At 41.4% G+C, this 264004-nt stretch overlaps 2 protein-coding genes and 1 long non-coding RNA gene across 18 annotated transcripts; 2 read left to right on the top strand and 1 right to left on the bottom strand.

The window, feature by feature from the left end:
• The first annotated feature begins 47513 nt into the window (after positions 1-47513).
• Positions 47514-162146, top strand: WNK2 (WNK lysine deficient protein kinase 2). Of its 12 annotated transcripts, XM_074879832.1 has the most exons (30): positions 47514-47773; positions 48144-48920; positions 86836-87008; positions 87984-88204; positions 91895-92052; positions 101469-101557; positions 102434-102653; positions 105381-105669; positions 108795-108991; positions 111660-111812; positions 115618-115809; positions 116851-117390; positions 119917-120225; positions 123034-123083; positions 125572-125737; positions 125818-125934; positions 126098-126265; positions 126496-126541; positions 127706-127822; positions 128298-129370; positions 130776-130848; positions 132098-132153; positions 132231-132916; positions 134097-134311; positions 136305-136520; positions 137480-137578; positions 142776-142820; positions 144358-144611; positions 154210-154242; positions 160949-162146. In XM_074879832.1, exons 2-30 carry the CDS (start codon positions 48171-48173, stop codon positions 161054-161056), a joined length of 6813 nt encoding a protein of 2270 aa, XP_074735933.1. In that variant the 5' UTR covers positions 47514-47773; positions 48144-48170; the 3' UTR covers positions 161057-162146. The 12 variants fall into 12 exon arrangements, with proteins under 12 accessions (XP_074735933.1, XP_074735937.1, XP_074735934.1 ...); XM_074879836.1 differs by lacking the exon at positions 154210-154242 and having other exon boundaries at positions 144358-144556; XM_074879833.1 differs by lacking the exon at positions 154210-154242.
• Positions 162147-191993: 29847 nt separating this feature from the next.
• On the bottom strand, positions 191994-203775 carry LOC141947988 (uncharacterized). The gene is made up of 4 exons (XR_012630330.1): positions 203688-203775; positions 200302-200477; positions 200002-200087; positions 191994-195650 (listed from the first exon to the last, which is right to left on the bottom strand). It is a non-coding gene; the product is annotated as an uncharacterized LOC141947988 (long non-coding RNA).
• Positions 203263-259592, top strand: FAM120A (family with sequence similarity 120 member A). 5 transcript variants are annotated; one of them, XM_074879821.1, is made up of 18 exons: positions 203263-204162; positions 209853-210099; positions 215006-215088; positions 223858-223986; positions 224469-224565; positions 225650-225747; positions 226038-226321; positions 227725-227812; positions 231129-231353; positions 234693-234867; positions 240427-240676; positions 241976-242090; positions 245931-246140; positions 248370-248553; positions 249494-249631; positions 251108-251249; positions 254864-254960; positions 257695-259592. In XM_074879821.1, exons 1-18 carry the CDS (start codon positions 203689-203691, stop codon positions 258004-258006), a joined length of 3348 nt encoding a protein of 1115 aa, XP_074735922.1. In that variant the 5' UTR covers positions 203263-203688; the 3' UTR covers positions 258007-259592. The 5 variants fall into 5 exon arrangements, with proteins under 5 accessions (XP_074735922.1, XP_074735924.1, XP_074735923.1 ...); XM_074879819.1 differs by having other exon boundaries at positions 203264-204162; positions 225647-225747; XM_074879824.1 differs by lacking the exon at positions 203263-204162 and adding an exon at positions 204752-204891 and having other exon boundaries at positions 225647-225747.
• The last annotated feature ends 4412 nt before the right edge of the window (positions 259593-264004 follow it).

Genomic DNA, 264004 nt, shown 5'->3' with positions numbered 1-264004 from the left:
CCACTTTAAAATTTTATGAGTCTCTGTGACTGTTTAGTCCTTTGGAGTTTCTCCATTGGGGTTTGAAGGAAGTTCATATTCACCTTGGCGTTACACTGCGCTGACTTCTTCTGTCTTTTGGTTTTGAATTCACAGTGATTTTTTGCTAAAGCAGACTTAATTGGTGACTGAATCCATTTTTAGAGTCCATGCAAAAGCGTATGGACAACCAGATGTGGTAAGCATAAATTAAGCACATGTTAGGCTTCCATTTTTAATGCTAAACGTCACTGAAGATTACATTTCACTGTACTCAGGAGTGAGTTGAATTGATCGTTAGCTTTTGCCTCATAAAACCCCCTTGACACAGTTATAAAGTTATAACACTTGCAAGTTATTGTCTCCAGAAACTGCACAGGAAACATTTATTTAATTAGACTTTATAGGAAATTCTCATCTATCTTGATTCCTAGTGGCCTTCTCTGCCTCTCTTTAGTACAGTGGGCTAGAAAACACTTATTTAGAGAGAGAAATAAAGTTTTATTATTGCAGTCCGTAGAAAATGGAAGAAATGGTGTATTAAGGGAGCAAAGCTATATCTGTATCTTTTGTTCTTATGCTGAGGAGAGTATACAGTAACAGGACATAAACTGAAAAAACTGCTGCACTATTTTGAGGCAGTGTGATGCTGAACCTGCGATGTTTCCAGTGGATGGGAATATCATACTAATTGCTCGGATGGTGTTATGTCTTGCCAGGGTGGGCACAATTATTTTGTCAAAGAGCAAGCACAGTAAGGTGACACAGGGGCACTCTGAAGCAAAGCTGCAAACCGCATGGCGTTGTCAGTTCTTAACAAGTCCAAGGCTTGAAAAAGCACAATGCTTTCCTTAGTTTTGGGGTTTGTAGTAGCTGAACTTCAGTAATGCACTCAACTAGGGTCGCCTTTATCAGACACATTACCAGTTAATTCAGTAGTCATTAAGTATGCTTTGGCCGTAAATGCCACAGTGTTGGACCCCAAGAAAAGCTGGTCAGAATCCACTCTGGCTGCAAGTGTCCAGTGGCACTTTCAGAGATACTGCTATTTTTATAATTGCCCCTTCTTCATCTTCTGTAGCTCTTTGCAAATGCATCTTGATAAACTTGTTTGGCAGTTGTAAATGTTTGATTCACTCTAGTGAAAATATTCTGCCCTTAATCCTAAAAATTAGAGAAGGTCTGCTCTCTGTAGGTGACACTTAGGAGTGAGTTATTCCTTCTCTGTGCTAACTCACATTTGTACTGCACAGTCACATGCCAAAGAGATCTGTGAGAATAGGACCTGTCGTTAATCTTACGGGAAATGAGTGTAATTTCAGTGGAACTGAGGAGCAGCTTAGTCTGAGCTTGTGAAATGGCCTGTATTCACGTATGGTCCGAAACAGTCAATTCTCTGGTGCATCTTTATATTGTTGCCTCTGTCAGTCCAGTATCAAGATTTTAGCAATAAATTTTCCTGTTATCCAGCCTTTGAGTTACTTCTGCTGGGTGAATCTAAAAAAAAAATAATATTTTGCTGCTTATGAAAAGGATCCTGCTCTCCCTGTAGAGGAATAGTTGCAGGCTCAACTAGTGGTAAGAGAGGTAATAGACTGGTGATGTGAGCAGTCTGCAGCCGTGTAATGAAGCAACAAGACAATACTGTGTGGTTGGTCATTCTTGTTTGTGTGTGAATTTGAGCACAGTCATTATAAAATGAGAACTCTACAAGTGTTATCACATGAGTCTGAGTCAGGATTTTTGGGGAGTGTCATGCAGAGCAGATACTGGAGGGTGCAGAGAGGGTCCTTGGGGCCACCGTCAGAACAGCCATTGGAACCTGGGTGGAAATACTCAAGACAAAAAAGACCCATTGCACTGCATCTTTGCATCTGAGCCATAAAATGAATTTGCAGTCTGTATTACAGTCTGAAGCCATTAATCATTATTAACTGTTTTGTGGGGGTTTTTTTCCTCAAAATCGCTGTGATGACTATGTGACAGGCACAGAATGACCCTAGAACAGTAATGAAACCTAACTAGAGAGGACAATGTTTTGCATTTTTACTAAAATTTCAATAGTTTTTTGGTTTGATTTGATTTTGGGGAGGGATTTTTGTTGGTTTGGTTTTGTTTTCTTGCTTGTTGTTGTATTTTAGTTTTGTTTTGGTTTTGTTTTTTTTTTTTTAATCTAGGGATTCATTTTCTCTGAGTCAATACTATTTATGTGGCCAAAGAGACAATCTGAAGAAGCCCAAAATAAAAAGTACATGGTGCTACCTGGCATTTGTGGTCTCTATAAAAACAAGTCATTACGCAGAGTGGTACTTCTTAACTAGAGCACAAGTTTAAGTAAACAAAATGGCATTTGGTGTAATCTCTCTGGGAAAAACAGATCAGTCATTCAAAAACGTAGAACAAGGGAAGGATCTAAGGAGGAGGCGACTGGTGATGAAGAAACAAGACTGCTTGAGCTATTTAACATGGATATAGAGGTCGCAGTTACAACTGCATCACCTTTTATAATCTCTTCCCACCCCCCTCGGCACATCCTACTTTTTTTCTTTCTGGCGTCTAGATTTGCATACATGAAATTTTCGTTCCTTGCCCTGGCCGTTATTCTCAACAACAACAACAATAAAACACAAAATGAAAAAACAAATCCTTTCTATTTACTGTAAGGTATGTGTACTTTGATTATGTGTTTTGGGAAGAGGTAAATCATTGTCAAATCATGTCGTATCATTGAAACTATTTGGAGTGAAAGCACATTATTTTGTGCTGTTTCTTCCTCTTTTGGTTTCCTGTTATTCCTTCAAGCCTTGCATTATGCCCTGCAGAAAATCGTGGTGTTTTAGAAATAATTTTAAAGGTAAATACTTAATTTAGGCAGTTCTTACTCCAAATGCCTGACTGAATCTAATGAAAATAACATTTAAAAAAATAGCTAACTGTTAATATCTGATATCTTTTTAGTTCATGTCTTCTGATAGGTGTGGACTCTAGGAAAGAAACTGACTTTTTTCTTTATATTTTCACCTGAATTATGCATTTGGTTGTTTTCTTGTGGTGTCCTGTCATAATTTCCTGCCTGATGCTCTTTGTGTTTATATAAACTACTTGGGAGTTGGGAGAAGACAGACAAAAAGGAGTTTCTGTGATGCTCTCTGTGAATGACAGGGTGAGATGCAGTAGGGAGGTATTCTCCACCTAAGGGCGAGAGACCTGTCCCACTCTCCCTTTTCAAAGAAATATTCAGTGGATAAAAAAATCAAAGCATTAATTTGGAGAAAAAGTAAAGGAGATTGGAAGGGCCCAACAAACATCTAGCCTAGCAGCAGAACTGCAAAATTCCCTGCATCTTCCATTCATCTCTCTAAAATCAGTCTTTGCTTCATGTGCTTCTGTCTGCTAGTTCCCAGCAAGGCAACCTGTTTAAAATAACTTCATCCTGTGTATGAAAATGGTGCTGTTTTCTGCTGTGAATGGTGCCTGTATGGAATTACTGCTCTGCATCTGGACATACCCAGTGATGTAACTGACACCGCAAGCTAATCTCTTGTAGTTCTTTTTGTGTCCAGGGATCATGATACATAATTTAGATCTGACCTGTTGCATACCCTGGCTCTTTAGTAGATCTGTATTTAAATTACACTATTAATTCCATAGAGCCATGAGGTATTTTGCAATACTTACGTTACAAAATCACTGACTTCCCACAAACAGCAACTTGGTCTGGAGCAATATAGGGCAGGTGAGGCTGGAAGATCTGGTGTGATCATAGCTATCAAGCACATACACACTGCAAAAAAAGTTTGAATTGACTATGTGGACAAGGTTATGCAGTGGAGAGAAAGAGGAAGATACAGAACTGGTTTGGGTTATGGCTACAGCTGTCTGGTTGTGGATGGAGGAGTTGGTTGGGCACGCTCACTGAAAGATATTTAGATAAGCTGAAACTTGTCAAAGTAAAGTTTTGATTTGAGAACTAGAAGCAGTACATCTACTACACAGTCAGAGAATCAGGCCATGAAGGGCACTTTAAGGGCTGTAACAGTGTCTGGGGAAGAGGGGCTTACATTTGTGGGTGTATAATATTGGTATGACAGAGCAGTGTCGTAGGCAGATAACATTCTCTGCTACTTCAGAAACCGTTTCATGAATGATTACCATTGCATAAGGGGTATGGAGGTTTATTGAATCCACTATATAATAGCCTACTTGCATTGCAAGTGGCTGGAATTGCTCCAGGATAACTTAAACTGTGGGTCTGCCTGGCAGCCTGCAGGAATCAAGATACATGGATGGTCAGTATGAAAGTTCTGAAAGGGACCTGAATGTTTTGGTTTACTCTGAGCTTTCATGAAAATGCATGTGATGGTGCCCTTCACTTCTAGCCAGTAAGTTCTGGAAAAACATTTGGCCTATTCACATAGAACTGGTTGTGGGCTTAGTGCATGAAGCCCGTAGGGAAAGCTCTGGCCTCTCTTACTCAGAAGATCAGATTCAGCGATCACAATTGTGCGATCACCTTGGATTTAAAATCTGTGAAACTAGTTATTAAAAATATTCTTTTGCTTAAGATGTGCTGGCTTGCTTGGCACACGCATACTTGAAAGATACTTTTTGATTTCAAACAGCACTGGATTCATGCCAGAAGGAAATGAGTAAGCTCCTACCTAGAAATATGCAGAAACATCTACGCAAATGATTTAGCATTAAAATAGGGATGTTTGGAGTTTGCGAAGATGATCTGACCCAGGATATACAATTTAACAGCACTCTTTTGGATTCATTTTTGATGCATTTAGAAGTGTAGGGCAGTTAATTTTCTCAGTAAAGAGCAAGCACTACCTGTTACATAAATGACTCTTCCACGCTGTAGCACTTACTTCCCTTGGGCTTGCTGCCCTTCACGCACTGACACATTGTACATTGTATTCGCAGTACACATCAAATTAGCTGTACACTCAAATAAACCTCTTAACTGCTCTATTCTGCATTGTGCAAACAGATGTTCACATAGTATAACGTGCTTTGTATTGTTTAGTTAAGCAGCTGGCGTGACTAGTACAGACGTTAGTTAGGCTGTGCCTGGCAGGGTTGGCTTCAGGGAGGAGAGGGCGGTGTTGGCCTTGGCCCCCCAGGAAAGGGAGGTGCCTGGGGTGCTGCGCTGCATCCAGAAGTGGCTGTGTCTCATCTGAATGTGGAGTTCAAAACAGTGGCATGGCCACACGTCATCTGGAAGCCAGAGAAATCGGCATAGGGTTGGCATTGCATGTCAGCACGCTGTCTAATTACAAACCGTGTGTACGCAGATAACTGTGTGGTCCCCTAGCCTGGCCCATCGAACAAAAAACTGTGCGTTATAGCTTTATAAAAATCATTGGCATTCCTCCCTGCAGAGTCTGTTGATCCTTTTATTTTTTTTTTAAGATGATGACAGCCAGCCAGGTTGTCAGGTGGTTCTGCTGTTCTCTAATTCCGCAGCACACTTCCTGAGGAGATCTGGCACCGTTAGCTTAAGCTCTCTGTTAACTCCATCCTGGAAAGATTGCTTCAGCATGTGTTGACATTGCTGCATCTGCCTTTCCTGCAAGGGGACTGTATTCACTCTTCCAGAAGGGTTACCATACACTGCTATCTGAGAAGCAACTTTCAGCCTTTTACTTAAAACAGGAAATAAATGTCAAGAGTGTGGATAGAAGAGACTCAATAGGAGGAAATAAAGCTCCTATTTTTATCTTCAGTCTTCAGAACTTCATAACTTTTACACTTTCAGGCTGAGATAGCTTAGCTTAGTCTATTTCTATATATTAATTTCTCCTTTTTAAAGTCCCAGTAAAATCAGTGCAGCTTTTTTTAACCACAGCATATATGTGTGTGTGTATTTACACACTTCTACAACTAGAGAAGACATGATTTTTATGCAAAAGTTGCTGTGAAAAATTGTATCGCTGAAATGAGGTGGGAAATAAAGTTATGAGTTTGGCATTGTGAGGCTAGTGTAAAAGTTCTGGTGAGTTTGAACACTTTCTTTATTAAAATTGTTTGTGAAACATACTGTGACGTGCGTTAATGGTTTATCTTAGCTGGTAAAGCACCTAGCTAAGAAAAGCATGTTTGCATGTGTCTGAAGCTGCATAATTTAGCTGCGTGCTGCGAAGTATGCAAATAGTGTCGAGATTTAAGAGGTGGTGGTGTGTTTTTAGAGGGTATACTGGTAATGGACCTGAGAGGTGCTGAATCCACATCTAGGTGATGAATGTGAGAGCAGGAATCAGTTGCATCTAAATTTCCCAACTGTATTGTCATTGTTTTATTCTAGCCAACAGAATCTTCTTATTAACATTATTTTTATAGATTTTATTACATAAAATAGGTGGAGAATGATTTAAAAATCGATATGTGCAAACTCTGGGAAATAATGTTTATTTTTGAAAGGTTAGTTTTTACTTTTTTCATCAAATGTATACTCGGTGATAGGTCAGAGACGCATTACCAGTAATACATTCCAGAACAAGGAATTTAAAGAAAAAGCAAGCCTAATGTATTTTCCAGATGCTGTCAGCAGAGATGGTGCAGTGCTCTAGAAGAGAGAGTGGCAGGAGGTTATCTGTAAACATGAGTAAAGAATAGATCTGTTTAAAATACCACGTCTTTGTACAGCTGTAAATCTAAATTGTATGTCCTTACATAGCTCATCAGCAACAAGATAAATAAGAGAAGAATCAGGCCCTAGAGCTACGATTGGCAAAGTGTGATTCAGTGAAAGGAGTAATCCAGTAAAATGAAAAGGCCTCTGTATATGGAACTACTCCAAAAGGTAATTCATAGAACAATATGTGCTATTGAAATGGAGGGGTTTTTTAAAAAAAAAAAAAGAAAAAAGGAAAAAAAGAGCTGTTCAAAAGGTTCTTTTGTTTCACGGACTCATGCTTTTCGGAGTAGTTCCCAGCTCACAAGAGGTACGGGGAGAGGAGGGAGGGAGGAAGGAAGAAGAAAAGAAAATCTTCCCACAAGGTAGAGCACCAGCTCCACAGGTGCTATAGCAGTGGTGAGGTTCCTGAAGTCCTGAAGCACCCACCCTGAAACGGGCCACAGGAAAGAAATGAAGAGCAGAAAAGCGGACTCCATTGCCAAGGTCCAGCCCATCCCCATTCATTATTTATTTTATTAATTTTACTGGTTTGTTTTTTTTTTTAAAAAGTGATCCTTGCTAAATACGTCTTGCACAGTCAGTCAAAGTTTTTAGAGCTCCTGTGTTGTATTGGGACTGTGACTGTGTGCATGGCTGCACAGGCCGTAGGCCTGCACTTGTTTGGTTTTGTCTGGACTCTCCAAAGACTGAGTTCAAGTTCCCCTGCGTGCAATGGGATTAAGTTTATATGCATTACATGTGTACTTAAATATTGCAAAAGAAGGCTATTAGTGTGACTAATGTATGCAACAAGAGAGACCATGTATCTTGAGTGTGCAAGTAGTGAGGCTGTTTTCATTTCTAGTAAGAGTGCCTACTTAAGGATGTTTTTTCCAGAATTTCTGGAAATTATATGTTCCTAGATTCTTAGGATAATTCAGGTGGAAAGACACATTAGGAGGTCAGCTGGTCTAACCTTTTGCTCAAAGTAGGATCAACTGTGAGGTCAGACCAGGTGACTGAAGTCTTTACCCCAGCCTGGTTTTGAAAACCTCCAAAGTTGGAGACTCTCTGGGTGACCTGTCCCGTTGCTTGTCCTCATGGTGCAAAAATTATTTCTACTGTCTAGTCTGAGTCTTTCTTGTTTCAGCTAATGTCTGTTACCCCTCATCCTTCCACGAGGCACCACTGTGAAGACCCTGGCTCTGCCTCCTTGGTAGGCTCTTTGTAGGCTGCTATAAGGTCCTCTCAAATCTTCATGTTGAACAAGCCCAGTTCCCTTGGCTTCTCCCTCACAGGGCAAGTGCTCCAGTCCCTTGATCATCCTGGTGGCACTGTGCTGAACTCACTCCAGGTTACTGATGTCTGGTTTGTACTGGGAGCCCAAAATTGGGTGCAGTTTTGTACAGGTGGTCTCCTGAGTGCTGAGCAGTACAGGGGGATAATCACTTCCCACGAGCTACTGGCTGTGCTGCTGTTAACACACCCAGGATGTTGTTGGCCACCTTTTGCTGACAGAGAGCACTGCTGGTTCATGCTTACCAGCCTTTAAGTGGTTCTTTGGCTGTTTCTTTGTCACGGTTACGTTCCAGTACAATTTTCAAATATCAATTTACATCCCTTTCACATTGCCTTTTTGCCAGGTTCATAGGCAAAAGTTTTTTGGAAAGACAGGAATTTGACAGTATAATCTTTTGTTTGTTTGTTTGTTTAAGCCACATGAAATCTTTACTTTACTTTTATTTTACTTTACTTTTGTTTAAGTCCCTGGCATTGCTTTTAAAACTGGCATTGAAGGTACTCAATGGCTTTGGGATGTGGTAAACGATTAGCCTACAGACTAGACTGGACTGAAACCATTAAATATGATACATAAGGAATTTTTTTAATCAACTGAGACCTGAAAGTGCTGAGTGCCTTCAGCAGAACTTGTAGACACTTTCATTCCACCTGTGATCTTCATTCCCCCCTGCAGTTATGCTGAGCATTATTGTCTGTCTGTAGAACCACGGATTTATGTTGGTGTTTTACTGGCAAACTATCAGAAATACATTGCAAATGTTTTTTTCTTTTGGTTCCTATCTTCAAGAATACATACATATGCAAGCGATTTGTTCTTTAGAGACCTGTTGCCTAAAGAAAGCAGCGCCATCTGGCTTTTTGTTTCCTCTATCAAAGGAATATTTGATGCAGTATATCAAAAAAATTTCCAATAGTTTACTAGTACTGTGTTGCCATATTTTCACTTAATTAAGTGCTTATGCTTGTAATTATTTCCCATTGTTGGCTTTTCTTCTTTTCTTTGTTGAGTGTCTTTTATATTCTTATTAAATCTTGATGGTTGCACTAGTTGTGAGTAATCTTCCCTGACTTAGAATATAATAATCAGAGAATTAAACTGTAAGTCATTAATAGGTCATAAAATAAATAAAAGAGCTATCAAGAATATTATAATGGCAGTTACATAGCCCACAGATATAAAAACATCTCTGTGTTTACAGGGTATTTGTTGCAATTCACTGGTACCTGGTTTTGTTGTAGGCTTTGTGAGGAGCTTACATGGAATCTGAATTTAGGGTAACTGCCACATTAAGATGCATATTTTACTTTTTAAACTTTGTCGGCTGTGTCAGTTCCTGCCATCTGCTGAACTGTGCTGCAAACATCTCTGTTTAATGCCTGCATTGCTCATATGAAGCAGTTAAGCAGTCCAGTGTTACAAACTGAAATACTGAGATATGTAGGAAATGAACCAGAACTGATAAATAATGTTTTAAATGAGGCATAGATGGATGGGGTTTAGATCCAAAAATGTGATTTGTAAAACCCCCGTCTAGTTGGAGATTAAAATAAATAGTTGTGCTTCTACGTGAAGTCCAGAACTGCTCACATTGATCATCCTAGTGCTGAAGCCAGAGTGAAGTCTAAAGGCTGGTTAATTCATCTTCCTGAGGGCTCTGGGATGGAGCTCTGCTCCCCGTCTACGCCAAAGCATATGCAGTTTGTATTGACAAGACTGGGATCCCTCTAAAGTGTGGGGGTAAGTTGCTACTTTACTTCAAAACATGGTCCCTAGAGGAGGCAACCTGGTTGTTCTAGGTAAAAATTTGGAGTTATGCCCAGAAGTGGAAGGTCCAAAATCTCAGCCCAGCATGGAGCTGCTTTGGGGAGCACAGGGATAGCCAATCTGAAAACACATTTTCCCTGATCCAGCAAATCTTTCCAGGAGTGGTGGCATGACTTCAGCGTGAGAGGTGCTGAGCACCCTAACTAACACAGTGTGAAGGACGTTGATACAGCCTTTGGGGCACACGTTTGAACCTCTCGTACTGGGAAAGAAATTGAACATAGCTAAGTACTCTAACAACTTCAGTGCTACAGTTTAGAAGGGAAGCACTGCTGTTTCTTTATTTTAGAATAAAGAATTTCACCCATCTCTGGGGGTGGGGGGTGGGGGAAGTCATTCTGATGTCTAGGCTATGGATCTTAAATTAAATTGAGTGACTTCTTACACTGTCTGAGGATAGAAGGAGGAAAAACTGCTAGTTCAAAACATTTGCAAGCCAGGCATACTCATGAGAGTGGGCTTCAAAAGGAAATCTAGCACGCTGGCTACTTTGAATCCCACTTTGATAGACCAGTTAGGTACCAAACACAGAACCCCCAGATTTACTTTGGGATCTGATGCTTCAGGATGAAGTATTGCTGAATGCAGTTTCTGTACTGGATCTGGTTCCTAAAGGGACCTTCTAGTGACTAAACACAGGCTACATCTGTGCTTGCAGCAGGATCCAGGTGTCCCCATCTGCAGGCCCGTGCTCTTATTCATGGTGAGCCTCTACAGTTGCAGGGAAGGCTGTTTTTAAGGCATGGATGCAGTCTTTTGGGCTAGAACTGTCTCTGTTGTAGGACTATAAGTGAAGCACTTCTGTAACGCAGCTGGTTGCCAGGAGGTCTAACTGTGAAGCCCTAAATCTACCAGTCAGTGTGATGAATTGTAAAAGGGTTACAATAAAAGGGGAAGTCATTAGTCCCTTCTGAGGATTTCCTTCTTGAGCACCACCAAATCATTTTTCTGACTTCCTAAGTATGCAGAAGGAGCAAGATATGAATTTATCTTTCTCTCTGGCATTGCTTTTCTGCAGGATTGATATACAAACAAGAGGTAATCAATGACTGAGAGACAGGAAATGTTCTGATGCTGGGGCCAGGGCAACTGTGGTTTGGATATTGCTGCGTGCTGCGTTTCTAGGCACTTGGATTTCATTTCAGAAGAGGAACTCTAATGGTAGCGTGTAAGAATAATGGATGCTTATACCAACACACTGGGCAATCTCAGAACTTTTGTAAAGACATTGCTGCTAGAGACTCAAACGACAGAAGAGGAATTTTGAAATGGTTAAAAAGGAAAAGTTTGACCAAGTCGGGGTTTCTGGACGAAGACAGAAGTAACCACCTTCACATTTTTAGGAAAATAAAACAGAGTCTCAGTCTAGCTTAGCAACGCTGCATTTTTTCCTTATCTGTGGCCTATAAAGATGAATCAGGACAATGAGAAGGAAATCTGTATCTGGATTCCTTAGTCTGGCTGCACCATGCACTAGTCACCATGTTCTAAAGCCCTAGTTTATAGTATGGTGTAAATATTTATATTATTGTCAGCAATTTTGACTAATCACTTTCTTGGTAAGTAACATTGCAAACTTGCTCGGCAAATGCTTTTACAATGGTGCTGGCTGTATGGGAAGCGGAACATGATTACTCTGAACATATATCTTCTTTAAGAACTGTTGTTAGGATAAATACAAAATGTGAGAAATAAAACTGCACTGATGTACTTAATTGCTACTGGTCTGTCACCCACATAAAAATACATTACTCTAAAACCTAGCAAACCTTGCATGAGGATGAAGAGCAAGTGCTTAAAACTGGTGCTGTTCTCCAAACCAATTGACTGGAAATATTGTAGGAAAACTAAGGATTCAAATTTATCCTCATTTGAGAGATGGCAGCTTCTGATTATATGTATGTTCCAAATAATTCTTGCCTTATAATGCATTAAAAAAAGACCAGAATTCAAACTCCAGAAAGCCTCAGGTTTGAGACCTTTATGTCAGATCCATTTGCAGTATCAAATCACATGATTCAGACACCAAGATGCTTCAAAAAAGCACGAAATTTTTAAGTGTTCTTAACTGTTTTTTCAGACTAGACATAATCATGTAGATTCTTTTACTTTGGTGGAGGCTTAGAAGCGGCTGTATAACAGGGCAAAATATAAGAGGTATGCGTATGAGCTAGCATGTGAAAAGGTCCATCTTGTTCTGCTCCTCCAGAACAACAAGGTCATTACGAAACTAAATGAGATATTTATGTCCATTTTCACTGAGAGGGGTGGGAGCAATGTGCTCTCAAAGTGGCTTTCCAGGAATTGAACATTCTTTGGTAACCTTAGGGCAAAGTCTGAAGATGAGTTCACAGTTTTAATCCTTCCAACACTCGCAACACCCTGCTGTCAGACGGTATTTATCCAAGTCATAAAGAAAACAATGCAAAATAGAGATTGCCATTATTATATGTGATGAATTATTGGAAATCAGCTTCTAGGATTTTATTACTCTTATTGTAACAGCTCCATTTTATTAAAGGAAATTTAATCCAGTAAGTATATACAAAGCTTGTCTGTCAGTTTATCTGACTATCTATCCCGCAATATATTTTCTCCTTTTTTTCCTTTTTTTTTTTAAGATATCTGTCATAAGCAGAAAGGAAAGGACACCTTTGGTCAGTGGGCTGAGTAAGTTTGTCCTGATGCTGTTCAGGATACAAAATACATGCTTATGTTACCACATTGTAGTAATGATCCCAATAAATTATTTGCTTTGCTGTTAAGTGCTGTACTTCACTGTAGACTTAGTGTCCATACAGAAAATTAATTGAAAGTATAATTAAGGACAGTTACACAAGGCTTGAAAATAATACAGCCCCATAGAGCCAAAGGAGCACAACTTAACCAAGAGCATGTTGCAGTTCCTCTACCTGTTTTGATTCTTTGAAAGGATTTGAAAATGGCTGGTGTGTTTAACTTACATTTTTCACACAGCTTTTAACAGAGATATCTCTTAAAGCTCTTAATTGAAGGACGTAGCCAAACTGCATCGCAAGTTAAAGCTTTGTTGAGCATCTGGAACAAAGAAAGTCATAAGATAATTTCTGTAAGTAGTACTGCGTTGGTGCTGAGGTCCAGGCTATTTGCAGTTTTGTGAAGGATGTGGGGGAAGCTGCTGCCTCTGCCAGGAGAACGTTTTCCTCATTCCTCAGCCTGGGAGCAGGTGCTGGCACTGGGCAGAGCTGGTGGCCGCAGCCCACTGGCTGTGAGACAAGGGGCGAGCGATGCCGCAGTGTACGAGGCTCTCCCTCCCGCAGGACCTGTTACGCTCCCGCTGCAGACAGGCTCTGGATAACAAGTACAATAAGCTGCTTGTATGCACAGGCCACCGGATACCTTGATATTCCTGCCCCTGCTGAAGGGCCTGGATCTGCACTGAAACAAGAAAGCTACTCTCAGTGTTTCCAGTCTTAGTTAAAAGCCAGAAATCAAGAGTGTGGTGAAACCTGCCTTCAGAAATTACTCAAAGGATACAAAAGGCTTCTTAGTAAAGGTAAACCAGGCCTGTAGACAGTACATTTGAGGATACTTTGGGTTAGCCTCTCAAAGTATGATTCTAGCATACAGTCGCAGCTTTTGGACAGGTTTTCCTGTTATGTAACTGTAGAGCCAGCAGTTGAATTCAAAAAAGGAGAGTAAGATTTAAGAAGTATTCTGCCTCTCCATGTGTCTGTTCGGGTTTAGAGATAAGGCTTTCTTTGCTTTAGAAGCTTAAGGGTATCTACAGCCGTTCTCTTCAAACACAATTCAGTATAAATTTGCTGTGAAAACCAGTTACACGTTACTGGGAAGACCAACAGCCAGGCTAAGGAAAGGTTTCTGAGCAAGTGCAGATGTATTTAACTTCGATAACACTGTTTCTCACTTTGCTATTTTTTCATGGTGCCAGTGACTTGAGAAGCAACCAGGCACACAACCATGTATTATCCCTCTAATACATACGCTGAGACATACCAAGGAGAGAGACATAAACTGTCTCCCCCACCCAATATTTATATCCTAGCTAGATAATACTGTAGTACAGAAAATAGCTGTGTATTCTGGCTGCTGGACAATATTCCTGGATCTGCTAATGCAATCCCACTGAAGCGAAGCAATCATTCTGATGCATCTTTAAAGAGACTTTTGATTTTTAAAGTGAAATAACTCATGGGGAGGGAGCTGCTACCAATGTGATTTCCAAGTAGTAGGTGTATGGGTGAGCATCTTGTTTATGTTGCCTGTGTACTGTGCATCCTTTATGATAACGGGAAGAGAACCTGTGTTTTCATCAGCTGATCCAAATCTTGCTGAAGTTGAAGGAAATTGTGCAGTAAGCCTTTGCTGAGTGCATTGAACATGAACCAAGACTGCAGTAAAAGATATAAAATGAAAATGTTTCTTTCAAATAAATAGGAAAAGATATTTGGTACCTGCTGTGTAGTTTGCATGTTTTATCTCCTTTGCCTTATTCTTTCATTGCCTCTAGCTTTTCTAGGTCCCACTATTTTAGTTTATATAGAGTCCGTAGCTGTGAGTAGCTGGTAGCCTTTTGTAGGAGGAAAATACACTAGCAGGAGGAAGAACCAGGCTGCTTCCAGAATAAAAATATACAGCCCGTATTAAATGTCCCATCTACCTTCACATCCTGATTGGGAAGAAGCATATTTAAAGTCTGTACTGTTTTGGGTTTTTTTTTAAGGTGATGGTACTTCAGTAGAGTATCCATCTTGTTTTCTTCATCTTCCTCCTTGCCACTCACTGTTTTGCCTGCTTTGTCTTCCTGTGATGTCTTCTCTGTCCCCAGTGTTTTAACTGCTCTTTAATGCTTTGGAGCACATTCAACTCCGTGTGTGCAGAGTGAACAAGTCCTTTTTGTAGGTTCTGTGCAAATGTTTCTGTTATGGCTCTTTGAGAACATGCACTATCTCACCACGGAGGCCAGAATTCTTTATTTGTTACAAAGTACTTGCTGTTTTAAGACCAGGGAGCTGTAGGTTTAAATGGAAGTTACCATATCTACACTTGCACGGTATATGGTGACTGGGCTGCAGCCCCGTATGAAGGCTTGGTTAGGTTTGGCCCATCTGCCTTGCACAGGGATGATTTTATAACTCTGTGTCAAGCAGCATAACGTTTTTCATAGCACCTTTAGTGGTGACTTTTATTGTATCAACTCCTGTGGAAAAATATTGATTGCATTGAAATAGGGCATAAAGATGCTTGCTGCGGGAGGAGCTCAAATGCTGCAGCCAGCATGTGCATCATACTCTCTCTGTGGTTTGTAATATACACTAATTTTAATATTCAAATGAAAAGTGGAAGTGCATAAGCACAACCTGAAGCAATATTATAGGTCTTTGCAATCTTCCCTATTTATTTATGTAGAGCCTGAAATGGGAATGCACAATGGAAGGCACAGATACTGTGGGTGGCAAGTGACAAAGTAATGCTCCCATCTTCGATTCTGAAACAATGATTGTAGTCTATGGCTGGAGCTGAGGTGGCTATATCCCCCCACTTGGATAGTCACCAGAGTGCATTATAAGATGATAATGGCCAATTCTGTTAACTCTGCTTTTTGTTTAACAGAATGTGGTTAGGATGGTTCATGGAGATGGTGCTTCGATATACAAATAGGCAGCCCTAAGTGTCCTCCTAAAGGCAACATGGGCAATTCAGGAAGAGCTGGTATCCGCAGAATGTAAATGCAGTTCAGTGAACACCTACAGGGCCAAATGCCTTCGTGTGTGCTCTCCTCTGCCACTTCTTTCCATTCCCCTTTGACAGGGGAAGCTCCACAGGTACCAAGCCCAGCTGCAAAGGTGACAGTTGGTTCCAGCACTGGGTCTTTTTCTGCTGAGACGTAAGCAGGAAGAGTAAGGATCTCCTCATGCAGAGCTTTTCAAAACCTCACCACTGAAGTACAATGTCATTGGCAACTAGTCAAGGGTTTTCTCTGTTCAGACTGGAGCTGTAGGAGGTGTTAGTGCAGGTGCGCAGTGGGTTGCTGGGAGCCCTATCTATGGGGAATGGCCACCATCCTCCTGAGGAATTCTAATCCATCATATACAAATGAGAGGCCATCGATTCAGGTAAAGGTTAGGTGTGCTACTCATCATTCTAGAACTGGGGTTTGAATTAAGCTTGGCAAAAAGCCTAATGCTCATGTGAGCACTTTTCAGCTCTGGGTGCGTGCAAGCTAGGCCTAGGGAACAACACCCTGCAAGTCCTTGGAAAAGATGAGGAAATATCTCTTGGGGCAGATTCAGGTTGTCAATTAAAATTTAATGATAGCCTTTGGCAATATGAGAGCAAAGGTTGGGTCTAAAGCCTTTGTTCGGTCCTATAAATAAATTAAAGCCATTAGGTGCATTGGTCATCGTTTCAAAGACAGGTTTTGCCAGTAAACACAATCACTTCATGTATTAGATTGTGGAATCATGAGTACAACTGTACAATGGCAGAAAATTAAAAATTGGCTTCTACTGCAAGTTTAATATGGTAAATATGGATAGCAACTGAACAAACACAAGTGAGATGGTCAAGCATAATTGGAAGTAGCTGATTACTTACCTGTACTTGTTACTGTTCTGCTCAGGGGTTGGTGATGGTGGCAAGCTGAGAGAGCCAGCACAGGGCTCTTCTGGCATCTCAGTAAGAAAGGCCTGACAACAAATGGCTTAGTAAGATAACTGCTTTAATAAGACAGAATAATAAGAGGAGCATAGATAGCAAGTAAATCTTATGCCCCTTCAGATGCTGGGTACCCCGTGCTCTTGCAGCATTGGACAGAGCCCGGATTGATTTTCCCCTGGTGCACTGCACCGGGCAGAGCGGATGCTGCCTGTGGAAAGAAGCCCTCTGTTTTGGTCATTCAAGCTAAGGTAGAATCCCCCTACAAGAAAAAAATAATCTGCTCCTAAAGGGTGATCCATGAGAACCTCTTGCTGGACTTTCAGATAAAGGCAGGGCCAGGCAGGTGGCATCATCGTGGTGCCAAGTGGGAGGTGCCCGCTGCCCTCTGTTACACCCAGCTGCTGAGGTCACCCCGCAGCCCCAGGATTTGTGTGGCACGGCCCAGGGCTGGGGGCCACGCCGGGTGTGCAGCGCTGCAGGGCCTGTGCCTGCTCACCTTAAACTCTCCAGCTGGATCTCCAGCTCCTAAACGTGCAACTGTCTTGGTCAGGATGAACGTGCCACCCCTTGGACCACGTACAGCGTTCCTTTCCCAGGTGTCATGAGTTACAGAGGACGTTAATAACATATGGGCTTCCCAAGCCTGAAGTAAGAGGTCCAGCAGAGCAGACGTGACCTGCTACGGCCGTGGACTCCCTGAACCCTGCGTCCTCTGCAAGGCTCCCAGTACACTCCCAGTATTACACCCCAAGCAGAGAACATGCCTCACCACCTTTTGTTTAACATCAGCTGCACAGAGCCCCATAGCCTACCCACCTTACCCATCGTTTCAGACAGAGCAAGTGTGGAGAAAACCTGAAATTGGACTGCTTTCCCCCCTCAAAAAAACCCAGCAGAAGATGTAAAGAGATGGTGTGTCTTGGTAAGAGTGTCGCTCCTGAGAGCATCCAGCACAGAAGGCTTGTTGCTAGGCAAAAGCACAAAGGAGTGTGCAATAATGTTCCAAAGAGGAGTCTGTAGATTTGATTTTAAGAAAGCAGCTGAATTTCAGTAGAGACATTTACATATTTAGTTTGTAGAGCTGGTGTTTAATATTGATTTTAAAAGAAGTCTATAATTTGCCTTACTGACTATTGTGTTTAAACTGTGGCACCATTCTAATGCCTCCCATTAAATTTTTTCCTCACTGCAATTAACTTATGTAAAATCAGGTTTCCAGGATTTTTTTCAAATTTTATGAAGAAAATTGCCTTGAATACACTTACCGTGCCATGGCTTTTCACAGTGTGTTTGTTCGTTGTCTCACACAGTTAAACATGTGTTATTAAAATGCAATAACAGTAACATCATAGAGTTGCAATTACATTATGAAAACATTATCTTCATGGAATAATGGTACTTGAGGGACACGGTAAAGTACAGGTTTTCACAAAGCATCTTGAGGTTATTTTACCAGCATGATGATGTCTTTCTAGGCATGTCATGAGACTTCTGCAATGCTTTTAAAGTGAATGCATAATAATAAAAAATCCTGAAAAGTAGATCTTGCTTAAACTTTAGTGACTTAATTTAAGCAATTTGACTACATTTTCTGGAGTTGTTGTTAAGAGCTGGAAGATTTTAACTGTTGAGAGAGTTTATCAGTACACATATCTATGTATGTACCCTGTATTTACATGCATATACAGACAATATCTATGTGCATATGGGTGTCCATGTAAATCCAACTGGAATACAGACCTGTTAAGTGATTGAATAGCAACAGATTTTTGTCTTTCATTTTTTTCAACAAAGGAGAGACACGGTAAAATCTTAAAGCTGGCTTTACCTCTTGGCCTTACTGGAGATAGAATTTTACACCAGAGTTTTTAAACCTCAGGTCAAGGGGAATCTAAAAAAAATCCAAACATTGGAAGTTTAAACAGCAGAACATTTTTTAAGACTTTGAGGGTATTGTGTGTGTGTGAGTACATGTGTGTGGCTGTGTTCCAAGTCTGTCCTAGTATGACAGGGCAGTAAGAAGAGGGTAAAACTTTTGTACCCTTTGTGGCAAATTTTCCTCCTCTTTATAGGAGAACTGAAAGGTAGATGATGTGTCAGCACATGCTGAATGTTCTAGAGACACCAAGCAGTGTTGAATTTTCTTGATAACGGCTGGTTCATTACTTGATGTAGTACACTTTGATATCCCATGTAAATGGACAGAAAGAAAGACATTTCATCTAGGTAGAAAATTAACAGCAATAATTATGACATCAATGTACCAACTTCTTTACATTAAAAAAAAAATGAAGTAATTGAAGACAAAATTAACTGCACATAATAGCATGAGTCATATTAATTCAGATATCTCTAGGCAATTCTGTAAAGATGGCTTCAGCATTTATATTACTTATGATGTCTCAGCCAGTTCTGGCATGCAGCTAAGGAGGGAATAGATTATTGTGCAACAAAATGAAGTTATGTGGAGTAATGTTAATATCATTGCTTATTTATAAAGAAGTAGTCACCTGTCTTTGTGTAGAACTAGCTCAAAACTGATCTCAGCTGCTAGGCAAAACAGGGCTACAGGGAAGCTTATGACAAAAGGTCTTATTCCATCTGTGGATCAGCTACATTAGGGTTGCTGTTTCTTTTTCCTTCTTTACAAGCCTTCCTTGAGGGCGATTAAAGACTTGATTAGTGTCTCAGGCTGTGGTAGTGGGGAGGCTCTTTCCACAATTCTGCCTCTGCCACTGACTCCCCTCCACATCCATTTCCTTCAGTCACCAGGTTATCCTTACAGAATCACAGAATCATGTAGGTTGGAAAGGACCTTGAAGATCATCTAGTCCAACCTTTAAGCTAGCATTGGCAGTTTCCAACTACACCAGATCCCTCAGCGCTATGTCGACCCTACTCTTAAACACCTCCAGGGATGGGGACTCCACCACCTCCCTGGGCAGCCCATTCCGACGCCCAACAACCCCTTCTGTAAAGAAATACTTCCTAATATCTAGTCTGAACCTTCTTTGGTGCAACTTGAGGCCATTCCCTCTTGTCTTATCACTCATTACTTGGTTAAAGAGACTCATCTACCCCCTCTGCACCCTCCTTTCAGGCAGTTGTAGAGGGCCATGAGGTCTCCCCTCAGCCTCCTCTTCTCCAGACTAAACCCCCCCAGTTCCCTCAGCCGCTCCCCATCACACCTGTGCTCCAGACCCTGCACCAGCTCTGTTGCCCTTCTCTGGACACGCTCGAGTCATTCAATGGCCTTTTTGGAGTGAGGGGCCCAAAACTGAACCCACTCATCGAGGTGCGGCCTCCCCAGTGCCGAGCCCAGGGGTAAGATCCCTTCCCTGTCCCTGCTGGCCACGCTAGTGCTGATACAAGCCAGGATGCCACTGGCCTTCTTGGCCACCTGGGCACACTGCTGGCTCCTGTTCAGCCGGCTGTCAATCAACACCCCCAGGTCCCTCTCTGACTGGCAGCTCTCCAGCCACTCCTCCCCAAGCCTGTAGCGCTGCTGGGGGTTGTTGTGGCCCAAGTGCAGCACCCGGCATTTGGCCTTAGTGATGCTCCTCCAGTTGGCCTCAGCCCCTCGCTCCAGCCTGTCCAGGTCTCTCTGCAGAGCCTCCCTACCCTCGAGCAGATCAACACTCCCACCCAACTTGGTGTCATCTGCAAACTTAGGTCCAGGCAAAGCAGCCAGGCTGCCCTTAAAGGGAATGGTGTGCCTCTTCACAGTAAGCTGCCTTCAGGAACTGCCTCCCTTTACAACTAAGGCTGCTCCAGTGTGTGTGTATTTATATGCAAGTACATATACATGCTCTCTTATCTTTCACATATTTATGCAAGTGTTTTCCGCAGCTGTTTAACTTGAATTAAGGGGTTTTGTGTCTCCTTACTCTTTTGTATGTTACATAAGTTTTGAAGTACTGAACAGCTGAAGGAAACAGTTGTTATTTGATGGAGTTATATTTACACGATGTGTTTGCTTGGCATCTTCATATTTTTTCTGATAAATGAGCTTGTCGGTATATAAGCAGCAATCTGCTGCATTAAGCAGCTCTAATTCATGAAAGATGACGCTAAGAAAGTGTAGTTGTTTTCTATTGCTATGTGATTAGCTTCTAAGGTGGAGTTTCAAACAATTATTCTATTCAAATAGACAAAGGCAGGATGGAAAACGTTCTTTTGATGTAGTCTCGGACTCTTAAAGGTATGATAAAAAATATCAGCATTAACAAAAGAAGGTCTTTATGGGTGGAAAGGCAGGAAACAATTTACTGTCTCCTAATGAAATAACTGTTCTAAAAGTGAAACATTTATTTATTCTACAGATCTTTCAGAAAAACCATTTTTCTACAGCTTTTCAGAAAAAACAGCAAGGACACAGCTTAGCATTTGTGAAAGGTTGTGGAGATTGGGTGGGGGGATCCCTGACTGCTGGAGAAATGCAGATGTCATACACATCCTCAAAAAGGGCAAGAAGGACAATACAGGGAACTACAGGCTAGTCAGCCTCACTTATGACTAGAAAAATCAGGGAGCAAGTCTTCTTGGAAGATCTTTCTGGGCATGTGAAGGGGAAGGAGATGATTTGGAATAACCTGTTTACTAAGGGTAACCCATGCTTGACCAACTTGATTGTCTTCTGTGATGAAATGACTAGATCTGTGAATGACAGCAGAGCAATAGGTGGCATCTATCATGACTTTAGCAAGGCTTTTCACACAGTCTCTCACAGCATCCTTATATACAAGTTGAGACTTCAAGAATTATGGTCTGTATTTGTGTTACTCTAGCTCTTATCTAGTATCAGCCTAGACTAATAGGTAAGTGAAACACTGGCTAGATCACTGGCCTCAAAGAACCGTTCACGCTCAACCTGGAGACAGGTTACAAGTAGAGTTCCTTAGAGTTCCTTGTGCTGGGACCTGTCCAGTTTAGTACATCTATCCATGACCTGGAGGAGGAGGTGGTATGCACCCTCATCTAGTTTGCAGATGACACCAAAACGGGCAGTGCAGTTGATGTGCTTAAGGGCAGGGTCACCTTCAGAGGGACCTAGGCAGGCCAGAAGAAAGGGCCAGCAGGAACTTCATGAATCCCGCAAGGTCAGATAAAAAGTACTTGCCTCTGGGATGGACTAACCCTCTGTAACTGCAGGCTGAGGACTGATTGGCTGAATAACAGCCTGCTGAAAAAGAATTGTGTGTTCTGACAAATAGTATGTTAAAAGTGAGTCAGCATTACAGCCTGGTACTGATGAAGACAAGCAATGTGCTGGCCTCTATCAACAGGACCATAAGCAGTACATCAAGGACAGTGATTTTTTTTCTTTACTTTGCACTCATTAGACCACATATGGAATTTTGCATCCAGTTTTGGGCCCCTCTGATGTTGATAAACTTGAATGAGTTTAGTGGAGGATCCCTAAGATGGTCAAGGAGCTGTATCACATGAACTGTGAAAGGAGACTGAGGGAACTGGGCTTGTTCAGCCTGGAGGAGAGAAGGGAACATAAATAGAAGACTTTCCTATGATGTGGTTACCAGGAACAACTTCCTTTAGGGGCATGATGGGAAAACAAGAGGACGTGGTCATAAATGGAAGATTCCAATTACATGTAAGGAAACTATTTTTCGTTGTGAGGATAATTAACACTGGAATAAGGACTCAGCGGGGTTGTATAATCTCTGTCCTTAGAAATGTCTGGGTAATGCCCAGAACAACCTCATCTGAACTCAATGTTGACCTTGCTTTCATTAGAAGGTTGGCCTAGAGACGTCCTGATGTGCATTTCAGTCCATTGGAGTCTCTGGTTCTACAGATGCTGGAGAAGACTCTTGGAGTTCTACTACAGCCCATACAGCACATTATATGACTTCCCCTTCTGCTCCTGCAATATGGAAAGAGAGAATTGTCCTAATGTGGTATTACAGTATTACAGCATCTTATTTCTGAGCAGGTATGTGATAGCCACGAAGGAGTAAATTTGCAGTATCGCTGAAAGGAAAAAGACAAAATCCCAAGAAACTTCTCTGGTATGATGGAGTCCCACTGCACGGCTTGTAGGATAAATTTCAGGCCATGATGTAAGTTTACAGCAGATTGCATCAGACAGCATTACATACTAAAATAACCCCCTTCAGAAACCATCAGCAGAGATGCAAGCAATCTGGCAGCAACTGAGTTGACGCAAAGTGAATGTGTGGTGTAGGCCAACCTTGAGGCCTGGAATACTAGAACACAGAATATAATACGTGTTCATCTCTTCTGCAATTTGTAAGGAAAAGGAGAGAAGAAATTGTGACCAACGTTTGCAGAGAAGCAAGAGCAAATGAGGAAAGATCAGTTTCTGCCTTCCAATGCAATGTTCATGACACTGACTTCTAGGGAACTGACTCTGCGTAAGACTTTAATGCACTGGGTGCGTGTAAACACCCTGAAGCTTAATAATGCATGAAGCTTTGCAACATGCAGTATCCAAAGTCACTGCTGCGCCAGGTAGATGTAAGGCAGACTGACTGAATTTTTGTTATGAGCAGCGTCTTTCACAAGAACAACTTCTTGCTACTTGTCACGTGAAGTGTTTTTAGGCTTGTAGTGCCTTCGTTTGTCTGTGGCTTTCTGAGCTGTGATGCTACACAAGCATGAGTGCAGCGTCAGGGTTTCACTTGATAGCTGAGAGGGTGTAAATTAGTTGTGCAGAAGGTTGGTACAGGCAGAGTTTTCAGACATCTGTTTATTTCAGCTACAAGGCTTGTGACCTTAACTTTCATCTTCCCAATACATAATGTCATACTTTGCTCTTCTTTGACATTGTTAGGAGCTGGGAAAAAAAAAATCTAAACCGTGCTGCTGTTGTATACTCGTACTGTAGGTTGCATGTCTGAAATAACACTAGTCCTTGTAATCTTTGCAATACATAGCTGATATCTCGGGCTTCTACAGTTGAACATACGACGTGCTATGACATACTGAGTTTACAATGATCTTGTATAGGTGCAGACAAGTGTATTGTGGTTAAAAATGGCCTTTTCAAATCTGTTTTTATTGAAAGTACCTCCACTGACTGCTATCTAAGATTAACAACACACTCAACGTTGCTGGGATACGAGGCTGTTCACAGGCGACCCAGCTTGATAGATTTCATGCACCGCTTCCATACAAGCCATATGTCCAATATATTAATCTTTCTCACCAGCCCTTGGGTTCACGGGTATGTTTTGCCCAAGGTCTGTATACTCTGCAGCTGTAGCAGCAGGTTCGCAGCTGAGGTAGATCAGCACACTCCACTGCACTACCTGAGGACGTGGTCTTTTATTTGTATTTCTGGATTTAGGAATCAGAGGTATTCAAGGAGAGGAACCCCAAAGTGTTTGGGGTTCTTTTTTAAAAATTATTGTTATTATCAGCTGAACAGCTGAATGTATATATTTAAAGCATTTTTTTAGTCTTCTCTAGTGACTCACACTTTCAGTGAAACATGGCCTGTAATTATGTTCTCCCTTGGTTTTTACAGTGTCTAAGAATTCCTATTACATTTGTCTAATGCTTGTACTATTTCTTCCGCCTCTTTTTAATTTTTATTTTAAGCCTATGACTAAGGGAAACAATTTAAAAACCCATTACAGCGTTGTCCTTGATGATGTGTTCATCAGAGAAGAGCTCATAATACTCTCCTAGGACTGAAATTATTTGGTATCTTCAAAGCTCAGCTGACAGAAACTAACCAAGCAAGAGAATTAGCCTGACCTATGAGACAGAAGAAATTCCTTTCTGTGTTTGCCAAAACGTGATAGAAAGGACCATTGTTGGTGTGAGTGAAGCATCCTTCACTAGGGCCCTGGCTATTGGCCTGCATTGTGAAATGTGGATTATCCACCACTGGAGGTCTTTTAAGAACAGGCTGGAACAACATGTAACTTGGCAGGAGTATTGTATGCTTTGACAAGCCTGCCTCAGAGCATCAGCTTGGACTCGATGACCTCTCTTAAAGTGCTTTTTTATCCCTGCTACTCCAATATAGTCGTCTTTTTTCCTTGCTTGGCAGGCAATACAAATGTAAATGCCCATGTGTAGCTAAGCAACGTCTCCAGCTAGATCTAAAGTTTTGCCCCCAAAAGTCACATTTTCCATTTTTGTCTTTGAGAAAATACAGAACCGGAGGCTGGCTCAGACCCCAGGGGAAAGCTGCAGAACTGACGAGGAGCGCGCATCTCCTATTGGAGTACGGAGGGGAAAAGAGCATGTGCTGTTCTCATGAAACCGTGCTCTTAAGGGCCCCAAACCTCCGTTTCAAAGCTTAGGCTTGAGACTAGTTGAGCAGGTCAGCCAAGAGGCCTCAGCATGCAGAATACACAAAGAGAAGACAGGTATCTAGCCAGGTTCCAGGTGGATGATCCAAAATCTATTTAAATTTCTTTTGAATCTGTCATCTAAAACTTTGATACAGTTGATCCAGATCTGGAAAGTTAATCTGAATTCAGACTTCTAGGGAAACCTGGTGCAATTCTTCAGATTTGTCACATGCCTTTTGAGGCACAAATCTTTTGAGTTTGCACTAGAGATGGAATGTATTTAGTTTTTAAAAAATTGAGGAGAAACATGAATTAAAATTTGCTCTAATTCAATTTAAAGCCTTTTGGATTCTTAAAATGACATATCCAGCTAAAGTTGGATGGGGCCTTATTTTCATTGGGAAATGCAACCTCTGAAGTTGTTGATGTTGTGCTGTTACCACAGCGGCTTGTTTAGATACGTACTGACTGACTTGAATGAACCCTACTACGTTATAATGCACCAGGATTTATGATGCAAAAGCTTTTTCTTTTTCTTTTCCTTTTTTTTTCCCTGTAATTACAGTCCAAACAAGCATTAGCTATCATCTAGAGCAAAATCAGGCATTGCCAGGTTCATGGTGCAATAACTTAGAGATAGTTGTTTATCTGCTGTTTATCTGTTTCTTACTGTGTTGTAGTGCAAATCCTCGCCCTGTAACACACCTGAGGAGGACAACCAGAACGGAGGGTCCCCTGCTGCTCTGCCCAGCTGAGCGAGGTCTCTCCAAACAGACTGATTCCATCCGGTCCTTGGCTGGTCAGGATGGGAATGTAGCAAAATCACTGCTCTCTTCTTCCCTTCTGAGACAATTTAACCCCCGAAAGGCTTTTCTCATAAGCAATTACCAGTTAGTAACTATACAATAGTAGTTTTATGTAGAAGTGATTACATTCTTTGATTGTTCAAATCATTTGGAGTACTCTGGAAACGTCACAGCATTCAGTGAAAACTGCTGACAGGTCTTCATATCCTTCATGAGGTATCCCATTGTTGTTAAAAATGTATTCTGTGTAAAATAATGTTATGAAAAGAGGCAGAAATTCTACATCTAGTCTAAATGTAACAAAAAAACCCCTTGCTTAGTTTTTAATCAAGACAGCTTTGCTCTACTATCTGGTACATACTAATACAGTCTTCTTTTAATAAAGAACAGAATATTTTTTAAATTAACTTTATCAGCAGCTAACTGGTTAGTGCCATAATACTTGTCTTGATATTATTCCTTATGACTGTGACAAAAAATTTCCAGTTTTCAGCCCAAGAACAACAGAACTGGGCAGTCACTGCCATTAATCTTTAATTTTTTACATGTTTGTACGTAGATATTCTTTTTCAATCATGTTTTTTAATAAGGTTTTTCAGGTCTGTCTCAGATTCTGTATAAGTTGTGCACCTCCCAGAAAAGGCAACGGACCTGGTTAACCTCTGATGCCATTTCACACATACAGCAGCAGCATCTAACTTGCACATATGTTACCCAGTTATTTTATAACTTGCATTCAGAAAATGTTGAAGGGAGTATGCAGATATAGGAGGAACAACTAAAGGAAATTTCCTCAAACAAGACTTGCCTTGCATCTTAGCTGTGATATATGAGAGGGATTGTTCTCTGATAATCTGGTCCGTTAACTCTTGCCATTGGGTTGTCATGTGCAAGGAAGGAAGAATCTCCTTTTTACTGCAGAAAGAAGGTATGAAGAAAGTTAATATGAGTTATGAGTAGAGCTGCACACCAATATAAGCCACAATGAAAATATACAATAAACTGGAGAACTGCTGAAAGCAGAAGGGTGTTGACAGTGGTGCACTATGTACTTTATTTATGTTATTGGCATCATAAAGTGGTTTTGGATGTTGTGACTCCTTACCCAGCTCTAAAAGAGAACAACAGCTCTCTGCAGTTGCACTCAAACTGTCTCTCTTTGGTAAGGTATGTCCTTTCTGACAGCAGAAATAATGCCCCAGTAAAAAACTTGGCCAAAGGTTTTATTCTTCTGCATGAGTGTTTCCCTGCTGGTTTTCCTTATTTTTCTGTATCTGAAGCTGTTCTTTCCTGCTGTGATGTTCATTAACTTCACCCCCAGAACAAACAGCTGGAATCAGCCCACATTTCCCTATAAAATGACAATACTTGGCAGCAGGGTTGTGAGACCCTGCTGCATCTTCCTATAGCTGCTGGTTCATGGTAATTTTTCATGATAGTGAGGAACAGGTGACCAGCTAGTGCTCTAGGGTCAGTGCATGCTTTAAACAGGCCAATTCCTGTGCACCAGCGTAGTAAGTCTAGATCAGTGAAGAATATACCCATTGCATGAGTGACAGAAATCGGTATAACATTTCCTTTCTGTAGCTTCATGGTAAGAAACTTTGCAAATTATTTCACAAGTGAACAGATATGACAGTGTTTGTTCTCATGCTCATTTTTTATTATAGCTGTTAAGGTGTCGCGAAATATTATGTGCTTTAGCAAGGAAAATGTCTCTGCTCGTCTGCTGAAAGCTTGCTCTGTGCAATATGTTTCCACTTGAGAAGATGCTTGAACCGCACAAGTGGAAAATGTAAAGAAAAAGCCTCTAAGAAAATGAGAAGGCAGCTTTGCAGAGTTTCAGCTGGTAGCCTGGATGGTAGGACCTCTGCAGAAGGGAATCCTGTGTCCAGCAGGGAGGGTCTGTCGCAGGGCAAGGGTAAGGTGATGTCTACTGGAGAGAGCAGTTCACGCTGCTGTCCTGGGGAGCAGCTCAGTCTGTGCAGTACATGGAGGGATGATGTCTCTTGCACCAGATTTACTCACAAGGGTCATTCATGTTGGGGAATTCTTTATAAACCTTCTGCAACCAGAAGCCTGATTCTATACATTGCCAGACAGCTGCATTATGCAGGAATCGGTCAATCCCTGCATCTAAAACTGACTATGTATTTTAAAGTCACAATAATTCACTAAGTTAGAGGAGAAGATCTGCTAAACCTTTCTTATAGCTAACATCTGAAATGTGTGTAATAAGACTTCCAGAGTCTAGTGTGTTACTAAAGATGTATCTACTTCCAATTACTTATTCCAGTAAGTTCACACCTTTTAGATTTCATCACAGCACTCCATTGGCTTTTGGGGGTTATCTTACATCTACCGTAGATTAATTTTAGGCTGCTCTATTTGTTTTAACCAATTTTTGTTATGAAACTGCAACCTCATTTATTTTTATTTACATTGTGATTAATGACAGCTACATGTTAGATACTTGGAAAAACTGATCAAATGCCTAGGGTGATAAGTTGGGCAGAAATCTCCCCAAAACAAACTGCCTGCACAAGGTGGAGCATGTCCTTGACTTTTCAGTGGTTTAAGGAGGGTGACCTGTGTGATTATGGTTAAGTATTACTGCTTCCATTGGAGGGGGTCAAAACCAGTCAGAACAAGGAACTTCCAGAAAAAATAGGAAGGAATTAATTAAATTATTGAACTTCAGAGTATATCTTTGGGTTTTCTGTAAGAAAGTTTAGTTGTTGATTTCTTCAGATTAATTCACTTACCTCCAGCTGTCTTAAAATGCCTTCAGAAGAATGGGGATATCAATTCTAGCAACAATAGTACACTCCAAAACTATAAAATCTTTTACAACTGGTTACTAATTATCCTCACCTCTGGAACAGAGAAATTATAGAAGCCATTAAAACAAAGAGGACAAGGAAATAAATGTAAATGTCTCATATCTTACAGTTTTAAAGAAGAAATTTATTTTAAAAGCTAAAACCTAAAGATTTTGAATAAACCTAACCAACCTAACCACAATGTAGACATAATTCAGGGTTGATAAAACCAACCCACAATGGAAAGGAAACTTGAAGCACCTATAAACCTTGCCAGAATGAAATTAAAAGAAGCTAATCAGAATGTGGCAGTGGCCATCTCATAAAATGTGAGAAGATGGATAATGATCTAGATAAATACTACTGAAAATGTAATCATGTGATGTTTGAAATCCACATCACAGCCTCACCTGCAGCACAACATTCGATTCTGTTTGCAAAAGGATTTTCGAAATAAAAGCTACTGAAAGGTAAGAGGTAAGAGATAAGCCAGACAAATGGTAGGCAGGGAGAACATAGATGTGCTTAGAGAACTAAAGAGAAATTTTGCACTTCCATGTACTTTTATTGCAGGAGCAAGCATTTTAAATCAAAAGACATAAAATCTGATGTATGAAAAAGGCAATACAGTTTCACCAAGGAACCACTTGTCTTGAGACACTGCCTATTTTCTAGACAAATGTATTGAGCACTAGAAAAGAGGTAAAAAAACCACACCTCTAAAAATTGTTTGAGCTGGCGTAAATGATTGTCATCCTCAGAAATCTGTTTCTTAAATCTAGAGCAGGCCCTGGGGAACTGCAAATATATGAAAGGTTTTCTAGGCACCATATGGTGGTTATGAAAGAATCTAACACAGGTCTATTTTTGAGTCAGAAGAATGGAAAAGAGGAGGGCTAAATCTTGGAAAGCGGTATGTTCATGATTATGAAACTGAATGTGGTAGACAGGCTCAAGCCCTCTACACTTCAGCAACACTTGTCCTATATCTATTTATGTCATTTTGCTAGAGGGGCATTAATCAAGTGAGAAAATACTCTTCTGCTCCAACTTGGGAGTGAAGAAATTGTTGTGACAAAAGAAAAGCAAATAGAGCTATTTTAAGCTGTTGCAAGAGGCATTGAATACAGCCATATACTTGCAAAAGATTGTTGTCTTTGCTGTTGTCTCATGTCCTGTGCTGTGAGAGCAGCATCTGTAGCCGAGCCTCTCCCCGAGCAGGTAGCTTTGCAAAGCTTGTGTCGTATTGTTCTTTGATAAAACAAAGGCTGATATTGCACAACTACCTACAAAAATGTTGGCAAAGCACTTCAGAGGATGTTGATAAAAGCAGAGTGAGTGCCTTTAGGACATCTGTGTTGCGCTAGAGAATTACTGTCTCTGTGATCTTCCCCTATCCCCTGTTAGAGAGTCACTCTATTACTGTTCTGCAGGTACTGGCACTGTCCTTCTCCATGACATTCCCAGCACCTCAGTTCCCTTTATTTCTCTTCCAGCTCTGGGAGTCCCCAGAGTTGAATGCTAGTGTTTGCGAAGGATGTGTTTTATGTGCTTTAACTGTCCATATCCCTCTTAGCAGGACAGAACCTGCTGGGGTTTTTGTTTTACAGTAACAACAGAAGTGCTGCAAAGCATCAGTTGTTTGCTCGTGGCATTCCTCCCATAGGCTCATACCTGCTCTCCAGTTTGGCAAAACTCAGCTCCTCTGGGTGTTCCTCGTAGGAAAGAAAACTTTCAGAGAGTTGGCTTTGCCTCCTTTTTACCAGTAGCAGGTTTCAAAGAGGACGCTGGGAAGAGGGGTCTTTCTGTAGGTGATGTACAGCAGCGTACCTCCTCAGGCTGAGCAGAATAACTCAGCAAGCTCAGCCCAGCTAAGCTCAGCTCGGCCCATTTGTTTCAGGCTACTGATACCCATGGGAGAGAGCTGAGCGGAGGAAGGAAGCCTACTCAGTCATTTTCACCATCTTGTAGCAAAAAAAGTATATTGGGCACATTAGGAAAATGCATTTCCAAGCAGTGGTGATTTCCTTACTGTGATACAGTCCTTGATGTCTACTTCATTAATTCCTTTATGTCTTTGGTATAAACAACCTTAAGGACAACCAGATATATTTAAATAGGTCACACTGGAAACTGATCTTTTATTTTTTTAATGTTTCTAATATTTAGTAATTAAACCAAATGGATCCATACCCAGTAGCAGAATTTGGCACTGAATAGCTAATCCTGCTGTAAAAACTGCAAAATCAGCAGGAAGAGCTGACTTCAACCGTCAGGGTTTCAGTGTAGAGGATAAAGGTATATTTTTGTTCCCCTGTGGTTCAGATCAGGGATGTCCAATCTACTAAACACGGACTCAGTTTCAATTACTTATTGAAGTTGGACTCTATTGGTAAAACTAGAACAACATTTGAGAAAATAAAAATGCTTAAAAGAAAGAGCTTGAAGAATTCCCTGTTGAGGTATTATTTTACTGCCTGATATAGAGCAATTCTGCCTCACAAAATGAGATAGCAAAAGGTCCAACTGTAACTGGATATTACACAAAAGGGAGGAATGAAGATTTTGCTTTAAAATTTTTTTTAAAAAATTTATAACTGGTTTTCATTTAATTTTTTAGCAAATTTTCTGCAAACCTCTGAAAAAACTTTGTAAATCCACCTATACAACAGCAAATTTGTGCAAAATATTTTATTCTTCAAGTTTGTTCAAACTTGTAATGAAATGCAGTAAAGAATGCTCTGTGCCTTGTTGTCAAAATCTGCCAAAAATTAATTATAGTGCCTCTCTTATGCATGACCTGAAAGCCTCATGTTTTAAATACTTTTCCAGCTTATAAGATCTTTGGGGATTTTGCACTACACCCTTGTTTACAGCAGTATTTAAAAAATAATGACAATGTTACATAACACCTTGAAAATTAAGGCAAACATTTATAAAGTGCAAATAAGTTATTGAAAAACCATTCACAAATAGGAATAGCAGAAGCATTACTCCGCTTACTATAAATGTCAAGCCACAAAGCCTCCTAAAGCACCTGCTAAAGAAAGAATGGAAGGCCAGATGAAAACTAGGCATCCTCATTCAAACCCACAATTGTTTCCCACCGTATATTCCACCATTTGGCAAGATGATGGGCTTTAACTTATATTTCCTTTAGAAATTAGTGGTTTTGCCAGTTTAGGTTGCATATTCTAAATTGCACTAAATGTTGTGAACTGGTTTAATTGGTTGGCCAAGAAGTGACTTCCCCGGTAGGAAGGAGTAGGATCAGCTTGGTGGCAGCCAGCCTGTGCGCGGCTGGAGTGCTGAGCTCCTGGTCTGTCACAGGACGGCACACTCACCCTCTGGAAATGATCACCCCGTTTACAGTTTATTATATATCATCGTAATGAAAATTGTACATTAACCTTTTCAGTATGCACCGAAATACACCAGCCTCTCATTAATTTCCAGTGATGTGCTCACAATTTCCTGAACCTTGAAAACCTGCTGCTCGGGCATTTAATTGTGAGAACTACACACTACTTCTTTTCCCTGTCCAATTCAAATTTCCCTGCCTAATACAAATATGCTTTGCCCAGTTAAAAAGGTGATTTTCAGGTGATGTTCATTGTTATAGCTGAGGACTGTGTTTATGGTGTGTTGTCAGCTTGTACTGTCAGAAAACATTATCCCTTCCTCACTTTGGTCTCCAGTAGCAACACAGATTTCTCCCTATCTATGGTGTTCTGTCAGAAGCCCTGAAAGGTTATCTATAGATTTTAGATGAAAATCCTAGAAGTAAAACAATTCTTATAGTTATGGAAATAGTACAGATTGTGAAGCCTTTGAAGACCTGGCATCCTGTTTAGGAGGGTATTGGAAGAAATCATTGAGTTTGTCTTAAACACCTAAAGCCAATCTGGCGTTCAGGGACAGAAAATACTATGCGTATCATTTGAAATAATCAGTGACTCAGCATCTTACTTTGCCTCTCCCAGGGTGATGGGCTCACAACCCATTGATCTACCATGCAATATGCAATTATACATCTCCCTCTTCCACTCTTTCCCTAGCGTTACACCCATGATTAATACGCACTGAGTCTATACCAATGTGGAGATGTGTGTATTTTCATACTTGAGGGGGATGCACATGATTTACTGAGTTTCACAGAGCTTGGAAGTTAGCTTTAAAAAAAAATATGTTTCATGGGAAATGGATGTGGAGGGTCAAAGTGAACAACTGAGGCTTTCCTTAATTCTATTTCATTCTTGTATAATGGAACATTATGAACACCTCCAGTGAAAGGATGATAATGCTCACAGAATTTAGCTGGCATCTGGAAAAGAAATTAGGGTGTTAGAAAAAAATGGTTTTTAAACTGTTCTGATTTCCAAATTCACTGTTACTTGAATTAAATGTTCTGTGATAGTTTTTCATGTTGATACTATCTTGGAGTTGGGAGGCTATTACTGGAATTCCCCTCTCTAATACAGCCATGCAATTATTCCAGTGTTGTGTACTACTTATGACCTTTTTAATATTCTGTCATTTGACTGACTGCCTCTTCTTATTCTTTTTGCTATTTACAGTGTTACAGCCCCATGGGGAAGGAATAACTGCACTGACTGTTAATGAAAATGCAGACTGCTGCAATGAGCAAAATGGCTTCTCAAACCACTCCAGCACAGTGCATTCATGGAGCTGAGAATAACAGCAGCCTTGTCGCAACGGTAGTCCTCAGCTCTGTTCCCACTGAAGTTTCCAAGTGTTTTGCCATTGTCTCGTTAATCTGTGCAGAGCAGAAACAGCGCTAAAGAGCTGCTCCAACAAAATGTATAACAACGTCATGCAAAATGGAAAAGAAAATTAGAAATCATGAATACAGATGTTACTGGGTTTTTCCTCCTCGAGTTCATCACAGGTTATTTTAGAGCAACACAGGGTACAAGTAATAAGAAATGAAGTCTTAAGATGTGAACTTAAGAAAGAACAAGAATCTCTGCAAAAAAAAAAAAAAAAAAGGATCAGGAAATTAAGTTTATGTGTCTGGTCAGAGAAATTGAGATTAGAAAGATACACTTGGACCGTCAGCGCAATTTTTTTATTATGTGAGAGCAGTATCAAATAGGAAGGAAAACTGGCAGAGACCTTTTGGCCTCTCTTGCCCTCAGTGCCTGGCCCGTGATACATGAAGATGACCACAAGCTGTCTAGCGCTGAAGAAGCGGGGGGGCTGCCAAGGCTGGTTCCTGCCTGTGGGAAGAAATGTCTGCTCTGAACAGCTACAAGGACTCCGGGCTACTGAAAGGCTGCAAAGTGGCAGCAGACACCTTGCTCCACTCCTGGGGGCTGGCTTGGGGAGCTAGAAGTTCTGTCCTGTTTTGAGCAGTTTATTTTAGAAGAAGCAAATGTTAGCAGAATTTTGAAGATACGTTATTGGTAGTGTTGTGTACACAGCTGAAAACCAGGTGATGGATTTGAAGCACAGAATTAATAGTATGTAGGATAACAAATTTATGAGTTAAGGTTTCTGAAGGAATTCTTTTACACCTGTCTGAATGAAATAGTGCAGATACTTGTACACTTAAAGAAGCAGAAACAGAATATGAGCTTAGAGTATAATAGGTTCCATTTTTTTCTAGCTGGTGTGTTGCAATGGCTTTCGTACGATGCGCAGGGCAGCACTGCTGGGCTGGGGGTATTTTTCATTTGCTTGCTTTACCTGTGGCACAGAATAGAACCTGTAACACCCATAGTTAATTTTTGAGGAACATGTGCAAAGTAACCAAAGAGTGGAGAAAATGGGTTCTTCAACAGAAGGGAGAAAATGACCACGAGCTATCTGCACCATATTTAGCCTTTAATTTTCCCATACGTGTTCTTGCAGACTGTGCCTTGTTAGGTATATGTTTGGCTAGAAGGTCAGTTTGGCTCAACTGCAGGCTTTGTATCCTGGTAAAGATAGTGTGGTAGCCCACAGAAGTAGCCATGTAAAATCACAGGCTGGGATTAAAAGTGTGGTCTCCCAATGCTTAATTATTTTGATGTGTTGTCTGTCATGAAGCAAATTACCCAAATTACAAACTGGGTGTGACACAGCATGAAGGTGAAAGAGGAGAGGCACATGCTTTTGATTGACTTTGTAATATCACACATAAAGAATATGGGAAGTAACGCCGAAAGAGGGCCTCTAAGCTTGTACTGGGAAATCTGTAATCAGAAATGGCATGGTTTATATCCTTCTGTATTCCTAATCGTATTGTTGTCTGATCTAATCTAAAGCCTGAAGGCTTCTTGCTGGGTGAAAATTGCATGTGGAAATAGAATCGAGATAAGATGCCTGTCATCTTAATATCAAAGCACTTGAGTCCAGGATGAAAATGGCAGGCTTTTATTTAAAAAAAGAAGGACTTTTCCTTCTGTGGGATCCTGTGAACAACATGATTCAAAATGTCCCAAACCGCCGGACTGCAGAAAGTCAGACAGAATCAATTAGGTTTCAAAAACATGGCCATGGTGAGGTGTAACTAAACCAGCAGTGACAAATTCGGTATCTCACCAATATATGTTTGGTAGCCATTTCTTACTATCTTTATCTCATAAATGAAAAGCATAAAATACCTGCAAACACTGTTCTCCAACAATGTTTTTGTATATGTCTGGAGTTTTTGGAGACAATTGGCAATAACTGGTTCCAGGCATTTCAGCCACAACTCTTGTCTTTCTGGAAAAGCTGCTTAAAAATCAGCACCAAACTGAAAGTGCCTTGTTGCAGAGATTTTTGATTTAGAAATAATGGCTTTTAGATTTGCTTTACCCAAATTATTTAACACCACATCTCAGAGCATTCCAAACAACAGCGAGAGAAGTCATTGAGACCCCTTAATTGCACAGCCGAAGTGGAACCCTAGCGTAGCGCATTGCCCCAGGCACAATGTTTAGACTACATACCTCTCTGGTTAGTCTTTAGTTTCAAGACAGTAGCAGTCATTTTGGGGTTGTCTTTGAGGACTGCTGGAAAGAGAAGAGTGATGACAGGTGGGTGAAACATTGACCGGTAAGTGAAAGATAGCAGTGCAGAAGCCTGGTTAGGGCCAAAGCTACTGTCTGAGGAAAGGCAGGTATCTCTAAATAAAGTACATAAGATGTAAAAGCTAGTAAGGAGAGAGGATAATGTGAAAAGTGTGCTCTGTAAGCCAAACGAGAACATATGGCTTAAGCTCTGGTTGTGTGTACTGCAATTATCACTGTAAAAGTTATCTGAGTATTTTCCTCCCATAGCAAGAACTAAAAATACCCCTTTTATCACAGAATTAACAGAATCAAGAAAAATACAGAATCTCCAGGAGTCCTTTTGCAGGCCAGTCCCCTGAGAAAGGGAGAGGGTGAGACACCGCTGACATTCAGAAGAGGAATCCTAGTTATGCCTGCTCTTTGCCAAGTCCAGATCTGTCTCTTGTGAGCATGCTGCTGGATTGGTAACATTCAGCATCAGGGAATTTGTGTTCAGAAAGCCACTGGCTCCCAAATGGTGGTGGCTGATTTCAGGGGACAACCAGAAATGAACAGCCTCTCTCTCCTCCACTAGCACCCAATGCACCAGGAGGATCCGTCCTGTACAGTTGTTTGTGCTTCACATTTGTCCTAAACAAAGAAAAAGGACTTGTATCTTTATTAGCCAATGGAATAAATCCCCTTTCTGATGTAGGTGCTTGAATTCTCAAAACAGTTGGAGTGGGTTCATCTATCTTCTCATTGTTTGTGTGCTGGAATTTTTCTGGGCAATTTTGCCCCCTCCTCAGTGAGATACCATAATGCACAAATGAGGATGATTGCAATGGTTGCTAACGAAAGAGGGTTAATGTACAGAGTATATTCCATCTGTTTTATAGCTCCTATAACATCGGGACCTCTTGGTTAGTAGACAAACCCAAAGGTTTCCTACCTGTCCTAAGGCAACTCCAAAGCCTGTTCAGTCTCCTGCAGGGGGGTCTGTGTGCCGAGTGATTCACTTCCAGCTCCGCATTCTCTGCAGCACCTAGCAGGCTCCAGAGCAAACACAGCTGGCACAGTTAACACTGGGCACCTTCATTTGGGATGGGCTGCTGCAGTTCTGTTGAAAGGAAGAAATTGAGAGGTATGCTGTGACATTTCTCAACACAGGAATTAACTGAGTAAATTGAGAATAATGTGCTTTAAAGCATCCCTAACTCAGCCTTGGGGCCTTCTGATGAGGGATACATTAAAGCAAATACTGTATTACAGAAACACTGACAGGTTACCGTGTCAGCTGCTTTTGCATAACTTTGTGTTTTCACTTCACTAATGTGTTTTTACAGTGAGTAAGTAAGGGATCCTAAAAGAGCTCAGACATTACTCCTGTACGCTGCTCTGTAGAGTGTTTGCTAGCAGTCTGCTCCTGGTTTAGCCTTGTAGTTAGAGGTTTCTCACAGCTATTAAATGGGATTAAACGCAAGCAAAAAAGCAAATTGCACAATTTTCTGGTATTTTTTCCCATATAAGCAACTGCTGGAAAAGACTGGTTTGGCAAGGTACTGCCCCAAATCCCACTGCCCTTCTATTCCTCTGAGCCCACACAAGTGCTTAGAGTGCTTAGAGCAAGCTACCTTCCCCTTGGGATCTGGATTGTTTGGCCTTTGCACATTGTACAGTTCTTAGTGCTCTATGTCCTCAAGTGTTTCTGGGAGCCGTGGAAGCCAGTGAAGACTGGACTTCCATTTTAAGTTCCAGATGTCCGCCCTCCAGTTGCTGAGGGCCATTGCATCAAGATGAAGGTGAGGCACAGTCCCTTCTTGCTCAGGCTGTGTAATTTCTTCATTCAATCGCTAAACTTCTTCTGTTGGCATCCCCTGGTCACAACAGAGGATCAGTACATGCTACTTTTATTTCTAGTGTTTTTTCAGGTTGCCAGGGAGACAGTCGTCTGTCTGCACTTTACAATCCAGGCGTTTGGGCCTGATTCCTCCAAGAAATAGTCAGGGGTGGGATTTATTTTCTCTCAACCTTAACCAATTCCCCAGAATCACATCTCCCTACCTGTGCATTCCTGTCATTTCTTTCAGCATTTAGAAAGCCCCACTCGTGACCGGGGAATGGCCTGGGATGGAGATGGCCCAGGCAGGGGCTGCTCCTGGGAAGGAGAAGAACCATTTGTCATGAACCTGGGTCTCTGCACCCACACATAAAAGATTTTCCTCAAGACTCAGTGACCCAGCACCACCCCTTCAATCATGACTGCCTTTCAAAGGAGTTACAGGATGTGTGAAGACACAGTGTCACACAACACAAGACAGTGTTACATACTCTTGCTCTGTCGTAGGGTGGATAAAGAGTGAAAAACAGATGTGTAGACAGTATCTTTTTTGGTTTTTGGCTCATCCTTGGGCATGACCTAATTCCTCTGTCGTTTCATGGTCACGAGGAAATTGTGTCCTAGGAAATTCTGTTGGTCCCGTCTTCCTTTCCTTTCCTGCTTCCCCAAGCATATTAAAAGCCTTGTTTGATAAGACTTTTTCTGTGTTTATTTCTCTCTGTGCAGGATGTAGCTCCTGTTTTGAAAGTTGCTCTTTCTGGCCGTGAACAGCGCTGGAAAAGGTGGTGCTGCAAGCGGATGAGTGACAGCGCTGGTCCAGGAGCATCCTTAAGGAGTCTGCAGCTTTACAAACACAGATAAAATACCTCCCTAGTTTGGACAGTGTACAGTCTAAGTAACATGAGATCCAGAAATATTCAGGAGACTGATATTCAGTGAGAAAAAAGGAGATGCTTCCACAGAACGATGGAGAAAGGCAGAAAATGCACATTACTAGACAAGGGTGGGTAGATATTTTCATGTGTAAGATCAAAGTGGGAGACGGTGAGAAGCTGAACCTAGGAAAAGAAGACTACTGTTCTGTGATACTATGGGTTGTGAAGGCAAGGATGACAACCGAGCATAGAGACTAGTTCAGAGGGATAGATACAATGCTGAAAGCATCACTGGTTTGGAATACATTCTAGGCTAAGAACACATGTTGCTAGGAAACTTTTATATTAAAAAGCATTCATCTTTAAACCTTGGGAACATAGTAATAGCTTTTCCTCTGTGCTAGGGAAGTTCTTTTAATGTCCATCCTGACGTTAGACAAGTAATATGAGAGAGGGAGAAAAATATCTTGACTTGTCTTGCGCAAAGATTAAAATCTAACATTATTCTTAGATAGCTTTCCAGGATTTAACTGAGCTTTAGTCATTCTGGTCTGACTAATAAGAAACTGATAAACAAAGATGACCATGTTTTGTTTGATAAGATGTAATATGGAATAAGAATTGAAATATGTCTGGAAAAGGGTTTAGTTAGCCAAACCCAGAGGATAAATTTGGCTTATGGCAAGATTCAACAGGCTGTCATCCAGAGAGGAGGACAGTTAATCAGATTCCTTCAGGTTATTGCATTGTCATCCACAGGCTTTCTGGCTTTCAGTTTTCTCATTTTATACAACTTCTGTACACAAGTCTTGACAGCTCATATAAACTCCTTTAAAAATCCCCAAGCACCAAATGTCTTGAGGCTGGTCTTGAACAGGTTTCTAATATTTTTGCTGATGTTAAAGACCTGTTTCCTGAGCAGAGAAATCTTTATGTGGAGCTGTTTATGGGATGCTCAAATGAGAGATCCAAATCTGGTTCTAGTATAATACTTTAAGATGGTGTTACCTAATTTCCTCATGTGCTTTACTCTGCATTTTGTCCACCCTTTTTTCCCCCCCCCCCCCTCATTTTTATCTTCCTCCCCTTCCTGGCTTGAGGCTAGCTGCCATCCTAACAGTCCATGGCTGATGTGATTATAAGCCAGCATCCTGAGATGCCTGATAGTTGCAGTGGCAGCTTCAGCACCTCCCTCTTACTGCTACCACACTCACCATGGTGCCAGTGCAGTCACCCGGGGAACTGCACGGTAAACCAAAGTTGCTGCTTTTATTCTCCCAGGGTGCTCTCTCTGTGCCCTGGGCACACTGAAGGTCTGTCTGATTTATTTGCCGTGTTAAATTCAGAATTTAAAACATGTTATATAACATGTAATTGTCCCCTTAAAAAAAAAAAAAAAGGCACAACCCCCCCCCCCAAAAGCACTACCGATAAGAGTATTATAAGTAGTTTTAAAGGACTTTTATTATTAATGTCACTGTGTGACATGTCCCAGGGTATTGGGGCTTTCCCATACCATGTTCAGCCTCAATCTCTTCACGTCTGGCAATGAGAACAGAGAGATCTGCCTTTCTGTCTGGCCCCTCCAGAACACAGGAAATTTTGCTCGGGGGGAGGACTGCAATTCTGAGAGAAGAAAACACCGTGCTAAATGAACCTAGAAGTAACATCCTTGGAGTTCTGTGCAATGAAGGCTTTCTTCCTGGGGGAAGATGATAGAAGATGATAGGCTTTGTCACATCAGCTGATACAGCCAGAAAAAGCAGACAAGTTTTTGGACTCAATCATAACTTAAGTCCTGTCTAGTAAAAACAGAGTGGAAAAGGCACTCTGGACCTGTGGGACGGAGTAGGGCTTCTGAAGGTGTTCCTCCTTTGAGGATCAAGGCTGTCCATGCTTGCAGTATGCTGTTGTCTTTGTTAGCTTCTCTAGCATGCTATCTACTTTTTCTGGTGTTTTCATCAAGGGATATGGGTTAATTTAATGGCTGGAAACCTCTCAGGGCAGGAACTATATTTCTGTGCTGACAACGCCGTGCATGTCCTGCCTGATACACTGCTGGAATAGAAATGAGTAACACCAGATGTTTGTGTCCCAGCTGTGTACGTTCACAGAGGCACTGATTCTGCAAATAGTTACACAGGAGTGTCACCCTTGCACAATGAACCTCACGGCCAGTGGGATGGATGAGTAAACCTGTACTGCTGGATCATGAGCTGAATATTATATGAATAATAATTACATTGCAGAGCATCTTTCTGCCAATGCCCTACTCATATTCCGTGTATGAGTTAGAGAACAAAAGTAGCTGCATACTTAATTATGGCAGGGTAAAGGGAGATGGCAATCGCCTTTGAAACCATTCCAACACACAGACGTTAATGGTAACACCTTCCCTCTTATGCCACTTGGTGGAGCTTAGTGATTTTGGCTATCACATACATCGTTTTGAAAACTTACTGTTTGATTACACAATAACTTGTCAGTGTGTCTTGAAAATGGACCAGATCCCTACTGAGGAAGCAAACCCAAAAGTGTACCCTAAGTTCTAACAAACAAGATGCTGATTCTTAGCTGCTAATGAATTTGATAATCATCCCTTCTCCTCTTGAAAGCAATAAAATATATGTTGTTTTAATTTTTTAAAGAACAAGTTAAAACACGGGCTTAGGGTCTTGGTATTTATGATATACAGGATGAGAGATGGGTGGAATTATGTCATGTTTGGTTTATTTTTCAGATGTAAAATAATGTTTTAAATTTTAAATATTATTTTCCCTTGCAGAATTTTGGGAATGTGTAGATGTATCTGGGTGAAAGAGTTCATATTTTTGGGAATGTATGCTTTCCCTCAACAAGCATGCAAACAGTGACCTGATCAACAGTTAAATAGGGAAATGATTATATCACACACTGGTCCTGCCTTCATTTAAATCAATAGCTAGTCAGGTCAATAAAACCAGAATTGGGACCTCAGCTAATTATATGCTCTGTGAAAACACTTGTGCTCAGAGCCTATCCGGAAATTCAGGATATTACACCAATTTGACTCTGTTATCATCTGAACTATCTGTTGTTAAATCAAATTAGTTGCTCTACAAATCTTACTGAGTCCTAACTTTGAATGTCCACCTAATACTTCCTTTATTCTAAATTATTGAAGAAATAATATTGTCAGAGGAATGCTATCTGGTGTTTTGAGGGTACTGAATATTGACTTCTGAATCTGAACTTCAGGCCTTGGAATTTGGTACCCAAAGCAAGATCTGTGGATTTTATTTTTGTAGGTATGTTGTAACTAACAGGTCTCGACGATTCTTCCTAAATCCTTTCTAATGTGGGATTTAGCATTCTGTCTAAGCAGAGTCGTGAGAAATAAAGGTTTCATACGCAGTCTCTTTGCTGTTGTCAGGGAAGAGGGGAAAAAAGAACAGAGGATTCAGTCCTGAAATCTGTTGTCTGCAGTCTTAGGTGTCTTCCTGTGTAGGCGGCTTAGGAGCGTCAATGGCTTTTCTGGCTTCCTCTGAGGAACTGCAGCTTCTTTTCACGGTGGTATTGCCCAAATTCTTTTTCATTGTGTTCGACTGACAGATGAGAAGGAAATTTTTGACATAACAATGTACCATACATATTTATCAAATACTGAAAACTGGTAGTATATCAATGTTCTTCTGGTGTGGCGTTTTACAAGGGATGAGAGTAAGAGAAAATTCTGTTAAGAGCTCTAAAAGCAATCCAGAGCTCACTGTAACTCTCTGTAACACACGTGCAGCAGTGGCTAGTGTTCAGTGCCTGTCCAGTAGTACTTACTACAAGATAAAAGCAGTGCAAGTAATTTTGCCCAGAAGGATGGTGCAGCTTAAATGGACTTTTTCAGATGTTTACAGGGGAGGTAGCAGAGGGGAGAGCAAGGTTATGCTAAGCCACTACATATGACTGTATGTGATGACACTCATTGTACGCATGGCCACCTCTCTTGTGTAGTCAACGCTCATTGTTCATGCATTGTTTCCATTGATGGACCTCTCCTATCCAGATCATATTGCCTATTTTCTAATGATCCCATAGCACTCCAGCAGACCAGACTGAAAGGCCGGATGTCATGTACCTCAGTCACCTTGGGAATGTGGAAAGCTCCTTGTCCTTCTTGTGACTCCTTAAACAGGCTTGGAGCTCTGTGTGTCTGTGTGGTGACACCTCTCGGGAAGTCAACGGTGTATACTACTTACTTAAAAGTATTTAAAAGTGAAGTGTCAGCATGCTAAATAGGAGACTTCTCCTGCAGATGGTGGAAGATGAAGGCTGTTTGGAGCATAGGCGTTGATCCTTCAGGTGTTTTGTTTTCATTTGTGTGTGACATAGTCTCTATATTACTTACTTATGTGGTTTGCTTTTGCAAATATTGGTTTTAGTTCAAGTTAATGATGTAGTAGATGTACATCTGACTTTTGACCGTTGATCATAGCGGTGTGTTCAGAGTCGCTGGAACCAGTCAGACGAATGGATGCAATCCTCAAACCACAGTGCTGGTTCTTACTCTTTACTTTGTAAAATGAACCTAGTTACTTGAAAGAAGGGAGGTTTTTGTGCTAAGGTTATATGCTCTCATCACTTCTGTAATTGCTAAGAAAAAACAGGATCAAAGAGCTAAGTTCAACAAACAGCATTGCATAGAGTCAAGATCAGCAGACGTTCTTATTAAACTTAGAAGAACTTATGTCCTGTCTTTCATGTTAGGAGGAATAATGGCATTGTCCTTATGTCTTGAATCTGCCTATTTTGCAATACGATATGTTAGATGGGCTCTTTGATAAAATAAAGCTTCATGCTTAAAAAAAAAAGGAAAGGCTATTGACTTGCTCAACATAAACATGAACATTTTGGAAAGTCCTAACTGTGCCACATTTTACTCATTGATGCTGTTCCTTATTTTGCTCTAATCCTTACTTTGCTCTATCCATCTATTTTATTTCCATTAGAAAGGTACTGCAGGGATCATAGCAGAAAATGGCACAAGGAGAGAGGTTTTAAAAATACCCATGTGCTGTCTGAACTCTTGCAATCCTCATGGCCACACAGAAGCATTGGGAAATTAATTGGGTAGTTCATTTGAGTTTATTGCAGGCTCAAAGCCATCATTTCCTGGCAAATAAAAGCAGATAAATAATTAAATACAAACTTTTGAATTACGCAGTAATTCTAAAACAATTATTAATCATCAGTCAGATTTGGGGTGGGAAAGGTGATAGCCTGCCTGTCTAAAAAATAAACCTCACCTTCACGAATTGGCATGGAGAGATGATAAAGAAATGCAAAATAACTGTGTGCACTCACTTTGCTGACTCAGCTGCCCTTCAGGGAGGCCTGAACACAGCTCCCTGGGGCATAGCTCTTTCTTGGGCAGGGGAGCAGGGAATACACCTCAATAAATCCATAAAGCAATGAAGAGACTGTCCATTAACTTCTTTGCAGCACCATTAAGTTTGTTTATTTTAAGGAACCTGAGAGGTAATGTTATGGCATATTGTTATGGGCTGTATAAGCTCCTATTAAAATCGTAGGAACACAGAATATTTTCTGAGTTTAAGGTTGTCACGAGTGTTAAAACAATATATTGTACCAGTGTCATACCTGAGGGCAGACAAAGATATCTGGAGTTTATCCCCTCCTGAGGTGGGTGATGCACATCTTCCCCACCACTTGCTGCCTGGCTCGCTGTACCTGCTAGGTGAGCTTGCCAGCAGCATTTGTCATTTCGTCATACAGAGATGCTTTTTTACACATTTTCTGTAAGTTCATATTAACCTGATGACTTGAACTATTTTATCTATAAACAAATACTTAGAACATAATACAGATGACCTAACTGAGAATATATTGTGAAACTGGGTTTTAAAATGATTATTATTATTATTATTGTTCTTTTAAATAAAACACGATTATTATATAACACTACATTAGGGCCAGTAGCACATCTGCAGTGATAAGAGAACACCCTCAGTGCAACTGGAAGTAGCTCTTAATAGGTATTTGACATGTTTTTAATCAAGTTATAAATTACATAAAAACCAAGCTAATAGAAAACTGGAGACCAACATAAATGCTTCCACAGTCCCCTGCAAACATTTCTTTTAAACAAATAAAAAATTTCTCAGTATCTGAGAACCTGAAAGTCAAGCTGTTAGCATGGAGAACTGGACTTAACTTCCTCACTCAAAACTAACAAATACAGAAAGAAAATAATGACTGTTATTAGGAGAAAATGGTTATTTTTCTCCCTTTTAAAAATAACACTAGCTATTAAGTCGGACAAGCTGTCCTGCTCTGTGTTGCTTAGTGTCTGACTGTTCCTGACATCAGTCAGCGGAGCGGTGAGAGGAGTCACAGACAGAACGGTGTTAATCTGCTTGTCAAGTGGAAATACCCATCTGTGCTCCGGGGGCGATGTGTGGCTCATTCAGCTTCTTGCATGGAGAGAGAATTTCATCCATGGAGATGAACAGTTTGGTGTTCATACGTACAAAGAACAGTTCTCCAAGTCAAAGGCTTGATTAAGGTTGCCCTGCCTGAGGTACTACCTTTTTGTTGAAGCGTGTTATAATTTACAATCCCACCTGCATACCAGCATGCTCTCGGGGGTGAACCTACTTCCAGCTTGCTCTGGTGATGCTCTAACAATCAGGAAAACTGTAACCACTTATCTTTTTCTATGCCCCTTGGTAACAAAGCATACTAATCAGTATGCTGTATTCCGTAATACAGCATACTATCTGTCTGCTGCCTCGCACAGAGCTGAAATCAAGACAGCAGAAGAATCAATAACATGTTTCTGCTCTGGGTAAATTGAGGCGGGTAGAGGAAACCCAATAAAATAGCTTGTGGGGCTCTGTTCACATTGGCTGAGGGGTCTGTGGCTAGATGAAGAAGTGAAGAGCGTGTGTCTTTACCTTTGGGTTTCCTTAAAGTCCACTATGTGTGGCTCTCCTTGCTGAGCAGGGGTGCACACGGGAATGGCAAGTTGTCTGGGGGACTGCTCAGTCAGAGACCACTAGAGAACTGAGAACTGCTGAACATCTCTCCAGCTGCCGTGTCCATTGTGGTCACTGACACGTGGGCAGCTCCTGAAGGCCAGCGAAGGTTTCTCGGCCTGCTAGGGAGCATCATTCTGCTGGGAAAGGCCATTGTCAGCTGCCACAGAGCACTGGGTCAGACTACGCACCAGTTCAGAGCTGCTTACACTCAAAGACGTTGCTCTGTACAGTAACATGGCTAGTGTGCTGTCCTGGTCCCTGGCCCTCTTGGTGCTGCACATTGCCACATGCTGCCAGGCTGCTGCCCAAGGTTGAGGATGTTGAATGAATGTATGGCAGCATGGAAAATGTCAAACAGCAGGAGTGTGACAAAGCTTTCTCTTTCCGTTGAAGCACTATTAAAAATCATCCATGTAAACAGATTCAGAGCACTTGATAGTGGATCACAATTAAGTTTGTGACATGCAAATTATGCTTTCAGTAGCCAAAAGGACACGGGAAGAGCACTAGGCACCACGTCAGCATCGGACAGCACACCAGAGGAAACTCAGCCGTGAGAAAGCTGGTGTGAGGATGCTCTTGCTTCGCCTGCTCAGTGCTGAGGACTGGTCAGGAGTCGCCAGTGCAGCTCAGCAGTGCCTGTGTGGCCTCATGAGGCTGCTTTGATGCTGTCCTCACCTGGGAAGGTGTACATGCTTGCCTTCCTCCAAGCCTTCCCTCCTGGCAAATGGGGGAATCAAGGCTCTTTTTTTCCCCCCTATTTTTCTCGATTGAGGGTTTCGGGTTTTGGTATTTGGTTGGCTGTAGAACATTCCCCATTTTCTTCTGTCCACTTGCTGAGTAAAATGTTGCCTGCCACTTCTAGTCATCTCATTAGCCTGAATCTTGTCTTTTTTTATACATGGTGGTGGGAATTTCTCTAGCTGGGAAGAGAGTTCTAGGTCAAGTTTATGTAATAACTAGGAGAAGGTGCCAGAGCTCTTAACCTTCCCTGCGTTTCTCTTGGTAACTTCATTTTATTCATTTTAACTTCTTTATTCATTTTAACTTCTGCTTATTAAACCTCTGTCTGTGGTGTAAGAGGAGCCCAGCATACAAAGCCAATGGTAGGTAATTCTGTATTTCTATACATCCTGCAAACTTGTGTTTTATGCCACAATTGCAAGTCCTAGAAATATCATATATATTTGAACACTTCGAAAAACAAACCACTGAAAGATCTAATGTATCCATAATGCTGAATTATTAGTCCTCAACCATGTTTTCTAAAATTGAAACATCAGAGATTCTATTTAAAATCACCACCTGTTTTCTTATTTTTAAAGGGGTTTTTTTTAATCGTCCTTAACGAAAAATGAATTAATTAAAAGCAAAAGTAATTATGGTTGCCTGGCAGTCAACTTCCTTTCCTTCAGAAATCTTGGGGAATAATTACTTGGTAAACCTTCTCTCTTTTTTTTTTTTTTTTTTTAATTTAGTTAAATTTTAATTACCAAAACATATGGTATGTTTGTATGAACCTAATACTTAAGAAAACGAGCTTGACAATAGTGGAGACCAGAGTCCTTTCATGAATTTACAGAGCAGAAATGTCACAGCTGTTGATGGGCGCAGCCTTTAGCAAAGCCAGTGCCCCGTGTCTCCAGCCGAACCCGCGGAGAGGCACAGCTTGGTCCTCAGGTCCCAGTTCCCCCCAGTCTGCCCTAACGGCCAGGGTCAGTCCTACCGAGCCACGAGGTCAGGATTCACAGAGGCACTCATGAACTGCTAGGGATGGCGAAAAGAGACCCAAACAAAGGAAGACCCAGATCCGTGTGGCAGACTGTGTTCAGACGCAGGGTGCTGTATTGTGTCACCCAGTGTCGCGCGTGAGCCGTTCCGTGTCCGCGTTTCACGTTTGAAGGATTCTGAAAAACGGCGAGTAGGGAGAAGATCTGGTTTCTTCTAAGTGACCTTCCTTTTAATTAGACCCGAGAACAACCGGCTGCCTGGCGCAGGCACCTCCTCGCCGTGCGCGCACGGGGCGAGCAGATGGAGCCGCGGGCTGTGGCCGGGCCCCGCTCCGCACCGCACCGCACCGCACCGCGCCGCGCCGCGCCCGCAGCAAGGTGCCCCCGGGAGGGGCGGTGCGGGGGCACCTGCCCGCGGGAGGCGGACGCGCCCCCCGGGGCCCCTCCCGCCGCTCCCGGCCCCCGCCCGCGCCGCGGGGCGAGGCGGTGGCGGGGCCCAGGGACCCTCCCATTGTCTCCGGCGGCGGCGGCGGCGGGAGGGGGGGGCGGGCCGGGGGGGGGCCGCCCTCCGCAGCCTCATTGGCGGCCGCCGAGCGCCGGTGCCTTAAATGGGGCGCTCGCCGGGGAGCGCTTCCCATTGACAAAAGCGCCGCGGCGGCGGCGGGGCGGGGGCGGGGGAGCGGGGCCGGGGCGGGGGGCGGCGGCTGCCGCAGGGCTCGCCGCGGGCAGGGGCGCACCCTGAGCCGCCGGAGCGGAGCGGCTCGCCGCGGGGAGGCCGGCACTGCGGGCAGGGGCGTGCTGCAGCGCGCAGGGGCGGGCCGCGGAGCCCCGCTGCCGGCAGCCGGCTCTCCGGGCTCCCTCTCCGCGGCGCGCACACCCGGGCGGGCGCACGCACGGCTGTACCCGCCCCTTCTCCCCGCCGCCCTTCTCATCCCCGTCCATGGCGCTGAGGACAGCAGCCCCCTGCTCCGCACGTAAGTCGAGCGGCTCGGCCGCGCCTTTGTGCGCGGCCCCGCGGCAGGTGAGGCGGCCCCGCCGCACACCTGAGCCCGGGGCTGCCCGGCGCTCCCGGCCCCCGCCGCCGCTGGCCCCGCGGGGCTGCCCGGGCGGGGAGGGAGGGAGAGAGGGAGGGAGCCGGGGGGGGGCGGGCGACGGGCAGGGCGGCTGCGGCTCGGCTCGGCCCGGCTCGGCTCGCCGCAGCCCTCCCGTCTCGAAGCCCCGGTTGCGGCTCTGCCCACGGTAGCGCCGCGCCGGCGCTCGCCCCGGGTCGGAGGTGGCCGCGGCTCGGCGGGGAGCGGTGTGCGGGTGCGTCAGGGCGCTGCGCTCTGCCTTTGCCCCTCGCAGGTGGCGGCGCGGCGGCTCGGCGCGGGCATGGACCACGGTGACTTCCCCAGCCCGGGGGCGGCGGCAGGCGCTGAAACCTCAGACCTCATGGAAACTGGGGGCGATGCCAGATCGGCACCTCGGCGGGGAGGCAGAGGAGGAGGCGGCCGTGGCGGGTTTCCAGCGACTGCCGAGCCCGGCGCTCCCCCGGCTGCGGAGCCGAGCATGAATATGGATGGACCCGCCGGCGGCAGGAGGAGCGGGGCCGCAGTGCCGGGAGCCCCGGCCCCGCCGCTCCGCGCCCCCTGCTCCAGGGACCCCAAACTGGTCCATCAGCGGTTCCTGCGGAGGAGCGTGGTGGACTCGGACCAGGAGGAACCTGCTTTCGACCTTCCCGAGTCAGAGCATCAGAGGAAAATTATTCTGCTCCCTAAAACCAGGAGGATAATTGCGGAGAGGGCGAAGGCAGGGCACGGGGCCGGGGAGAAGGTGTGCCTGGGGGCTGAGCCTGCGGGCGAGCTGAAGGCAGCGCCAGCCCCCGGCAGCGTTGGGGGGGCTGAAGAGCAGAAGGAAGCTGGCAAAGATGCGGAGAGGAAAGAGCCGTCGGATGTTTCCAAAGATCAGAGCAAGGCTAAGAAAGAGGAGCCTGAGGAGGAGGCTGATATGAAAGCGGTTGCCACCTCGCTGGATGGCAGGTTCCTAAAGTTTGATATTGAACTCGGGAGGGGATCCTTCAAAACGGTCTATAAGGGTCTGGACACGGAGACGTGGGTGGAAGTGGCGTGGTGTGAACTTCAGGTAAGCCGAGCTGATCCTCTTGGGTTTTTTCTGCTTTGTAAGCCTAGGAGCCAAGGGCAACATGCTGGTGTCATCCACAGAAGCTCAGCTTTGAGCAGCCTTTATAGTCACCATTGCTTAGTATCCAGTGTCTAACTATAGCGCAATATTCTCATTGGCTCCTAATCTACCACCTTATGTATACTCCTCCCAGGCTTAACCCTTTCGGCCCTGGGATCTGACTGCCGACACTAACAGTGTTAACATAGGACCTGTCGTGTTGCATGAAAAGGTCCCACCTTGCTCTCTCCGAAGGCACAAAGCGTGCCACAAAGAACTAAATGGAGCTCCTCTCTTCCCCCCCTACCCCCTGCCGCTTCAGGCTGTGCTTCAGAAAGCAGCAGCTTGATTTAGCAGGAGTGGAGCAGCAGGTCTATATTAAAAAGACACTTGGAGTGTGTTTGCAGGAGTGAACCTTCCTTTTTCTACGAATATAAATGCATTATGCTTTATGCTTTTATAAAGATTGAAGATCTGCTGCCCCCTGACTTGCCCTTTCCCCTGCTCTGAAATTGTGACTGTCACCAACTTCTTGTGAATCAAACCTCTGAAAGCACTGGAGTGCTTGCCTTTTTTTTAGGCATCATGAACTAGTGCTTCAGCTGAGTCAAAGACCTGTCTATCTAAATACCTTCCGAAAGGGAGATTTTAAATAAAAGATCTGAGTTCAGGATCTTTAGAGTGAAGTCATACAGTAATATCTAAAGAGTGAAGGTTTGGACACTGTTGTTGGTTTGGGACATAGCTGTTACCCTTTTAGTCATATTTATGTTCTTCTGTAAAAATGACACTAGTATATGCTTAATTTTTTTCTCTGCGAACCTTTTAGCTTCTGTTACTTACCTCATTTCTGTTAGCATCCATTTGAATGAGACCTATCTATGAAAAACCAAAGACAGGTTTTTATTTTCTCTTGAGCTACTACTTAGTCTGAGTTAGTCTGTAATTTTGCTGGGAATTAGAAGATTTAACTCATAATTAAAATTTGGGGTTCTTAAACTCCCACTGGCTGACTGATCTTTATGGCCTATGAGAATATTTGAGAATAGCATGTAAATAATGTGATATAGTAAGCCTGAGCTCCTGATGTTTGTTTATTTTTTTAGTGTTGGCCCAATCTGTAAATCATTCCTGGCTTCCTGGGATAGGTGGGGTTGGACATACAGCCACATCTTTATTCCCTAATGATTTCATTGCACAATATAATCATAATTCACTGCAGCACTACTGCCTTAAGAAGTATAGGGAGCACTTTTCAATGTTAATTGTGCATTCCCCTGTCTTTTATTAGACAGGGATGCAGAAAATAGAGCCACAGCAGCTGGGCAAGGTACAGCCACAGAGCGGAGGACATGATGGGCTGGTGGTGAGGGGTTTAACCCCTCTCCTGCCACACCCCGCAGCCTGGAGGGGGCCTGGAGGGCTCCAGGAAAAGGGGAGAGCTGTGGGATTGCCAGGGGAATTTAAAGGGGAGTTGAGTGAGGCAGGAGCTGCTGTGAGGAGAGCCTTGCAAGCAGGCCTGGTCTTTGTCTGGCTTTTGCTTGAAACGGAATTGAGTGCATAAGGCTTTTGCTTCGGCAGCCTGAAATTCCTTCAGGATAAGGGAGATGCTGTCGGAGGGAGCGTTTGTCCGTAGGAAGAGGCCGAGGTTCAGCTGTCGGTCCGAGCAGCGCAGGCCAGCTCTGCCACTGCAAAGCGATTGCACAGCTCGGGAATTCATCTTGCCAGATTTTTCTCGGTATGCTCCAGTAGGGGAATTGAAATAGATGTATTTCCAACATATTTTCTGTACCAGAATAGCTTTAACTACAGAAGACTGCCAAATGTATTGGAGAACACGGTGTATTAAAATTCCAGTGTTTGGGTCATTTACACATAAGAGATTGGGAAGGGAAAATTGCAGTATGAGGCTTACCTGGTGATTGGTTTTCTTATTCCCAGTTACACTTGTTTAGGAATTCTTGAACTGACTGCATGTAAAGAAAGCATCTGTAATTCCCGAATTCCCCCTAAATTTCCATTCTGTGTGCTTCAGCTTAAATCAGATCTTACTACTACAGAATTTTTTAGGCCTCTAATTGTAGAAAGAAATCTCTGTATTGTTTGACTGTTTTAGAGAAATCGGTGTGAATCCATAGAAATAGGTGAGGGCTGCTGATTCTGCTGTCTGTTTGCTGTGCAGGTTTGGAGGTGATGGCAGAGGCCAGGTAACGCGAGATGGTATGTGACTTTTGAAAGACAGTACTTTGGTCTGGATTGAGAAAGTCTAACTGAATGACAAAAGTCTTTAATCACCAAGGGATTAAAGCCTGTGCTTCTAGGCTGAGTTTGCCTAAAGGAAACTATCCGAAGGTGTGAATAGCTGTGTGTTGTCTTGGGCTTTATGACTTGTGGAGTACTCTCAATTCAGCTAGGGAGTTTTACTGGAAAAGATTCAGAGGCTGCTGTCAAGTAATCACTTTATTCATGGCATTTTGAAAATTTTTATGTAAGCTGTGCCAGTTAGCTATGCCCCCATTTGTCTCTTTCTCTGTAGAAATTCTATATTCAGATATACATAGCAGAAGACAGTGGAAGCCATCATCACCATGCTATTGAAGACAAAATGACTTCCTCTGCAGTCTCACACCATCAAAATCAATCTTAGAGCCTTTTTTGGGGGGAAAAATTGCAATAAATTGTACTTTCTCTTTCTTCTGGAGATGCACTTGTGCTTGTTACTTTTAGAGCTGGAGAGTTAAAAACTAACAGTATTGAGGTTCCACGCAGGCATTAATCCTCTGTCCTTGCTCAGCATTTTTTTCAGTCCAGTTGTACTGTTGTCTGTGTGTCTTTTTTTTTGTCCGTCTGTACAAAGACCTTGTGAGCCCTTCTTGTTCAGTGGTTTTATTTCACTGAAAAGATGGCTTTAGGGTTCAGAACCGAAATCATGACTTGGATTAGGGTAGGATCCAAATGCTAACCAAACTAGATCTGGGGTTTAGACCTGCCTGAAGATGTGAAGGCTGTGGTCAATTTCTAGCTAGAAAATAAGTTTATTGTTCTTTCCTGAAACTGAAGTATTGGAGCAGGATTAGCATGCCCTTGCAGTTTGGAAAGGTTTGTATTCTAAGGTTTTCAACAGCTATAATTAATTTTAATTGGTGACGTACAATTGCTGTGTGGTGAGGCTTCAGCATAAGAGTATTTCAGTGTTGCATTCCTAAGTAAAATGTTAGTCATGAATAAGGAATATAGGCTTTTGCCAATATACTGCTGGCAACCCACATAATCTTTTTAGTTAGATGAATGGTTTCAAAATCCCCAGACTATTTCCCTTTGGGAATATGTAGGGAAACTGCAGAAGAGTCAAGCTTGGTACTATCTCAAGTACAACAACCTCACTGGACTTTATGGTTCTCACATGGACTGTGAATACCGATCTTCTGTTTGATTGTATATAATTTTAGTTTTTTGTTGAAAATGTGGAAGGGATGGACTGTTTAATCCTGCTGTTGCTGTACCTGTGGTGGGAAGATGAGAAATGCCTGTTGGTGAACACTGCAGGGAAGCCAGGCTTTTTCCACTGGTTGCGAAAGACTTGTTCTTCACTGGGGAGCTATGTAGGAGTGAAGGATGGGCAGAGGTCAATTCTCTTTCCCTACCCATATAGCTGAAATTAGAAATCAAGGGTATTAGAATAGCTCTGACAGCATTTTCCAAATGGCCAAAGGATCTGTAGTAGTAAAACAACCACAAATGGAGATAGTGCTCTAAGGTGGAAATTTCTTGTCCCCTGTACCTGCAGCTTTTCTGCCAAACTTCTGGTAGTATAGTTCTGTAGGGGAAAAACGTAATAATCTTCAAGTGTTTTACTTCATAGTTCTATAGCACTTTTTCCTTTTTATGTCATTGCCAGACTTTTCAAACTGCCTGAACCAAAGGGAAAATTTAAAGTACATCTTACGTCTTAAGTTGCTCAGATATTCAGGAGTTTGAGATTTTTGGAGGACACAGATCTTAACTGAAAATTAAGTTCTAAATGTGATACATTTCTGAACACTTGTTTCATTTGATTCATATGTAATATTAATATGGGAACAGATAATGTATTTTCCTGATCTCAGTTTTTATTCCTTAAATGAGAAGCTCATCCAGATTGGCTGATAGCTGACTGATTTTAATATGGCGTGAGTATTCTAGAAGTACAAGATAAGATTAGACTTTGTTTTAATGCAAGGTGAATAAAAAGGGCACTATAAAATCATTAATGCTAGACCTATGTGAACTTGCCAATTTTTGTTTCTAATGCTGATTATCTTTCCTTGAAACAAAGTTTCTAGTTTGAGTGGAGGAAGGGAGTGTGAGATGTTTGAGAGAAGGCTATGATGCCTACAACTATTTTCTTAACTCTTAAGCTGTGTTTTCAATCATGTCCACTTAGAAGATCTGTGATAGTTGTTTAAAGTGATACCAAAGGTCCACGGCTCAGATGTTTTTGTGTAAGCAGACACGTTTGCATGGTTAAGAGTGGGAGTCTGTAAAATGGACAATGTTAAAGCAAGTTCATTTTGCTGTAGATGGTAAGTTACTTCTGGCAAAATTATGTGGAGGGAGGAGGATGTCCTATGCCTCTGAATCCAGGGGATTTGTTTCTGAGAAAGGTAACATCTTCAGGATTTTCACTGATGTGGTAGCTTGGCTTTTCTTAGCATCCTTGTTGTCTGGCAGTATTCATCAGATGTCGAAATAGTCGCTGGTTACTATCAACACTGTTAATTTATTGGCCGGGTAAACTTTGTAGTGTAAATGAACAGAATAATTTACAAAATCTGTTTGGGAGAAGAGAGGATGGAGACTGTATCTGAAAGCTTGAATCTGATATTGCTCTGTGCTCATATTAAATTAACTGAGATTAATTTTGTCTGTTTTGAGTTAATTCGTGAGATAGTGACTTCTGTTTAAATTTAAAAAATTGGTTTAGCTCTGCTTTACAGTGTCAATATGAAAGCATGTGCCTGTATCACTGGTGTTTGTTAGTATAGCTGTTGCCCTGGCATGGAGAAGCAGGATAGGGATATGGTGGTCAACTATTAATAGACTGCTTCTCAAATTCAGTAAATGAAATAGAGCTGGGTCAGACTTCAGATTCTGCTTTTGAATCGAAAAAGACTTCTTTCTTTTGCTTTTGAGTACATTTTGCCTAAAGGTTGGGTGTATGCTCTTTTAATCCTGGTTAAGCTCTTGATGCTAAATGTGTGGGATCGAGTTGTTGTGAGAGGAAATGATTTAAAATAAAATCAGGACTTGGTGTAAAGGATATTTCTGGTCCCATTGGTCATCTCTTGTCCACAGCTGACAGGGGAAAAAGGTTGATGTTGCAAGCTGTGGTCTTAGTAATGTTTGTACTTGATATGCAGTCTGACTTGTGTGTATAATGTGCTTACATTTATGGTCTGCTGCCTTGTTTTGTGGTTAGGGTGTAACAGGTCTGAAGAAAGTTCAGTGGCACTGGTAATGGTGTGCTAAAAGGGTGACAATAACAGTTGGGCTGTTGGTTACTGGAGTTTTTGCATGCTCTGGGAGATTAGAGGTGCTGCAGAAGTTGGAAAGAGTGATTCTTTGGTGGGTAGATGGAGGGTAGAGGCCCTACTGTAAGGATCAGGTGTGAAGGGATTGTCAAGGAGGGAGGTAGTGATGAATCTCCTGTGCCTCAGGAGCCCCACTGGAGTAGTAGGCTTGGGTTTGAGTGCTGAGAAGAGCTTGCTTACAACTATCTGGTCAGGGGAAGTTTGGTTTTTAGACTTGCCATGACATAGCTGTTGATTACTCACTTGCATGTTCAGTAGGCTCGGTGGTAGGTCTGACTGGCCAGAAAACATAAATATATGGTAAGTGTGGATGCATTATACCCAGACAGCCTGTGGGCATAAGCAAAGGGCAGCCAAAGGCATGTCACGTGAGATGTGTGACACTTGGCACTCCTGTTGGAAGAGACAGCTTCGTTCCTCTGAAGTAGGAGGGGGTCATGCAAATAGTGTTTGGAGACTATCTGAAATGGTCATGCAGAAGCAGAACTGGTTTTCATCTTGTTTAAGTTTGTACATGTGAAATTGAGGTTACATCTGGAAATGCATTGTTTCCCTGAAGTGTTACTGACCTACTGGAGAACGTGGGTGCTGTCCCAGGGATTTCAGTCTGCTGGAAACCTGGCTGGGCAAGGAAGGGGAAGTTGGGCTTTTTCCATGGCGTTGAGAAGTCAGCTAGAAACAACCTTCATCCAGCTTCTTGCTATTCCTATGTAGCTCTGAAACAGAGGAACCAACTCACCTACTGCCTGCTCTGCAGTGAGAAGCCTACCTTTCTGCCAGGAGTGAGTGTTACAGTTCTATTCTCTGCAACAATTAACGGCTGCAGCCTCCTCTATGTGAGTCTGGACCTGCCGCTAAAACTGCAAGATGATAGATACTTTCAAATCTCTGCTGGATCTGGTGTGATGATTTTTCTTTATATTTAGAGAGAGAAGAGTCTTGGCTCTTCTTTGCCTCCATTTCACTTCTGTGGAGCAAGTAAGAAAAAGGCTTTGGTCAGTTGAAGAGCATGAGCTGTTTGGTATGTAAAAAGGAAGGCATGCACCCTCATTCTCCATACCTCTCTTTTCTTCCTTAAGAGTATTTGTAGATCTTTCTAAGTCCAGTTTCCACACAAACCACAAAATAGAGCCTGTTTCATGTGTTAGATTGATCCCTGGCTCTGGAATGGGCTAATCTTCAAACCATAAGCAGCTTCCCATATCCCTGAATAAAATCTCATTGTCCTCCAAAGAAATCGAGTCATAGCTCCTTTTGGCCTGATGTTTATCCAAAACAGCTTGCTTGTTGGGACTTCTGCCCCTTCTGAATTAGCTTGACTGCTGTATAGCTCCTGAGCTGCTGCTCTGACTTATCTCCTTGCAGATCGTGCCCATGTGAAAAAACAATGAGAATTTGGCAGAAGGAGGGGATCACAAGTCCTGCCTGTTCTCCTGTGTCTCCTGTGATCACCTCTGTTGTGGACGCAGGATGTCACATGTCACTGAACACCTCTAAGCCTTAGGAAGCATCTTAGTTGCCAGCCAGTTGTCCATACGGATTGGTGATCTTAAGACTGAGTTCCAAATTAGCTGGCAATAAATGTGTACCAAAAACTTTCTAGAGTGACTCATGTTTGTTAACAGTGACTTGGCTTACTCCAAATATGTACAGTTAGTGGTGTGTGGTGATAGCCCTTCTGTTCAATCTAAAAAAGAAAAAATAAGTAAAGTCATAGTTGTACTCATCTTGAATTTTATTTTTGGAAGATGCTCCATCTCATGCTTGAATGGTCTTACATGCCTGGGTTTTCAGTTCAGTCATCCCAACAATGCTTTTTAAAAAAAACTATTACCTGCACTAAACACACCATAGCCCGTCTAATGCCACTTGTGGCTGCAGTGTTATTCCAAATAAATTAATTTCTGGAGCTGATGGGATTTCTTCCCTCTTTCTGAAGAATCTTCCATATAAGTGCACATGCGTTTTAATTCATACTGGGTGTCACAGTGTACACAGTCAGATTTTCATAAGTGATGTACTAGAAAATAATTTTGCTATAATGTGTTAATACAGTATAACGGCTGTATGATATGCTGGTGAAGTATGCAGTGGGAGTAATGGGTAAAATGAAATGCTGTATTATGGGAATATACATCTTGTTTAAACTATCAGGGAAGCAGTAACTTAAGACCTAATACCATCTGTTCTTCAGTTGTTTGCTACAGAGGGATACAAAACACTTATTCATGAACTCTGAGGAAAAATAGATTGGAGAATGCAGGCTCAAATAACATTTGTGGGGTTTTTCTTATTTGGCTATTTTTGTGAATTCAATCTGATCTTCATTCCTGACTTCTTAAAGGAAAATGAAACATGCTTTAAGTAGTATTGGATCCTATTATGAGTCTCAGCAGCACCTTATCAAAGTTAATTTACATTTTAATGTAATTTTTGGTAGGTAAGTAAACTTAAAATGGCTTTCATTTCTAGCTTTTTCTAAGCAAATTAAAACCCAAAAGGAAATGGGCATGTTTCTGTTACACACTAGTCCATCTTTTGCAATGCTTTTCTGGGGAAAGCTGTCCTGTAGTTGGTTACTAAAGCTACCAATTCCTCTTTCTCAAATTCTGAAAGTCCTGCTGTAGTCCAGCTCTCCTGAAAATGACTTAAAAGGCTTTTTGTTTCATCTTAACTCAGAATTTGAATGTAAATCTGTATGGATGATGGCTGACTTTTTTTTTTTCCTAGCTATATTTATGCTCTGGGGAACTACTTTACCTTTTCCGTTAACTTTTTAGCAAAGTATGAGCCTTAATAAACTGGTTCTGTACCGAGCACAGTAATGTTGTGTTTTGCCTGTTCCTGTATTAACAGGGCTTGTCCAAATGCCATTGTCAGTGTATTTCAAGTGCTTCAAACTGCCTAAAACCCAGTAAGACTGAACAGATGAAGGAGGGTTTTTTCTTTAGCTAAATAATCAAACATTGCTTATATCCTATAAAATAAGGTTTTTATTAAAAAGAACAAATGACAGTTGGTCACTTGATACATTGAGAAATGAGTATTTATTTTACAAAAGCGGTATAAGACAGGAATTGCCTGTCTGCTTCTGAAATGGATGTTCCTTTTTCACTGGCGTGTGCCTGAGGAATTAAAATTATGGTGTTTATTCCAGATTTTTCTACAATAAGCAGCTTTTTAACATTGCTTTTCCTGATGCTGTCTGGATTTTTTTCAGTTAGAGCAACATTTCGAGTGACCCATTGTACTCGCTGGAGCTAATACAGCTGTGGTGGTTGACTGAGCAGAATCAATTCTGTCTGTTAAAATAGAACAGTGTAGAAGAGTGGGGGGAAATCGCAAAATTTCCAGTGACTGTCTTATTGCTGCAGGCCCACGCAGCGCTCTGCTGAAACATTTGGTAATACCTACATCTATTAAAATAGATTCCGAATAGGTTTGTTTTGTTCTAGGCTTTACTGATTAATTAAGGAAAATTGCCATGGTTATGTGCATTTGAACTTGTTTTGTTTCTTTCATATAAGTGTTTGTGTTGAGAATTGTTGTAGATAATAAAGCAAGTGTTGCACTAATAAAATGGACTTGCTTTTTTCTCAATTATAGTAAGGCTTATATTGCCTTCAATTACTAATGGAGGATGAGAATATCTTGTCTTTTGGCAAACAGCGTGATCATGACTAACATGGGTGGTTTTGCGTGTCCTTGATGTTTATGCATAATAAAATAATAGAAGTAGAGAAAATACACAACCATTTGTATTAAGCCATAGGGTAAAATGAGTTGGTAAGAATGATCTAGAATGGTTGCTTATAGCCCATCTGTGATCCTGTCTCTTCAGGTTATGTTCGTTGTATGGTTTGCACATGCTTCTGGGGATGTAGCATCAGTCCTTGCTGCCTTCCAGGCTTCTAATTTTTTTCTTGCACAAGTTGTAGTAACTTGTGTAACATCTTTCACTGACCTTAATGAATTTAAAAAGTCACTGTGGCAGCTCAGCTTAAGCAAAGCCTGTGATCTCCAGGAACTTCCGACAGACAGATGGGAGTGAGGTGGGGAGTACCTCATGTGATATTTGGGTGGTTTTTGTATTGTAAGGGCCTTGTTAATTTGAAGCTCTTGTAGCACTGTTCCAGGAAACAAACAGGGATTTTTCTGTAATTTCCCTCAGAGTGAGAAGAGAGCTTCTGCTGATAGTCTGCTGGTCCTTGGATGTGTGGCAGCCTCTTGAACTGGACTGAAGTTTGAGCTATAAATTCTTCTAGACTGCCAAGAGCTGCTGAGCCCCATCAGTGTCAAGTAGCAGTGATCACTTGGTTTTAAATAGAAAACTCACTTTGGAGTCTCCATTTCAGACCATAAGGGCTGTCTGCTTAGGCTGGCTTCAGACCCACATCAGGCAATGGGTAGTGAACTCAGGCAGCTAGGGCCAGTTCTTGTAAAGACAGACAGTGCAACCCTTAACCTGTTGGGCCTGCTGCCAGCAGTGTGCGTGGTGAGCTGTGGCAGCTCAGAGCAAGGGCCTAGAAGAGGGATGCTGATGGGGAAGGATCCATCTAGCAGCTGGTCACTCCATCTACAGACATGTGAACTGCCGGGGAGGGAGGTGAGACCTGTGACAAACCCCTCTGCTGTCCTGGCCAGTGAGCTCCAGTGTTTCCTCTTGGGATTCCCAATAGAGGAATCTCCTGTCTTGGAGGTGTGAAGTCACAAGAGGTGTGCTCCTCACCTTTCCCTTAGCTGTGAGTGTAGTAGTCATTGAAGCCTTTACCAAAGCCTCCGAGCTTCTGCAGGAGGGGATGGGAATTTGGAAGGAATTTCCCCTGTTCATTCGGTCTAAGTATTTCCATCATGGGAAGGGAGATGGGCAATACCTCTTCTAGGTGTCACATAACAGGAAGGTAGGTGCCATCACCCAGCTCTTTCACAGTGTGGTAGGTGTGCTCCACAAATGTTTCTTGGCTTCAACGATTTGAGGAATGAATGAATGAATTGCTGGGTCCCAGTGGTGTTTACATACAAGGGGGACACTGAACTGAGTTAAGACTGAGGCTGTTTGGGGTGTATGCAAGAGACCTTAGCTTTTTCAGGCACCTCATCTTAAGAAAAGGCATGGTGCCTTCAGTACACTGTCAGCTGGAGGACTGGGTGTCAGGGCTGCAAGTGCTTTCAGAAGGGTGTGTTTGGACCCAGGTCAATTTTATGCCTTATTTTTATAGTCTCATGTTAAATTAAGCCAACTGGATAGATTCCCACGTGATACAAGATATTCCTATAAAAGCACACTGTGGTTTCCTGTAGGGTATAGACAACTCTCTGAATCCTTGTATGTGGAAGAGGATTAAGCCTTCTTTTCAAAGTATAGAAGAAAGAAACTTGTAGCAGATATATATGGTTGGGAGAGGGAAATTAAGTGAAATCTCTTTTTAAGTCTCTGGAATAAATGATAGGTATTTTGTGAGATTTTTTTTTTGTGGCTTGACTAGTTGAATTCCTGTTCCCTTTCCACCCCCTACTCTTGAGCACTCTGCTGAAGCCCTTACCCCTACCATGAACCCCTTACCTCTAGGACAAGAGGTAATGGCCTCAAATTGCGCCAGGGAAGGTTTAGACTGGATATTAGGAAGCATTTCTCTCTACAGAACGGGTAGTCAGGCATTGGAATGGGCTGCCCAGGGAGGTGGTGGAGTCCCCATCCCTGGGGGTGTTTAAGAGTAAAGTTGACTTAGCACTTAGGGATCTGGTGTAGTTGGGAACTGTCAGTGTTGGGTCAATGGTTGGACTGGATGATCTTCAAGGTCTTTTCCAACTGAGATGATTCTGTGATTCTGTGACACCTGGGCTGCTAATATGAAAGGCTTGTTGTAGGAAAGGAGAAAATCAGCTGTGCTCACTGCTTTTGGGGATAATTCTGACACCCCATACCATGAGAAACAGTTAATGCTTAAAACATGTGTGATCTGAGATGTGTATCTGTTAACTTAGGTGAAGTAAATTACAAGTTTTTAACCACTGAAGCTACAAATCTACTAGAAACAGCAATTCTTCCTCTAACATCGAAGTATTAAATACAAAGCTTCGTTTATTAAAGTACATGTATACTTTTTTAGAATTACCTCAGGTGGTTTGAGGCAGGAGGGGAACAGGCTGGTGCTCACTCACATGTGGGATTCAAAGAGAACTTTTCCTATAAATAGCTTTGGTTTTGAGCTCTTGTGTGTGAAATGAGACTTCAGATGATGGAGTCTGTATTCAAAAGCAACTGTTGCAAATAAATGGAACTCTGGGTGTTTATTGGCTTTTGCTACACTAATAACTATCCATATTTTTCTTCCTCTTTTTGTGATGTTGCTAAACAACAACTTGGTTTGATTAAGTGTGGCTGGGGAGTGCGGTACATGTTGGGAGGGAATATCTCAGCATGAAGATGGTGATGGAGGATGACTGAAACTGGGGGGTCTGCAATTAGGGGAGTTAGCTTACTAACCTAGGACCTAAAAATGATATTGGTGTCATGGCTGAACCCCAAATTCTCAGTGTGAGGGATGTGACTGATGCTGATTTGGTTTGGGTCATCAGCCCGTTCCTGCATTCTTTTCTGTATTTTTAAGGAAGCTTTATGAAATATGGATGCTAATTCATAAAAACTTTCCAGTAGACTTTAAAAAAATGGTTTAATGTCTTTTTTCCTTTTCATTTCTCCTCTTCCCAGCCCACCACCCCAAAAGTTACAAGGGCAGAGTCCTTCCACTCTTTAAGACCTTCTGCACTGTCACAGGGTGTATACAAATACACTTGTTCTTTTTTCATGTCTTTCTTCTTTAGAGGGTCATCTTCACAATCACATGAGATTATCTTCTTTAGTTAATATCATAAGATACTATTTCACCTAACAGTCTTCCAGTTGTGCAAGGTGTTTCCTTGGGTGGCTGCTTTGTGCAGCAGTGAGACTGTCAGTGACAGCTGTGGTAGCTTCTGATCTTTTTGAAAATCCTGATGAACCTGAGATGGAAATCAGAATTTGCAGAGAAATAAAGGAAAATGAGGCAGCATCTAGTGAGGTGAGAGGAAAGGGCATTTTATAACCTCTTGTGCAATAATTGTTAGTTTCTGATTCTTAGCAATGACTGATACTTGTAGTCTCTTGGATTGCCTTGTTAATGCTTACCCACCCTAATTCTGATGTTGCAATTAATGATTTAACAGTACACATGCTGTAAATGCTCTTTAAAAGAAGCTCTGATATAATTTATATATTGTGTATTTTATGCATGCTTTATCTGGGGTCCTAGCTGCATTACCTCTGATTTAGAGCTGAAATTGTAATTTATTAATTCTGTTAGAGAAGGGAAAAAAGTCATTGAAACACTTCTGCGAAGTTAATTTTTGTGTGCAGAGAGAGATAACTCTGTAATTCCTTATGAACTGTGGCCTTTGTACCTTAAAAGATATATAGTGTATATTTCAAAATGGATTTCTGTCAGCAGGGTAACTAATGAAATCATCTTATAGCTGGCGTCCTCAGTACCTAGTAAGATGTGAACTCCCTGGGAAGCTGCTTCTCAGCTTGGTTATTTCTGAATGTGCTTTTCTATGGATTTTACAGCTACTAGGGTCATGCTTTTTCTGCTGTTTTTCCTTCAGTGGTGGCAACTAGGGCACTTCTCCTTCCCTTATATATCAGTTTTCCTAAAAATTGAAAGTTGCTTTGCTTCCCTGAGTTGCTACCCTGATTTACTTGCTAAATATACTGTGGATAACAGGGGATGTGTACACACACACAGCATCAGTGCAGTCATTCCTGAAGAAACAAAGGCTGAAAAACAGCCTTTGAATTTTTTTGCACAGCCGCTAGAAATAACTACAGGGGATAAGTTTTCTTCGTTGTCTTGCTCTTCATAAGTTTAAGTCTGTGAAAGATGCTGAACTGCCAGTATCTGGGGACGAGGGCTGTACTGGGAGCTGTGGGTGCTGCCAGGGTGCTGCTCTGCTCCTCTGGGGGGGCTGCTGGGGATGGAGGGGGCTGGACCAGGGGGTCAGCGGGGCCCTGGCAGTGCGGAGGGCACGCTGGGTTACCCCAGTGCTACCGAGAGCAGACCTGGGTCATAATGGAGGGGTGACTGTGCAACCTATGGGGAGGACGCAGGGGAGTGCTTCAAGGCTGGTTTAAAGTAATTTCCCAGCCTGGATGAATTAAGTAAAAACCACTCCTTGTTTATTGTCACTGCATCAATTCTGAACCATGTGCATTCAGTTTTTCCATCAACTTAGTATAGTTTTGCATGTATTTTTCTCAGGATACCTATTTAAGGGTCAGAATGAACTATCATCTGTGACAAAGCAGAGTCTTTAATTGTGTGAATGGAAAAACGGAAGGACTGGTTTAACTAGAAGATCTTAAACATTCTGAAATGTTAATTACTCTTAGAAGTCTAAGACAGATGAATAATTGGTCATAAAAGCCTGTTCACCTGTTTTAATGAGCTCAGTTTAAACCAAAACAAAACCAAAAAAAGCTGCATACTATTTCTGGGTTGCTCATGTACCAAAGTTTTAAAAATCCCTGAGCCGGGGTTTATGCATTTGTTTCAATAAACATTATATTCAGTCTGTTTTAAGCATATATTTTGAAATGTAATAACATTCCCAGAGCAGCAGCTTTTATTCTTGGGTCTACCCAGAATTACCATGCAAATTTACCTGGTTTTAAAATAATTCCTTGCACTGGTAGTGGTGTGATGATGGCAGGTCTCGAGCGTGTTATTTCTCTTTCAAGATTAAAGTGAACAAACAATATTGGTTTAATTGAAGAGTAATAACAAAAGCAACTGTAACTGTATACAGTATACAGCAATGGCAGTATGTAAGCCTGTAGCAGAGTTGTGATCTCCACAAAGGAAAACACAATGCAAAATCATCATATTTGTAAACATATATATTTTTACAACATAGCCAGAGAGTCAGTGATTCATTTGACTTCTCCTTAACCCTAGATGTGGAGGTGAAAATATATGCTCAAATGCTTCCCTTGCTTTTCAGAAAAATCCAGTAATTCTACCTTTCCTTAAGAAACCATTTTAAGGAACATTATACCTTCTCTCTGGGTTCATTTTGTAGTGTTAAGCCTTGTTAAATAGCTGATGCGGTATATCTGGTAACAATACTGCAAGTGGAGTGGGGAATTCATTAAGTAATGGCTATGCTGTGATTTGATTTAGAATATTTTGGTCTCACCTGCTGAGTTGCTGTTTACTTTCACATTCATGGCAAGGGTTTACTGTTTGTTTGCTTGGTCTTTGCTTATTGCATATCCATGAGATGGGTGTGAGAATTACTTTAAAAAACCCACACAAATGTGCAATAGTAATTGTAATAAGGATAAAATGTTTGTACAGTGAGATAAATACGAGAATCTAGAACTGACAATGTCCTCCTAAATTTAGCAACTATTAAATAAGATCATCACAATGTGTATTACTCTTTGTTAAAAGACCCTTTAAAGTATGTGGGTTTTAAAAAATAATTGCAGTATGTGGGACTCTTAATTGTAGTGGTGCAGAATGTATAATGTACTCCTGTTAGGCAAAGCATTCTGAATGATCTAAAAAACCATAAAAATCTTTAGTTTGTGAATTCTCAAGTGCTTTTTTTAAAAAGTACCTGGGTTGGTTTAGGTGGATTGTGAACTTAAGTAGAGTTCTCCCTAAGCCTTGCTTTTACAAATATTTTAACTGTTTCTTTACACTGCAAGTGATATATCAACTTTCTACTGAACACTGTGTATAAGATGATGCTGATCATGTGCTATCATATGTGCTATCACATGTGCTAGAAAGATGAGACTTGAATGAAACTGCAGCTCCAAGGAAGGCTGTGCTAAAACTTGCATTTCATTGCAGTCAATAAATTGTTCTTAAAATTTCTAATTTTGAAAACTTATGAAAACGATGCTTTAGAATATTTTAAATAAATCACTTTGACTCATAAGAAGTTTTTTTCAGTCTTAAAAATGCTCTTGTGTTTGTATGGGATGATAATCCATATCTAGATTTTGATGTTGTTACTTTTATTTATGATAGTCAAACCACTGAGTTCTTTGGAAGTCGGCCAAATCTGCTAGCAAGACTAATCCAGCCTCCTTCTGCAAGAAGTCCTTTGCTGAATACTCTTGAGCACCCTTTTCTGAGATACCTAGAATTTAACTACACCAGCTTGGAACCTCTTGGAGCTCCAACTTGTACATTTTTAGTCTTGTAGACTGAAAGTTCATCTTTTAGAAAAAGAATTATATCTGTAGTAAATAAAATTATTTGTTTCAAGAGTACTGATATAAAATTAGTGGTCTTTGAAAACTTTCTTGTCTAGAGCTTGATGTATACCAAGCTTTTGTGAATATTTATATTTGACATATTTATATCAGCATAGTGGGCTGATAATTAATTCCCAGGGAGGCTGCCCACCACTCTATTTCTTTGCACTGCAGTAAAGAAATGTCACTGATTATTTCCATGATCAGGTTAATTAAAAGAGCAGAAAGGAGTAAGGAGAAATTTTCTGGATTTTGTCATAGTTGGGGGAAAGAGCAGGATCTGGCACGTGCTATGATGTGCTGCCTTCCCGAGTAGAAAATGCTGTTGTGTCTCGATAGCTGGCAGACTGTAATAGCATGCTGGGAGCTAGTGCCTAAAATTCTCTTTTAATAACAAATGGTTTTTTGCATGTATATTATTAGAGTGAGAATGAATGGGTTTTTCCCATGGAAGTGTCTTGGGAGAAAGGGGTGTGATGAAGAAGATTTCTTTAGTGAGCCTTGTCTTGGTTTTCAGGGAGAAAACTACCAGACTCTTTCACTTCAATTCCTCCAGCTCTAGAAAAGGCTATGTGAATTTAAACATGATTAAGACTAGGGTTGGGTTTTTTCCTTTTAAAGTTCAATAGGTAAGGGTGTTTTATTTCCTACACCTGTATTTCCTGGTTCCTTTCAGAAGCTGCAGGTTAGGGCTAGTCTTTTCCCATGGCAGCTTCCTTAGTTGACAATCGGAAATACCAAATCCTATTAAAGGCTGAGCCTGTGAGGTTTTAAGAAAAGTTTGATTGTGTGTTTAATGTGCAAAATCTTATCTCCATGTGAAATGTCGTAATATTATGGTGTGTGGACTTAGTGTTTGTTTCTTTTTGCCTACTTACTGTCTTGCTGGCTGGTGCTGAAAGCTGATGCCCGTGCTGGAGTGTGCCTGCACGGCCGGGAGCTGGACCAGAGCAGGGCTATCGCAGCAGGGCCAAGGGTTCCCCTTGGTCATCTGTAGGGTGGAAATCTGGGAGGTTTGAGTTGAATTTGTAGGCCAAACCTCTGCTGACGTATTTATTTCCTATCCTATTTTTGTCTCTTGCATTTGAAACTGTTTTTATTCAGGGTAATGCTTTGGAGAACCTAATGTAGTTAATAGACTCTAGAGGAAAAAAAAAACACAAACCAAACCAAACACCACCAAAACATCCTATTGGGAATGAAAGGTCATCACAGAGCTTTTAATTTGAACCAGACGTGGTATTTAATCCATCTTTCCTTGGAACAGCAGCCAACATATAAAAACTGTAATAAGAAAATTATTAGTTACAACCTCTTCTCAATCCAACTGAACATTCTCTCAACTAATACATATGGGCCTGTGGTGGCTTCCTTTAAATGTGGCTTTTTTTTTCTTTAAGTTTCTGATAAATAATGAGAGGCTATCCTGGCTTACCTAGGATAACTAGCTGTGCTTCATCAGTTTATTTCCAGTTACTCTTTCAGATGGGTATCCCTGTTGTAAAGGGATCCTAATTTACTAATGTCACAGAAAATATTTACAGGATATTACCTACATTCTGAAAAGACCTATTCCTATAATTTTTTCCAAGTCCTATTTCAAGCTGGTTAAGCTCTGCTGAGTTACTTGAATTAAGAGATGTTTTTTGTTCTGGATTTAAGGAATTAACCTATTTTTTTGAGATCACATGTATTCTCTGCATCTGTTTTTCACATCTTTAGGTTGAAACATTCCTGAATTTCTTTCTCAAAAGCCTGCAAATTTAATTGGGTGAAGAAATCTTTTCTTCACTTTACATAATAATTTAAAGATACTATTATGTCTCAAATCAAACTTTTATTATAAAGAAAGCAAGGCACATTGTAATACTTGACTGTGCTGTATAATACTCTACAGTTAACAAAAAATCTTCTGTACAAAGTTAAAAATATGAAAAAATATCAAGGAGGTTCTATGATAAAAGAACAGCAATATTTCTCAGCTGTTGCAGAGGAAGAGAGATTGGCTTCAGAGGAATTTATTCAGATATGGTTTTTTATCATCAGAAATGGAGCTTTGGCAGCAGTGGCTGAGAACTTGTCCCCCCGAATGGCCTCTGTACCTGCTCCCTTCCTGCCCTGTGTGCAGGACAGGGTGCTCAGGGAGCACTGTGCCATCTCCCAAGGAGCAACCTCTGCCCACAGGGCAGCAGCCCGGGGAGAGGGAGGCTGGTGGGGCAGGAAAGCAGGAGTTAGTGGGTTACCTGCTATGAAATCCTTTGTTTTATCAATGCCTGTGTAGGTACATCAGGGATGGGAAGCAGGTGTGACAGGATCAGTGTCAAAAGAATTTGAGCTGTTTTGGAAACAGGGGAATCTAACAGAGCCTCTGTGAAAATACAGCTTCAGGTTAAACTGCCCTTAGGCTTTTTCTTCCCCCTGCATGGGTGGTTTCTGCAGAGGCTGTTCCTCTTGGTGGTCAGACGTCGAAAGCGTGGTCCCATGTGGTATTAAGGCAAGACTGATTCACAAGAGTGAGTTCCTAGTATTCCTTCCTCTCAGAATTACTGTGAACATACATGGGAAAATGTGGTAAAAGCTGATGTTGGAGAGCTTTGTCTACATGCAGAGGCACAGTTATATAATGTGGATATAAAGGCCAAGTACTGTTGTCTGCTAGCAAATTGTAGGACAACTAAAATGTGACCATTTAGGAAAGGCAGGCTCGACATTTAACATCAACACATGAAGCAAGGGGAATGTGATTATTCCAGACTTTGATCCCCAGATGTTTGCATAATATTCACCCCTCTTTAAACACAGCAGAGGGGAAATGCAATTCAGGAAAGAGTTAATTAAGGTCTTTAGATGAATGAGCCATTTGAGTGGCACTGCCTCTGTGTGTCAGGTACACCGGGGGCTCTCTGCCCTGCTGGTTCCCCTATGGGCAGGTTGTCCTTATGGGCTATACAGTAGCCTTGAACCTGATACACACCCAGCTGGTGTCAGGTTGAATTTGGTCACTCTTGGAAAGCATGTTGTACTGATCTGATTTTTTGTTTTTTTCTGGGAGGTAAGGAAGGAATAATGTAATGTCAGTGCAGCAGAAAATTGAGAAGGCACTCCGAGTATTTTCCAAGGGGAGATAAACTGTATGACTGGATGCTTGCAAGAGGGGTGACTTGAGGACTCAGCAGGGCATGGAGGGAGGAGAGGAATGAGGGGTTAGGATAAATGGATGGTTGTAGAGAAACCCATGAGCTGGGAGCTGTGGGCAGCGTGCAGTCAGAGCAGAGGATGCCTTCCTACACCATCTATCGTGGGATTGTCTGAATACTGTCCTTGCTCCTTAACCTGAGCTGAAGCTGGCTTGATTCTTTAATGTGAGATGGGGCTTGGAAGATTTCTTCCCTCGGGGTAATGTTTTGCCTGGATTACTCTTTCTTCTTGTCTGTGCTACATTTGTAGTGAATCAGGGAAGAACTCTGAGCCCTCTCTGCCTTTCTGGTGTGACACAGGATTTGTGCTGCTCTTCAGTTGTTTTTCTGAGCAGCACCTCTTCTCACTCATCACCTGCCTTGCCGTGGTGGGAAATGAAAGCAGGCATCTCATGCACAAAGCAGTGGTGCTGGGGGGCAATGCTAACGAGTGAGCTTGCCCAGGTGGCATGGTTGTGAACACAGTCACTGGGAAAGGAGGATGCCCTGATGAGAATGAGCAGCACAATCCCCTCTGAGGTGTCAGTTTAGGAGGGCATCTAATAGGGATATATGAGCCTCTTCAAACCTTTCTGAGTAACTCTTTCTGTTTAAAGATTAATAACCCAAGTACTCCAGTGTCTATAGGCTTTTCTGGATTTTTCCTCTAATTGGGATGTCTTGTCCTGTGATTCTAAGGCAGAGCACCAAGATGCCCAGAAGGTTTTCCAGAAAATGGATTAGAGCAGTTATTGTGTTCTAGATTCCACAAACTAAATCACTAGCTCAAAGTTTGAATAGTCTTATTAACCTCAACTGACTGACCATTGAAATGCTGTCAATTTTTCAGATTTAAGATTAATTAAAAATCTGTGAAACACCTACTGAGTCTCTGCTCTTCCCAAAAGCAGGGATATGTATCAGCAGAGGGGCTGTAAACCGTGAACTCTGCTTTCAGTTGTGTTCCCCAATCTCCCAGTCTTAATCTACAAAATGTTGGACAATTCCCTTGGATAGCTAATAGCATGCTATCTGGTGCAAACCACTTCATCCATCTTGCTTCAAAGATGTGCACAGGTCAGTCAGAATCCAGCATGTAGTTACAACAACAAGCAGAGAGTACATGACTGGTAGTGAGAAATGGTTTGTCCAGTTTGGGGAGGAGGTGACTGAGATAAAGATATTGAATATAAAGGTATTTGAAGAATAGTATCTGAAAAAACCCCAAAAGCCTACTTAAAGGAGGAGTTGAATAAATGATTCTTCATGCCCACTATAAATGAAACTAGGGAGTTGTAGGTTGGACAAAAGGGAGAACTTTCCAACTAAGACCAGTTAAGCATTGACAGATATAGCCCTAGGGAGTGTCACTGGAGCTGGTGTACGGGTCTGTCAGGAATAATTCAGAAATCATTGCGCCTGTCTTGGAGCAAGGGAGTAGACTGGTGATATTTCCTGGTGACTTCCAGACCCACTTGCTGCACAATTCTCTTATCCTATGCTGTGGCGTTGGTCACATTCAGGGTTACAAGGTTTGTGTTTATATTGATATGGTGAGTCCTGTGAGCAGTGTTATTTCAATCAACACATAGTTTATGTAAGTTTGGTTTAGTTTGGTAAGGAGCCAACCTAAACTGAACAGTCATATGTCATCTTTAAATTGAGCTGTTGGCAAATTATATTTGCACTTATTTAATTAAGAGGGCCTTGAACTGGTTTCAGATAGCATAAGGGCTATGGTGCAACTTCAAATTTATAAACTGTTTTTAAGCAAAATGTCATTCTGTGCAAGTAAATGTCCAACTTTCTCAGCATGCAGAGATGATCACAGTGCTTCAGCAGCTGAGATGCTGAAGCCTCAGAGCAGAGGAGCCAGCAAGGGGAGCGGACAGCATCATTGCATGGCCCTGGCTCTTCGTGTTTCACCGTTCCTCTGGTGCTTACCTTCCAGCCCAAAGCGATGGGGTCATACATGAACTAATTTTGTCATCCTTACTTTGCTGAGCTTCATTTTATGGCTGTAGAAGTGGTAGTAGAGTGTTCTCTGTAGATGTTGACATTTCCTGCTGTCTTTCTGATTTTAAGTAGCCTATGTATGTTGATTCTTTTTCCTTTTTTTTTTTTAAATGACAGGGCTGGAAAATTTTTCAGTTGGTGCTTCTACAACTTCATTTGAAAGGGTAACTGCACACAGTATGGCAAGCCTGCAGAATGAAGGAGCCTTTTCTTGATAGTTTCTAGAAATGCCGTGTCTGAGCATTTGCCAAGGTTGCTGTTTGTGAGCACACAATCTTCCTGAGGATGGTGTATCAAGTGGCTTGTGAGATTCTGCTTGGTGTGATCTGAGAACTTAGAACTGGTGCCTATACCATTAAAACATACATGGTCGGTTTTGGTCGTAGTAGAACTAAAACGCAATGTCTAAATCTCAACGAAGCATTAATGTGTAATTTTTGGTTGAGGCTAAAACACTGAGGTTAATGCTTGGTTTTCCACGATGCCTCATCTCTTGAGAGTAGGTTTCCTGTTACTGGCTGGATGCACATTTAGTGAAGCAACCAAGTAAACAGACTAGAAGAAATCATTGGTTATTAACTTAAGGTGGGTTAAGAGAGACAATAGTAATAACAAAAGAGAAACTAATCTAATTTGTTATAGTGGTAATCAGCTCTAAATTGGTTCCTGTAGTATCTTTGTGTTGAAGAGGTTTTTTGTGAAATAATAAAACTTTATTGGAAAGATTATTGCTGTTTTTACTAGGCATTATTTTAACACACAGTATTGTTTCTGTAAGGACACAAAATGTGTGTGTTTGTCCTTCTCCCTTCCTGTCTTTGTGTTGAAATTATATGCTTTTTCTTTCTTCTAAAGCTTTGATATAGTGCAAGAATTAAATGGTGTTCCTGTTGTGGCAAAGGTTTATGTTTGTGAGCCATCTCATCAATCACACCTGCTTTCCTTCTAAATGTTTCCTATAGTGAGAACATCTGTTTAGGAGAATACCACCAATCCCTGTGGGATGACTTTCCATATGCTCCTGTTTCAGGATAAAATTAAACCAATGGACCTTGACAGTGTTTTCTTAACCAAAAATGGGTCTTTGTGCTTCTGTTAACAGAACATGAACAGTATTATTTAATAATGGCATGAATCACTTCTACTAGTGCTATTCTGGAGAGCAATGCAGTGTCTATGTGACTTGAACCGTTCCTTTGCACATGAAGGCAGATGGTGTTAAACAAGTCAGATAAGTGTCATATGTCCAATCTGGTGCTGCCTGGCATACTAACAGGGTAATGATTTATAGGATTGAGAGCTTGGAGGTATGGTTACCACCAGAAGGAAGAAAATAACCCAGTACACATTCCTGCAAGACAAGCAGAGCTGTCAAGTGCCCAAGCTTCCTTTGGTATCTCCCCTTCCTGAGCCTGTAAATTTTTGTCTGGAAAATGGAGGGCTCGACTGCGCAATGTCAAGGGATCTGAGCAAGCGGCCAGTTAGTTCAGACTAATTCTCAAGTGGTTCAGCGTTAGGCTGTACGTGCACCATAAATCCAACATCTTCTGGGTAATTAGGCTTTCAGGGTGGGCTCTGGCCAGCTGCGCTGCATGTATGTGGATAGTCCTGTATGGAAATCTTGCCGAAAAGGATGGCCCAAATGAGTTCAGACTGCCTGTGACTTCTCCCTGCAGCTGTCTCATCCTGCAAAATTGTGACATGGCAAAACTAGCATCTGTAAAACACTTTGTGGTCCTGGCATGGCTGAGAAATGAAGACTAATGTATTGCATGGTGTTTATAATAAAGGTTTCATTTGGAAACTAGTACGAAGGCTCAGAAACCCCTCACAGCTTTCATGAGTGAAGCCCATAGTGTGCACACACTAGGATAAACAGCTGCCAGGTTGCAATTTTTAAATTTTTTTTAATGTGTCTTCTGAACTTTTTTGTACACCAGCATGAGCTGAAAATAAAAGCGCAAACTGCTGTTTCTGATTTCAGTTGTGTGGACTGAAACTGTGGCATGTGCTTTGAATTTGTGTACAGTCAACTGCGAATGAGTGTGTGGCCTTGGGTTTTAATGTGCTGATGAGTTTTAGACAGCCCTGCCCTCTTATGTAAGCTTTTAAGGTATTTGCATGCCTTATTTGTGCTATTTATCACGGTATCTTACCTGAATTTACTATGCAATTATACAAAAAGGGTATGTTGGTAGGGTTTGGGAGGAACTGGGCAAGTGATTGGGCAAGAACTGATGACAAGACACTTCAGATCACTCTACTGATGAGTTGAGTTGGACTCAGACTGAATTCATTCATCCTCTGTCTGCTGTACCTTGCATTAATCCAGGTTTTACTGAAATATCTAGAAAATCTGTAGAGGAATAAACTATAAGAATTAATTCAAACATAAAGTGGGATTTTTAATACTTAAAGGGCTGAAAATATTAAAATTGAGACCCATTAATGCACATGCAGAGACTGAAATATCTTCTTAGTGCTATTTCATGGAGGACAGACGGTATTCCTTCAGAAATTCTGAGCAAAAGCATCTTATGCAAAACACTGTTCATGACCTGCTCTTCCACATGAGCATGGTATCTCCATGGTCTGAGATGATGAGGTGTGATGCTGCGTCAGGGGAGGGCAAGGCTGCCTGGTGCCAGCCAGACTAAGGCTGCACAGTGGGGAAAGGCAAAGCTGAGGGAGTGTTGTAGAAATTATGTTATATAGAAACAATTATTGAGAAAGAGGTAAATAAATCATCTGAGTATCTGTTTTGCTTTTAATTTTAGTAACGGTCTTGAAGATTTTCCTGCAATGATAAATCCTACAACATTTCTTTGTCCCAGGGTAGGGCATTTGCTAGTAATGTCCTGTGATACGTGGTTAAATCCTGCATTCTTTTTTTTTTCAGTCTACTCTGCAGACATCTGTGCTTTCATTTTTCTGTATGAGTACCATTTTCCCCACGACTGAACAATAACTTGTCAACCGATGAAGCCCTTCTGTGTACTCACCTGTCACTTATCCTGGGGACTGTGGGAAACACAGTTCCAGGATTTACAGTCTTTACTGTGAGCGTCCATTACTGCTGACGATTCAAAAAGTGTCTTACTCAAATTGCTGGTTCTCCTTCACTAGTAATTAAGCTGCTGTTTCATACTAGGAGAAAGCTTTCATGCTATGCAAGCCACAGGGACTTCAGAGAGACCAGCATTTGCAGTCTTAAAAGGGCATATTGATTGGTCTTTATTAATAGGAAAATCTCCAAGGAGAGATGAAATACGTGAATTTTGGAGAGTTTAAAGCATTTTAAAATCATATGAAAACTAGGCAGAGATCCCAGGTCACTTTTCATAACTTCTAGTCAAGTTTTTCACTACGCTGTATTTTGTGTTTTGTAGGCACTTAACTTTTTACTGAGCAAAGAGATCCATCTTTAGAAAAGAAATAATTTATTCTTTAACTCCTTAATGTAAGTGTTTAGCAGTAATATTATTCATCTATTGAGTACAGAAGCATTTTGTTAATGTGTATTGAACCAAATGGATCTTTCCTAAGTTTTGCAGGCAGTGTAACTTGTCTTTAAGAAAAACAACCCCAAGCAATCAAACGAGGTGATGTCACTCAAATTGATACTTGTATGCACCGTTGTTTTTTTCTTTAGTTGTTTCATTTGAAGTGATTTTAGCCTTTTTATTTACTGAAATTAGAGGAGGGCAAACACTTCTATCGTGTTGTTTCTCCGTGGGTATGTATAACACCTTCAGTTCTGTAGTGCCTTGTTAGTGTGCTTGAAGTCAAACACTAGCCCAACTGAAAAGAGCTTTTATTTGCTTTGTGTGGGTACACATCATCACAGAGTGTGCAAGATAGCCAAGAATAGCGTCATCCTTATATAGCCCCTTCTCAGGGGAGTTTGTAGAATAAAGCCGGCTTTTGCAGATTTTTCCTGTTTTCAGGAATGTCTGTCGGCAGTATCTTCTCCTTGCACTACTCAATGAAATCTAAGTGTGAAGCTCAAACTACCAGGCCATTCTTTTCCATAACCTAATTTACCCATTTTGAAAGTCTTTTAAGTATTCTTAAGCCAACTGTATCCCAGGCTGCACCAGTGTGACCAGCAGGTCGAGGAAGGGGATTCTGTCCCCCTGCTGGTCTCTGGTGACCCCACCTGGAGTCCTGAGTCCAGCTCTGGGGTCCTCAGCACAGGACAGACATGGACCTGGCTGGAGCGGGTCCAGAGGAGGCCACAAAAACGATCAGAGGATGGAACACCTCTCCCGTGGAGAAAGGCTGAGAGATGCACTTGTGCAGCCTGGAGAAGAGAAGGCTCCGGGGAGACCTGACTGCGGCCTTTCAATATGGAAAGGGGGCTTATAGAAAGATGGGGACAGAGTTTTTAGTAGGGCCTGTTGTGGTAGGAGAAGGCATAATGGGTTTAAACTAAAAGAGGGCAGATTCAGACTACGTATAAGGAAGACATTTTCTTTATGATGAGGGTGGTGAAACACTGGCACAGGTTGCCCAGAGAGGTGGTGGATGCCCCATCCTGGGGAACATCCAAGGTCAGGCTGGACGGGGCTCTGAGCAACCTGATCTAGATGAAGATGACCCTGCTCATTGCAGGGAGGGCTGGACTGGACGGGCTTTGAAGGTCCCTTCCAACCCAAACCATTTTATGGGTCTGTTCCTGAAGTCTTTCATAAAAATATATATAGTGTTTTGTACTCATAGTTTTCTGATCAATATTGCTTTCTGTAGAGTCTCTGAATTTCTGGTACTGTTTGTTAAATACACTATATGGAACACTCCTTGCATCATGTTATAAAATCCATACTTCTGTAGGCTAGAGATTTTAGCTTATTAAACAGCTGTGATCAAGGACTCTGAACACACTAACTTGTAAGATGTATCTATGCTCACCAGGTGTGAATGGGCCAGTGCAAGATAGGGTTTTTGTTTTCATTAGGATTTTTTTTTTGCTTTTCCATTTTTCAAACTCTTGTCACGATGGGCAGGAACTCCTGTCACTAAGCATCACTCGCACTTGTTTAGATTTGGTGCTGCTGACTTCATGTTTTCATAGGTCCCGTCTAGCCAAAATTTGAACTATCTTGTTTGCATTCGTTAACTAGCTTTCAAAATGGTATTCTGGGACCTTAGCCAAGGGCATGTGTCTTGTAACATAACTGTGTCACAGACTTCAAGTCAGGAAGTACCACTGTGATCATCTCATTGAACCTACGTACCTTGGTTCAGAAGAGTTTCTTGGGTGAATCTCTGATAATCCCTTACCCTCTCGTAGATAAATTGTGCAGACTGAATTCCTTAGTCACGGCCCAACTCTTCTGTGATTCTCCCAGCCCATCCTTATAACTGGGTCCGTGCTAAGGGACATGTTGAAAAGCGTGCTCTGCACCGGGAGATGCTTTATGCAGCAGGATAATGCAGCAGATTCTCCTTGCTCCACAATCCTGCTCCAGACTGTGCTTGGCTGTGCTGGCCTCCCTAGGTCTCGTTTAGGGTCACTGCTTAGCAAGGCTGGATTTCCAGCCCCTGCACTGGCTGACCGGTCTCTGGTCCAGGTTGCACAGGCTCCTCTCAGCCAAGCATTGTCAGACTGCTTGCATCCAGCTTACACGAGTGTCTTGGTCTCTGTTTGTGGCCTGTTGTCTTTATGCTTCAACACTCCCTTAATTCTTTTCAAAGTGTAAAATGGGCTTTTTTTCACAGCTCTTTATAAAAAATACAGATCACTTAATTAGAATAAAATCTAAGCCCTGCAGAACCTCTTGAAAATCTTCAAGGACATGTATTTTTTTTATGTGTAACTTATGTTTTGTGACTGATTGCTTACCCAATTTTTAATCAATTTACGTAAATGGATATTTCCTGTTTCATTCTTAGTCTTTCTTAATGTGAAGCAAATGCATTGCAGAAATCTGAGTTTACTATGTCAATGTTATTATCTTTATCAACCCAAACATATAATCTCATTGAAAAGTGGCCAAGATCTGTTTCTCATAAACCCATGTTGATGTTGCCCTTTCATGCTTTGCTGTTCAAGGGATGGGAAGTTAAATTTTCAGCTGTTAGTATGTTTTAGCTGACAAGCTAGTGTTATTCTTTTGGGCAGGGCTATAGAATATCAAGCTTTGCAGGAGGGTAAAGAAAAAGGAAATATTTTGTTACAGATGTGATGCTTCCAGCTTAATTCTTAACCATTATGGGTTAATGTCCTTTGATTCCTGTATCCTGGCCAGGAGTGCAGCATTTGCCCTTGAGTGTTTTCTAACAGGTTGTCAAGTGGTGTTAGGAATGCACAAAAAGTGACAGCTCTTCTCAGCATTTTAAAAGGTTCCCAAGTAAGACATTTCCAAACTCCATTACTGTATAAGTGTTCAGGAGCTGGGATACCCTAATCTCCGAAGTGTCTTTGTGGCAGTGAAAGGTCCCTGTCCCTATTTTCCAGGAGTGTTGCAAGGACATACAGGGAATGTTTGTTTTCAGTCTGAGTTGATACAGCAGAAAAGATTGCCTGTTGGCTTTTTCCTTCATCTTTGCCCTATATCCTTTCCACATACATCTTTCTTCTGTGGAGCAGGGCTGGAACAAGAGCAAAGTGTTCCTGGGGCAGCTCCGGGGCCTCTGAGACTCTTGAATTTTCTGGCAGGAGTTTAAGTTGGGTATTTGCTATAATATAGCCCTCTGCAAGGATTTTTTTTTTTTTTTTTTTCAAAACAGAAGGAGCAAGTCATGTTAGAGGACTATTTACCTGTATTCTCTTCTGATGAACTCCCCCAAAAGGTCCCTAGCAGAAAACAGAAGCCAACTGGGAGGAGGAAGATTCGTTCATGATACTGCTGGTTACTGTATCGCTTATCCATAGATCTCCAGGGTGCACCATGGAACTCCTTAACACTTTTTTTTGTCCTAGAGATATAAAACACGGGCACAGAAGAATTAAGTGACTAGGTGTAGGTGGCTCAGCAGGCCACAATGTGAGAGAAGGACTGGAAAAGTTTCTCTCCAGGATCCATTAAGCCACTATTAAAGAAAGGTCTGTGCAAAGACCCATCACTTTTCTGTTGCCTAGCTATTTTATATTCCTTTCCCTCAGTATAATTAAATTCAGCGTGTACGTACATAGACACACATGCACTTGTTCAGTCTTACTTGTTTCGTGGAAAAGAGAGACGTGGAAAATTATGAGATGCTGAATTATATTGAAGGCTGCGTGGGCAAGTTTTCCTTGTTCACCTGGCTTATGCACCAAGGCAGCTCTTCTGCAGGAAGAAAATATGTCCAGCTAAATAAAGGCTGCAGTCATTGGGGTGGTAAAGGAGACAGAAGGTACAAGTTGTTCTCCTGCACAGAGAGCTCGAGGCGATTGTTGCAGCCCCAGCCAGCAAGACTGAGGGGACCTCCTGATGTTCTCAGCACTCTCCTGGGCTCAGCTCCACTTTGCTGATGTGTTTTAAGGTCTTCAAGTATTGTGCTGCCTTGGATGGACAGGAACAAGGAAGAAATAGCTTTTAACTCTTCTTTTATGTGACACGAAGTGGTTTTTGTGAGAAGAATGATCAAATTAAATGTGTATTCATCTCTGTGTAAGAACCATGATTTGAAGAACTCTGAAAATATCTCTTTCTACAGTCTGCTACAGGCAGGGCTGTTAAATAGTTCTTAGTCTAGCTGTCTGGTTTGGTGGGGAGCCTTGGGGTGTTTTGGGGTTTTGTTTTGGTTTTTTTATGAATTTGGAAATATTTGAGGTAGTTTCCTAAAATAAATGTACTTAGTCTGTAATTAGAGACCAAGTGTGAAGGCCTGTTCAGTGGGTATCTTCCAGAATTGGTGAGACTGCCTAACTTGTGGTTGACTAGCGAGTCCAACACAGGTCAAGGGCTTAATTTTGGAGGCAGAAAACATGTTCTGACTCGAATGGTCTCCATTACAAATGTGATAATATAGTTCCTGCTACTGCATTTCTGCTTAAATAAAACCATTCCAAAGGGAATGGTTTGTTTTAAGTGACTCTTCTAAATTAGCGTATTTCACAAATGATAAAAACTGATATGAAGTGAAAACATTTAAAAGTCATTATATAAATGTCACATTTATGTTCTTCCATTCATAAAGTGTCAGCAGACAGAAGCTAATCTGATTTAGCTAGTGCTCAGCTTTGCTACTGGTGCAAAGAAAACTTGAATCATTTACAAAGTATTTTCCTGAAAGTGTAAAGTCATGCAAACGTTTCTTTGGGTCTTAGAAGATTTACCATTTTGACAGATATTTTTGCCATTCAGAATACCTACAGTGCTGGTAGGTACATGTTATGTGGCTGCACTCAGGTTACAGTGAAATGGTTTTATGATTTCTGAATGTTTGTGACTGTAACTGAGCATCCTATTCTGCACTTAGGGTTACTGGTGGATTATAGTTAATTTGCTGGTAAGAATATTTCACTCTGTTCACAAACTGAAGTATGGAATTGCTAGGTTATAGCAGGGTAGGAAATGGTAGCAATAATGGCATTAAAATTATATTTGCCTGTTAGAAAGGCAGGATTGAATGCTACACAAGACACACTCGGATTAAATTTGCCAGGGAAGAGCTGAATAAAACATGCCTCGTTCTGCTAATTCTTTATGCTAGGTGAATTTTGGCTGGCAAAGCTTATTGGCCAAAGGAGCATTAACATTTGCATGCTGAAAGGTAATGTGGGGTAAATAGCGATGTTTTCAGTTCATGTCAGAAGGCTGAGAAAGGTGGTAGTGCTTCTTTCTCCAGCTGGGTCTCCCTGGTGGGCGAGGAACGGCACCCTCTCTTTTTTAGGAAAGACAGCACTTATACTTAGCAAGCACATAGCAAAGAGAAACTGAAGGGGATTTCATACCCATAAAATAAGTTAATTTGAAAATTGCTTTGGAGTAAGGAGAGAAGCTGAAAGAAGAAAAAAATTGGATGGCTTCTCTCTGCGTGCAAGCGCTGTGCTGCTGTACTGGTCTGGAGACAGATTTTATCTGTCATGTTATACCCATGTTATACTGGGGAACGCCAGCCCTCTGAGGGCAGCGGCATCTCCTCTCTTCCCTCTACACATTTTCAGCTCTCCAAAGATGATTTTTAGGCAGCAGCACTGAAATGTCTCTTTCCACTCTTGCTGTGGTCAAGGCCAGAAGGCCTGAGCCTCCAAGGGACGGCTGGAGACACCTCCTTTGTCTAGCTGTGTGGTGTAGAAAAGTCCAGCACCAAAACAAGGATAACTCATAACCACAGTGATTAAAATTGCAAAGGCATCAGCCATTGTACTTGGAGGTATTTGCATCTTTCTGAGTCTTCCAGCCTGCAACTTGTGCTCTTCCAAACCCCTTAGAAATGAAGACAGAAGTAGGAGCCCGCTGCGGGTGGTACACGGGACCAGGATCATGTGCACATGGGCATTTGCTTTATCTGATTGAGGTGTTATGTCTTGTGGTGTTAGACATTTTACATGCCCAAATACTGTGTTTATGGATGACATGAAGTAGGTGAAGGAACACGCTTTTTAAAAATAGCACAAACTGTTGCATAAACTTTAATGAATGCTAGGTTCAGAAGTAAATTCCAGAAAATATCAAATTCTCATGACATCTAAAATGTTTTTTGGTGGTTTGGTGTTTTCCTTCTGTGTGACCGGAGTGATCCGGTGTCACAGGGTTTGTCCAGCTTTTTTCACACATTGATTTCATGGCTTCCTTTGAAAAAGTCATTTTGTGAGGCAAGCCTGAACTGTTTTTGGTATTTCATCTAAAATTACAAGCTTATGTGGAACCTGTGAAGCACTGGTAATTAAGAGAGTTAATGGGGTGCTACCTGCAATTAAGTCAATTGCTTGTGACAAGAACTTTTTTGTTTAACCATAGGTTATCATAGTGCAGTTGTGTTGGGAGGTTTTCATCCGTAAAACATGGTCTCTGCCCATGGTGTTGGGTTTCTTAGATGTTCTCATGGCTCTTAAGTTGAGATTTGTTATTTGAGATGTTGATTCCCTTCCTCATGCACCTTGCAGGACAAGTTTTCTAGGTTCTGATGTTCAGTAGAAGGTGTGAATCTCCTCGTTTCTCTGCCACAAGACTTTGATATGTCCCATAAGCAATTTAAAAAGTAGCAAGCTGTGCTTGCATCCAGCAAAAAAGCAAGCTCAGCCTTTTCTACAGTGCCAGATTTAGCCATCAAGATCTGAATTCAGCTCCTGATTTTCTCTAGATGTGTAGCAACAACTCAGACAAATAAGTAAATCTCAGCCTGTTCGTAGCTCCTGCTCATTGAATTGTGAGCATCCTTGGGGCAAGGGCTGCTTTTTATGCATTTGTAAAATGAGTTACCACTGGGAAACTTCACTGTGCTTCACTAATACAGCTAACAAATAGCAGGCTGTAACTTCAGCAAGGGTGACTTAGTGAAGAAGAATGTTGGCTGAATGCTGATACATAATGAAGCTGTAAATTTTTTTCCTGATTTGCAAGTTGTCTAATGGCATCTGCTGTTTGTTCACAGAAAGCAGATTTTCTCCTTTAAGATCACTTTAAATGATATGTGCTCATAATTGAATGTACAGGGTGTGGGAATAAAAGGTCCTAAATGCTATTAAAAATCTATAGCATAGGCATAATAATAATAAAGGCATAGAGCTGATACATGAGAGCAGCTATGTCGGTAATATCTCAAGCTCTTCACACCCAACTGTTGTGTGTCTGAGCCTGCATTTGCTCTGTTATGTCTTTGGGAGAAATCCTGGATTCCTCTGATAGTGGATTGGACAAGTCTTAATGTGAAATGCAAAAGGTGATTGCACTAGAAGTTTTCATTTTAAATACAAAGATTGGTTTTATTTTTTTCTTCCAAAATGTGTTATTGTTCATCTTTATTTCTAAAAGCCTTTGAATTTTTAAAATTTGAAAACTTTTGCAAAATCATGACACTTCCCTGAAGAGGAAGTACTGACAAAACAGAATTTAACAAATCAATAGTCATGTGCAGGTACCAGCTAACACCACCTAAGCTCACTGTCAGAGCAAAGCAAGTTCTTGGCTTACACTGCAGGGTGTCAGGGCTGTCTGCTGTCTGTTCCCACCAAGCTGGGTATCTCACTATCAAACTCGTGACTGGAGGGCAGACTAGAACTGCACTTCTGTTCGTAAATCCACCATAAACCAGCAGACAGCTACATAGGAGAAAGCTGTCAATGGATCCCACTGCTGATGTCATATCTCAAGGCAATCTCTGATTAGAAGAGTAGTTGCAGTACATGAGCAAATGTACAGATTTGGCACTTAAATGTGAAAAAGTAATGATATGAACAGATGTTCATTCTGCTGATTGTAGATATTTGATTTCTGTTCAAGTGTCAGAAGTGTCTTCAGTTTCCTTTCCATCACTAATGTGGGTAAGAGATGTTACAGCTTCTGCATGACAGAGGTGAACCCTTCCCTCATTTGCTGACCTACTGCTCCTACTTGCTTCACCAAACACACCTTAATCTGTTCCAAAATGAGGACTTTGTCTAGTTAGGCAAAATTAAATAACCATTGCTAAATACAGCTATGTGAGTTTAAGCATTTAAAAAACCCCCACCAAATACTTATAGGCTAGCTGGACACAGAAGTACAAGTCCCTAAGCCAAGAAGTCTAGCTAATATATCCAAGTTGTGTGCTAGGGAGGAAGACATGCTCGTACAAGCGTGTGGGCAGGAGAGGGAGAGGGCTTTCAGATGTCCTTTGCTGTAACATGCTAAACAGACGGTGTGAACTTGTGAGGAGGGATCTCTCAAAATAGTAAAGGGCCTTTTCAGAGTGAGGCAGGAGAACTTCAGTTGGCTGTCTGAAACCAGCAGTACAGAGGCCCAGGCTCACTCACTACCGAGCATGAGTTTATTCTTAAGTCTGCCACTTATGTTTAAAGCAGTTTAATTTTTTTTTTTGTTACTGAAAATTCAGGACTTTAAAAGGAGGAACTTAAACACAGTGAAACTGCACAGCAGCATAGCTTTCTAGTTTGGTAACAGCTGTGCTTCAAACCCTGCTCTTACATGGTTATAGGCATTACTGTGTAAAAAATATCTTTTTGTGTGGTCTTATATTTCTTTCTTTCATCTGATCCCCTCTCCTCAGGGGACAAGGATGTAGTTTATTTCCAAATAAATCTGTTAGTCCCTCAAAAGTAAGTAGGCAAGAAACTTGACCTCAGTTTTTAATCTGTTAGAAATCTTCTAAAGACTCAGGCGAAAGCCAGTCTCTTGCTTGTATAACTTTCAAAGTCTTAGTCAGGCCCCATATGTTACAACCTGGAGGAAATGATGCTTGGGGATGACTAACAGAACATGTTCCTGCTGTTAATTTGGGTGTCATTCCAGAAATTTAATTTGTAAGCTTTCTCTTTCATTTTGTTAACACATTTACTTACTAATTCCCATCTTTGCTGTTCCCCACTAAGGAACTTAATGAAGGGATAAATTTTATATTAACAAAGAGAAGAATTTGCTTGCCCTGTCTGCAATGAGTAGGGAGAAGCAGAGAGCATATGTGTGTTAGATTAGCAGAAATATGATTTACAGGTAGGAAATTCACTTTAATGTAGCTTCCTGCTGCAAACATTATCTACTCCAGTCTCTCTGAATGGGTGTGTAATTTACCAAGAGCGAGGCTGTAAAGTACTAATTGGGAATTATTTCTTCCTTCCAGAAAGAAGAGAATAGATTTCAGTGGTTTGATGCTTAAAACTGACCATGCAGTTATCTGATTTGCAACAGCAAAGCTAGGAAAATTAATGAAGAAAAGGTAGTTTACAATTTATAACCTCTTCTTACCACTTGTTTCATATGTTTGCTAGATTGCCCTTCATAGTGAAGGATACATTGTATAACCCCAACCCAATTAATGCTTATTTATCTATAGGAAAGGTGAAATCATGGAGCCGTAAGCCAGACAGGCTGTATATGTGAACGGACGGTGTTTGTGAGGGGTGATGCTGTGCCCGAGGGACACCGTGAATGCTCGCTGTTGGGGTTTATTCCCGCAGAAGCGCTCCGTAAGCACTCAACCACAGGAGCCCAGAGTAGCTGTAACGACAAAATGTCAAATTCTCAGCACAGGGTTAAGGCAGCTGACCGTGGATCAGTGCGGCTGCACTGGCGAATGCCTTTTTAAACCAGCCTGTTTGTAGGCTGCATGGCAGTGGATGCTACCTCCTGTCTGCTTTTGTGTTTTGTGTGACTTCGTGCTTTCATTGCTGCTGGGCATGGGTCTAGCTATGGCATTGCAGTAAAATAACAGGCAATCAGTGAGATTGCATTGTGCGTGTACTTGCAGGGCTGATACGTATGTAGCTCTGAGGGTGAGAAAGCTCGTTGTTACTCTGTCCACTCCCTCTGGTGCTCTGATTCAAGCTGTGCCACCAACGAGGTCTGTACTAAAGCTTTTTTTCACAGTTTAAGATGGAGAAACAGGTTAAATGTACAGATTCTTTCTTGGCAGTAACACAAACCCAGCAGCTGTCTTGCTTCTTGCTTGGTTCTGTTTAACTTCAGTTTGCCTAGGAAAGTTGAACCAGCTCAGTGCGATTGCTGTGGACTTCTGAAGATTGAAGTTTGTTTTAGAAACCTTTGAGCTAAGTAGTAGGCCTGAGAAGCTTTCAATTATTTGAAATGGAATTACAGTATTGCCTCCTGAGCTAAGACTTTGTGTCCCAGCAAGGAGGGAAAGAGCCATGAAGTGTGAATGCCTTAAAACAAAGTGTGTAGATATCTGCAAACTAATAGTGATATCTCCCAGATCATATTGAGAAGAAGGTTTTCCAAGATTCAGGTCCCATGTCTTGAGGAAGCTCAGAATAGCGGTAATGCCATAAATGCAGTGGAGCAGACTGACAGACAAGCTCGTTGCTCAACTTGGCGTGATGCTGCTGTTGCACTTGTGAAACTATGGAGGAGCAGTAACTCAGCATCCCTGAACCTCCTTGTTCAGCTGTGCAGTGTTGTAAACATCTGCTGCGGCAGATAGAGTGATGGTTGATGACTCCTTGGATGAACCTGGAAACTTGCTTTGTTCCCCTAGATTTTGATAAATCTGGGTTATGCAAAGTGATGCCTTAAATCCAGTTAAATGGATTAGCTTTCTTTGGCATGACCTCTTCAAAGAATCCTATTCCCCATCTTAAAATTTGATGTTCTAAGGTTATTTCAGGTTTACACCCTTACATTCAGCATAAAGATATTTCACCTTGTATGGATTATATGATGGGGAATAAGTGCCTGTGATCCCAGTGAAGATTTTTTTGGGGGTTTGGATTAAACCCCAGTTGAGTCATGCAGTTAAATGGGTGTTTTTGCTGCTTCAGAGTAGAAAACAGTTCAACTGTTAAGCCCTTTCAGAAACAGCTGATGCTTTGGCCAACGACTCACGTGTCAGGTTCAGCGTGGAGGAATTTAGGGAAGGTTGTCTGAACCTTTGCAGTGCTGGCGACTCCTCCTGTGGCAGGGAACACAGCAGGCAAGGGTGGCTGCTCTGCCCCAGGCCCTGCCTGCACGTCTTCCCTGCCTTTGCCTCCCCATCAAGTGCTAGTACTGGACCCAGGCTTTCTTCTGACAAAGGTGCTCAGCTATTATTCTGATGGGGAAAAAAAAAAAAATCAGGTTCTTTATACTGTAGTTATAGATAAAACACATATTTATCTTCCAGAATCACTTTGTTGCAATTGCCCAGCTTGCCATCTTAATACTTTGAATTCGGACAACAGCCCAAATGATCTGGCACTGATAATATGTAGAATATACAGAATATGATTGTCTGCTATGTCTGAAGGATACTTTTTAAAGTTAGCCTTAAAGTAGCAGTGGAAAACTTCTCACAGTGCTCAGAAATCTGGAAATGAGAGTCAAGGGGTATGGTATTACTTTTTTTTAATTAGAAGGTTTTTAAAAAACTGCTGGATCTGTGTCACCGCCTTTTCCTTTCTCTGCTAGCCCACACTCTGCTCTTCCTGTCTCACACAAGGGCTTGCTCCTTTTCCTCCTTAATAGTAGTGTGTCTGATTTATTCTACAGGGCTTAAATTAAGAGGAAACTCAGCAGTAGGGGCAGAAGTGATGGATTTGAAAGCACTTCTCAGGCTCTTCATTCCAGGCTCATTGAACAGCATGCACTTTTTTCTCTTTTTTTAAACACAGAAAAACTGCAGTTGCTACAGCGCAGCAGAAATACTGCCGTGCTCTCGGCTGCTGGCGTTCCGGGCATGGGGTGCTCCCTGGGGATCTGGCGCTGGTCCCCCTGGGGCACCCTGCCATGCCAGCCCAGGTGGCTGCTGTTGCTCAGGGCAATGTTAGCTCTGATGCTGCTCCATAAGCTGTAAAGAAAACTGAGAACCTCCTCAGCAGCCATGGTGTAAAAGGGAAATGTTCCCCCCACACGCGCACACCACTGGAGAAGCAGGTTTTCTGTCTTCCAAGAAGAGCCAAACCATCGTTTCAACCTTGGTTTTCCTCTCATGAAGTCTCTGTGTAAAGCTGACTTGTTTGTAGCTGCAGAAATTCTCATTCCCATATCAAGTTGCTATTGCAGGTGAGGGCAGGCTATCAAAATGGCAGTGGCCTGATGCCTGTGCATCTTGGTTACAAACCAGCTGGGTGCCAATTTAATTCAATAGGTAGATGCTCTTATAAACGTGCTTAAGTGAACTGAGAAAAGGAATATGTCTGAGGTTAAAGTATGAACTAATTAATCTTAGTGGTTTGTGAGCCTTTGTTTCTGTAAGAAAGAACAGCTACACAGTTGTGCCTTTTAAAGAATGAAAACCTTTGTCTCTAGGGCAGTGGAGGGAAGTGCTCCCAGCCTAACCAGCTGTCCAGGGGAGACAAACCAGGTGACATGGTGTGGTCTTCAGTAAAACTCCCATTTTGCTCTTTCACATCATCTAAAGAGGCTGGAGCATGCATCTGGGCTGCTTGGTGTAGGGGTCTCCATGTTGCTCATGACGTCCAGGCAGCCCTGAAGGCCTCTGCTGACCCTGTGGTGAGGAGGAGAGGGGTTCTGTGTGCTCCTTGCAGGGTCACTTCACATCCTAGAGTTTGTGGTAAATGCTTCTAAATTTCTATAGGAATACCGAGTAGTAGAACATGACATGCCTCACATTTCTAATCTAAACAAATAAGTATTTCCATGCCTCTAAGAAGAGGCTGAAGAACAGCTTTAAATCCTTCCTTTGTTAACTTTAAAGAAAAGCCTGTAAAATTAGGCAGAACAGCAAGCAAATAAAAAAATGTGTTTGGTTTTTTGGAGGGTGGTACTGTTTTTAATTTGTCCCTACAGAAATAGGCTACACAGCCCAGTGCTGTTGCCGGGGAACCTCACAGGGTGGTCAGTGCCATCACTGCCCAGGAGCAGTCATGGCAGTCAGACAGCAGCAGCTTAGTGGTAGAAACACTCTTACCTGGAAATGAAATCCTGTGTGTGTTAACCTCTCAGGTAACGAGCCTCACAAAACCAAAACAAGCAGTATAGAGATGTATGTTGATCCATCAAGCCACGGATGTGTTTGTTGCCTGAAATATTAATGCGTTGAATAGCACAGACATCTTTGTTCGGAGACAAGTCTTTGTCTTCTTGATACTGGATTCAAGGCGAGTGCCCTAGTTCGTACACACTGCTCATCTCTAGCATAAAAGATTTTATAATTGCTCTTGATACAAACATAAAACAAGTCTAAAATTCTGAATACCCTAGCAGTGCAGTGCCTTTATTTTTGTTTATTCACTACTAATAATGTCTTATTTTGGATTGTAGGACAGAAAACTCACAAAAGTAGAGAGGCAGAGATTTAAAGAGGAAGCAGAAATGTTGAAAGGTCTACAGCATCCAAACATTGTGAGATTTTATGACTTCTGGGAATCCTGTGTAAAAGGCAAAAGATGCATCGTGCTGGTTACTGAATTGATGACCTCTGGAACACTAAAGACGTAAGTACTGCGCTCCTGGTGAGGAGGCTAAGAATAGCGATGGAAATTTTTAGAAAAATCCTACTTTCATATTCTGAAAAAAGGCATCTCCAGATAAAAAAAAATATAGAGCTGTTCTCTGGTGCCTGTCATTTGTCCCTGCATTTGAACTGCATTGATCTGACAGGAAGAATTTTGGCCTCCATCTCCCTTTCCCTGCTCTCCTGTTTCAGTTACGCAACCAGAAGCTGTTCTCTGGTGTGTTTTATCTTATGCCTGTGACGTTTTAATTTGCCAGGGTGTGTTTTTGTGATTGCTTTTGTGCTTGTATTTGCATGTTTTGTTAGAAAATTCAGATAGAATAGCACTTGAATGGTAGAATCTCTTTTTGAAGCAGAAGGTGCTCTAGGTTATCTACTAAATAATATTAATAGCTTTTGGTACTGACAATCTTGTTAAGGTTGATACAAAGCATTTGGCATAAATTCTGGAACAGATTTTCAGCCCCAATGGGAGCAGTGCTCATCATTGCATATATCCATTGTGCTACTCTGCCAGTGCTTTAGCAGGCTTTACATTTTTTCCAAAATGTACCTTCCCAGTCAGTGTTTTAGGTAAATGGAAAAAATGCAGGTGCATGGTACAGAGGTCAACGCCTTGTGGTTAAAATTAAACTTCCGTGTTCTTCTGATTTGAATATATGAAACATATTCTAAAGCTGCTTTCTGCATAATGAATTGCTGTACTATTAGTCTTGCAAATATTTGGTTGTATTTGCACCAGAAATGCTTATTATTTTTCTCGCTAAAAATGAATGCTCTAATTCCCCCTTTGAAAAGATCTATTCCTTTCAATTTTGTGATATTTCTGAGCCGCTATTATGACATCTAATAAGGGGCTTTTATCCAGAATGGAGTTTCAGCTGCTAAAGCCCCTAGAATCTCTAATAACTCTTCATTTTCTTTGTACCCACTTCTGTGTATGTTTGTGCTCTAGGTATCTGAAGAGATTTAAAGTGATGAAACCAAAAGTCCTGCGTAGTTGGTGCCGGCAAATCCTGAAAGGTCTTCTTTTCTTGCACACAAGAACTCCACCAATAATTCACAGAGACTTAAAATGTGACAACATTTTTATTACTGGACCAACTGGATCTGTGAAAATAGGAGACTTGGGTCTGGCAACCCTCAAGAGAGCTTCGTTTGCCAAAAGTGTGATAGGTAATCCTCCTGTTCTCCTTGGCTTCCTTCTGTTGGTATGGTGGTTGTCTTTTTAATATCTTTCTTTCACATTTTGTATTGGTGGTTTTTTGACTTGTAGGTTGGTAGCAGAGATTAAAGTGGTTTTGTGACTGTTCCCTTTATACCACTATAAAAATCAGTAGGGAATGGTATCATGACTTCCTTTTCTCCTTCCTTCTGTATCGCAATGGTAAACCACTTTTTTGGTTTGTTTCGTAATTGAAATATTACTTGGTATCCACAAATCCTTGTCCTCTCTCCTTCTAAAGGAGCAGCAAGGGTCCTCAGCAGCTTGTGTGCATCATCCTCCTGAGAACAGGCTCAGTGCCTGCTGGGGGAGCGGGCAGGAGAAAGAGGAGAGGGAAGAGAAAGAATGCCCTGCTCTCCCGAACAAGGGAGTGCTGCAACAGCCTGGGGAAGCCCCTGGGAAGGCTTCTGCTTCTAGTGATTCTGGGATAGGGACAGATACTTCTGCTGAAGGGAGAGGCAGTAGTGCCCTGTGGAGCTGGGCTTCTCTCCTTTGCAGAGAGGTCACAGGGGAGCTGGTCTGGCTGCAACACCTTATCCCCATTTACTGGGGCATCAGCAAAACAGGCTGCTTCTGCAGGCAACTGCAGAGCTCATCCCTGCCTTGACACCGTCCTGGCAGAGTTCTGCTGAAACAACATCTGCAATTAATTTAAAATCAGTAGGTATGAAATTTCTACTAGCTTATGCAATAGCTGGTGCACTTAGGTGGTGCCTGTGTGAGGAGTGTTAGAACTTGGGTTTGCTTGAACTGGGAGGACGTTTTCTGAATGACTGTTGGAGGATGTTTTTTCCTTGCAAAAGTTACATTTTATGTTTTCTGTATAAATGTAAAGTCTTCCTGAATTCTCAAACATTTCATGGTGTGTGGTTTTTTTTTTTTACTCAAGCTTCCATAGCAAATCTCCCTTGTTCAGATCTATAGGCGATGGTTTTAGGAAGCTGCAAATTCCTGAGAAATTATGCTGAAAGTGGGGGCCATTATCATGCATGTGGTCATATTTCAGCTTACAATATCAATGAAACTTAGATTCTAGGCAATTAGTTAGCAAACTGATAGTGACAATCATTGTTCCCTTACTATATGTGAAAATAGTATCCTATCTTTCAAGCAGTGGTTGCTTAAATCATTATTTTAGCATCACAGATTTTCAGATATAGTAATTCTTTACAATTACTCCTTTAAGAGTATTGACCTTAATGCTTAGGGGACCCCAGTATCATTGAAGTCAAAATGATAGAAATTTTGGATATGTTGGCTAGGCTACTTGTGAGTCTGCTTAACCTTCTTGATTTTCATGCAATCATGTTGGTTTATATCTTTTAAGTTTCTCTTGGTTTTAACTTCTAATAATTGGTGGGGTTTTTCCTGTTGAGGATCAGTATTTCTTCACATTTTTTTTTTTTTTGCAGTATAACAATTGTCCATGGGACATAATGGAATAATATCAGTAATACTAATGCTGGGAATTAATATCAGTAATACCAGTACAAGTTTTTGTAAAATGAGTTGTTACACAACACCGTCAAAGCATGCTCCTGTCTAAAAGAAATCCAGTATGAAAAAGGGCTGCAGGCTGATGGCAGGGTGTCTGCATTCATTTTGGCAATGTAACCAAGCTTATCTTTTTTTGAGTAGTGCTGCTCCAAGGAAAGAATTAGGAGGGCTTGGAAACACTGGTGAGATGAGTAATTCTGCCCCCTCCGTAGATGTAGTAGCTTTAAAGGAATATTAGTAGCTGCAATTTTACATCGGCTCGAACTGAATGAAGTCAGCATGGCTGAGGTCCAGTTTTTCCCTTGCTGCGTTTGTGCCAGCACTGATGCTCGTCTGACCTTGCAGTGTATCTCTGCAGGGAGCCGAGCCAGGGCAAAGCTCCTTCTGCCAAGAGGAGTTGAATAGATGCTGAGTGGCTTTATGTTTTGGTGGTCTGTTTTGTGTAAGAATATTTGTATGTATTCCTTCCCACCCTCGAGGGATGGGGGGGGAAATGTAATTTTCATGCTATTTTGGAATGGTGTCAAGAATTTCATTTGCTTCTTAGACTATCACTTTTTCAGATTTGCTTTAAATGCTCCATAACTCATGAGATTCACTCCTGCCTCCGAGTTTTGTTCCTTCTAAAACAAGGTAGCAGCTGCAAAAAACATTCCCTATGGCGGTTGTTAACCATTTCAGAGCAGCAGCCACTGCCTGTGTGACAGCTGGGAGAAAAACCCGAGGAGCGGGCACTAAGTTGAGCTTTCATGATGTGGGTCTGGCTGATTTACAGAGGCTGAAGGCATGAGTGTCTTTCAGGTGGAAAGAACATAAAGGAGAGATCAATCCTGAATTCTGTGAAATTCACTTTGCAAAAATGCTTGTGCTAAGGCTTGTTTTGTGAGTTAGGCCAAGTCTACTTCAGAAAATATGCAAAAGCAGAGTTTTTACTGACAGACCCTAATTTTGAGAGACTTCCTTTATGTTGCCATTAAAAAAAGAAAAATCCCCAAACATACGAGAACTGGTTTTTCCCAGCATGTGTTCCTTTAATTGCAGTTGTGCTTTTGCTGCTGATAGAGATGCCATAACAAAAATCCAAGGGACAGCCAGGCTGCCTTGGGGACCTGGAGGGCAGTTTGGGTGTGGAGGTGGCTGCTGCTGGGCTGGATGGGCAGAGTTTGGCCTGGTCCTTCATGTGGTCTGAGACCTCTTGTGCTCCTTCTGGCATCCTGGTGTTCATGGCTTGCGGTTCCTCTCCTGTAACACATGATTGCATTGATCTCTCTTCCTTCATCTTTTCTAAATGTAAAAAGGAAATAAATTAGTCTTGACCCCTAAGCATAAATTACATTAAGAGATATGGTTCCTGGAATAAATTACCGACGTGTTAATTTTTTTCCCTTTGCTTTACAAGACCACACTTTTCAGAGTAGTTTGTGCAAATGCTGCAGGCATAAGTTGCTGCTTGCCATAAAGCTGCAAATTCCCATTATGAAGCAGTAAGTACAGTGCTTCACTTAAAATATTTATCCAGTTTCATCAGATTTCTGTCACCCTAATCCCTGTTGAGTAGGACCTTATTCTGTGAGTAGCCTCATTGATTTGTCCCACTAAACCAGTGACAGAATTAGGTTTAATGTTTTGTGCATGACTTTATAGGTGATTTGTAATACTACTTGCTTTCAAAGTGCTGTCTGTCGAGTGGTTCTTACATATCTCTAGAGGGAAAAAAATGCAAATTTGCATTGATAAAAACAAGGTGAAGGTTCTCGTTTCTTCTCTCCTTTTCACCTCCATAACTCTGTACACATTCCTCTCTCCACACAGAAAAAGCATTTCATGACTTCTAGTATGATCAGGCAGTATGCCATATCTCATTCTCGTTCATTTTTGAAATTTTGATGCTTTTTTCTCTTCTCCCTTGTATTATTACCAGGGAGCCATGGATATTTAAGTGTATGTGTTGATTTTGGGTTTCTTCCCTGGAGAATGCTTGAGCTTATTGTAGTTGCTTCCCTCTTTTGAAAAAGTCTTGCATGCACCCTTACACAGCTACAATAGGCAAAAAAGATTGTGGTTTTATAGGCAAAAAAGATTGTGGTTAAAGCCATTTGGACTTTTATCAAAAACTTACTTTCTTTTGGTGCATGTCTGTGTAGGTACACCAGAATTCATGGCCCCGGAAATGTATGAGGAACACTACGATGAATCTGTGGATGTCTATGCTTTTGGAATGTGCATGTTGGAAATGGCTACCTCAGAATACCCTTACTCAGAATGCCAGAATGCTGCTCAAATTTACCGGAAAGTAACCTGTGTGAGTAAGCCTCCTTAATTTGTATTGGCATTTTGTAATTTGAAGGTTTACAAAATGGATTTCAGCGAGGTGTCAGAACTGTGAAGTGTGTAGTGTGTTGTAGAATTTGAGGTGTCTGAGCTCTGGTTAATGCAAACTTGTTGCAAGTTTATTTGTAAGCTTGTAATTCCATGGCTGGATTGTGTTTGACTGTACTGCAGCTGCATAAAATATTTTCAGTAATCTTTGTGGCTGCTTTTGTTTCCATCAGCCAAAAATACATAAAACTTGAAGAATGAGCAGGGAAAAATCTTTGCTCTAGTCTTGCCTTCTAAATGGAGATTTTTCAGACTCAATCAAGTTTCCCACAAAGCTAAGAGGACTAACTTTTAGGTTACAGCCTAAATATTTATATGGTGAAGGATGTTTGATTCAGATTTCCAGCACAGATTCTCTCTGTATGTGTAAGAAATTATCTGAAGATATAAAAGGGAAAAGATAGCACTATTTTGGAGTCAGCCAGAGGAGCTTTATATCTGCACTTTAGAACTCTGCGAGGTCTGGTAATCCCCAGACAGGAACCATGGAAATGGGTTTTCTGCATTTTCAGGTGAGGTTAGGCTGGAAGAGAAGTCAATCTAAAATAATCTCTACACTGAATAAAATACTCTCTCCAACATTCTCCCCTCCAGATGATAAATGTATTTGTCTCCATGAGCTGTACTGCAAATGCCTGAAAAACTCCTGAGTCAATAAGATGCTATCAGATTGCAGATCACTGACTGCAGAGAAATGAGACTTGCTAAAGGCTTTGGCAGCTGTGGTTATATTCTGTTCTACCTGGTTAAGTGAAACCAAGAGTTACAGGAGTATTTTTTCAGGATGATTGTTAGACTGGTTTGTCAAAGATTTTCCCAGGAGCTTCCTTCCATCTGGTTGCTACAAAAGAAGATAGTGTGTTGTGTGGATTAGCACTCGTGTATCACTAGGAAGTGCAATCTGCACGCTTGGGATGTGAAGAGGCTAATCCTCAGAAGAAAGCTGCACTAAAATTTGCAAAGATTAACTACAGATAAGGTTGCTTTTATTTCTTTGATCTATAAGGTAGAAAGAGTAGTTAGGCTTACATAGTAGATTGAGCGGATCCATCTCTCAGTGTCCAAAAGTGTGGTCCCAAAATTAGTTTGTATTCCTCTTATCCAACTGCTTGTTATGAGCAAAAATCTTCCCAAGCAAAACTTAGTAATAAGTGGTTGATTTTGAAAGGTACTTAAGACCACTTGCCTTCTCAAAGAGTTTTAGTGAATCAGACTAGTACAAGTATGGTTCTGTGAAATCCTGCAGTCAGCAAACGCTGCTCGAGGTCAGAATTGCATTTTCTGATTTGCTGTATGCTAATCTGTCACACTGGGTATAGAGATGGTTTCATCAGATACCCAAGCACTCACATGTGCCAGGTGATGGGTTTATGTGCAATTTAACTTTTATAGGTATAGTTTATATTGTTCAATATATGTCTCTACCCACCACTGAGGACTGGGATGTTGGGAATGGTGCTCTTGTTGTAGACTGCTGTGCTAACCAGCTGTGATGATGCTAACCTGATAGGAGAGGGAGGATGCAAACAATTCAGGAGTCGGTGTTTAAAAGTTGAAGTCGGTATCACAGTAGGATGTTCCTGCTGGACACTGGAGAGATGCCATGACTTTTTGAAAGCAGGAGGACACATCTGAAGAGGGGAAGCAGCTTTGTCCCATTTCTGTATGAACTGTTGCAAACTGACATTTGTAGCTTGGTAAAGCTGAATCTTTCCCAATGGACTTCAACCCTGATTTCTGGTAGTTTAACTCTTCTTAGTGTTGCTTTCAACCCATAACTACTCAGAAATAAAAATTAAAAAAAAAAGGCATCAGAAGGTGCTCAGCAGTGTAGTTAGCTTCATTGCTACGGCTGGAGCAGCTCCCTAGGGTGCTGTAGGGAAGGGAGCACGTGCAGGGATGGGGCTGCTGATTTCCTGACCAGAGGCCATTGTGCTCTGCACCATGGGCTGGCTGGAAATTGCATGCTGCATCTTCTCAAAGTAGTGAAATGGGTTTGATGGCTCAGTGGAGTTGCTTGCCTGAATCCTTATGAGGATGGCCGCTCATCCCACATCATTCTACAAGGAAAAGTTTATTTCATTTGGCACAAAGGCTTGTTGGCTCCATTTAGGTACGTAGTCCTTTGGATGTGCTCTAAATGCCATCTTTGTAGGTACCGTAGGAGACATCTTGGGCTCTAAAGCTTCACATGGTGACAACATGAGTCTCTTCTAATTTTAGGCTCTGGGGCCTTGTCTCTGAATGTGATACTGGTCTTGTAACCCTAGATATTGAATGGCTTTGAGAAGTGTAAGATGTGTTACCTGCTGCCTTGGATGGGCGTTGTGTGAGCAGTGTGCCTCGTTTGTTTGTGGAGCTACCGTCGTGGTTAGCTGATGTGACCTGGGTATGTGTGTATGCCTTTAGAGTCACAAATAATATAGATGTCTTCCATTGCTCCACATACCCAGAGGAACACTGTGCCACTCTTAACCATCTGGAATATTGGTAATTAAGACTCCTAAGCCTCATTTATCAAAGCAATATCCAAGATAGCAAAGAATAATGATTATTCAGAAGATTCCTAATTAGATGTTATATTTCAATTTGCAGACTTAAGTAATCATTTTTTTAAACACTGATGAAAGCCTGAGCCAACTCATTTCTTGTGGCAATAACCTTTACATAGCTGAGGATTACATGGTAAATTATTATAACTTTGTAAAACTGGTCTTGTATTAGCAACTTTAGAGAGATTGAAAATAATGCTTACTGTGAAGAACAAGTAATGGTGGAGAAGCTGTTGAAAGGCCACTTTATCACTTGTAAGGGGTATTTTTGAAACAGCACTGTCTAGCAGGGAAAGCTAAAGCAGAAAGTGTCGGGTACAGGAACAACGGGTGTGTTTACTGTGTTTTTCAGCTGAACTCAGGGCAGGAGCAGTGGGAGCAGACACTGGGATTCCTTAGGTGGAAAGATGGGCATTACTGTCATTCCAAGGAAAGGGTTAACCAGCTCCGGGTGGAGGGGGAGCAAGCCCTGCATGCCATGAGCTGCACAGACTGTCAGACAGGGAGGAGGAGCAGGGGGTGGAACTCTTGGTGAGGGTGCAAGAAGCGCAGCAAGCCCTGGGGGAGATCCCTTGTCCCAGAAGGAACCTCTCTCGTGGGCTCGACAGCTTCTCTAGAGGAGCTGAATCCGCAGAAGAGCTGGCGGCAGCAAGGGACCCTGCTTCGACCCGTGTGAGTCGCCCAGCTGGCACCACTGGGCTGGCTGCTGCCACCGAGGTGCAGGAATTTCGGGTGTGGGGTCCTGAGCCATCACCAGACGGTGAGGCCTGCCCCATTAGCTGGGGCGGTGACAACTTACAGATGAAAAAACTTTAAAATCACTTTTTGTGAAGTGTTAGGGTCAGTCATGTGGCTGCTATTCTAGCGTTGGGTTTTACTAGACTGAAATATAGTATAGAATTGGAGCACAGACTAAAACCAAGAGGCTGAATTTAGACTGCTTTCTTGCCAGTGTTAGGTGAGGTTTGGGGTTCTCACTAGAGTGGAAGTTGGCCCTGACCTCCTCAGATGGAGGGATCAATGGTGCAGTGCTCCTGAAGGTTGTCACGTATTTCAGCTTGTCAGTGAGAAATTTACTTAACTTTTGATGAAACTGTTTTTCTGCACCAGAAATGTAAACACTATTTTTAGTGTTTTAAATTGAGGGTCAATGTAATATAAAAATGATTGCTGTGTCTAGTTTCCTGATGCTGTTACTTTAAAAATATAAAATGAAATGACTCAATTTCCCTGCCTTGGGCTCAGTTGTTGTGGTGGCAACCACTGGAGGTGCTAATAGCATCTAAAGGGGTCGAAATTGCTCTAGTGTTTCATCAAGCAAGAGGTTGCTGGCTAGTGAAGGTACAACAACCACCTTATTCTTCAGACTGCCTCTAACCGTACTTTGGATTACGCTGGGCTGCACATTCCCTCTGTTGCCCAGCACAGTCAGTGTATTCCTTTGGCTTTGCCATTGTAATGTTTTTCAATTGTTTCTACTCTGTATCCTAACACTCTATGAAACTTTTCCCTGCTAAGATACATCTGAAGTCACAGCTGTTCAAGTCGCATGCATTGGTAGTCTGTATTGGTATAGAAAATCGAAACATCACCTTTCTGAGACATTACAATTTTGTTTTAAGGTATTATGTATGTCTGTAGTGTAAGATTATACTAATTTATTACGACGACCTTTTATTCTGCCTGACCATGTTCTCATGGCTTAATTGCTGCTTTAGTTTTCCACTCTTGCTTTTACATATGTGTAACTGTGTGTATATAATAGTCCGGGATAAAGTGGCAGTCGTTTTCCAAATGTGCAGAGGGGCTTTTTTCTTTGCCAGATGAGACGTGTTATAACAACTTGTCACCTCTCTCTGTCCTTTCAGCCTGAATTGTGGAGTGTAAACATTAAAAAAGTAGATATGTAACTAACACAAAATACATATTTTTCAAGTAACAGGTCCAAGCCACATTTACTGCAGTTAACTTTGAAGTGATTTCCTGGTCAGCATATTTGCAGTGACCTTCATTCTGATGCCATAATCTCATTTTTCATGCATAACTTGATGGTTTTTCTTAGTCAGATTTTTTTGTATTTAATCATTCTGCCAAGTGATTTTGATGTAGACAATAGTGATGAAACATCGGAGTCTGTGACCTTCCCATGCAGCTCCAGTCCAATGTTTTTCTTACTGATGCACTGCAGAATGCACAGCAGACCAGCCGTATCTGCTGCGGGTTCATGGCAACCTCATTGGGTTTAGCAGCACAAACCTGCACTTTAAAACAACCTACATGTTTATAGCCTTCTGGTTTGCATTTTAAGTTTTCCTGTTGTTTCTTTTTTGTAAATGTAGTGACTGTTTTCTCAGCATTCGCGGGCTATATTCTATATTGCTCATACAGATAGAATAAATGCTATTGCTGTAGCACAGCAACAGACAAATAGTGTTATGAATGTCATTGCATCGAAGGATTGTGTGTTTTGGGTATCTTCTTAGATTAGCATTAGGATTGAGTACCATTTTGGAATGAAATAGAGATGAGTTTATAATTGCACACAGTGATCTTGCTGCCGAATGTCATAGAACAAAATCCTGACAAAATTGAGAACTTTACCTTCACTTTATTGACTTCAGAGAGTGTGTGGTAGGGTGGAATTTCAGTTGGAAATATGCTTTCAGCTTTTTGGGGATAACATTTTTTCCTTTTCTAGGAACTACATGAGTCTAGAGGCTACCCTCAGGTAGAAGGTGGAGTTTTAGTCCGAAATAGACTGTATCCAGACTAGGAGGGCACCTTCTAGGTGAAAGGAAAGCCTTTAGAAAAATTACTGACTGACGTGGGTCAAACTTAGCATTGACTTGCCTGGCATATGCTGCGCATCTTAAAAAGCATTATGTGTTACTCTTTCAGAAGTGTGTTCTGCTGGTGGAAAAATGACAAGCGGCTATTTTTAGACCTCTGAAAAACAAGCTTCATATTTTTGCCCCCAACATGGAGGTTAAAATTTTAATGTCCTATATGTGCCTGAGTGTAGATTCAACTATCCTGTACTGGAGTGCAATGTATTTCAAATCTAATCACTTCAGAAAGAAGGTGAGGACACTAAGTGCTGGTGAGGGATTCAAAGTAAGTCATCCTGTTTGAGACGGAGAAATTCTCAAAAGGGAGATTATTGATCTTCTCTCATTTTGCTCTTGGATTATATATATATTTTAGCATTTAAATATTTGTATAAAAATATCCCTGTGCACCTTATGTCAACCAGTTAGCCCTGCATTTCAGATGCAGTGGTGTTGAATTTACTTCTGTTTACAAGACAGCTGTACAGTTTTCAAACTGTCATGGATAATTCCTTAGCTAATATACTTTGAATTTTGGTGCCATGTTTCCTTGGGAATGCTCAGGAAAGACAGATGGCTTTTGTATAAATGAATGAGATGAGTCCTTTGATTGCAAATAGAAACCTATGTTTTGCATAAACCCCCTTCATTGTCAGGAGGCTTGTAAGCATCGGGGCATAGCGCTGTAGGGGAGGGTTTGCAGCATTGCAATGAGATGGCCTTGGAGATTTTAATGAAGAGTAAGGAGCAGAAGCATACTATAGCATATGGGCATTGAGAAAACACTTTGGCAAAGCATTTCTGTTCAGTACTTCACTGTGCATATTTTGTCCTTGTTTGGTTTAGTCATCTATTCATAGCTTAGCTGTTCAGTAGATTAATACAATAGATGTTTGGAGAGGAGTCAGTGTTCCTTTAAAAGATGTTGAAAGTAAAATGGTGTTTGGAGGAGTTCCTATTTTTTTTTTTTTGTGGAAACAATTTGTAAAGTCAAAAATCAGGGTCAGGGATCTGTCAAAAGGACCATTTCCAGGCAAACCTAATTTCTAGATGCCAACACGTCCTGCCCTGCTCCATCCCAGTCATGTCAGAGTTCCAGTTGAACCATGTGAATTGAGATTGTGAATTCTGGAAAAGAAAATTAAATTGAGAGATACTGTGATATACCTTGTGCTATTTGTGTGTCTCATGCTCTGCAATTATAAAAAGAAATTGGCAGGTTCCCTTGAGTGCATAGATACGTGAGCAATATATTCTCTAGGTAGTTGAAAGCTCTTCAAGTGGTATGGTGAAAGTTGCCTCTGCTGCTGCTTTGGAGGAGTTTTGGTGGTTTTGGGAGGGTTTGGGTTTTTTCCAGTTATATTGATACCGATGCACACTTGTGGGATATTTTTCAGTAAACATTAAACTATAGCATTTAATGGTCTTTATTACCCGTTCTTCCCGATAAGTGTCACTAAGATGGAAATAAATGGTTTCCTGTAGCAAAGTGGAGTGTTCAAAAATGTAGAGATTTGTCCTATTGCTTTCCATTGTGAATTACCAAAGACTTCTTCAAACTTCTCCTCATGTAAGAACACGATAGCTTTAGGGTGTATTAGGCTATAGAGAATTCATGCTAGAAATGTCTTTTGGTGGTACTTTGTTTTCTTTCATTTCTAATTCAGGTATTGGAGCTCCTTAAGAAACACTCTTGACAGCCTGTGGTGTCCTTTTGCTTGTTTGGAGCAAGCCTGGGCTTTAGTAGGCTAGGCACTCCCTATCACTTTGATACATTTTTCTAATATACAAAATTTGAACCCACATCTCACAAGTAAGATTTAGGTTTGCTTAAGCAAATAATTCTTTTTAGTGGGTCACAGCCAGCCAGACACGTGTATGGATTATTTTGTTTTGTTCCCACAAGAATGGGTTTTTTTGGATCTTGGCAGCTCTCTGCCTAGGCAAAACTGGGAAGCTGAGTCTTTGTATGACTGTTCTGTCATTTTTTATTTTTTCCCTCAGAATTTATGAATTACATATTTCACTCTCAAGTTCTGAGACTAAAAAAGGAGTGGTTCACCTGGAATAAATAAATAAATACAAGTTTAAAGTTGAATCTGAGGCTTGAATGGCAACAGAATGTTAATAAAAGGATAAAAGTATATATAATCTCATGCTGGAGCATTCAGAAATTCTCAGAGGTGCCAATCCTCATTGAAATTCACCCATAAAACTTATTGGAGACTAAATTCAGTGAAGTACTTGCAGACACTTTCTGAAATACATATGTTCTTTCTTTTAGTCCAAGGCACCATCAGGTGAGCTGAAAGTCCACGCTTCAGGACTTCAGGCCTCCTTATCTGCCACTGCATGATCTGTTATTTAATGTTCTTTCAGGGTGAAACTTTAAATGGATTTGAATGGATTTAAATGTCCAAATCCCATTCAGTTATGTGCTTAATCAGATTCTGGGTTTTTTAGGTAAAGGAAAACATGTTTTCCTTTTATTCTGCTTATTGGCTTAATTGGAAATACTTGGGTCCTTAAGTAATAGGGTCTAACTGCAGAATCTGTTCCCAAATTAATTTTGTCAAATTTTCGTCATATACGTCTTGTTTTAGTAGGTAGAGCTGTTACGTATTTTTAAATCGGAATCAATTTCTTTGTGACTTAAGCTGAACATCACAAATAAAAAGGATAACTTCTTGTGTTGCCACTCTTGTCATCTATAGCGGAATATACACATGAGAAGTATTCACAGGGAATCTTCTGTTGAACTGAATGGGATGAGTTGCCAGCATTACGGATGTTGGGTATCTGGTAGTTGCTCCGATGTCATTTGACGAGTAGAGCAGTAGAGTGGCCTCGCTGGGAATGATAGCTGTTCCTAAGGGAACATCCCTTCCTCCCTGTCTGCAACCTGGCATCAGAAGGAATTGTCAGCCTGGGCTTTGAAAATGCACAGCTGCATGTGTGTGTTAACTGTCCAGGTGTTCCTGGTAATTATTTTTTAGTATATTTTGATTATGTGTACAGAAAGATGACATAATATGTAAACTGTTATTTAGCCTGAGAACTTGCATACTGCTTATCCTACAGCCTCTTTATGTTATTGCTAACATACATGTTATTTTAATTAAAAAGCTGTATACCCTGAGCAGGATCATGCTGAGTTAAAATCTTGATCCTGAAATATTAGAAAGTAGGGAGATATGACCTATGACTGCCCTAGAAGTGTGTGTGTGTTACTTTTAAATCCTCTCCATCTTCTTAAAACAACCCCAACTATTACTGTTGTGCCTGTGTCAACCAGAGCTCCCTGCTCCACGTACAGCTGAGTTCATGTACAAGCTACTGTGCTTATTTTGAAGTGCAATGGTACTTAAAAATATGGTAGCCCTAAATCTTCAGTTCAACTTTGCATTAAGACTAGCAACTTTAAAGTATTAGTTACTCCAACGGTTGAATGGATGTTGTGGTTTGAACTCGGCCGGTAGCCAATCACCACGTGGCCAGTTGTTTACTCCCCGCCCCACCCCTGGTGAAATAGGGGACGGATTAAAAAAAAGAAATTTGTAGGTTGAATAAAAAAAAAAAATTAGTAATAGTAACAAGCAACAGTAATGACAGTAAGTCCAGATAGGTAATATACAGCAGTTGCTCACCGACCGGTGACTGGTAGGCAGCCCACCCCCAGCAGCGAAATCCCCCTGCGCTGACTGACCGGGAAACCGAAATGGAAACTGAGAGAGCACGTGTCCCCTTGTATGCTGAGCGTGATCTCACATGATATGGAACACTCCAGTGATCGATCCGGACCTGGCCCTCCAGCTGTGCTCCCTCTCAGCCCAAGGAAAGTTAACTCTAGCCTGGCCCAAACCAGGACAATGGACTGTAAAATGTAGGAGAAATGTCCTTAATTAAGAGATATAATGTAATTCTTTTTCAAACTAAATTGTTTTTCTCTATCCTTTTAGGGTATAAAGCCAGCAAGCTTTGAGAAAGTTACTGATCCTGAAATTAAGGAGATAATTGGGGAGTGCATTTGCAAAAATAAAGAAGAAAGGTTTGTTTCAAGTAATCAAGTTTTGTATTAAATAATGTGTATGCAGGGATTTCAAAGCTGTCAAGATTTTTGTTCTGGCCTCTGGGTCTCCCCAGTGCAGGAGAAAATGCAGAATGGAAATACAAATATAAATGATTGCCTGCTTTCCTGCCATGTAATATCAGGATAATTGAATAAATGCTGTTGCTGTCTCTCAAAGAACAAGCTCAGAAAGCGTCGTTGTGGACACATGAACTAGCGTATTCTAGCACATTCTGGCATAGTTGTCTTTAAAATCTCACTCAGGAGGTTCTGTGTAGAGCATCAAATGTGGTGGAGGTCAACCACAAATGCAACGTGCTAGATTCACAACAAGCTGTAATAGCAGATTCTATGGGCTCATTAGCCTCTGGATATGGAGACAAATTGTGCCTTGTTTCTAGCTTTGGTTTTAAAACCTAATCTTCTTACACTGGTCTCTCCTAGATGAGTGTGTCTACTGTTCAGTATTTCATAACTTTCACAAATACAGGTTTTTATGGTCCTCAACTGCCTACTTAGAGGGAACCTCTTTTTTTCTTTTAGTAGTCTAAGCTCAGATACTCAAAAAAAGTTGAGCAAAGCTCAACTGCATTTCTGTACATGCTTATGGTGTATGAATATTGCTGAAGCTTTGTGTATTGCTGAAGCTTTGTGAAATAGGAAATGTCATTTTTTCAGCAGTCCTCGGTAAGACTGGAAATATACTGTGTATTTTTGCTGAGAACACAAATTTATTATGGATGAACACCAAAGATACTGTAAATGTTTTTGCCTTTAACAGCAGTTTCTTATCACAAAGCTCTTTGAAATTGCTTAAGACTTGCGGTATTTAAATATTCTTTATATCCATTGCAGATATGAAATTAAAGATTTATTAAGCCATGCCTTTTTTGCTGAAGATACTGGGGTAAGAGTGGAACTTGCAGAAGAAGACCATGGTAGGAAATCCTCTATTGCCTTAAGACTCTGGGTAGAAGATCCTAAGAAACTGAAAGGAAAACCCAAAGATAATGGAGCCATTGAGTTTACTTTTGATCTGGAGAAGGAAACTCCTGATGATGTTGCACAAGAAATGGTAAAATAAACTTCTCCTGACAAAAATGTGTATATATGTAAGATAGTGCATAAATCTCAAAGGACAGCAGGAACGAGTCTGGTAAAGTAACTTCCACTTAAACCATTTCAGGTGTCTAGTTTAAGCAGTTTGCATTGATTTTACAATGAGTGCTTCAAGAAAGGGGTAAACAGGGAAGAACTAACAACTGAAAAATATTGTTTACCAAGTATGAAAACAGATGCATGAAATGGCATTTCAAATAGCTTAGGGACCATAGAGGTCTCTTCTACTTCTGTATTTGGAAAACTTTTGCCAATTTCTGTTAGCTGTTGAATGTCTTTAAATTTGTTTGGAATCTGTTTAGTTTCAGACAGCAGCTTGAAATAAATTAGAAGAGTTCAAAAGTTCAGTCACAAAATATTCTGCACTGAATTCCTCAAAACACTTCTTTCCATCTTTTGTCAGTGTTACTTAAGAGGAATGTAGATGAGGAAAGTCTGTGATCAGCTACTCCACCACCAAATATAAATAGGAAACTAGACTCAAGGCCACTGCACAGAGTTATGAAGAAGCTTTGGATTTTTTCACATAAGTTTAACTTGATGAATCTCTGTATCTTCATGACTTGTGGTGTTTTATTAGAAGAACTAATTTGTGTTCCAGTTTTACTCTGCAGTCCTTGCACTCGTACTTTAATGATTCTAACATCATGGAGACGTATAATCAGTAAGCACTGACTCAAGGGTCTGAATTTTCTTGTGCTTGCAGAAATGTTCCTATTATAATCTAAATCCCAAGGGATCCCATTTAATGATGTTGTTATCACCACTCCTGCTTAGGAGGCACTCGTTTTGGTAATGTTGCCTTACTATGCTTGGCCTCGTCACCATGTGCTCCAAATTTAGTGGGAGAAATTCCGGCTCTTCTGGCTTCTTGTTGTTAGTTTGCAGTAGGTCCAATATTTTTCGAGCAGTGTATTGTTACAGAACTCATTTCATTTAAAAGCTGCTCTGGTGCAGTTACTTGCTGTTATATTTTGCATTTAAATATTGATGGAAATATTTTGGAATTTTGAAGTTCTGTAGATTACTTGGTCCATAGTTGTGATATTTTGTTTCAAAGAGGAAATAATTCTTAGAAAAAGGATATTTAAAAGGATCACTCCAAACTACAGTGATACTATCCCCTTTCACAAATAATTTTAAAACCTGTGTTTTACTATTACATTAACAATTACCTCAGTAACTGTATATGAAATGCTTTCAAACTTGAGGCTGTTGGAGGGCAGGCAAAGGGGGACATTTATTCCTAAATGTCTTTCTAGCCCTTAGGAATTGTGGAACACCAAAGCCATGTGCTTTCATCAATTTGTGTTGCTTTATGTACTGTGGAAGAGAAGAATGCAGGAGACCTTTTGAGTATGGGGGATTATTTATCATTATTGACGGGGTTTCAGTAGTCAGGCATCCCAGCCTTGTCCAGACAATGTGGGCGAAAGGAATTCGGAGCGTTCTGGTGGCTTTGCACCCTGAAGTCACCTATCACAACCAGTGGGCACTGTAAAATAGCATGTCTTCATTAAACTTTAACCATTCTCTATATAGAGATGTAAGAATGAGAATTGTTTAAAAAAAAGTTAATGAGGGTTTTCAGTGGCTTCCCCTTAAGCTTTGTCATGAAGAATCTACTGGATAGGTTAGTTAATACCATACACGGTTCTCTGGACCTGTGTGGCTCTTCTCTTGAGTAACTCCCTCCTGTTGTTAGTGTTTGCTGAATCATCAGTTTGGGAATGTCAGTGAGGTCTGAGGGCATAGGCAGTGGAAAATACCATATCTATCCGCAGCTGTATTTTAAGCTGCTTTGCACCTATTAGTTTTACACAGTGAAAATCTAAGCTGTAAAACTGCCTTGTGTCTGGGCAAGAGCAAAGAAGGAAAACCCCTAGACTTCCCCCATGTATATCAGTGCTTCCTAATCTGCAGAATATGCATTGTAAGAATGTAGGAAAAGCAGACAAATTTCTGGTAGGTCATTATTAAACTAAAATTCATACCTTATGCTGTAGGAGATTATGCAAACAAATAACATGAAGATGAATTTTTTATCTGTTGAGCAGTTGAATTCTGAGAAAGCCTGGTCCCCTTTTCAGTCAAATGTGAACAGTCTGCATTTGACTCACTGATAGGCTTTTTCTTTGTAAAAGTCAATCAGTACTGACTGACTTGACCATTTAAGAGAAGTTAATTTGAGATGAAATTCTGTTAACATGTTTTCCCTTATGACTTGCTGTGATATCAAGCACAGCAGTTTGGGGAACTGTGTATACTGGAAAGGTTAAGGCAATAAATTCTGATTTAGGGGTAGTATGGTTTACTCCAGTTGCATTGTTCAAAGACCTTTTATTCCTCTTTTGACTATTCTGTTAGTCTTTCCAAAAAAGAAAGGGAACCCATCTGCAGTTAAACTTGCTTGACTTTTCTCTGTGGATGAATAAGTTGACCCAGTATATATTCAGGTCTTAGAAATTGCGTATTGTTGTTTTAAAATGCATTAAGAAGTTTTATTCAGAAAACCCCCCATCAAGTTCTTGAGTTGCTGTTCTTGAGAAATAAATATGTAATTCATGTTGTTTCAAACTGATATGTTTTCTCTGTTAGGAAGAGATTTGAGTAATATGTGTGTGTACACATGCATGCACATCTGTGCGCGCACAATCTTGCTAAGTTTGTGCCTCCTCTGTAGATCGACTCTGGATTTTTTCATGAAAACGATCTCAAGATAGTTGCGAAGTCAATACGTGACAGAGTAGCGTTAATACTATGGAGAAGAGAGAGAATTTGGCCTAGGATGCAGTCGGAGGAACGTCGGGACTCTGAATGTCTGGAGAAGCTGAAGGCGCCGCACGCGCAGCAGGTGCAGGTCACCTACCTTTCTCACACTGGTCACCACGTCCTGTCCGAGTCGGAGGAGCCCGAGGCGGACCAGCATCCCTTCCAGCAAAACCTGCCCACCAGCGTCACCTCTGTCGCGTGTAAGTGTCATGCTGGTTTTGTGTGTGTGCGGTGATGAATGAAGGTCTGAGGGTAACAATCAACAGTAATCTGAGCTTGGCAGCGAGATGACCTGCTGTGCATGTTTTTGCAGAGTAGCTCACAGAACACAAGCATCTCGGACAGATGCATAACAATTTTAAAAGAAAACACAATATATTTGTAAATGGAAAAGCAAGGAGACATGCTGCTAGACACAAAAAATACATATTTTCTGTGCCAGGTGGTGGGATCAACACTAAGTTTGTGTGAAACACAATTTCAGAGCCTGCAGAAGTTGAATTGGCACCAGCCTGGTCAGAGTGACTGGTGGCTTTTTCAAACGATGTTGGCAATGTGGAGATGTTCATTCAAAATCAGACCTTGCTGAAACCAAAGCACTGCAGTTTCTTGTGTTTTGCAAGTTACTCTTGATGACTTGTGTGGAGTTTTTTGTGAAGCTGTGCAAAAGTCTACAGCAGAAAAATGAATCCATCTCTGAATGTTACATGATGTAGTTCAAGATTTCCCTGTTTTGTGGGAAATATCAACTGGGGTTTGGTCGTGCATGTTGGGAGCACCAGGCCTTGTGTATTGACACTGTAATTATTACTGGGGTCCTTTTAAGTCATGATGCAGGTGCTCTCTCTGTTCCCCTGGGCGCTCTCTTGTCCTGAGCGCATGGCCTTGAAACAAGGGAGTGGTTGGATCTTCGTTATGACAGGTCAGAGTAGGTGGTTGCTCTTGTTCATGCAGGCCCTGGTAGCTACAAGCCAATGATCTGCCAACTCTTTACATTCAGCTGGGGGCTGATTCAAGAGTGATCACTGGGCTGTTTCAAGACAGGTGGATTTACACCTCCTGTTTTAATTCTGAGCACTGATTTTGGTCTATCTCTGAATAAGAAACTACCTCACTTTGCTTGCAGAGCTTGTTTCTTCATTTTATTTCTGAGCATCAGACTTATCTCCAGCAGACAGCAAGGCATGAGGAAGCAGTGTTTTTATTTCCCTGAAGTAACTTGTCCCTGCCTCTGTCCCCTAAAATCAACCTTTGTTACTGAGTCAAGCTCTGTATTGAAATCTTAACCTATTTATACTTTCAAACATCTTGAAGGAAATGTTGCCAGATATTTTTAGCTTGGAAGATTTGAAATTTTATGAGATTTTTTTCTAGCCAGTTTTTCTGATAAATTCTGATGTTTTGCTCCTAAACTATTATCATAATGTTTCTGTTTTACTGTTCTGGACTTTTATGTAAGCATACTTAAATTAAAGATGCATTATCTTTATCAAAGAGACAGCTGCTGCTTTAATTCAGGTATTGTATAAATTGCTATAGAGGTCTGCTTTGACTACTGCAATAACCAAGCATGCCTCTACAGGAAAACAAACCTTTACAAGATAAGAGAAATTACCATATTTGCATAACGCTCAGAATATTGCAATATTTACAAAGCCTTTTCGCTGAAGCTAAACTGATCTCATTTCGGTTTTTGGATCATATACTTATTTCATGCTATCTAATTCCTTTGAGAAACACAGTAATTACAACTTTTTGTTTCCAGTGGTACAATGAGGCTACTTGTGCTTCCCATCGTTTTGTAGAAAATGAGTTGGCAGAATTTTATGTTCAATATAAACCTCCCAGTTTGTTTTCTACTCCTCTTTAACTTTTAACCAATACTTAGTATTATGTGACTATTCACTGTCAGCTGTCTTTGAACATTTTCTTAGTGATGTTGGGCCTAAGACCTCTATATATGGTTCTACCAATTTATATAATAATACAAGGTCAAATGTAAAAATGTAAATTAATAACTTAATGTCTGTAATGCATGTTGTTCTATAAAAATCTGAGACTGACTCACAGCTTTTACTTTAACACTCTACCATCATACTATTTTTTTTTCCTTTGAGGTCTTAATTGTTTGTAATAAAATGGAGGTGTGTATGCAGCAGAAATCCCAGCCTCCTTAGAACAGGGCCATGTTGACTCTTTTTAGAAATGAGCTGAATAAACATAGAGGGTAGTTTAATTTTTCAAAAAAACAGTTGGGAAAATAGTTTGTGAGTACTGAGAAGAAATGTCATCTCTGGTGCTACTGAAAAATAATTTATTATTTAAAAGCCAAATAAGTAAAACCTTATTTGGAATATGGAAAAAAGAGAAGATGGAAAGTGTCAGAAAAAGAAATAGCATTTAAATTCAGCTGTAATCTAAGCCTTTTTTTGTAACAAAGTTTTCTTTGTTCTGAATTTTACATTTTAATTTTAAATTTTAATTTAAAATTAAATTAATTTACAAGCCATTTGTCTCTTGGATACTTACAGCTACAGTCTTGGTTATCTCATTTCATTTCTCAAATGAAGAAAACAGTAGCTTATGCTCAAGAAGAACCGGGCACAGGTACTTTACAGGCTTCAAAAGTTATGAAGAGTCATTTTTAAACCTGTACTACTCAGTGGCACAGTTTTATTTTCATTGGACAGAAGATACGATGGCTGCCCAGTACCCATGGCTGTGCAATTCTGCAGGTTAGCTGGGCAAACACTCTGCATGAGAAACTCTGACAGAGTTCTGAATGGTACTGCTAAATCACTGCAAACCTGCAAATTATTTTGTTATCTGCTCTTCATCTTGAGGTATTGCTGTATACTCAAGTAGGGTATGATTTGCTGAACTGAGACATACAAGATAAAGAATTTTGTAATTTTCAGTGCTACTAATAAAAAATGGTGTTAAAGTCAGTGCATCCCTGAGAGATCTAACTCTGAAAGACGCCATGATCTGCTGTGAATATTACAACTGGGGCTTCCATTCCTTTCATCCTACAAAATCTATAAACGTCTGCAATTCTTAATGTCAACCTTACGCCCTTTAAAGGAAATATCAATGTGCTTAAAATATCATCATGCACAGAAAACCATGGGGATGTTTTTTGGCTTAAGAGAAGCAGTATGTGCCTTTTGTAGAAAATAACGTTTGTGTTGTATAATTTATTTATATAATGGGAAGGGCTAGGGTAGTAAAAATGCTAATTACATAAACCAGTGTTGACCTTGCTCTTAAATCATTAAACGTTTGGAGTTGTTGAGCTTTTAATAAACAAGTATTGTTTTTTCAGCCGACAGCACATTTGACAGTGGTCAAGGGTCCACTGTTTATTCAGACTCTCAAAGCAGCCAGCAAAGTGTCATCTACTCGTCTCTGCCTGATCCAGTACCTCCTGCTATCCAACGGGTGTATAGCCCACCTCTGAGTGAGAGCCAGGCTGTGCCCCATAGCCTTCAGCAGCTGGGGCACTACCAGCAGCCCTCAGGAGTAAGTCTAAAGCTTTTCAAAATTATTTTCTGTCCTAGATCATACTTAACGGATCATTTATACTCTTGTTTTCAGTAGATAGGGGTTCCAGGACTTGCCTTATATATTCCTCACCTTTGTCGATGGTGACTTGCTTACTAATACATTTCTAGTTGACCTGAAATATGCTCTTAGTAGACGGTGTATGGCTGGTTATATTTGCCATTCTGAAGAAATGCTTCACTGGCATCTGTCATACTTTCAGTAAAAGAGCTTTTTATCAATCCATTGTCACTGAACTACGTTAGTAGCTTTGCAGTGATTAGTTTTAAACTCATGCATGTAGTTGAGAACTGTTCTGTTTGGGTTTGTTCACTGTTGGTATAGCCACACATTATTGTTCCTTCATTTGTTCAAGAGCCTCTTAGGTCTGATATTCCTTCCAGTTGTGACAAAGGTCACACATCCAGTCACTGCCTTTCTGGCTCTGGGTTTGAATTTAATCTTGCACAGAGTCGGGGTTGTACATCCATTACTGAGGCTCCAAAATCAGGCACTGGTAGCCCAGTCAGATGTTCACACTTGCTCCTGGTTTTGTGCTGTTATGACCTTGACCAAAAGCAATTAATGCAACTACTGGTGCAAGAACTAACACGTGCAAGCAAACATAAATCTTCAGAAGTCCTTCAGAAGCTGTGGCAGCACCATGTTCCAGTTCCAGCCTGCACCCATCACACATGACAGGCAGCGCTCACGCTGTCTTTTGCTGACACAGCAATCCTGTTGTGGCTTTGACCCCAAACACAACATCCCTTCCCCAGCAACTGGGAGAGGAAAACGTGTATCTGTAGACTAGAGGAGAGGCAGAAGGCACACCTCCTCTGGTGGCACTGGGGACCTCTGGAAACCCTATGGAGCTAATGTTTTCTCAACAGTCTTGTCAGACATGCCTAGCCTGTTTAATTCAGTCTGGCCAAGATCAAAATGTGTCAGAAGTCTTGATGGCTGTTGAAAGTGCTCACTCCCCAGGTAGCCAACTCCCAGAAAACTCAGTGTCTCAGCCTCTTCCCCAAATAAACAGGCCATGTGGCAGAAGTTTAGACCTGCCTCTGTTACATGGATCTTTACAATACATAATTAGCCAAAAGACCGGTTCTTCTCCCATGAGATCTGCAAGAGTTGCAGAAAATATTCTGCCTTCTGAGTCCTCCAGTGGCAGAGAAGCCAACATGCTTGGACAGTCCCAGCCCTGTTGTGAAGTGTGCGCTGGCAAAATGCCACTAGTGGAGAGCAAGCTGGTGACTGCAGCTACTCTGATCAGTGGAAGCACTTGCCTAGTAAAAATAACAGTAATGATGTGGTAGGTTAATTTTTTTGTTGTTGTTTCATCCTATTTGACTTGAGAAGAAAAAATAAAATCCAGGACCAATGTGGTTTTCTTGCTTGATCCAGATTTAACTTATGTACTTGGGACATCATTTTCCCTGGTTTTACCTTATATTTTCCAAAATGGCTGCAAGAAATTATGAACTGTGTTTTATGAATACATTGAAACATGACTCTCTTTACCTGAACGAAAAAAATTCGTCCTTGGCATCTGTAGCCAGCTCTCTCCACTGTGGAAACCACCTTTTCTATGTGCATTCATCTCCTGGGATCCATCCTTCCTCGTTTCTTGTTCACCCAAAGCACTGACTTAACTCTAAATATAGCACTCTAACAGCATATCTTGAGCAAAATTTTTTTATTAAATTGAGCTATGCTGCATGCTCTTTTAGAGCAGGCTTTCTTTTCATTGATAGGTTTCATTAATTTTTACCTAAATGCATTACTTTTTTCATGATTGAGTGTTTGGAAAGATAATAACCTTTATTCATGAGCAAAATATTTCTCATAGCTTTTTATTTTCTGATGGGGTTTCCATATTTTTTTTTCTTCCTGCGATAACTTAGGTAAAAAGTTCCAAGGTCTGAAAATATCAACAGACACAGGAAACAAAAGTCTGACTCAAAACCTTCCATTTTCCAAGAAAAAAAAAAAATCACTGTATTTATCTGGGAGATTATTTACCAAGACAACAAGCACACATGGAGGTGTAGTAGGTTTTTTAGGCTTATGAGCCTCAGTCTGACATACTGTTTATTTTTAATTTATCTACTTTGAGCTGAAACTTTAGAGAACTGCTGTTGTTATGAACCTTAATTTCTATTAATTTTTTTTGTTTTCACTTCCACTGTGGTTTAATTTATTTCTCATTTCTCTATTTGTTTTCTTGGCATCCATTTCAAGTAAATTACCTGCTTTTTTGGAAGAGAAAGATTCTTTATGAAATTATAAAAATCTTTGTGAAGATAAATTTCTGTTTCACCCAGTTAACGGCTTGTTGTTGCTGTTGGTATATTCTCAGTCACTGTGTATGTGCTTTCAGTGGTTTTACTGGTCTCTACTTGCAGAAGGAAATGCAATGCAGTTGGTTGTCTTATTTGGAATTTGCTGACTTTTTTCCACATTGTTAGATTAACTTTCCATTCCTTGCAGGTAATTTTTTCATATATTATTTTTTCCCCCCTCTGTTTTGAACCAAGTACTGAGTAGACTATTTACTTGCAATTACATTCTCAGTGAACAGTTGTAGAGGCTCTTATCGTGAGGGTTGCTCTTCTCTAAAGCAGTGCTCTCCCTCCTGCAGCCTGGCCTCCCCACCGTTCAGGCTGCGCCCACGGTGGTCTCCCAGCGGCCTCAGCACTACCAGGAGCCGGTGATGCCGTTCCCCGTGGTCCAGCCCACCACCATGGCCTCCCTGCCGCTGGGGCAGCCGCAGCCGGTGCTGGCCGGCCCGCAGGTGAGAGCCAGGTTGCTGCTGAAAAGTGCTTTCCTCAAGCCATTCCTTACCCACGCTCTGCTCCAGCACATACCTGTCGCAAGTTTGGGGTGTTTGAAACTACTGAACTGCCGCTTGAGAGACTTGGGGATGGGGCAAAGGGCATTGGGTTTCAGGGGTAGAAGAGTAACGGGCTGGGGGACAACTGCTGTGCGATACCTCGGAATGTCTTGATGTAGTTTAAGACTTCTCTTTCATTGTGGCTTAACCGCATTGCCTTGAAGCCTTGCATTGATTTCCATGTACTGTCTTGGTTCTTGAAAATCGCAGTGTTTTACTAATTTTTCATTATTATTTGGCATCTCCTTTCTAAAAGGTCAGAAGGAGACTGTCTTGCCTGGTGTTGGTTGTCTTTGAATCCTCAGCAATGCTGCTTTTTGAGTGGTGCATGCATGTTAAATATAGTTCAGTATAGGCATCCAGCCAGTAGCTTTGTCTTCCAAGAGAAGAGTCTGTCTCTGAATTGTCTCCAAATAGTAATTCTTTGTGCATTTTGAAGTATCAAGTTCCCCCCAAAACCTGTGTTCCCTGAAGGTATTTACAGAACAGCTCTTAAGCAGCCGAGGGACAGAGGCGAAGGCTGCAGTCGCCTCCTCGTGCAGAGGTGGTGTCAGCCTCTGAGGAATGCAGCCACAGACCTCTATGACATGGTAATTTGTGGCTTATTGTTGTGATTCTCCCAAAAACTTGGCTTCCTTCAGTAGAAACTGTTGACAGGGCTGGGGAGTGTCTGTATACTTTGTGACTGGCATGGTTCATGCCTCTAAACCTTTTTAGTTACCAACGTTTATCTCACAGGTTGCCTTTTTTTAACACAGCCCTATTTTTCTGAAAGCATCAGTATAGGAACAATGTAACGTGGTCTCCTCAAAAAACATATGCTCATGTGAAGTTTTGTCATATATCAGGTTTTTTTCTAATGGGCAGGGATATTCTAGTGATTCTCAGCCAAAACTTTTACACTTATGCAGATTTAGGACCTCACCAGTTGCACAGATCTCTCTAGTGGCCTCTGGAGCTTTATGCTGACAGTTCAAAAGCTGTTGTTTATTCTCCCCTGAGTAATTGCTGGTTTGGAATAGGATATTTGCCCAACTTGCTCAATTTTCACATGACTTTTCCTCACAGCGTTGCTGTCTCTTTAAATAATTCTATCCCTGATAGTAAAAGAATTTAATAACTAGTCTGTCTGTTTTCTAATCTTGCCAGAAAGCCAATAAAAGACTGACTTTTTAAAGCAGTATTATTACAGAAATAAGTAAAATGATAAAGTTCCTGTGCAGAGCTTCCTACAGCACCTGTGTGCCTCAGAGAAGTAGGTCTGGTGTTCCCAGAGTCTACAGGCATGATGCCATGAGCAGTCTTTTGTAAATGAATGGTAGGGGAGGTCAGCAAAGAATGGGAAATCAGGGTAAGAAAATTCATCTGCCAAACAGAATGAAATGTATTGATCTTGTATGAATATATACTGGCTCAGAGACATGGGATCAATGTTGCATCTCCTCATTTTTTTTTTCCCAATTTGGGTATCTGTGCATTTATAATCATAGAATTGTAGAACGGTTTGGGTTGGAAAGGACCTTAAAGATGACCTAGTTCCAACCCCCTGCCCCGGGCAGGAACACCTTCCACTAGCCCAGGTTGCCCAAAGTCCCGTCCAACCTGGCCTTGAACCCTTCCAGGGAGGGGGCAGCCACAGCTTCTCTGGGCAACCTGTGCCAGAGTCTCACCACCCTCACAGGGAAGAATTTCTTCCTTAGATCTCATCTAAATCTGCCCTCTCTCAGTTTAAAGCCATTACCCCTCATCCTATCCCTACACTCCCTGAACAAGAGTCCCTGCCCATCTTTCCTGTAGCCCCTTTAAGTACTGGAAGGCTGCTATAAGGTCTCCCCAGAGCCTTCTCTTCTCCAGCTGAACAACCCCAACTCTCTCATTCTGTCCTCATAAGGAAGGTGCTCCAGTTTAGCATAATTCATTTTGATATTTTCCCCTCCCTGTGCCTCATCCAATTCACAAGCGTTTTGTAAAACACAAGTTGAATTTGAAATGGAGGCTTCAGGAAGCTGCTTAGCTCCATGAGTGCAATTTTTCTGCTTTTAACAGTGTCCTCTTGAGTCGAAGGTGGGTTGAACAGCCTGTGTCAGCATGCTCAATCCTCAGTTATCTGTGAGCAGCCTGTCTGAGCTGCAGATTAACCCAGCCAGGAATGCCAAGATACCTGAGCTGGCTTTGGGTGCTGGCAAGGTTTATTAGCTCCAGCCCAGCACTCTGTGTGTGTAACTGTTCTGCTCCTGAAGTCAGGTTGGGTCTGGCAGGAGTTTCCCATGTTGCAGAGCTCGCGCTGTGGGACGAGTGGGTACCCCGATGCCTCGGGTGGGCTCCATCTCAGCTGCTTTGCTCTGTCTCATCACCAGGTTCAGGCCAGCTCCCGCTGAGCCGCTTGTTTGTGTCGGTGCTGCCATTCCCTCGAATTTAGGATTTTAATTGAATAAATGGCCCTGCTTTCCCCAAACCTGGAATGGCAGAAACTGCAATACAGAGCCACGTCATTGTTTTTTTTCTTTAATGTGGCAAGGTGAATACTCAGGACTAATAAAGGCTGCAGGTGCTGTGCAGAGCTATTCAGTGCTGTCTCCAGCGTGTCTTCCACTGCTTGTGTCATTCAGTGCCCTCAGCCCCAGACACTCGATACCCACTGCCAGATACTTTTGTTCACTGATCCTTGTACTGCAAACTTAACCAGTCGTGGTTGAATTTGAGCTGTTTAAGGGTGGATGGCATCTTGCTTCCTTGATATATCTTCTACAGTTTTATTGTATTAATGCCTAAAAACTGTTTGAAGAATCCTGCCCCTAAAAAAGTGCAGAGAAAAATATTACAATACTGATTTACACTGGAAGTGGCAAAGATAAAAGATTATAATGCTTGGCTATTCATTTTAAAGTTACCTTTTGACCATCGGGCATGGTGTTAGGTTCTACGTGCTGCAGAATCCTGTGACCCCAAGTAGGTCAATCCAGAGCCAACTTGGTGCCTTGGTGCCATGCTTCTGAAACAGATATTTTTTTTTAAAGTACTTTCTAGCATTAATTAGAGTAACTGAAGAAGGAGATTGTGGTAGCATGGAAAATGTGAAAGTTTGTTACTGATTATTTTCAGCTTTAATGCAGCTTTTTATTTCTGTTCTACTGTGTAAAATCTGGCAGGTCAGTGGAGCACTGTTTTCCCTGGAAGGGTAAAACTGCTTTTTTGGCTGCCACATTGTTACTACAGCACTTCAGAAATAACTGTGATCCAGCTTTTACTATAATTATTGTGTTTTATTCATGTCTCAGATAATAAGTGTTGTATATTTCAATGCCTGCTACATTATGTAGTCAGCTTTTGAATGCCAAGATTAGCTAGGTATAATCTGCGTAGTAGGAATCTTTGAAGTTAGTAGGTGGAGATTTTACAGGGCCAGCTAGAACAGTCTCTGGGACTTGAAGAGACTGAGTCATTACAAACAACCTTTCCGAGACAGTTAGAACTTGTCTTTTCAGGAAATGTATCTTGCATTTAAATGTGTTTTAAACATAGGCTCTCATACAGTGTTTAAATTGGGAGCGCTCTTCTCCTCTATAAACTGTCCCTACTCCAAGTGACAGCACTGTTCTGACTGTACGGTTTGAACTAGAGAGAGAAACTGGTGACTGTGTCCAGTGAACTGGTTCTTTCATAATATACAGGCTATAACCTTTGTTATTCTTTTTTTCTTTCCTAGCAGCAACCCATATCACAGCAAGCTTCTCTGCAGCAGGTGCTTGCCAGCCAGCCAGTTTGCCCAATGCAGCCTGCAACCCATCTGTTACCCCAGTATCAACCCCAGACCTCTCAGGTGGCAGCTAGCACTACACCACTAAAACCCCTTCAGATTTCAACTGTGCCACAGCTTCCGCCAGTGGCCCCTTCCCAGGTAATATCTTTGAAAACTGTGTGTGAATACATCCATTTGAGTAAAGCTTTCCAGCTTAATTAACATGATTTGCATTTTTTGTGTGGCTATTTTGAATGCATGCCAATTTAATTAAGAACAAGAATATAGCTTTTTCCTAATTCCTGTATATTTCTTTACTATGTGTTTTTGTTTGGTGAAGGAAAAATCTCCTTTGTGAGTAATCCTGTGTCATGCCGAGAGAATCCAATTAATGACAGTTAAAAAATTGCAATAACTGCATTTTTTTTTTTGCACCTTTCCCTCTGGCATGCTTTCTTCCCCATCCCAAGCTTTAAGAGCATGAAAAGTTGCCCATTTTTTCTTTTTCTGAGCTCCTGACTTTACCACTTTCCCCAACACCACATGCACCCCTCCCTAGCCCTCAGCCCTGTTTCTGTTTTCAGTACCAGGGACGGACCCTTTCCTTGGCCTGGAAGGGTTTGTTGGTGCTATTGGTGTGTTTGCTAGTGACAGCCACCATGAAGTGAAGCAGCTTGTGCCAAAGGGAAGAAGCAAGCTGCTTCCCTGATGACTGTAGTTATGGTTGGCTACATCACTGGGAGGTGTTGATTATAAAAACCCTTTTATGGGATCTTCTGTGCTGCCTTGGTTGCAGCCAGCCTGTTTAAAGACAAGGGTTTTAAATTGTCTCCCTGAATTTTGCATGAAAGAGTTTTGCATTTTGTCTGGTCCGATTCCTTTTCATTTCTGTTAAAATGAAAGCAGCCTTTAATTACTATGTTGCTTGAAGGTTGCAAGCTAGTTTTGGAAATAGTTTTAAGCTTCTAAGGTATAAAAACGTCCCACTGAAATGAAGTTTTTTTCTTTTACTAATGATTTAAGCATAAATCAGTTTTTATTACTGTTTATAAACCTCAGGAAATGAATGGAAGTGATTAACAAACAGACATAATTATCATCATGGCACAGGTGATTTTTACATACTTGTATGGCAAATGAAACTACTTTGTACTATCAGTGAAAGCACTTGCAATTTATGTGATATTATATTTTTTTCAGATTCCTCAGTTTCCTGTCATTCCTGCAATTACTCCTCTGGCAGGACTTGACAGCCTTCCTCCAAACCTCTCTGACATACCTGCTGCAAATGTGCCCCCCATACCTGCTCCCTCTCAGTATTTTGCTCCCGCTGTGATTTTACCCAGCCTCCCCATGAATCCCACTCTGCCTATGGCACCAAACTCCCCTGCCCTCCCCATGCAGGCAGTCAATCTTCCTCATACCACCGTGGCTTCTTTGGTCTTGCCCTGCCAAACAATAGTGCCAAATATGTCAGCGGCTACGATACCGTTGCTAGCTGTGGCTCCGCCAGGAGTGCCGGCGCTGCCACCGCACCACGGGGTGCCCCAGCTCCCCCAGCAGCAGATGTACCAGACCACCTTCCAGCAGATCATTCAGAGCGAAGCGCCCTCTCCCCATCACACGCAGAGCACGCAAGCAGTGTCCCAGCCGCAGCAACCTCCACCTCCTCAGTCCCTTCAGCCAAGCATAATTCATCCTTCCGAGCAGACTCTGGCCGCGCCTGGGGCTGGTCACCAGGTAATGCACTGGGCGTGGGGCTGTGTCGGTGCTGGACCCTAGGGTGGCTGCTGAACGCAGGCGTTCCCGGAGCTCGCTCCCCTGTAAACACGCAGCCGGGAGGTTTTTTCCCTTGCTCTGAAGATGTTTTGTTAACGTCTTGACCTTGGTCCTGGAGGTGGTTGCTAGAGCTCTAAAGTCGGGTGGAGCAGGTGAGGTCTTAATCCAAAGACAGGTGAATGAATATTGAGAGGCTATAGGGAATAATCTCATGGGCTTTGGAAAGTGAGCAGACGAGCACTTTTTGAATTCCCTCTTCCTTCTCCCATCTCAAATATGGAAGAAGTATGAGCTGTTGTTCTCCTGTGACAGGCGGAGCCATGGCAGCAGCCGCACAGCCTTGCTGATGCCTTTACTCCGGGCTGCGCATGATGTGTAGGCTGTTGTGTTCTCACGGCAAAATAGGGGTGAGTTGGCAGGAGTGATAGAGTTGTTTTGACATAGAACTGCTTTAAAACAGTAAAGGGAAATGGCCATTCGTTAACAACTCCAGAAAACTGCACGGAAGAGGTCTATCAGACAAGAATGGATTCTAGTTGCAGACCCTTTCCCCCTTGAAAGAAATGAAGCATAAAATGGAGCTTCTAATATTAGCGCTATCTGCAAGAGAACTGGTTCAGGACTTGTTGACAGAGTCTGTAAATACTTCTATTGCCACATCTGTGATATGACAACATGAAATGCAGCCTGACCCAAGCAAGAGAAAGCACTAAATCTGTTAATAATAGCATTCTTGAAAAATCTGTGTTCCACTATATCACTTTGCCATAACATATTGATTAAAATTCATAACATCCCATTTCGACCTGCCGTATCGTGGCATCTTCAAAGTAGTACATCATTTTTAAATTTCTCTTCAGCCGTATATTTGGTACAGAAATACTGTTTGTGAAAATGCAGGCAACACGGAGCCTGAGACAGTTACCGCTGAGCTCGTTAGCCACAGTGTTTCCAGTGGCTTTAGAGGGATTTGCTTCAGGCCCGCTACGCACAGCAAGTATGGCAAACACCAAAACTGGAGAACTGATATTCTCAAACTGTTGACATGGCCCTTACCTATCAAATATGTATGGAAGAATTGCATAGTAATATTTTTAGGATTAAAAAAAAGCTATTACAAACAAAATGGACAAGTGTAGAGGAATATTCAAGCAAACAGTGGTCTACATTTTGAAGTACGTCTAATGGAGAGGTATTGTTGTAAATAAATGTTTTCCAATGCATTGCTGTTTTGGCAGTTGATGTTTAGCACCTCTGAGTTTAGTTTTGCCCAGGTAAATTATACATTGAAACATTTTGTGAATTATTCTAGTTATATAAGATTTTTTGTAAAAAAAAAAAAAAATCACTGCCCTTCTGCGATGTACACCACAGTTGCTATTCTAGCAACCTCCACTTAGGCAGTCGTGTAACTGTTATGTGTTGCGAAGCACATCGTGTCTTTATTTTTATCCACATTAAAACCTGGAATAATAATTTTGGCTCATATCCAGAATCTGCAGAGAACATGCAGTAATGAAATTGTGTGGCCTAGTTCCCATCTGAGTCTTGGGGGTTTTTTTAATATATTCTCCAAATAGTCTAAATCTCTAGGTGATGATACTTTAAAAAAGTAAAAATTAGGCAGAGCTTTTACCTAGTACTAAAAAGCCTTTTTTCTTCCGTATTTTCCTTTCTTTCCTTTTTCCTCTTCGCACAAGCTCAGTCCCCCTGTAAAAATACATGATGTACCTAAAAGGAGAATGTTCTGTTCTTAAATGTACAGCTCAAAAGAACTGTTATGCAGAATAGTAACATAGTCTCTAAGGTAGTTGGCATCTAATCGCATCCGTCCAGTTCCCACAGAGCGCTTAGGCACACGAGTTATTTTAATGCACTGAAGAAATCCACTGAGATAGATGAAACTTCCTCTGTGTGTGTAACACAAGGAAGCGTTTGCAGGGTTGGGGCCTTGGTACTTAGCATGTCAGGAGTTAAACTGTGTCTGAAATGTTTAAATGGAAAACAGTGTGTTCTGTAAGTAAAAGAAGAGTTGACTGTGTGGTCTGTACCAGCTACTGGTTCTACATATATAGCAGATTTGAAAAAAAATCCTAGTTTAGATTATGGGTAGAGTATATTTTTCTCTTCGTGGACATTGTAATAGTCTCATTGAAAACAGAGCAAACTATTCAGGACAATGAATTCATAATCTAAATTTTAATTTCTTAACAAAATATGGCTTTGTTTCTACAAATTAAATAGCACCTGAGCAATACAGAAATTGTCATGATTATATAGGAAGAATCCTTAGATTTTTATTTGGTCATTTCAAAGCAGTTTTAAACTCTTTAAGTAGTTACCTTTCCAAGCAGAGACCACACAGATAGAGTCTTGCTACAGAATTATAATCCTTTCTCTGAACTCCAGTGGCTTTAGCACCTTGTCATGTAAATCACAAGCACTCTAAGTAAAGATTTGTTTTAATAGCTGTCTGTTGTGTTACAGCAGATTACTGGACACACTCAGTATGCTTTGGAAGCTGGAGCCCAGGTGCCCGTGCTGCCTGTGCAACCTTCGATAGTCATGTCACCACCTTTACAGTTGCAGCCTGAACTGTTGCCTCCCCGCGTCGCTCCAGAAGGCATTTCACAGATTCATGGCAGCCTTGCTACAGCTAGTCCGCCCGTCCCCATAGATCACTGTCTGCCTCTTCAGCCTTCTGGCCTGCTTCAGCTTCAACCCGATCTTGCCCCGCCGCTGGGTCAGCAGCTCCCAGCTCCCTGCTCAGCTGTCCAGGCAGAGACATCTCAAGAGGTAGAGCCGTTTCCTCTGAAGTAACTCGCCAGCCTCACCCTTAACCTTCTTACTCCTTTGTGAAATAATGGGCTTATTTCACAGGGGAGATTATCCCCTCTCACCGTATAGAGCCGCTTGTCCTAGATGCTAGCAACTCTGGGTCAAACAATAATCGGCTATTTCAAATGAAGCTGGAAACTGCACGTTGTACCTTGTGAAATGTCGTCTTGAAGTAACGAGGCAGCAGGACTAAGTACCTCTTTGTCCGTAGCTGGGCACAAACACAGAGATAGAAATTACTTTCTTTTAAGTGCTGTGGGTCAGTAAGAAGCTGTTCTGTAGAGTTTCATCCATGTTTTGTCCAGTCTTGTTTTAAATGTCTCAAGCACTTGTGCCACCAACCATCATTTGCCTTAAGAAACTGCTTCAATCTGATTCTTCACTATGTAAAAGCTCTTCATGGTCCTCAGCTTGAGCCTTATTTCCATTTCATTTAGCATTGTATCCTCCTGTATTGCCTGAATTCTAGTCTAACCCTGGGATTTTTGTTTTTCAGCTATTTTTAAGCATTCCCAATGCTCACTGGTCATATAAGCAAAATACATTTTATTGTTTTTCTTTATAAAACTGTCAGCTCCTCCTGTCTGCTATTTTGACTTTTCTTTCCACTCCCATAATTGTTTAACCTTCAGTCTTGACAGAATGTCACAGAACATTTCCTTCTCTTCAACTCTTTAATAGATAACCATAAGCAAAGCAAAACAAAGGTTTTGGCACTTGTACCAGTTTTCAGGAAATAAGTCTCATGTGTTCTCCACTTCTGAATGGAAATGTCCCTCAGCAATTCTGCTTTCAGAATTGTTCTTCTTGAGGCTCTCTGTTCTGAGCTACCTTTCCTCCCAAGGTAACAGTTTCCATCTTTTCAAACTGAATCTCTTTTGGTTTTACCCATGCTTTCATGCACTTGTCACATGCCTTGACTCCACAGTACAGCTTACAAATTTCATTAGAGGCACAGCTTAACTCCTCATCCAGAAGATGTCCAGTGAGGATACTGCTAACACTGAAACTAGATTCCAGTTCCCCATTTTGCCTGTCCTCCTAGTGGCAGCCTAATTCTTGTCAAATATTCATGCTGTGATGTAGGACGTTTTCTGGTGAATCTCTATATCCTGTAGGTTAGATACAGCAGAAATGGTAGAACCTGTCTATAGTGCTTCCCTTGCAGAAGCCCCAGGTAAAGCCTGCCTGTGTCAGGCATATCCCTTATTCAAGGTATTTCTTCTCCAACTGCCTTTTTTCTGTATGCACAGCTCATGTCAGGTTCAGAGCTGATGTGAGAGCTACAGCCTTCAATGCAGGGTCCATCCCATTAGAGATTCTGGAAATAGGAATGAACCTTGTTGTTGTGCAGTGTGATATGGGGGATACAAGTTGTCCTATAGTACCTGAGAAATCCATGCTCACTGAGGCACGTGTCTGTACTGCCACTTTATCATATCCCTGGGAACATTTAACCACTGTTTTGCTAACTTCATTCTCATATTTCATCTTTAAATTAACTCCCTTCTCTCTTTCAATTTAAGAAATCAATCTGATATCATAGCATGGTCAAATTTGTTCCCCATGCTGAATTTATGACATATATTGCTAAGGTTTTCTTGGGTGTAAGAGGAGTTTCATATCTGTATATATTTGACACACTACATTTTGTTGCTATTCTGCCATAATGTTTTTATCTCTCTTGTTTAAATGTGTGGCAGTGCTCACAACCAAACCAATCTTAATTGATCAGGCAAACGAGATTTTGTGAAGCACTTGATCAAGTGCACTACTAAAATTTAGATACATTATGTCTGTGTTCTCACTGTTCATTAATTTTGCAGTTTTATGGAAACTGCAGTCAAGCTTGGCATGGCATATGTGTGGCATTATAAGCAGCGAGTGGGGTTGACTGGTTAACCACTAAGCTTTTAACTCCAGTCTACCAACTGCTTCGGTATTAAGATGTAGTGATGACAGGCAAGGGGCTTGTTTCTAGCTGTTTTTATAGGCATCTGTTTGTAAAAATATATATAAATATATATAAAATTATATATATTTATGAATATATTTGGGGTGTGTGTATATCCATGCACAGGTGTGTGTGTGTAAGTTGGTTACAGCAGGGCCAGTAGCATCGTCGTCACAAATCCTGTGAAAGCAGGTCTACCCGATGCGAAAGCCACGCTATCAACGGCTGTCCTATAGCATTGCAACCAGTGAAAAGGAAAGCTTTTAGGGAAAACCTCTATTGGGTAGAGAGCCAGAGCACATGATATGAGGGTGGTGTTTTTAAGTGATGAATTTTCATCTTTTATTTATACATTGTCCAGAAATTTTCACAATAAGCCAAATACTATAAAAATACTTAACACATTTCAGGAAACTCTACAAAGCAACAAAGCAAAATAGCTTGTACTTTATATCCATTCAAAAATAAAATTAGTTAGGTGCTGATGTGGATTTGTCCTGCAATCAAGTTTTTCCATTGTGGTGAGACGGGTTTTGTTTCTTTCACCACCTCTTCTGCTTTAGAGACAGCAGAAGGGAACTAGCAGATTAATGGCTCTGCCTTAAGAAGTGGTTGTGCACAGATACTGATGCTTTAGACGGAAGTAGTGTCGGGAGGGTAAAATGGGACATTTATTTGTTTCTGAGTTCCAAAAATTGGTTAAACAGAATGGTTTAGGATTACCAGTGTCTCAACAGCAAAAACTTTCTTAAAGGTGTTTTTCATCTGCCAATAAAATGCATTTACTTAAATTACTTTTTCTTACATTTTAGGAGCAGGCAATACAGGACAAACTTCAAACTCTGTCACAGAGCTGTGAAAGGTATCATTATAATCTCTTTGGCATAAGAAATGTTTGCTTTCTGGAGGCTGTTTTTCCTCTCTCTTTACAAGGCTGGGCCAAATGCCTGGCCTTTGCCTTGGCTGAGAGAAGAGTAGCAGGAGCTGACCAGGAGAAGATGGAAGGGTGCACGTCTAAGGAGAAAGCTGCAAATACTCTGTGTGCAGTGCGCCTATTTTGGCTCCTCCAACTCTTTTAATTCTTTAGTTTGGGTGCTGTATCCTAGCCTTCATGTATGTACAACAGCTTTCATTTCAGCATGTAACTTCTCTTTTTGTTAAGATAACTGAAGTGGTACAGTCCCTGATTTTGATGATGTTGAAAACATGCTGTGCTAGTATAATTGGGTATGCCTGTACCATCTTCTGTAATGATCTTTCCCCAGGTATGTTACTGGAAACGGGTATCAGTGAGAGTTGTGTGTTGAGCTGCTCAAAGGTATCGTTACAAGTGTTAGAACATGCGGCCAAAGCCTGGTCTGTGGTTTTGCAGTACGCAAGGTCACACTCAAGCCTAGTTAATGCTCATGACAGAAGTAATGATAAATAACCAGATCCAGCTCAGCACTCCTCAGAAACAAAGCAAATTTCAGTTTTTGCCGTCCCTTATCTGCCTGTTTCTGTACTCAGAAGCAGAAGGGGAAGTAGCAAGGTTTAGAGGAAGCAGTGAAGAGGAGCCCTGGAGAGGAAGGCTTATTGCTGGACTGGAGAGGGGCTGAGTAGGGGCAGTGGTTGCTGTTTTGGGGACAGGACTGCCCTCCCCAGGCATCTGCTGCTCCTGTGCTTCAGCTTCTGCTTCAGCACCAGCAGCAAGCCAGACTTTTCAGTGTTTGGCTATGGATAAGGTAGATACAGGGTGTATTCGTTAGCATCTAGATGCCTTGCCTATTGCAGGAGCCAGCACCAACTTCATCCTTATTGATTATAAAGCTTTGCGATTAGGAATTTAGTGAGCTTTTTCTGTTTTCCTGAATAGACAAGATGAGTTAAGTTTATGAACTTTAAAGACACCTCTCTTTCTGTTTTCATTCCCCCCTACCAAAAAACTTAGCCTGACACAAGTCAATGCAACCCTGTAATCTTAAAATGGATCCTTTTTTCTCAAGAACTTGCTACTTTTAAATACTGTATGGAAAGTGAAATCTAATTTTTTGTGAATATAGGTTAGTTCTGGCTTATAAATAAGTTAGACAAAATTAGTTCATTTTGTCTATCTAGTCTGTTGTAGAAAGGCACAACAAATTTTCAGTCATCTTTTGAATTCTAATTTGCCTGTCCCAGAATTGCGTTTGAAAAACTGTCATGACTACAGCAGCATGGAGAGCCTGTGTCAGCACACATCCTGTAGTCGTAGAGGGAGGTCTCTCTTTTCCAGGTGCATAGGTAACTCAGCGCTGTGCTTGTGCTTTTGTAGAGTGGAAGGTAATGGCACATGAATCAAACGGCTGACAACTGCAGCAAAGATATTGCCTAGAGTATATTCTATGTGCAAAATGTGTTCACTTTCCTAACATATGAGTTACACATGCAAGGTAGCTGCAAAGGGAGTAGAAATAAGCTGTTCTGTGTGACTAGTGCAGAAGAAAAAGTCTTAAATTTAAGAACAGGATCCATAGGTTAGACTTCAGATCTTTTATGCCTGTATGGCTAAATGAACACAAGAATAAATTGTCCAGAAAGGTTATGAAATCTCATGGGACCTTTGTAAGATCAGTTTACACAAACCTCTGTGGGGACTGGTTTAGACAGAGCGGATCATACCTTGGGGTAATAAATAGGCCAGATGGCGTTATAAGGTTCCTTCCTGACATGGTTTTTATGAACCTCTGAAAATTTCCTGCAAATTACTTGCCTATTGACGTTTTCTGTACATGCCATATTACAATAAGATTGTTAGCAGCTACTGTTTTGGCTGCTAAAAATAATATACTAGCTGGTCAACTGAGATATTGTGGCATAAAATCTTTCTGATCCTTGAGAACTGCGGAGAGAGGAGAGGCAGTCTCTTACAGGATGCTGTACCAACTTCTTGCTGTTTTCCTTTATTTCTGACAAACATAAACTGACCCTGTTCAGACCTTCTGCTGTGAGTGCAGACAGGCAGGAACTGAGAAGACTGGACCTTAGAAAAATGGGAACTTGTGCAGTTCAGAGAGGGACTGTAAGGGTCCCTGAAGTGATTAGGGGGATGTAATGATATATTAAGAGTAATGTGGCTTTCCCTGTGGTGTTGGCAGAAATGTTAATAGATAATTTCTTAGTAGGTGTAATAGCCAGAGTACATGCCTGACTTAGAGTAGTTCCCCTTCACTTACTGAGCATCTTTCAGTAGCTGGCTCAGGTTGGGCCAAAAGAATGCAGATGTGCACTTTTTTTTGCAGTCCCTGTTGTTGTGTATCTTACCTATGCATAACTCCATCGCGTGTGATGGTGGTTTTATTTGGGGGTTTCTCTTCCTTTCTTTTACAAAGCTATATGAGTCCAGATGTTGCTTCAGGTAAAGAGATGAGTGACAGCTTTGAAGGAGCAATGGGAAGTGGAAAACAAGAAGGAAAGTCATTAAAGAAACATAAGAAATCCACACGTGCTCGTTCACGCCAGGAGAAGTCCAGCAGACCAAAGCTGACCATATTAAATGCAAGTACAACCTCTCTGAGGGTAACTTTAGGATTCCTTTGACTTTGCCAGAAATAACTGTTGTTAATCTTTGCTTGCAGGTTTGTAACACGGGGGATAAGATGGTGGAGTGCCAGCTTGAAACACACAATCACAAAATGGTGACTTTTAAGTTTGATTTGGATGGTGATGCGCCAGAGGAAATTGCTACTTACATGGTAAGACTTGGTGATGCAGCTGCCCACAGTCTCTTAATGCACCAAGTTGCTTCAGTCAACTTATTCTCACGTGTGCTTGTTGACCAAGCTTTCTGGTAGCTGTGGAATGGGGTATTAATAGAAACGTTACTGGTTTCCTCTTTATTTTGATGTGGCCTTATAGGTAGAGAATGAATTCATATTGCAGAGTGAAAAAGAGACATTTATTGAACAAATGAAAGATATTATTGATAAAGCAGAAGATATGCTCAGTGAAGATACAGAAGGAGAACGAAGTTCTGATCAGGGAATGAGTCCCCAACAAGATGCTGATAGACTGGAAATGAACGAGGTAAGAAATGTTAAATAAAAGTTTTCTAGTTTGTTTCCTTTTTCTTAACAGGCAGTTACTGTAAATCAGTTTTACATCCTGTGTTAAAAAAAAAAAGTTTCTTAGCTAGAAAAATAATGCTTTTACTTCATTAACTCTTACAACATGAGTGCTCCTTGAAATGATGCTGTCTCATATCAGTGCAAGAGGAACACTAGTTCTGTTTTGGGTTTGTTTTTGTTTTTTAACAGGAGAAGCGTCAGTCCCAAATGAAGACACCCGTGTATCAACAAAATGGTAAATGTCCTTTGAATACAGACTTAAGCTTTAAGGCAGTGGTGAGTTGATGCAGAAGTTTGCTAGATTCAGGAAGAAATCCGCCAGTTACTGGTGGTTGAAAATATATCTAGAAATGTGGGTATAAGAGTGGTCCCTGCTGTTAGCAACCTGGAAGATCACAGGGCTAACCTGGATGAATCTAACACCTGGGGATGTTTAGGGAAGCCCTGCATTACACAGGCTGATAGGCAGTGGTGGAAAAGTCAAGAAGGTACGGGCAAGCATACTCTTCACAACAATAACTCTGTTTGCAAGAGAAAGCTGAAAAGATTATGTTTATGTTGGTAATTTCATTGAAATTTCTAACCCATAAGTTTTCAGCTACTTTGGTATTACGGGGGGGATCTTGGCCATCTGAACACAACGTATCTTACGGGTTTGACAGATAAATTGAGTGGGAAGGGAATTGGCCCTTGATTCTCTCTGTAAGTGCATGCTGGTGGGAAAAACGAAACCACTGCTGAAGGAATCATTTCCAAAATTCTTGTTACACAGCATCCCATGCAGTATTTGCTCCATGCTGACAGGGGAAGAAGGATGATTTAGAACTTCTTTGACAAGTGCAGAAAGTGAATCCTCCAAACTAGACTTTCTGCTCCAAAGATGTCGTTTATTTTTTGCCTGTAAATGTCATAATTTTCTCAGTACACCTTCTTTAACACAACATTTATGTTTCTACTAATGCTAGTTACAAGGTGTGTATAGTTCTGGTTTGCCATTTACATATGCCAGGCTTTGAGATGAGATGTAGAAGGAAATATTAGCCGGGAAACTTCCAACATGTTAAGCTGGATAAATGCTACAAAATTAACAACATTTTACATTGTGAGAAAACTGTCCATAGTACTGTTGTTAAATTTTCATGTAGGGAACTATTACCCTTCTAAAAGTATGAACACTTGAAAATAAATTTTCCAATAACATATGTGGCAGAACTGGGAGGCATCACTGTCTCCTTTCCAGAAGGGATGAGAATCAAATTAGGAGCCATTGATTTAATCTCGGCTAATACTGTAGAAGTTCTGATTTTCTTTCCAAGCATGGAACTTAAGACTAGGTTTTGACAGATCTGGAATGAATGGGATCTGTTGTGTTTACTTTTTATTTTCTTTTCATCTCTAGTTTTGCATACTGGAAAAAGGTGGTTTATTATATGTCCTGTTGTGGAAAACCCTACTACTGATGCACCAGAATTTTCTCCACCAGTACCTCAAAGTACACAGCAGTCTGAAGGGCCAGGTATTTACAAACTTCATAGAAAATGTTTTCTTCTCTGAAGCTGCTGTATCATCTCTCTTCTATCCTCACCTGACTTAGTTGTGATTGCTTCACTTCATTTAGTTGGAGGAAGAAAATGATCAATTTGAAGTTACGCATTTTAAGTGTGTTCCTGGTATTGAACCACATTAGGAATGTTTATCTGAGTTTCAGGAAAGTCTCAACATATAACTCTGCCTTATGCTATAAGGTGGCTGAAGTTCTAGTCACTGCTGTTTTAATAAGCAGTGTCTTTTCTGGGAAACATTTTTGCATAATCTGCAATGTTAGGTTCTAATTTGACTTGTATAGCAGTTATTTTCTGACAGGAAGCACTAATGGGTTACAGCTAGATGTGGTTATCACTGCAGCTACCCGGGAGTTTTTGCAGTGACTTTCTCTTTTTCATTCTGTGCAGCTCATTAAAAAGTTAATCTGCCGTTTGTGCTCTTTCTAGACCTGGAGCAATCAGATGATCAGCAAGTGAGCTCTGTGGTAACAGACCTGCCTCGTGTCTTAGCTGGCCAGCAGCTTCCCCTCCAAGCAGGTGTATGTGACAGCCCCATCGGAGCCTCTCCATCTTTGGCACAAGTTCCTTCTGCAGCATCTTCCTCCAGCTTGCTGAGCCAGGCGGAGTTTCCAGCTCCGGCACTACCAGGATCCGCTCCAAATATCCTGGAGCAGGCAGCTGCTAGCGGCGGTCAGCTGGAGTATTCTCCTCTGAAGGCAGCGATGCCTGCTCAGCCGGGCGCTCCTGCCCCCCATGCCGCCTTGCTGGAGGAGCCTCCGGATGCTCCCCCCACACCTCAGCCCCTGCCGCCGCCGGCCGATGAGGGCACATGTGTCCCCGAGGTGGAGATCGCCTGTTGCAGCGTTGGGCCGCACAAGTCAGTCCCGGCAGCCCCCGCCAAGGCGGCAGAGCTCTGCCCGCTCCCCGTGCTCCCGGATTCCGTCGTGTTGGAACGGCAGCCTGCGGTGCAGGTCCCCCACCTGCCAGAGGCCGGCCAGCCCGCTGTGGTGCAGCACCCCTTCATGAACCAAGTGTTCCCTGCGTCCGCCACATCCGACCCTCTCAGCCTGGCGGGGTCTCAGCTCCAGAGCCCCACTCAGGTGCCGGTGGCCACGTCCCAGCAGCACGCGATGCTGTCCCAGGCGCAGCCCGTGGCCTGCGCCGGCGTGGGGATCAGCCTGCTGCAACAGCAGCAGCCCAGCACCGCCGAGTCTGATGGAGAGGGACCTCCCCGGGTGGACTTCGTCGACAACACAATAAAAAGCCTCGATGAGAAATTGCGCAATTTACTTTACCAGGAATATGTTCCTACTTCTTCTACATCAGCGGGGACTCCAGACACCTCTGTCCCATTAGAGCAGGGTGACAGTGAATTTAACTTGCCACCTTTTCCTGAAGATCAAGTTCCCACACTGGATTTGAGAGAACCAGGCCATAACGTTGCAGACACCAGCCAGGAGGTGAAAGCTGCTGCCGAGGCCCAGCCAGTGCCATCTGAGACCTCACCGTACCCAACACTGGTTAGTCCAGCAATGGCTCTGCCCTTTATACCCCCAAATCCAGCTGTTAGGGAGAGCACCAGCAAGCCTGTGGTAGGACATGTGTGGATTCTTGCTTCTCTAAACATTCTATGTTTCTGCTCCTGGGTATATTACACTTTGTTGACTGCTTTCCAGTGTGAAAGTTCTCTTAAATTTTTACTGTCAGATGCATTCTGACTCATCTTACATAAACGCTTAGTAATGAAAGCCAACCTTTTCCTTTGTGTTTAAGTGTGGTATAATATCTTAATTCATTCTCCTCCTCTTGTGTCCTGTTTCTAAAGCAGGCAGAAATGTGATATTTTTTGTGGTTTAAGAATGTAAAATGTGTGAGGGGTATAGTCATTCAAGTTCTGATGAAGATAATCATGCTCAATAGGAATTTTTTAAAAATATAAATTTATGGCAGTGATTATAATGCCTGCCTTCTAAGTCAGTCTGAATAAAATTAAACACCTTGGGAGCCTTTGCTTTGTTCAAGTGTTGCAGCTAAAGGAAAACACTCCATAGGTAGAAGCTTACACTGCTTCTAGTAATTTCTTTTGTCTTCCATGAACTTGGCAGAGCGAGACTTCACTAGGAAGCATCTAAGGAAAGCTGGAGCAGGTGGTCTGGGTCATGATTTACTTAATGTCTCAATTGTGCACCTGTGTTGTGTTCTTTCAGATAAAATCCTGAGTTTATGAAATTCAACAGATCTGCAGCACTTTCTGCTAGAAAATCAGTGTATATCATACTTGAAAGTAGCATTACTGGAGATAATTACCTCACCATTAGCAAGGATGAGGCTGTTTCATGTAGCATTTGCTTGATGAACTGTATCAACTGCTTGAAAGATTCTGTATGTTACAGAAAAGACGGCTGCACTTGAGTAACTCATTAGAGCATATTGTTTATAATTGTAAATGACTTTCTATGGCAGATAAAATTCTCTCTCTCTAAAAGGTGTTACGTCTCTCCAGTAATTGGAATTTGTCCTATTAAAGTCTGGGCCAATAAGAAAAGAGAGACGTAGAATTTCTGAAGACAGTCATACAGATGAAGAACATACAGTCTGGCTGGAAAAGCAAACCAGAACAAAACCCCAAACTGAGATAGATATATATTAGATATATATAAAAATATATAAAAAATTCAGTGCCTGTTTTTTAGTAACTTAGGCTGCACTTCCCTCTGACATGGCCACTGCTTTTTTCTTCCAAAAGAGGTAAAGAAATGGAGGAGTTGGAGGAAAAGCTAGAAGGCCACTTCCACAGACATTATACAATAGTTTAATATTCCACGATAGTGTGAGGGCAGAGAGGGAGAGAGAGGGAAGGAGAATGCATTGCCTTTCTGCTGTGTGCATGAGACTGAAATTCTTCTTTTTTCTTTTTACTGAAAGTTTGAAAAGTCAGAGGTCAGTGGCATCACTACTCATTCCTCAGAAGCAAGAGGTGGGTCAGCAAGCAGAAAAGGTAATGCGCCTTTCGGTGATGAACAGCAGTGATGCATCTGTACTAGTGCGTGGTCCTCTTCTCCAGTGGCCCCTTGCTGCTCCCCCTCTGGTTAACTGCAGAGCATTGCCCAGCACAAGGCATTTCTGATCCTGTTTGTAATATAACTAATATTAAACGTCTCGCTTCTTCATCTACCCATTAAGAAACTGGGTATTTATTATGCTCCATTTACCTGTCTTGCAAGTCATGGGAAGTTTTGAGGGCTGAGGAACCCCAAACTGATCCTGCTGTCATGAGTGGGGGTGGGGAGGGCTTATAATGTATATTTTTTTTGGAGATTTGTCGTGGCAAAGCTGGATACCAGGTTTGTGCAACAATGTAGATCACTCTTGTCCCTGTGGATGTAGATCATCCACTGCTTTTAGGTCAGTGCGAGGGGAAAGCATTGGGTAGCCTGCATTCATCTGTCTCGCTGCAGACAAAGAAGAGTAGGCAAGTGGAATGTGGCACTGTGTAGTAAAATTAATGTATCTTAGATACCATGAAGCAGTGATGTATCTCACCATTTCAGAACTATGAAGTGACAGATTTTTGCCTTATGTTCACTCTCTGCAATGTGCCATAAGCTTTCTGAAAAGCTTGCATTTATTGGTTTAACTTCAAAACCAGCATCCAGGTTGTGAAATAATTGCGTCTTGATTACTGCCACTAATATTTTGCTTCTTGCGTGCTTCTGTGGTCAGAGTGGCCACCTTTTGAGCTTATAATTTCCCCTTTCAGCAATGTGCATTTAACTCCATTTCAGGCACTTTTAATGGTTGGTATCAGTATCTGTCAAATGAAAGGTGTGAAATGCCCGTCCATCTGTGGTCAGCTGCAGCATTTGTGTGCATGAATAGCTGAGCGCAATCACTTTTTCGAGACATCAAGAACACCATAGTAATGCAGGCCCAATGTTCCGTGTGGATTTCCTTCTTGTTCTGGTTTTCTCCTTAAATTTCTAACTGACTAATGAAATTCCACACTCTTCTTCTTATTTGAATTCCCCAAATCGATAGATTGAAGAGAGTGCCTACCTGCAGATATTTTATATTGTCATCAGTATTGCCTCCTGCATTATAGATCCTGTATTGCAGAGACTGGATCTTTAAATTATTCTTCAGTGCTGCTCTTCATCACACTTCAGTTTATCACAATAAACATGTTGGCTTTTATTATACTAAAGCATTCCAAACATTAATATTTTTTTTTCCGACTTGTAAAACAGGTTCAGCTGCAAGCATCACTTCTGCTCCTGCTGCTATAACAAAAGGCCTTGTTCAGGTAACCAGAAACTAGGAGCAGTTTTATGCTTGATGGCTACAGTAACTTTCAAAATTAATCTCTATTCTTTTCTCCAGGTTGCACCTACATCATCAAGCATAACTAAACAGATGGAAACTTCTAAAAGGAGCGAGAAGGCAAAGACCGTGACTTCGTCTGCACACACAGATAATGTAACGCAGATATCTACAACAGATGGGGTGATAAATAACCTTCAAAGGGATGACTCTCTAGACTCTGGTTCCTATGGAAAACAGGCTGAAACTCATGATAGTGGTACACCAGCCAAAACTATTGGCAGGTTTTCAGTAATCAGCACGCAAGATGAATTAACTTTAACAGCGCCGCACTGCTTAAGGTTCTCGGCACCCCCAGACGTCTATTTGGATGAGCTGCCTTCCAGCCCTGATCTGAAGACAGCTGTCCGACGGGTGCAGACAGCCTCTTCTGTTGATGTCCTCTGTGACCAGGGTTCGAGTGATTCTGCTGATGAGACTTTCCGTCGTCAGTCGGCTGCTGCTGCCCAACTGTCCCCCCCGAGCAGTAGTGCAGCCACTGACTTAATTAAAAAAGCAGCTGCTTTTCTGCAAAGATCTGGCAAATCTAGCTCACCAGGCCTCGATTCACCCAACGGGCAAGGAACAAAAATTCCTACCATCAACATAACATCTTTCCACTCGCAGTCATCATACATGAGCAGCGACAATGACTCAGAATTTGAAGATGCAGATATGAAGAAAGAATTGCAGAACCTGAGAGAAAAGTATGTTGGGTTTGCAACCAATGCTAGGAAAGCTTGTGTTGAGATACCTAGGCAGCATCTCTGCATATGATGAGCAAATAAGTGTTTTTTTATAGCTGTAATGAGTAAACTGGTTCTGGGCAAATTAGGCATTGCTAGGACCTTCCCCCAAATGTCATACTGCATCCTTTTATACATCACTTTATTTGTCAATTCCATGTAGAAGAAAGATTCAATAGTAACTTTTTTAAACACCAAAACGTTTCTGCTGCCATGTCCAGTTTCCTTACCAAAAAGCTACATCGATATGGTAGCAAACAATAGCACTTGTAATGTGTGTGATAGTAGATTCCCATGTGGCTGCTATTTAAGGCAACATAAAAATAATCTGGATGCCTGTGTAGGCAGCTGCCCTTCTCTGCAAGGGTGATTTAGACTACCAGGTCTACAGACCCATCACTATTCCCAGACTCACTTTAACAGTAGATACCTGCCTAATAGATACTACGTTAAAGACCCTCACTTCGCCTCCCCTCGGATGTCTCATCAAGTCATTGGTCCAGTCTATTGTGCTGCCAGTCCTGAGAGCTAGCTAGCTTTAGATTTGAACATTTTCTTTCTTTCCTGGCAGGTTATGGGTAAAAACTAGCTTTAGGTGCTAGTTTAACCAAAATGTGAAACTTTAATGGTTTTACTGAATACAGATGATGCATCTTTTTAAAACAGAGCTACAGTAATACAAAACCTTTAAATGACTTTATGGCATCATGAAATCTGCATTATAAATAAGGTAATGATTCATATGCTAATAGCATTCTTATGGGAAGCACTTTTGGTTTTCTTCATGTGGAATTCCTTCAAACTGATGTACATGCCCTGAGAGTTAACTTTTTTGAAGCTCCTGGTTTGAAGAGAGGAATTCTGAAACAGTTTGGAGTTCCTGACAGATCTCATGTCAAAATCAAGTTGCTTTTGCTGAGGATGTTGAAAATCTTTTTAGCTGTCTAGGATTGTCTTATAAATGAATATTTGAGAAGTCACCACAGGTAGATTGTTATAACTTCACATACTTTTGCATGAGCAGTTGATGGTTTTATAACCAAAGACTGTTTTGTTTCTTTTTTTATACCCAATTATGTTGTCAAGATGTGATGCTTTAGCAAATACATCAATAGCAAAGTTCTCTATTTTTCATGTTCAGGCATATGAAAGAAATTGCTGAACTTCAGACTCAGCAGAAGAATGAAATAGAGGCACTGTATATTCGGTTAGGGAAACCCCTTCCTCCCAACCTGGGGTTCCTTCACTCAGCCCCACCAAGCGGCCGTCGCCGAAGAACCAGCAAAAATAAATTGAAAGGCGGAAAACTATTAAACCCTCTGGTCCAGCAGCTCAGGAGTGGAACATCAAGCACAAGTAGGTACACTAGGCTGCTTTCCATATGCCTGTTGTTTGTGTCAGTTGTGGTTCTGCTGTGCAGTTGCATGGATTGCAGGAAAGGCACTGAATTTTTATTGGTTTTAATACAAACTGGTTTTGAAGTGGGCTGCCTTTGGGACAGGCTTATTACAGCTGCCCAGTGCTGAACCATACATACCTTCTCTGCATCAGTTACAAATGCTTGGCAGAGAAACAATATTCCACTTTCATTTGGAATACAGCCTAGTTACATTTTTCTCATCCTTTCTACAAATGCAGTTTATTGATGTTTGTATTCACTTCTTAGGTGCTGTTATCCTCTATTGATTATGTGCTGTATCTTGTTGTTGTTTGTTTTTTCCTCCAAGATGCCGTATAAGTAAGATTGGATTGCATTTGCTCCCCCAAAGGATGGGAGGTAAAAAGAGTTATGCTGATGGATGTTTGACTGTCTGAAGTAGTTCAAGATTTTTCAAACAGTAGTACATTCTTGAGTCATTATCTCTTTGGAAAGTATAAAGATATAATTCAACTGGGAAATGTTGATATACCCCAGTACCTATTTCTTCAGCAAAATGTAGAACAGAATATGAATAATTTTTCTTCTAACTGAGTTCAAGCTGTTATTTAGAGGAGCAGCAGCACTTCAAACCCCGTAGTTCTTGTTTTCAAAGTCACTGCATCATAGGTCCACTTCAAATTTCGTTGCATCAATCTTAGTTAAGGACAGAGTGGTTTGGAGGTTTTTGCTTTTAATTAAGGATTTCAACTGAGATAGGAAAAGCAAAGGTATTCAGAGGCAAGATGTTCTGTGATCCATCTTGAATCTCGGTATTCTTGCCTACAGGAACTGAGGCAATGTTCAATCCTTTATACCTCTTAAGCTGTTGCTTGACTGATGTGCATCGGTTTTACTTCCTTTCCTTGTGATGGCGTACTCTGAATGTCTGTTATCCTTGGTGCATTCATTTTCCGGTTTGTTCTTGGGTTCTCTTTAGCCATTTTTTCCCCTCTGTCTATTCACAAAACCCACATCTGCCTCTGCTCGTGAATCTTTGGCTCATATCAGTGTCCAAAGAATTTAAGCTTATTTCTGCATAAAATGTCCCAATTCTCCTTTTTTTCCCCTTGTCACCTTCAGTCAGAGAACAGAAATCTGCTCAGTCACACTGCTACCTTGGTGCACGCTTTCCTTCCTGCATTTCTTCTGTGTCATGTTCCAGTTTTTTGAGGCACTGTGTAAAGTTCACATTATCTTTGAGAATCTGTATTTCATGCCTGAGTCTTCTCACCCTTGGCTATGTAGATTCCTCATTTTTGGCCTTCCTTGGTCCTTTCTCAGGGATTAAGGGCAGGCAGTTGTTAATACTGATGTAATTGTCTTTCCCGCTGTTAGATGCTTTTGCTGATAAATCCATGTAACAAATTATTACAAAAGTATTCTGGTGGTAAAGCCTCTTCACCCGAGTTATCCATGTAGATAGATATATAGATAGGGATACTTACGTATAGACATGCATCTATATATAGATCACTATAAATAAAAAGTTCCTCGTGTTTTTCAGCAACTTTTTATTTCTCTCCATTTGCCTGCGGTTCACCTTTCATGTCTGAGAGCAAACCTACCTACATGTTCTGCTCAGTTGTTCTGTGTGTTCGTCCTCCTGCTTAGGCACTTCTGCAGCTCTCACTTTATTTCAGCAGTGCTCCTTGTGAAGTCCTGACTCCAGCCTTTCTGAAAAATGCAGAAAAACTGTACAAATCAAACCTACTACATAAGCTTCTTGGAGAAACTGCATCAGCAATAGTATGTGTAGGTTATTTTCTGGTGCAGGCTATCCACAAAGTCTGTGCTTTGTGCAGTACTTCAGAATTGTAAACTGCTGCTCCTCTTGGTAGCAAAGTCATGACTACTTTTAGACACGGATTTTTATTCAGTGCTTTCCTAGCATTTGCCATTGCATGTATTTTTTTTTGTTTGCTCTTTCAGGTAATCTTTCAGACTCTAAAGACTCACCCCACAAAGAAGCAACTAAAACTCAGCCTGGATCTCCCGAAGCAGCAGCAGTAACTTCCCCTGCATCATCCACCTTTGGGAAGGCTGTTCAGACACAGCAGCCATGCTCTGTCAAAGCCTCTTTGTCTTCTGACATCTGCTCCGGCTTAGGCCCTGAAGGAGGTGACGTGAACGCAAGCTCTGGCCAAGGTGATTTTTTTCATACCAGCTGTTCGGCATGTCTTCTAGCACATGCTAAAATTAGTTCACTTCCCTTATGCTTGAACTTTTTAGGAGTGGATTTCACTTCTAGTGATGTAGGAACATGAACCTTTGACAATTGAAATTACTGGCTTATCTTTAAAAAGCTCATTGCAGTATTGTCAGAAGAGCAAAAGTAAAGTATCTTATCAAGTATTAAGAGTCAACACTCAAGAAGGCATGCTAATTTTTAGGAAGGAAATACCTTTTATTTTTGCCAGCAGTGGCTTTATACTGACGGCTTTTCTGGAGTCTGCCTTACAGATTTCCGAGAATAAAGAAAGGAAAACAAAAAAGGTATAGAAGGATAGGGGCTTGTAGGATAGGAGATTCCTTTGGTTCATTTTGGGCTTTTTTTTTTTTTTAGCCCATTGATACTGGTAGACCCAGAGTTCCTCATTATAAACTACCAAACCATCTTGAGTGTGAGGCGGGGGGGGCGGGGGGAAAGGCAAGAAAAGAAAAAAACAAAACAAGCCCAGAGAACCAAGTTCTGTTTCGTTTATCTAAGGGGTTAACTTTGTGCATGGTTTTGGAGTCCCAGCTAAATGACTGTAGATTGGCTGTGTTCCCCAGTCCCGACCTCTGATATTCTGTGTATTGCACACCTCCGTAGGCTTTGACTGATCTTGTTGCCATGCATATTGGAAGTTATAATGATGATTAAAATACCTTCCTCTCATTGCACATCCTGCCAAACTAATCTACAAAATATCTATCTGTTCTTTTCTGCTGTTATTGCATCCTTTGTGTATGGTCAATTAACTTACTCCTCTTTGGCAAAGTTAAAATGGAGATGTGGATGTTTAACTAACAAAGCTGATTTGACTGATGGTATAGGACATCTGATCACAGCTACTTGTACTTTATAAGTGTCTTTGTTTTCTTCCCTTTATATTCATTTGCAGGCTGGACGGTTTTCCACCAAACGTCTGAGAGAGTGACCTATAAATCTAGTAGCAAACCTCGTACCAGATTCCTCAGTGGACCTGTGTCTTTGTCCATCTGTTTGTATTTGTTCTTTTGTATTTTATCACAGTCCATCTTTCTTTTACCCCCTTTTTCCAATTCCATGTTTTATATCTTTAATATGTTTGGCAGGATGCCCCTTTTTCTGAACCATCTTTTCTTTCTTTTTATCTTTCTTTTAAGTAATCATCATGAACACACCTTATTTATATTAATTTTTCATATGAAAGCTTTTTTTGCACTGCTTTTGGCTCGTGCCTGGGCACCAAAAGCATGTGTGGAAGATCTCATCACTTATTATATAGCTTTATGGTAAATTTTACCCTGGACTTATCAAAGCTTTTGTACTTTATGTGATTTATGTTGAAGTAACTTTATTTGCAATGTGGCAAATATACATGTCTGCTGTCCTGGTTCCAGCGACAACAAAAAGAAATCCATCCTTCTGTAGACGAATGGTCTCTTTCACACATGTTTGGACTATGAAGACATGCATGTAGCAAGCTGATACAATACTAGAAGGTCACTGAGGGGTATAACTTCCATACAAGGGCTGTATTAACACGATATACAGTACTGTTTATATCCACTCTATTTTCTTTTTTTCCCCCTGCTCTTTGCATGTGGAAATGCTGAGACAATAGTGCTCCAGCTAGTTCGTTCAAAATCTGTTTTCTAGGTGGGCTTTTCCCCATGCATTCACTTTAATTACTTTTAAGTGAGCAATTTTTTATATACTCGTAAGCAGCAGGAAGATCTGGTTACTCCAAGGGAGAGTACCATCAACTTTTTTTTGTGTAAGCTGATCTGGCTGAAGCACTTCACTCAGTTTATTTTCTTATGACCTTATGTGACCTCAGAGATGAAGTCAATTAGCAGTTCATCAAAGCATAAATAAGTAAAAAGCAATATCAGATTTTCAGATGATACTTTGAAATGGATTGCTAGGATCCAGTATTTTTTGTTTCAAATCATTGTGCACCTGCTAATTGTACCCTATTTGTATGACTTCTAAAGTAATTGGCAATTCAACCAAATGATATCAAGCTATTTAATTAAAAAATTAAGACCTTTTTACCAATCATATATGCTGCTTTTTAGGCAAACAGATTTTGCTTGTACAATAAAGATATGTTGTGCTGAACAGGTACTATAGGCCACTTACATATAACATTAGAAAGGCTAATAATGTTCTTGAGAAAATATTTGGTTAACTAACTGCTCATTTGCATTAATATCAGATCTCCCATTGGAGTTCTACATTGCTCATCATTATCCAAGTGGTACAGATCAAAGGCACAAGACCACTCAAATACACTTCTCCTAATTTTATGAATAAACAATATTTTTAAAAATAATCTTGATTTCTTTTTTGTTTGAGGTCCCTGAAAGTCCAAGCACTCAGATTCTTGAAAACTGATGTTTACTGCTCGGCATACTGAATTGATTATAATGCAAGTTTTTAATGACTGTTGAAGTCATGAGACAATTCTGCGTTCAGGGATTTTTTTCTGAGAACCTCAGGGGAATTCTCAGTTCACAAATTTTCCCATTTGATATTATAATGGAGATAGTAGTTTCTTCCTCTGCCCATGTAATTCCCAGAAGCTGTTTCATTAATCTTTCACAGAATTATTATTCAGTAGGATGCAAAAAGACTGGAAGATGGCAATTAAAAACCAGCATATTAAAAATGTTTGGGTGCATGGATATTGTGAATGAAACCAAGGGAATATGTAAATCCTTCAAATCGTGAAGTTTCCCCGATGCTTAAATAACTCAGCACGACTAATTGCTTTCTGTTCTCAGCCCATATGCTCTCTTCTCGGTTTCTTCTGGGCGAAGTGTTTGGAGAGTAGGTTTGCGCTCCCCCATTTCTGAGTCATATGAGGAGATGGACTGAGTTTCAGGCGCTTTATTCCTGACACATCCCTCCAAAGTCACCACTGCTCAGAGAGTGCAGCTTAGTTTTAATAATACTTGTCACTTGAGCCGCTAGACATTTTTTCCACAGCTGAGTTGCTGGTAGATTTTGATGAGGACAGGAGGTTATTTTAGCTTGTTTTCCCCATGAGTCCAACAGGTTGGTAGTGTGTGTGTGAAGGGATGAAGAAGAGGCTGCACGCAGCTGCATCGTTCCCCAAAGACCTGCTGGGATGGGACTGCTGCTGAAAGGCTGTACGGCTGGTGATTCCATGGAGCCGGCGTCCAGAGCAGCCGTGACCACGGGTCTCAGGAAAAATACTGCTAGATGCTGCTGCTGGGAACGCCAGCTGGCTCGTGCTCCTTCCCCTCTGGAAGGGACATAGGCTGACCCAGCACGCAGGCAGAGCCAAGCCTTTGGACTAGGCGTGCAATACGTTTGCGTCTTCGCCGCACACTTGAGCGAGGAGCGTGCGCAGGGGCCCGGGGCTGTTCCGCAAGTCGAGCTGTCCCTGGCATTTCTTGTTTGAGAGCTGTTGGGAGAAGTTGTGCTGGATTTTCAGAAATGCTCTGAATAAGGGAAAAACTGCTCTTTGGGGAGCTTGGATATTCCAGTGCGAGGCCTGTACTGTATTAGCAGCACGCTTTTAAAAGATGCATTCAGCTTTTTAGATACATTAAAGATAGTTTTACAAATATTTTGCCCTGGTTCCATCAAACTTGAACACTTTCACAGTGTTCTTCCAGAACAGCTTCTTGTTCTGTTCCCCATGTCCAGTATTGACTTCTCCTTTGCACTTTTCATGGAAGAAAGTATTTTGGATGGGCTTCAACATCATTTTAGCCTGAGCTCCTTCCCTGGGTCAAATTGCAAGGGCATCTTAGGGAAGAGTTTGCGCTGATTGTGAGTGGAATTTTCAAAAACTCCATTTGGCTTAGACTTGTAATCTTGTGTAAAGCGATTTTTGTCAGGTCTGTAGTAATTAATATATTGTATGTGCGTATGTGATTATGGAAATGGTCTAACAATTTATTGCCATTTCAGTTCTATTTTAGCTTTCAAGATTTTTGTCAGCTGTTAGAGGGCAAACATGGGAGAGTGGATTTTTTCTGTCCTGTATGATATAATAGCTACTTAATTTTTCAGATGAGAAATCTGGAATTGGAGGTAAAACACTCTGCTGAACTTTTGCAGCCTTAAATTAAATCATAATTATGATTCATCTCCTCGACTTTACAGCTATTAAACACCTTGATTTTAGAAGTAATACAATTAATCTGGTGAATTAGGTTTACCATGTGCATTTTAAATTGCATTTGAATTTAAAACCAACCATAATCAATGATTGTCAGTCCCTACTTCAGGCAATATCACCACTTAGATCACGTTTCTCATCTCCCAAGCAACATGCTGGAGTGATACAGTTTGGAAGAAATAGCTCTCTTTTGGTGATTGACTCTCCTGTAATATTTTCCTTAATGTTGGCTCCACTCACATGGGTATTTTGTGAATCTGTCTAGTATCACTGTTCTCTGTTACTTCCCCACACATAAGGGGGCCCCAGGTTTGACTTGGCACCCGAGGTGCATATAAACTTGTGACTTGGTTCTCAGGAAGCAGAGGGGTTGGTGATTAAACATTTTTACATGCATTTGAGCACGTACTGTAGTCAGCTGCCTGCTTTTATTTTTTGCAGGCAGTTGCTTTTCATTTGCATACATATTGTGCTAAACACTACCTATTGCTACATGCAGAAATGGTGAAGGATAGTTAACAAAATAGCATTTTAGGATTACAGCCACTGATGTTTCCATAATGGGAGTTGCTAGCTAACTTTGGGGTAGGCAAGGTAAGGTATATCTGAGGGAAAAGAGGGGAAAAAATTTAAAAGTACAATGCAGATTGAGCTGTGAATGTGACTTGTATTTGTTATCTAGGCTTTTACTTGTATTTGTTACCTAGGCTTTGGGATGAGAAACTAAACTTGGTCATGCTTGCATAAGACATTAGTGTAGTCATGTCCTTCTGATTTTCCTGGAATAGAAACTAAGTGAAATGAAATAATAAGAAAATCTTTCAAAGCAGTCCTTCTGTTCCTCCTCATGCCACCCATATCAAAGCACAAACATTTCTTCTCCCTTTTTTTCCCTCCCTCTTTTCTTTACTTTCTCTTCCTCAGTCTCTGACTGATGTATCTCTTCTCTCCATTGAAGACTCATTCAGAGCCTATGTCAACCTGGACCTGCAATCTGAGTTTAAAGCTGCATTTCTGGCATAATAACATAAATTATCGACACCAGTTTGCTGTAGAGAAAAAGCACATCCATCCTCTATCTTGATTTTTGCCCCACTCTGATTTTGCTCATGTTTTCAAGTGCTTCTTCACAATAAACTTGCCATGCCCCATGTCAGATGTTCATCTCCTCCCATACCATAATGATACTCTTCTTACCAAGTCCAAAATACCTTTCAGGAAATTTGGCACTCAAATAGAAATGGTGCTTATGTCTGGCGAGATCTGACGGTCAAGTAGGGTTCTCAGTACGCTTCTGGCACTCTTAACAGAATATGTAAAATCATGATGAAGGATGTAATAAGATAATAATAAAAAAAAAAACACGTAGTTTGGTTAAATGAAAACTCAGCTACTCTGCTGGATTATTTTTCCGCACTTGGACAAGGCATAAGGGAAACTCATTCATGGTTACTTTCAATTAAAGTTCAGAATTGCACATGTAGACACAAATCGTACTAATAAAGCATTTGGAAACAATTGGCCTCAGACCTGCAGAACAATGTATCTTTTTGGACTTGTAAAACAGGACTTTTAGGGTTGTTTTACAGTTTGTCTTTTGCAGCCAGACTAGCTTGACTTGTTCCTGAAAGCATTTTTGGCCTCCTATCACAAACTGAATTGACATCATTTCCTGCATAAGTAGAGTAGGAATCAAAACCTCCTATTAGGAAGCCAAGGCAATTTGGAAAAAAAAAAAAAAGACAAAAAACCCCCCACAAACAAATGAACAAAATCCACCAAAACCCCCCAAAACCAAATGCATCTTTAAGTCATGGGACCTTGCTTTTGGCATGCTATTGTACTTCTCAAAGCTTCTGAATGGCTGCACATTAAGAAAGGTTTGAGCTGTCCAGTTATTTAGACTTCCTTTACTCACCTGAACTGCTGACTTTGTCTGTCCTTTCTTGCATAATAACTACTTTTTGATTGCTTAAAAGTACAGAAGCTTGTCCGTCAGATTTGTTGTGTTTAGTCTTACCTAATTCTGTATGTCTTGTATTGTTTTACCTTGTAGGGTCCACCTTGAAACGACTATGTCTAGGCAAAGATCACAGTAGTAGTAACTATCCCATTTTTGTTTCTCAGTATTTCCTTCATGGCATGGGATGTTTTTTGCTTTTTTTAATTTTTACTAAAAGCTAGTTGTCTAAGAAATAGAGCTGATGCACTTACACTGGTATGAAATTAGACTGTATAAATTGTGATACTTTCATAGTAATGCATGTGCTGTTGATGTCTTGGGAACCACGCATGCTGCAAGACAGTTGTGGTATTCTGTGTGTGTGAGACTGCACGCATGCGGCGAGAAAACTGGATTCAGTGTTTGTCTTTCTGAAATACACACCTTTATATGACTGCAGTTCTCTGCTGGAGGAATTTATAGCTTAAAAGGATCTCGTTCCTGTTGAGCTGCATGAAATATTAAACACTAATTGAAGAGCTTTCCTGTCAAAATACTTATTTTTCTCACTGGTCCCTTTCCCCCAGGCAAAGGAAAAGGAAATGAGCAGTATTCACTTAGAAGTTATGTTGCAGGTTGAATGCATGATCATTTAAAGGTTATTAACGTATTTTATATAACTATAGGACTAATTAGTTTACTCGGTTTCATTGGCTGGTAACTGATTAACAGAGAAAAGAAGACTGAATGTTCATGTTTGTTTATATAATAATTTTACTACAGTTCTATGAACTTTTTGCTTGGAGAGATGGTCTTTATTTTAAATCTTTAGCTATATCAAATATGTTAGCTGAAAAGTTACTTTATATTTTATGCTTAGGTCAAATTCAGGCACCTTCAGTTGCTGTTTCCTGCTGGTCTTGCTGTGTCAGACTTGTAGTCACCAACAATTAAACATGACAGATTTTTTTTTTTCCTAGTTCTTCTAGATATAGGTGAATATATAATATTAAATCTCTGTCAATACTCTTCCTGTCTGCTTTTATCTATACCAGAAGTTCTGTATCTTTATTTTTGTCTCAAAAACTTACACACCCACTTATGTCCTCCTCTCTCCTCTTTGTTCTGTACATTCATGGTCCGGATGCGTTTTTTCCAAAAAAAAAATATGCAGATGGTAGAGTAAACGTTCCTAACACCATCGAGAGATTGTGGGTTCCCAGAGCCTTTGAGGCATTGTAGCCAACCCTACTTGTAATCTATATGACAATTACGTTTTTCCAGGAGGACAGTAAACTTACACAAGTGAAATAAATGGTAAATTCATATTTTAAATGCGTGCAGTTTAAGCACTGCCTCCCACTCTCTCGTGGTAGTCTCCTCTGAAGGGACTGTAAGCCTTAGGCTGTCAGTGTTACTGGGACTGCATTTGTTTCTCCTCTCGGAGTCATTCATTTCACCTAGAGAGAAGTTGTGAGCCCAACAGCTAGTGGCTGAGGTAACATAATGTGATAGAAAATATGAACGCATTGGACTTGGACCATTTCTTTAAGCAAAGGTGTTCTGTAGAAAAGCGGGGGAGGGTTAAAAGTCAGAAAAGCCACCATTTGTATTGCAGTAGATGAGAAACTGTTTGAGCAGCGGAGTGGGGAAGCAGAGATGCCATTGTCAACTTTCTTTGTGTGTGATTTTCCAGGATCCTCGACAAACAGTCTTGTAACGTGTCCTGAGCCCCTCCCACAATCGACCCTGCAGGTTCAGGCCAACAACAGTAACAACAAGAAAGGGACTTTTACAGACGATCTTCACAAGCTGGTTGACCAGTGGACAAGCAAAACTGTTGGAGCTGCACAGACAAAACCTTCCTTAAACCAACTGAAGCAGAACCAAAAAAGGCAAGACATGGAGCCAAAGGCTAATCCCATGCAAACACAGAATGAGACATGTGGAGTAAGTGGCACTCCTTGAAGAACGTACCTTTTGCTATGTGTCTGAAAGCCTTTGCAGAACTCAGATTTGGAGGAGAACGTAAACTAAAGTTGCCTCAGATAGATGCTTCCTATAACTGTCCATCTCTTTTCATTAAGTACTAAACCAGATATTTTTTTAAAATTGCCTTTTGGAATAATCTTGAGGGATATATGGGCTGCAATATATATATAAAATATATATATTTTTAAATTGCAAACTGCTTATTAACAGCAATCTACAGCAATACTCATACCATTAGCCATGTGTTGCTCAAATCTTAACTATTCCTAAAGTTTTCTTCTTTTTGATGTTTAATATTAATTTTCCTTAGGCAGAACAGTGGCCGGGCTGGTGGCTTGGTGGTCGCGAGCCTTTGTTTTAGTGGAAGAGGAGTGAGCACTGTGCTGAGATAGGGGACAGATGGGCGTGTTTCTGACCCTTCCTTGTTGTACTGGGCGTCTTTAAGGCTATATGCCTTGTGAAAATGCCATCTTCAGAAAAGATGTGAAAGTAAGCTACAACAAAATGGAAATTGGAAGCGCCCCCATTTGTCCCCTGTTATTTTCAGTAGCAGGAAAAAAGCATTGTGATATGCATTTGTGTCTGCGTTCAGTGCTTGTTTTCATCGCTCAGTGATGATATGGAGGCAAGCACAAAAATGAATGTAGAATCCCAGTTTACAGTTGTGTCCCACCCTGGTCTGGGTTTCCTCTTCCTCCTCCTCATAGTTGGATGATTCTTTGACTAATAATTTTTGCTGGATTCATTTTTTTGGAAGACTGGTAATTGAGCCAAAGTAGAGGAAAATAAATTATTTTTAAAAGCAAAGAAATAATGAAAACAAAACCAGTGAGGGTCTGCTTTGTAATCCCTTGAAAACCAGATAACTGGATCTGCACAGTAAACCATTGCCTTTTTGGCATGTAGAAGGAAAAAAACTTATATGCAGCAGTAGTAGCTCTGTAGTTATTCATGAGGTGAGACATGCCAAAGCAGGAAACGTGCTAATGCATCTGATTTGGTACCTGCTGGTTCGGAGTTAGTAGGGTCACTGACTTCACAGGGAAAAGCATTTGTGAAAATGTATTAAGCAATTTTATGTCAATTCTTAATTGCCATAAATGGACAAAAACCAGAGTAAATAATTCTTCTCCATAGCGATGGTTTAACCACTGTAAACCCATTCTGGAGTAACAGCGACAACTACTTAAGACCCTATTAGTTCTCATAAAATAAGTCAAAGGAGGTGCTAGTAAACACAAATTGAAGATTTCTAGAAAGTAATGGTGAGGGCACAGAATTTGTTCTTTGAAGTCACTTTTTATTCTCTTTTGATGTGCTTTTTGCAGCTTGATCTTTTCCCTGAGACTCCTGCAGTAGTTTCAAGTATTTGAAGGGAGTGTTTTGCCCACTTATAACTCTGGAAAACTGTAGTTATTTTGCTTATTTAAATTGCACATTAACATCAATTTAGGGTTAATTTTACCTGTCTTGGTGTCTCTGTTTCCAAGCCTATGGAGAAGGCAGAATATTGCTGTGAGAGGAACAGGAATGTCCGTGTCTCAATATGCTGATTTTAGAGGGTTTATTTCTTTCTAGAACATGGCAGTTGTTTGAGGAATTAACAAGGCTGATTGAAGTCTTTTAGAGATAATTTACCAAGAGCTTAGAGAGGCTGGGATTCCTTGCTCTTCATTTCATGCCATTCCTTGTCAGCTGGAGACCTTGCGAGCCCCACACCAGCTTGCCCTGGGTGGTTTTGTGCATAAGGTCCTTGCAGGACCCTGTGGGCTGCAGAAGAGAGGCAAAGGTAGATGGTAAATATTCCTAGTGTGGTTATTGTTGGGGTATTTTGGCCATGAAGATGGCACAGCATGCCACAAATGATTTAAAACAGGGCAGTGGATATGGCTTAAGACTTTTACAGGGATTGTTTTTGTTGTTGAGCGTCATTCTGCTGTTTGTACCTTTTGAAATTCGCCCTAAAGGGAAAATTGAATTTAAGGAAGGAGAGGACTTCGTGTTGTTGGGAGAAAAATATCCAAAAGAGGAGGAAGGAAATTGTGTGAAAGGACCCTTAGTCTGGACAGCCAGACAAGTGACCCATAACATCAGTGCTTGGAGGGATGAATTACATGGGGAGATGTTATACCTGCACCGAATCACCGTTGAGTCCACCTTTTAAAATGGTATTGAAAAGACAAAAAGAACTCAGGAAATCACATAAAGGATGGAAAAAATAGCTTTCTAACAGGGAGCATATAAAGCTCAGGCTGTACTTCTTCAGTCCATCTGTTAACACCATCTTTCTGTCATCTTTTTGATCAAATACAAAAATGCCTTTGCAAGAAAAGAGCAAGGAGCACTAAACAGATTTCCAGTGCATCAGAGAAAGTTGTTATAAGGTATTATGTTGGGAATAAAGGCTAGATAAACTGGAAATGTGGTGATTCTTACACCTGTTTTTTTTACTGCAACAAACTAGCAGGAAACTGTTGGGGCAGGTTGTTTCATCTTCAGACTGGATGTTTTGTTTTAGGAGAAGCTATTGTTGGTCCTATACAATGATTGGAAATGAGAGGCAGGAGGGAAGCAGGATTCATACCTTCACTTCTAAATTGTCTCTGGAGGTTACTGGACAGAAAGATGTCTCCTTGAAGGGTTTTTAAACAGGAGTAGAAATGATGTGACTTGTCCCATGGTGCTTTGTTGGTTGAAGGTCCCCTGGAATTAGGACTGCACAGAGCTCTTGTCTGTGACTCGGAGGCCACATAGGTGATGAGCATCCTCCTGGGGTGGAAGTCTAGGGCTTCCGTTATACAAGGTATGACAAAGAAGGCATCAAATCAAATGGCCCCTTTCTACTCTCTATTTGGGGTTTTTTTCAATCTCTGGGCCTTATTGGTTAGGGGTAATTTTATTTCTTAATTTATTATTTTCTCTTACTGTCCCCCACTGTTATTAATATGCAGGGGACCTGTGTGTCATCTTCTCTTTCACCCTGGAAACAGAGGACTAACTTTCCCAAGTTACCTTTTTTGCTTGAGATGCTTCTACCAGCATCAGCAAATTGTTTGCTGTGTGAATACAAAATATTATTGGTACCTTTTTTTAACTAAGTGAAGGCTACTCTTTAAGGTTGGAAATAAGCTTGGAAGATAAATGGGTGGTGTGTTTAATAAGAGTTAGTGGGTTTATTTTCATCCTCCTTACCAGAAGTGTAGAAAGCAATAAAATAATTGGGATGCAGAGGAAGACTTTAAATTCTGCTTTGTTTCTGTGGAAGTTACCTGTCAGTTTGGCTGCAAATACTGGTTGATACATATTAGAAGTTTAGGGGGGAGCCTTTAGGCATCCAGTTATGTCACTGGAGCACTGATATATTCCTTTTCAAATGTTTTATTTAAACATGTAGATTCTCATCACCAGTAATTTGAAATGTAATAGGAGATATTAGGAAGAACTGAAGTCAAACTGGCTGATGATAGTTATTCCTCTCATGCTCATCCATGTGGAAGACATGATGAAATAATCCTTTTTTACAGGTAATTGTGGTTATCATCAGTCAAGGAATATGCTTTAGGAACATGAGCTGTCCTGTGTGTAAAGAGTGCTGAATATTGTGTAGTTAAGAGCATTATTTGAAGATGCCTGGGAATAAAGGGATTACCAAAAATGTTTTCTATTCCTCATACCGTTAGGTAGCTCCATGGGTTTTAAAGAAAAAACTATTACCCCAAAAAAGCTGTAAACATGTTCCAAGTCCATAATAAGGTTGTTTCTGTGAACATGCAGGTCTATGTCAGTTGGTGACGTGTGCTGGGCCTTAGACACCATCAGTAATAACTGCACATCTGTTTGTATTTAGTACATCTTGATTTTAATGAGCTGGCTGCCTGGAAGTAGGCTTTCTGGAGATAGCCACAGACATAAAAACAGAGCGGAAGGACTATTAACACCTTTTACTGTGTCCTCTGTCTCCATTGGATTGGAAGAATAATAAACAACAGGATGAATCTGTGTTTGAAACTATTCGACACCGCCTTCTTGGTCTGAATGTCAGAATAGCCTTCCAGGAACCTGGAAGAGAACAAACACAAATCTTCAGTAGCACCTAATAACTGGGTTTTCAGCAAACTGGAAAAAGGTGATAACGATGTATTAGCATCCTTGCCCTGCTCATGTTGGCAGCCAGCTCCAACCTTGTCCTGTGATTCAATTTTGTTTCAATGGTAGTTGGACCATACAGAAGTAAAACAGTAATGCTAGTAATGTAGCCATCAAAATGTAGCTGGAAGAAAAATAATCTAAATCCTGCATTTTTAGAATGGGTTGTGATAGTTACGGTCAGCTTTCACAGAATTACCTGGTTTCATCTGTTCTAATGTAAAAACATATTTATAATAAGTCAAACACAACTCTCAGCTATATAATTTCACAGTAGCCTAAGTGTGAATATTGCTAAAATGGCACTTTACAGCTTGCTTGGTAAAGCATGAGAACAAGGTGGAGAGTTTTAAAGAAGTCCAAAGAACAGATTTATTTTTTTTTCTGAACTACCATAGCCTTTGTCCAGTGGGATTTGTTTCATTTTTACATGTTTTTGTGTATGTTCTTCTTTGTGTATATATTTTTCTTGTTTTCTAAATGAGTATGTGTGATTATTTGGGGGAACAGGAATGAATGGCAGCAAGGGAAGGACTGGCAGCAGAAGGCAGGCATTTGGGGAAGCAGGAGCAAGAGGTGGCTCTTACGTGGCAGGGACTTCTAGAAGCCCTCAGGGCAGAGGCTGAGTGCAGGGAGAGGTTGGCAAGTGCAGGAGAGGAGGCGGCGTGAGCAGACGTACAAAGGCAGCAGACAGAGATGCTGCCAGAGGTGTTCGTTCAGTAAGTATATTGCTTATATAGAGGAGGTTAATTGAGATGCAGAGGGAAAGAGGAGGGGAATTTCACTTCTTTCGCATATAATATAGGACACATTTTAGGATGTCAACCCAGTCTCCTTTCCAAAAAAACCCTAGAACCTATTAAATATCTCTAGCTGACAGATTTTTGTTATGTAGTGATGACAGACATAAATTTTGCAGTGCATTTGTTAAATTCATTAAGTTTGAGACTGTGTCTACCTTATCAGCCTCATTAAGGCCAAGGCAGCTGACTTTACTAGGCTCTAGACGGGCAGCAGAACAAACAGAAGTAAATTAATATTGTAATACTAAAAATGAAGTAATGCCATCCATAGCTGGCTAAATCATATAATCAGTCTCATTCCTCATGAGTAGTGTTGCATCATCTAAAGTTGAATTAGGAAGGGAAAAGACCACTTCTGCTTTACACTCCTGCAGGAGTATTAGAGTATTTTAAATAAACCCTGAACACTTGTCCTGTATGACTGCAGGCTATGGCTATAAAGATCTTTTGTTTTTCAGTGATCTCTAAGCACTGGTTGTTAGAGCTGGATACAGGAGGCTGATGTTGTACCAGTTGTTTTCAATTCTCAAGGTATCTTCAGTATAAAAGAAACAACACCCATATCTTCAAGCTGTGGGTAGAATACCAAAGCCCAGAAAATGCACTGGAAGCTGAAGCCTTGTGCCCACTAGGATATAGCGTGCTGTAGTTGATGCATATCTTGGAATCAACAGCTTTGGGCCAGAACTGGCACCTTTTGAACAAACTTGCAAAAATGACAAGGTAATAGCTAAGAGGAGAGGTCACCTGGGCAAGCATGGAGCTACAGATAACAAATGTGTCCTTTCAGCACAGAATTGGCCAGCCCGTGAGTGATGGGAGAACTTATGGGCTCACAGCTTCCCTTGTGAGCTTCAGCCCCCGCAGCAGCTGTAGGGCTTGTGCTCAGGGGTAAAATAGCCTTACCGTTGACAGGGCACCTGGCTGTGCCACACGTCTCAGGAGCTTCCTTCGCCATACTTCCATTAAAATACCAGCCTGATTGATTGAAATGCTGAGCTAGTTCTGGTCACAGCTATGACTTTGACCCTGGCGTAGCTACACACCTTGTCCATCGCTCTGTGAATGTCCATCTGCTTCCCTTTGAATTTTATTTACGAACAAGTGACTTGTAGTCTCATGACTTGCCCAGAGCTGGGAAATCCGTGGCTCCTTGTGCTCTTTTGAGGACTCTTCTGGTGCACATTGATTTTGATGTTTCTGTCGGCATCCACATGCAGGAAGAAATGGGTTGTTTCAGCCTCCATCGGTGTTGAGTTGTCATAGCTGGTTAAAAGATGATGGTTAAAAAAATAGCTTTGACCCAAGAGACTTCAATCCAGGGGAAGACACAAGAGCTAGATGTCTTGTTGCCTCTTAAAGTGTGTGTTTTGCTTAAAGTGTGTGTTGAAGTATACAACAAAGGTAGAGGAAGGGACCTTAAATCATTAATGTGCATTTGTCACAACATTAACAGGTTTCAATAAGTATGTGTAATGGCTGGTTTTGGAGCACGATGCAGTTTTATTCCTGGTTGCACATACGTAACCTTAAGTACAGCTGCTGCTTTCTGCTGCTTTACTGAATAATTTAGCTGAGAATGAAAAAGTCAAGAAACATGAATCTGGTAGAGGTAGATTTCTCACTATTTTCAAAGAACTGAAAATAAACTTTTTCAAGTTAGCAAGTGGTCCTATTTAAAAATTGTAAAATGTCACTTTACATTTTCACTATAATCTAGTGCTTGTATAAGCAATTATATATTTTGGTACATTTATGGGTGTCCATTGTCATCCACTCAGTTGTCTAGTTTGGTGGAAACCGTCATTCTGAGGATGTTAAAACAAGTGTCTAGTAATAGCTTAAAGAAGACTTCAGGTCTTAAATATGTCCTTAGTTTCTCTGTTTCTTGTTCTTTGGTTTCTGCTGTTAATTTTGGTGGATTTTTATACGTAAATAATGTTAAACTCATTGTACTGAAGCAGATGTTTCTCTTAGTTGGATGCTCACCATCAGATTCAGGTTTCAGATTAGAACTGGAGGCAGTAAAATGAAGAAGGATATCAGGTATTTTTCTGTTTTTCTAAAATTTGCTTTGGAGCACGGGTTAATGCCCCAAAGCAGTAAATCCCAGAGTGACATTGCCATTTTTATTTTAATTGAGAAGAGATACTAAAATCAGAAACGTGCTTACTGCATTCCACATGTATATACATATATTCATTTTTTTCTGCTGAAATTTCACTTTCATACCAATTTTATTGATTTAATGTGAAATACCAAATCAATAGAAAATTCCCCGACTTAAATAATACCCTTTTTTTTTCTTACACCATGAACAGGTGCTGGCTTGGTGGGAACCACGGCAGGGAGCTGTAAATTCTGTGAAATTAAAAACATAATGAACTGCTGCAAATGCCATCCGCAGAGGGAGTGGGCAGCATTTTGGATAATGATTGTTTCCGTGGTATTGCGCATGATGGAGCATATAATTTGGGATGCTCCACCGTCCCTGTGTTTAGGAAGGAGAGCTCTTTCCCTGCCCCTTGCATGCAAAAACTGAATAACTGAACTGGATGTTAATAGCATTTTTAAAAAATCCCTGGAATTGGTTCTTGAAGCCTCTGAGACAGGAGCTGCTCCCCCCGTGTCCTTGCTGGTTTACCTTGCCTGGTCTCAAGCACCACCAGTGCTGGGTATTTAACTGCCCTGGCAGGTATCTTTCTGTTCTTTGCTACCCTTAGTTCAGTGAGGCCGGACAAAACAACTTTTTACAGAAATACGTGCTAGAATTTTTAAAGCCTGTTCTGAGGATGGCTGTAAGAATATGAGATTTGGGTTAATCCTGCATTTAGTTTATTTGCTCTTATGCACAAGTCAGGGTATAAAAGATACTTGAGTTCCTTTGGATACTTGTGGCTTTTCACGGCTTTTTGTGTTGTTCCATTCTCACCCGTTCAGTGATGCTTCCTGCCTCCTTAATAGTAGGATTATATTCAGACAGCTTTCTCCTCCTCCCCATATCGACCTTTCTTAGCAATTTCCAATTTTTTTGTCTTTAAAAAACAAAACCCCACAAAAAACCCCACAAACAAACAAAAACAAAAGAAAAGAAAAACAATTTAAGAGAAAAAAAAAAAAAGAAAAACCCACCCCCCAAGCTCCAAGGACACCGTGCCCCCCCTGTGCTCCCCTACCTGGCGCTGACAGCCCACCTGCGGCTGCCCGAGGCGGGGCAGGGGTGCCGGCAGGGGCCATGCTGCCACGGTCCTGGCACACACACGCGTGTCTCGGCACACACACGCGTGTCTCGGCACGCCAGCAGTGCCGGTGGCAGGTGGGGAAAGAGGAGCTTAATAGCGATGCTTTTTGTATTTTTCTTTTCGTAGGTTAATTCAGTAAGAATGGGATTGGGGAAAAAGTGCGTTGTTCCAGTGTCTTGCCCCTTGCCCGCTGCATTAGCTCCTGGAGCTTCGCCGTCCCCAGCAGTGGCCATGCCAGGGCCTGCCCTCTCGGGCATGGTGACACCGTACGCGATGCCTCTCTGTCCGTACGGAGGAGTGTTCCCCACGCCTGTTTACGGCATGCCGTGGCCGAGGCCGGCTGCGCAGCCCAGGATTGTCGGGGCTCCCAGCATCGCACGGTTCTCGCCTCTCGGCAAAACCTGCTTGCAGATGTACCCGGTGCCGCTGCAGCGCCCCGCTGCTGAGCCGCCCGGCCCACACCTGCGGATGACGTAGTGTGGGTGCCTGGCGGGTGCCTCGCCGCAGGTGACGAGGATTCCGGCACTGTCACGTGGAGCGTTTGATCTGTAGATGCCATATGTGTTGGACGAGGCTGCGGTCTGGTCAGGCCTGCTAGCGTACACAGCCATACACTGCATCCAGCAATCACTGTGAAATGGTTTCACACAAGATAGTTTGTTTGTTATGGCAATATTTGCTTATATTTCATTGCTGAAGACACTTTATTATGTTGTGTTCTGATGTTTTACACTCGCGATTCTTAAAGTCGATGTACTTGAATTGATGACTAGAATATTGTACTAACCCCTGCAGGAGTACAGTGCCTTGAATTTCAGCTTTTCAGTTTCAGCTGGAAAGAGATGTAAAATTATTTGAAAGGTGTATTTTATTTACAATCTGCTTGGGAGTTCTTTTTATTTGCAAAGATATTGGAGGTTTACAGTCAACGTTCTTCATTAGTTTCATTCTGCTGTAAATGCTTTTATTTTAGTCCACAGGTTAAATTTTCATTTCCGAAGCTTTTAAAAAAAAATAATTGTGAGTTTTGTTTGAGATGCCAATCAAAAAGGTGTTTGTGTTTGTACAAGGAGTAGTGAAATGCACATTTTAAAATAGGAGCATTTACAGAGTGATCCAAGTAAGTTGTATATAAGGACAGGCAATAGCTTCAGGCAGTGCAATTCATTCTCTTCCCCAGTTTTTGGTAAAGTTGTTGTGGACAGCAACTTGTTTCTCTAACAGGCAGGCAAATACATTTTTTTCGGGATCAGCAGCAAATGGTATTACATTTTCTTTCCCCTACTGGGCTTTTATAATTTAGTTAAATTACAAATTCATGCATGCTTCATAAGTGAAGAAATCTAACTGAAATCTTGATTGTAGGAGAACATATCTCCAGGTTACTGTAAGAACCATGTAAGTACAGCACTTGCATGTATTCTGGCTTCGGTTCGGCCACCGGGGTTAAGAATGGTGTTTTGCCACTGATGTGCTAGTAGTATTTAGTACTGAAACAGAATAATAATGTGAAGCTATTCTTTTTCATATCTGATACTTCAGTTTTGGAATCTCACCACCTTTTACTTGAAAACTATTATTTTATTTTTTATTTTTTAGTTTTAATTAAGTTTGCACTCTAGGTGGCATGGACACCTCTCTCCTGTTTGAAAGTTGCTTTTTGCCTGTTTGTGCATAAAGTCTCCACCTGCACCTCTCAGTCTAAAGGCACAAGATAACCACTAAAACTGATTTGCTGATGGTAAGTCTCCTTTCCCTCGAAAGCGCTAAGGGAGAGCGTTACAGGCACAGGTCACGAACCAGGCGGTCACATCTGAAGGCACATCGCTCTGTATCTCTACTGCAATGACATTTTATACTGTCTGCTGAAGGACAGAGATGTCTTGTGCTGCCAAGCTGTGAATTGTATAGTTCTATTGTACTTTGAGCATTATATCTGTCTAAATTATTTTGTTTGTACCCTTTGAATATATTATTCCATCAATTCAGTTAGAATTGAATTTTATAGACAATTATGCAGAGTCTTCTGCCTGGGCAAAATACTTACTGTAGTAAGAGATTTCTGTTCTCTGTAACGTGTATCTTTAATTTGTTTGGGTTTTTTAGATTCATGTCTGTATGCTTCATGAGCAAACATGGAAAATATGTTCTCACACCAGTTTTCCTTCGGCTTGCACTGAATCTTACAGTTTATGTCGCTAATTGCCTGTTGTATAGTCCATCCCTTGTATACTGACAAAGTCAGTGGCACTAAAAACCCCGAGAAATTGTATAGATTAAAAAGAAGAAAAATAAACATTTTGTGCTTGAAAATTGTGTGAAAAACCCAGTGTTTTTCTAAAATGTAGAACTGTTGATTCCCAGCTGTTCCGGGTAACTCTACATTTGTTTTCCAGACTATTATCCCTTGATTTGTATAGAAGGAGCAGATGGGATGCCTCCACTGTTTCTCAGGTTCTGCCCATAACTGACACGTCCCACCTCTTGGCAGCTGTAGAAGTGAAACAGTGCTCCAGAAGTCATGTAGTGCCACCACGCAGGTTACGTTGCTTGAAATCCCCTGCCCGCTGCAGTGTTTCTGCTGTTATGCTGCTGCAGAGCAGACGAGACTGGAACATTTAACGAGTTCTTTTAAGCAGATGGTACACCAGGATTGCTGGTGGTACACAGGAGGATGTTAGAGTTTGGTCGGTGGTGAAAGAGGCACGTGGACTGTGTCTCTCCTACACTGAAAAGTGCTAGGGGAGCCCTTTTAACTTTATCCTGGCATCATTTAAATGCGAGGAAGCAAGGATATGAGGTTCGGCCCTGATGCAAGCACCCCCTTGGCAGTTGCCATCACGGGCGTAGGCTGCAGGACGAATTAGGAAAGGACTGGAGGTTTCATACTCCTGCTTCTGTCTCCCCGCGCAGCTGACCCGTGCGGCTTTGCTCTGTGTGCTGCCTCCAGCTGCAGGGCTGCGCTCCCTGCTCTCTCCCGCAGGCCGGGGCCGCGCTGCATGTGCTGGGCACCCGGCAGAGCCCGCGGCGGGCAGGAGGGGTGACCTGTGTGAGAGGGGCTTAAACGCAGCTTTCACATTTCCAGGGGTGTGTTCCTAACTATTGCGTCTTTAGCTGGTATTGGGGCCGAATAATGGCTCAGAGGTTGATGTTTGTATTTCGCTATTCATGATTTTAATTTTCTGATAGCTGCCTTGGCTGCAATTATTCTGACTATTAACTTCAAGCTATGTTTTATTGCCCTCCATCATGTCAAAGGGTGCTTTGACCCTCAGTGGCTATTAAGCAAATGACATGAGATTAAATGGGACAACTTCTTGAGCAAAAGCTGAGCAAAGAAGCAAGAGGGACCTGAGTCTGCACCATCAGAAGTGGGGGGGTCTGTACTATACCCAAAAAGACATTCCCCTGCAGATCCCAGAACAACTAATTTTATTCCTGACTTTGAATATTGCTTTGATGTGCAACAAACAGGTCAAACACACTGAGTAGAATTCCTCGCCTCACTGGCTGCAGGCCCGCAGCTGTGTCCTGTAGCTCTGCATCTTCCGACGGCGCCAGCACTGCTCTGCAAGGATGCCTGTGAAGTCACTATGGATCTTCAGCTTCAAAGACGAGTTTTCCATGAGGGAGCTCACAGATCCCCCAGTTTTCAATCTTATAGAAGTTACAGAAACTTAATACGAATATTGAAAGAATGTTTTAAACTGCCAAGTCATGCACCCGGTAGTTCAGAAATGCCAAATTAAGTTTGCCCATATGCCATTAATTTGGCTTTCCGATTGCCGTGCATCATGATGGAGTATCTAAATGCATAATCACATCCTGCTTTCCCACCCCATCCCCGGCTTGCTTGGAGCGGGGCTGAGCAGGGGGGAGAGCTGCTGCCACCGTCGCTGCTTGTCTGCTGCAGGGACACAAAGCGGGCAGCTGGAGATGGCAGGGAGAAACATTTGAGTGGTTTAAGGGTCTTTTGCAAATCCTGATTCAACCTCCCTGACACACATTTCATTCCAAAGAATGATGTAAAATTGGCCCTTGCAGTTTCTTTGCATGTTTAACTCTGGTCTTCATTCCACAACTTTAATGAGCAAATACTACTTAACTATTACTTTACACCTATCTCCAAAGTGATCCTTTTTTGCTGTCTACTGTATAACTACTTTACTTTTTCTCTGAAATATTTGACATTGGCTTGTATCAAAGACAAGATGAGGGATTGAATGGGCCAAATGGGGCACTCTCTTTGCTCCTACAGAGATATTAGTGTTCAGGAACAGGGCGCCTCATGCTAAATGGCGGTATTTCTGAAATGAATTTCTTATTCAAGTTGCAGGCTTTGCCATTTGGTATTTGTGGAAGGAAACCACTAATACTTTTGAATCAGTCATTAGTTTAACTTGGCTTTGTCAATAGTTGCTCTTCAAGCAGGTTTTTTTGTCATCCCAGTGCACTATTTTCAATTCTAGAACATTCAGAATTTTTCCAAACAAGCCCCATGGACTTAGCACTTGGTGGGTCCGTGTCGGTATTGTTCAGTTAGTGCATGTTTGAGTAGGAAAAACATCTGTCCTCCTACATTCTTCAGAAGTTGGCTTTGGAGAGTTGTAATCAGAAGTCTCCCTTCTGAAACCGTGACCTCAGCATTGCTTTCCCTGTCCCCCCCTAATTAAGCGAAGTGTTCGAGCCTTTTTATGACTGATGTCTTGGATGTTAGCTAGTATGGCAAACACCTACGTAGATTCCTGCCTTGCTGCCAACTAGCCCCCACCTGAGTTTTCAATAGATGCTGTTGAAAATGTTGGCTTGGAGACAGAAGTCACAAATGAAATAATTTATGACTGTGTTTAATACCTTAGTGAGGTTTCCTTGTGTTATCTGGTTCCTTGTCTGCACTTCTCAGTCCCCGATTTCTGGTGATGTCTGTGGAGAAGGATGGCGGTGCTGGAGAGGTGTGTGGTTGCTGAATGTGGTCAAGGTCTCTCTGCAGAGTATATGTGCAGGGAGTTCACGTGCTCTTCGTCGTCGCAGACGAGTATCTTGCTGTGGGATTGAATTTACAAAACAGCAAAACCATAATTGTGGAATGTCTTGCTATGGTTATTTGTTATTGATTAAATCCTTGAGAAGCATTTCTTTGATTTTTGGTGTTGGGCTGTGGCTGGCTGGTGCTTAGGCGGGCTGAGCTTCAGTTGAGTATTTGGGGAAGCTGTCTAGTGTGCTGATCCATGTGGTGTTTCTTCGGAAGGAACCTGGTAAATACAATTATTTTCCTGTCTATATACTCCTGAAATGAACCATTGATCAGACTGGAATTGTGTTGTGACTTACACATGTTGATGACTTTTTGCTGGGGTGATACTTGATTTTTCAGGTAGCTCTGTTTGTGAAGCCATCCCTGCAGATGCAGCAGGAAAATGATGTTCCAGCCCCTGACTGTCCCGGTTCTTTTATTAATGCAGATAAGCTCAGAAGTGCAACATAATGAAATGGATTTTAGGAGCTGTCAGGTTACAAATTCTGCGTTAGGAAAGAATTTGTTGCTCAGAGGGATTTGGATGTACCGTGATGCTGACGTTAGCTGCGTAGGTAAATAGATTACTTATAACTGATTCATCTGAAAGGCAAGCTTATACCAGGAGGCAGCAACTTCTGTAAATTATGTGGCCTTTTCTGCTCTTTTTTCAGCAATAGTTGTAGTGTACTGTCAAGATTGTCGCTGTGTACACTTGGATCTATATTTGACTGTAAAACTTCTCCCCTGCGATAACTTTCACATGAAGAATTTAGAGGCTGCGTAATTCAAGCCCTTCCATCTTACATGCAAAGCTTTAGATTTTGCTTGATAAGTGTGGAGAAGCTATGCATAGACAACCTACGATTTTGATAAAGTATCTGTAATAACAATGAAATTCTTGTGACGATTTCTTGGTTTTTCAAAGTCTGGTGAGCAAGGGAAACTTGGATTTATTTCATTTGATGTAGTGCTACTGGATGGATTCACACCATATATTTAGTGTGTTGTATCTGCACATTAACAAGGCAGAAGGAAAAGTTAGGATGTTTTTTTCCCTCTCTGAAAGAAGCAGATCCCCATACTTGGCCTTTCATTATTGAGGCGACACTGAGTGCAGCTACAGCACCATTGCTCTCGAGGAGCTTCAGGTGATAGGACGGGCATGGCAAGAGCCTCTTGAGCCACTCTTCTGGGGACCTTTTTGTGTCTGTCATAGTTTTTCTGAGATATTCAGGGCTTTGACACTTTGTAAAAACCTAGGAAACTTAAGAATAAATAACCAGCTGCCAGTCCTCATCAAATGGGTGTTCTTTAGGTCTGACATAAAATACCCCAAAAAAGTATTTACTTGTGTGTTGTTTGGTTTTTTAATTACTTTGCAAATAAGGTAAAAACTTGCTCAGCATTCACTTTTTGTTCATCAGGCTAGATAGACTGTATCTAATATCTTTCTCACTGTTAGTCAGTAGCTACAAGATGTGTAATCGCTGCCTTTTTCCCGTAGTTCTCCCCAATACAGAGACAATTTTGCGTATAACTGAGTTCGCTGATCTCTTCAGTGCTGTTGTCCTTTCAGTCTTTGATTGAAAGTTCAGATCGACTTCAGAGTGAGAAGTCAAGAGGTTGTCCTTGGGATGTGGGATAAACATCTGAGAGGGTTCGTGTGAAGAGTCAGGCACCTGGAGAGCTTGCTCTGGGTTTGGCTTTATGGCTGATCTGTGGGGTAGCCAGGGGTCAGGCCCACTGCTGCCTTAAGGCTTTCCCCTGTTACCTGGAGATAGTTAATTTTGTCTTGTTTTCCTGGATGAACTTCTGTGCCAAATGCTGGTCAATAGTGAGCAGATGCTGAGAACAATGGTGGGTTCAGGTGGATCTGTAGAACTGATGTTGATCAGAAGCTTGGGGAGGAATTTACAATCAAGGCATGATTTTTTCACTTCCTTTAAAAGTGGTTCTCCCTATAAGCAGACAGAGCAAGAAATACAGGGGTGAAAAAATTGGGACCGCATTTAATAAAAGCAAAGCCTAACACATGGAGACCCACCAGGAGCTATGCCAGACACAGATGACGTCTGTTTGCACAGTGCACTTTCCCCTGATGTCCCTTGCCCTCCCTGCTGTTCTAAGAGACTCACTGCGGTTTTTTTCTGAAAGCATCTAGCAAACTGTATGCTATATAAAATCCATATATGCTTGCAGATCCAATGACGCCGTGCATGTTTCCGTGCCGTAGAGTGAAGGGCTGTGGTGCATGTCACTGTGAGCACGTCACCAGCACAGCCGATGCGTAGTGGTGGGGCATGTGCTGCGGCATGGGGGGGATGCATGGTGGCACCCTGGCCTGCTGCTGCTTCAGCCTTGTGCTGTGCTCTTGGCACCCTCGTTGCGTTTTGTTCTGGTACGGTCACTTCAAGCCCTCGGCATCTTTGTGCCCTTTCACGTCTGGCCAGTCATCTCGCCCTGCGAAGGGTGGTGGGGACTGATGGATCCCATTCCCACTGGTGTGGGGTGTGCTTCCCAGGTGGGAGGAGGATCCTAGGCTTGGTCCTGTTTGTCAGACAAGGGAGGCGAGCTTGGGCCGTGCTGCTGAGCCTGCAGGGACCAGAGCCGGTGCCCGTGACTTGCCCCAGACGTCCTGCCACCCCTTCAGCAGCCTCCTGTGGTGGCTGCCAGCTGCCGTGCAGCACCGTGTCTCTCTCCCTTCCCTACTCAGCAAGAGAGCCCCATAAACTGAGACAAACGCTGGGCGTCTTTGCTGGCTTTCTCTGTTTCTGTTCCTGTGAGACTAGTTCTTCCCCTGTGGGAACTGGGTCTGCAGTCTGAGTGACTCCACAAGGTGCTTGGGTTCTGCCACCAACATAAATATGTTTATGTTTCTAGACTATGAGTACAACGCAGGTGATACGTTAACAGAGGATTTCAGTTTCTGTTTCCCTGCGGTACCCAAAACGTGCACAGCGGCTGGCACGCTCTGGCAGAAGAATCTTCTGCGTGTTCTGGGTCTGCAATCTCATGTGGCCCTTTTGGGTTTTGTTTGCGTTTTCCTATATGTGAAATCCATATACAGATTATTTTTTTTTTTTTTAGATTCTGAAAATGAGATCGTCAGCAACTGACGCGTGGCCCCCTCAGCTACGGTGCCAAGCACGAGGCCCTGCCATGGCTAAGGAGGAGGAAGAGGAAGATGGGAAGTGATTTATCATGTGTGAGAAATTCTGTGCCGTTCTGGTCCACTCAACACAATTTTGTAACTTCTTTCTAATCATTTTTTTATTTATAGTTGGAAATACAAAAATGTTATGCAAAAAAATAAAGGAGAATTATTTTGGGGGAAAAGGATTTTGTTCAAAATTGTTCCCTTCTGTTGTGAGCCAGGTTCCCGTGAGCAGTGGCTGGAGAAGAGGGAGGAGGAGGAGGCACTCCTTCAAATACTTTTTGTTTCACACATTACAATTGTACTTTAAATAATTTTCCAAAAGATAAGCTAGGCACTCATATTCAGATTCTAGTACAAAGAAGATAAGTTCCAATTCCATTTAAATTTCTCACAGTTCTTTTGTAAAGATAATGCTCTCTTAAATCCGCTTAGATCAAGTAAAGACACCTACAGAGGCTTCACCAGAGAGCAAGTTTGTACTTGTCACTTCCCTTTTTACCTCTTTCTTTTTCTTATAGACCAGCCACATTTTCTTGCCAGAGTTAAATACAGTTCTCGAGTCACTTCTAATTTTAAATATAAGACTAAAATCCTTCTACAGATGAGTCGGTAATTGGAGCAATTTTTAAAAGACTTTAAAGTGCCTTCAAGAAGCTAAAATTATGTAGTGGGAGATTTCTTTTTCTTGATTCACTGACGATGGGTTTCAGCTGTCTCCTGGGTTGAGGTGATGTACAAAGTAGTTTGTAGCAATAATCTCATGAGTAATCATTTATTATAAAGGACTACTCAACTTTTTTTCAGAAAGATGGGTTTTAGCACTGTTCCTAAGGAGTGGGAAAGTGTGCTGCTCTTGCTGTTACGCTTGGGCCCCAAACTCTTCCAACCCTCTGCTGCTGTGCTATGCACCCAAGGACCTCAGTTGCTTCCCTCTTAAACAGTTCCAGACCATGATGTTCTGACCTTTTCACTCTTGTTTTTGATACCAGAGAAACAGGAATTTCTATTTGCTCATAAGTCATTCAGTACAGTCCTTTCTCCCAGCTGGAGCCTGGCGTATTGTTTTGTTGTTATCTGCCATGTCTGTCTCTTCCAAGTCTTGGTTCTAAATAATAAATCTTATTTTGATGCTGTTGTTCCCTATTTCCTTTCCACCTTGGCTTCTCTTGCTGATGAGAGCGCAGGTGGATTTAGAGATATCGCTGAAGCTCAAGAGTCCTTAGGCAAGGAACCATTCAAACAGTTTGTAAATTCAGAGTTTTGAAGCCCCAGTGCCAAAATACATATATTTGTGTTAACTTTGTGCTTCTCTGGGGTGCCTCCTGTCCTGTCCTCGTCTAAGGAAATGAAACTGATCTCCTGCATGAGAGCAGGGGCTAGATAAGTGATAAAGGCTGTTGCTAAATTGTTGCTTGCCTTGGGCTTTCCTGCTTGTAGGAGGGACCAGAGCTGTTTCCCTTTCCTAATGGGTGGGAGATGTGGGGTCCAACTGCGTGCTACACCTTTCATTTTCTTTTTTGGTTGCTGTTATCTTTCACTTGGCTGTGAATACACCTCCCTTGCCCGCCAGTCCTGCATGCCACTGCTGGCATTGCCAGCACGCTGGGTACAGGGGACAAGGGTGTCACATCCCTGACGTGCTTCTCCGGGGATGAGTCACCATTCCAGTGATCATGGCCACAAAACACTGTGCCTTCACCTGAGATTTTTATTCCCTGTAAGTTTAAAAGGCTGCTTTCTCCAGAGAAATCCCTTGCTGGGTCTCCTGGGGTCCAGGTCATCTTCTGCGTGGGCAGCCTTCATAAGTTTTTCTGATGCCTGACCCTCTTCGCGCCTCCAGCAGACCTTTGGGCTCCTCCATGGCTATGGCTGCAGGAAGCCAATGGGCCTGTCTCCAGATAAGTATTTTGAAAATAATCTATTAATATTCAGATTAAATATAAGGATTAGTATCAGGATTAAAGATTAAGAGTAGAAATTGTGACAAACCCTAGACGGGGGTTGCTCCCAACCTCTGATAAACCTGCCGAGCTTTAGATAATCTCTTCTGCAAAAGGCTGATCTGTTTTGGTGTGTAGCCCACATATTTACTGCTTGCATTGCAGTTTGAAATAAAAGCCCTAAGAGGTGCAAAGGGTCCTTGAGCTCCTCCAGTACGAACTGTTGAATGAGATCCTCTAAGGAGGAAGAGCTGGGCTTTGGTGCTTCTTCTCCCTACCCGCTGTCTCTAGTTTCTCTCTTCCTTGCAGAGCAATAACAAATGTTCTCTCGATCTGATGTCATGCTAACATTCAAGTTTAGAGTTTAATCAGAAATACTTTCTGCTGGCCATAACCAAAAGCCCAAGCAGGTGAGTATGACCAGCACAAGGTTTAATATAGTACATAAGAGTGAAAAGGATGAATACGAAGACCTGAGCTTTAACTTCACTCTGAAATGCAATGCTTAGTCCCTGCTTCCATCAAGGTGCTGGCACGTTTTCTCCCACAGAGGCTGGACATGCTTGTCCCAGTTTATACCTGCGTTAAGCTCAGCAGCTGCTGGAGCAGCACATGATGGGGATCAGGGCCAGGACCTGGGGATCAGGGGCCAAGCAGCAGCCCCTTGCCTTTCTGCAATGGAGGCCCTTGGGTTTGCCCCTGGGGCTGTTAGGAGTGAATTGTTTTCAGCCTCCTTTTTTTGACGTGCATACTGATTTCTTCTCTGAGATGATGAGGTGGGTTGGCTGTGTGTGCCTTGTGCCTGCTGGCTGACTGGAACAGCAGCGCTGAGCAAGGGGCACCTAAAGCAGCGCTCTTATTGCACCCCTCAATATCTCAAGGCATTAGTAATGTCTCCAGCTCCATTTGTCCACTCAGAGCCACCAGCAGTCTTACAGTCTCCTCTGAACATCTTGTATATATTTGCCATCCTAAAATGATTAACTCTGCTGAAGCTATTGTAGTATTCCTGGATAGTGTCACTTAAAATGTCACTTTGGAGCTCGCCCTTTGTAGTGCTGCTGTTGCCTTTGCTGCTTGGCTTGACTTTACAGAAAGCCCAGGAGGGTCCTCTGTCAATGCTGCTGCCTCTCAGGAAGTCTCTGACTAATGCTGATTCCTGAAAAATATTCTCCCGTGCGAGATTGCTCCCGCGTGAGTCGCTGCAGTTCACAGGGGCCTGTGCCACCTCCTGGAAAAAAAACAAAAACAAAACCAAAAAACCACTCTTTAATAAAAAACCCTTCCAGTTTGGGTGCTAAGTGCTATGAAAGCAATCTGGCACGTTTGGTTTGACAATGAGCATGCCCGTAAAAATGGGAGTCCTTGGTGTTGGTTGGTTATTCTGAAATTACTTTGAACAGAACACAAGCATTTAGGGAAAAATCTAACTGTTGACAGCATAGGTACAGGTTTTAGAAAGAGTTGTATAAGACTAAGATAAAAACCAACTTGTCTTCAGATAATTGTAGACCAAGTCCTAGAGGTGGTTGTCCAATTTCTTCCATCCCCAAGATGTGGATGTAAAGCAACAGAAGTCTTGGGATAACTTTGGTAAGGATTTTCTGGGTTATTGGTATGGGCTATATTTATATATTCAAACTATCCTTGGGGATGTCCTCAGAGTCAGGCCTTAGCTTCCAGATTTTCTGTGATCTATTAATCAGTGTGTAATCCCCCAGGAAAAACAGTTTGAGTTACCTGCTACCCCTCAGGCTTCTACAACAGCTAGAGGAATAGCTAGGTAGTAAAGCCTCTGTGAGCGTACCAACAGGCAGCCCCACTGCTGTACGAGCTTAGTTATAAGTACACTGGATGTGATGCTTTCCTAGCTCTTAGCTGAGGCAAAATGATGGCTCCCAACCCCCCAGCAGCTCAGCTTTGGGGGCTGAATGGCTGGAGGACCGAGGCTTCCCCAAAACTAACCAAGCAGGTATGTTTGGATAACAACTCCTATGTTCTGACAAAGGAATCCAGAAAAATGATGAGATTGATCTGTCAGATCCTTCTGAGATCTTCTCATAAAATGCAGAGTAAGTACCAAAATGTTCCTCAACTGCAGTATTTAGGGGGTAGAGTGACTTGGGCTGTAGCTTGTTTCCACTTGGACACACCAAGTCTCACACTGTTGCCGGTGCAGCACTGGCAGAGCAAGGTGAGATTTTAAGTCTGTGTGTCATCCAAATCATGATCCGCTCCATAGATCCTAAATCGCTCCGCAATGTACTGTCCTAAAAGCAGGTGAGGCCGTGGATGCAGGGCTGCCTGGTCCAGCAGCGTGGCTTCAGTCGGGATCTGGTGTGCAGGCAGCCGTGTGTCTCGGTCATGGGGGGGTTGTGTGTCTTGGTCATGGGGGGGTCATACCTGAGAAGTGTGCGGTCAGACAGAATAGTAGAGTTACCATCATGTTTTGTGCACTTTTCTAAAACGATAACTACGGTTTAGGAAACAGGCTTAAGTTTCTTAAACTTACTTCTGTGCTCTCAGGCTACTTTTGTCTGGTCTGCTAGCACAACCCAAAGCCACAAGCCGCAGAGCAGAAGCTTGGGCATGTGCTTAGGAAAACTGGAGCTTTAAGAACTGGAGGAAGAACTGGGGCAGCTCTTAGCGCGTGAAAGGATAAAGCAGCCCCAGCCAGGGCTGAACGTGCTGCTTTGCAGGACAGTTTGCTTCCTCCTGGCTGTGGCTCTTCATCCCCATGTTGCATCCCAGCCTTTCTGCTGGAGACGCAGAGATGTGGATGCTGGGGGTCTTTGGCAGCTGTTGAAGGGAAGAACGGGGGAAATCACAGAGAAAAATGGGGGTGCCTTGGGCTCTGTTGGGCAAGGACTATTACAAACAGCATCAAAGTTTATGGAAGAATTCTGCTTTTTTTTCCCCTGAAACAGGGGACTTCTTGTTATTATTGAAGCAGTAAGTAAAAATGCTTGAAATATTAGGACAGCTGTGTGTTTGGAAGGAAAGACATTTTAATTTGACAAAAAAATATTTTTGTGGCAATAAAAGGAAATAAGTGCAAATGCTTAAAGTGCAGCTTAGTTTCCTGCAACAGGGCCTTCTGAAGCAGCAAAGCATTTTAGTAGCTACTGATTTGGGGGGGGGGGACGAGGGGAAAATTGAAAAGGTTTCAAATCCCCTCTGGATTTGTAGTTTCTGTGACACTTAAGAGCATATTTAAATGGTTTATTTTCTGTCTTCAGTTTCTCGGTGCTTCAGTGCTCTGAGCAGGAGAATTTCTGGAAAGAAAAGGAGGAATAAATTGGTAAGACACTGATTTGATGCTGGGAGCATACCACAATATTTGAGGGTGTTAGATGTTTGACAAGGATTCCAGGAGCTGTTAATATAGTCATGGAAATTGGGAGTCAGTTAAAAATGTCAAACATAGCAAAATAATTCTCAAATATTTGCTAATTGCATGTGAGTGCTTGGCTGGCCAAGGGTCTCGGATACTCCAGTCAGCTGCTGGTAGTGGTCGATGTGGTGAGTGCTTTTGAGGAGAGGTGTGCATGAAGACTTTGTAGGACTTTGCAATCTTAAACACAGGTTTAGAGGGGTTACTTTAAAAGGTAACCTGGTTTTGCTCTCCTTTTTAAATCAAAGTGTGTATTGGGTTTAAAAAAAACCATAAAGTCAGCGCAGCTCAGCATTGCTGTGCCTGCCTATTGGTGGCAGAATGAACCTTCATTTTCCTGTCTGATACTGTGGTAACGCTGGGGGGAGCGGGTACAGGAGAAGGTGGCAGGCGGCTGGGAAGAAGACACACTTCTCCCGACACGTCTGCCTTGTTAAGACAATCCCTGTGGTTTTGCTCTCACTGGTGTGAAGTAACAAACAACCTAAACATTACTGGTGGTGTTGCATTTGCTCTTGCAGTAGGATTCCAGGAATGTATTTCCATATTTTTTTTTTTTCTGAATGAACATTCATTACTGAGAGATGATATGAAATAAAGGTGGCAATTAGCAATGCGGAAGGAAAATTATTTATGTTTACTGACCAGTGAAGATAAGTAAAGGGACACGCATCTTGTAGAGTTAAGCACTTGGAGACTTTTATCCTTCCATTAATCTTTGCTGTTTTCTAATGTCTATTATTAGAAAAGCAGACAAGTAAAATTATTCAAAAATTACCTGCCTGGATGGTTCCTCGATGGGAAAATGTAGTTGCTGAAAAAGCAAAACCCAAATATTCTATTTTGGTGTGAACACACTATTAACAGGTTTCCCTTGTCCAGCTCCAGCTCAATTAGAAATGACTGTGTTAGGCTGTCCCACCCCTGCCCTGCAAGAAGTGGGACCATCTCAGAGGTAGGCTTTGTTTTCTGTCACTTATTTAATAAGGTCTGAGATGCTTCCCAGTTACCTCCTTTGACCCAAGCCCCTCATCCCCGCTCACAGGCATGCAGTGCTACTTCAGTCAGGAAGATGAATTGATTACATGTCTTTCAGGCAGTGCTGTTCATTTTCTTTATTTACCCTTTGTGGGTAAACTTTTTGCTTTGCTAAGTATCAGATGAGTTCAGGCCAAGATGCTAAACGAGGCATGAACAGGAAGGATGGACGGTCTGGGAAGGGAACTGAGGGGTGGCTGCGCTGGGCAGGGGGGAAGGACCCGCCGATGGGTGAGGAGGTGGCGTGGGGGTTCAGCTGGAGCAGGCCATCCCTGCTGGACCACGATGGGGGGGCAGGGGGCAGCCTGAGATGGTGTTTTCCAGATGAAAAAGCAAAGCACCCCTTCTCCTTCCCTTCACCCAGTCTTCTGCAGAGAAGGAGCATCTTGAGGGGCTGTGCCCACCCTGCACACAGGGTCTCTGAGAGCTGGGGGGCTGCTCGATGGGGGCCCAAGAGAAGAATAGAGGGTGGTGTGGGATGAGGGGGTACACACCTGCACGCCATGCAAAAGTTTAATCCCTGTGGCTGCAAACTCATTTCAGAGTCTGTTTCTCATGAGGATGTGAACCAGGGGGAAGGGCTGGGAACAAACATGTAATTTTTTCATTGTCCTTTTTAATCAGATCTAGGACAAAATCCTCAGCGTGCATGCTGGAGAGCCGGGAGCGGCCATGAGCAGCATCCCCAGGCGAGCCCAGGCTGGGGAGGTTGGGCCAGGCAGGAGCCTGGGGGCCAGGTGGGTGCAGGCAGGGAGGCAGGGGCAGCACTGCCCTGTAAATACTCAGTTCTCTTTATTTTTTAAGAAATAGCTGCATTGCATCCTGGCTTTGCAAGATACTGCTGTTACCAACAGTTAATGAAACAAGGTGGACATGTGTGAGCTGCCTAAAACCTATTCCAAGATATTTATTTTCACAGATCACTAAAACTTGAGCATTAAAGTAAAGCAGCGACAGCAGGATGTATTTTTCCACGTACACTGAATTTCTGATGGGCCCAAGTCAGCTTTTCTGTGGCAGCAGCTCTTGTCTCTCGTTCTTTGTCATGGTGATTCAGTAATGCTTTACTGTTGTCATGGTTGCAGGGTTACTACTAAAGCCAAAGCAACTGCAAAGCCTTTTTATTCATAGTTTCAGTGTATAAACTAATTAAGTAAACTGAAAGCAGCAGTCTATTCCCTGGGCCTTGTTTTTATAATACTCCAGATCAGATAGACTCGATTTCTGCAGTCCGCCTAAATATCAAACCTGACTCTGTTTTGTCTCCTTGGATGAGTTTGTATCTTAAGACCGGGCAAAGTTCACTAATCATTTAATTGCCCAGAAACGTCCTGGCAAAATTGAAAAGGTCTCTGGAAAATCTCTTTTGAGCTGCTAAAATAAAGCTGGGAGCCAGCGTGTTTCAGCCGAGCTGCATTCCTTATCGCTGTTTTAGTCATGGCAGAAACCCAATCAAAATGTTTAGTTTCTGAGTTCATGCTTTGCTGTGAGGGGAAAAAAAAAAAAAAAAAAAGGTGGTAAAATGATGGGGGGGGGGGGAGTATCTGCAAAGCTCTTCACTCCTCCCCCTGCTGCAGAAGCCCCAGAGCACAGGAGGGATGGAGAGCAATAAACACTGTGCAGTACCAGCTGCAGCTGGTGGACAAAATGTTCTCCTCGGCCGTGAGAAGGTCGGTTGAACAATGACATGCGAGCTCATTTTTTATTAAAAACTTAATATAAGCACAGGATCTATTTGTGAGCCCCGAGAGCGATGAGAGGAACCCAGTCATTTCTGTGTGAGATGGGAGCGGTCGCGCTGGCATTTGCCTTTGTCAGGGAAGGGTTTAGAAGATTTAGTGTCCCCAATTGGTGTCCTGTTTACTGATCAGCTGCTGCTCTGCCCTTGGCAATTGTCCTGCTTTGCTGCGGACAAGGGGGAATTTCAGAAGAAATTGAAGCAAAGTAAAAACCTATTTCCTCTTAAAATTAGCTGCATCTTAGCGTTCCCTTGGTATCTCCCCAGGAGGATGCACTGGCTCTGGCATCCGGTCCCAGGGAGCACAGTGCGTGCGGGGTCAGCTCCTCGCCTTCCTCCTGCAGAGGGGACCGAGGATGGGGAGATGCTCCCTGCCTCTCGGTTAAGCTGGGCTGAGGGTGCAGGTGCTGATCGGCTCATCTCAAGGTACAAGGGGAGCCTGAATTTCCCCCCTTGCCCCCCTGGGCGCTGCGAGGTCCCCCTGGGTGCCGGTGGTTCTCCCTCTGCTGCAGAGGGGGGGCAGGAGGGTGTTCAGGGGTCCCTGTCCGGCCGTGTCAGATGTCTGTCTGCTCCCCCTCACTAGTGTGGTGGGGACGGGGTCTGGCAGCTGAAGGGGCTTTGCTGCTCTGGGAGGGTGGTGGGCACAGGGCTCCTGGGGAGCTGTCCCTGTGGACATGAGGGGACCAAGGGGCCTCCTGGGGACCATTTAACTTCTTCCTTTTTTCACACAAGATGAAAACTCCCCAGTTCTCCGTACAGACTGGCCCTGCACAGAAGTTTCTCTCTGCTACTGGTGGTCCATCCCTCTCTTCTACCTCCTCTGGGGTGTGAGAGCCCCAGGAGCCCAGCTGGGACGCTCAGGGCTGAGGGATTTGGAGACAAGCTTGTTCTGCTGTGGCTCCTACTTACTGATGGCTTTCAGTACTTTGCATCATTACCTGTTACTCTAGTAGGGCTTTTTAGTTTTTTAAAATTATTCTTCACATATAGAAAAGAGGGAAAAAAGGGTCTTTCTAAGGAGAATGAGCCTAGGAGAGCTAGTGGATCTACAGTGATTCTTGTCATTCAGAATCAACATTTTTTTCACTAAAGCTCCAGTTAGCTGCCTAGCAAGCCGGCCCTGCAACACCCTGGGGAGGTGAAAGGGGAGAGGGGGCCCGTCCGCCTGCGGGTGCCAAGGCCAAGAGCCGCTTGCGTTAGCAACACACTGCAGAGAGGGTGATATTTGATTGTATGCCAAATAAATAAGCAATCTTGGCAGTGCTTAAAGGGAAATAATTTGCAGTGACAATGGAAGGCTCCTTCCCGTTAGCCCAGGAAGCTGTGCTGTCTGCTGACTCAGAGAGGGAAACTGGCTTTCTCTGTGCTTCGAGCTCATTGCTGTTGGGAGGCAGATTTCTTTTGCGTGGTGGCAGGGACGTGGCTGGCGGGTGATGCCACCGCTAGCACCTCGGGCTGCATGACCTGCTTTCCACCGCTCCCTTTGCCCGCTCCGGCCCAGGTGGGTGCACGTGGCCCTAACCCCCAGGGAGCATGAGGGCCCTGAAACCGCAGCTGGAAATGTGTTAACGTGGTTGTTAACGGGAGCAACGTCCTCGCCCCGGCCCCGGGTGCCTGCTCTGGGCACTGAGAGCAGCAGGGATTTGTCTGGCTGCTGGACCACCCAGATGCCCAGGGAAGCGCCGAACTCTTCCCCGCAGCGTGGTGGGGGGTATCCGCATTGGGATGTCAGCGCAGATTTCCTCAAGGCTGGAGCGGTACAACTGGACTCCCCTGGACTAAACCACGGTAACCACGTGCCTACCATCAGCCTTAACCCAGCGCTGCTCAGACCAGAGCAGGTTGTATTTGCGGTAGCCTTGCCCGTGTCAGCAGGTAGCCATGAGCCACCGCTGACCGCCTCAATTCCTGCATTTGACAGCTCTTAATTTGACAGCTCTTAACAAATGCAGTTCAAAAGAGGATTAATTAGGTGAATGTTAAGAAAAGTAACCATGTTTTCCGCTTTTAATTTAGTAAAACCGTGTTTCAGAGCCTGCAGCTCTGCTTTTCCCTGGAAAGTGCCCTCTCATTCTGCAAACACCACCTTTTCTCTTTTTATTAGCAGAGAGATCCATGTCCTCGCTTGCACCAGGAGCCAGGCTGCAGGTGTAAGAGTAAATCAGCCACATACATGGAATTGCTTCCTTGCACATCCAGATGCTCTTTGCTGGGAGATGCTCTCCTAAAAGGCAGTTCATAACCTTCGATCACTGAGCTGACTCCTGGTGGTTGGTAGTAATGAAAACAGAAAATATTTTATCTCTAAGGAGTGAAATTTTCAATACTTCCTTTTGCTTTGAAAATTAATTTAATTAAGGCAGCATGATCCAGTGTAATTTCATCTACCTAAAGTCAGTTTTGCAAAGTTTAGCACTGAGCATTTTAAATTTACTAAATCCCTGTCTTACAGAGAGTAAAGACATTCCTTTTTTTAAGGGATGGCTAGAAACACTCCTCAATACCACTAGTTGCAGCATGGTGATCTAAAAAGCAATTCTGTAACCCAGAAAGGGAATTTCCTTTGAAGTTATGTCAAAAGTTTCTGAATATTTTTGTTGCTGTTCCTTAAAACAGTTCAATATTTGGTTTTCCTTAAGTTGGAGTACTTATTTCTTTTGGAGGGGTCTATTTACATTGAATTTTGCAACTTTGCATGTTTGGAAGAAAAGTAACTCACTAGGCATTAACTTCAAAAATGAGACCTTCAGCTTTTCAGGAACACGTTTAACTCTGTAATCTGTTGTCGGTGCAAAACCCCAGATCCGGGCACCTCTCAGAGTACAGCCTTTTGAATTGCACTGCAGAATGCAGGAAGGGTGCACACGGGAGCAAGGCATCGCTCTGTTGTGGGTGTTACAGATCTGGGCAGGGAGGTGTTTTGTAGAAATATTTCCTACAGATGCAGTTCTGCACATCAAAGCAAATGGATTTTGGTGAAGGGGCAGCCTTTCCAGTATTGTTTATTTGCTGAGCATGTTCCCAGCACTGTTTTGCTCTCTGGCAGCACTCCTAGGCGGGTGTTGGGGCACAGGGCGAACAGAAAGGCCATTGCTGCCTGTTCAAGGGCTGTGCCATCACAGCCGCGGGGGGAGTGACGCTTTGCCGCTCCACAAACACGCAGGAATAATTGCTTTGGTTGCTTTCTTAGCAAATATTTTTACTGCTAAGCTTATTTTGCCAGAATACTTGTGGGGAGTAAACACAATGAAGGACACAAATATAACAAGTATATGGGTGGTAGATGTTCTTCTTCAGCTCCAGCCCCTGCCTGGGGACTGCTACAGTGCTTAGTGCATCAGCTGGAGCTCCTGCCTTTCCAGATGTGCCAGGTCCACCGCTGTCATCATCCTGGCACAGCACGTGTCTGAGATTTGGGAGGGGTGGGAAGAGGGAACCACCTGGGATGGTGCAGAGGCCGTGTGCTACTCAGTGGAGCTCAAAACATGCAGGAATACAAAGCAATCTGTAGCAAGAACTCCATGAGAGACGGTCAGGTATCCCTGAAGGAAGGGATAGCAAGAAGGTGGGAGGAGGATGGCGGGGCATGGAGTGAAGGTAACAGCCTATGCAGGAAAGGGAGAGCGCAAACAGCAGTCAGCAAACGCCACAAGAGAACCAAAACTGAAGGAAGTTCTTTCAAAGGCTCTGCTCTTTGCTAGTTGAATTCTGCCACGATAAGCTTTTTTTTAAGTAATAATCTTGCAGCAAAGAGGTAGAGACAGTTTTGCAGGGAGATGACAATTAATAATTCTTTGCCACTGAGCAAACACTTATACAACATGCACCTAAGGTTCAGATAAGGCTGAGCCAACTTTACAAACAAGGTGTTTTCCGAAAATGTGCTGCTGTCAGCAACGCTTTGCTCCCATGATGGAAGTCTCCAATTGCTTCAAATCCATTTTACATATTTTTGAGCCTGCCAGCTGATCTCTGACCAGCCTAAGGGATCTTAGTGGAGGAAAATTACTTGGACTCCCAGAGTTACCAGGCTCGTCAAATATCGGTGCTCTTGAATGCAACATCTTCCTCTCCTGGTGCACATAGACACCGTGGTCCTGGTGATTAACAGGCCAGGAGAGCCCAGCCAGGAAGAGCATCGCAGCGGGTGGTGGGGCTGCTTTGCCGGTGCTGCTCAGTAAAGGTGTCTGAATGTCCCTGCGTGGACCCTCTGCCTTGCTGGGTATCACCAGCAGAGCCATCAGGAACAAGAGCAGGACGGCAGAGCAAGACCATAACTGGAAAGTGCAGTAAAGAGCGTTATCTTAATTCAGAAAATGACTGGGACTTGCACCCTAATACCTGGTAACTTTAACTACAAACAAAAAATAAGCAACTTTTACATGTAACTGTAACTACTGTATTTTTGCAGACTGGGGACCTATTTTGGGCTGATGTACCAGATGGACACATTCATTCTCATGCAAGAAGGACTTCCATGACTGATAAACATCAGTTTATCTTTTTTAGCCCCACCAAACTAAGCATGACAGAAGACAACTATTTATAAATACCCTTAGGGGTAAATATCAAGCAGGAAGAACTGCATGAGTTAAAGGTTAATGTTAGCCTGGGATCAAATGGGTATAAATTAGTCATGCATAAATGCAGACTGGAAATTAGAAGACAGTTAACAGTAATGTGAGCAGCAAAATTCTGGAGCACCCTGTGATTGCAGAGGTGGTCTGGAAGCTTGTGGAAGGATTGTGCAACTAAGTAGAAATTCCTGAAGACAGAAAATGGCTTTTTGTTGTGAGTCCTTGGGGATTTGGTGTGCTGCTGTAGTTGAAAAGAGAAGGGATTGCTGGGTTGTGTGTGTCCCCCCCCACTAGATTTTTTAGTATATGAGTCCTAGGGTTTCTGCTGGTTATCTATGGGGATAAGAAAAAAATTCCTGTTGGTATATCATCTAACTTGTGGGGGTTTGGGTGGTTATTTTTTTCCCATCTTCTCAACCACTGATGATTAGTCACAGTCAAAAAAAGGATATAAGTGAGACTTGCTCAGTAGCATTAAAATTGTGAGGGTCTGGCTGGTGGTCCAGGCTGGTGTTCTCACAGTCAGATTACTCACTAGTTCAGGTTTGGGTGGAAACTCATCCCTCAGTCAAGGCAGCAGAGACTACCACGAGCTGGTATCCTTGTCCTCCTGCACAGTAGGGACATCATTCACTTCCTAAAGACCACCAGCAGTTTTCACTAAACAAATTTGCATCAGGATGCAAATATGCACCAGGAACTGATGCTATTGATGACTTCTCACTCTTTTCTTGGTGCATGTCACAGGCTTGAGCTTGGTCTTTTGCTACAGGCTACAGCCCTGTCATGCCTGCAGCACACAAGCAGATGTCCTTCGTACCATTTTGCCCAAGACATCTATTGCCCTGTGGCATGCAGGTGTTGGAGTCTCAGCTGTGTCACCCCGGTCTCCCTTCCAGCCCTGGGTTCTGCTATCACCCAAACACACAGCAGTGCCCCATGGGCTGTGTGGATCATCTTACGACCATCCAGTGTTCCGTGATCATTCAGTGAAAAACAGGTCTGTAAAACTGTGACTTGCTAAACGGTGGGTGAGGAAGGTGCTGGGATTCGTGCCTCCGTGGCAGGAGGCACCATGCGCGTGCAGTCTGCTGCCCCGCTCGCTGGCTTGGCATGCCTAGCCTCACATCTGCTGAGGTGTGCAACACTGCACCCTGGACACAGTGTGTGGACAAATGGAACACACCTAGAAGACCCCAATAAATAATATATTCACCTTCTTTCTGCAACATAGGAGACATGATCACAGTTGGATATTTCATTCATTAAAGTACATTTATTTTCCTAATGAATAAAAGTCCATGTGACATTACAGAGGAGCTGAGATGTCATAAACTGTCCAGCTTTCCCATTTGCTTTATTGATCCCTGCTAGCAACTTCAGGCCTGGTTAAACTATTTCTGTCTGTTATATCACAGCCATAGTATTTTTGTGGACTCTCAAGTGAACATCCTGCACTCTCCAGGTCATTGTCCTTTCTTGCTGTTATGCAGTGTAAGCCCAGAATATTTAAAGCATGATTTTGTATTATATCAAGCTGCTCTAGAAAGCACTTCTTCACTGATTATAAAGTAATTACAGAGGACAACTTTCACTTGGTCCCAAAATAGCCTGGCGTCAAATTCTTGGCTGAAATAAACTGCTATCTTGCTGTTGCATTGAGCGCAAACCTACCAGGACAGAGCAGCAGCAGGTCTGGTCCCAAGTGGTGAGAGGTGAATATGGCAGAGGAGCTTGGTCATAAAACTGACAGTAAGTTAGACTAATATATATATGTATTAAAAAATATATAGTTTTATGTTATTTTATTTAACAAACTGCTGGGGAGGCTAAGATTAGTGGGGGCTCTCAGAATATCCAAGTCATTGTAGTTATTTAAACCAAAGATACAGCTTTCTCCAGAGCCCTTTTACTACCTGATAGGTTAGTGGTGAAAAGTAACCTCTAGTTAAAGGCTGAGGAAGCGGGAGGTGAAGATACATCATTTAGAGTGGAAGATGTTCAGGCCAAGGATTACCTGTTCCTTTGTGCCTGCATAGTGCCTGACAGAATGAGACCCCCTGCATGGGGCAATATGTAGTAAGCATAATTAGCAAAAATATAGTAATCCTCCTTCAACCAGAACAACTGTAGTAGGAGAAGACTGACAGATGGATTAGCCCACACTTGTCATTTGTATTTGAGCCCTATTTAAGTAGTGAGGTTTTTCTGCCTACTGATCTTGATTTCTATTCTGAGAAAAGATGTTTTTCTGATACACATTCTCTTTAATAGTCCATAGGATCTTCAATGAAATAAAACACCTGAAGAATGCTGTAAATACAGGTATGGACACGCAATTGGCTCTCTTAGGCATAATTTTGAGAAGTGTTGGTGGTTATTGGAATAGCAGGCTCTATGGTTAGCAGCAGGCTGCTGCTGGCTAACAGCTGTGTGGTACTCAAAGCTCACGTGCTTGTAATCACATTACAGTCAGCAGCACCACAAGAAAATGCAACAAAAGGCCTAAACGTCAGCCTAACTGCTCCCAACCCATTAGTGGGGTTTGGATGACACACTCTTAGGGTGCTGAACCTGACGTGTCTGTTTTTAAGGTTTGCTGAGCCTGTGTTCACCTGTAAGCCATGCTACTTCAAGATATGCTCAGCTGAGCTTCAGTTTCATGTATTTCATGGAATATGAATTCTTTGCTCACACCAATATAATGGAAGTAAAAATTAAATTACTGACCAGATAGAGGAAGGAATGATAATCTATTAATCTATTTAATTTCCTCTTCCCATTGCTTAGTTTGGGAAAAAGATCTCTACTTAAGAGTGTTTTTATAGTGGCCGAGCATACAGTAAACTTGAAGGCAAATGTGTTCTGTGAATCTGTAAAAACTGTACTGCTTCCACTTAAAAAACTCTTGGAAATCCCTTTAGGAAATATTATAACTTTTATAGTATTGACAGTAACAGATGCCACAAAAGGACACTACCTGATTTTGCATAGCCCCAACCTGTTGATTGTACTTTACAATCAGAGATGCTATTTTATATTTGGTGTTTATATGAAAATTAAACTCCTCATTCTTGAATTTGGTAGCTACCCATAGATTGTTTTTCTCAACTTTTGCTTTTTCTTTTTCTCATATAATTTTCACTAGTAAGAATAAGCCTTTTGGATCAATTAAACTGTTCATTTTTTCTATTAAATGGATTCTTTCCTGGTTTCTTTTGTGACTCTCTCTTCTACTATCCCTTTATTTCAGTAGGAATTATAACAGAATTGACAAGAGCAGGGATGTTATTCCCCACTCCTCCTCTTTCCTCTGATGGGTTTTTGAGAGTTGGAGAAAAAAAAGATTGTGTTACTTCAGAAGCAATTTGATCTGCCTATGGAGTCATGTGCTTTGGCTTTCAGCTCTTCCTTTCAGGACTTAAATGACCCCTTTTATGAGGGGAAAAACCCACCTACGTACATTATGTGAATATTGCATGTGCTAAATTTCCAGGATAACTAACGTTCTGAGTACTGAGTTAAAGCACTCTCTTTGAGGCACCAGCAGGTATGCCTATTTGCTTAGTATCTCATCTGCAAGGTAACTGCACTGTGGGATGTGACTGAGCAACAGTAATCGAGTAGCAAACATTGGACTAGTCCCATCTATCCTGGTCAGGCTCCTGGTGGGGAATGGCACAGGGAAAGTTGAGGAACTGGAAGCTGAAGGGCTACGAACGAGGAAGGCGTAAGTCTGCAGCGTAGGAGATAAGGACTTGGAAATGAAAGTACAAACCCCTAAACATCCCTAGGACCACAGCTGTAATGTCCTACAGTGTGAGCTGCCAAGCAAAGGGAAGAAAAACATGCCTGCTTCCAGCTGCTCAGTACATGGAAAGACAAAGGAATCTCTGGAGAAAAGGTTACAAAATTAACGGCAGATCTCGTGATGGCTAACCGTGTTATGGTGTGTGCTGCCTTTCTAATGAGCTGCACCATGTGCGCTCTGTTGCTCCTCTAGTTTCAAGAAGATGTAGTGGTTCAAGAGAAGCAAGTTCTGGGATGGGAGGCTTTACATAGAAAACTGCAGGATTAAAGGTGAGGACAGAGGTAAAACATTTCCAGATAAGTAACTACGATTAATGGTAAAAAAGGAGGTCTGGAGTTGGTAACAGAGCAAGAAGGTGCACAACAGGTAGCAGCTGGGTCTCGTGCTGTTTCACTAAGAGGACTCAGAAGGGATGAATGAAGACATCTGAATAAATCATGTAAAGTGAAGAGAGCCCACCATGGAAAAGTACGGAGGAAGCAGCATTAGCAAGGGCAACGGCAGCTGGCGGTGTGCAGGGAGAGGCAGAGCGGGACAGGACCTTTTCAAACAGAGTAAAGCAAAGAGTTCAGTCACTTCACATCTTTCATTGTGCTCTGAGAATTTTTCCTGGATAACAGTTTTCCAACTTTCTAAATGTTTTTGCAGTTTTAATGATGTTTTTAAGGTCAAACCAAGCAACCCGTGAACAGCACCAGGATGCTGAAAGTCAAGAACATGAATGCTGTAAATGACAAAGCAATGTGGAAGACTATGAGAATGACAGATCATGATTATGACAACAATTTGTGATGTCTGGATTATCACATGTGATGGCTGGGTACAACACAAAGTGGTTTTTCTATTCATTTATTTAAAGCCATCTGTTTTTTTTCACGTATTCTCTGAAAACCTTTCGTCTGCTCTCAGTTCCAAAGCTGACCCTTGTTGATTACAGTATCTTTCACTCAATAGGTTTGCTCCCAAAAAGTCCACTCCTTCTCCCTCAGCGAAGAAAATAGCATGATTAATGTTTTTCCAAGGTTAAAAGTTTTTTTGTTTATATAGGCAGAAAGACAGTGCTTTTCAGTAGTACTACTATTGACTAAAATTACCAGCTACTCAGCAGGGCAAAGGATGCTTGTGAGTAGTGCTCAATCAAATGGGGGGATGCAGACATAATATCACAGCAGTACCTATGCCACAAAATGATTAGGGTATTTCCTAGCACAGAAAATCCTTCTCAACACCATTGGGGACATCAGAAAAGTGCAGCTAATGCTGAAGATTATGGTTTGTTCTCGAGTTCTCAGATTTGCATGTTGCTGTAGCAAAATCTAATCTTTTGAATTCCTAATAACGCAAAGCTTTTTCCAGCAAAAAAAAAATGCATAATACATGAAGTATTAAGAATGATAATTAGAACTTCTCAAATTTAAAGACCGTGCAAAGATCATGCATTAGATCTATATGATATGTGTGATTTAGATAACAGTGTCTGTGCTATAAACCAGAGGCAAGGCCAGACATCACTGGTATCGACAGGACTACAAATCAAGAGTGTCTACTACAAGTCAAGAGTGTCTACACTCGTGACAGGGCTTAGCTCATCAAATAGGAGGTAAAAGGCAGTCTGCAAAATTGAGAGATGCAAATATGTTACCAGTATTACAACAGAAAGTGCAGATAGCTAGGAAATGCCTTTACTTACTTTGCAAGCCTGAATTTTGAGTGAATTGTCACCTGAATCATGGAGTAAATCAGGCTCTCCAGATCTGGTTTTGATCTAACACTTGATTTTATATCAACAAATAAATGTTGGTACTAGCGGAAATTATTTCCCATGTTCACTGGTGTATTTCAGAACAGGCTTCAGTGATCACTTCTCCAAGAGACTGGTATTATCAATATGCTGCCACCAACACCCAGAGTAGGTGCACAGAGGAAAGCACTAAAATTCCCAGAAGAACTAGCAGGGAAAGAAAATCTCATTTTCTGATTTCCATTTACAGCCTCAAATAGCCTGTCTGCTGGGAGCAGTAGTTTGTTGGAAAAATAGTGATTATGAAGACTATGGTCTTATTTACTTTCTGCCAGTGTTGCAGCATACTACATATACTCACAGGGTATTTTTAGTCACAGATTCTGCCAGGCAGCAATGCAGTGGAGTTAATCACATGTAGTAAATTAAACAAAAGCAAAAGAGCTGGTAGGCTTGGGGGGGCCTGCAGCAGCTGAATATTTTGGTATCCTTTCTAGGCAAACTTTCTAAAATTGCATGTGGGTAGGATAAAGTCAAAGGGCAGTGGTTGTTTTTTTTAACCTGGATCAAACAATGATTCTGCAGTTAGTAGACTGAAGCAGGTTGAGAAATCTGTCTATATTCAGATTGTAGTCAGAATTAAAGTTCTTTTGTAGTAAAATTGTTGAAGTTGGTCCACCAACATATAGCTGTCCTCTGACAAGTACTTTGCAGGTGATGAGCTACTGTGTGTCCTGAGCCCCTGTCCCAGGCACAGGCAGGTGATGCAGAAAGGGCTCCTAGAGCACAGAATGTGGGCAGGACACTCACCAGCGGTGGACTGGCATTACCATCCAAAGACATTTCAAGCAGTCTTAAATCTAACGTGAATTTGCAGCATGGGAGGAAAGGTATAGAGGGCAGGAATTAAAGGTGGTCTCAGCACAGCTCAGCTGGATGCAGATATCCCCACCTTGTATCCTAACGGGCTGATGAAATAGCACCTGAGCATCCTCTTGTGCAGCATGTCCTTCCTCTGTTGAAAAGGTTGCCTAGAACATTCTCATAGAAATACACCTTTTTTTTCATTGTTCCCTTCAGTAGACATGGAAATAGTCCTGGCAGCTTTCTCCCTAAAAACATAGAAATAATAAAATTAATTTATAATCAATGGTTAGTGTTAAGTTATAACAAGGTAACTCAGCTCAGTATAACTAACGCAAGAACATACAATAAAATTACAGCAATCAGCATTTATGGGAATGAACACATCACTGTTTTAAATGAAAACTATTCTTCCATTAGCTCAAAGTAGCTTGTAAAATCTTTCACTATGGCTAACATCTGGAGTAATGTTGGATATCATTCACCCAAAGACTGTGCTGTAACGCTGGCTTACAGCATTAGCATTTTAACTTTTTTGTAAAGTAAAGCAGTAGGGATCAAGTGGACTCCCTCACATCTGCTATGTCTTTGAAAGATAACATGTGCCTGCTCAGGAATTAAATACTGAATCAAGAATACACATGTAAGGAGTTAAGGAGATCTAAATGCTGAACTCACATCCACACGCCACTGGCATAAATAGAACACACCATAGTCACCCTCCAGCCTGAGCAGAAGAGAACTTTGCCAGCATCCCAGAGCCCCTTGCCCGGAAGGTGGCTGGCTTCCTCCCAGGGAGTGGAGAAGAAGAGACAAGAGGTGGTCTTAAGAGAGAGATGCCCAAAGCGTGCTTTGTATTCTTCTAAGAGGAAAGTAAATCACCAATCATTTCATTACTGTGGACTGAAAGAGGGGCTGGAGGAGATGCAGTTTACACAAGACTCCACAACTCAAAGGCTGAAAAGATACACCGAGTTCAAGACCAATTCTATGTCTCTTCTGGAAGGGCAAGTCCTTTGCTCTCTAAGGTGAAGATGCAAAGACGATTACGATGGCAATATCCTTCCTCGGGCAGACTTTGTTTTTTTTCTGACAAGAGCAATCTTTCCTAATAAATAACTGCTCTTTCTTATGAGCTAGCCTTTGTCAGTGACCGCAGGACTGCATAGACACAAAATAGATTCTATCTGCCCAAAACAGCTCACAGACATTGTCTATCATTTTATTTTCTTTACTGGGTAAAAGGAGGAAAATGGCTTTTAAATTAGATGTTGAACCCCTTCCAGAATTGCAATATAAGATACTGAATCAATCATTCCTCATACAGTTACCTCCTACTCCACAAGCTCCTACTACCATAAAAATTGGTTGTTGCCAACTGAGCTGAGTAAATAATTTGCAGTTTCATATTTGTTAGAGGAATTTTTCCTCTTCCTCTACTCATTATTTGTCCATGAGCAGATTGATTTCTTGAATTTTTCAAAACATGTGCTGTAATCACTCTGCAAGTAATTCTTGCCGTAAATCATTTGTGAGCAATTTGTTGCGAGACATCTTCAAACATTTGTCCTAATTCCATTCGTTCTACATGAACTTGCATCACGTGGTGTCGGTTTCTGGGAACACGTCAGAATAGCTGGTTTTGAGTATTCTGCTTGAGAACAATCCCGCTTCTGAACCTAGAAAGCTCACATAGAAAGCACATTTTATGGAAAATTATTTAAGACTTAGGGATGCACATTCACTGAGATGCTTGCAGTTTTATGCATCTGTAATTTTCACACTAACTAGAAGATAGCTCTTCCAACCCTAAAGAGAACACTATTTTATCCACTTCACAACTCGAATCTGCTCCTCACCAGAGCTTGTTTCATCCCAATTCATTACAATTTCTGTCTCACAAAACATCCTTTGTGAGAGATGAGGCTTTCAACAGCATATAAAGTGGTTGGGTTCCAAATTATGACTGAAATGATGCACAATTTCACCACTTAAAAATTACTTAATTCCCAGCAATAATTACAGGATTCTCTTGGTTATTGTTGCATCTAAATGAAAAATAAGACTGTATCAAAATACTAGCTGAAGAGTCTGATCCCAATCCCACTGGAATCAGTGGAAAGCCTCCCTTTCTCAGTTGTCTAGATGGAGGACACTGCCCTTCTCAGATTGTAAAATACAATCTTTTCAGATAAAAGTTTAAAAGAATGATTGCACTGTTCACAGGGATCTGGGTACTTTACCACGTGTCCTCTCAAAAAGAAAAGTGTTCGAATGACTCTGCAATTTTGAAAAGGAGGTAAAAGTCAACTCAAACACGGAGTGCCATCATACACCAGAGTGAGAATTTCAAATCTGAGGCTTGCAGTTGGCCTTAAATGTTTGCTTGAAAGATGCTTGTAAAATGTAGGCCTTGGCTCTTGTTGGTATGCAGTGGAAATAACTTTGCTGGTATTTTATTTTAGATAATGTAAACAGTAGCTGCAACTGATATCCAGGCATTTTATGATGTTAAGTAGGAAAAAGGGAAATGAAAAAGTCACAAAATTCATAGATGATGGTGTCTGTGATTGTAACTGAGACACGTATGGGTGTCTCTGCCACTGTCCCTTACAAAGGGTCCACTCTACAAAAACAGGAAAACCTTGAAAAAGTTAAAAAAATCCCCAAAAATGCATAGAAATACCGAAGAATGCAAATCAGAAACCAATTAACATTTTTTTCAAATATGAATTTTGCAAAAGGAAGTTATATTTTGCTCTCAAACTTCTTCTGAAATTATTTTTAAATTTGTCAGTGCAGAAAAGACAGTTTACTGTATTAACGTTCTGAAGCTGTATCATTTGAGATGGTCTGAAATTTTAACTCTTGGTGCTCGTAAATAACTCCTGGGATGATTTTGTCTGCTTCATTTTGTCTGCTACAGAAATAAGTTGTTGTTCCCTGAACCCAGCTTTCACGCAAGCAGTGTAGGCCTGTCTGCCACCCTGGGTGCCGACTCCAGCCCAGCCGTGGGGACAGGAGAGCCACACACTCCATGGGAGCTCCCCCGGGGAGCCGTGGCCACCTTCCTGACATCAGCGGACCCGAGGCAGCTGATACGAACCACGAGTGTGCTGGCTGTAACACAGACAGTAACATCACCGTGAGACATTCAAATGAGATAATTATATTGTGTTAATTTGCATCTCATTTTTGTGATGTAGCTGTACGCAGCCAACATAGTAACTGGAAATTAATACAGCACAGTTTGTGCCCTGTCATGTCACACTGCTAGCCTTTCTGAGCAAGAATATTTTTAATGCTATACTCCTAAATCAAGTGTCTCAAGACAAGAAAATTATTATGAAGCTGAACAATAATAACTTACACTTAAAAGAGCTCCCTACCTTTTCTTCCACCCTGAGCAGAACAGGGAGCTCTTAGATTGTTTTCTTGTATGCTGAAGTTAAACTTTACATCTTCAGCAGCAGCAAATAAATCCATGTTTCTGTTAAGTTACTTAACCAGTGTAGTGCTGTATCCACATCTAAAGTCTGTATTTTCTCTTCAGAGCGGGTAATACTACATGCATCAGTTTAAAGGCCGATACCACCATTTTAGAGAAGTGGCACAGCAATTCCTGCATCAAGTGATGTGTATGGTATTCCTCTTCCTGCTAGACATGGATGTCAAACGTAATAGAATCTTTTAATTTAGTTTTACTTATAGTTTATGCTGAATCACATACAATGTGACTAACTCAGAGACACAGCATATTTCTTTGCACTTTTCACCATTAGGTGGTATTTTTTTCCCTGTGCCTACATTATGCAACTTCGCATTTGGTATTCTGATACTAATGGAGTTTTAGGGCAAAGAAATGGTGATGTGCTGGCATACAGTTTTTTAAAACTTTGTAAGAAGATAGATTCTTTCCATGCATTCTATTACCTGTAATTACTATAGAAACCTACAGTATTATATATGAGAAAAAAAAGTTGCTACACTAAAAAACCCCACAAACCCTAGCCTGTCTTATTTTGAATCTGAATATTCAAGTCCATTTACATCAATGAAAGGGCAGCAGTCCAAAATATAAATAACTTGAGCTCAAAAAGCAATGTTGCCACCCTGAATAGCCAGAAACCACAGCAATCATTTAAATAACAGCACTCTGTGCAGATTCATGTGCAGTTTCATACCTGTGGCTCACTTCCACCTACAACAGAATGAAATACTTTGTTAAACTCTGTTGCGTCGTGCTCTGCTTCACTGGACCAAGTGATGTGAAATAACACAAAATAAAGCACACCGTACACCATGTACTCTTACTCTGCAGAGCAGGTATAATCACTGTAATTATACCACAACCGCATGGCAAATACCATGTAAATACATAGCAATTGCATGTTCCTACAGCTTACTTGTTAATTATGCATTGTTACTAACAGGTTCAAAGATAAATTATCATAGCACTTGCAGCACTTAGGTGCTCGCAAAGCTCCTAAACTGTGTAATAATGGAATCCGGATTATTAAATGCTTGCTTTTGTTGCTTTTCCATTGGAATGGGGAAGGGAAACAACCCACCTCTCACACCCAAAGGCCTATAGGTTAAGCGCAGATTTCTTACTGCTACAGCAGAGGTACACTACCATACAAAATCACATGACACTTCCACCAATAAGAAAATCCAGGCAAATTCATAAAAAATCCTTTCCATTAATAAATCACTTTTCAAATTCCATTTAGTAATCCTCCTAAGCAAATGCTGTATTTAAAAGCACTAGTACTTGCGTGCAATAGAACTAATACTGTTTTCCTGACCCAATATTTAATCTTGCACAAACTAAAAATGAGAGGAAAACCTCATTTCACTGATGTCACTAACAAAACTCCTACTGATTTCAGTGAGGGCAGGGCTCTACCCAGACAGCTTACTTGTAAATGGATTCTTGAAATAGTTTGTATTATGTCGGAAATATGCCACCATGTAAGGCCATTTCATACTCTGTGCTAGTTCTTCTATGAGCCGCACTGCAGTATTTTAAACTACAACTTATAACTTTTAATAGGTATTTTAATAGTATTCAATAAAATAAAATTAGCCTCTCTAAAAACATTGCTCTTCTCCAAAGTGAAGCTTCCCTTTAAGTTATGACTCCATAATGGTTGTCTGGTCAGTCATTTATACCAACTTTTACAACCCATGTTGGATTGCCTTGGGTTTTATTTTACTTTTCTTTTCAATTTCATTATTTTCATATTGATTTTCAGTCTGAAAGGTGATGTTGATGTTTCTGACCCTTTTTTTTTCTATTGTAGTTGTTGAGCTATTCTAAAAAATGAGTAGCGTTTATTGCAAGGAAGTGCAAATATTAGTCTTTACATATTGCAGAATCAGGACTAGCAGAAACAAAATAGCCAGCTATTATTCTCTGTTACTTATAAAAATCTTAAGTATGGACTAAAAACCCACTGAAATTGTCTGTGCATAAATGCGGATGAAAACGGCAACCCTAGGGCAGGGAGGTGACACACTGGGGACGAATCGGACAAACACAGACAAGCGAGAGAAGATTGAAGCAAGGAGATGGCGATGCTGGTCGTGCTGATGGGTTACACCCTCGGCCCCTGCCACGACCTCTGTGCACAAGACAGGAAAACAAGGATCTTCTGACAGTGTTTTGAGAAGATTAGGCAATAGTTTTGTGGATGAAATGACTTCTTGGCCAGAGGAAGTTTTGGAATTATTACGTGTTGGAGGGATGAGTCAGTGATTTCCTAATGAAAGAGATGGTTAGGGGAGGTGGGTCAAGGGGGGTACTGGAAAAGCAAAGAGCAGTAGCAGTAACTTATTTGAAATGACAGAGAAGCAGAAAACAAAAGGAGGCTAAAGAGACTAGTAAGAATGCAAAGCCATAAATTAGATAAAATTCTTTTACTTTACCATTCTAACAGCGTTGGTCAAGCCCAGAAAGCAGAAATGGATGTGAGCCATAAGATCATCAGAGCCTGGTTCAAAGCTTTAGTTTTCAGCTGGGATAGAAAAGGATGTATCTTATATGCCATTTCTGTCATGGAGAAATAACTGTCAAGTTTAGCTACAGTCTGTACAGTCTGACCCATACTGTATGTAACTTTTGCTGAAGATGAGACACTGGATGGGAATGGCAAAAAAGCAATGTGATCATACTGTTCATAGAAACTGGGCAATAAATTGATGGGACAAGCTTGGAAGAGACTCTAAACCGCCCTGTTTTAATATACTGACCTTGAACAGATAACTACACCTTCATGAAGAAATGCCAGAGACACGGGCTGAGGTTCTGGTTTGGATAGAAGTCTGGCCAGGAATGATAGGAGAATTCATGTTTGTGGTAGAGGCTCCTTAATGACCAAGTGTAGAGGAAGCAGGGAGACAGAGCAGGAGAGATCACAGGGTGGCAGAGAAAGGACAAGGATGATGTTCCAGTCTGCTTTGGAAGAGCAAACAGAAAGGAGAGAGTCTAACATACAAAAGTAAGGGTGCATTTCAGCAGGAGAATAGCTGGCAATGCTCAAGGCAGATTTTAAGGTTAAAGACAAGAGTAAGAGAAGGTACAAGAACTGGCTTAGAGAAGACAAACAGGAACCAGCATGGGATTAGATCATTGCAGAAATGCCTGACAGGTTGGAGTATTTTATTATCCACTGTGCTCTTTAATTGTGAGTGTAACACTGGCAATAATTTCTAATACAAAGTATCTTCTTATTGAAGATCCTTGACTCTTTAGTGGAAAAATAACTTCAGATGCAGAATGACTGTTGGTTTTAATGGGTTTATTTTTATGTAACCTACATTGACTTTAAATGAAAGGGAGCTGTACGTTTCCAGTACTGTAAAACTGGCAGTATAATTGAGGCTCATTAGCCCAACTGCTGAAGCTGATAGCGTCTTTGAAGACGGTATTCTTGTTCAGATGGAATTACCTTGTTTTCCTTCACTCATTTCACTCCCTCCTCAATCCTACCCTGAAGCCTGAAGAAACGTTTGTAGATTCTCCTAGAAAATAGACATCTTCCTAAGACAAATGATCTTTCTTCACTCCTAGGTCTGATCTTGTTCTTCCTGAAATCTGCAGTGAGATTCCTGCCGTCTTCAGGCACAGTTCGACCAGGCCAGATGTAAGCTTGAAATTCTCCTAATGAAAAGGCCTAAGTATATTGAATAATGGGGGAGATACTCATTACTCATAACTATTTAGGAGAACATGGTTCCCTTGAAAGGCTAATTATTTTGAGAGTTACCCATTCAAAAAAAAATCTAATCAATGAAAGAACAAATTAAAAATGAAGAATCTCGCATAAAAACAGCAGAATACTTTGTTCAAGGACAGCCACCAATTAAAAGAAATGTCAACAACTCAAGTGGCAGCAACTTCAAAAGGGAAATCTTTTCCTCATTTTCATATGCATTCTTCATGAGTAACATCAAGAAGTGTAACATGCTAATAGCTAATAACACTCAGAATAAGATTCACTAATTTACTAACTGAATAATTTAATGCGTATCAAAGGAATTATTTTCTCATTTAATTCATTTTTTAGATCTAACACTAAGCTGGGTATTATCAAGTAGATGAAACTGCACAGATTACAAGTCATCACTGAAATAGCCATTTTAGAATTTAGTTTGGTTTTTTCTGTTGGATATCTCTTTTGGGTTTAAGGAATCATGTACCTTTTTTCCTTGTTATAATTCAGATCTCAAAAAACAAATCAGGTATCTTTGTAGACGTGTGATGTTTTGCGAAAAGCAGAGTGTTTTGCAGAGACAGATCTGTTGTGATGTTAAACTTTGAAAATGTTGGGGACTGCAGAGAGATAGTGCCATCCACCTGTCCCAGGTAAGCCAGTAACGCAGCAGTTGGGAGATGCACCCGAGGTTTAGATCGGGCCCTGAGCTGAGGCAGGGGTGGGATGCAGACGGCCGCTGTGCCACAGAGGTCCCCTGGCTGTCCTGGCATGGAGGACCCTCCCTCCTGCTCCCCGGAACAGTGAGAGGTTGGTTTCATTCCAATGCAGAACAGAAGACAAATGTGTTGTTTTTTTTTTTTTTTTTAATTCAAAAGAACTTTTGTATACTCCAAAATGCTAGACTAGGTATTGAAAAATGTAGAAAGACTACATGGTAAAAACTACTTCTTGTTCCATGTCAGTTTTAGAAGCCTATTTACAGAATTCTACTAAATTTAAACTATGTTTTGCCTTGGCTACTATTGCATGCTATGTAGCCCACTACCACCTGCTAAAACACTTTAAGAATAGGTTACCAGTTAAGGTACCAAACAGAAAACCAGCTTTTCCTTCAGTTTCTGTGTCACAATCAGAAAGCTCACTCAGTGAGACCCCAGACTGAAAGACAGCACCTGCTTGGTAGCCAGAGGGAAGCAGAGTACTCCAAGGTCAGCACCAGGGCTGAGAGTGTTTAGCATCTTCACTGATGGTCTGGATGATGATAGAGAATGCAGAAACAACAGATCTGAAGATGACACTAAATTAAGGATGAGTCATTGACATGCCAAATGTTAACTCTGTGGAGGGATCTTCAGGAACTTGGGATGTGGCCAGCAGAAATGTCATCAAGTTTAACAAGATGTACAAAGTCCCACATCTTGGGCAGAAAAATGCCACGTGCCAGGACAGACTGGGAACTGTCTGGCTGAGCAGCAGCCGTCCTGGAGAGGACTTGGAGGTTACAGTGGATGTCAGGTCAAATGTGAGCCAATGGTGTGCTCGTTGCCAATAGGGCAAACTGCACACTGGCCACTTTTGAAGAGGGTTTGGCCAGCAGATTGAGGAAACTCCTCAGGGCCAGTAGTGTAACATCTGGCATACTGCGTCCAGCTTTGGGCCCCCCACAGGGTCGAGAGGACATTTGGGAACAGGCAGGGAAGGTAGCAGAGGGCTCCCGGGATGGTCAGGGAGATAGAGCACATGCTTCAGGGGATGGGGGAGGCTGTGGCCTTTCAGTCGGGTGCAGAAAAGGTGGAGGGGTGATCTAATAGCAGGCTGTAACTGCTTGAACTGGACTTGTAAAGAAGACGAGGCCAAGTTCTTTTTGGTAGTGACAGATGATATAGTGATGTTCAGACTGAACATTAGGAAGAACTGCTTCCCTGGGAGGATACTGCAGTACTGGAGGAGGTTATTCATAGGGGACACCCAAGATTTGGCTAGGAAATATCGCAGCAGACCTGAGCCACTGTTGATGACACTCCTGCTTTGAGTGGAAAGTGGGAGTTGATCTAGGAATCCCTTCCAGCCAGTATTTCACAGAACCACAGAATCGTCTAGGTTGGAAAAGACCTTGAAGATCATCCAGTCCAACCATTAACCTAACATTGACAGTTCCCAACTACACCAGATCCCTAAGTGCTATGTCGACCCGACTCTTCAACCCCTCCAGGGATGGGGCCTCCACCCCTGCCCTGGGCAGCCCATTCCAACGCCCAACAACCCCTGCTGGAAAGAAATGCTTCTGAATATCTAGTCTAACCCTGCCCTGGCGCAGCTTGAGGCCATTCCCTCTTGTCTTGTTACTTGGTTAAAGAGACTCATCCCCACCTCTCTGCATCCTCCTTTCAGGGAGTTGTAGAGGGCCATGAGGTCTCCCCTCAGCCTCCTCTTCTCCAGACTAAATACCCCCAGTTCCCTCAGCCGCTCCTCGTACAACATGTGCTCCAGACCCTGCACCATTTCTGTGAGGTAACTCAGATTTAAGCCAGTGGCATTATCAAAAGCTTACCTAAATGATGTTAAACACAGCTAAATTAAAACTTTACTCATTAGTAAATAGGTAGGAAGATACACCTCCTCAGCTGGCTTGTTTTCTCATGGCAAACTCTTCACCAATGGCATGGCACACTACTGCAGCAGGCTACACACTCATATTGCTTTCCTCTCCTGATAGCCCAACAGCAAACACAATGTTTCTGTGTTGCCCCTTTAACGGGGAAGGCCAGACTGTTGGAACCAATGGCTTTGTGGCAGATGGAGCAACATTTGCAACTGGGAAAAAACGCTCTCATGCTGCCAAAATATTAACAAGGGGCTTCCTCAGAAATATTCTGCCAGTAACTGATACATGTAAATTCCCCATGTAAATATGACTTTTTCCAAGGAAAAAGGTATTGTTCAGCAGGCTTTCCGAGGACAAGGACCCCTCCACACTGTTTTTTTCTCTCCTGCAAACCAGTCACACATTTGCTTCCAGTCACACATTTTCAGCACTGCAACACCTTGCAGCTGCTACCTGTGGTAACTCCAATGAGAGACAGCAGCGAGCGGGGCTGGTTTGGGGCAGGTTGTCCAACCATCCCTGCTCAGCTGGGCTGGGTCAGGGGACAGACTTGGCAGCAAGGGCACATCATGAACCCGAACAGGGAATGGGTTCTTTTGGGGGTTTCTTTGCATAATGTATCTCCCTCTGTGAATGCCCATGTTCCTTATATGGCGAGAAAAATAACAAGAATTTCCTGACCTTCCTTTATACCACCCATTATTTTGCATAGCCTTATGTCTTTTATTAATTTCCTTTTAAAAATAAACTCTCCTATTCCTTTCAAATTCCACATATATGCAACATCAAAGCATTTCAGTAAATTTTTCAGTCCATTTATATGCCAGTCCTCTGGTGCTGGAGTCAGACACGTTGTGGTAGTACTGTGAGCAGGAAAGATGTCCAGCTTCTCTGACACTGCTGTAAGTACTGACCACGGGAAACTGAGCCTCAAATACCAGAAAACCTTTCTGTGATGACCTACTGTTTTGCAGAGGGCAATGGGACCAGTGTGCTTTTTTCTTAAAGATAAAGAGAAAAAACAGGCATTGTCCTCTGAGATTTATTTTTAACTTCAAATTTTTCTATGCATCATGAAAAAAGCTGAATAATTCTATTTTCATTTAGGAGGAGATTACAAGAGAGAGAAATAGCGTGATACATTTTAGATTAAAGATTCTTCCCTAAGAATAGAGGCTGTCACAGTGTAGTGTCCCACGCCAAAGAAAATCTTCTTTTGCCCAATACTGTCAGCTGGGCCCAATTCTCCACGAAGTATATTTTCAAGAATTTCTTTGTGCTAAACAGAGTTCTCCAATATGATGCTTCTGGGAATTTAGATTACTCTCCCTCTGTCAGTACTGGGATTAAGAAGTCATGAAGGTAGTCTGCATCATAGTGATATTATAATGATTGCCCTGAAACGGAAAAGCATCACACATCTGTGTTTCCATTCTCCAGCTTCAGACATACCTTTAGGAAGTCAGTTTCTGATGACATGTTTGGGCAAACGATGCCTTATCTGCATGCTTTTTTCATGTATCATCCTGATCTGCTAACTGAATGCCATAACCAGAAAGCTATGTTAATTGTACGTGTTTTTAAGTCAGTGTAGTCCAAAATATATTCCTCAAAACTAGCAAGTCTCACAAAGTCTGCTTGCTTGTTTGAGAAGCCAGACATGACAGAATCACAACTTTTTCTAACAAAAAGAATCTCCAACCAAGATAATCTTAGCGTCATGGATATTACATATTTCTGTTTCCTAAAATAAAACCCACTAAGTATATGAACTGGTACTGTAAACACAAGCACAAGTAAAAGAGTTCTACTGTTGCTGGACTCCTCCTCCCACTCGATTTCGGCAGTCAGCAAAAATACTTATTCAGTATTAAGTTACAGTAAAGAATTGTTGATCCTGGTGTAATTGAGAGCAAAGATAAAGTCAAGTCAGTGGGGTTTGCTTCAGCTTGTGACATTTCAGATAAAGCGTCTAAATTTGTTTGGATCATAAAAATGAAAGCATATAAAAAATATTTGTTACAAACAAAAATGCAGAGAGTCTATACAAGTTTCTTCATAAAGTAATTTTTATTGAAATACTCACAGTTGAGTTAGCATTATTTGCTTCTAATTTGGGCTTCATTCTAAACACTGTACATTAACAAACTTAGACCGCATAATGCCAAGCGCTTTACACATTTCTCTTTAATTAAATTTCTCCAAAGAATCACATTACATAAGCATTTGCCAATACAAAAAGCACACTCTCAGAAACCCTGGGTAAAATCCAGGCACCCATGCAGTAACTAGTAAAATTCCCACTGATCTCACTGGAGACAGGATTCTACTCTTTATGTCTTTGCTATACATGCGTAATAAAAAATTATTTTGCTACTTATGTATTAAGTTCTTAAGTACACTATTCTTAGATCTTAATGAGGTCCACGCTATCATTTACCATTTCCCTTACTAGATAAAAATAAGCATTACTTCAGAGTTCAATAATGTCTAGTTTCAAGTATGTTTGTAATTGCTGGAATATGCAACAGATGCCAGTTTAGATAAGCTCCTAGCCTGTGGATGGAGGTAGGCAATCTGCACTTTTACTACAGAATTTGAGCACAGAATTACCTGTACTGAACCCTCAGAGAAACAGGAACCATTAGCATTTAGGGATTCTCTTACCTGTACAGCGATATGTTCAGTAATAAGTTATAGGTAATTAGGACATAATCCTAAATGGAAGTGGCACAAAAATTAAGAAGATTTTAAATAATCTTTATGATCATTAATAGAAGACAAGGAATAACAATTTACCTTTATTTAAGTATGAGATATTTTTCATCTGTGCAAAACACGTTGAAGTCAGCTACATTTAAACTAGTTCTGTCGTTCTTCCTCTTGCAGAGTTTTTTGCCACAGTCTTCCATAACTTGGCTGTGCAGGGCTGGAGGGTTTGATGTTTGAGTTCTCATGCAAAAGAAAAAAGTAAATTAGGGCTGCTCTAGGACAGTGCTGGTCAGAAATGGAAATGGCAAGAGCGGTTTGAGATGGTGGCCATTCCTGCCACTGCTCTGCGGGACATTATCATCTTGCAGCTGCAGAAATGGTAGAGGTTGTCTGAGTGCTGCTCATCTACTTCAGTACAAAGTTACTTTCCTAACTGATATTTTTTTCAGAGTTACTAAGATGTTACCTAGTTACCAGCTAATCACAGCCTGGTAACTGTTTAGAGAAATCTAGATTTTTATTTACGACAAGTTAAGTGACCCTAAATAAATCAGTCTGGTGACACTTAAGCTGGCCAACTGTAAAATAGGATGAGATGCCACATGAAATTTATTTGAAGTGTTCAGACGAAAATTGCGGTATGAAATTAATTATGATTAGTCTTGACAACACTAATTCAATTTATAATATGCCTAACTGGTTTAAAAATAAAACTTCAGATTCCCTTCGACTGCAACCCAGTCCTGAAGCTATTTAAGCCTGTGTTGCCTATCCCGTGCCTGATTTTCTGATTTGGTTGTAAGATTACTATTAATAGACCAGAAGTGGGGTAAAAAAAAAAAAAAAAGAAAAAAGTGAAACTACCTAATTCTGCAAACACCCGTGTTTGTTTATTTGCTTGCTTCATTTTAGAGAAGCATTGTCAGAAGTTTAGTTTTCTGACAGGGATTAATCCTTCCCTTTTGTGACTTTGGACCATCCATCCCTACCCGCCTCCCCCCAATTCCGGCACAGGGTTGCTAAGCGACATGTTCTTCTCTTCTGTACTTTAGCAGAGAGGAACAGATCAAAGACACCCACAGTCCTGAATTATTTTATAAATGAATTTAAAGAGACATTCTCCCGTGCTGTATTATGTAGGGGGGAGATCAAAAGTTGCTCTATATACTGAGAGTGTCTGGAGAATTAAACTGACGTCTTCTGGAAAATAAGAATGCTCTCATTACTGAGAACTATGTAATATTTACCTTTTTTTTTTTTTCTTTTTCAGAACTAGACTATGATTTTATGCTAATTAATGTTTCTAGTTTTATGGCAGTCAAGACATTGAACGCGGGCCAGGCTGCATGTTTGTCTGACTTTCAGAAGTAAGGTTTTCTGTCATCAAGTGACAAGCTTGCTGTTTTTTTAACTCTTTTCATCTCTTGCAAAAGAGTTGCCATTATTCAAAAATATTTCATTCTCTAAATTTTAAATGCTTTCCTGACTCACATTAAAGGCAAGAAAGTCACAGGGTAAATTTCAAGTGATATATCTTTAAAAAAATAAATGAAGATGAGAAAGTAATCTGTGTAAATCAGGCAAAAAAACCTTAGCACACCAATATCTCAGACCTTTCTGAAAAGAATGAAAACCAAATGTGAATAATCTTTAATTAAAAAATATGGGAATACATAAGTTTAAATGTTACCTCTTACCAGACCAGCACTTATCTGGCATCAGCTCAGGTCTGCTATTCTGTACAAGCTGTGAGATTTGTAAGAGCATACAGGCAGTTAAGCCAAGTGTTTCCTGAAACAGAAAAGGGAGGAATTACTTGCCCTTGGATCTACTCAGTTTCAAACACGATCAACGTTGCAAAAGGAAAAAAACAGCACTTAGTAACAAAGTGCAAGAATTTTTCAAGATTTTCATTTCCAAAGACAGCACCGCTGCACAGAGTTAAGAAAAAGGAGAGGCACACAAATAACATGCTTAAAGCATTACCCAAGCAAGCGAGACAGATCATTTACGTGGAAAGCAAAACTCCCAGGTCAAATGGCTGCAAAAAAGCATCTCGAAAATTGCATGCAAAATTCTTCCCATGTGCAAATCTCATTTTGTAACCATCCACCTTATCTGCATAAACAAATGCCTCCTTTAAAGCAGTTTCAGGGGCTTGCTCACACAAACAGGTGCTCATGCAACTACAGGCACAAAATCGCTGGCTTCAGGTGTAAAGTGTACATAGATGATCTCACTCTCTTTGCCGTGTGCCTGGTCACAGAGCAGAGCTAGCTCCTTGCTCTCGTCCTGTGCCTGCAATCTCACATAAAATTGAGGTTAGTGAAACCTAATACACTCTAGGACTGTAAAGGGATTAATCTCACATAAATCTTCACTAAAAAAATCAGTGTTAGTATCTGTTTACATGCATTTTATTTTCCAATGAGAAAACAAACCTCCTTTTTTTCCTGCACCAGTAAAAGTCTCTTCAAAATTTAATTGCTTAGATTTGGCATTTAAAATCCACTGTACTGCAGTTAACCTATATTCTCGTAAAAGCACGTATTTTAAACAAGGGCTTAGACAGCTTTTTCATTTCATTACTAGGTATCTATTACATCAGCAAGACGTGTGCTTTACTCTCACTGATATACTGTTTTATGTATAAACATCTTGACCACCACTGTGTTGTCAGCGATCAGCAGATTCGGTGTGTTTTGGCTGAATTTCTGAAGGAGAAAACTGTGACTTGCGCTCTAAATATTTTTTCTGGAGAATGGATTCCTCAACAGACTATGGGCATCTTGTACAAAATAAAAGTAAACATTCGGAAAGGAATTTAATGTTTCTGGCGAGTACCAACTTGCCAGCCTTGGAAACCAAAAGCCCTGGGACTCACGGCACAAGCACAGCTCCAGCACTGTGTGCTCCACAGACCGGCCGGGCTCTCCACCACGCCACTGCTCCTCCTGTGTGACTGCAACGACGAGGAAAGAAATAACGCCTGCTACTAACAGGCAAGCAAACAGCTTGTTAGTATTTGCATTTCTGGTGAGCTTATTTAAACACCCTGAGCATGCTTTGTCAGAGATTCAGTTCGATCTAGTATTTAAGGTAAACTATTCTGAAGCGGGGATGTCATACAAATTTTAGTCAACATTTATTACTAGTATATTTTATTAATATTGGTAGAATATTGGTTAATGAATATAAGTAATTTTGAATCACTGCTCCTTGTTACTTATTTCCAGGATGCTGCAAAAACATCTGCTGCAGCTGGGCAGCTGGACCACAGATGTGAGCAGCCAGGGCAGAGGTTTGGGCCTGTGAACAAGAGACAATGCTTTTGATACGTGGGAGGGTGTTGTAGCCATTGAGAACATTAACATTGTGACTTCAGGTTTCTACAGTGCTTTGCCCGCTTAAAGCACCATATAGACTACTAGTAAGTAGTGATCTGGATGTTTCTGAAATGATCAGTTAAAATACAATTAGAAGCCCTTTGAACTGAGTGCTGTAGTTCAGAACAGTCTAATTGGTGGCTTGTGGGCCAGATCTGGACAACAGAAGGATTGTGTCTGCTTCTGCTCTTCTCTAACTGCATCAGCTCAAGGAGCACCTCGTCCCAGGAGGGGTGGCTGTGCCCACAGGACAGACATGGAGAGCCATTATGTGACTGGAAAGGCAAGGGCACAAAGTATCCCTTGTGTCCAGCCCGCTGCATTGAAGCCTGGATTTTGTAGAGCTTGTTTCAGCCTGTGTGCAGATTCAAGCAGGCACAGCCCCATAACTTTATACTTTGCAATTCAAATCAATTTGATTTTTCTTTTTTTTCTCTTTTTTTTTTCCCATGACTTTTAGAGCACAGCCTTGTGCAGCAAGAGTCGTAGGGATGAAAAAAGGACAGTACGTGGTACGACAAATAACTGAACTATCTACATCTATGGATGACGCACTGGTAGACCATGCTGGCATGTGTCTGGGTAAGATGAAGAATTTAGTTACTGTAGCAGACTGAAAGTGAAGGTCTGGCTTGGATGATGTTCCCAAATCTGGCATCCATATCCCACATTTAGGTAGCTAAATCTGTCACTTACATGCTTTAGATACTTGTGTTAATTGCATAAATGCCAACAAAAAATGACATGTTTTTAAAGTGTTAGAAGTGTAAATAGCTGCTCTTCTGAAATGGCCACAATATATATTTTTAGCTCCTATGTGTTCTTCTGATGATACCACTTACAAATGCATCGTATTTGTTGTAGTATCTAGCTGCTATTAGTATCTGTTTGTAATACTATTGATGCTCCTGCAAAAAGCACTGTAGAATATACTTTAAATACTGGCTTTTTGTATGTCTCACACAACTATTCATTAATACCAAGGGAACAGCATGCTACTGTTCCAGGTTTTCGAAGAACCAGTGCTATTGCTCTCCACCAGCTCCTGTTGCCTGCTTCATAATGCCTTTATTATTTATGCTTTTACTCTTGAAAATTCAAATTTAAAACGGAAAATTTTCACGCTTTTGTTTTTCAAAAATAATTAAAGGCAGCGAATGGACCTGATGTAATCTGTATACTGTGTGCCACAGCTAAGTATCCACTGCTGTGAAAGCACTGCTTGTTCTCTGAAAGGAGGAATTCTTTCAGACGGCGTCACTTGCCCCCTCCTCTGCGAGGCTGCTTTTCCCATACACTCAGAGGACTTGCTGCCAGTCACTTTCTTGCCCTAAAAGTTTGCTGGAGCAATATTGTCATTTACAGGGCATAGCTCCTAAGAGGCTAGCCTCTACGTACCATCAAAAATTTTGCGTTTCAGTGAGGCAGTGGCTCTACTAAAGTATGATGGCTTTTTAATCATCTTTTCTTCAGATTGGTCCTTGGACTACGTAGTGCTTAATGTGGGCTTCACAGCAGGCTTTGGGAGAAGTTCTTTTCTCTTCCTGTGCCATTCACGTAGCAAGTGGCATGTTTTCAGATATGTCCCATCTACAAAAGATTTCAGTGTTGGCATGGTGTGTTTTACTAGTATTTGAATGGCTTAAAGAAATTATTTGGAAAGCAGCAGATGCTTTTGGGAAACAGGAAAAAAATAGATGCAAAGAGGATATTAACGGGTCAACTGGCCCAAGAAAATAGAAAAAAGTGCAACTCAAAAGTGGTTGCCAAGAAGCAGTCTTGTAATACCCTCCCAGGAAGATAACACAGCTCCTCATGATCCTGTTTTTGTGGTGTTACGTCGTCACTCCCTCTCTCTGCATTCACCATTCTACACAAGAAACGTAAATTGTTGCCCAGCTCATTCAAATACAATACACTTCCTACATCTGCTTTTTTCAAACACACAAAATAGATATTGTCTCAGGAAGAACAAGAGACCAGGTACTTGAAAATGTGCTGCGGGGTTTGTCATAGCCACAACCCTTAGAACAGGCGCTCCAGGGGAGCCGTTTGCTAGTGTTTTGCATAGGTAATTTTAATGATACTAAAATAATAGTCTGTCTGCTGGATGAGAGACAATACACCAAAACACAGGCCAACAACTATATCAGGAGAAAATATTACATGGAGCTCACAGCAAAATTAAGATGCCAAGTGAAATTCACAAATAATATGAAGACACTGAAAAAAGTGTTTGTTTCACCACTGGTGTCTTTGCTGGGCTTCTGCCCTGGTGTCAGCCATCTGGATCAGCCAATGGGAAGCTATCAGGGACAACGTACAGAAAACACTCTGAATATGCAAGAACTCAGGAGGATTTAGCAATTTTGGGAAAGACTGACAGTTCTTAAATAACTTACTGCAGTTAACGAAGGGCCGGAAATGTGAGAAAATCTCTGAAGAATTAATCAAGAATCAACAGCAGTTTGTCTTGATATTAAAGGCGGACGCATGAAAAAAAGAAGCTTACCACAAAATGGCTTTTGACTAAGAGTGAAAAATGTAATGAGGAAGAACATGCTTTGGATAAATCTACATTCTGTTAAGGTAAATAAAAAAGCAAATGCCAGTAGAATAGGAAAAAAAAAGACAAGACTTCTTCCTGTATGGTCACCCCTGGGCACATATTTGCATGAGGCAAGCGCAAGGAGAGCAGACTTCCTGAGTGCCAGAATAGCACCCCTGTCTTAGATGGGCAAAGAAGAAGTAGGATTTACTCTCAACTCTCACAAACATTAAAGGTGGTAAGGGAGAATGAAAAAAACAAAAAATCAGCAGACTGCAGTTTCTCGTGCATCCCTTACAGTCTTTGCTAACAGTCTTCAGAGTTAAACCAGAGGCTTAAGCCAATAGAGATGGAGAGCTTGAGAAAGGCACAAATTCTACATGGCCGATGCAAGAACAGTACTGAGAAGCAAATTAAGATGCTGCAAAGCAATCCATCACCAAAGTTCATAGTGGCCAGTGAGAAAGCGCAGAAGAATATTCTGCTCCCTAGCACCAGTCTCCTGCAGAAGTTCTACACTGCAGCAAAACAGAGCGGGTACATACACAGCCAACAGAAAAGGCTTGATATCAGCGAAAAGATGCAAGTTGTATTCACCAGATGTGTGATTGGTTTCTCACAATCTGAAGTTACGGTGGAAGGTGAATTTTCAATTAAGGTGAAACGTTAGAGTGGAGGAATGCTTGATGGGTGAGAGCAGATCAGCTGAAACTAAAAATTTCAGCAGTCTTCTTTGCAAAGATGAAGTTTTACAAAAGAAACCGTGATAACTGGTATTAGCCGATTGTTGCTGGAAGAACAGTATTCCTTCTTGTAGACTAAGAAAAAATTTAACTGTTAGCAATAAATTTATTTAAGCTGACCAATCACCTATGGGTTTCTGCAATCTTACGTCTTGCAGAAAGCTGAAAAAGGAAGAAGTCCCAACAAACAGACTGAAACTCCTCTAAGAGCTGATGTGCTGGAGAGACTGATAAGCATTTAAATGACTCAGTTAGGTGTCTCCCATATGTGTATTTTTTTGTCCTAAGAGGAAAATGTTCCATCATAGGTATCATAGACATTTGAAAAAAGTTATTGTATGCTAAAGCGAGATGGTGTTTGTGGATATTTTGGAAGGCCACACCTGATCATGGAAACTTTTTAGTTGTATAAATTTTGTGTGAATGTATATGGTTTAATTGCACCAACTAAGATACAAGAAAGCGAATTCTCACCTAGTAGCAAGTACTATGATACAAAATTAGAGGAAGACTACCAATGAGTCCCAATTTTTTTTTTTTTAAAGCTAAGTAACTTTCCTTCAATTTCTACCTTTTTCACAAGTATTTTAGACTAAGTGGTAGACATGCCTATAACTTAAAAAAAAAAAACCAAGAGGAAATCGCTTGAGATGATAACATACATACTGAGGATGAAGGTAAGTCAACCTGGAGAAGTGTCCCAGTACAACTTTGCTGGTTTCATATAAATCGCATGAAGATTCTGCAAGCTTCTGTAAGAGAAATTTTTGGTAAGTAGGTATGTAAGCAATACCCCATGAAAGAAACAAGGGTCAGTTTTATTGCTGTGTGCTATTTACCCCTACTACAGTCAAATGCTCCAGATGACAGGGAAGGGAAACAGAGCAGCTAACAGTCATAGCTAACAGTAGAATGTTAACATTTATTGGATGTTTATTTGCAAATGTCTGCATTTAAATTCAGTACCAAAAATAATGAGACATATTTCACTTTGAGCACTGAAGTAACAATGCAGATAAGTATCTTGCCCACAGGATGAGCCCACGGCCACTCACAGACCCAGCAGTAAGGAGGGCTGGGAGTTTTTCTCCCACAGCAGCAAGAACTGGGAAGTTCTGGGGCAGCAGGTCCACAGTGAGACACTGGAGTGAGAAAGGAGGAGACATATTAAGGGAAATAACATAAAACAAGCATTTTCCATGGATAATATATGTATCAATTATTCCCAGGCAAATGTACCTATCGAGGTTACCGTGGATAGCCTATTCCACAGCCCACACGTCCATATTCATCTCACAGTGGGACCAAGTTTCATTAACAGAGGAATCAAGACTAAAATGATAACATTCATCTCTATGTTCTTGCCCTGACATGGTTATTCATTAGGAGTTCTTCCTAATGACTGTTCAGTTCCTTCCTTCTAGGGAGCCACTCCTCATTCTCTTCTATTCAGGTTGGATAGTGAGTCACTGACTTTAATATTAATCTTTATTAACCCTTCCCTTACACCACCACCATCTGGTAACAGTGAAATGTATTGTGTCTCAGTGCTGAGAAAGAAAGGTCTTCAATGACTTTTCCTCCCTTGTACTCTTTTCTTATATGCAGATAACCCGATGACTCCTGCAGGCTTTCTGCCGCTGGCTGATGAAAAAACACCTTGTTTGTCCTCATGCCATTGGTTAATTTAAGTCTATCTTAGTCTACCCGTTTTCCAGTCTAATTTTGCTTTCCATAAATGACACTTTTCTGTTGCCTTCTTGTCTGGCTAAAGTTTTAGATGCAGCAAACCAGCTATTTGTGTCAAATAATTTCTTGAAGCACTTTGTTTCCCCTTCTGTTATTCCTCTATCTTCTCTTTTCTTCTGGGGGGGAGGGAGGGAGGGTCATGTTTGTGGATGGACACATGAGCCCAGCAGCATCCAGTTCTGCTTTGTCTACCTAACTCCATGAGAAGTGTCAGGACCTTAACAGCCAGGCTTTTGGTGGCGGATGCTTTCGACTAGTTTTCCTTCTTAAACAACAACAAAACAAAAAAACCCCAAGTAAACTTAGGAGGTATTTTGTTTATACGTGATTTAACATTCCTAAGACTATTGAATCTAAATATGCTGTGAGACAATTAATGACTCAAATATTGAATTCTTTTTGAATCAGCTAATGCTCACTTCTTAAGACTAATTAGAGAATGACTGTTTTTGACCAAACTTTGTACTGTTTGGTTAGACCACTGAATACATGCAGGCATGTCTGACACTTCATGTACGGTGGTACTTACTCTTTTGACCAAATTTTGATGTGTTTTGGGACATTTGGAATTCCTAAGTTCTTTCTCCTTGATCCTCTTTCCTTCTGTTAGCACTGTTGGTCTGCTACCATGTTTTGTATGTCTTTCAAAGTGTTCTACGGTGTTTTATTATTTTGATGTTATCATAACATGCCTACTCTTAAGGGAAAATCTAGGAAATCTAAGGGAAAAGTAGTTTGGAAAGCGATCACACTATTTACTTAGGAAACCACACTCCCATATTATTACAAAAACAGATTTATAGGAAGAAACATATCTTTCTCACTATTTCCATAGCTTTTTCACCATTCTTTATTTCACCATCCTTACACTGTATCAGCCAGTCTTGGATACAAACATCCACTGAGCAGCCCTGAGTTAGCGCTGCACTGCCTGTGAGCAAACCAACCCACTCCCTAAGAAATAGCTGTTCCCCAGTGGGAATATTTACTGTAGGTGCCAATCCAGCCTGACTGAAATCTCATTAACAACACATTTTTTCCTGATTAATAAAGTATTAATGCGAACATACAGCATGTGCAGCTCGACATTTTCTTGCCACCTGCATAGCAGAGAACTACTCAGATGCTATGTTATTATTTCAGTGACAACCTGCACACCACTTCTGAAACTTGGGCACCGTCCTAATCTCGGCCTTTTAATTTCATCTGGTTGAAACGGAAAAAAGATAATTCCTCACTGCCTGTGCATTAAAGAACAGGGGTTTTCCCCAGTCGTTTATATTTGTGCTCATTTACCCGTCACGGCAAGGGCTCAGCTAACCTGTGGATGGCAGGCCTCAAGGTGCAAGCAGCCACTTTAAATCTGTTCAAGGGGAAAGGGCATCAAAATCATCTAGAAGTTTTAGCGGCAGCAATAAATATCCAGTTGCGGGCAAGACGAGGATAGTTTGTAATTATTATGTGTAAATAACGGCCATGACCGCCGCTTCTGTCGAGGGGAAGGAGCGGTGAGCTAGCGGAGCCGCTCAGCCAGCCCGAGGCCGAGCGCGGCGTGGCCGGCCGCCCTGCAGCGCTCCGGGCCGGGGCGAGCCGCTCCGCGGTATTTCCGCCGAAACGGCAGCGCGGCCGCTGCTCGCCGCGGGCCCGTGGCGGCCGCAGACCCCCGCCCCGCGGGGCAACAGGTGCCCCGGGGCGCCGCTTCCCCGGCTCGGCGAAGCCATGGCGGCGGCCGCGCTGCCCCGCCCCGCCCCGGCCGCCGGCGCCGCGGTGCTGAGGGGAACGCCGCCGCCCGGCAACTTGTGGCGTGGCGCGGCCCTGCCCGCCGCGGCGGCCGCGGGGCGAAATGGCGGGCGACGAGGGGCGGCAGCCGCGCCGCGCTGTGGCCGGGCCGGCCCGGCCTGCCCTGAGCGGGCTCTCGCCGCCCCCCGCGCGGCTGCTCGCCTCCCTCCGCCACTCCCCCGCCGCCCCCCGAGCCCCCTCCCCTTCCCCGCCACCCGCTTCCGCCCGCGCTCCCGCGCATGCCTGAGTTATGCAACCGCCGCGGCGGGCGGGCTGCGCGGGCCCCGCCGCCCCAGTGCCGCAGGGCAGGGCAGGGCAGCGCGGGGGGCCGTGAGGGCGGCGGGCACCGGGCCGGCGGCGGCGCGGCGCTCGCTCCCCGCCCGCCCTCCCCCGGCGCCCGTGTGCGCGCCCCGCGCTGCCTGTGAGTGGCAGCGGCGGCCGCCGCCAAGTCCCGCCTGTTCCGCTCTCCCTGCCGCAGGCGGCGGCGGCGGCGGGTTGGCTTCCTGCGCGCTGTGCCGCTCCCCCTCCCCCCGGCAGTCGGAGCCGCAGCGGCAGCAGCCCGGATCCCCGAGCCATGGCTCTGTGAGAGCAGCACATGGCGGCCGCAGCAGCCATGAGCCCCCCACTAATCCATACAACTCCCCCCTGAACGGCCACCGACGGCAGCCAGCGCTCCCACCCGGCTCCACCGCTCCCACCGCCCACCCGCAACTACAGCCGCCGCCGCGCCGCCCGGCCCGAGCCCAGACCCCGCCGCCACCGCCGCCGCTGCCGCCGCCGCCGGGCCCCCGCTCGCCCGCCCGCCGCCGCCGCCCGGTCCTCACCATGGGAGTGCAGGGTTTCCAGGACTACATCGAGAAGCACTGCCCCAGCGCCGTGGTGCCCGTCGAGCTGCAGAAGCTGGCGCGGGGCAGCCTCGTGGGTGGGGGCCGCCAGCGGCCCCCCCAGACCCCGCTGCGCCTCCTCATCGACGCCGACAACTGCCTGCACCGGCTCTACGGCGGCTTCTACACGGACTGGGTGAGCGGCGGGCAGTGGAACCACATGCTGGGCTACCTGGCGGCCCTGGCCAAGGCCTGCTTCAACGGCAACATCGAGCTCTTCGTCTTCTTCAACGGCGCCCTGGAGAAGGCCCGGCTCCACGAGTGGGTGAAGCGCCAGGGCAACGAGCGCCAGACGGCGCAGCAGATCGTCAGCCACGTCCAGAACAAGGGCACCCCGCCGCCCAAGGTCTGGTTCCTCCCGCCCGTCTGCATGGCGCACTGCATCCGCCTGGCCCTCATCCGCTTCCACATCAAGGTGAGGAGGAGACGGGCCTCCCGCCCGGCCCGCGCCGCCCCAGCCCCCCCGGGGACACCAGCGCCCCCTCCCCGCTGCTCGCGCGCGCCCCCGCCGCTCCCCTCCAGCTGCGCCGCCGCTCTAAGATGGCAGCGGGGGCTGCCCGGGGCCTTGCTGGTGCCCAGCCCGGCAGGGGAGGGGACGGCAGGGGAGGGGGGGCACCCTCCTTCTCCCCTCAGCGCCTCAAAATGTCGTCGAGGCCCGCGGGGGCGGCCCAAGTTTCGGCGGCCTCAATCCCCGGGGGATTTTGCTATTTATACGGCGCTGCTGGCCGCCTCTGGCCTGTGTGGGGCGATGGGGCGGCCGGCAGCGCCCAGGGCCTCCCGCATTCCCCTGGCTGTGAAGCCAGGCCCAGCAGCAGGGAGGTTTTTGCCTCCATGTTCTTTCGGGGCCGTCGCTCCGTTGACTCAAAATGTCCCTTCTTGCCCAGGCCTCCCTCCCTCCTTCCCCCGCCCCCCCACCTCCGCTCGGCAGGGTGGTGAAGCTGGGACTTTGGTACCGTAGGTGCGAGCGGCTGGCCGAAAGCATCGTGATCTAATTAATTATTAAGACGAAAGGAAAAAAAAAAAAACAGTTCTCGCGCACAGTGGATCTGCAACAAGTTCCCCACTGAGGCGAGGTGTTTAAACTTGTGCGGAAGGTGAAATCGCCTGCTCCGAAATACAGAGTTCGAGTTTTCTGTTTCTGAAGGTGAGCGTTTTGCTCGGTATCGCCCAAATCTATTAACGGGCTTTTGATAAGTGTGGGATAATTCATTCCTTACTCCGTAACGACAAACGCTTCCAGTTTGTGGGGTCAGGAGCACGGATCTGACAGTTACTTAAAGTTCTTATTTTAAGGGGGAGCCTCAGTTTTCTGATGACATAGACAACGCTTCAGGCGGCAGCTGGGGTCCGTGGTGATCTCGCACCCATACCGAGGCCACGATTTCAAAGGCTGAAGAATATTAATGTGTCGCATCTCTCTGTACAGCCTTCGTGATTTACGATGGTTTCTGTTAAGCCGAGCTGTTGTGTATATTGAAACACAAGACGCTAGCAAAACAAGCCCTGGGATGAAGCTGCAATTTTAAGAGTTGCTGGCCTGCTTTCCCGCTAGGAAGGGAAGTGCAGTGGGAGTGAAGTGCATGCTCGTAGGCTTTATTATCGTAAATTACTTTTGTGTGTAGAAAAATATTATGCAACCTTTAGAGTTGCATGCTTGATCACTAGCAGCAGCTTAATGTTATCTGGCGTTTGTACTGCCCTTTTGCCAGATTAGAAGAATTCTGGCTGGGTTGCAGTCCTGGGGTAAAGACTCTCTCAAAGGAGCTCACCCAGAAGGTGACTTTGGGTGAAGTTTTTTCTAGTTCTGCCAATGGGGCGAGAGTTGCTGTTGCTCCCTCTTAGCTCACTCGGCCAGACCAGTCCTTTGAGGAATGCATTCCCTTCAGCTCCCTGCCTGCCAGGCTGCTGGGAAGCTCCCCCGGGCAGGCGGCGGGTGTTCAGCCCGGCCAGCAGGAAAGGCCCAGCCTGCAGCGGCCCGGTCCGCACTCAGCCTAGCTGGGCTGAGCACAGCCGGGGCCGAGCACAGCCGGGGCCGCTGCACCGGGCGAAGCACGTGTGGAATGAACTGGAAGTGGAGGCAAAGCTCGTTCTTGCAGGGCACGTCGAGAACGTGGTGTCTTGGGTTTGGCGCTTGGTTAAAGTGAAGAGGTTATGGCCGTGCCTGCTGTAGTGATGTGTTTTCCTGGTCAGCGTAGAAGCAAAATCATGTACGTGTTTTGGATATGAATGGTGGTGGGAATTTGAATGGTAGCAAAAACATCCTCTCGTTCGAACTTTTTTTTTTTGGTAGCTAGGAAATACTTTTATTCATTAAGCAACAAGTTTTAGGGAGCATGCAGTGATAGTATTTACCTTGAACTGGTTGCGGGTGCAGTATAAATCTTCCTTAATTTGTTATTGAGACTTAGAGATCATTTAGTAAAGGAAGTGAATGGGGTAAAATAAGAAATTTTTTTCTTTTAATGTGTTAAACAGGATACTTTGTTTAATGCAGTATTGAAATGCCTGGTACGCAGGAGAAGACAGCTGTTTTGTTATTGATAGGAATTTGATATTTGTAATGTGACATGTTGAACTAGCTGTTAGTCTTTTAAATGTAGCCTGTCTCAGACCTGGTTCGTTTCTGTTGAAGTACATTACATCCGAATAAAGTTGCCACATTTAACAGTGTCACCTGTAGCACTTTGTTTACTTTCAAGCTTAGCTGCAGCATTAGCTCCTTTACGGTTTCTCAGTAATAGGCCTTAATCTCTGGAAACAGTGTGAGAGGACACTTCATACCGAGTTCCTTTTCTATCTAAAAAAGAAAAAAACCAAACACTACCCCCACAGTTTTGATGGGGAAGATTTGAGGGGTGGTTATTTGTCTGCTTTAGGTTAGCACTGGGAGTTGGCAAGTGCTCATCACCAAATACAAGTGTGTGGGGGGAGAGTTTGTTGCTGGTAGGATGGTTGGTATCACTGAGCCACCACTGTGCATGTCTGAAGTGCACTGTCTCTGAACTGGTCAGCTGTCTTGGGGATGGGAAGGATATTGGCAATTCCCATTTGATGCTTCATTTGTACAGCTCTGTTTTTAATTGATTCATTTTCAGGTTAGGAAGTATATTTCATGGTTATAGTGGTAACATACATAATACCCATCAAAGATACTGTTGAACTTAAGTCACATTCCTTTTCTGCCTTTCTTCTTCTCTTACACAATTTATTATCTTTCTAAATCTGCTTTATTACGTATAAACCTTACTCCAGTTTTATTCACATTTTCCCTCATGCCCACTTTCTAGCAACGCTCCTGGTGGGCAAAGAGCAAATGTTTTTTATTTGCATGTATGGGTGATTATTTTTTTTATTTACATATGTGTAAGACAGTTGCCAAATTCTAGTGTTTTCTCTCTTTGTTTTGAGAAGTTGGGTTTGAGAATACAGATTAACTTTAAATATGAAACTGATTTTCATATTTTCAAGAAACATTTGAGTCTTGAGTAGAAGGCTTCTGAGCAGAGCTAGGAACTGGCTATGAATTTAATCTATTTTGGTAATTAGAGGGGAGAAAAAGAGTAATGTCTTCCATCCAGAACAATTATAAATCACTTGGAGATGATTTCAGCAGGATGTAAAAATAACAGGTTCCTCCAAGTTATAAGAAATATCCAATGGGTTTTTAGCTTAATTGTGACCTGGTATTTTTCTGTTTGGGGGAAGGGCGAATAATTCTTAAACTTTTTTGCAAAGCAGGTTTGCTAAAATTTAAGTATTTAAGCAGCGGAGATCTTTAATATTTTGGTGAGGCTTTGTTTTGTTCTCAGTATCTAAACATACATGTGCCTGTTTACTCGGACAGGATTCTCTCTGATCCAGCATCATTAATGTTTACACAAGATTTAGGCTTGAAAATGATTCCGAACTTCTGGCTGTGATCTCCCCCGCATCCCCCCTCTCCTTGGGTTGATTTTGAAGTGTGTATGTTGCCTGGGTATAGTTGCATCTTTGGACTCTCTGCTTTTCTGGGAGCTGTAAGCTATTTCTCTCTCATCTTGTTAGTTTTATGTTGTGGGTTAACTGTACCCTGGTAAATACGGTCTTTTCCCTGTGACAGTTCAATTATTTGAACCTGGGTTCCAGTATTACCTAAATACACTGCAGTTTCATGCTCATAGCTTGCTGTGTCAGATAGCGCTGTAAAATGGGGAGGGAGGGAACTGGAGGCTGTAGAGCTAGAGGAAATAGTTTACAGGAGATCAGAGCAGGCCGCACACCGAGTTTCCTCTTTTATTATCGTCGCACTTAGTGCTGCACAAAGAATTCTTACCTTGTCTTTGATGGATGATCTGTGGTTGTCATGCATGCAAAGGTGTTGATTTTTAGATATATGTACCTAATTTAAATCTATCTAAAATTTAATAAAAACCCCCCTAATTTAAAACGAGTAAAGACTGGGGGGGGGGGGGGGGGGGGGCGCTGGTGAAGCCCTCCTTGAGTTAGTAACTATACATCTGATATTTTTAAATTTTTCCAAAGTTGTGTACAGGCTCTTCCAGTTCTGCGTACAGCAGGCACATGTTATGCTAGGTGACAGTATAATTATTAGAAAAAAGAATATACTTGTTTTTCTCACAAACAGAAGTAAATTTCAAAACCACTCCGATACAGTCCATCGAGCATATTTCTGAAGAAGTAACATTTTCTTAAGACTATAAGGTGGTAGCATTAGGAGTGCTTAGTGAGCTGGTTACTGATCACAGGAATATCTCAAGAGTGAGGTGCTGGCTGTTGAGCTGCTCAGGATTTTGCGTGAAAGGGAACATCTCATGGAGCTACATGGGAAAAGCAAAATTTTACATACCTCACCGGAAGACTGTAATTCAATGTCAGGTTCAGAAAGTGTAAGGCATGAGTAGAAAAGGAAGCGCCACTGTAAACCTGCTGTTGGACAAAAAGTCTTTGCTGAGAAGTGGATGACTGTGGGACTATTGGAGTGGGCTGTAGAGGTTTTGCAGGGCTTTGGCTGCAGAGGAAATAAATAGCATCACTGGCACTAACGCTGTAGTTATTCATGCGTACTGTGGAGACTGAAGCTAATAGTTTTGTACTAGTCTATTTTGGGATAGCTTGCTATCTGTGTTGTTGTTAAAACTGAATACTTGGTGAGGGTAGGTTATACCAACACCCAACTTCTGTGGGGTTTTCTGAATCGCTGAATGTTTTTTACGTATGTAGATAGTAAAAGTATTAGGCATCAAAAGCACTCAGCTCACTTTATTTTTGTGGGCTTGTATGCAAACTGAAGTTGTAATGGTTTCTGACAGTGTGTAGAAATGCAGGACTGTATGTGCTAACCTGTCATCATGGAGTTTTTTGTTTTAGTATAATCTTTTTGATAGGAAAGGCTTGCTTTCATGTTTCCAATGTTAGGAATTGGCCCATGTCTCCCCTGCACAACATGTCTGTTCTAGTCATCTGATTGCCATAGCCTAAAATATGTGCTTTGCTAGGCAACGTGAGTTGAGAGGTGAAGTTTGGGCTGTAAACTTGAAGCAATTTGCACCATCAGAGGCAGCTGTGCATAAATGAATAGGCTGAAAGTGAAAAGAGGAAAAAATTTGGCTTAACACAGCAAGGCAGACGTTTGAAAAGTCAAGAAAGTTACCTCTGTTCATCTAGGGTTATGTTTGTTTCTTTTAAAACAGGGCTACAAAACTTTTAAAAGTGATCATGTGATTGCTGTTTAAGGGGGCATCTTGGCTTGCTGAACTGCTTAAGTATCCACAGCCTTAAGATTTTTCCTGTGAGTCAATACAGACATTGGTATAGTAATATGTTTAAAGTTTAAGCTTTTCTGTTAATAAACAGTTCTCAGACGAGTTCAGTAATACATAATGCCACTTCAGTGTGTAGGCTTCCAGAACTTTGTATTGTGTTGCTGAGTGCTCCTTACACCCTGCCTGTATGTGCTGTGTCATTGGATTTTTTAAATTACTTTAAATGTACTGCAAGTGTTTCAGATGCATGTATATAGTTTCAGATTGTAATATTGTAATACATGTGATAAATCAGTACTGTGGTTTGACACTGTAGCTAATTATACTCTGTCTTCCACTATAGGTTGCACAGAGCATTGAGGATCATCATCAAGAAGTAATTGCTTTCTGCAGAGAAAAAGGTTTCCATGGTTTGGTTGCATATGACTCCGATTATGCATTGTGCAACATCCCTTACTATTTCAGTGCCCATGCCCTAAAACTGAGCCGTAATGGGAAAAGTCTCACAACAAGCCAATACCTAATGCATGAAGTTGCCAAGCAACTGGACCTGAATCCAAATCGCTTTCCTATTTTTGCTGCTCTTTTAGGTAAGTGAAGCAATAAAAGAACTTGATGCGCTAGTCAGACTTACGATTTCAGTTCTGTATTAAGTGTTTTAAAATATTTGTGTATAATTTGACAAAGCACCTAGGGAAAGACATCCCTTTGTTTCAGACATTCCTACTAGAGGTGGGCCGGATGCATTTTTATGAGGCCAGACATGCCGAATTTGTAGAGACCTGCGAGCGATGCAAATTGTGGCTGTCTAGAAACAAGAGTAGAAAGTAAGAATTCTGCAAAGCTCTGCCTGGCTAAAATATTCCCAATGGGTGTGGGGGGGGAATTGGGGCAGTTATAGTTCTACTAGTTTGGGTCTTGTATAGTATATGAGGTCTACTTTTAATAATATGCTTTCCAGACTGGGAAGGCATACTGCTGTCCTGTTTTGTATTCTACCTAAGAATAGCATATATGGAGTGAAGATACTTGGATTGCAGTGCGTTTTTTTTCCCCTCAGAAATTAGTATTGGACAAATGCGACAGCACGTCAGCTGTACCAGAAATATATTACGCTATATGACTGAGTGAAACTCCACATTTCTAAAAGCACAACCAACCAGCATCTTGCCATTCCATTAGCATTGTTTGGATAGTTTCTTAGCACTTCTGCTTCTAATACTAACTGGTGGAGTATTTTTCAGGAGCATAGGTAGGAAGGACTTCAGTTTCAAACCTCTGCTTAAATTGGACAATTTTAACACAGCAGTGGTAGAGAATAGCTGTCATACTCTCTCAGATGGAAGAGTGAATTAATTACTAATAAAGTTGACTCCAATTAATAAGATCTATTTAGAACAACATTCTAACTTCTTTTTGGGTAAATAAGCATGGAGCAGTTCTTGATCTTGTACTGAGCAAACAAATTAAGAAAACTGGCTTTTCTTTTTATTTTCTCACTGACTTTGTGTTTTAGTATGGGTACATGATAGAAGAATAAAACTTCTCATTTGGAAGCTGTGAATAAGAGAGGCTATGAATTATTGCTTTAGCATTCTAATATTTTAGTAGTCTTTAATATTAAATTGTTTCTAGTCCAGGCAGGTACCTTCCATGTTAAAAAGGAAAGAACCAACACATCTTACAGTAGAAAGCCACAAGTATTTGACTAGTCGAAGTTGCTTTTTCTTGGTGTATGGTTTTTTTATATCCAGAATGGTTACCTGCCTGCATGGCTGTATTGAGGAATGGCAGATGGTTGGCTAAGCTGCAATTTAAAGCAAAAACTCTGTGTTTGCATGACAGACTACTATTGCTAGGCTTTGTTTTGGAGTCTATAAATAAGTTGTTGCATGCCAATTCAGTGAGTAAGAATTACTGCTTGAAAAGCAGTTTCACAGTTGCAGATATGCTTTATGGAATTAATGTGAAGTACATGTGAATTACATCATTTTAACTTGTCACTGAATTACAGCTACATGGCCAGTTGAGGCATTGCTTGGTGATATTAAATGGTAGGTGAAAAATAGTAAATTTTTTGAAGGTTTTGCAATTTTATGCAAGAAGCTCTTGCATATTTTTCTCTTAAGATATCTCATATGACAAAATATTTTTCAGCTTGCTCTTAGGAGAAAGAAACTTGAGGTCATTTCACATGATTATTAGAGAGATACTTTGTAGCTTTTTTTTCTTCCCAAATTGATGCAAAAGTTAAAAAAAACCCAATTCAGCTACAAGTTTAGTTTTGCGTATTCTTTCTTTTGCTTTTCTTCTGTGTGTGTATTCAATATGAGTAATCAGAGTAAAGTTTATGGAAGTCAGGATTAGAACAGAAGATACTTAGGAGGTCCTCCTGCAATGAGAAGTGGGGTGGTTTTTATATATATACGTATATTAATGAATACTAGGAAACCTAGGTATTTCATGATATAAACAATGATTATATAAGCTTACAACAAACAGATACTGACTTAAAGTACTGGCAACATTTTTTAACTTTTGCAACCCTAGGCATATAGTAACTTCAGGTTTTTTAATATAATACTGAATGCATATAGGCACATAATTGTGTGTAGTGTGACATATGTTTAAAGCAGAGTAGCTCATTCAGATCTAAATTTTTATATTTTGATTTAATATCTGAGGGCTTGTCTGGCTTTACAGGTTATTCTGCCCTTGCTCCTGTGGCCTCTTTGGGTCTCTTGAACCTGATAAAGAAAATCACAATGGGAGAGAACAAGTGAGCGCTTGATTACGTGGGAAGGCTAATTAATCTGTTACCTTGCTCTTCTGTTCTGGGTACATCAGTGTAACTCCCCGTGCTAGTACTTTATTTAGGAAAACATCAATGTATTCTGAAATAATTGCAGTTAAGCTGCTGGTTTAATGTTTACGATTACAGAAGGCCAAAACTATCACAATAGCTCTATCAGTACTCAGCTTTAGGTCTGTGTATGGAAAACTCAAATTTCTTTGTTTTCAGATACTTTCTTGTCAGTGTCTTCAATTTGGGGACACTGAAAAGAGAAGAAAATCTTGAATGATTCAGCCAAACATTCAGCAGTTGGAGGAGCCTGAGAAACAATGCTGAACTGGTCAATTAAAAAAACGTTCTCAATGGCAAATGATTTGGAATTGAGTTATGTTCAGGGATAAAGTCTCTGAAGTATTCCGGCAAAACAGTTTTCTGACTGTACCAACTAGGCAAATTTTTAAAGATTACTTTCTGAGAAGGTTATGTATACACTGTGGTTAGTTGGCTTGTTTTATAGCTTTTTCCTTCTTAGAGCTTTTCATGCAGAAGGGTTTTGTAGTTCTAGCTTTATAATATAAGGAGTATCCTTGTCATGGGTAGTTAAAATGTGGCCAAGATACTGTGTCCTCTGAGAATGTGCTCTTAAGTTCCGTCCTAATTGCTGTTGATGTAAACAGGAGTTGATTTGGGTTCTTTTGTAAATTTTGACTCAAATATTTCAGAGTGATTTAAAAAACCAAACCCCAAGCTTCAGCAGTAGAAAAACAAACACAGTGTGAGGTATAGGGCTGTAATTCATTGAACTCTTTAGAAAGGGCAGTGGCTTCAATTAGTGTCTAATTGCTTTAAAAAAACCTAAGGCATACACTATAATAAGCCATTAAAATGTGAAAAATCAATATATGTTGAGGCTGTTCAGCCAGGTCAAGAAATAGAGGTTGCTTATGTAACGTTGATCTCTTTCCCACTGTGACAGTACTTTGTAACATGTGTTTAGTTATGTAGTCTCATTCTGTTTCCCAGTAAAATTTTAGAAGTACGTAAGGTGAGTACAGGCATCGCTTCTTATTTGAACTACAGAAGATGCTACTGCACTTCAGCGTCCTAAATTCTACAGTTCAGTATGTGGTGAGAATTGATCAAATGGTCAGACTGTCTTATATGTGTGTTCAAGGGAAAGGAATTAATTGAAATGACAGATGGAGACCAAACAAGATTGAGGTTTTGGTGGAAGGGACAGAAGCTCTGACTATTTTAAAAGGTAATCTGGCATCTGCAGGAGTTTTTGTTAGTTATCACAAAACTGTCTAGTGGTCTGGTTGTAATTGATTTTTTCCGACCTGCATTATAAAGGCTATCTAATCCTACCTTGATTAGAGTAGCAAGATTGTGGCTGTTACGTATGATCTTGTTGAATCTTTCTGATGTGAGTTTAAAATTTAGCTCCTAATGAATAAAGACTATAATGTCTCTTTGCTGGAGATCTCAGCGGCAGGTGAAGTATTGATTGGACACAAAGACCTACTACTGCCAAGGCAATGGACAGCTTTCATGGTTTTCACATGTTAAAAGAGCATTAAAAGCAAACTAAATTATTTTACAAGCAAAATATAAAGAAAGTTAAGAATTGTTGTCATATTCAAAGAATCTTGTCAGATTATTTCTGAGTAGGTGAGAGTTCAGGATGTTGTCCAAACTGTGAAATTTAAAAAAAAAAAAGGGGCAAAAAAACTTTAAATATATTAATAGTAGTGAGAACTATGCATTCACTGCTAAGCTAGTGCTCTATAAAGCCAGATATTGAAAATATCCTTAAGTTTTCTACTAGAAGTGTAGCATTCTGTTTAGCTCTTTGTGAAGTTTGGATCCACAGACACTGAGCTCTGTCAGTGGTTGATTACTTACCCTTTGATTAATTCAAAGGTTTGAAGTATTTCCTAGTAAGAATTTTTTAGGGGTTTTTTCTGAATGTGATGTGCTTTGGGGAAGATTACCAAAATCATTTAAGTGATCTTCCATTTGTTGTGAACAGCTTGATAAATATAGCCACTATCTCTATTCATTGAAACAACTACATAATTTCCCCATTACTTTGATGCTGCCAGCCCAGGCTCCTGTCTGACCTGATCAGGTCACCAAAAGAAACTTCAGGAATTGGGAACCTGCTAAGTGTCATCGGAGCTGCCTGCATTCCTGAGGGTTAAATAAATCTGCCTGGTGGCTTGCTGCCTGACCCACACTGCATGATGGAGCAGAGTGCAGATTCCAGAGGCAGTTCCGATGTGGGTCAGTAATGGCACATGCTGGGATGCAGGAAAGACTTACCAGCTTGTGTCAGAGAGCAAGAGAGTGTGTTCATACACTGTTGCACCTGCATTACTAAGTCCTGTTGAGGATCCCCTAATAGGACATGCCAGGTTGAGGTTGACACCGTGTGTTGTGACTGGCTCTGTTGCTTCTGTAAGTGAGCTGGGTTTCATGGAAGAGTGTTCCTCGAGCAGAGGGAAATGTATCTTGCTGCAGCAGCATCATGGTAATTACGTTTTTCTGGAGTAACAAAAAGATATCTGCAAGTTTAATCTCTCTTTGTTAATTGTATTGATCAGGAATTGAGGACTGATTGCAAATCTGTTTTGCTGCTTGTAGAAACAGTGTGTAACATTTTATGGTGTACTTAAATAAAGTTCTGCATTACATTCTAGGTAATCATATTCTACCTGATGAAGATTTGGCTTCCTTTCATTGGAGTTTACTTGGTCCAGAACATCCACTAGCTTCACTTAAGGTACAAATTTAATATAACTATAAGCAATTAAGCTAAAATCAATCATAACGGTTAATCAGAACAGTGTAATATGTTAATTCACAGCAGCTATGGAAGGCTCTTGTTCTTGGTCACCCTCTGGTGTCCCAGTCTGTTGACTGCAGAAGATACCTGGGGCGATTAGCCTTACAAGGCTAAACTTAGCCTTTGTGATCCCCTCAGTGCCCTTCGGCTGCACGAGCCATATAGCTTTGAGAATGTAGCTTCTTACTCTCTTCTTTTTTTGAGTGGAAAATTTTTTGTTTAGTCATGTTCTTCAGCTGTCAGAACTAATTAGCTGGATATTTTCCTACCATATCATTTTATTTTCTACTGATCTGAGTTTGTGTATAATAGTCAGTTTTCTGTGCTTCTTAAAGTGTAAATATGCTAGAGAATAGGTTGCACAAGAAAGCCTTCCATAGATATTTTTTTAATTTATTTTTTAGACAAGTAACTTGTGTCTGATGCTCTTAGTTTACAGTATGTCTGTTCTGCTTCTTCACACCTGCTTTGTGCATCTGCCAAGTAGACAGCTATAAAAGGGAAACTGGACACATCAGAGAATGGGATAATAGTGACCTTTCTTTCTCTCTGCCACAATAGACCTATCTTTTTCCCTTTCTCCTAAGGTGTACCACTCAGCAAATCAATTTGCTTTTTGTAAATTCTGTAGGACTGTTTTGTTGTATCTACAACAAAAATAGGTGGGTTTTTTTTCCCCTTCTGTTCCAAAAGTTTATTAAGCATTGAAAAATTGTAACTTATTTTGCTGAAGGTAGAATTTAAAAACAGATTTGAGATTTTCAGCAGAGTTTTTAAGGCTTGCACGTGCATTGCTTAGTGAACAGCTGTGACAATTTGATGTTACGCTCATCCCCTATTTTGCTGCCGCTCCTGTGTTTAGAAAGGTAAGTGTCAGCACGTTGTAGTGGCAAAACAAAATATGCATGCATGTTTGCTACTTCCTTGTAAAACTTGAGATGAAAAAATGAAAGACTGAGTGTGCCTGTATTTTCATTTTTTACCAAAAGGGTTAAAGTATAGGACTTCTCAAAGTGGTTGATAAACTTCCTGATGTTCAGAATACTTTTCTGTTATAGGCTGAATAGAGACTTGTTTTACAGCCAGTTCAGAATATGATTTCAGACACCTAGACCTTCTGAAAAGCTTTCTACATGTACTGAATGACTTGACCAGAATGAAAATTAGAGGTTTGTCATCTTTGCTCCTAGGTTTACATTTTCAGTGGAAACACCAATTGGGCTTTGTAGCTGTCATCCTCCTAGGGAGATGAAACTTTGTTTCCTTAGAGCATCACTGGGCTGTCTTAGGCAGTCCTCCCCACATTTGTGTCAGCCCTTGCCAGTGTTAATCAGAATTGAAAGCGGTTCCTGTTTGGCTGTTACAGGCATTGTGAAAACTGATACACTGTTATCAGTGGAAAAAACCCCAAATTAGTGCCCTTGCTGAGGGAAAAGGCCAGCACTACACATGATTTGTTTAATTTCACAGCAGCTCGCTGGCCAGTTGTTAAGTACATGGCCCCAAATGAACTGCAGCATTTCTGTCTCCTGGCTGATAACGATGTCAAAGGGAGGGAAAAAAAGGGCTAAAACAACAAGGACACAAGTCTACAAGAAACCAGTCTTCATTAGTTACTGGTCATGGAACAACTTACTATTTTTTAGCCTCATTTTCAGCAGTGGTCATGGTTTGAAATTATAACTTGTTTCAGTAGCTCATTAATTCAATTTAATTTTATTTGACATACAAGTATGTCAGTGATGTCATTACAGCGCTCTCTGTAGAGACCTGGTAATGGTAGATGTGCAGAAAGCAGTATTTCTTGTAAATTTTATGCATGCTTAAAAAAAACCTAAAATACATGTTTATATTAGCCACAAGCTTGATAGCAAGAAGTAGTTTCGGAATAGTTACAAATAGTACAAGCTGGAAAACTGGAAATGGGGGGGAGAAGTTGTTATGGTTGCCCAGGATATCATCCCTGGGCTATATTTACAAACTTCACTTTATTGTATCTGTTTAGAGTTACTGTTGAGTATTCTCCATACTTGGAAACCAAGAGCTCTAATTCCACACTTCATTCAACTCAGGATTTAGAAAACTTCTTCTCATTGTGTAAAGATTTTAATCCTTTGTATCTAAGACAGTATGGTCTTGAGCATCAGATCTAACAGATTCAGTTCCCAGTGGCCTGCTACGACAGCTAATAACGCACAATTTATTTTCTGCATTCTTTCTTAATCTTTTATTATGATGTGGCAAAATGGTTACTCTTCCTACAAGAGAAGCTTTGCTAGTCCACCAATTAAAAAGTGTAACTTAGAAAAGAAACCACCAGTCTTTGCTGATAGAAAATGGATGTATCTGCTCAGGTGAAAAAAAGCAAAACTGAGGAACCTGTACCTCTGTTTTAGAGAAACATGAGGGTAGTGCGTTCATCTAGGAACAGGTGAGTAGAAATGGGAGAAAGGAAGAAACCTGAATGAAGAATCTACATTTCACATCTAGAAGGAAATGAACCTCACAGTCAGGACAACATCTTTACTTGCTGGATAAAAAGCCATGCCTTTCAGAAGACACCAGCAATGACCCATCAGCTCAGCAAAGCTGTTAAAGTCCCACGGACAAATTTAAATGAAGATACTTGAATTGCTATTGCTGCAAAAGGGGAAAAAATCAAAAACTGACACTGCAAGCTGTTCTGAGTCAGGATATTGTCTGTCTAAATGTCCCTATGTAAACAGATAACGGATCTAATAAACGTGTAGACCTGTGCTTGTGTCCTGACTGAGAGCAGCGTTCACTGCAATGACAACCTGAATCAGAAGTTGAAACAAGAAGGGCCTTGATAGACTTCCTGAGAAATAATTTGACTGCTAGATCTTGTTTGGAAACTAGCATTATACTACTTTTTATTTGTGTGCTTTGGGATTTATCTTTAAGACAAAGAATTCGGTTCTTATTCTGGGAAAGCTTGTCACAGTATGGAACTTCAAGATCAATGTATAATACCATCAGAATTATATTAGGAGGCCAGTTTCTTATCTCTGGAATGAATTAGTACCTATTTGGGAGCACATACCACTGAAGAAGTGCTGACTTATTCGCAACGTAACCTTAGAAACAAGTCTTAATGCAATCTCCCTTTTTGAAAAAGAAGAGTATGCAGGGAAACCTAATCTCCTTGGTTGTTTCATCTCAGTAGAGAGGCAAAGAGATGCTTCCAGAAAGCAATCCAAAATATGCAGGTTAGGGTCCTTCTCTGAATTGCTCTAGGAAATTCCTGTCTTTCTGTGTTTGTTGACTTCAGAGGGTGTCTGCCAGAGGGAGACTAATATGCTAAGTAGGCGCTTAGGTATTTTGCTGCTGCTTAGATAACAAAGGTTATATCTTAAGATACGATTAAGGTAAATGTCTGGTTGGGTTTTTTGGGTTTTTTTGATGCTAAGGGTCATGATAGGATGTTGCAGGTCAGAAGGGACCTCAGGAAGTCATCCTGCCTCCTGATAAAAGCATGGTCAGCTTGAGGTCAGAACAGGTTACTCAGGGCTTTGCCTAGACTAGTCTTGAAAATCTCCAAGGTTGGAGACTGCACAACCTGTCTGGGCAGCCTGCTTCGTGGTTTGACAATTTTTACCAATGGTAAAAATGTTTTGCCTTGCATATGGTCTGAACACATCTTGTTTCAGGCTATGTCTGTCATCTCTTGTTCTTCCACAATCCACCACTGTGAAGAGCCTGGCTCCATGTGCGTGATAACCTTTTTGTAGCTAGTGGAAGGCTGCTGTTAGTATCTCCAAAGCCTTGTCCTTGCCAGGCTGAATAAGCCCCATTCCTGCAGCCTCTTCTCATAGCGTAAGTGCTCCAACTCCTTAACTGTCTTGATGGCATTCTGCAGGACTTGCTCATCTGTTTTCACATCTGGCTTGAGCCCAACACTGAATGCAGTGCTCTAGAGGTGCTCTAACAAGCACTGAGGAGCAAGCTCCCTCGATCTGCTGCCTTATGCTCCTGCTACACAGCCCAGGGTGCAGCTGGCCTTCTCTGCTGCCAGGGCACCCGGCTGGCTCATATTCAGTTTGCTGTCTTCCAAGAGCCCCAGGTCCTTTTCTGGCACAACACCAGCCTGCAGAGTAGCCAGGGGTTATTCCTGCCCAGGTGCAAGACTTTGCTTTTGTAGTTGAATTTCTTAAGATTCCCATTAGCTCATTCCTCTGGCTTGTCTAGGTCTTTCTGGATGGCAGCCCTTGAGTTTGTGGTGGCGTGCAGGGTTGTCACGCAGGTTGTCTCATATGAAGTCTGTCTTTATCACATCTTTGGCTTGTTCTTCTGCTCTCTCCTTTTCTTTCTTGACATCGGTTTTGTTCTCTGTTTAGATTTGTTTTTCTCAGAGTCCTATTTGTATAAATGGTTAGCAAATGATCTCCATGTTGTGTGTATTCTTGTTACCATCAAGACATGCAGAAGTAGAAAGAGGTCAGTATCCCAGCCAGGATAGAGGGAGGAGGGGAGAGAATTTCTAATTGAAAAACCTGATCTTCAGGGAAAAGCTGAGCTTTGCTGGTTTGAGAGGATTTGAAGTCATCCAGGGAACTTCCTGCCTCTTCAGAAAGCTTGTCATTAGATCAGATGCACTACAAGCTCATAAGATTAAACGTTTTTAACATTCAAAGGCTGATACAAGATCCTAACAGTTTGGATGTGATCTGTAATAGAAATTGCTAGACAAAAATAACAAAACCCAGGCAATTTGTTGTAGTAATTCTTCATATCTTCTTTTGTCTCACCAGTGGGGAAAAAAAAAGTTCCCTATGCATCACCTCACAGTAACTGAATGTTCGAGATCTCCTTTTTTAATGGTTTGAAAATAAAACCAAGTGATTTCCAGCAGGCACAACAGTAAATGCTGGTACTTGTGTTGATTAGCTTTTAAAGGCTTCACTTCCTGGAGACAGTGGGCAACTGGAGTTGTCCCAGAGTTGGGGAGCTTTCCCCAAGTGTGGCTTAGGTACCTCCTACATCATCCTGATAATCCTGTGGAGTTACCTATATGTGAGTCTATTCTCTTTCAATAAAGCATTTTTGCAAGTTTATTTTGTCAAAACCAAGACATTTTTATCTTGTAGCTTCTGGGCTTGTAATGTTGCTCTCTGCCTCATTTTGACAAATAACCTATGTAGTATTAATTTCCCTTCCCCACTTAATCTTTTCAGAGTGCATTGGTAGGTTGCTTGTGATTTTTTTTTTTTTTTGTCAGTGGTCTGTTATGAAATTGAAGTAGTCTTTTTACAGCTAGCAGAGAAACCGTGCCATTTTCAGATGTCATGCTTTCTAACCTGATCACCTCCACGTGTGAGATCCACCTCCATGTTTGCCTTCCCCAAATTGATTTTTCCATGTTGTTGCTTGTCTGAAACTCTTCCATAGAGGATAAGGAAAAAAATCGCTCCTAGGAATAAATCTCTTAAAATGAGAAATTGGTGAAATATGATGCTGATTTTGCTCTGAAATGTTTTGTGTGCAATTAAAAGTAAGTTTGAACCGTGAACATGTTTTCTGTAACTTCTGCTGTTAAGTCTTAATTTTTCCCATACCTGACACTTAGTAAGACTTAACTTGCATTTTAATGCATTATTTATGATTCAGTAAAATGTACAATTTTGGGAAGTTCTAGAATTAATAGAAATCTTTTCTTCTTTAATATCAGGAAAGTACATCGTATTTCTCCATTTTTCATTTCTGGCTTCTGTGTAGGTCATGACATTTTTAGTTTTGAGGGTGTTCTCACATCTGGACTGGATGTCTTTGAATCAGAGTAAAATCAAATCCAAAATCTGTAATACAAACTTTCAGAAGGTCTCACTTCAGGAATTAAGAATATGCTCCAGCGAGGTCTTTAGGCTGTTTAAAAGCAACTAAACTGGGGGTGATATGCATAGTAAGCCCTTAATATGTCTCACTTGAGCTTCATACTTCTAGGGTCTGAGCTGAATATTAGTGCTAGAGTGATGTCTTCTCTTGATGCTAACTGCTTACAGTTTATGAAATATTGCTATCTTGGAGATCATCTTGGAGATCACATAAAACTAATGATGGATTGCTTACTCCTTTCATCCACTGAATTTTCAAGCAGAGATTGCAGAAACACTTAGGTAGTAATGCAGGGTTTCTCTAAGGGACTCTGCAGAGAGCACATCTAACATGACACAGCCATGTTATGATTCAGCCTCTTTAGAGATGTGTAATTGTTACACGTACAAATAAAATGGTAGGTGTTCATAAAACAACTTAGGTTACCAGTGAGGAGAAAATCTATTGCTTCTGCTTGCCGATTGGGTGCAAAATTTTATCATCAGTATTTGTGACTGTAAGCTTACACGCAAATGTGATCTATATTTAGTATTGTTGTATATATTCAGAATGCACACTAGTGAGAATTTAGAATTTACTATCTGAAATAGAAATAATTACTGTGCCACTGACTATACTAACAGAACTGTTCTTAATTTAGACTCGTAAAATGTGGAGCTCATCTCTACTGGTAGAGAATGACCAGGTATAGAATGAATATCCTGACGTTTGTAGAAAGTAAACATTAGGAGAAGGAAATTAATAAAATTGGGAATCTGGACAAAAATTTCATCATCTAAATATGAAGAAGGTAGTCTAAGAAATTGCATAATAAACAGATCAATTAAGAGCAGAAAAGAAAATAATTACATATGATAAATGCCATATAAAAAAGGGGTTGTGGTACAGATTTTAAAGTATTAATCAGAATTTTGCATAAACATTTCTGACAAGGCTGAATTGCAGTATTTTTAAGATACCTCTGTGTAGAATGCAAGCTTAAAGATTTTTCACATTTTCTCATATCTTAAAAAACAAAGCTGTTTTAAATAACAACAATAATAATGATGATCTCTCAAGTCTTGAATCGTTGAATTTTGCAAATAGGCAGATTAAAATATGTTAAAAGCAAAAACCTAGCTGCCTCTACAGGCACGGACGAAGTGCTCCAGAATTGTACAGAGATTCCAGACAGAATTTTTAGAAATTCCTCAGGCATCCTTTAAAATTGAGGACACGTAGTTGGAGCCCTCTTCCCTGCCCCTGTGAGTGCGCACATTGTGCGGCACAGAGCGAAAGGAACAGAAACTGCCTACAGCTGAGCAGCTCTTCAGACCCGGCTGCTTTTAGTTTCGCAGTGGTCCATGATGGTTGCTTGACCTGAAGTTTCTATACCCCATATAGGGTCACACAGTGCATGTAAGAGCAGTAGTTCCCATAATCATATGCTGAATAATCCTCAGTTTATTTTCAGGAGGAGCCTATTGAGAGTGTTGAGATGGAAGTCCAGGGTTTTCAGGACTGTCCAGTTCCCCTCCTTTCTTCATGGGGACACAAGAAGGGATCCAGCCAAAGAACCGAGTCTAGAATTTCCTGGTACAGCACATCCATCTGCAGCTGCCAGTCGCTGAGCTGTGGGAGCTTTGTCAGTAGGGACTCTGGATATCATCCCACAAAGCTCTTCCAGCTCTTTCTTCTTACTACAAAGAGTCTTTTGCCACAAAGTCCAAAGTGCTTCTTACCTTTTCAAACCCATGGCCTGAGTCAGTGACCAGTGAATCAATGGGAATTCATCATTTTCCTGACATCTTGAGTAGACTGTCATGGACTCTTATTTGCAGACAAATCTGTGGTCTGTATGAGCTCAGGTCATAAACTCGAGGGAAATTTTTAGCATGCATTTGAGCACGTGTTTCTCATCCATTTAAAGTAGTTGGTGAATACAGGTCAGACACATCTGTCAGTGGATGGTGGAACGCTAATTATTTTAATGCTGGAATATTGAAACTATTTTATCAATGGAATTATCTTAAGAATTTCCTCTGTGTCTGCAAAAAGAATAACCAGCCCTATAACCATGTTGATACTGAAATGCTTGAAAGAGAAAGTAACTATGCTCACATCATAACAAGAGAAATCCATACATCATTCTTTGTTGGTGTATAATGTAGAAGAAGTTAAAATAGCTTCTTGCCTGAGATGTTATATATAATGTGAAGCTGTATGAGTATATTCTACTACGGATAATGAAATATACAAAATTTGAAAACACTAATTATTAAACTATGTAGTTTTCAAATAATTATTTTTAGACCAATTTCTGTAGAATCTTGAAAATAAGTTTCCTTGAGATACTTTTCTCCATCTGTTTTTCAAATCCTTCCTTTTCTGTGTACGTAGAGATCTTCCTGTTCCCAGTGAATCTCTTTCATCAATTCTGATACCACTTTACGTTCAGAATATAAACTATGTCAAAATAAAATATTTGCTGGCATAGATAGATTTAAAAAATGTATGTATCCACATTAGATAAAGCATTTTGCACTAGAGAAAATGTCCAGCTAGAAAGCAGTAAAATAACTAGCATTGTTGACCTTGTTTGTTGTTGGAGCTGATATTTAACCAGCAAATACATAGAGGTGAGGTTTCACATATATGTAACTATACCGTAAATGAAAAACATATAAGTCAGTGTTTAAGGCGAAGTCTTAAAAACAAGGTGGAAGGCCCAAAAATATTTAGATACGAAATCTGGCAACATGGAATTTGTTGAATATAGTTTCAATAAGTAGACAGTTTAATTCACTGCTGTGTAATTGGAGTATCTTGGGCTACGCCGTTATTTCATACTGGCATGTATGTTTGTTTGCATAGGTACGTGCTCACCAGTTAGTTTTACCACCTTGTGACGTAGTGATCAAAGCCGTAGCTGACTACGTCCGTAATATTCAGGACACCACTGATTTGGATGCCATAGCAAAAGATGTTTTTCAACATTCACAGGTAAAGTATAAAGCAAAATACTCGTTTGGGGTTTTTTAAACCAATTGTGCGATACATTTGTGTTGAAGAATTGCCTTCTGTAAAAGAAGTGTTCTGCATCAGTAGATAATAAGAATCCATTGGTATATGCAGTGTCTTAGATAACCCTCACTTCACTTTCCACACTTTCCAAAGGTAAAAATACTGCATTTACCCTCAGTGCTTTAAAGTTAAATTCTTGATAACAAAGGGCTTTTGTAGTTTGGCTTTTTGCGCTGTCATTGAACATCAGTGGTACATGAAGATTGTCTTTTCAAGCTTTACCTTTGCATGGATTGATGTACTATTTCTTGTGCTGGAATAGTGCTGTAGTCCTCAAGGGTCCATAGGCGTTAGTACTGTATGTGATACGGTATATGTTAACTACTCTGCAGTACAGTGCTGACCTATAGATGACGTGCCTGGGTCTGCTCCTGACAGATCTTTTTATTTTTTTATTTTAGTCTAGAACAGATGACAAAGTTACTCGGTTTAAGAGAGCAGTTGCTTATTACTCAGCAACTAATAAACCTATGCCATTTCATCCACCACATTACCTAGGTAAGTAATTAAGGAAATAAGGCTTTTCATTTTAACTAAAACCTGGGATAACCCTAAATCAGAAATAGTAGTATTAGCAGGATCTTATAAAAATATTTATATTCTTGGGCAATTTTCACTGATCCTTGAATATGAGGTTTCAAAAGAAGGTTTTCATAGGATATGTGCAGAGGTGGTGTTTTCCCCAAAAAGAGAACAACTTGGACTGATTTTTCTCTTAGCTATTGCTGCATTGGTTCTAGCATTAGGATGCTTTGAGAGTATGGTGCTGTAAACAACTGAAGTCTGGTGACCAGTTCCCATCATGAAGACAGTTTCTATCCCATAAAATATTTCCTGTTTCTCACTGGATTTACCTGACGTTTTAGAAGTCCCTTTCTAGTCTTTGTTTTTTTGATGTCCTAACATACCTGCTTAAATTGCAGCCACGAATTATTCTGGCATTGCAGATTATTCTCAAGGCTTACAAATTAACTGTGTGATCACAGGATTTACTACGCATACCTCATTCTTAACACTAAAACATAATTTGAGCTGAAATTTTCTAAATATTTTCAGTTACCATACTGGTATACTAATAAGAGATTTTTCCTTCTTTTTTGGTGGGGTGGGGTGTCTTATTTATGTTTGAACACCTGCATTAAAGGGCATTAAGGCTACTCTAGATCAAATATTCAAATGGTAGAAAACGCCAGCATTATATACCTGTGTGACCTTGTATTTGCCACCTTCTTCATTGTGACATCTCTTGGGCTTTTTTTCTTTTAAGCTTCCTTTGATTCCCAGGTAGACTAGAAATGTGCAGTAATGAGACATACAAAGAACTGAGAGAAGGTGAGACAAGTAAAATAGTCTTCACAAGCTACAAAGTATCTTTATTAAAAGGCAAAAATGAATAAAAGTGACTTAAAGACATACTAGAAAACAGTAATGCTAACAGAACAAGAATAGATAAACCATGGAAGAAAAAGGATTAAAAGGGTAACATTAGTGTCAAATAGTGACTGTTTTCATGAGTGTTTGGGTTTTTCTCTTTTTTTTTTTTCTTCTTTTTTTCCCCTCCTCTCCATTTGCAATACAGCAGCCAGACCAAATCAGTTTGGTATGCCTGGGATAGTGCCACCATATGTTCCTTCTCAGATGCTTAACATTCCACAGACCTCACTACAAGCAAAACCTGTGGTAAGTATAGTCCTCTCCCCTTCTCCTTAGGAGAAACCTACTGTGCTCATCAAATTAAAATCTAGGTGGGAAAGGTATATCTAACTTTTTTAGCGTGGGTGTTCACCAATTGAATTTTTAAGTCTGGAACTATAGTGATGCTACAGACCCTGGTAGAACAATTTTTGTGGATGTCCAAGATGGCTGAGATTTAATGTGTACGTTTGGAAAATGCCACTTGATTAATGTATTTTGTTTTAAAAGAGAAGCCTTTTTGTTACCTTCACTTAAGAAAGATCACTTTATTTTAGGCCCAGCAGATGTCCAATCAGGGTGGGGCCCAAGGTCAGGGTCCATACCCATATAGTCTCTCTGAGCCAGCCATCACCTTGGAAACAGGTGGAAAAAGTCTTTCTGAGCAGAACAACTACAGTAACATTCCTCATGAAGGAAAACATACACCATTGTATGAACGATCTTCTCCAATAAATCCAGCTCAGAGTGGGAGCCCTAATCATGTGGATTCAACCTATTTTCCTGCCTCTTCTACATCTTCATCCTCTGACAATGATGAAGGCAACGGAGGTGCAGTGAAGTAAGTTTTTCATTAGGGTGTTTTCTTGCTTGGCTTCTGTTAAAATAAATTTACTTTCAAAATCATTCATCAGTATCCTGGAAGTACAAAATCTGCAAATTAGTGGTATGGTAGACCTTAAAAAAATAGTTTTAGGTCACTATGACTGCAGACACGTCCATGGTTTGCTCTAGTTGCCTTGTTCCTTAACAAGCAGAAATCTAAGACCAAATAACGTTGGGTGTTTTTCCACTTCTGCCCTTACATTTTATTGAAAGAAGGAGAGAATGAGATTTTGGTAAATGTCATAAAGCCTTTGAGTTCTTTACTTTGTATAAAAGAAGTATTCCTGCTTCACAGTATAATTCATTAAAATTTAAGTAGCTAAAAACTATGAAACTTCACTGAATTTGTAGTGTTTACACTTCTTAAATTTTGGGATGATGTGGCTTTGCAAAGAAACTTTGTGTGAATGTCAGAAATTCACCATTTAGGACAGTCTTTAGAGCCCCCATTGACAGGCTATGCGTGGAACAGAGCAGCAGTGAAATTGGTTTTGCTCTGTTCTACTAATGTACCTTGTTTGCTGCAGAAGTATTTCTAATTTCCAGTAGATCATATGTCTGTCCTTGGCAATAAAGTTGTGCCGACTTTCATCTAATTACTGCTTTCTAACCCAAAAAGGAAATTTGAACAGGGACAGTTTGTGTTTACCTTTGTCTTGTTAGGTGTAGCAGCTTACTGTGTGAGAATCAAAGCCTGGGGCTTTAGCAGGTCTGTGATTGCCTCTAAAAGTTTGGGGTTGTGTATAATAGTATGTTACTACTGGGTATTAAATTTTGAACGTGTCTACAGTTACTCATGATAGCTTGGACTTTGGTTTTTTGATGTATGCTATCAACTTTTAAATATTATCATGTGTTTTGCTTAGTAAATCAAGTGAGTTTGCATGATTTCCATGCAGTGTAGAACTGGAAATGTACCTGCTTTAGAAAAAAACAGTATAAAATATTTTTCAGCATTTTTGATAGTCTCGCCTTACGCATTTTATGCGATAAATTTTGAATAAGTTTAGAAACTGAAATCTAGACAGTGTAATTTATGTTGCAGTTTGGAGACATAGTCTTCTAATTGAGGAAAATTACTTGGCATAGTGACAAATATTTAAAGTTCAGTCAAGAATTTTTCCTGCATGAACATTATTTAGTCATTGTAATATACAGCTTTGAAATACAATCCAAATGTTGACATAGTGTAAATGAATAAATGTCAGTATTAAAGTGTCTAACTGACATTTCTAATACATAGCATCCCTTAAAATCAGAGTCTCTGGCCCATAGTTCCAATGACAGTAACCAAGGACTTATCCCATTGTATCTTAAACAGGACTTTAATATGGTGTTTTTCTTTATGTTGTCCTTCAGCCATGTCAGTGGGAACAAAATAGGCTGGGAGAAAACAGGAGCCCAGTCGGAAAGTCAAACGCGTGGTGAGCTGGGAGACCAAACAAAGGTAATTTCTTAAGTTCCAAACATCACAATTATTTATTTTGTATTAAAGCTTTACAGCAAACTCTGGGTAGAATTTTCAGTATTGATCTGTAGGATTTAGTGTAAACTTTTACACGTTTTTGTGAACTACAAAACAGCTTTAAAAGTACAGTAAGAAGTTTTCCAGGGAATATTGTAGTGTATACATAAAAATGGAATAAATAGGACATGTTAGAAAATACCAGATACAAAATAGAAACCAATAAACTTGTTTACTCCTTAGCTAACAATCTCATCCTTAGATATTTCTATCTGTGTTTACAGTAGTGCATTATTTTGATTTTTATTAAAGAGTATAGCAGTCTGAGCGTCTGTGGGTTCAGAGTCCATGTCACATAACCTGCAGTGTAGTGAGAAGAGGTCTAACACACATTTCAGTATTAGCCCCAGACCATTACAGGTGTATTAAAGCTCAGCTGAGGCATAAAAGTCCTTTATAACTGCCTGGTATGAATTTCACATCATATATATTAAAGTAGCTCCATGGGACCAGTTAGAATGTATTGCTACTTAACTAAGTAAGGGTGGGATAACTAAGCCCTTGATAAAGACTTAACATTATCCTGTTAAATTTCTTCAAGATTTAAAACCGTTGTCAAATTAAGAGTATGATGGTCTGTATTCCAAGTTTGAACTGTGTTTGGAAAGAACATTCAAAGCATTTGAGCTTAGTATCTATGCATCTTTGTCATGGAACTGTACAACTGTTAATTTTGTGTCAAAAAACCCCAATCATGAGTTACTTACGCTGTAGAAAAATAAAACATGTTCCCCATACCTTCGGCATAGAAATTCCAGTAAACTTGGGCCTTGTGCTTAAAATATCAAGCTGATGATTTCATCCATCAGTGGTTATTATTTTTGCAGACTACGCCCCGTACGATAACTGTATCTGCCTGCGGATTAGTCACCATAGGCAGATGCTAGTTTGACCTATTACATTCCTTTCTTCTCTGCATCGCGGGCCACGTGCGAAGGCTGGTGCGTCCCAGCTGCAGCCCTGCCCGAGTGCTGCGCACCCCCGGGTCCTGCCGCGGAGCGGGGGCAAGCAGCCGGAGCGGCGGTGGGGCCTCCCCCGGCACGGGGCAGTGGACGGCTGGGACATGCTGCATGGCATGTCTGCCTGCCTGTCTTCATACACACAGAATTAGAGCTCTGTGAGCAGTGATTACACTTTCCAATAGATGTATGCGTGCAGTTCAGCTTAAATGCATCCAATTTAATGTCTAAATGCTTGTGAGTTTTACTTGCCTATTTTTTTTTTTTAATATCAAACCACTTCTTCAGCCTTCAGTAGCAGGAGAAGACAGTTGCATCTGTTGAGCATGACAGGGAGGATTATGAGTACATTGTGTAGATGAACTCATTTCCTAGAGAGGTATATATTAATGATTTTTAAAAAAGAAATATTTCCTGAAGAATTCAACTGAATGAACTATGTGAGTTTGTGAGGTAATTTACGGTGCTGAGAACCTATCATAGATCAGACAGGTAGCAGCAATCTTGACAGTCCTTTCACTTGACTTAAATGTCAAAGTTCCTTGCTCATAGTTGTCTTACTGTGTGGTTATACATGACAAAGGTATGTTCATCTCATTTGGGTGAATGTATATTACTAAAGGAAAAAAAAATGCTTTTAACTGTGGTAGTTCCTCAGCTTCAGTGTTTGAGTATCGCTGGAGCAGATCCAGAAGAAGCTGGGGAAGCGAGGAAAGCGCTGCTATCGTTTGGGGGGTTTTGTCATCTTCCCTCTGTGCCTCCAGTAACTGGCAGTTCTGTAAACTTCTCTTTGTGGTCCAGTATCACTGACTTTTAGTTGTTGGGGTAGTAGAAGACAGGGACAAAAATCTTTAAACTGATAAAGAAATATTTGATAATATAATACAGATTTAATGGAGCTGTGATAGCTCACGTGTTTATAAAAATATTCTGTATTAGTATATTGTGTTAGAAGTGTTCTGGTTTACAGGTTTTAACCATTTCTTCTGTATATTTTCAATTTTATAAATAAAATGAAGTCTAGATTACTAACTCTAAAATATAATCTTTCAGTAACGTCCTCTTCAATTGTGTGCTTAAAATGTAATCTGAAAATAATGTTGCCCCTTTGATATTTTGCTAGGGCATGGTTTTTACTAATACACACCTTTCTATGGAAGGTTTTTGGAGGTTGTGTGGAGTTCTTTTGGTTTTTATATGCAGGTTTGTATTTTTCATAAGAGCAGGCAAGTGAACAATCTGAGCTTGTTTGGGCCTATTATATTACTTGTTCTGTGGGATTTCATGGCTTTGGCCATTTCTGTTTCAACTTTGCTTTTAAAGTCTTATGAAATGAAATTTTCTACACAAATTGTGAAAAATACTCATGTATGATGTATCATCAAGTGAATAAATTAAATTTCAGTCTCAAAAGTTTTTAATATTACTCTAATAGTTTATAGGCACGAAACTAGTATGAATTCTGAAGCCAAAAAAGAGCTTTCAGTTTTGAAGACAAGGATTTTTAGGAATGGACTCTACTTTTTTTTGTTAGTATCTGTGAGAGTTACAACATAAATGCTTGCAAAACACGTATTCACCAGGAAGTTTACAGTATATTTTTTTATGCGTCATATTTTTCCTATAAATTTGTGAACTACATTTCTAGAAATTGAATCAAATCCCACTTTAATCTTGCAGTGAGAAAATGTTGCCATTTTCTCTTATAATCTTCTCAGACGAGATAATTTTATGTTTAAAAAAGCCCCAACAAAACATTTACAAGGCTTTTGAGTTCAGACACTATATATTAAATGTCTTTAAACTATGTATATTTTCCTGCTTCATTTAGAAATGCAAACTGAGAAAGGATGTGTTAATGGAAGTCTACATAAACTATAGACTTTCTGGCTGTCAGTTAACCCATTTAGTTGGTAGTATCTTAGAAATAGACGTCACTTCCATTTTATCAAGAGGTCATCAGTCCCACTTCTGGATTGTGCAATTAAAAATTAAAGAAAATAATAATTACTGTTGCTGTTAATAAGCTTAAGTTTTGCAATAATATTTGTTTTTTCAGTAATTTGCTTCTGCTAGCAAACAATGGCTGAAAGTTTACATTTTCTGAAAGTCTTTTAGCCAGCTTTGGATAATGTAGTCTGCATACTGACACAACATGGTGTGAAGATTTACTGTTTTCATTGTGGGTGAAGAAGGAAATTTGCTGTTTCTCTCAGCCGATCTCCTGGTATGTTTCTATACACATTCAAAAGTACTTTATTTTGTGTGTTCTGTTATAGGCAGAAGGTTCCTCTAGCGCTTCTTCAGGAAGTCAGGCAGCTGATGTCAAAGGGAATCAGACCAGTAATCCACAAATCCCATGCCTGTTGTCAATGCCCACCAGAAACCACATGGATATTACTACCCCTCCATTACCTCCTGTAGCACCTGAAGTATTAAGAGTGGCGGAACACAGGCACAAGAAGGGGTTAATGTATCCCTACATCTTTCATGTCCTAACCAAGGTATGACATTTAAAAATTATGTACTGTGAAATAATGGTTCTGTAAAGATAATTGCACTTGCATTTCTGGCTGAAGAGTATCAGAAATTTACAACCTTCTTAATGCTTCGAGTTTTGGTCCATTTTTTTTTCCCACCTTGTTTTCTAACCACTGATCTGGTCTGGTACATTGTACCAATAAATATGATGACTGTAATTAGAAGTGTTTACTTACAAAATTAAGAATTTTTCCTGAATAGATGTAGATATTTTTATATCTCAACGCACGTGTGTATATGTCTGTGTGTGTGTGTTTTTATTTAGAGTCCATTTCCATCTAAAAACTCCTGTGTATGTGCTTTGGTGTCTCTGCCATGTCTTTTCAGTGTTCAAAAATACTTAGACTGATTTCCCTCACAGTCTGATCCCTCCCATCCCTGGTAGGTAGCCCTGATAGCAGCTATAAGAAATCCCTTTTGTATGGTCCTAAAATGTAATTATAGATGAACTCGATGATGTTCCGAATTTTTATTCATTTTAGTTTGGCAGAACATTTCTGATGGCTTTTTTTTTTTTTTTTGGTTGGCTGTTTTATGTGCTAGCTTTCAGATCCCAGGTTAGCTGCTAGCGTTTTCTCACAGCCTAGGATTCTTTGTCTGCCCAGTAAAATAAATCTACCTGAATGGCCACATAAGGACACCTTGAAAAGCAGTGGGAGAGCTTCTTACTGAGATAGGCAGTGATAACCTGCTTCAGTGTGTCTGGAAGCTGCTGAAGTCTGTTTTGTGTTGAACCAGGAAGGAGCCAGAGCAGGGGTGTTCCTGCACAACTCTATTTTACTTGATCTAGTCTCAAAAGACTTAAGTTCATTGTTCTTTTTAAGTGCAAACAGATGAGTCCCAGAACGAGACAACTTTAATCTTCTTCCTCTTTAGCGTTTAAGCTAAAGATTCAAGCCCATTCAGTGTACATATTTGTACAGCATCTAGCAAAATGGCACTGTCCACATTCCTGTTAACTTATATTCATCTTAAAAATCCACTTCAGGACACTAGGACTGTAGGCAGGGATCTGAAATCCATAAAAAGAAAAGTTTCTGCGTCATGGTTGAGGTTTGGATTCCCTATTTCCCATGTGTTTGTTTTGCACTGTAGCTTGTATTGCTGTCGTGTTCTTACACTTCTCTTCTTTATCAAGGAAAAGGAGAAGAATCAAGAGGTGTATGCCAACCATTGATGCCTGTTTCACACTTTGCAGAGCCAAATATCCTTAGTACATTTAAATACTACTTGATGTTTAATCATAGAATTGTTTAGGTTGGAAAAGACTCTTAAGGTCATTGAGTCCAACCATGAACCTAACACTGCCAAGTCCCCCCATTAAACCATGTCCCCAAGCACCACATCCACACGTCTTTTAAATACCTCCAGGGACGGTGACTCCACCACTTCCCTGGGCAGCCTGTTCCAATAGTTGACAACCCTTTCAGTGAAGACATTTTTCCTAATATCCAATCTGAACTTCTGCTGGCATAACCTGAGGCCATTTCCTCTGTCCTATCACTTGTTACTTGGGAGAAGAGACCAACACCCACCTTGCTACAAGCTCCTTTCAGGTAGTTGTACGGAGCGATGAGGTCTCCCCTCAGCCTCCTTTTCTCCAGGCTAAATAACCCTACATCCCTCAGCCGCTCCTAAGACTTGTGCTCTAGGCCTTTCACCAGTTTCGTTGCTCTTCTTTGGACACACTCAAGTCATTCAATGTCCTTTTTGGAGTGAGGGGCCCAAAACTGAACCCAGTATTCGAGGTGCAGCCTCACCAGTGCCGAGCACAGGGGTAAGATCCCTTCCCTGTCCCTGCTGGCCACGCTATTGCTGATACAAGCCAGGATGCCATTGGCCTTCTTGGCCACCTGGGCACACTGCTGGCTCCTGTTCAGCCAGCTGTCAATCAACCCCCCCAGGTCCCTCTGTGACTGGCAGCTCTCCAGCCACTCCTCCCCAAGCCTGTAGCGCTGCTGGGGGTTGTTGTGACCCAGGTGCAGGATCTGGCGCTGAGCCTTGTTGAACCTCATACAATTAGCCTCAGCCTATTGATCCAGCCTGACCAAATCCCTCTGTAGAGCCCTCCTACCCTCAAGCAGATCAACACTCCCACCCAACTTTGTGTATCATGTCACACAATGGGAGGAAACCAGTTAAGTGCCTGCATTTGAGAAGTCCACTCCCAACAGAGAAAAAAAGTCAATCTAGAGATGGCTGCATGAAAAATAAATCAGTATTACTTAAGACTGTTTTTCTTTCCCCACTGTCTGAAATGCTTTTGAACAAGCATGCACAAGGGTGCTAAAGTATACCGTGGGTACACTGGCAGATATCTTGTTGTACAGTTATGGAATTCTTTAGAAATAGGTACGTAGAAGTGTTCCAGGTTATGTTGCTGTTATGTATAGAAAGAGACCTTCTAGACATACCTTATACCTAAAGTAGCTTTGAGTTAAATCTGACAACATCCTAATGTAATCACTCCAAGATGTCACCTACAGTATTCATAACTAGGACAGTTTAAATTATTTTTAAGTGAAAATATTAAAATAGAGCGCTTGCTTGTCAGCGTTGAAAATAAAGGCTGATATTTCAAGCAATGCAGTGAAGTCAGTCAATTTCCAAGAAAATCTTAACATGGTTGGATACACAGAAAACATAGAATGTTGCTGCTGTCTTGAGAGAGAATGTCGGAAGGTTCTTTCATGCTTTTTTCTGAAAAAGTATAAAATGCTAAAGCTTTATTTATATGCATTCAAAACCGACGTTACTTACATAATTCCATTACAATTTTTTGACTGGGTCTTCTAATAATGTTAGTTTTTGCAGTGAGTCCCCAATACTGTTTCAGATCCTTGCACCAAAAGGTCCAACTGGTGTTTTTAGACAGCATGAATATTTTTAAAAATAACTGTCTGAAATCTAGATCAGCTTCAAATGTGCTTTGACTGTCTAAAAGCGCATTAGTGTATTTTCATGTGTACTATTTCACTCTTCAAAGTATCCATATTTGAAAATCACTATTTAGGTAATCCTTACCTGCAGATAGCCCAGACAAAAAAAAAAAAGGTGTGTGATAGAGAAGAGAAAGAGGAAAGCAACAGGGATAATCAGAGTCTGGAGACTTATTGGAGGAAAGCAAGTAGATTGTAGGGTAATCCTTCTCTGGTGTTACCTTCACATACCTAAGAACCACGTTACTGCTGAATCACATTTTTTCTTGACTAGGTGAGAATTATATTAGAGCTGGATTGAGTTACCGTGCATACCTAAATACTGTAACATGTCATATTTTTCTGCTTTCTTTCATGCAAAAGGGTGAAATCAAAATTGCAGTTTCTATAGAAGATGAAGCCAACAAAGACCTGCCTCCTGCTGCTCTCCTTTATAGGCCAGTTCGTCAGTATGTTTACGGAGTCCTGTTTAGTTTGGCAGAAAGCAGAAAGAAAACTGAAAGACTTGCTTTTAGAAAGAACAGACTTCCACCAGAATGTATGTACTGTAGAATCCATTCTTTATTTCTCTTCCCTTTGCTATGTTTTCATATCCATTTGTATCGTGATTTGAATGAGAATAGTTGCTAAGATTCCATTGGTGTAGCGAACTCTGCAGGAATTTATGGCTTATTTGATCCCATGGATAATAGTAAAAGATGTTAATTTGAAGTTTTATTTCCTGTAGTCATTTAAGAACTATAAATGTTATCATTTCTAAGCAAGCTCTGGGGTTTGTTTTTTAAAATGTGTGCTCAGGCTGCTATCAGGCTTGCAGCAGGTAATGTCAGTTTGTGATGTAGTTTTTAAAGTATATGGCAGAACTCGATTATAGGAAACTTCTGTGCATATGCATACAAATTTGCATACTTTTTTCAAAAATGAGCGATGTATATGTTAACTTACCCTGTCTTCCCAAATGTGTAATTAAATGTAGTTCAGTGAAATTCACAAGTCTCTAGTATCTTCCAGGTATTGGCATATAAAAACTTGCTTTAAAATCTGCAGAAGTCAGGTGTAATGTAAGTAAAGGTAGACCTGGGTGGAGACAGAGTAAACTTTTGCATGCTTGTCAAAAGATCCTTTTGCTAATTCTGAGGGATTAGTGTTAATCTTCATATTAATCTGGAAGTTGTCTTTTAAAGTCTTCTGCTTCCAGGAATTACTGTCATTCCATAAAATTCAACCTCCTCGTTCCACAGTGTTTTCCTTATAATGAAATGCATACAAGGAAATGATTGAACTTTACAGTAGCATCTTATAAAGGTTAAAGGAATGCTGAAGCATTAGTGAACGGCAGCAGCGGTATTTATATATAGGAGTCTGCTGTCACTAGACTAAATTTAAGAATCAGATATTTAGAATGTATGAAAGCATCATTCACAGTCTTCATGTGTAAAAGGCTAAAAATAAGAATCAGTTGTAAACGTAATGTTCATTCCCTCTTTCCATTTTTAATTCTGAAATGTCTTTGTACATTCATAGTGAAGATGATAATCTTCCAACAATGTTTGAAAAACTTAGCCAGTTATTTTGTGGGAATTAGTATTTACCCTGCTTGAATAATACCTCAGCACACATAGTGTCACAAACTTCTTAATTCTTCAAATTCATACAGCATAGTAGTATTTCAGGTTACAAGGTTATTTCGGGATTAAAATAGTGACGTTATTTGCAGTATTCATTTGTCCTCATTAGACTTCTGTCCTTAAAAGTGTACTACAACGTTTGTAGTGGTGAAATAGCTGAGTGCTGATGGTCTACTTCAGTTTTCAGAATGTTTTTATCTTGTAAACTTAGAATGTTCTCTGTAGACTACTGGGGTAACCTATATAATCTCTATTTTCTCTTCATATATATGCTTTTCAGAGGTTTATTCTCAGTGGAGCATAAGAACACTACTGCTGACTTGGTTTAGTTACAGGAGCTCCAGCAAGTCACAGGACACATTCAGCTACTGACCTACTTCTATTTTAGGACTGACCACGCTCTTAAAAAATAATTAAAAAAATTGAATGCCTGCCCAAAAGTTAGTTGCTTCACTGCAAAACTAACAATGCTAGTAAAGGTGGATTTGAGCTAAGATGGAAGCATGGGTTTTGAAAGGGCTGTGTTGCAAGAACACATTTATTTTTGTCACCTCTTTGACAAAGTAGCAAGAATTGGGCAAGCTGTGCGAGATGCAGAGAACAGTGTCTTAAGTGGCAAGAGCACATTTCTCAGATGGATAAGTCACACGTTAGCCCTTACTAACTTTTCTGAGGCTTTAGTGAACGAGTGATGCTGATTCTCCTTCAGCGTTTGTTTTTTTGCTGCTCTCAAAAATTAATGTTATGAAACACAGTAATTAAGACAATTAAGAGAAAATTTAATAATTAAGAGACATTAAGAAATTAATTTTTAAAGAAATGTATATTGTCCATAAGATTTATGTAGAGATGTAAAGAATGTATTAATATCTAAAATCCTGTCATCTTTGTTGTACAAACCATAACGTTGACAACATAATAGTTGTGCATGAATAATTTGCAAGTATATTGCATGTGAGGGTTATAGGAGGCTATGAAAAATACATAATAAACTGACATGTTAGTATTATTACTAAGTATATAGGCAGCAGGATAATGGACCTTTCATAAAACGGATGACTTCCTGTCTTATATCATTATTTTTACGTAGTTGAAAAGCCAATGAAAAACAACAGATCTGTTGGAAGAGGTAGTCAGTGAGGTTCTTCAGTGATAATTGTCTGCTAAGTAATGCCTTTGCTGTACATGTCCTCCTGTCTGCTCCCAGAGGATATGAAAAGCTGAATCACAGAGTTCTTGATTGTGCTTTTGCTGCCAAGGGCACAGCATGGGCTGTGCTGCCATTCCTTCTGAGGAGATGGAAAGTGTCTGATTTGCTCTTCTTTTGAAGCTCTGAAATGGGTTATTTCCCATGTTCTGATAAATACATATGTGTAGATGAAACCATCTGCCCTTCCCACTCTGTGGAAAAACGCACACTTGTATAAGCTGTCATAACTCCTGGTTGGATCCAAAGGTTTGTTATTTTAAGCCTAGACACCTTGTGATGTACTGTTCTCCATCACGGATGTATTCAGCTGATGCTGTTTCTGCCAAAAGGAAAGCCGTATCTTGGGCAGTAGCCCCTTTGCGAAATAAAGCATGCTTAGCTCAAACTGTGATGTCAGTAAAGATTATAAGGTTAAAAATGAGGCTTGATTAATCTGCCTTAGCTAGCTCATCTTCTAGTGGTGTTGGGTACCTCACACCTCATGTTCAGTTCATGGAAAAAAAAATGCAAAGAGCATACCAAAGCCACCTGAGCTGTAATTAGCAACAAGGGCTCTAACAGACAGCTTGAGCATGCAGGATGCTGTTGCTAATGACTTTAGAGCCTGTAACAGCACTCAGGCAGTTTATCAGGCAGGTTACCGTCCTGCAGATTGATGCTGACCCTTTTCACTTGGACTGACCTTAAAGTGTTGTGAGGGTAATGTTCAAAGCAGATGTCAATAGACTGTGCAGTTGCTTAGGCTACTTTGAGTATTCAAATCTGCTGATCAGCAGCAGGAGGAAGTTTAATATGAAAACCAGCATAATTAGCACTGTGGTGTTGTGGTTGAACACACTCTGATCCCGAGTGTTTATTGTAGCTAATGTAGTCTTCAGAGTAGACATGGCTTATCTCAAAGTGGAAGTCCTGGGAGGAAAACACAAAACATTCTTCTGAGGACACAGATCCTTAGCAGCTGAGGAAGACTGGTTTTGGCAGCAGTCCCAGTACAGAGTTGTCAAAGGTGTAAGAAATACCCTGGAGAAATAAGTGGATATGGACAAGTCCTCAATTCATCCCTTACCTTAAATGTTAAATTTGGGTAAACAGTGCTACAGTTACTTGTCAACTGATACAGCTGTAATTCCTCATCCTCAACATTCAGAGAGGATACTGTTTGCCAGTGCACTGGAGTGACCTTCATATTAAACCGTTCTGCAAGAATCATGGTGACCTTTCCCATAATAACCATTACTTCACAAAATTTTGAAGCCAGGGTGGATTTCCAGTGTGACCTCTACAGGTAGTATGTTACTGAAGACAGTATGTTTTGAGAACAAACTGAGGTGTTCTTCCTGTGGCCTTAACCTCAGGGTCATGGAAGTTGTCATCCCCAGATTAAACGATTTGAACCAAATTTGAATCTTGAAACATAGGATTGCAAGTAGAAAACGTAGACATATTCCCTTCTTCTAGACTTGAGGTCTTTATATGTGAAATATATGTGAACAAAACAATAGTGAAACATTTGTGTTCTGTAGAGCTGTTTCCTTGCAGTTGTCAGCTGTTACAGGAGTTGAAGCTGAGCAAGTGGTCATCTGAGGGGGCTTAAATGTCATGTGCATATAGAGTTTGCATCTGCTTGCCTCTGGAGGGGCTTCCAAACTGAGAAACTTGAGTGCAGCTAGGAATATTGCCTCCATTGTCGAAGTCGAAGGAAAGAAAAAAAGAACTCTGAAACACAACTACTTTATGTCAATTGTGAACAGTTTGGCATTTTTTTTCCCTGCTAACAGATTAAAGTGTTCTGCATAGTAACCTCATTGTGTTTGCTGAGGGAGCTAAGAAGTTTTGGTCCAGAAGTATCTCTTGCTTCTAAGACGTAAAGCAATTAAACAAGTCTTTGAAAGCCTACGTAAAATACATCCTTTTATTTGTTCATGTTTACTGTCCCAGGCCTAAACAAGAAGTAAAAACTGGTGTGATAAACTATGCACAAATAACAGAGTAGTTCTGCTGGCTGTTAAAGCCCATCTTCTATAGCTTGGTGGCATATAAAAGCTGGTAGCAACCAAAATAGAACATGATATTGTAGTGAGGCTACCAACTAAATATATCGGAATATTTATTTTCATTGCTGCATGTTATCTTTGTTATCCTGAGCTCTACGAAATGTAGCTATAATGTTAGAGTAGTTTTATTCCAGAAAAGCATGAGAGTGCCTTGGGATGTTCTGGAGGTTCTTTTTTTAGTCCCAGTCATCACCTCTGCTATGGTTTGACTGCCCCTAACTATAAAATTACTTGTAAGGCTGATGTGTGATTGCTGAAGGAGACTCTGTAGTTGTAAGGGCTGTGCTGACACCAGTAGTACTCTCTTCTCCATCTGTAACAGAAGGATTTCTAGCAGAAAGAGCAGGTCTGTGCTCCTGCCATGAATCTCTCTGGGCTGTAACCTGAAGCTTCACTAACAAGCTCCTTGAATCTTTCCACACTGCGTAACTGGGCTCTGAGTTAAGAAGAGTGCAAACATTTTGAGCTGTGTCAAACTTGGGGTCATTCCAAGGCCAAAAGTATCATTTCTCAGTCTTGACTTTTTTTTTTTTTAAACTTGTGTTCTGTTTTGGTTGCCTTCAAACATAGAAAGGGAGATGATTTATCAGCAATATAGAGTTGGACAGTCTTTGTTTTGAGGTGAATGAAAGGGAGCTTAGCAGACACAAAAATACTGACTTCTTAATGGAAAGCAGTGCAGTAAATTTAAAGACTTATGTAATGTTTTGTAAAATTTTTAGGCAAAAAAACCCCCACCAAGCCCACCCATATTTGAGACCTCATTCCATTGCAGTAGTTGAACAACAACAAACAAGTATAGCATAAGTTTTAAGTCTGATTTGAATAAAATCACTAGGATCATATTGCTCTTAAAAAACCACACATGGAACATATTTGTATTTATGTACTATTTTTATTTTCAAATTATGCTGTTTGTTTTAGAAAAATATATGTAGTTCCTTTATGTTGTCTATTAATTTGAAAATAGTAATGTAACATTCCTAGTGTACACTTGGTTGCATGCACTTACAAATGAAGTGCTCATAATTGAAAGATGGTCCATACAGTTTGAATTACCAATTTGGCAGTGTAATCCAGAACATTGGTATCTGTTGAAGTCTCGAAGTGAAGCTTTTTGGATTAAAATCTCTTGCATACAAAGTTTTAAATATATGCTGCTTTTCAACTCAGAATGTTTTCTTTGAACTGTTGCCATTTTGTAGTTTCACCAGTGATAATTAAAGAATGGGCTGCTTACAAAGGAAAATCTCCTCAAACCCCTGAGCTGGTGGAAGCACTTGCATTCAGGGAATGGACCTGTCCTAATCTGAAGAAGCTGTGGCTGGGAAAAGCAGTAGAAGACAAGAACCGAAGAATGAGGGCATTTTTGGCCTGTATGAGATCAGATACACCAGCAATGCTCAATCCAACTAATGTGCCCACTCATCTTATGGTGCTCTGTTGTGTACTAAGGTCAGTACTTAAGGTAAAACAGAATGAAAGAAAGGTTTTATACTGTGTAAACTCTCTGACATGTTTGACTTTGTATTAAACCATGAGTATAGAAACTGTTAATTCCTATTTGCAACATCACTAGGAGAAGGGGATTGTTTTGGGTTTAGAACATTGTTGCTGTGAGTCTTAAAAGCATGCTGTATATTCAGTGTTTCTTTCTTCAGTCTCTAGAGGACTGAAAGGAGGAGGGAAAAAAATCTTTTGTTGCAGAGGCGCCACTGTAGCATTTGAATTAGTTTACCCTTACTATATAGGCTTCAACTTACTAAAAAATAACATTTGGGGTCTGAGAGGCTATGTTGGTGAAGTTGTAAAGCAAAAGAAAGAGTTCTTCAGAGAACGGCTGCATAGCAGCTTATCAGGATGCAAAGTTCATGTGAATGAAACTCTGCCTATGATGTGTTAAATTCCCTGTGTTAGAATTGCTTATCTAGTTGAAATGATGATAACCAACAGTTGAAGTATTAATTCTATACTTCAGCTTTTCAAAGAGAAAGTCACAAGGTTCAAAATACTTACCTGTTTAATTTTCAGATTGAAAATTGGCTGAGGAACTGAGAGATACTTCCCTTTTTGCAATACAACTAGTTTATAAATCTGGTATAACCCAAGGTTAGCATGTTGCACCTGAAAATTTTTAAGCCATTTTGTCTTCAGTTGTATTGAACTTTGTCTTGTCTTTTGAGCACTAAAACCCATTTCTTTTTCTCCTTATTGCATAGTAAGTGTACAAAAAAATAGTCCAAATGGTATCTTAAAGCAGAGCTCCTCATTTCGTTTAGACAGCATGTTTCTCCTGTGACATGTGACACATATAAATTTTTGTTCAGTAAGACATGACGAGCATAAAATTCACCAACTAGATAATTTCTGAATACTGTGTTATCTGGAAAACATGTTCACAAAGTCCTTTTACCATGAGCCTTTCTTATAAAGACCATTAATCTTTATATTATTTTATTTTTAGATGTATCAGAATCCACTTATGTTTTAAATTCTATTTTGGCAGCCTGTCCTCCCCTTCTTCACTGGAAGCAGCATTTGCACAACTGAGTCACAGCCAGTAGCTCTTCCATATGAATTTAAACAAATTTAGACTTCAAATCTATTTAGTGTTTTGGCCTTTTTAACTATTCAAGTCTAGACAACAAAAAATACGTTTTTGTTGTTGCATTCTTGTGACCTCTGATCACATAAAATACCACTTGATTTACCTATTAAAGGAAGCGTCTGAATAATTATGGGCTTTCTCTGTAGGTATATGGTACAGTGGCCGGGGGTTCGTATACTTCGTCGCCAGGAACTTGATGCTTTTCTTGCCCAAGCATTGTCTCCAAAGCTCTATGAACCTGACCAGCTTCAGGAACTCAAGGTAATTCTTAACTATAACTTTCATAATTTAAGAGATTTATTCCCAGCTGATGCATATGGTTAACTGTAGTGACTGATGTGTACATGCCAGTCTCTCTAGAAGCCTTGCATAATTACCTATACTTTCAAAAATACTAATCTTAATATTTTAAAGTGTTGCAAAAATTGATAATCAGTTCTGTTCTACTGGTTGGATAGGCAACTAAACTCTTAAACATACTCTATGCAGAACCTTTTCTCACAATTTCTTAAGTAATTGTCTCGGAAGTTTGAAACAAATGTGCTTCCATTGAAAAGATTTAAAAAAAAAAAAAAGAGAAAGACTTCTTCCTTGTATGGCTATTTTTAAATACTAAGCTGGTTATTTTTTCATGATTCAGCATTCAAAAAATTTTTTCAGCTAAGTGTAGAAATGGAGAGAGATTTGCATAATCTTGAGTAGAAAAATGCAGGAGGAAAAAAGGGGAAAACAGTTTACTAATACTCACAGAATTGTAGAAATAATTATTTTGAGGATTTTAAAAGTAAGATCTCAAAGTTTCTATTTTTTTCTAATACAGTAGTATTATACGAAGTAAATACTGCTAGCTTATTGGTAAGAGTTGTCTCGTGTGGTATCCTGATTGTAAACACAAAATGCCTATCAATCTGTGCAACATTCTCTTACTCTGGGGGATTTCTCCATTCAACCTTAATATTCTCACAGTGAAATTTCCTCTTCTAGCCTTTGAGATAAAATATACAAGATTTGGTTTTGCTTTTACCTTGTTTGCTCTTCAGAATTTGTTCAGAACCTACTATGAAGTTCTCTGAATAAAATGGTAGAATTTTGTCTTTTTTTTTTTTTTTAAGCAAACATTTTTCTGAATGGAAATACTTCCAGATACTTCTTTCTTCATAATGTATCTTAAGCCCAATAGTGTGTTTGATAACTGGAAGCTGTGGGAGGTATTAGAATATATAGGGAATGCACAACTGGAAATGATCCATCTTATCTCCTGTCTGCACTGATGATCGACATAGCAGAAGAGGCGAGATGCTGATTGCCTCTTCATGCAACCTCATGCTGAAGAAGTCATTTCAAACAGTCTTTCAGGTTCTGTAGGGCTCAAGTCAGGACAGTCTGTGCCTGGATACGTGCTGTCCTTAGTTCAGTCAGCAAGGAGAAGGTGGTACTTGTTTCCAGAGTTTCTTCATTCACAGGTACACACTGCAGAGGGGCACAGACAAAAGCAGCAATCCAGCACCACGCTTCTCAAAAGAAACAGTAATTAAGCTCATGCAGATTTCAGCTATTAGGCTTTTCTATATTTTGCCACTGATACAAAGCCTGCAAGAGCATTCTCAAAGCTAGCAAGTGACTATTTCTCTTCTGTGGGTGATGAGCAGAATCTAGGTTGCATTCCTGCATGTAGGACCCTGGCAAGGACTTCTCAGTCCCAATCTATAAACCAAATCAGTCTGCTCGAGGAAACCCAGCACTTATCCGTAGAAGTACAACTAAATGTAAGGGGAAGAAAACAACTGAATTCACTTCAGAATCTATTTGAACTTGTCACACAGTGTAGAGCATTCACGTGTTACCAATTGTAATGGCAGAGTTAACAGAAAAACAAAATCCTCTTCCTGTTTACCAAAGAGTGAATGCCAGCAGCAAAAATAAGAAATAATTAAATAAGTAAAATCCAACAGAAAAACATTTATTTGGCTTTTCCCTCATTGATGAAAAAGATGTGAAGAAACACAGGATGAAGACAGCTATAATGAACACCTGATGAGTTCATGCAAGACTGCTTGTTTGATTCAACACTTAGAACTGGATTGCTGCTGACATGAGTTATAAGCGTATTAGACTCCTGACAACAGCATTTTTGAGTACTCCTCATTGTGGCTAATTCCTTAAAAGCAACCTAAATGTAGATCCTGTCCATCAAGAGAATCATTCAGGTGTTTGCTGGAACTCCCTTTTCAAGGTGTTTCCTAGACATTCATGCTGGAGCCCTGTGTGCTTACTGGGTCTTTCAGAACCCTAGAGATTTTGGTCCAAAGAAGATGGCACTTGTCTGCATTGTATGAAAACCAGTACTTTGTCTTCAGGGAAGCATGTGACCAACCTCTGCCAAAGGAATGAACTGGCAATGAGTTATCCTGTATGTTCAGCAGGAATGTACGTAGCTCATCTGAGGTGACAGACCCGTAGGACTTGGCAGAGTATAGCCGAGAGCCTTTTAAAGTCTTATGAGAACCATGAGAGCATGGTTCAAGACATCTACCCCAAGCTCTCCTAAAGATGAGTAATTGTACCTGTAGGTATCGGTGGAGATTCAAATGACAGTTTTGCATGCAAGGCTTCATGCATCAAAGAACAGCAGTGTTTTAGCCACTCAGTCTTCAATGTCCCTTTTCAAAACACAACACAATAAACAAATAACATCTAGGGGTAGAGATTTTGGCAAAGGTATCTGTAAGAGTTATCAGAGTCTTGCTTCTATCTCAAGATTTGATGCAAAGAGGAAGAAATCCCATGGTGAAAATTGATGGCCTTGGAGGTCTAAGAAAGCAAATCCCAGAGAAAGTATTTTTTCTATTCCAACACAAAATGAAAGGCAGAGACAAGGCAAGTGATAAACAGCGCACAATATTTTGTTTAATGTAAATTGTTCTCCGATTTGTATTTTTAAATCATACATGAAGAGTAATGTGGATCATTTCCGTAATATATGTTGGTTAACTGAAAGATGCATAATATTTCATGCAGTTACTGTCTTCATATGAAACAGCTACTTTTTGTTGAAGTCAGAAAGAGCAGCTGAGTTTGAACCCAGCTGCATATCTGCAGAATGATCTGGATAGTGTTTTGGATTGTAAAGGTTGCTTATGCATAAGGAAGGTAATGTAGTTTAATTTTAAAATTTAATACCAAGGTCTTGAAAATGTTCCCAAGAAAGGGCTGATATTTTCAGAAGTATTTTAGAGAACACTAGTAGTGATATTTTCTTATGCCAGAGCTAAAAATATATTTGCTGCAAGCAAATCCTTTTTGCTTCCACCACAAGCTTCCACCACCGTTCACTATTTAATTCTACCTTTGTGTATCTATCCTGCAACCTAAATAAAGCTGTTCTATGCATAAGCATTAGTTCATTAATAAGAGACATTCTAACAGCAAAATCTTGAATCAAGCTGATAGAAAATACATTGTAAAGGAGTTGGAAGGGAAATGTGATACATGGGAATAAAAATTGGGTGCTAAGATTGAGCTTATTCCTGAAACCTTCTACAGAATATCTCAGAAGCACAAGATTACTTGAAATAAATTTTTAAATGAAATTTTCTACTGCTAATTTGCTATCAGTGTCTTTAAAGCTTTTCCTTGCTATAGCATGCTTTAGCATTGTTTGAAAAAGTCTGTACTGCATAGTGCAGCTGAAGTATGTGTTGTACATGTTTCAGACACCACATGCTGCAAGTTAAAGATGAGTATTTTATTTAAAACTTTTTACTGACTTCTTGACGTGAATTGAGTTAAAACATTAAAATATTAGAAATCATTTCCTGTGCTTTGTTGTTGAAAAAATAAGAGGTTTTTGGTTTTATTTCTCACCTCTCAAGTGGATGGATGGATGGGACAGCAACCTTCCTGAGTATTGCAGTTTTGCATATACAGGTGGTAGATTCTGGTGCATTCTTCTAGTCAAATTGGCAATTGTATGTGAGAAGTCTGGACAACCTTTTAAAAGTGCTCTCTTCAGGAGTTTTGAAACTAATGTAACTATTGGAATAACTTTGACTTAGATGTCACTATTACCTTATTAAATTTACATATTTTTTTTTTAAACAGATTGAGAATCTCGATCCCCGAGGAATTCAGCTGTCTGCTTTATTTATGAGTGGTGTCGATATGGCGCTTTTTGCAAATGATGCTTGCGGACAGCCAATTCCATGGGAGCACTGCTGTCCGTGGATGTATTTTGATGGAAAATTATTCCAGACCAAGCTCATCAAAGCAAGCCGGGAGAAAGTTCCGCTCATTGACCTCTGTGATGGTCAGGTGTGTAGTTTCAGAGGTGTGACAAGAGTATCAAGTGTGCCAGATTTTCAGAAGTGTTAGATGTCGTTGGTTTATCAGTCATTTACTTCATGTATCATCTCTACATTTCGCTGGGTCAAAAACTGGCTGGATGGCCGGGCCCAAAGAGTGGTGGTGAACGGAGTTAAATCCAGTTGGCGGCCGGTCACGAGTGGTGTCCCCCAGGGCTCGGTTGTGGGGCCACTCCTGTTTAACATCTTTATTGATGATCTAGACGAGGGGATCGAGTGCACCCTCAGTAAGTTTGCAGATGACACCAAGTTGGGTGGGAGTGTTGATCTGCTCGAGGGTAGGGAGGCTCTGCAGAGAGACCTGGCCAGGCTGGAGCGATGGGCTGAGGCCAACTGGAGGAGTTTCAATAAGGCCAAATGCCGGGTGCTGCACTTGGGCCACAACAACCCCCAGCAGCGCTACAGGCTTGGGGAGGAGTGGCTGGAGAGCTGCCAGTCAGAGAGGGACCTGGGGGTGTTGATTGACAGCCGGCTGAACATGAGCCAGCAGTGTGCCCAGGTGGCCAAGAAGGCCAATGGCATCCTGGCTTGTATCAGCACTAGCGTGGCCAGCAGGGACAGGGAAGGGATCTTACCCCTGGACTCGGCACTGGTGAGGCCGCCCCTCGATGAGTGGGTTCAGTTTTGGGCCCCTCACTCCAAAAAGGCCATTGAATGACTCGAGTGTGTCCAGAGAAGGGCAACGAAGCTGGTGCAGGGTCTGGAGCACAGGTGTGATGGGGAGCGGCTGAGGGAACTGGGGGGGTTTAGTCTGGAGAAGAGGAGGCTGAGAGGAGACCTCATGGCCCTCTACAACTCCCTGAAAGGAGGGTGCAGAGAGGGGGGATGAGTCTCTTGAGCCAAGGAACAAGCACCAGGACAAGAGGTAATGGCCTCAAGCTGCGCCAGGGCAGGGTCAGACTGGCTCTTAGGAAGGATTTCTTTGCAGAAGGGGTTGTTGGGCGTTGGAATGGGCTGCCCAGGGCAGGGGGGGAGTCCCCATCCCTGGAGGGGTTGAAGAGTTGGGCTGACCCAGTGCTGAGGGATCTGGTGGAGTTGGGAACGGTCAGTGTGAGGTTCATGGTTGGACTGGAGGAGCTTCAAGGTCTTTTCCAACCAAGATGATTCTGTGATTCTACTTTTAAAAGACAAATATGAAGTGAATGGCTAATGAGTGGTTTTCAGCTCTTTTTACTGTCCTATCTCATTGATGATTTGAGATGGCATTTTGGTAGATTTGGGAAAAGTAAACTGGCATAAATTTTAATTTCTTTTTTTTTCTCTCTGGAAACAGAAACTTGAATGTAATTGTGATGTAATGAGCAACTGAGTTGAAAACTATCTCTGTTCATTTATTCAAGTACTCTTTTTGTGTCAAGCTAGCGAGACTGTCGCAGAGGACTACGCTGCAATGGTTTTACAGTGAAAGAAAATTTGTGATTTCTAACTTATTTTACAGACTGTGAAGTCATTCTTATGATCCTTAAGCTAAAAATCTTTTGAAGTTTCTTACAGCCATCTTAAAATACAAATTAATTAGGTTTTTTGCTGTATCCAATTCATGCAACATTAGTATCTAACTATAAAAACAGGAAAATGACAAAAATCAAGTTTCCTGAATGACCAAAATTTTTTTTCAACTTTTTGGGAGGTATGAAATCTTGACAGAACAGCTTACCTCTTCTTATTTCTGACTCAAGGGGAACTGATCATAGATTAAATATTGACGATGGCTGTGGTCCCTCTCGGGCTTGTTAGTCTCCGGGTATGCTTTAGCCTGCTTACATAGACTGTGCTTTGTAATCCAGGTTTATGATGATTGTTCTGTTTAAAGTAAAGGGCTGCATTAAGTGTTCAGGAGACTATAGACAGAAGTTTCTCATTTCCTTTCTGGAAAACCCTTTTTAACTTGTAAAGTTTTTCTGTGTTAGCAACTTCTAAACTGTCTCAATATTTACACTCCCATCTCTCTACCAATACATAAAGATTTTCTTATGAACAATTTGAATATCATTGGACTATTAATAGGTGTGCAAACAGATTATTGTAATTTTCTAGCTAGCTTTATAGAAGTTGTTTGCAGTAGTTATCTACTCTTCTATTATTTTGCTTTCTTCTTTGAATTTGTTGTGTAAATGTAGCTTTCTACAACTGAAATCAAAATTTTAACATCTCTTTGTGATCTTCTCTTTATTCATAGGCTGAGCAGGCAGCCAAGGTTGAAAAGATGCGTCAGAGCATCCTAGAAGGATTAAATTTCTCCAGGCAGAACCATCCTCTCCCTTTCCCACCTCCACCTGCCATGCCTTTCTATCCAGCTTCTATGTATCCTCGACACTTTGGGCCAGTCCCACCACCTCAGGGCAGGGGGAGAGGCTTTGCTGGTAAGTGGTGGGACAGCGGTGTGAAATGTGTTGGTGTGAAGCGTTACCTTGTCTTTCACATTTCCAAAACTACAAACTGATCTGCCTGTTCAATTTCATCAGAAAAATACATAAAAGCAAGTGGTTGGTGTGTGTTGTCATGTGCCAATCGCTGTATTGTTACTTTTATTAGCTATAACCTAGCAGTATGGAACGTGCTGTATTGCTGTGTATTTCCATCAGGATTTTTTATAATTGTGCCAGATCAAAATATTTTTACCACTATTACATGAAATAGAAAAAGAGGAATGGATCAACACCGGATGATATGAAAAAGCTCTTATTTGCACTGTACATTGTTTCAAAACATTTATATTTATAAATATTAAGAATGCCTAAATTAATGGACACAGTTTAACTGGCAGGGTTGAAGACAACCTTTCCTCCTCCCCACCCCTGTGTATTTTGCTACAGTCATTTAACCATTGGCACCCTTGAGTGTAAATACTGATACAACCATTCCAGGCTGTTTCTAGAATTATTCCCTTTCTCAGAATCTCTGTGGTACCAAGGCCTATAGGTGTATTGATTATAGACGTTGGGAGTAAGATGTTCTTGGGGTGCCACAACTGTAGCCGTCGGAGCTCATTGCCAAAAAATTGTTGCAAGCCTTTACGACGCTCATTATGCCGTAGAAGTCGGGATGCCCGTTGCAAACCCAGGTTAAAGGCCTGCTATTTGGATAAGAGACCCCGTGCTCACTAAGGCAGCAGGACATCTTTGGCCAGGGCTTCTCTGGCGCTGGTGCTTGCTCCCCCGCAGCATTGCCTGCAGGAGCACAGCCCTCCCTGCTGACTCCGGAAGGGTGGAAGGAGGCAGCAGCATCTCTGCTAGGGGCCTTCCCGGATGCCTGGCCCCCTCACAGCTTTTCCCCTGTCTTTCTTTACCCTGGGTCTAACAGGAGTCTATGGCTTCGGAGGCCCTTATGGGGAAACAGTAGCCACAGGCGCTTACCGGGCCTTCCGGGTGGCGGCAGCGGCAGGACACTCCGGAGCCTTCTCTGGCAATGACAGCAACAGGACTAGCAAGTTTCAGGGCGGTAATTATACCCAAAACCCTTTTCTTAGAGCTTCTGGCAACGGCTTCCTTCACTTATGGTTTGGTCTGAGGCTTTCCTACTGACTGCCGATCTCCCTTTCTCCCTAACTGTCTCAGCTCTCCCTCTTTAGAGCCTGCCCAGGCTGCTGTCTGCTCTGCTCTCCCAGGCGCTCTCCCCAGGTCCCTGCCGCAAGCCCCCTCGGCGCCAGCCTCTCTCATGCCTAGAAATCCTCTTCCAAACACAGGATAGCCATAAAACCTAACGAGACGGTCTGTCTCCTGCACTTCAAAATGTGAGGGTGGAATCTGTAATCAGCTGAACTTTGCTTGACTGTATTAACAGTTATTTTCTCAAATTGGGGGGTAGTCAAGCTTTTTGCAAAAACAACCTAATGTAGCAATGGCTGACTTTGGTGTGGCTGCTAACCCATCCTTCGCTGTCATCAATGTCAGCGTGGACACAGGTGTGAGATTTACTTACCTACCTGTGTGCCTATTGCTCGTCTCCTGTATGAGGTGGGGCAGTGGAAACCTGTTAATTCCAATCCCCCATTTAGGGTAAAATTTTTCCATATATTTAGCTGTTCTTTCTGGCCTCTGAGCTTTTATCCTAAGAATGAACATATCTCTAATGCTTCGTTGTGTGAATGACTTTGCCCCTGTAAACAATGTGCATTTGAAGCTGAAAGACTTGTACAGGGAGGCGTGAGCCTTTCTGAACATAATTTAGTTCCTAGCGTATTAACGTTGGAAGACTAATTGTGGCTGCATAAAGGCTGTGTTTTGTAACCCTTTCAGTGCTGATGGTCTTACCAGTAACATCTGGCTCAGTTGCACTTACCTAGATTTCCTGAAATACGTGTTATGCCCCAGAGTTGATTTTTAAGGGCAAAACAGAGCTATAAGGATATGAGAAACTTGAATAGAAGATACATTCATATTTTAGACAATTGCAATTTTAGCTGCTTTCTTGGTAGGGGAAGGGTAAACCTACTTTTTACACTCAGATCAATTTAAATGCTATATTTTTATAACAACTTAGTACAGGTAATTCTGCCTAGTAAGTTGTTTACAGCAATTATAATCTGTGTGTTTTAGGCTGATATTTGGTGCCTTTAAACCTGCGAAAATTACTTCTTCATTACGAATGCAGGAAAAAAATAATCTTCAGATAGCTTGTAAAATTTCACATCAGTTTCTTAATGCTTATCTAAAACATTTTTAATTACTGAAACTGAAGTACTCATATAAGATCATTTTTCTTTTCAGAATTAGTATCTGTTTTTCAAAAAGGGGGGAAGGAAAGACTCTTGGAGATACAATACTTCTGAAAGACCACAAAATGAGAAATAATCTCCTAGTATTAAAAAAGAAAACTGTACATGTAATAAAATCTTGGCAAACTAGTTTTACATTCATTCGTAACTTTAATGTTGTGATTGTGAAGATCAAGGTTTGGTTTTGCTTTTATGTGCAGGAGTCCAACCTATTCCTTCTCAGGGAGGGAAACTTGAAATTGCCGGCACTGTAGTCGGCCATTGGGCTGGAAGCAGACGTGGACGAGGGGGTAGAGGGCCATTTCCTCTGCAGGTCGTTTCTGTGGGAGGACCAGCAAGAGGGTAAGTGCAGCCTTATGGAACATACTTTTCGTAGGGTAATTTAATGATTGGGGAAAAAAGTAAACCAGGGAGAAGTTGGAGGCGTTAGAAATTGCATACAACACATTTTAGGACACATCAGATAAATTATGCCCACTGGGTAGTCAAGAGAAGCATTTGCATTCATTCTAAGATGCTTTTAATCAGTTACTCAGATGAGTATAAACATTTTTATGTGCAAATAAAAATCATATTCTGTATCTGATATATATAGATATACACGCACACTGGATTGCATGAGGAAATTACTTTGGGGCTTTCTCTTACCTGGAATCAATAAATACATTATACCCGATCAAAACTATCACAGCACTCAATTCCTTTCTTTGTCGTGGTAGAACACTTATTAAGAAGTATGATAAAAATTTTAATAACTTCATTATGTACTACTTCTGTGAAGCAGTAAAACACCTGAAGGACATTTCTAGGTTTAATAGTTCTCTGCTACAGTCATGATGGGAGATGTGCTTCAAAGAATATTAATTTCTTCAGCTCTTCCACTTCATTTCACTACAGCTGAAATTACAGGTGCAAAACATTTCTGAAAAAGAAATACTTTGTTACAAAAAATACCTAGTCCTTTTAAGACTATATTTTTTTTTCCATAGGCTTAATTGTTCTGTGCCTTACAGAACTATCATCTTTAAGACTGTATCTATTGCAGGAGACAGTCCCAAAGTAGTGTGATTTATATATTATGACTGTCTTTGACTATATTAAAGAAACGGAGTAAAGTAGGTGTATTTATGCCATCTTGAGCTAGGAAGCAGCAATCTGAAAGAATAAGTGTGAACTGCATTAATTCCTCTCTATCCATTAGTTTAATCAAACATGCACTATAAAGTATAGTGCTAAAGTCAGCAAGAGCTGTTGGAATGCCTGTCTTGTTGGACTGAGTGAGGAAATGGTTGGATCTAAAACCCTGGGAGAATGGGAGCAGGGGGAGAAGCAAGAGCTGCTGGTATGGGGACAGGGAGGGGTAAGGACAGCAGAAACAAAGATTAAAAAGTTGAGCAGCAGGAAACAGCATCGGTGTAAGAGCAAAGCTGACACTTTGAGGGGAGCAAATTTAGGTAGGAACATTTTATTCTCTAGAATGAGATTCAGTTGCCAAAACATAAGCATCTAGTGTTTTAGATGCTTCAGACAGCTGTCAGCTAACTGTGCAGGCTAGTGGGGTCTGTGGTACACCTGTGCTCTTCCAGAGTAGCAGCTGGAGAGCTGGGGAATAAACTAAGGTGTGTGAGGAGGCACTAGGCTCCTTTGGGTGTTTTAAACTTACTCCTCAGGTTCAGTGGAAGAAGTAACATTTTTTTCACCATTCAGATGAGGTTAGTGTGTGGTCATAAGTTCTGTTTTTCCTGAGGATCCATGAACAGAAGACTCTGGCTTGCTACAGAGCTTGTTACTTTTCTTCAGTTAAGCGCACTGACTGCAGTACTGTTTGTGGAAAACATCCAGGTGATTTATAGTGTCATACTCAGAGACTGCTGTCTGACTGAGGCACCCTGAGCGATGATCTGGAGACACCTTCAGGCTCCGATCTGGCTTACATTTATTTATACATGCCATTGGCTTCCTTCACAGAATACCAGTTCCTCCATTTGCTGAAGAAGCAAATACATGAATTTATGCAAAACATCAGTAGCCAGGAACTAACACTGGCAAGTCCTAAACTGAGAACCTTCCTTATCTGGGAAGCAGTCAAATCACCGAAGGGGTGTTACTGCTCCTTCAAGTACCTTTATGACAGTGAAATACTATTCTCCAATAGTAGCTTTTGAGTTAGGAGATGAAATTTCTGACATTTTCTTTCTGTCAGAGGTACTATCTTTGGGCAGTTAGCTTTGAGTGCAAGTTGTCACCTCAGAAAGACAGGAAAATGCCAGATCTTCCTGTCCCCATCAAATCATAACTGATGTTAAATATTTTAAAGATTGGGGTCCTTATTGGCAGATGTTATTTCCTACTAAAGAACACCACTAGGAAACTGCACAGTATATTGTTTCCAGTTTATCACCTAGTCCTGCACACTTCTACTTCATTTTGTATCTGTTTCAGCAGAGGGGATCATGTCAGGCTTGTTTACACCATTGTCTCATGTCTCTGTGCAACACAACTTGGATGTTGTTCTTACTGTGTAAAATTATACCAGCTGCTTTTTATTGGCTTCCATCCATCAGTGTATTTAGTGTGCTTTTCTGATCAGGAAAAATCTTAGCTCCTTGAAGGGCACACTTTCACCTTGTAAAAAAAGCAAATGGCATAGGTAAGCCCTGTTAAAATCTTTGGAAAGAATGCAGTGAGAACTATTCAAATATAACACACATCTCTTTCCTCTGTTCCTTGCTGTTGCTTTTAAATCCCAGTATTCTTACTGTTCAATGTGGGAATTTGCAGTGTGTGTGAAAAGACTTGCATGGCACAGATCAGTGTTTCTCCACTGAGTCAGTTCAGCGTAACTTAGTTTTTGCAGCAAAGTAGCAGAGGAAGTAGGTGCACCACAGAGAAGCTTACCTCCTCTTCAGGCGTTTTTTTGTACAGCTTCTAGAGACCTTGCTGTCATATGGGAATTGTCAGGTACATGGAAGATGGGATACAGTTGAATTGCAGCTGTCGTTTGTTGCCAGAATGGCAAACTGGGCAGTTGCAGCCCATGCAGCTTCGAAACTGGGCTGGATGCTGGCCTGGACCTGAGCAGCACCTGACTGCTCTGTGCCAGCTTTAGAGGGGTCAGTCTTCATGCTGGGACCTCCTGGTATTGGGCAGTGGATTTGGAGGAAAAGTAGAGCAATCACGTATTTCTAGTAGAGAAAACAAAAAGATTTTTTAGGTGAGCAGTAGTCCTTGGCATAACAAGGAAGTTGAGTTTTTGCAATTGATGGCATAAAAATAGTTTTAGCTGAGTGAGAGATTGTTTTGATCTGATCTAATCTTTATTGAATCAAATCAAAAAGTCACCACCTGATGTGTCCTGGTTGGAAGCCTCCATTTGAAAGCCTCCAAACTTGATAAATTCCTACCTGACAGAGAGGCCTGAAGCCTCCTTTTTTCCCTGCAGGTTCTTTGATAATTTTGTGTTCTCCCATCAAAACTGAAGCAATTTTGTATTCTGCCTTCCTTTCTTTTATCTGATTTTGTCTGTCTAGCATGTTTATACATGGGAAGTGTTATTAAATGGGAGAAATGGCCTTATAAATGGTTCAAATTGCTTGTGTATTTTTTTAAGGTGAAAGTATTTTGAGCTCTGTTTTTAAAGCGCTGTAAGGATAATTTGACACTTTGAAAATGTTTCTGCAAAGCTTGAAAGTACTCATTTATTGTTTCTCTAGAAGAAATATAGAAATAGTCATTTTATTTCTATGAAAACAAAAGGTTTGTTAGGTTTCATACACTTGAAGGCAGTAGAACCCTGTAATTCTGAATTAGTCATATTGCTTCTTTAAAGAAATACAAATGTTAGTCAGCAGACAATAAAGCTAGAAGAAAAAATCTTCCAGCAAAATAAAACTTAAAGTCGTTTTAAACGAAGCTGATGTGTATTTTTCTTTCTTCCTTTTCCTCAAAACTCACAGGCGTCCTAGAGGAGTTATTTCCACTCCAGTGATAAGAACTTTTGGAAGAGGCGGAAGGTACTATGGGAGAGGTTATAAAAGCCAGGGAGCAATTCAGGTAATAAAGCCATGTGCCTGACTTCAAAACACTCTAGTTTACAGGCTAGTATGGTATGGACTTCCAGACCAGCTAATATTGACAAGCACAACTTTAAAAAGATAAAAGTGTTTCTTACAATGATCTTGCCTACGTGTTGAAGCTGTAAGCTGCACAACCAGTCATGGATGACAGGCAAGCATTGCATCTCAATTATAAGCAAACTTTGGTTATAAAGACAGACGTGGAAAAATGCGTTTTGATATGAAGGCTGTGCCTACACAGCTCTAACCAGCCGTGGGAGTAGAAGAAAATTTAGGAAAATGGGAGAAATACAAAACTGAAACAAATTAGCCATCTCTGTTCCTGCCCCCACTCTTTCCCAGTTTCTTTTCTGGGACCACAGTCCAACCTCATGAAGAAAAATTAGTGACAGGAGAAGGATCTTTGCTGCTGCATGGCTCCAAATCTAAGAAACTCCTAGGTAATAACAGACCACTCTTTGCCCCCATGAGCACACAGTTTCATTTTCAGTGACAATGTATGAAGCGTCTGCGGATCATGGTTTTTGTCTTTTCCATGGATCCTTTAAATGTAGCTGAAGCAAACTGCTGTTCTGTATTAAATGCCAATTGCTTCAGAGTTACGTTTTCCTCCCTTTTCCATTGTTCTTGTGGCTATGCAGTTTTGAATGTTGATGCAAGTCCCACTGGTAATGGATGAGTGGGTAGTAAATAGGTGGAAAAATTTCACCATAAATATGTCATGGATGTGCAATTTGTCATGGAGACGTTAGTGTGTAAGAGTAGGGGATGTTTGCAGGTATCAGACAGTAAGAGAAGGAATGTTCTCCAGTGGATAATGAAGCACCTATTAACTTCAAGTAAAACTTGCTGTGTTCTAGGTGTAAAAATTAAAATACTTCTCTTCCATGTTAAATTTCTGTGTACACAGATTATGTAGGTCTACAAATGTACCTATGTATTTGAAGCTTTACATCCTTTACTTTAAATACAAGAGAAACCACCATGTTAATGATGCTAATTTCCAAGTACCTTAACCTATGAAATAAAGGAAGCCCTGAGAAGGAGCTTCCAAATATTGCCGCCTTACTATAGGTTTACGTATGTAAGTTAGTTCAGCTAGTACCTGTAGGTGGGTGGTAGATAGTCCTGACAGTCAGCAAGTTTGGGTATTCGCATTTTTATTAATGATACATAGTTTGGATGGTAAATACTTGTGATCACAAGGATCTGGGTCTAAAACTGTGCCTGTGATAGGGAGAAGAAAGATAAATGGCATTTGCTTTTGACTGTTCCTGAGCTTATTGGATTTTACAGTCATCAGTCGTTCTAGTATATATTCCTTTTACAGGAAAAGAAAAAAGGTGAATTAAAATGCATGTGGCAGGGAGGACTTGGCAAACTTAATGCATAACAAGTAGATTTTGATACCCAGCTAAGACTAACTGGCAACAGTGTACTTCCCTGTCTTACAAATCTGGGCAGTTAAGGAAAGAGTGACTATGCAGGGCCAGATTGAGACATGGGTATTTACACCAAGTAAGATCAGCCCCACGGTGGCTTTATTGATGCTCATTATGAGGCGATATGAAGAAAGATTGAAGAATCTGATTGAAATAAGCAATTTGTATTTATCAAACATGACATGCCTATTTTTTCACAAGATGAGACCTTTCACTCTTAATCTGGAAAGAAACAAAAGCATGTATTTAATCTAAAACTTAGTAAAGTCTGTAAAGAAGCACATTTACACACGTGATAAATGTTCGTTGTCCTCACATGCCAGTCATATACCTATGCAATGTTACTGAAGAATTTTTTGTGATTTTTCTGGATAACAAGGTTTGTGATCCTGATGCTAGAGAGCAACAGTTGTTACTCACCTGCAAAATCTTTCATCAATTCAGAAAAGTACTAACCATGCTGTTTCTACTATGTGAAAATTTAAATTATTACACTATGAAACTGTTGGCTGTTGTTTGAGGTGTATGAGGTATCTGTCTCTTAAGTCATTTCTTAGTACTTGACTCTGTTAACAGTGTGACAGATAAGCACATTGCTTCTTAGCAACCCAACCTACTTATTTTGTTTTGTTGTTTAAAGCCTATTATGTTTCTGGAGCACTAAGATTCATTGTTGCAGATACTTAAAAAACTAAATATGCATTTTAATGCTGCATAAATCTGGTTTTTATTGCTATACGCAGTCTTGTAAGGTTCTACTATATGCTTTTTGTATGAAGTCACTTTCCTAATCTCAGAAGCATATAGGCTAGTATAGATAATGTTGCATGGTACTTTTGCACTTCTTTAAAAATTGTCTCAAAAAAGTTTTGGTTTGTATTTGAATAACATGTAATCATGCCATTAAATTATAAAGTATATGAACCAAGAAGCAGAGTTAAGCTGTATATTGATTTTCAGTTTTGGTGTTTCCAGACATTTATGTAGCTCTTACGTAGTGAAATAACTGAAGCATCAAAGTCAGAAAGGGCATTTTACCACAGAAGCATCAGGAGGCATGGCTAGAAGGCACTCAAATACTGAAAATTCTCTCTCATCTGTGCTGTGCTGTTTATTTTGTATGCCACCTCTTATTTCAGCAGTACGTAATAGTATTCGCTTGTGATACTTCTGCACACTGCATGTTGCCTATTAATAGTGTCATTGTAACAGATTGTAAATATATAGCAGTGGTTCTTCAGTAATTTTCTTCTGTTTTTTAAAAAATAGGGCAAACCTCCTTATGCTGCTTCAGCAGAAGAAGTAGCCAAAGAACTTAAGTCAAAATCAGAGGAATCTAAATCCTCAATTGTGTCTTCAGATGGATCCCTGGCTGAAAATGGAGTTGTGAATGAGGAAAAACCAGCTTCCCAGATGAATGGGAATACAGGAGACATCAGGGCTTCCAATCAGTCTGAAAGTGCCTTGAGTAATGACTCTAAAATGTGCAATACAAATCCTCACTTAAATGCACTAAATGCAGACAGTGTTTGCCATAAAGATGATACTCTTGAGGCCACTGTCTTAAAAAAAGAAGAGTAAACTTATTTTTTATAGAGGGTGAAGGATGTTGGGAAGGGTCAGGATTAGGAATATCTGGAAAGAAAGAGAGCCTACAGTTACGTACATTTTTTCCTTTCCGTAAGAGAAAAATGAGGACTTTGGAAATTCGGATCCCTCTTTGATGTCAGAGATTTAAACAACACATTTTTAGTTTTAACCAGTTGTAGTCAAAATGCTACAATAAAACAAAAAAGAAAGAGAATGAAGAGCATTTGACTCCCGCACTTAAAATGAAGTATACATAAAGTTTAAACTGGTTATGACAAAAGCTTGTAGTTTTGTTTTTTGAAATATAAAGAAAACAAATTTTGGCAGTCTTTAAGTATATATAGCTTAAAATATAATTTTTAGTACTTGGCACCATATGTATGCCATTATATTTGATTTTGCATTACTGTGTCACAATAAAGCTTTCTTTAAGGCTTTGATTTCATGATTATGGGGGGAAAAAGGCACAACCACAGTTTTTTTTCTTAAATTTCATCACCGTTGATGTGGTTCTTTTGTGTTAAAATGTGCAAACTATCGAAACTAAAAATTATAGAGTAATATTGCAGTTCTGCTGATTTTAAATATACATCATACATACTTTACAAGCAAGTTAAATGGAGATAAACTTGAAATCATAGAAGATGCAAATGACCTTTCAAAATAAACACAATGTGTTCTGAAACTTTTTGTGACTAATACCATGCATCCGTGATCAATGAACTATGTGGTTTTGAATCAGACGTAGACCATTAGTACTACTATTTGAGCTAAACTTCTGCATGGTTCATAATTTTTAAAGTGTGTAGTTAATATTATGCATGTTATTGTCCTCTTTCTTCCATTCTTACAAGTACTGTGCCCATTTGCAAAACAAAAAGCTAATAATCAGTAATAGTCCTATAAAAGATGTTAACTATGTTTAGTCATTGACTGATCTTGCTCTAACCTTAAAATTTTGTGATTATTGACCTCTGTTGCATTTATTCTAAAACTTAAAAAAAAAAAATTATCTAGCCGTTTTGAATATCAACGTTACCCTGGTGTACTCATTGCTGTATGCATTATTGTTCTCTGTTGCTGTTTTATGCCTTCATATTAGCAAATATGAAATTCTGTGAAAAACAAAAAAAAAAGCTTTGATCTTCAAAAAAAAAAAAAGTACCCCCCTTCTGTAGCAGGAAACAAATGGCTTGTTCTTGAGAACTTTCCCATCAAGAATTTAGTATAAGCAAATATACCTGTATCATTTTGATGTTTTTGTTAGTGTTTCCAAACTTAATGTACTTCAAAATCAGAATCATTTCTTTATATTCGTTTTCATATAATTCTCCTGATGCTCTTCATCACACATTAGTGATCAGAAATGAGGTGTAATTCCCCATTCCCTGCCCGCAAGAGCTAAGTAGGTATCTTAATGTAAGTTGAAGGGAGTTCTGCCCCAACTCATGGATTGTGCAAGAATGAACTACTGTTGGGTTTGATTGGTTGTAGATGGATTGTGGTGTGGTGTATTTGAAGGCTATTGAATGCAACTTACAGTGCTTAATAAAAATCTTTATTCTTTTAGTATAAAATACTGTATGCCTTTTTTGTCAAATATTTTTTTAATTAACATGTTGTAAATAAAAGTTTTCCTATTCCCGAATAAAGTGATTGAGTTAGCAGACTACATCCTGTCCTCCCAAAAGACGGAGAAAGATCACACAACCTCTGCACGCTGCCGCTGCCGGGGGACGCTGCCCTTGGGCGCAGTGACGCTTTGTCCTTTTTATTGTGTGCAGCTACTTCAGATGTCCATGTTTAAATGTGGGACGGTTAATAAGATGCAAATAAGACAGAAATAACAGAGGCGGTTGTTTAAAGAAGAAAAAGACCAACCCCAGGTGCTCACAGGGTTTGAAATATCAGAGGATCGACAGTGCCTGTATCTCAGCTCCTTGTAGCTGAGAATAAATCACTCCGTTATGCGGGAGCTTCCTCTAGATCATGGATTATACTGACATAACACCAGGAGTTATAAATTTATACCTTGGTTGATATCAGGAGAGCTTTTTTGTCTGGGCACGCCCTTATTGTCTGCTGTCTTTATCTGAGTGTTCATCTGTTTACTCTAGTGCCTGACACACATTCTTAAACACAGGCTCGCCCCGAGCATTTCTGATCTGGTGTTGTGTCTACAGGAGTGGTGTTAACAGCTCTGCGCTCTGGGTGTAGACGCAGTTTATAGCAGCGCAGCTGTTTTGTGTGAATGATGGCAATCAGTCTTCCTCTCTCCTTCCTTCTCCACACAAGCTGGAGAGGAGCAGTTGTGCTGGTGTCGTGGCAGCTATCCAGGGGATCCCGCTGTCAGGTTCTGGTGGGATTTGTGTCCCTTCCTACCCTGCACTGATGCAGTGTTGTTCGCCCCCTGTGAGAGCTTGTCTGTTCTGGAAATATTATCCACCCTGGTGTTCTGGTGAAGGTTTGAGGCACCAATTGCCCTCTTTCCCAGCAGTTTCACTTTTCCAGCATAACCTGGTTATGGGCATGGAATAAACAGTATCAACGAAAATAAATGTGCATGGGAGATTTCACCAGTGTGCTGTGAACTGCGAGTGTAATGACTTCGCTCCTTTCCTCAATGTAACTATGCCAGCAAAATTTTATCATGGGCAGCCAAAGTGTGACAAGCTGTCCACACAAGTGTGACTAAAATTAGGATGTGAAAGTACAACAAATTAACTAGTTCATTGGCACAAATGTAAGGTGCTGCATTTACTTTTTCCAGAAATTATGGCGGAAAAGTTTGGCTTGCATGACGTATGTGTACTTGACCTGGAGCACACGTTTTCTTCATGGCCCATTTAAACCCCTGCCACTGCCCCGGAGAGGCTGAAATCCAGCTCCTTAGTCAGGAACTACGCCAGGGTGGGAGGAGGAGGAGCTTTCAGCTGCTGGTAGCGGTGGGGACATCCCACAGGTCCCAGAGCTCCCTGGTTCCCTGACTGGGACCATCGAAGTCAGACTGAGAACCCGCACTGGGTCTATTGTTTGCCCTCTCTGCACTGGGTTTGTGCAGGTCAGCAGCTGAGGGTGCGGATGGTGTGGCGGGGCTGAGTGGGGGCTGGCAGGCTGGGGAGAACCGAGAGATACTCTCGGAGTCTCTGCCCCTTGGGGGCAAGCACGAGGCTGCCAGTTTTCCCTCCTGTCCTGAGTAGCTTCCTACGGGAGAAAAGATGCATTTCAAATTAATTTAATCCTCTTCCAAAAAGTTAAATTGGCTCTGGAATTTGTGATCCTATGGAATGACCATCTGTTGCCTGGGCTTGCTCCTGAAGAACATCTTGCACATGTGTGTTTATATATCAGCTGTGTTACATGGACCTTTTTAATGTACCAATTAAAATAGTTAACACTCTTTAATAATCTATTCTCCATGTGTAGACGGGTTGCCTGCATCTCCTGTAACAACACTGTGAAGTGCTGGTTGTCAGCACCGGTCCCTGAGCGTGGAGGTGGTTATGCTGCCGACCCGAGCCGTGTTTTGCCGGGGGCCCCTGGGGCGGGGCAGCGGGGTCTCCGCTCTTCTGTGGTGCCGGAAGGTCTATTGGCAACCCAGAGAAGGGTCTCGGGCACTGAGAGGGGAGGCCGAAGCCAGCTCCTTGCCGTGCAGCAGGTCTTGGCATGTCAGCACAGCCCTGTGGGTGCAGCACCTGGAATGGGCGCCTAATAGCAGAGGGGCTTATTGTTATTTATAAAAGCTAAAGGGCTCTACAAGAAGTGAGCCTTTTCATTTCTAAAGTGAAAACCGATACAAATCAAGATGATGTCTCCCAGACCTCTCAGGATAGAATAGTTCAGTTGGAAGGGACTTAACAATCATCATCTAGTCCAACTGCCTGACCAATTCAGTGCTGACTAAAAGTTAAAGCAAATTATTGAGGGCATTGTCCAAATGCCTCTTAAAACACTGACAGGCCTGGGGCATCAACCGCTTTTCCAGGAAGCCTGTTCTAGGGTTTGACCACTGTCTCGGTAAAGAAATGCTTCCTATGTGACCAATATTTCATTATCCATCTCCAAGACAAGAGTTAAACTGGGAGAACTGGTCATTTGGTGGGGACGTGTGGCCACCATCCATCCCACGCCAATGGGCTTAGCTGTCAGCTAAGGGCAGAGTCCTGCTCGCCCCTTGCTTGAAAGCAACTAAAGCATCAATGTTCCTTCCTGGGCTGGCCTCGTTAATTGTTTAACTGTGTTGTTAACGACTAAGAATGATCTATGTGTGCCACAGTCAATCACTTTTAGTGCGTTTTTTACATCCAATCTTCAGTGAGTCCTTAAACACAGGCAGGTGGGTAATTACTGACAGCAGAGAAGATTTAGGGGTGCAGCAGTGTCTGTGCAGGGGGTGCCCAGCGCGGGCATCCCAGAGTGTTTGCTGTTCTTGGCTCTCACACCCTAAGTGCAGTTTTGTGTTACGGACAGAGGAAAATGAGATTTAAGCAATCTGCTGGATGGTGAGTGGCCACACAGCCCCCTCCCACCAGGGATGGCAGGCAGCGGGGGTGAGGAAGTGCCGCAACCATTTTATTTCCTGCGCTGGCGGTTGTGCTATTTAAGGCGGGGGTTGTGTCGCTGATGGCTGCGTCACGGGCCGGCGGGGCGTAAGCCTGACGGAGGGAGCAGCAGCCACCGCGCTACCTTCCAGATCCTCCTTACGAAGTCTTGAAGGGGTGAGTTTTTCAGGGTTGTGGAAAGCCCTGCGACCAGCAGAGCCCTGCAGCAACCAGCGGCTCGGGAGGCTGCTCCCACCCCGTCAGTAAAAGGTTCGGATGACCTCTCGCAAGCAGAGCCCCTCGCACCGGAGCCCCTTTGCCTGGTGGCAGCGAGGACGGGGTGGTGCAACCATCGCTCCTGTGCTGTGAAAGGATTAAAAGTAAGATTGCGGGCACGTTTTCCAATGCAGTCAGCGCTTAAGAGTGTAATTCTCCAGACCTGAGGCAGATTACAGCTCCCTCGGTGAAAGTCTGTATAATCCTTTTTACTGCGCCGAAAGCCCGACCAACAGGCAGAGCCGGGGTGGGAGCGCAGGCGGGTGCTGGCGGATGCGCAGCCCTGGGCGAGGTGAGATCCCTGTCCTGGGGCAGCCCGCTCCCCACGGTACCGCTCTCCCCTGGGAACTGCCAGGGTTGCACAGTGGGTTGAAGTAGGATGGTTCCCAGTGCCCCACTGGTGTCCCCCGCCCCCCAGACGTCCAGCCCACCCACCCAGCCTCGACAGCAGCAGCTCTCCTGGGGGCAGCGTGAAGGGCTGGGGCCGTGCCAGCCACGGCCACGCACACCCGTGTCCACCTGCACCCTCAGGGTGAGCGTGGCAGGATTTAGTAGCCCCCAACTACACCATATCCCATGCGTGGGGATCTGGTGTAGTTGGGAACTGTCAGTGCTGGGTTAACGGTTGGACTAGATGATCTTCAAGGTCCTTTCCAACCTAGGTGATTCTGTGAAATTCTGTGAAATTCTGTGAAAGGTATACTAAGAACCGAAAACTTAAATCTAACAAAAACATCAGAGTTTCACCCCCCATCTCTAACTGTGACTACTACAAATTAATAAAAAGAAAGAGGTCGTTGTGCATTAATCATTCCCTGGAAGACCATTGTTTAAAAGAAATACGTTGCTTAAATCTGCTTGGTAACTTCAGCGAAGCCAGTGGCAGTACCCATGCAGAGCAAGCGTGTAATTCCTTCCTGCCTGCCGTTACAGCAGGTTTTGCTCTGTCCCACTCTGGGCACTGCCCTGAGCCCGGGGGGTTTCTTTGTGACCCCTTTTTCCTCCTTATCTGATGAGTTATGGGGGCAACACTCCCCATTCCTCTGGGCCAGTGCGAGTGCCTGTGGCTGCTCCTGCAGTCGCCTCCTCCAGACCTGGAAGGGCTGTGGGTCTCTCGCCTGCTGCCTCATCCTCACTCCTGCCCCGTCCTGGAGCTTGACCTGAGCCACAGG

The sequence above is a fragment of the Strix uralensis genome, chromosome 10 (genome assembly GCF_047716275.1).
Source record: "Strix uralensis isolate ZFMK-TIS-50842 chromosome 10, bStrUra1, whole genome shotgun sequence".
Classification (NCBI taxonomy): Eukaryota; Metazoa; Chordata; class Aves; order Strigiformes; family Strigidae; genus Strix; species Strix uralensis.
Note: the sequence above shows the minus strand (reverse complement) of the source record. Positions and strands in the feature narration are given on the sequence as shown.

Bases quoted from the DNA above. Each gene is read 5' to 3' on its own strand.
- WNK2 (XM_074879825.1), top strand. From the start codon at position 48,171: ATGGACCACGGTGACTTCCCCAGCCCGGGGGCGGCGGCAGGCGCTGAA. The intron at 120,226-123,033 runs GTAGAGCCGTTT...CTTACATTTTAG, and splicing joins AGGCAGAGACATCTCAAGAG to GAGCAGGCAATACAGGACAA. The intron at 137,579-142,775 runs GTTTGTATTTGT...TTTACCTTGTAG, and splicing joins ACCTGTGTCTTTGTCCATCT to GGTCCACCTTGAAACGACTA.
- FAM120A (XM_074879819.1), top strand. From the start codon at position 203,689: ATGGGAGTGCAGGGTTTCCAGGACTACATCGAGAAGCACTGCCCCAGC. The intron at 225,748-226,037 runs GTAAGTATAGTC...ACTTTATTTTAG, and splicing joins CACTACAAGCAAAACCTGTG to GCCCAGCAGATGTCCAATCA. The intron at 234,868-240,426 runs GTATGTACTGTA...GCCATTTTGTAG, and splicing joins GAACAGACTTCCACCAGAAT to TTTCACCAGTGATAATTAAA.